At 51.2% G+C, this 275,896-nt stretch overlaps 15 protein-coding genes and 2 long non-coding RNA genes across 30 annotated transcripts; 9 read left to right on the top strand and 8 right to left on the bottom strand.

The window, feature by feature from the left end:
* Positions 1-6,867: 6,867 nt before the first annotated feature.
* Positions 6,868-9,482, bottom strand: LOC130263828 (potassium voltage-gated channel subfamily A member 3-like). Its single transcript, XM_056511657.1, has one exon. The coding sequence runs from the start codon at positions 9,308-9,310 to the stop codon at positions 7,556-7,558; it is 1,755 nt and encodes a 584-aa protein (XP_056367632.1). The 5' UTR covers positions 9,311-9,482; the 3' UTR covers positions 6,868-7,555.
* Positions 9,483-46,890: 37,408 nt separating this feature from the next.
* On the bottom strand, positions 46,891-59,883 carry PNPLA1 (patatin like phospholipase domain containing 1). Its single transcript, XM_056511688.1, has 9 exons — positions 59,516-59,883; positions 54,925-55,157; positions 53,831-53,896; positions 52,453-52,665; positions 51,973-52,033; positions 51,753-51,893; positions 51,417-51,510; positions 51,057-51,170; positions 46,891-50,568 (listed from the first exon to the last, which is right to left on the bottom strand). Exons 1-9 carry the CDS (start codon positions 59,715-59,717, stop codon positions 50,565-50,567), a joined length of 1,128 nt encoding a protein of 375 aa, XP_056367663.1. The 5' UTR covers positions 59,718-59,883; the 3' UTR covers positions 46,891-50,564.
* Positions 59,884-63,715: 3,832 nt separating this feature from the next.
* Positions 63,716-70,142, bottom strand: BCL2L14 (BCL2 like 14). Its single transcript, XM_056511687.1, has 6 exons — positions 69,983-70,142; positions 68,226-68,935; positions 66,396-66,515; positions 65,885-65,946; positions 64,439-64,696; positions 63,716-64,185 (listed from the first exon to the last, which is right to left on the bottom strand). Exons 1-6 carry the CDS (start codon positions 70,012-70,014, stop codon positions 64,141-64,143), a joined length of 1,227 nt encoding a protein of 408 aa, XP_056367662.1. The 5' UTR covers positions 70,015-70,142; the 3' UTR covers positions 63,716-64,140.
* A 3,662-nt stretch (positions 70,143-73,804) lies between these two features.
* ETV7 (ETS variant transcription factor 7) lies at positions 73,805-79,656 on the bottom strand. Its single transcript, XM_056511553.1, has 8 exons — positions 79,572-79,656; positions 77,760-77,877; positions 77,324-77,488; positions 76,979-77,086; positions 75,914-76,102; positions 75,499-75,641; positions 75,044-75,144; positions 73,805-74,613 (listed from the first exon to the last, which is right to left on the bottom strand). The coding sequence occupies exons 1-8, from the start codon at positions 79,575-79,577 to the stop codon at positions 74,499-74,501; spliced, it is 945 nt and encodes a 314-aa protein (XP_056367528.1). The 5' UTR covers positions 79,578-79,656; the 3' UTR covers positions 73,805-74,498.
* A 1,223-nt stretch (positions 79,657-80,879) lies between these two features.
* Positions 80,880-109,862, top strand: KCTD20 (potassium channel tetramerization domain containing 20). 2 transcript variants are annotated; one of them, XM_056511551.1, is made up of 9 exons: positions 80,880-80,989; positions 85,512-85,583; positions 99,746-99,942; positions 100,589-100,868; positions 101,897-101,999; positions 102,486-102,606; positions 103,539-103,736; positions 105,406-105,516; positions 106,709-109,862. In XM_056511551.1, the coding sequence occupies exons 3-9, from the start codon at positions 99,795-99,797 to the stop codon at positions 106,999-107,001; spliced, it is 1,254 nt and encodes a 417-aa protein (XP_056367526.1). In that variant the 5' UTR covers positions 80,880-80,989; positions 85,512-85,583; positions 99,746-99,794; the 3' UTR covers positions 107,002-109,862. The 2 variants fall into 2 exon arrangements, with proteins under 2 accessions (XP_056367526.1, XP_056367527.1); XM_056511552.1 differs by lacking the exon at positions 80,880-80,989 and adding an exon at positions 81,677-83,930.
* Positions 109,863-110,634: 772 nt separating this feature from the next.
* On the bottom strand, positions 110,635-125,491 carry STK38 (serine/threonine kinase 38). Its single transcript, XM_056511550.1, has 14 exons — positions 125,303-125,491; positions 123,103-123,235; positions 121,941-121,992; positions 121,674-121,796; positions 120,371-120,454; positions 119,577-119,700; positions 119,056-119,210; positions 117,379-117,481; positions 116,767-116,828; positions 116,108-116,225; positions 115,639-115,762; positions 114,843-114,938; positions 114,504-114,598; positions 110,635-113,728 (listed from the first exon to the last, which is right to left on the bottom strand). Exons 2-14 carry the CDS (start codon positions 123,231-123,233, stop codon positions 113,598-113,600), a joined length of 1,398 nt encoding a protein of 465 aa, XP_056367525.1. The 5' UTR covers positions 123,234-123,235; positions 125,303-125,491; the 3' UTR covers positions 110,635-113,597.
* Positions 125,492-126,456: 965 nt separating this feature from the next.
* On the bottom strand, positions 126,457-128,974 carry LOC130263780 (parathyroid hormone 4-like). Its single transcript, XM_056511558.1, has 2 exons — positions 128,611-128,974; positions 126,457-127,684 (listed from the first exon to the last, which is right to left on the bottom strand). The coding sequence occupies exons 1-2, from the start codon at positions 128,697-128,699 to the stop codon at positions 127,360-127,362; spliced, it is 414 nt and encodes a 137-aa protein (XP_056367533.1). The 5' UTR covers positions 128,700-128,974; the 3' UTR covers positions 126,457-127,359.
* Positions 128,975-136,453: 7,479 nt separating this feature from the next.
* Positions 136,454-142,578, top strand: SRSF3 (serine and arginine rich splicing factor 3). Its single transcript, XM_056511557.1, has 6 exons — positions 136,454-136,617; positions 137,369-137,576; positions 138,429-138,563; positions 140,784-140,822; positions 141,444-141,530; positions 141,774-142,578. The coding sequence occupies exons 2-6, from the start codon at positions 137,371-137,373 to the stop codon at positions 141,799-141,801; spliced, it is 495 nt and encodes a 164-aa protein (XP_056367532.1). The 5' UTR covers positions 136,454-136,617; positions 137,369-137,370; the 3' UTR covers positions 141,802-142,578.
* An 11,103-nt stretch (positions 142,579-153,681) lies between these two features.
* On the top strand, positions 153,682-158,122 carry CDKN1A (cyclin dependent kinase inhibitor 1A). Of its 2 annotated transcripts, XM_056511556.1 has the most exons (3): positions 153,682-153,714; positions 155,990-156,391; positions 157,019-158,122. In XM_056511556.1, exons 2-3 carry the CDS (start codon positions 155,998-156,000, stop codon positions 157,066-157,068), a joined length of 444 nt encoding a protein of 147 aa, XP_056367531.1. In that variant the 5' UTR covers positions 153,682-153,714; positions 155,990-155,997; the 3' UTR covers positions 157,069-158,122. The 2 variants fall into 2 exon arrangements, with proteins under 2 accessions (XP_056367531.1, XP_056367529.1); XM_056511554.1 differs by lacking the exon at positions 153,682-153,714 and having other exon boundaries at positions 154,066-156,391.
* Positions 158,123-161,999: 3,877 nt separating this feature from the next.
* On the top strand, positions 162,000-176,797 carry RAB44 (RAB44, member RAS oncogene family). The gene is made up of 16 exons (XM_056511549.1): positions 162,000-162,240; positions 162,335-162,449; positions 162,934-163,105; positions 163,345-163,488; positions 163,818-163,908; positions 163,998-164,093; positions 164,518-164,693; positions 165,071-165,119; positions 165,415-165,509; positions 165,991-166,373; positions 170,433-170,987; positions 171,870-171,951; positions 172,286-172,400; positions 173,732-173,833; positions 174,660-174,736; positions 175,175-176,797. The coding sequence occupies exons 1-16, from the start codon at positions 162,031-162,033 to the stop codon at positions 175,260-175,262; spliced, it is 2,550 nt and encodes an 849-aa protein (XP_056367524.1). The 5' UTR covers positions 162,000-162,030; the 3' UTR covers positions 175,263-176,797.
* Positions 176,798-179,310: 2,513 nt separating this feature from the next.
* C26H6orf89 (chromosome 26 C6orf89 homolog) lies at positions 179,311-203,213 on the top strand. Of its 4 annotated transcripts, none has more exons than XM_056511692.1 (8): positions 179,311-179,387; positions 182,667-182,874; positions 184,252-184,417; positions 195,978-196,132; positions 196,441-196,562; positions 197,630-197,726; positions 198,342-198,465; positions 198,834-203,213. In XM_056511692.1, the coding sequence occupies exons 2-8, from the start codon at positions 182,686-182,688 to the stop codon at positions 198,917-198,919; spliced, it is 939 nt and encodes a 312-aa protein (XP_056367667.1). In that variant the 5' UTR covers positions 179,311-179,387; positions 182,667-182,685; the 3' UTR covers positions 198,920-203,213. The 4 variants fall into 4 exon arrangements, with proteins under 4 accessions (XP_056367667.1, XP_056367665.1, XP_056367668.1 ...); XM_056511690.1 differs by lacking the exon at positions 179,311-179,387 and adding an exon at positions 179,518-182,557; XM_056511693.1 differs by lacking the exon at positions 179,311-179,387 and adding an exon at positions 179,522-181,695.
* On the top strand, positions 188,540-190,885 carry LOC130263845 (uncharacterized). The gene is made up of 2 exons (XR_008842401.1): positions 188,540-189,397; positions 189,436-190,885. It is a non-coding gene; the product is annotated as an uncharacterized LOC130263845 (long non-coding RNA).
* Positions 203,214-203,304: 91 nt separating the features above from the next.
* Positions 203,305-225,150, top strand: PI16 (peptidase inhibitor 16). 5 transcript variants are annotated; one of them, XR_008842398.1, is made up of 10 exons: positions 203,305-204,706; positions 205,932-206,138; positions 206,759-206,868; positions 207,141-207,229; positions 213,330-213,567; positions 216,043-216,261; positions 216,495-216,604; positions 217,349-217,437; positions 217,819-219,484; positions 219,829-221,184. XR_008842398.1 is itself a non-coding variant. In XM_056511701.1 (9 exons), exons 4-9 carry the CDS (start codon positions 207,192-207,194, stop codon positions 219,966-219,968), a joined length of 837 nt encoding a protein of 278 aa, XP_056367676.1. In that variant the 5' UTR covers positions 203,305-204,706; positions 205,932-206,138; positions 206,759-206,868; positions 207,141-207,191; the 3' UTR covers positions 219,969-225,150. The 5 variants fall into 5 exon arrangements, 3 of the variants coding, with proteins under 3 accessions (XP_056367676.1, XP_056367675.1, XP_056367674.1); XM_056511701.1 differs by lacking the exon at positions 217,819-219,484 and having other exon boundaries at positions 219,826-225,150; XR_008842399.1 differs by lacking the exons at positions 203,305-204,706; positions 205,932-206,138; positions 206,759-206,868 and adding an exon at positions 206,877-206,973.
* LOC130263840 (uncharacterized) lies at positions 223,793-244,270 on the bottom strand. Of its 4 annotated transcripts, none has more exons than XM_056511695.1 (3): positions 242,775-244,270; positions 230,346-230,594; positions 223,793-226,008 (listed from the first exon to the last, which is right to left on the bottom strand). In XM_056511695.1, the coding sequence occupies exon 1, from the start codon at positions 244,268-244,270 to the stop codon at positions 243,248-243,250; it is 1,023 nt and encodes a 340-aa protein (XP_056367670.1). In that variant the 3' UTR covers positions 223,793-226,008; positions 230,346-230,594; positions 242,775-243,247. The 4 variants fall into 4 exon arrangements, with proteins under 4 accessions (XP_056367670.1, XP_056367671.1, XP_056367672.1 ...); XM_056511696.1 differs by having other exon boundaries at positions 242,797-244,270; XM_056511697.1 differs by lacking the exon at positions 230,346-230,594.
* LOC130263844 (uncharacterized) lies at positions 240,407-246,173 on the top strand. Its single transcript, XR_008842400.1, has 2 exons — positions 240,407-244,394; positions 244,930-246,173. It is a non-coding gene; the product is annotated as an uncharacterized LOC130263844 (long non-coding RNA).
* A 2,179-nt stretch (positions 246,174-248,352) lies between these two features.
* Positions 248,353-258,343, bottom strand: MTCH1 (mitochondrial carrier 1). The gene is made up of 12 exons (XM_056511702.1): positions 258,157-258,343; positions 257,055-257,139; positions 255,782-255,888; positions 255,310-255,387; positions 254,977-255,034; positions 254,182-254,233; positions 253,350-253,409; positions 251,813-251,906; positions 251,416-251,463; positions 251,156-251,223; positions 250,391-250,466; positions 248,353-249,967 (listed from the first exon to the last, which is right to left on the bottom strand). The coding sequence occupies exons 1-12, from the start codon at positions 258,316-258,318 to the stop codon at positions 249,896-249,898; spliced, it is 960 nt and encodes a 319-aa protein (XP_056367677.1). The 5' UTR covers positions 258,319-258,343; the 3' UTR covers positions 248,353-249,895.
* An 853-nt stretch (positions 258,344-259,196) lies between these two features.
* Positions 259,197-268,059, top strand: FGD2 (FYVE, RhoGEF and PH domain containing 2). Of its 2 annotated transcripts, none has more exons than XM_056511546.1 (16): positions 259,197-259,419; positions 261,253-261,481; positions 261,565-261,645; positions 261,953-262,101; positions 262,480-262,636; positions 262,754-262,892; positions 263,410-263,468; positions 263,802-263,948; positions 264,307-264,399; positions 264,694-264,773; positions 264,850-264,880; positions 264,984-265,076; positions 265,245-265,370; positions 265,556-265,702; positions 266,077-266,220; positions 266,346-268,059. In XM_056511546.1, the coding sequence occupies exons 1-16, from the start codon at positions 259,355-259,357 to the stop codon at positions 266,571-266,573; spliced, it is 1,968 nt and encodes a 655-aa protein (XP_056367521.1). In that variant the 5' UTR covers positions 259,197-259,354; the 3' UTR covers positions 266,574-268,059. The 2 variants fall into 2 exon arrangements, with proteins under 2 accessions (XP_056367521.1, XP_056367523.1); XM_056511548.1 differs by having other exon boundaries at positions 259,198-259,419; positions 261,325-261,481.
* The last annotated feature ends 7,837 nt before the right edge of the window (positions 268,060-275,896 follow it).

Here is a 275,896-nt window from a genome sequence, read left to right as displayed (position 1 = left end):
TGCCAAGGAAGAAAGAAATGCCAAATCCTCAGCCTGGCAATGGTGTCATTTCTCTGGATCCAGTGGGAGTGAGAGTCAGCAGCATTCAGGATCTGTTGCTGCTCAGGCTCCTGAAGGGATCCAGATGTTTTTCCATTGTCCAGTGGTGAGGAAATCCTCTCCATCTCAAGAGAAATAGAGGATATTAAACAGCAGCCATAAAAATTAGATGTTTTTAAATTGGCTGAGCCAAATAACTTCTTTCTGAACACTCAGAGCTGGCAAAACAGCTCCTGGGAGTGCAAATACTGAGATTCTCCTGAGTCCTTCCAGAGGAATGGAAAACAGCTCCTGTTTGGGACAGTTTTTTAAGGGATAAACAAAGTGACCTGCAAAAATGATGGGTCTGACCATCCATCACTGATCCAAATTTGCTGGAATGGCTGAGTCTTAATACACAATAAAGAGGAAGATTTCACTGATGCCGATCAATACAGGTTTTCTGTTAAGAAAACAGATCTTATCAAATTAACTGATATGTCTGGCTGAGTCCCAGGCTTGGCTGATAAAGGTGCTTGTGTAAAGGGAATTGCATGGCTGTTTGGCCAAGAAAAAACAGCAATAGAGCCAAATTCCCAGGAGATGTCCCAAGTGAGAAACCCAGCTGGATCCAGACCATGTTCCCCACTCTCTCCTCCTCAGGCTTGCTGCATTTTCTCAGAGTATCTTGTAACCAGAATGGGAGAGACATCCCTGAAAATTTCCAGCCCTGGGAGAGAACAGCCCAGGCTTGTTTCTGATGCTGCAGGAAGATTTCCTGCCTTAATTCCAAAGGATTTAAATTGTGGGATATCATGCAGGCACCTGCACCCACTGAGCTGCAGGCAGAGCTAGAGAATCCCTCAAACCTTCAGTGCTAAATCCAGTTCACAGCAACTCCTTCCTCACCCCTCCCTCAAACTCAAATTCCCAGCAGCCAGGGCCATTTGAAAGCTGAGATTTCTTATGTCTGGTTCCTGACCTGCTGCAACAGTGTGAGGTTAAGTTGTCACAGAGACACAGTGGCAGCTCAGAGCAGAGACCAGCAAGGAAGGAGAAGAGGGGTCTCAGCTCTAAATTCACTGAGATTTGAGGGGTGAGAAAGGGAAGATGCAGAGTGAAGAAATCACAAAAGAGGAGGATGCTGATGGGGAGCTGGAGGCAGAGCAGGCAGTTTGGGAAGCTGTGAAAACCTCAGGCTTCCCTCCAGGGAAACAACTGAATTATTGGGGTAGCCAGGGCAGGGTTGCAGCTTTGCCAGCCTCAAGAAAGCTGAATCCCATAAAACCTTTGGAGGAGCCCTCACTTCTCTCTCTGTGTTTCAAAACTGCCTCTTCCTTCCCCAGGAGTTCCATTGCAAACATTCCCTGAAGCTGCTCAGTCCCATTTACAGCTGGGGAAACTGAGGCACGGGGGGGCAAAGCCAGGGAGCAAATCCCACAGTGCTGGCACCCCCAGGCCTGGGACAGGGACACATTTCCCTTGGGTACCAACCCAAATATCACCCCAAACCTGCAACAGGCTCATCTTCCCCACAAGCCACACATCCAACCCCAGCCAGGGCGTGCAGAGAACTAAAAATGAGGTGCAACCACTGGAGCAAAGTCCAACACACTCAGAAAAGCTTTGGAATCACAAGTGTCAAGGAAAGGAATCATTCCTAATGAGGGATTTGTTCTGCTGGTAGATAAAACCAGCACTGAGAGATAAAAGAAACAATGGGATGGATTCCACTGATTGATGAATGGAAAAGATATTTGCCTTTACAAACGAACTGCAGGTTTGCTGATAAATGAGATTGGATATTGGAAAATGAAAGAAGCAATGGGGAAAAACATGAATTCTGTAAGAATTAAAAATTAAAAGGGAGGGTTATAGATTAGAGGGGAATCTCAGGTGTCAGGTGTTTGGGAAGTCTGTGCCTCTCAAGGACTTCAGTCAATGGGAAAAGAGAGAGGGAAATGCAGCTGGGAAAATAAGATAAATATAAATATTATAAATATTATATAATAAATATAAATAATATTAATAATATATAATAATATATTATAATATATAATACATTATATAAAATATATAATTAATATATATTATATAATATATAAATAATATATATTATATCATATATAATGTAGAATGTAGAATAGAAAATATAGAATATAGAATATAGAATATAGAATATAGAATATAGAATATAGAATATAGAATATAGAATAGTGTAAGTATATATAATATATAATAATATAAGTATATATAATATATAGATTTATAGAAATATAAATAAGATAAAATGAGGCTTCATCCTCCAAAAATTCGAGAGACCCCAGGGGAATGCCCCATAGCCTCTCCCTTTACTCGAAAAAGGCAAAAAGAACCCCTCTGTTTTCTTTTTGGACACAAACCTCTGGTGTGTGCGGGTGAATTCTCTGACACCAAGGAGAGCCAGCAGCGCCTGCTGCTGTTGGTGTGGCCGAGCCGGTGTCTCCCCTGGGTGTGCAGACCATGGGGGCACAGCAGCGATCAGGGAGCACCGCGGCTCCTCCTGGCTCCAGTGAGCAGCTGAAGCCGATGGGAGACATGTTCTGATTTATCTGAGCGTGTCTCGGCTGATAAGGAGGAGGAAAGTGACGGAGCCCCGCGGGGAGGTTTCCCTGCCCGGCTGCCGAGCATCCTCAGCACGGAAAATCCGGGCTGTGAGCAGGGAGGAGGCACAGACAGACCCTGAGCCAGGGGAACAGGGAAAGGCAGCGACATCCCACCCCTAACACATCCTGCAGCTGCACAGCCCCCGAAACCGAGCCAAGGGCAGGACCCAGAGCAGGGTCCGTAGGAGTGAGGGCTCCAGGGTATGGCCCTGCCACAGCACCTGTGGAATGATCAAATGTTCGGGTCGGAAGGGACTATAAGGATAATCCGTACAAAGATCATGTAACATCCAGAAATCCCTTATTTCCCTCTCCCATACACGCCCTTGCACAAGGATGCCGTGGCACTGAGCTCTCCTTCCAGAACTGAGACTGAAGGGCAAAATAATTCACAGTTAAACCCAGTTTGCACTCCCAGGTTTGCAGCCCACCCAGAGACGGGTCCTGAAGCATTTAAAAACAGGGAAAACCAAGCTCTGCTTCCCTCCGGCGGCGGTGGAGCCGCCGTGCGCTCGCACCACGACATGCATATTTTAAAAGCTTGGCAGGAGAGGGCTCCAAACTACACAATTAAACAGATTTTACACACAACGCTCCCCGTACACACCAAGCACTGCCAAACACTCTCCTTGTGCTACATCCCTGCAGGAGAGACCCTGCGGGGCACCGACCCTGGCTCCCTCCGTTCTGCCGGGGAAAGCGCTTGTCCGCCCTTTGCCGCTGCTTAATTGCCCATAAACCGCGGGTTAAAAAACAAAAACGATTTCTTTTGTCAAGGGATGGAGCAGGAACAATTGCCTGGGAAGAAATTTAACCCTCCTGGAGGAAAGAGATATCTGCAGCCCTTGTCTGTGTCCACACGTGGGGTGGGATGGATCCTGCTCTGCTCCGGCCACCCCGAGCACCCCAAGGGCATCTATTGTGCTGGAGAACAACAGAACCTTTGGAAGGAGCTCAGGCCTGACAGCACACACAAAAAAAAGGGCAAAGAAGCAGGAGGAAAAGGTGACGGTGTCAAAATACCAAGTGGAGGAGCCAGGCTTGCAGCTGATGCACCCCCCAGCACCAGGGATGTGTTTCAAGGTGGCATCCAGGGCTGAAACAGGGGAACAGGTCCGAAAATACAGGCAGAGAGAAAGGGGAACTGGCAGGAGTCTGTGAGAAGAGATAACAGGAGGTACAAGCCCCAGTGCCCCTATGTGGGGGCTGGAACAAGATGTACTTTAAGGTTGTTTGCAAGCCAAACCTTTCTGTGACTCTGTGATAAAGTGAAGGCACCCACAGAGGGCTGCCCTGGGGTGGGAGCTGCCTCTTCCCTCACTGCCACCCTTCAGTGTCACTGAGGTGTCTCTCAGGTGACAGGGAGGACAGTGCAGACCACGCTGGGGTTACCCAGAGCTGCAGGGAGCCTGCTCCCTGCTCTTGGGGTGCTGGGAAGCATCAGGAGCCCGTGGCAATGCCCTTCCCTCCATTTAATGTCACAAGCTGAGTCTGGGTGGTCTCTGCTGATGCCAATCCCCTAAAGCTGCCCCTCCAAGCACTTAGGGACAGCCAGCCCTGCACAGCCAGGCTCCTCTGGAGCTCCCCAGTGGCTGCTGAAACTCTGCCTTGTCCTGATGGGGCACAGGGCAGGAGAGCAGAGCCCCTGACACAGCTGAGCCTGGACAGCCCCGTGTTTCAGGATCTCCCCAGTCCCCGGCACAACATGTGCAGCAGGCAGCTCCAGAGAAGCTGTCAGACCATGGAACAGAAGGTTTTTATCAGAGCCACTGAATGGTTTGGGTTGGAACAGATCCTAAAGATCATCCAGCTGCAGCTCCCTGCCGTGGGACACCTTCCACTAGAGCAGGTGCCTCAAGTTTCCCTCTCTGGATTGTTCCCATGAGACAGCAGAGGGGGAACATGCAGAGAGGGCAGAACACCCAAAGGATATCCCAGCTTTCCACTCTCACTCTCTGGGGTGTATCTAAAAGACAGAGCAGCAGTGAATTTTTGTCTCTCAGTGATACCACTCAGCACTGAAAAATATTTTTCTGAATGTGAAAATGGGGAAATTTATGTCACATATTGGGTGCCCAGAGCAGCTGTGGCTGCTCCATCCCTGGAAGTGTCCAAGGCCAGGATGGATGGGGCTTGGAGCAAGCTGGGGTGGTGGAAGGTGTCCCTGCCCATGGCAGGGGTGGGATCCTTAAAGTCTCCTTCCACCCAAACCATTCTGGAATTCTCCCAGAGCCAAACTGCCTTTTACCCCAGTGGGTAAAGTGGTTTCCTTGTCACCTCTTCCATAAAGCATCTTTTACTGTCAATAAAATCCCTTTGAAACTACTCTGCTCCTCCAAAATCAGGCAGGGAGGAATCAGGAAAACAAACCAACAACCTGCAAGGCCTCTCCTTATTTTAGACAACAGAGAAACTGAAAATTGTTCTGTGCCATTTCCAGGAGAGCATGTGATTTCCATACCCTGTGCAGCTGCCATGGGGAAAACCCAGAACTCATCTGCAAACTCTCCTGAGTGCAACGTTTCCACTGCTCTTAAACTCAAACCCTCCTTTTAGGAATAGGCATGTGGGAAAGCTTTAACAACAATAAAAAGGGAATAACAATGAAAAGTGAGAGCTCGTGGGCAGAAATGACATTTCAGCCCACTGCAGCCTGGGGAAAAGGCACACTGAGGTGTTCCCACTTATCCCAGACAAGGAATCCCAGGGATCTCAGGTTTGTAAATTCCCGTGATGTTCCAGAGCATCTCCCTAATAAAGATCACCTCTTGGACCCTCAGCTGATGGAAACTCAGGTAGTTAATAAATAATCACACCCCAGCCAGCCAAGGAGGGGCTCTGATGTTTTCCTTGGGTTTATTGACTGTGGCTAAGGGAGGGTGCTGCAAACCATCCAGATCCTTCTGACTCTGGGAAAAATCCCAGCTAAACTCCAATTTAGGCATGGCCAGCATCTCTCAGGACATGGCCCCCTCTCCACAGCCTCGGGAAAGGTGTGACTTGCACAGGTTGGGGCCAAATTTCTCTTTGCTGTATTTAACAGCATCCCATGTGCTACCTTGAAGGAATTTGGCTTTTTTTAACCCAAAAATCCAGCAAGACTGAGCAGAGCTGGAGCCAAAGCACTCGAGGCCAAGCTGCTTTTGGCCTGTGTCGATGGCAGGGGCTGGATGGGAGCACTAAACCACTGAAATCACCTTTTTTAGCACAGAAGTGAAGCAATCCAGCTGCAGAGAAGCAGCAGGGTTTTCCTCCTCTCACAGCACTAAAAAGCAAATACAATCAGAGGAGCTACAGGATGTGATCCCACTTTATCAAACATGTATAAAAATACCCGAGGGTGGCAGGATAAGCTGGAGAACAAAAGTGGAGAGCGTGGGGTTTGTCCAAAAAAGCCCAGCATTGTGACTCCATTGAACTCTCCCCGTGCAAAGCTCACCTGATCCCATCAGATGTCCCACGGGCCCTGGTGCACACGTGAAGATGAAGTGATTTTTTTCCCATGGTGGCGTTTTTGGTTATTTTTCAATCCTGTTTTTCACTTGTTCCACAGATCTGCCGAGGTTCCCCTGCCAAGCTCCCCAGTGCCAGCTCCCACTGGGTTTGGGGAGGTTGTGAGTGGAGCAGGATGAGCCTCACCCCCAGATTTCAGTGCCAAGGTGAGGGATGGTGGGTCTGGGGGTGTTATTGCCTGTGGATGATTTGTGGGGCACACAGGAACCAGGAAGGGGGTGCAGAGCCACGATGCCTGGTGGGATGGAGGAGCTGGAACCATCTGGAAAAGGCTTTTTGCGGGAAGAGCGAGGACCAGGGGGGATGGGAGAAGGGATGCCATGACAACCTTTGGGGGTTTCCCAGGAAACCATGGTCGCCATGGCAACTGCATCACTCCGGTCGGAATTAGTGACTTCCGCTGGAAGGCGTGTTCGCCACTTTAATCTTCGGGTGATAAGCGGCTGCAGCTCTTCCCCAGGCAGTGCAAAAGAGGAGGAAATGTCCCTTTGTCTCCGGCTGGGCGGGTTGGAGGCTCCAGTCGTGGATCCTGCTGCGTGCCGACATCGCTCCCCAAAACATCCCAGTCTGCCTCTCCTCTCCCTCCTCCCGCACACATCCCTGCTGCACCGCCACAAACTTGACATTGGAGGAAATAATTCCATCAGGTTACAGGGGAAGGGAATCCAGAATACAAAACAAAGGCTTAGAAAAATTATTTTTTTTTCTATTTAAATCAGCATTGATTGCACTCGGTCTCTGACCAGATTAGAATTTCATAAATGAGCTAATGGGGAGAAAAAGGGAATCTGGGATGTGCCCGTAATGGCACATCACATGTTTCAATATTAAGCATCATTTAACGATGTGGTAACAGAGACTCTCTGCAGAATTAAATGGTTATTTCCTCCCAGCCCCCTCCCGGTACGCTCTGCCTCATGTTTTTCCCGTTCCTCCACCCAGCCCGGGTTTGTTAATCCAACGAGTTATTTTATGTGATGGAAGGGAGATTGGCCACACACTGCCCTTAGGGAAAGAGGGGGAAATTCGGGAGCAAAGCAAGAGGTTCCCCAAAAGCCTGAAAAGCAAAGCAGCCCTGCAACACGTTGCAGAACAAACACCTGTTTTGACAGTGAGTGTGGTTTATCTTCATCTTCCTTCTCATTACCCTTTAGCCGTCCTCTTCTTCAGAGAATTTTAAATCCTTTTACTTTTGGATCTTTAGAAAGGAAGGATCTAAAAAAATAAAGGTATAAAAACGTAGCACACACAGACCGACGATGGTGCATGTTCCACACAACACCGACACACAGTCACTTTGCATTATAATTGGTATTGTTATTGGTATCGTTTTACCGCATCCTCAGGATTTGCTGCCGTTCGTTTGGTTTGGGTTTGGTTTAAACATCCGTAAAGATCTTTTTGATGTTCACACAGTTGGGATTGTTTGTGGTTGTGCAGTTGCCTGCTTTAAAGGCAGCCTGTTTGAATGCACTGTGATTGATCCCCCCTTCCTCGATCACCATGTACTCGGACTTGCTGAGGGTGGAATTGCTGCGAGCCTTCTTCATCTCCTCGCTGGACGAGAGGTGCTGGCAGCTCCCGACGTGCATGTACTGGGCTTGTTCCTCACCCTCCGTCTCGCGGTGGTAGAAATAGTTGAAGTTGGAGACGATGACGGGCACGGGCAGGGCGATGGTCAGCACGCCCGCGATGGCGCACAGAGACCCCACGATCTTGCCCCCAATGGTGATGGGGTGCATGTCCCCGTAGCCCACGGTGGTCATGGTGACCACGGCCCACCAGAAGGCATCGGGGATGCTGCTGAACCCCGAGCTGGGGTCGTCGGCTTCCGCGAAGTAGACGGCGCTGGAGAAGAGGATGACGCCGATGAAGAGGAAGAAGATGAGCAAGCCCAGCTCCCTCATGCTGGCCTTGAGGGTCTGGCCCAGGATCTGCAGCCCCTTGGAGTGCCGGGAGAGCTTGAAGATGCGGAAGACCCTGACGAGGCGGATGACTCTGAGGATGGCCAGGGACATGGCCTGCTGCCCGTTGCCCTGCCGCTCGGCCAGCTCCGTGCCCAGCGTGATGAAGTAGGGGATGATGGCCACAATGTCAATGATGTTCATGATGTTCTTGGAGAAGGTGGCCTTGCTGGGGCAGGCAAAGAAACGGACCAGCAGCTCAAAGGAGAACCAGATGATGCATAAAGTCTCCACCACAAAGAAAGGGTCGGTGAAGGATGACACCATGGAAGCGGCCGAGGATGAGGAGTTGGTGAAGGCATCAGGTGGGAGAGGGCCACCGCCTGTCGCGAAGGTCCCCCCAGTTCCCTCATAGTCATGGTCGTCCCTGAACTCAGGCAGGGTCTCCAGACAGAAGATGACGATAGAGATGAGGATGACCAGGACAGAGACGATGGCGATGCCTCGGGCCGGCCCGGAGCTCTCGGGGTACTCGAAGAGGAGCCACACCTGGCGCTGAAACTCCTTCTCGGGAAGCGGCCGCTGCTCCTCCCGAATGAAACCCTCGTCCTCCCGAAACTTCTCCATGGCCTCCTCGCCCAGCTGGTAGAAGCGGATCTCCTCGGAGAAGATGTCGATGGGGACATTGACGGGACGCCGGATGCGCCCGCCCGACTGGTAGTAGTAGAGGATGGCGTCGAAGCTGGGCCGGTTTCGGTCGAAGAAATACTCATTGCGGAGGGGGTCGAAGTAGCGCATCCTCTTGCGGGGGTCCCCCAGCAGCGTCTCGGGGAACTGCGCCAGGGTTTTGAGCTGTGTCTCGAAGCGCAGCCCCGAGATGTTGATGACCACGCGCTCGCAGCACTCGTGCTCCGCGGCGCCCGCGGGCTGCCCGGCGGGCACGGCCGGCGCCGGGGGCTGATCGTAGCGCTCCCCGCCCAGCAGCGCCGGGGGATGCTGCCCTTCCTCCGGGGAAGGGTCTCCGCCGCCGCCGCCGCCTCCCACCACGGTCATGCTGCCTTCCTCCCCTTCCTCGCCCTCTCCCTCGTGCTGCTCCTGCGGCCGGGGGGCGGCGGGGGGCAGCGGCTCGCTGTAGCCCAGGTTGTGGTGGCTGCTGCCCGAGCCGCCCCGCGGCTGCCGGCCGGCGGAGGAGGCGGCCGGAGAGTGGAGCAGGCTGCGGCGCTCGTCCATAAAGGTGTGGGGCGGAGGGGGAAGGGAGGGGAGGGGAGGGTGGGAGAGGCGGCAGCCGAAGCCTCTTCTTCCTCCTCTTCTTCCTCCTCCTCCTCCTCCTCCGGGCGGAGAGGGAGCAACAGCCGCCCAACTCCTCCAGCGGCTGCCGCTGCTCTGAAGAGCTGAGGCTCTTCTCAAAAAATCCGCCCCCAGCCCTGGCACCGCCTCGCTCAGTCACCGCTCCCGGAGACACCCACCGGCCCCCCGGCCCTGCCCCGCAGCCCCCCGGCCCTGCCCGGCTTGGGGGAGCCCCATCCCTCCCCCAGGCAGCGCCCGGGGGCTTCAGTCTCCTCCCCGGAGCATCCTCTGCTGCTCAGCCGGCTGCAAGCACGGACAGCGGTTTTTTCCTATCAGAACCGCTGCCTAGAAAGAGTTGTTCTGCCCTTCCCCAGGTGAAATGCAGTTTTGACTGTGAATTTCGGGGGTTGCCTGTTGGTTTTCAGCGCAGTTTCACACGGTGGGAGGCTGTGGGCAGTGGAAAGCCGACAGCGTGGCCAGAACCAACAGTTGTTTTGAATCAGGGTCTGGGCTGGGCTGGGGATTGTTTTGCTGTGTCTAGGAGAGCGTGTGCATGTCTGTGTCCATGAGTGTGTGTGCACATGTGTGTGCATGTGCTGCCCCCACCAAAATAAACCCAGAAGCAAAGCTGAGCCAGCCCTCTACCAAGGAGCTTCCAGGCTGAACCTAAACCTGCATTTCAGACTTTCCATCAAGAAAGCCAAAATCCTTATATTTTTTTTTTTTTTTCTTTCCCATCTCCCTTCAACTGGTCTTCTTAAGCAAATAGTTCAATTGTGAGCAAAAGGGACTTTTTCAGGCAAAACCTCTTCTGCAGGAGCCCAGAGCTGGAAAACAGCCCATCCTCAGGAGATGTGCCTCAGGGACAGCCTCTGATCTCTGCACTCCCAGCTCTGCCCTGCACCCCCATTTTTCCACCCCCCTGCAACAGCTGCAACGTTTTAACCCCAGCCACGTGCCAAGGGGGTTTAGGCAATTCAGGGAGCTCCCAGCTCGGGGAGAAGGAATGGAATGGTTTGGGATGAAAGGGACTTCAAAGCTCATCTCATCTCATTCCACCTCCCTGCCATGGGCAGGGACACCCTGCACTGGACCAAGAGCTCGACCATGAGGGCTGGGGAGGGGAGAGGAGCTGGAGGGGTGGTCCTGGCACCATGGAGGTTAAAACCCCTCCACCACCCCCACTTGAGCTCATCATCCCGGTTATTTTTAACCAGCACAGCCTCCAGAAGGTAGGGAGAACAACAGATGAAAAGATCAAACTTATTTATGCTTTAAATCAGAAACAAGCTGTCCAAAACACCCAGATCTGGAGAGGGAACAATAAATATTGGTGCAAGAGCTGACTCCAGACTCTGCAAGGCAGATGAAGAGAGAGGATGGAGCCTGGCTGAGCTGAGCCCACCCTCTGCCACCCGAGTCCAGGAGGATTCCTGAGGGAATGAGCAGCAAGGTGTGCATGGGGAATGGATGCTCCCCATGCCCCCAACAAGGAGAGCTGTCTCCACCCCAGATTTGGACACAAGTCCCTTGTTGCCACCCCCATCCTCGGCTTTAAGCCCCAATTTTGACACCAGTTTTTCTTGAGTGTGTGGATCTCCTGGGAGGAGGGAGTTGGGAAGTTGCTCCCCATTCCTGCACAGCAACATGCTCCCAGTGAGAGCACCCACTGCTCCCTTCCACCCCACAGCATCTCCCAGCCATTCCAAAACCCAGAGAAGGCAGGAGGCAAAGCCCTGGAGCACCATTAACCCTTGAGCTCCCTTTGTTGCTTGTAGGTTGGGAAAAATTCCTGTTAGCAACAGTTCACACCCAAGTCTGAGGCTTTATTTTCATGAAAAAGAAACAAACAACATCTCTTCACCACATAAATGTGTGTAGCAGCTAAAAAACTTGTCTGGCTCATCCCTTTTCCCTGCTAGGATTTCTGCCAATAAATCAGAGTCGTCTGGTCTCAAGCAAACAAACGAGGCTGCCTCAAACCATAAACATTTATTGAGGACACAAGGCTCGAGGCACAAGGTGTAACTTCCATAATTGCAATAATTTACTCTGCATCTGTGAGGGGCAAACCCATCAGGAATTACTGAGAGAGCTGCAGACCTTTGGGATGCTGCTTGGGAAAGCCTTTCCTTTAAGAGCAGCAGGATTAAGCCCTTACCCCATAGCTCCAGCACAGCAGCAGACATTAACCCTTGAGCTCCCGTGGCTTTGGCTGGGCATTGTGCTGGGATTTCTCCTCCTGGCCCTGTGTTAACTCCTCTGCTGCTTCCCTGTAATCCTATCAAGGCCAATTAGGCTGTGCCAGGCGAGCAGCTTCAAATCCTGTAGATCTGAGCACAGGGAAGGGGAAGAAAAGCCCAGGGGAGGGAAATCTCCAGGTGTCCAACCTGGCCAAAGCTTTCCCATAAGCTGGGTGCAGCACCAAACCATCTCCTCTAGGCTGAGCTTTGCTGTCTAAGATGTCCCAGTGCTCCCCCTGCAAATCTCCTTCTGCTTTTTCATCCATCTCTTCTCCTGCATCTGGTCTCGACAAATTTAATTTCGTTCCTAACGGCCATTTGAGAAATCCCCCTGTGCAATGATCCACAGGCTGCCCTGGAACAGCACATCCAGTTTCTATGAGGAAGCAGAGCAAGCATTGCTCTCTTCCTCCCTTAATGGCCTTCTCAGGGCACATTTCCAAGCAGAGGGGATGAACAACTTCCCTCTTTCCACAGCCAGACCCAGACCACGAGGGGAATCCCCCCAGAATCCCTCCCCTGGGGTGCATGAGCTGCACAAAACATGTGGCACCTTCACCCCAGCTCTCAGTTATTCCCAGCTATGGGGCTGCCTTAGCATCCTCCTTCCACCCTGAAATTTTCCTTCCTTCTTGATGGATCCCAGTGCCTCTCAAGCAGCATTTTGGGGTTGTCCTTCTCCCCACAAAGCTGCCCTTGGCAGAGTGTACAGAACCCAGCCTGGCTGTGAGCAGGATCTCACCCACTCTCCCCTCCCTCCTGTTTCAATGGGAATTCTGCTTCCATTGATAAATCTGGGACAAATCTGCTCGTCTTTATTTCGCAGGATCAGAAACCTCTCAGCACACAATAATACCTTAATGCACTGCAAATGCATTGTCTGTCCTCCCACAGCAGAGCCCCAACTGCTCCAGCCAGGCAGCACAGCCTTAACTCCCTGCAGGTTTCTCCTCTCAGGAACATGAGCCCTCCTGTGCTGCTCAGAATGGACAAACACGGAGAGAGGCTCCAGGTTGTCACTCAGGTCACCAGCCACAGGCAGGGCTGCAGGGGCTTGGCAGCAAACACAGCTCAGCACCAACCCAACCTTCTGAGATTAACTTGGAGCAACCACAGAATCACAGATCCATGGACTTGTTCAGCTTGGAAAAGCTCTCAAGGTTATGGAGTCCAACAGTCCACCCACCTGCCCAGGCAGCCACTAAACCCTGTCCCCAAGTGCCACATCCAGGTGACTTTTAAATGTCTCCAAGGATGGAGACTCCACCCCTGCCCTGCTGAGACTGTGATGGTGCCTTATCTTGGGAAGGAAATTTTCCCAACTTGAGGCCATTTCCCTTGTCCTGACTCTCAGCAATCAGGGGATAAGCTGGACAACACAACCTCTGGCTCCTGGCTGGCCAGGGCTGCCACCCTCCCTTCTCCCCTGTGGAGACAGGTGGGAGCATCCCACAGTCTGTGAGCTCACACCCTTCCAGAACTATTCCCAAGACTGAGTGCACTGAGAGATCTCACTCCCAGAAATCAGGAATCCTCTTTCACCTCCTCCCAGAGCCACAAAAACATCCAGTGAGGGTTCCCTCTCTGGGCTGAGACAATTCTCCACCAACGCCATGCAGGGAGACAGGGGGAAGGATGGGAGCTGAGTCTTGGTTTCCCAGGATGGATTTAGAGCTCTAACTCTGGAGCACACCATCCCTATTCCTGTCTCTGCCTTACTCAGACTCCAGGTATAGCTCAGCCCTGCAGAGAATCCTTCAGTCCCTCCGTGCCTCAGTTTCTCATCTGTGCATTGGGGGAGTATTTCTCGCCTCCCACCTGGACTCTATTTCAATCCTACACTGCACTCACAGTTGCAGAGTTGTTTCTCTTTCTCAGTTGAGAGAGATACTGAAATATGGAAGAGGGAGGAAAATCCAATGCTGAGTAAATCCTGCAGCTTGCTCAGCCCTCAGCACAGGTGGGAAGCGTCACTGGGAGCCCCCAGGGAGCACTGGAGATGCCTCTCCCACACAGGACAGGATCCCAAACCCAAACTGGGCTCCTCTCTGGCTGCTGGATGCCTTCAGAGAATGGGGAAGGGGGGGAGAGGGGGAAGTGAAAACTGAACTGATACCCCAAAGTAACCCAGCGTGGACAGCAGCTATTTTTCATGGGTTGTTTCCCACAAAGCTGAGGATTGAGCAAGAGCATTTCTTGGGAAGTGAAGAACAAGTTCCAGTGGCTAAAAAAGATCAGCCAAATTGCTCAGCATCACCGTCATCCCTCGGCTTTAATGGAGCTAAATCCCATCCAGCCTTTGAGGATCCAGGGGTTTCAGCTCAGGATGGAGTTAGACCTGTTTCAATATCCTAAAAATGTGATTAACTGGGTGGGATTATGATGGCCAAAGGATGTTAATGCAAATACCACAGGAATGGGGATCACATTCCAAGGCCTCCACAATGACAGCAAACGATACCAAGGACTCCTGTTGCAGGGCATTATTTGGTCATTAAGGTCTAAGATTACATTGACAAAGCAATTTAACCACAAATCCTGGGAGACAACAGTGTTTTCATTACCAGGGGGGAAGATGAGCTGCATTTCAGGGAGGGGAGCAGGAAAATCAGGGACACCTCAGCGACTCAAGGTGATACTGGAAGAGTACCAGACACAGACTCAGCATAAAGATGTGAAACCCCCAATTTCTGGGAGTGAAAACCATCCTGTGGGCCAGGGGGGATTGTTTGGCCCCTGAATAATTTATCCCACGGATGTCAGTGCTGGTTGTGATTGGTGGCAGTCACTCAGTGAGGTGACACAAGCCTTCACAGCCTCCCTGAGCAGGGCAGTGCCATCCCACAGCAGGGAAAGCTTTGCTGTCAGCCCCTAAAACCAAAACCAGCAACTGATCCCCCTCTAAATCAATGTGGCTGGAAAAATCTTCCCTAAAATATGGGCTCAGTCTCTTTCCAACAGTATTTTAAGCTGAATTTTCAGAGGATGTTGAAGACATTCTGGGTGATGTGGTGCCTAACTCCAGCTGCACAAACAACTCTGTTTTTAAGGAAAAAGGTTTTGCCTTCCATAGAAAACCCAGGGAATCTGTAAGTCACAAAGCATCCCTTGTGCAGGCTCAGAAGTTTATTTTTGAAACACACCCTCTCCACCTTTCCCTCACTCTTTAGGCAGCTTTATTCAGAAAAATAAATTGCATCAGAGAAATGGAGCATTTTTTCCTGTGTGGGGCAGCTGGGCTGGAGCCAGCCTGGGCCCTGCTGTGCCTGCAGAGGGTCTCAGCAGTGAGATCTGTGGGGGCTGGTGAGGGGGGGATGTTTGGAGGGCAGGGAGCTGCCTCAGCCCAGCTCAGACCCTGGTGACAGCCACAGGACTGCCTGGCAGCTGCCAAGGACCTTCAAACCCTGTTTTGTCTCTTGGATTTTCCTGCCTTTCTGCAATCCTCCCGATTTTCCTGTGACTTTTCACTTGCTCCTTCAGTGAACATCGTGTTAGGAAGGGGTGAGATGGAATCTGAGGCTGCAGCAGTTTGAGTGACACAACCCAGGAGCAAACAATGAGGGATGAGGCATTGCCAGCATGGTGTGCTCCAGTGGGACACAGTCCTGTGCTCCTGGAGAACCATTTACTGAATTAGAGAATCCCAGAGTGGTTTGGGTGGGAAGGGACCTTAAATCCCATCCCATCCCACCCCCTGCCATGGGCAGGGACACCTGCCACTATCCCAGGTTGCTCCAGGACTCATCCAACCTGGCCTGGGGCAGCCACAGCTCCTCTGGGCACCCTGTGCATCAACCTTGAGCCTGGGGACAAACCAGCCCTTGCAGAGCAAGGTTTGTTCTCCAGAGCATCCCAGATCTCGAGGGATGAACAGCCCAGCCCAGTTCTGGGTACCCCCAGTGCCTCTGAAACTATGAAACCCAAAAAAACCAAACTGAGGGACCTCTGCCTTTCACCAAAATCACACACCAGGTTTTGCACCATGTGAAACTGCTGGTGGTTAAAGCAGGAAACACAGAGGAAGGGAGAGCAAATCCTCTTTTGCAGTTCACATTTTCATGCCTTCTACCACACACAGGAGCAAAGTCACTGTGGTAGAATTACCCTGAAACCATCAGACTTCCATTAGAGTTTGATGAAATCATGGAAAGGAGCAGAGTGGCTCTGCCTGGCTGCAGTGAGAGCCACAGCAGAGCCCAGGATGCTCCTGAGGGCTGGATCCCCCAGCAGCTCTCCTTGGCTTTTTGGTCTCCAAGGAAGTGACTAAACAGAAAATGAAAACCTGCACAGGTCACACAGTGCAGCCTCAGATTCCTCTGTGCATTAGTTAATGTTTGGGCAGTGCTTTGAGAGAAAAAACCACACCCTGAGAACAGGTCTGATACTGTCAGCATTCCCTTCCCAGCTGGAAATCCAGAGGAAATTCTCTTCTGCCTCAGACCCTTCTGTCTGTCCTCCCCATCTTCACACCCAGTTTAACCCTCAATCAGTGCTGGGAACTGGTTTGTTACCAAACCCCTCCCTCAGCTGAAGGGGCATTTTGTGCAGGGGAGATGAATTTATTTGCAGACACAGTGGGGACTTTGGCTTTAGCTGGAACATCTGGATGCTGCTAGAGCTGCAGAGCCTGCAGGTAAAGCTGGAGCTCCCAAACACTCCCCAGCCACTGGCAGAGGTTCATTTCTAGCTGGAAAAACCAAACCAGCAGAAATTTGGAGCAGAGGAATTTCTCTGCAAAGGGCTCAGAGACCTGAGCTCTGCAGCTCAACCCTGTGATTTATTTTTAATCAGATTTCCTGCTTGTCAGCTGCAGCACTTCTGGGGAAAACCCCTGAAGCCCCGCTCAGAAATCTGTTTGCCAGGTTGAAAGTGGGGTGAGGGGGAGCAGATGAGTCATTTTTTGCCGTTTTAATCATCCTGCCAGGACTGGGGGTGTGATGGTGACAGTGCAGGCAGGAGGTGACCCATGGGTGCCACAGGTCAGGTTCTCTTTGCCGACCCACCTCCTCTCCAACAGCCAGCAACTACAAATTAATTCTGAAACAATTACAAGATTCTCTCAGATGACTTTTCTCACAAACCACCATGTTCCCTTTTTTTCCCTTCTCAATGCCCCGAATAACAATATAACCAATTTGAGGGTGGGGCTTTTGGGGCGGAATGGAGGATTTCTGCAGCCTGCCTTTGGGTTTGTGGTTTTTGCTTTGACACATTCGGAAAAAAACCATGTCCTGGCTGGGCTTGGGGACACTGGGAAGGCTGATCCGCTCTGTCACCTGTGACAGTCACCCCAGCAACAGCTCGGCTGCCAGCAGAGGCAGGAGAGGATGCTGACTCACTGCCTGCCTCGCTTGTGCAGCTCACCCTGCACAGAAAGAACTGCTCAAGCCTTGCTCTTCCTTTCCTTTCAGCCCTGCCCTTAAAAAAAAAATAAATAAATAAATTGAGAAATCTTAATTATAAATGGATGTAAGAGAAAGGAAAAGTAGCAGCCACTATCACAGAGTTTTATATCAGTTTGGGTTCCAAGGCGGTGCCCGCTGTTAATTCACCAGTCGTGGCACAGAAATTGCTCTGAGGTGGAAGAGTTTGCTGCAAATAGAAATCCCTGAATGATTAACGGCCTGGAGACAGCAAGGGAGGGGAGGAAACATGAGGGGCCTCCTGAAAACAGGAACTCTCCCCAAAACCACCAAGTCTCCTCCTCCTCTGCCCCCGTTTCTCTCTGCTGCTTGCTTTGCTTTGCAGGGGGAATCTGGGGATTTCTCTGCTGCTTTGTTCCCCTCCTTCTTCTGGGGAAGCACAAAATGAGATCCAGGACAGCCTAGAGAGAGGAAATTACTCGATTTCACCTTTTTCTCTGAACTTTTCCTTCTGGTAAAGTGATTTTGGGCAGTGAGTGGTGGGAGCAGAGCGGAGGCAGAGGATGGAGATGCAGGGGGGGCTGGGAGAGGGGATGTCAGGGATGTCCCCACCAGGACCTGCAGCTTCCCTCGGGCCAGCAAAGCTCTCCTGATAAATGGGAGACACTTTTTGAATTGCCAGGATTTATTTCTGTGTTTGATTCCTCCATTTGGCCCCTCCTGAGGAGCATCCAGGTACCCCAGACACACAGAAATCTGCTCTGAGATGTGGCCAAGTGTGGGCTGGGTTCCCTCTGAGCTAATAGAGAAATACTGGTTTTTTTAATATATATCTAAAGGAAATTTTGGCTCGAATTAAAATTTACGATTTAGATGATGGTTTTAGAAGTGCTCCTGATTTGTGTTCATGAAGCATTTTATTGATAATTTGAAAAATATAAACCAGAAATCTATTACAATTTGGTTTGAAGGGAAAGCCAAAATATTGGTAACGAATTTGCAAGGGATAAATTTGCAAATTTCTTCTTTATAGAAATTGAAAACTTATTAATTCATAATGAGGGTGTTACAAAGACTTAGAAGCTGGGGATTTTTTAATAATTATAGGAAATTTAAAGCTTAATATACTCGTATCTGAGCTATAATAAATTAGTAAATTTTGTACTTTTACTACTTTAAGAATTTCAGCATCTTTTTGACAGCAATGCAGAAAACAAATACCTGTCACCCAGCAGGGATGGAACACCTTCTCTTTCACTCAAAGGGTGAATTCCCAGCCCTCATGCAGCCAGAGAAAACCCTGCACAAGATATTATCGTTGTTATTATCTCCCAAAGCCTCGGGAGGTGCCTGAAGGTGCCAGGGAGGGGGAGAAGCAGAGGATGAGTTGTGACTCACTGGCAGAGCCTGGGAGAGAAAATGAACCCAAAAATCCCTCCTGGCTCAACAGTTGTCACAAGGCAGAATTCAACAGGGAAATCCTGCAACACACAGGAACAACTTCAGCACTGCAGGGATGGAACAGGGACAGGGCCCAGGGCACAGGGATGATGCAGGGCTGGGGATCTGTGGGGGAATCAGGAGGGGATGCTGTCACAGAGACCTTACACACAATTTACTCACACCCTACTCACACCTTACACACACTGTCCTGGTTTGCAGGACAGGTGTCTGCCAATAAAGGCAGGAGCTGCTCTTTGAAATGGAGAATGTAAACCCTCTCCTTCCAAATTTTTATAATTTTGAAATTAAGGGGCTCTCAGACAAAGATATGGGAATTAGCAATAACAGTTCTTCACCAGGAAAATTAAAATAGCAATGCAGTATTACACAGAACAATCCCAGCCCTGCCAGAGTCAGAATCCAAGCTGACACCCGTCAGTCAGTCAGGGTGTTGGCACAGTCCCATTCAATGGTGGCTGCATCCTCCTGCAGGGGCAGATGTGGTTCAGCTGGAGCAGTGCTCCTGGAGAAGGTGCAGTTTCCTCTGAAGCTCCAGGGATGATGTGGAAAGGTCTGGCTTTCCTCTGGGATCCAGTGGCAAAGGCTGCTCTGGTGTCCCAAATCTCAGTTTTTATCTGGGTAGGAAAGGCTTGGCTCCTCCCCTGGCTGGAGCATCTCCCAGTGGGATGATGGAATTTTATCAGTCATGCCCTGGGACTCAGTGGCCATGAACAGGAGATATCTCCTGGAGGGAGGATGGGCTGTGGGAAGATAAAGATGATTGCCCAGCTGGTTTAAAGATGGCCCATGAGCAGATAATGTGTGTCACAGAGATAAGGAATACACATTTCCAGCCACATCAACCCATCACATGGATCCAGAACAAAGAGGTAAAAGGATGGGCTGAGCCCCAAAGTTTGCAGGAATGGCCCAAAATTGATGTGAGCAATACTACAACCACCTCCTCCACTCACTCAACCCAAGGACGGGAATAAAGACTCAGAGCAGGGACAGGAGAAGTCCTGTCAGCATTTAAAGATACCTGAACTGCAACCAGGGTCAGGGAAAAGCCAGGAGGTTTGACCCAGGGTGCCCAGAGAAGCTGTGGCTGCCCCATCCCTGGGAGTGTCCCGGGCCAGGATGGACACAGGGGCTCAGAACCCCCTGGGACAGGGGGAGAACACCCTGGGACTTGGGAGAACATCCTGGGACAGTGGGAGAACACCCTAGGAGAGTGGGAGAACACCCTGGGACTTGGGAGAACATCCTGGGACAGTGGGAGAACACCCTGGGACAGGGACACGGGTCCTGCCCATGGAGTGAGATGGCTTTAAGGTCCCTTCCAGCCCAACCCATTCCACGATTCCATGAGTCAGTGCCCACTTCTGGTTCAGCCCAGGACACAGATTCATTGAACAGCCCATATAAAACCATTCCCGACTCCATGGAACAGAGAACTGGCACTATTTCCCAAGGTGATGCAGAAATTTTGGGGTGGAAAGGACCAAGGCACCACCCCTGTCACCAATGCCCTGGGGTGCCTCAGCCTCCCTACCCGTTAGAAGGGTTGCAGGTATGGACATTCCTCCCTGGAGTACCCTGAAATAGGAGAGACCTGATTAAGGGTGGCAATTATAATTATTCACACCCTCCCAATGGATCTTTAGAGACCATCAGGGCTGTGTTTGGATTCTCACACTTGTTAGAATTGATAAAAGCTTTCCTCGCTGATGGTATGAAGACTTTCGGGCTCTCTTTGATGTGCTGTCGCTTAATAGCCCCTTCTTTTGATTAATTCTCATTTCTGCCGTCGGTCTTTAAGAGCTGCCACACACACAGACTTTGTGAATGGATGGAGGAGAGGGAGCAGCGGTTCCCCCCGCCCGAGCTGCTCCCATTCTCATTAACACCAATCCCGGCAGGGCGAGCTCCCAGCTCTGTGTGTGTGAGCAGCCGAAAATAGCAGCGCTTATAACAACAATAAATAACGGGGGAGATGCTCGGAACCATGAAATGCCTCCGACGGATCTGGGGCGGGGGGTTTGGGGTGGGGATGTGTGCGGGAAGGTCCCAAAACGCCAGTGACAGCAATAATCCAGGTTTTTGTCGGAGTGTGAGCGCTGACGATAATTGAATCGCTGCCTTGGTACACACGGACCGATTTAGAGCCTCATTTTGTGTTTGGCATAAAGAATCAGTTTAAAACGGCACGTGAGACTCAAGTAATTCATGGTGAAACCCCAAACCGAGATTACAAGGCAGGACTAAAGCTCCTCAGCAGAAATTAACGGATGGAGAGGCAGCCCGTGCTGGAGATGGGCAGAGGGTGCCTCTCATGATGGAGATGATGGAGGATGGTGGAGATGATGAAGATGATGGAGGAATGATGATGATGATGATGGAAATTATGGAGATGATGGGGATGATGAAGATGATGGAGATGATGGAGGAAAGATGGAGGATGATGGGGATGATGGAGATGATGAGGATGAAAGAAGATGATGGAGGAATGATGATGATGGAAGTGATGGAGGATGATGGAGATGATGGGGATGATGAAGATGATGGAGGATGATGGATATGATGGAGGAATGATGGAGGATGATGGAGGATGATGGAGGATGATGGAGGAATGATGGAGATTATGGAGGATGATGGGGGATGTATTTTCTGTCAGGACTGAACTCAGTTTTGTGAATTTTGCTCATTAGCATTAAGACAAAAATATGAAAATAGATAAAAAATGAGAAAACATTTGCCATTTTCATAATATGTTCCTTAGAACCACAGAGACACAGAATTATTTAGGTTGGAAAAGACCTCTAAGATCATCAAGTCCAACCTTTGACTGATCATAACTAAACCACAGCCCTTGGGCACTCCAACCCAATGCTCAACCACCTCATTGACTCTTCTCCCATAAAAACCCCTGTTCCACAGGGATCCCTCTGTCATCCCCCTCTGCTGATCCCAAATGTTTACCTGCCCCTCAAAAATCAAAAATCACAATTTTGGGCTTCCAACAGTGAGAGAGGGGAAGAGGTTATTGAGAAGTTGTGTGAGGGATGAGGCACTCACAGCAGGATTGGGGTGTAAACAAAGCCCAGAAATGCTTCACAAACATCCCAAAATCATAAATCCATCATTAGGGACAGGGAGGCAGCCCAAGAGACCTGGAGCAGGGCAGAGCTGGCACAAGCTGTGCTCAAACCCCGAGGCAGGAATGGAGCAGCACATCCTCAGAGCAGGATTTACCTCTGTGCATTTTAGGAATGATCCAGCTGGGATTAAAAATACCTCCCACCCCTTAATATTTAAATATAGGTTTTCAGGCTAACAGGAAAAAAAATTAAAAAATGAAGGAAAGAAGGAAGGAAAGAAACAAAGAAGAAAGGGAAGGAAAGGGAAGAGGAGAGGAGAGGAGAGGAGAGGAGAGGAGAGGAGAGGAGAGGAGAGGAGAGGAGAGGAAAGGAAAGGAAAGGAAAGGAAAGGAAAGGAAAGGAAAGGAAAGGAAAGGAAAGGAAAGGAAAGGAAAGGAAAGGAAAGGAAAGGAAAGGAAAGGAAAGGAAAGGAAAGGAAAGGAAAGGAAAGGAAAGGAAAGGAAAGGAAAGGAAAGGAAAGGAAAGGAAAGGAAAGGAAAGGAAAGGAAAGGAAAGGAAAGGAAAGGAAAGGAAAGGAAAGGAAAGGAAAGGAAAGGAAAGGAAAGGAAAGGAAAGGAAAGGAAAGGAAAGGAAAGGAAAGGAAAGGAAAGGAAAGGAAAGGAAGGGAGGCTTTGCTCAAGCAGAGCTGAATAATTAGGGATGAGTAACACGATGTCCTGTGGGAAAGCACAGGGAGCCTTGGCCAGGATGCAGCCCTGGCTGATAAAACCTGCTGCTCCACAGGATGGGTCACCTGGGGTTTCTGGGGCACTGCTGGCTCCAGCTGCAGCTTCTGTCTGCTGAGCCCAGCCAGGCTCTGCTCCCAGCCCTGGGCTGGCACCTCCTGCTTGTCCTGAGCAGCTCCCAGCAAACACAGTCATGGAATCGAGAGGAATGGTGGAGTTGTGTTTATAACAAGCTGGAGATAAAACCAGCACTGAGAGATAAAAGGATTCCACTGATTGATGAATGGAAAAGATATTTGCCTTTACAAACAAACTGTAGGTTTGCTGATAAATGAAATTGGATATTGAAAGATGAAAGAAGCAATGAGGAAAAACTATGATTTATGTAAGAATTAAAAATTAAAAGGGAGGGTTGGACATTACAGGGGAATCTCAGGTGTCAGGTGTTTGGGAAGTCTGTGCCTCTCAAGTGCCTCAGCCAATGGGGAAAAAGAGAGGAAAATTAGGATAAAAAGGAGGCTGCATCCTCCAAAAATTGGAGAGATCCCAGGGAAATGCCCCATGGCCTCACCTTTTATTGGAATACAGTAATAGGATTCCTCTGTCTCCTTTTTGGATATAAACCTGGGGTATTTGTAAATTAATTATCCTGACAGAATCATCCCAGGATGGGTTGGAAGGAACCTTAAAGCTCATCCCACCCCACCCCTGCCACAGGGACATTTTCCACTATCCCAGCTTGTTCCAAGCCCCATCCAAACTGGAAATACACACCAGAGCCACGTGGTGCTGGGAGCACTGGGAGTTCCAGTTACTGGGGGAAAGGAAAAAACTCATCCCAGCAGATTTACACCCTGTGATGCTCCCTGCAGTAATTCCTGGTTAGAGGAATTAGAGCTGCTCTTAAAGGGTGACAAAAGGATGTTGCTAAGCTCTTGAAAGGCAAGTGCAATCCTTAATCTGTGTTATAAATCAGACTATGAAAAATATTTGGGATCCTCTGATCCATCCCACTGCTGCTGAAGCTACTACCCAAACAGCTTCCATCATTATTTTTTAAGATCTCAGAAAAAAAAAAAATAAAATAAAAAAAATAGAGCTTTGTGTGTCCAGAACATGCAGTGCAAAAGATTGAAAAGAACATATCACCTCCAGTGTCATTGTGGAGTAATTTTGGCTGAAAGGAATTTCTGGAGGGATGTTGTGCACAGGCAAGAATTGCACAGAAATATTCATGGAGACTTGCATGTTGTGATAAATCAACACTTCTTGCATTAAGTTTCATTAGACATAATTCTTTTTTAAATTAATGCTGAAGTTCTCAGAGGTTCAGGATTTATTCTGCAAAGGGCAGAGGCGAAGTTACAAGTTCCCTTACAAATTTTGCCTATTTTCCAACAAAAGCACCTAAATATTCCCTGCTCAGTGTTTTATTAACAGTGCCATGGCCTGTACAGGTCTTGTTTTGGAAAAGATAAAATTTTGGTGGGATGGGCTGTCCCTGAAGCAACCTCCCAAAATTTTGGCAGAATTCAGGTTTCTCCTGCCCAGGTCCTGCTTACACCTCCCAGCTGGATCCATCAGGTTCTATACACCAACTCTTTCCTGTCTTCACATTTCCCCCAAATGATTCTTTTTTTTTTTTCTTTTTTTTTTTTTCTGAAAACACTTTGCTACATTTCTGTGCTCAAGGCAGGCTTTTCCTGCTTCTTCTAAAATCTGCTACAACTCAACAGAAGATGAGAGAAATTCATTCCCCAAAATGTGTTCACAATTCTTCTACCCAAAACACTTCCTAGGACTCAAAACCAGAATGCAGAATTCTAATTTTATCCAAGTTTGCCAATTCTTATAGATTTATTTAGAAAGCTGCAATTTCCAGGAAACCACCAGAAAACTGGAGAAATAAAAAAAGGGGGAAATTACAAACTTGGGTCACATCCTGCTCTAGGGAACTACTTGCAAATATAGATTCTGTCTAAAAGCATCTCTGGTGGGACTGGGGAGCTGGGATAGAAAACAGGGAAAAAAAAATCTTTTTGCTCTGTAATTCCCACATCAAGCCTGGCTTGCAGCAGAGCTGGAGGAGCCCTTCAATGTTACACCTCATCTCAGTGCAAAATTTCCATTACTTTTTCCATTCTCTCTTTATTCCATGGCTGAGTTTATTTCACTACATCTTACAAATACTCCCATAGAGAGACAGTCTTTGAACTGCAAATTTTAGGGCCACAGCTCAAAACATTTTGGAAACAGAGCCACAATTCAAAGGAGAGAAGAGGAGGAGCACCTCCCTGCCAAGTATTTTAGCACTTGAGCCTCCAGGATACAGACACAGAGCTTAGCCCAGCTTTGTACTAATTCTTTTCCAGATGCAGAGTTTGACTGAAAAATGCAATTTTGCATAAGGAGAAAACTTTATCTCCATGAGGCAGCAAGGGGAGGCTGCAGCAGAGCCACTGGCACAGTGGAGCAGACACAGCCATTCATCTCAGCCACCTGAGGACAAGAGCTTGTCTCTTATCCTGTCTTAACACCAGCTGGGCCCAAGAGGCAGAAAGACAGAACAAAGCTGTTGATTTAATTTCTATTTGTCTCCTTCAGTTCTGCTGGATGCTGAGCCCATTATTTTGGATACATCCCATGAAGCTGCTGCTGCTCTTCTTGGGAAGAGCTTCTGTGCATTATCCAAGCAAAGCTCAGCAGTGACCAAATCCTTTCTGGTTCTTGCAGTAATCCCCCAACCTCTCAATTTTACCAATAATCTCTGTGTTTCCCTATTTATACTGCTCTGCTGATGTCCAGCTAGACAGAACCTCCTGCTCTCCCTGTCTAGGAAAGCAGGGATTAGACTTGTGAATTTTTCAGTTGTGCAAGTGAGGTGTTAAAACACAGTCTCATCTGTTCCCTTCTTTTATTGCTATTTTTGGAGACTGCCAGTTGTGTGAGATGTGAGGTGAGGGGGCAAACTGTCCCCTCCCAGGTCCCAGCCCCATGGGCAGATGTGGACACCCAGGGGTGAAGAGCTGAGGGTCCCCTGGGTGACCCTTTTGCTCCTCATCCTGACCCGATATAAACATATGAGGATTAAATAATAACAAGAAAAGCCTGGTTTTAGCCCTTGCTGGGGGTGGGAAGGCTGACATCTGAGGATGGAAGAGCAATCTTGGCAGGTCCCTGGAGCTCAGCCAGAAAACCTGCTGCCCTCTGCTCTAACACAGATGCTGCAGGATCCAGCTCTCTGCCTCACTGAAGGGGAATTCTGTCCCTGGGGAGGCTGGCAAGGCACAGAGCCACCCAACCTCCTCCCCTCACTGCCCTTCACCCTCCTCCTCCTCCTCTGCCCCAACCCAGCTCCTGCCCATGTGCTGGAAGGGGTCACACCATGGAGGTGTTTCCCAGAAAAGCTCCCAGGTTTCACCAAGTCTTCCCCCAGACACCTCCAGCTGCCAGCCAGCCCCTCCCAGAGCTGGGTGTATTAAAATCAGATGCAAATCTCTCTGCTGCAGAAACATCTGACAGACACAAGCCTTTGTTCTTTCCCAGGCATAATTGCAATTTGAGGAATGCTCTCATCCAAGAGAAATGTCTGTTTAACCTCTGTGCTATCTAGAGCTGGTCAAACTGCACGTGTCCATCTGCAGCAGCTGATAGGGAAACACTGAAGGAAGCTGATAGCATCTTTCATTTCTCCTCTAACCCCAGGGCCAGCCTGCTGCCAGCCTGCTCATTTGCCATTGTACAAGCACCAGCTGCATCCTTCCAAGCCCTAACAACCCACTTTTCTCTCTATTCAAAGCCTGTCATTTCCACCAACATCATTAACAACAAGATTTAGGACAAAATGTTTTGCACCTTGGTTTTTTTGTTCGTTTTATAGTCACAGCTGGGAGAAGGAGGTTTGTTTTTTGCTTGGCAAAGGAAGCTGCTAGGAGAATGACAAGCCTTTGTTCTTCCTAGGGTGCTTGGAGAATTGGCACTTCCAGAATTTAAGTCCTTAGGAGGCCATTCAGACTCGGGGCTGTTAAGAAAATTGATTAGAAATTCCATTAAGCAAGTTGAATGAACTGAATCTGGCACCTTTGATTACCAGCCCTGCTTGCCTCAAACTGACATTCCCAAAAGCCTGACAGATCCAGGCTCTTTTTTTTTTCTTTTTTTTTTTTTGAGAAAACCCCTTTCTGCTAAGTTCAGCGATGCAGCTGAAGAGCCCTGATACAGAAACCCAGGGTGAAGCCTCAGATCTGCTCCCCACAGCTGAGCCTGTGACACTCAGGCAGCATCCACCCAAACCCAGCCACCCCTTCCCAGGCTCTCAGAGCATCCTGCAAACTCTCCAGAAAGTGCTGGGAGCAGAGGGGCAGCAAACAAACAAACCCAACCCTCCCTGCAAGGCTCAGCACCGGGATGGGGACAGGCAGGAGGGCACAAACTGGCTCCAGGCTCCTGCCATGGGTCCTGCTGGGCACAGGAGCTGCCTGTGGCTGCTGGAGCTTTCCTGGGATGCTCTGCAGCAGCTCCAGCAGCCAGCACGTGTCCCTGAGGAGACACCCGTGGGCTTTTCACCAGTCTGTGCACAGTGGGACAGCTCTGTGGGGTGGTGCTGGTAACCCCCACCAGGAGAGTGTCTGCTACTCAACACCCAGCAGCTCCTCCAGGCTCTGCCACCTCCTGTCCCACGCATCTGAAAGGTGACTTTGTCCCAGGAAGCTCCAGCTGGAAGTGCCAGCCTTGCTGCAGCCGTGGGGAATGGAGGGTTCCTGCAGCTCAGGAGCCACAGCCAGATCTGACCTGACCTCAGTGTCCCTCAATGAGCACCAAAGCCCCTCCCAGCCCCAGGAGCACACACAGCTGCTGGGACCTGAGTGTGAGCACACACAGCTGACTCTGACTCTGCTGGGACCTCAGTGTGAGCACACACAGCTGCTGGGACCTGAGTGTGAGCACACACAGCTGACTCTGCCGGGACCTGAGTGTGAGCACACACAGCTGCCGGGACCTGAGTGTGAGCACACACAGCTGACTCTGCCGGGACCTGAGTGTGAGCACACACAGCTGCTGGGACCTGAGTGTGAGCACACACAGCTGACTCTGCTGGGACCTGAGTGTGAGCACACACAGCTGCTGGGACCTGAGTGTGAGCACACACAGCTGACTCTGCCGGGACCTGAGTGTGAGCACACACAGCTGCTGGGACCTGAGTGTGAGCACACACAGCTGCTGGGACCTGAGTGTGAGCACACACAGCTGACTCTGCTGGGACGTGAGTGTGAGCACACACAGCTGACTCTGCCGGGACCTGAGTGTGAGCACACACAGCTGACTCTGCTGGGACCTGAGTGTGAGCACACACAGCTGACTCTGCCGGGACCTGAGTGTGAGCACACACAGCTGACTCTGCTGGGACCTGAGTGTGAGCACACACAGCTGACTCTGCTCTCCTCAGCACTGGCATGGCAGAATTCTCCCCTTTCCATCGCCCATCCTGCAGCAGGATCAATTCCCAACTCAACACCCTCTCACCAGGTGAGAGGTGATGGGGGATGTGTGACCTCTATTTTAAGGCACTGCTGTCAGACTGCTGTTTCTCTGCTTCCCCAGCAGCTCAGTGGTGTGAACACAGTGTCAGGGACAAGGTGGGGGTGGCTCCTCCAGCCAGTAGGAGCAGTGCTCACATCTTCCAGCTGAGTCACCACCAACACGGGGAGAAAGCAGCCCAGCCTTCCCTTCCCTTCCCTGAAATTTCCCTGAAACTTCCCTGAAACTTCCCTTCCCATTATCCCATCCCACCCCACCCATGTTTTGGAGAGGTTGGGATGGGGGAGCTGATGTTGTCCCAGTGCAGAGCCAACCTCCATCCCCTCTCTCAGTGCCTGACCAGTGGCAGTGACCTCCATCCAGCACTGCCATGTGCCCAGCTGGGAGCAGATCCCAGTTCCCAGCTCCCTCCCCCATCCCAGTTTGCCTTCCTGCCCTCCCTTCCCAGTTCCACACCCAGAGGTGCAGCCAGATGTGTGGAGGGGAGCAACCTGCCCCTGCCAGCCTGCCATGGGCAGACTCACTGTGCCCAGCCCCTCCTGGCTGGCACATATTTGTCTCTGCTCTTTGGGAGGGTTGTTGGTACAGAGGCAAAGCTAAGCAGACAATAAACCTTCAGTGCTGCTGCAGGGAACTTCAAAATCCCGTCCACAGGGACTTGAGCCCAGCAGTGGCTGATGCCAGGCTGTTAAGCAGGCCTGCATTTATTTTTAATAATAATTCCTCCATTAAACCTGCAGTGATTTTTGAGATTCCAGAGACAGGAAAGTGAAAAAAGGGGATATTGAACCTGCAAGGCAGGCAGTCATCTCCACTGTTTTCCTAACCCTCATCAAAATAATCCTAAAAACAAGGGAAAGCTTGTCTTCCTGACAGGGAGGGATCTACAAATGCTTTAGCCCAGTACAGCAGAGGAGAAAGCCCTGCAGACTGACCTGCCCCTGATAGCCAGGTAAAAACCACATTTAAGGGATTAGATCAGCTAATCCCTGATAAATGCAGTTTTGTTGCACCATGTTTGGATTAAGAAAACAACCAAGCATAAAAGCCTGGACAAAAAGCAGAGTTGAGGATATTTGGATCCCAACAGGGAGGGTAGGAAATGGTAAACACTAAAATCCAGAAATTGGTGGGAACACAAAACTGAGCCCAGGGGAGAATTCATGGTAGATGGAGGCAGTTGAGGGAAGGTTTCCAGGGTTCCTGCTTTGACATTGGCTGTGGTTTAATGCTCAACTCTCTGAAAAGGGTCTGAGGGCTTTGTTTAAGCCTGGGCTGGCCCCAAATCCTACCAGAAACATGTTCAGATGGGGCTGTGGCATTTAGTGAGGGAAAATTTGGATAGGGGCAGCCAGCAGTGCTCAGTACCTGCTGCTGGTGAGAAGGAATTGAAGAACTTGTGTAATGGAGCAGACACCCAGGGATGTCTCCAGTCCTTCCAGTCCCTCCAGTCCCTCCAGTCCATCCCCTCCTGCTTTCTGCCATATCTCAACCTGTGCTTCCCCCACAGGGAAACCCACAGCCAGGGATGTTCCTTCCCATCAGAACACTGCATCTCTCAAACTAGAAACTGCCTGACAGCATCCAGCACAGCCACAGCCACATGGAGAGCACAGATCCCTCCTGCAGGCACGGCTGGACGTGTGTCAAACCCCACGAGACCTCACCAGACAGAGCTTTCCTCTCAGCCCTGCAGCAGCTGAGTCTCTTGCTTTAATGGGACTTGACAGGGTTATTTTTTTTTTCCCCAGGTACACTGCTGTGTCTTTTCTGCTCTCTTCCTGGTTTCTGATGGCTGTGATGCTGTCAGCCTCATCCCATTTCACAGCAGGGGCTGATGTTTGGAAGGGATGCCCTGCAATACCAGGAACTGGTGCTGGGCAGGGTTAGATATGAAATGCTGATTTATTTCTTTTAATTGCAAAAGGGGGATCAGGCCCTGGCTCCCATCTTTTCCATAGGGCCAGTTCTTCATGAGGACTATGTATTTCCACAGATCCTTGCATAAGGACACCACAAATCACAATTACATCTGCCAAAAAATCCAGGTTTTAATGCAAACCAGGGTGCTGGGTGGCTGCAGGGAGCCCTGTGACACTCTCTGCTGTCACTGCAGAGGTGCAGGGCTACACACAGCAACCCCAGACCTGCACAGCTTGAGATTTCCTTGAGCAGAATCACCTCTCCCAGCTCCCATCCCCTTCTCCAGGTCCCTTCTGAGCTGCTGCAGCCTGAGCTCGGGCTGGCTGTGCCAGATGGAAAACCTTCAGGCGAGCAAGCACGGCTGGATTCGATGTGCTGAACAACCCCCAGAAACCCCGGGCCCAGATCCCACATCTGCTCCCAGAGCCCAGCAGTGCCTGGGGCTCCCTGCGCTGGGGAATCCCAGCCTGACACCACCCCAGGCTGCAGAGAGAAAACAGCAAATCACACAGATCCTCTGAGAACACCTTGGGGATGCACTCTGGTGGCCTTGGAGGTGTCAGGAAAATTAATCCACAAACACCAGAGGCTTGTGTCCAAAAAGGAGACAGAGGAGTCTTTTTTGCTTTATTCAAATAAAGGGAGAGGCCATGGGGCATTCCCTGGGATATCTCCAATTTTTGGAGGACACAGCCTCCCTTTTTATCCTGATTTCCCACCTGCATTTCCCTCTCTCTTTCCCCATGGGCTGAGGTACTTGAGAGGCACAGACTGCCCAAACACCTGATACCTGAGATTCCCCTCTAATGTCCAACCCTCCCTTTTAATTTTTAATTCTTATACAATTCATAGTTTTCCCCTATTGCTTCTTTCATCTTCCAATATCCAATTTCATTTAGCAGCAAACCTACAGTTCGTTTGTAAAGCCAAACATCTTTCCCCATTCATCGATCAGTGGAATCCATCCCATTGTTTCTTTCCCATTCTATCTCTCAGTGCTACCCTTATTTAGCAGCAGATTAGAGCTCGTTTGCAAAGACAAATCCAACATTCCTCTCAGAGGTGATGGAAGTGACACGTGGAGCCACCAGCTCTGTCAATGCCATAAACAGGGCTGGGCTCTGTCACACGGGGACACAGCTGGGCTCAGGCACAGCTGGCAGCCCCACCGCCCCTCCCAGCAGCATCTGCCGGCCTCCGGAGCACACCTGCAGCCAGGTGCGCCCTCCTCATGCTCCGTGTGTGCTCCAGCCCCTGCTGGGGCAGGGAAGTCCCGGGAACTCCGGCTCTGGCGCCCGCCCAGCGCAGCAGGGACCCGGGAGCTGCCGATGCCGAGCTGGCACATCCTGGATGCACACCCAGCTCATGTGCTATCTTTAGAAGGAGCACATGCTCTGCTCAATTCCTTCTGCTCTATTTGCCCCGTGAAGCCCTTCCCGGTGCGCGCTCGCAGGGCGGAGGGAGGAGGGAGCTCCCCGTGTCCCACAGCTCGGGATGACGAGTCCGGGAGCACCAAGCAGGTTGGCATTTAAGCTTCGACTCCATAATGCATCTCTCCTGCTGGGGATGTCGTTGTCACACATCAAGAGGCACGGGAGAAGGTCAGTCTGGGTGTGGAATGGAGGCACGTCCTGCACAGCCACTCTCACCACTTATGGTCAGCTCCAGGAAAGGTGATGGAAGCCCTGGAGCAACAAATGTCATGGGATCCTGGAAAGGTTTGAGCTGGAAATGACTTAAAGATCATCCAGTCCCTGACATAAGCAGGAACACCTCCCACTATCCCAGGTGTCTCCAAGACCCATCCATCCTTCCTGGAGCTGACCATCAGTGGTGAGAGTGGCTCATTTCCAAGGACGGGGCAGCCACAGCTTCTCTGGGCAACCTGTGCCATGGCCTCAGCACTCTCACAGGGAAGAATTTTTTCCTAATATGCAATCTGGCCCTATTCACTGTCAGTTTGAAGCCATTCCCCCCTGTCCTGTGACTTCAGGCACCTGCAAATAGTCTCTGTCCATGTTTCCTGTAGGCTCCCTTCAGGTACTTTAGGTCACCCCAAAGCCTTCCTTTCTCTAGGATGAATTTATAGGATTTATCCTCAAATTCAAGGTTCATCCAGACCCATCCCAGCCTAGGAGCTGAGGGCTTCCATCCTGTTATATACTCACATTTGTCAGCTTTCAGTAACAGCTACACAAGTGTTCCCTATGGAAATCTAAAGAGTCTCTGCAGGTAAGAATTGCCTGGAAAAGCACCTCCTCTGCTTGGGGTGGGTGCTGTTATAAGGGAGGTTCTTCCAGCAAGTTTCTTCATCCTTAATATAGATTAATTTCAACATCCTTGGGCTGAGGTCCAACCTCCACTTCCTGGTAGGTGGTTTTCACTGTCAGACTTGTCTATAAATGGGTCAAAAAGGTATTGCCTGCCCAGAGTCTGCAGGAAAAGAGCTGATGGTTTCTGTGGGCTTTGGGTGTGATCTCAGCCTTCTACCTCACAGTCCTTCTGTGCTTCAGACAGTGCCTGGGTTTGCAAACCCAGAAGAAATCATTGCAACAGAGAAGCTCTGAAGGTCAGAGCAGCCAAAGGAGCAGCATCATTCCCCCTAGATTTCAGGAACTGCCACACTTTATGGGAATCTGATAAAACCCATGAAAGGAGTAAACAGCAATCATTTGCACAATTAGGGAAAGGGGACAGGGGAAGGAAATTCCTCTCTGGAGGGCCAAATTAAACCTTAGTGCAGCCACAAATGAGTGAAGGGACTCCCAGACTGTCCCCACACGCTCCCGTCTCTGAAAGCACTCTCAGTCTGCCCCCACCGCTGGGGTTGCAATCCAGCCAAGCCCCGTGAAGCAGAAAGAGAAATGCTTGGCAAGGAGTCGAGGCTGCTCTTCTGGGCTGCCAAACCTCATCAGAGCTGCCTGCGGGCAAAGCAGGGCTGTGCCACCTCCCCGCAGCCTGAGCACCGCCACCCGCCAGGGCAGCAGGGAAACAGGCAGCCAGGTGAGCAGAGACAGGGACACCGCTGGGGCCAGGGGGTTCCAACAGCAACACCATCCTCTGTATTCCAACACCCCACCCTAGACAGAGACGTAGGTCGTTCATTGTCTTCAGTGATTTAAGCGCAGCCCACACCGCGCTGCTGTGTGATTTCCCAGCGGGGTGACAAGGCTGTCACCCGTAATAACCCTGCCTGCTGTGTGTGACAGTCACCCAAGGCAGGAGCACAGGGCCGGCCCTGCTTGGTGGGGCTGGTGAGACAGCTCCAGCTCCAGCTCCAGCTCTGGGCCATTGCATCAGCACAGGGGATGTAATCACAGAGCTCAGTGCTGCACAGTGCTGCTCAGTGTTCCTCAGTGTTCCTCAGTGTTCCTCAGTGTTCCTCAGTGTTCCTCAGTGCTGCTCATTCCTGCTCAGCGTTCCTCATTGCTACTCATTGCTGCTCAGTGCTCATCAGTGTTTCTCAGTGCTGCTCAAAGTTCCTCAATGCTGCTTATTGCTGCTCATTGCTCCTCATTGCAGCTCATTGTTCTTCATTGCTCCTCATTGCTGCTCATTCCTGCTCAGGGCTCCTCATTGCAGCCCATTGCTCCTCAGTGCTCCTCGTTGCTGCTCAGTGCTACTCCATGTTCCTCATTGCTGCTCAGTGCTCCTCATTGCTCCTCATTGCAGCCCATTGCTCCTCAGTGCTCCTCGTTGCTGCTCAGTGCTACTCAATGTTCCTCAATGCTGCTCAGTGTTCCTCATTGCTCCTCATTGCAGCCCATTGCTCCTCAGTGCTCCTCGTTGCTGCTCAGTGCAGCAAGAGATGCCCAGCAGTGTCCAAATTCCTCTTCTGCAAGACTCTGCTCCCTGTGAGGCCCCAGCCCCTGTGTGTTCTGCAGGGTTAAGCAAGGGGAGATGGGGAGCTAGGGGAGGAAGCAGCATTCATCCTCAGTGGTGGCAAAAGGGAATTTGTGTCCTCTGCTCCCCCAAGTTGCACAGAGAAGGAGTGCAGGGGGCTGAGCTGCTCTCCTGGACTCTGGGCACAAATCTGACACACCACATTTCTCACTGGGAGGAACGGGGGAAAGCACAGGGCTCTTTGCAGATATTATTTTTTATTTCCAAGAGGAAGAAGAACAAAAGAGCCCCAGCAGGCCCCAGCAGCAGCCAGCCAGCAGAGCCACTGGCCAGGCAGGCAATTAACACATTGTCACTGGAGCAGCAGAGCAGCCCTGCTGGCTGGGGCTGCCAGCAGCCTCTGGCTGCTTCCCTTTTGTTTGGGAGCCAAAGGAAAGCAGAGGGAGGAGCCCCCATCCCGTCAGCCAAGGGTCTGATTCTGCTGGGACCAGCAGCCCCCAGCCCTGAGAGCCAGGCTGCCATGCATGGCAGGTGGCAGAGGCCAGGCTGCCAGGGCTGCAGGGAGGGCAGCAAGGAGCTCTCCTCTGCCTCTGCTTTGCCAGGGGATCTTAGGAAAGGCCACTGCCATCCCAAAATGTCCAGATGTGCCTCCAGCCAAGCGGGGCTGCCCTGACATTTCTGGCGGCTTCCTCCACCCACCACCAGAAATCCAAAGGGATAAAAATCAAAGTCTGGAGAAAGGAAGAGAAGAATCGTTTCTGGAGGCATTTCTACTAAAAATTATTTAGGCAGTGCTCATTTCCAATCTCTCCTGGCACTGAAGAGAGCAGCAGATCTGGGGTTCACCCAGTGCCAGCTGAACCTCTTCTTGTAGAAGGCATCTCGACCCACTTTTTTGTTGGCCTTAATGCCACAATCCTATTCCAACTGATACAGAAACTCAGGCTGGGAATGGGATTTCAAACTGTGATTTTTCAGTCTGTGCAGGAAAAAAGAGATTTGGGACAGTCTCACAGTGCCTGAGCACCATGTGGAGGCAGCATCAGGAGCAGGATGGAGGAATTCTCACACCAGACTGAGAGCTCTGACACTCTGCACAATGGCAGTAATAAAAATCAAAGAATTAAGAGCCACTGAGGGAAGTGTGAAGCCCCTGAGACAGGGGAGGTCACAAGCCAGGGCTGTTTATTCAGATGGCACAGCAGTGAGTTTGGCTCCTTCTGCCCAGAAGCTCATTTGAACTTGGCTGAAACAAGCAGGAAAAACTGAACAGGGGGAAGGGAATGCTTCATTAAATATTCATAGAAAAATGCATTTTTCTCCCTCATAAATAACAAAATGTGTTCCTCCTCAATTAATATGCATCACTACTAACTTGTCTAATGAAGCCAAGCTCTGTCTGAGGAACTCAGTGCTAATGCTTTCTGTCAGTTACATGCACCAGCACTCACAGATTATTTTTCAGTCATTTTTTTCCTGATTTTCCTCCCAAAGTGGGAGTTCCCAGCTTGTGTCTGCCCTGAAAAACGTGAGCCAAGGATCTAGAGACACAATAAGTAAGAAAGAGCATCACACTAGAGATACAATTGTGCTGTACCAGGCAACCCAGCCCTGGTGGGTTGGGGTTTTTCCTTAATTAGAAATATAAGCAGTCCCTTTTGCTGGCCTATATTTGGAATAGGATATTTAAAGAATTCCTCTTATAAAAAGAGGAAGACATAGAAATCCCCAGAAGCAGGAGGAGGCTGATGTCATAAAATACAAAGATGATGAGGGGTAACATGTACTTCCTATTTCCCATTTTGCCAGCTGTGGGGTGGATGATTAGAGGAGGATGCTGAAATCCAGGTGAAAATCTCCCCAAGGCAGAGCTAAGATCCACCTTGAGACCTTCCCAGAGAGGGACCCAGGGCACCTGAATGCAGGTGGATTATGTGGATTACAGGGCTGTTTTCTTGCAGGGAGCCTGCTAGAAAGATGGAGAAAAACATTTTACAAGGACATGTAATGACAGACCAAGAGGCAAAGGTCTCAAACTGGAAGAAAGTAGATCTAGATAAGATGTTAGAAAGAAATTCTTCCCTGTGAGGGTGGTAAGGCTGGCACAGATCTTCCAGAGAAGCTTGGCTGTCCCATCCCTGGAAGTGTCCCAGGCCAGGTTGGAGCAACCTGGGATAGTGGAAGTGCCCTGCCCAGTTAGGGGCTGGAATTGGATGATCTTCATGGCTCCTTCCAACCCAAACCATTCTGGGATTACAGGATTCCATGATCCTGTCTCTGATTCAGAATCTCACCACAGGTCTTTCAGAAAGGTCTCTGACCAGTTGTTTGCTTGAATCCTTGCTCTCATCTCCCACACGAGCCCCCCTGTCCCTCCCAGAGTCCTTTCTGACAGTCTGGACCTGTCTTGTCACCCAAGGCCACTGTCACTGCTGTCTCTCACCTCCTGGTGTCCCTGCCTGGCTCCAGCCACAGTCACTGAGCTGTCCCTGCTGGGACAGGCACCTCCTGCCAGAGCAGCTCCAGCCCAGCTGGGCTCAGTGTCAAACCCTGCAGATTCAGCTGCTCTACACAGAGCACTGATGTCTCCCCAAAACACCCCAAAACCTCCAGAGTCTGTCCTGTCCTGCTGTCCCAAATGTGGTAATTGATAAAGATTTGTGTTCATCACAGAAATGTTGGGGTTTGTATAAACCAGAACACTTAGGTCTGAAATGAAGCATGACACTAAAGAAAGGAAAATATAGGATTAAATCATTCTGTTTTAAATCCCCCTGTTATTAATATTATATTTTCTATGTATCTAATACCAGTTTGCAGAACAAGACTTTCCCAGAGCCTGAAAGATTTTGCAAAATCAGATTTCCTGCCTTTGTGTAATCAATTGCTGCCTATCTACCAAGACCAGACTTCCCAGCTTCTGCCATTCCTTATCTACCAAGATCAGATGGTTATCTGTGAGACTTCACATCACCCAGAGACCCCATGGATGTTTTTTTGACCACCACTGCTTACCTGGCAAAATTATGACAACAAAAAAAAATAACAATTATTGATTACTACAAGGAAAACCAGACTATAAAAAGGAGCTGCAAACCAAAGTTTGGTGGAGTGTGGAGTGGGTGGTGACTCCTCACATTCCCCAGAGCTGCTTTGCTCTGTCTATATAAAATAAAGCAATCTAAATTTTGCTGAATATCGAGATTTTTGTTTCTCATTTCTAACACAAACTCCCTCTGCTCTGAGGGAGTGGCTGAGATGGGATTTTAACAGCATCTTGCTGGCCCCTCTCTGTGCCCAGCTGCAGGCAAGAGGCAGAGAGCAAAATGCCAAAAGAGGAAGTCTGGGGTCTTTGTAGACAAAAAGAAGAAGATGGACCACACACAGCCTGAAGGCCACGAGCAGCTTCTGGAAATGCCATGCTGGTACCACCCTCTGCTGTCTCCACTCCAGCCCCAGGGAGAAGAGTCATAAAAGGGAGCAGAGAAATGCAGGAGCCAGCCCAGCACACAGCACCTCTGGAGATGAATATTCAAGTGGGTTTCCCTGGTTTTTGTTCAGGCTGGAGAAAATTGCAGCCTTCCAGAACCCTGAGGGGTTACAAAAAGGAGAGAGAGAGAATTTTTATATGGGCAGATAATGACAGGACAAGGGGCAATGGTTTTAAATTGAGAGGGCAGGGTTAGATATTAGGAAGAAATTCTTTATTCAGAGGATGGTGAGGCCCTGGCACAGGTGTCCAGAGCAGCTGTGGCTGCCCCTGGATCCCTGGAAAACAAAAGCAGGCTGGATGGGGCTGGGAGCAGCCTGGGATAGTGGAAGGTGTCCCTGCCATGGCAGGGGGAGGTGAAACTGGATGAGTCTTAAGGTCCTTTCCAACCCAAACCATCCTGGCATTTAACCCCTCAAAACCAGGCTTGCACAGCAGAAGAGTGAAGTATAAATCTAATTCCCACCATCAGTTCACAGCACACAATATTTATGACACAACAGTGCCAGAGATGGACAAATCAACAAAAAATAATCCCTGGTTCAAAACCACCTTACACAGGTCCCTCTCAGGATGACCTGGAGTTGATGGATCATTAATTTTCTTTCACCAGCCCAGCCAAAACCTTGTATCTGCTTGAGAGAGCAGGCAATGCTACACAGGAGGAGAGCCAAGAGCAATACTTCTAATCCCAAGTTAACAAACATGACTCACCCATTTATTTTCACTGGTATGTTCATGGTTATTTTAAGCTTTGTCTAAAGAATGCCAGCTACTGTATAATAACTGCAATGAGAGATGGCAGTGTTTTTATTTTGCTTTACAACTAAAGATTTATTTTTAGTTCCTCTTAAATAATGCAAAGTGAAACTGGTTTGTAAATTATTTTAAAGGCTTTGGCACTGATTTCCTAAAGCAGATCCACATGAGTAAGTCCCATCTCCAGGCCAGAGTCCCCATGAGTGGTGGCCCAAGTGCCACAGGCTCTGCCCTTCTCTGGGAGTCAGGGCATCCCAGGAGAATCCCACCTCACAGGTGAGGGCTTTTAAGAGGCAAAATCTGCTTTGCAGGGTGCTCACTTCAAGTCTGACTCTAAACAGCTGCTGTGTTTCCCCAGGCTCTTCCCAGCACTTAGGCACTATAAGATTAATTCTTGCTGTGTTGGATGCATCCTTGCCCTGCTCCCTGCTGTGCTGGTTTGCAGCCTGGAGCATTCTGGGGTGTCCTGGGGGTTACACCACGAGCTGCCATCAGGCATCCATCTGCTCTGTGGCTCTCCATCTGCTCCCACAGCGAGGGGCTGGGTGCTGTCTGGGGCTGCAGACAGGAGGGAAGATGAGAGTCAGGACTCCTGGGCTCTGCTCCTACAGACAAATCAATGGGGGAGAGAAAAAATATCCAGAGCCTGAGGCTCTCCTCCCTCTGTTACAGATGGGGGAAAAGGAAAACAGCATCCAACACCTATTCCAGCCCTGGAGAAAGTTGGTACTGAGTAGTCAGAGCCCAAGGATCAAAGAGCTTGTTAGGAAAAGGGAGAAATCTGCACTTCCAGCTTCCTTCTCTCTGTCAAGATACAAATACACTCACTTGACTCCAGGCTGGAGAAGGTGCCCAGGGCTCAGCTGTGCAAAAGGACAAGCTGGGCCTGCTGGCTGTGGTGCCAGACTCATGGCATGTGCACAGGAGCTGGAGAAGCAGGGGTTACGTGTCTGCTCACATGGGTGATGGCTTTAATTTCAAACACACAAATCCCTCTCACAGATTCCTCAGAGCTGGCACACTTGGAGCTCCCCAGGGCCATGGCTGGTTGCTTTGAGGTGGCCATGGCAGGGTTTTCCCCAGGCTGGGTCTCAGCAAGGCACACTCAGGCTGATGGATCTCCCTTCTCCCTCCAGCTCACCAATTTCCAGAGGTAAACCCCAATTCCTGTTTGGGAAACAGGAGGAGAAGCATCTTTGAGACAAGAGGGGCTGAACTTTAGCTGAGGAAGGGAATAACCACATCCAACCACCCCTTCTCCAACCTCCCACAAGCCTGAGTAAACACCATCCCATAGCTTCATTTCTCCTTCCTGCTCTCCCCACACTTGTATCTGGAATAAATCCCCTTTGCCATCCCCAGGAGACAGAGGGATGGGGAAGGCTGTGACTGCTCATACAAAATGCAGAGCTGCTCACACAGGGTGCTCTTGGCTTTGCTCTCTGCTCCATGTCTATGCCAGCTCTGCTGGCAAACCTGCATTTTGCTCCTGCCTCCAAGCAGACCTGAGTTTCCCTAAGAATTTTCCATCAGAAAGTCACTGTCAGGCTCCCAGAGCCACTCGCTCTTCTGCAGCTGTTTTCTGCCCTCTTGTGAAGCTCTGCAGAAATCCACAACTCTGCTGAGCCACATTCCCTCATTTCCCAGGCAGAGACTGAAGAGATGGTGACTGTCCCCAGCTCACACCACTAAGGATTTCCTGAGTGTGAACAAAGGCTTTAAGGACCATTAATGTCCCAAAGATGTGCATTGCTCCCACTTCTGCAACACCCCACTGCCTGGGCTGCAATCCCCACTTTGCAAAGCCCTGAGCAGATCCCCCCTTGCACTGCTGGCCTTGGCACAAACAAAGCTCTTGTTCTCTCCATCCAGCCCAGCACTTCCTCAAGATCCTGTGGGAATAAAGGCTCAGCAATATATGGATTTTAAAAGGGTGACTGACTCTACAGGCTTTTCCTACCAGCAGCTCCTCAGGTGCACAAGCCAGGCATTGCATTTTCCTGACCTTCTTTTAGGAATTACCTCCATGGGACACCAGGACTTGGTGGTTTGTCCCAGGGGACAAGGCTGGGAAAGGACAGGATGCTGTAAGCAGCCAGAGGCTCTGAGAATTCCTGCCCACCAAAGACAACAGTTATTTCTCCAGGAGGAGCAGGAATCTTTGTCTCTGATCCACATTTGGTGCCAGTGTGGGCTGTACCAGCACAAAATTTCTGTTTCAATCCCTATGTCCCCTCTTGGCTCCACAGAGGGACAGACGGGATGTGACTCATGCAGACACTGAGACAGAGCAGGGCCAGAAGGGAAGTGGTGCCCTGCTGTGCACGGTGCCCTCCAAGCACACCCCTCCACCTGAACCCTGCCATCTGATCAACAAGTCACCTCCTCGTCCAGGGAAAGCAGGACAGCTTGGACCAACACAGCCCAGCCAGCCAGGTCCCTCCATAAATCATTGCTGCAATTCCCTTTGCCTAAAACCTGCAGCACTGCCCCCCTAAAGCAGCAGAGCTGAGACAGTGGGGGCTGTGACACAAAAACCCTGTTAGGGACCAGCAGATTCACCCACACACTCTGGCTACAAAAGTCACACCCCACACAGCATTCTGTGCTCTCCTCCTTCTCCAAAGTGCCAGTGACAGATGCCAAGGGCTCCCTGGGGTCCCTCTCATCCTGCCCAGACATGTGATGCTCTCACACAGATCGTGATGCTCCCATCCATTACTGGCTGGGGCAGAATGACGTGGTACAAAGCACCTGCTGCTCAGCCCCCTGGCTCCTAAAGCAGCCACAGAAGGGAAACAAACTCCATTTGGCCTGCTCCAGTGCCTTGGCACAGCCATTGCAGGACTGCTCCTTCAACACAGCTTTTATTCTTGTGATTGCATCCAACAGCACAGCACCACCACACCGAGCTGTTTTCCTTCCAAGAGCTGCTTTTCAGGGCTCTGAACCCCACAGTGCTGCCAGGTATCTGCTGGTGTCCATGCTGGATCCATTCCCCAAGCTGCCAGTTGGATCCAGAGCCACTTGCCAGATGGCACAGCCACCCTGCTCTGCTCCAGACAAAGCCTCAGCCACACGCAGCCCAACCTACTCTGACAAGGGAGACAGCAGCAAAGTCCTGCCATCTGTCTGCCAAGGGCTCAGGGCAGGAAAAAGTGTTTAAAGCCTGGATATTGGATCTTAGATTTGCCCATTACACAAGTGATTTATTCTTGCTTCTGCCCAGTCTCAGTGAGGGAGGCCAGAGAGGGGCCACGGAACAGCTCCTGCATTTCCCAATCACTGCTTGTGCCACCTGCTCACTCCTACTCACATCACCTGCATTTCTTCTTTCCAAGCCTCACCTTTGTGGAGCCCTGGGTACCTCACTCTGACACAAGCTGCACCCAATTAAATTTTTTCTAACTCCTTTTGGAACACACCAGGGACAGTCCAAGGCTTTGAAAGCCAGAGATGTGGCACTACCTGCTAGGAAGGAATAAGCAGGGGCAGTTTGGGCTTCCCTCTGCTTTCCCACAATAAACACTGTTTACTTCTTGGTGCTGCAAGACTGGGTAAGAAGGTAAAACAAAGGGATTTACAAAGGGATTGACAAAGCTTTTCAATATTACAGAGCTGCAATTAAGAGTAAAACATGGCCTGTGTGGCGTGACCCGTGGGTTTGGTTTGGGGTTGGAGTGCCACAGTTCCCCAGCTGTATTTGGAAAGCAGTGCAATAATATGTCACATTACCAGATCCCTCTGTGCTGCTGACTGAGGGCAGAAGGGCTTGAAGCCAAGGCTTGGAGCACTGGGAATGCTGGTGCTTCTACAGGACTGGCTCTGGTATTTTCTCCAAGCCATGGAGTTGGGCATAAATGTTTTCCTGAAGCTCAAGAGCTTTGTGTGCCTCACCCATGGCTCCCAAATGCCACTTCCCTCCTCTTCCACTCTGCTGCTCCTGAAGTTGACTCTTCTCATTGCATTTAATTCTTTGGGGCTCCTTGCACTAAAGAATAGATGGAAAATTATTTCCAGTGCATTTGTCCTCTTGATTAGGCCTGTAATATATTTATTCCTCTTGTCTCAAGGTTTATTTTGCTGCTCAGCAGCAGGATCTGCAAGGTGTGTGCAAGGAGCTCAGTGCCTTGGCTCCTGGGTGGTGGCAGACACTGCTCCCCTGTGGAACTGGGGCTGGATTAACCCTGGGCTGATGCTTTGGGGTTAGTGGAGCCCTGGCAGCCCCAGCACATCCAGCACAGCTTCTCTCTCATCCTCAGTGCTGCTTTTCAGCCCCTCACAGAGACCAGGGCTGCATCCCAATCCCTCCAGCACTGCCCTGGAACACAGCAAGAGGGAGAGAAGCATCTCCTGGTGGCTTTGGAAGCATTTTGCCTGAAGATGTTGGCTCAATTTCCATGTATATAACAAGAGGGGTGTCCAAGTTGATGTTGTTTGTGCTGGTCACTGCCTCTGTCTTGCCCAGCTCTCAGTGCTGCTTTTCCCTCTAGCAGCTTCCCAATGTCCCACCCAGCTGCAAAGCTAAGAAGGATTTGCATTTCTACCTGGATAACCAAAAAATCCCTGTGTTTGTCAGTCTTTTTGCCCCCTTCTTTCCTTCTTATTGACCTGTTGCTCTACTGAAACCTCATGTAGGAGGCAGGTGAAACCACGAGTTGTTACCTGAACTCTGTATTTTCAGTCTTTTGCAAGCAAAGTCAGGCCCTGAAATTGTGAAACAAGTAAAACAACTTGGGCTGTGATTTCTTTAGTAACCCAATCCTCTTCTCCAAATTCTGTTGTGATTTCTTTACTAATCCAGCCACCTTCTCCACTCCCTGTGATGGGGTTTGGCAACCCATTGCAAATGGGGCAAGAGATGTTTGAGCAGCAGCTTGCAAGATTCCTTTTACCAGGGATTATTTGTGCATTCCTGCTGCCCAAGAGGCTGGAATTTTGTGCTGGAGCTCCAGGGTATCATTGAAGCAGTTCACCACTTTGGGAAGCAGCTTTTCCTTGATAAAGATTCAGTCCTGGGGCCTACAGGACTCACCACATCAGTGTGACATGTGGCTGTCCCCATTGCCTGGGGCTGCCAGTGCTCACCTCATACACCCTGCAATGCAGTAATCTTATTTTAATGAGCATTAGGACATCACATCATCCACTTCTGCCCACTGCTGCTGTTTCACTGGACATTTGGCTCAGAGATTTATGTTTAACAGAAGCATATAAGAGTGAGAGTGTGATTGGGAAGAGAACCACAGCTGAGGGTTGGCTGGCTCTGGAAAACCCATTGAAGCTGTTGGGCAGCTGTTTCCTTGTTGTCTGGAATTAGCAGAGATGCTGAAAATAAGTGGAAAAGAGGGAAGACCTTACTCTCTACTGTTTAGAGGTGTTAGTTTCTCCATTCCATACGAAGCTGGAGTGTTTACTGCTTTGCAGAATTTATCTCCTGACATATTGAAATCTGCATCCAGGATCTATGGATCATCTTCAGGATCAATTGTAGCTACAACTGGATTGTGTGGATGTGATGTGGGTAAGGGCTGCAGATTTCTGTTTATTTTGTGCCTAAAGAGATGGAATATCTGGGAATTTTGGAGTTGCAAAAGATTTTTTGTTTCATTATCAGTTAGGGTAATTCCTCAGATTTTTTTACTTTGTTGGCTTCTTGAAGAGGGAAAACATGGGTAAATTAAGCAGCACAGAGAAAACAGAGTAGATATAGTCATTGCATCTTATTAACTGGAATTCATAGTAGGCATATCTAATAAAAGAAAAATGTTCTCTTCCTGATAAGGCACTTGGGATTGTTGGTAGATTCCCAAAACAGTGAGGGGAAAGAAAACACATTAGCAGGGCATAGATGCAGAGCTAACAGGAGGAAATATTATAAAAAGGCCTCCTGTCAATTTTCTCCCATATGTCCAAAAACTTTTAAGATGCCTTGTGCAGAAAATGGGGACAAATGGGGAAAGAAAATAAAATACTTCAGCCTTCTGTAATATTGAAAGTCTTTGGAAAACATAGGTCCACACATTGGAGCTTCAGCCCTAATGAAAACAATGTCTCTAATGAGCATTTAGCAGCTGGATAAAACATCCCTGGAAGTGGGGAAGTGGTGGAAGTGCAGCTCAGAAAGTGCATAAATAACAATATAAGAGATGTAGAATGATTGCTTTGCTTTGCTTTGGCTCAGATGAAGTAATGGAGTATGGCCTTGCTCGTGTGAAAGCCTCTCTCCTGGGGCTGATCCCTGGAGGAGCGATACCCAGACTCTTAAGGCATGTCTTAAACAAGTTCCTGCCTCCAAATGCTCACGAGCTGGTGTCTGGGAAGCTGCACATCGTCCTCACCCGCCTGCACGACTGGAGAAGTGTGACAGTGTCCGAGTTTGCCTCCAGGGAGGAGCTGATTCAGGTGGGAGCAGCCACAGCTGCCCCAGGAGGCAGGAGCTGGGTGACATTTCCCACAGCACAAAATCCCAGAATGGTTTGGGTTGGATGGGACCTTAAAGCTCATCCAGTTCTGGCCTGTCATGGGCAGGGACACCTTCCACTGTCCCAGGTTGGTCCCAAACCCCATCCCATCCCAACCTGGCCTTGGACACTTCCAGGGATGGGATAGCCACAGCTGCTCTGGGCAACCTGAGCAGGGCCTCAACACCCTTGTGGTCAAAATTATCTTCCCAATATCTAAATCTCCCCCTTGTAGTTAGAAACCCTCACCCCTTGTCTTATCCAAACAGCCCCTGGTCCATTCTAGTCATGCCATGATTTCTGTCCTTGCTGCCCTCTGAATCCAGACAAGCTGAAATAACTTTTAAAAATCATCTCTTTTGGCTGCTGCATTATCCTGAACATGCAGAGAGCAAACTGAGGCATTTCATGGGCTCCCTTCCTCCTTCTGTGCCCTGGCTGTGGGTATCAGACATGGTCTGGTGCCCACTAGAGTGGTGCCCAGTAACCCAGCTGGGGGCCTGTGTTGGCATTCACAGACGAGCCACCTCTCCCACAGGCACAGTTTCTGTGGCTGTTTGCTCAGCCCTGTCCCTCTCACCTCGCCCACAGGCCGTGGTGTGCAGCTGCTTCATCCCGTTGTACTTTGGGCTGTCCCCTCCGACGTTCCGTGGGGTGGTGAGTAGTCTGTGCTCTGCAGACCTGTCCCAGCTCCGGCCCAGGGCCCTGCAGCCTCTGTCCTTTCTCCAGTGGTGGCACTAAGGATGTTTCTACCAGTGTTTAACTCAAAGCTGGGTTCTCCCAGCGTCTGCAGAGGGAAGAACAGGGCCCCAAAGTCTGACCTCACTGCAGACAGGACTGAGCTTCTCACAGAATTGTCCTTCTTCCCCTGTCCCTGGGGTGGCCTCAGCTCCCTTGTGCTGCCCTCGGCTCCCATTTCACTGCAGGAGTTTTTTGGCAGGGTGTGGAGCCGGGGAGCAGCGGGTGGGGCAGTTCCTGGAGGGGATCCCTGGAGCCCAGCCCTCACCCTGGCGTGTCCCATTCACCTGTGTGACAGTGCTGCTCCCTCTGAGGGGAGGCTCAGGGCTGCCTGTTTGTGTCCCAGCGCTACCTGGACGGGGAGCTGGCCATGTGGAGAGCTGACTTCGTGTCCCGCAGCACCATCACCGTGTCGGCCTTCGCCGGCGAGTACGACATCTGCCCCAAGGACGGCCCCGCCGCCTTCCTGGCCTTCCAGCTCTCTGATTCCATCTTACAGATCTCAAAAATGAACATGTGCCGCTTATTCTACATTTTTTATCCTCCCACACGGCAGGTGAGCTGCTCCTGCGGGCAGCCGGAGCCGTGAGCCCCCTGCAGCAGCCCAGCTGCCCTGACTGCCACCTCCCCCTGCAGGTCATGAACCACTTTTATATCCAGGGCTACCAGGACACGGTCTCCTTCCTAAAAAAACTGAGTAAGTGACTGGGAGTGAGGCCAGCTAGCTTGGGTGCTTCCCTTACATCCCTGGTTTGCTGGCACAAGGGATGGTGCCCCAGAGTGGCTGGGGCAGAGAAATTCCTGCATTCCTGGCACTGCCAGGATCACTGGAGCTCCCTCTGCAGCCACACTCCCCTTTTCTCTGCCACACTGGGCATGCCAGAGCTCTTTGCCAGGCAGCACAGGTCCCAGGGCCTCTAGACAGAAGTGCAGGTGCCCTGTGTGGAGTTTGCTAAGGCCCTGATGCACACAGCAGCAATGTTTGGGGATCCCTGTGCCCTGGGGACATCAGTGTCCCTGATTTCCACTCAGCCCAGGTCATGCCTCACCCTGCTGCAGACCTGGCAGCTGGACAACAAGCAGTGAGAGCTGCCATCTCTTCCCACCAGGTGATTTCCAGGTGAATTACTTCGAGGGCTTCACACTTTCCTTGGCCAATGAATTAAATCAGAAAGCTGAGGAGACCCTGCACCTGAAGCCACCACCCAGGGTTCTTCATTGCAGAGCCACAGATCATGAGGATGACCCCAAAGAGAATCCAGGGGTCAGCCAGGCAGCAGATGAAGAAGAATAGGAAGCCCCACATCACCTTGTCCACCCCAGGAAGGTAAAGAACCAGCACCTCCTTTACCCCATCACTTTTCAAGTGACACTTGCCCAGGGCTGTCAGTGCCCTCTGGGGCAGGTGAGAGCATCAGGGATGGGAGAAAGTTCCCTCTCAGGTCAGGGGTTACAAGTGAGGCCTCACACTGAGCCCTCACCCTGGATCTGGGTCAGCACTGAGGACTTCACTTGTGCCTGGCTCCAAAGGGCTCCTTGTATCCACTCCCCTTGTGAGGAAAGAACAGGTTCTGCCCACACATCCCTTCACTGAGGTGTCTCAAGGCTTCCAGCTGCCTTTGCTGTGCCAGCTAAATCCAAACTTCTCCTTAGGAGCTCTGGCTGCAGCCACAGAAACACTTAGTGCAGGAAAACATCTTAGAGCTGCAGGTAAATCTCTTGCTGTATCATTTTCAAGCAACACAAGGCAGGTTTAAATCCAAAACATTTCATTTTCTGCAATCCTACACAAAATAATGCTCACTCCCCCTTCAGTTTTGCATGGAAAGCAGCAAATCCTCAGCATTTCGGTTTGCAGGAAATACAAGGCATCATCTGATGAAATGCAATCTTGCTTTCAGTTTTACTCTTTATTTTCTCTTTCCTTCTGAGTCTTTCAATATTTCAGAATTTACCAGCTTAAGAAAAATTACACAGCTTTTTCAACATGATGATTATTTAAAATGTAGCCACATCAATTAAATGAAAAGTGACAAATTACACAATCAGCCCACAACAAATGAGGAATGTCAAGGGGAAAGAATAGAACCATTACCATTCCAGATCTCAAAAGTTTGGAAAACAAAAAATGGAATCAAGAAGGGTATTTCCTTTGACTCACTAAGAAATACAGGACACAGTGTTAGGCTGTAGAAGTTGATTCCCTGGTTGCTTTTCTAAAGGCTCCATCAGTCTGAGCTATGTGGAGCTTTTGGAAGCAGCAAGGTGGGAATGAGGTTTTTTGGATGTTGGGCAGCTCTGGGCTATCAGCAATCTCTGCCTCAGGTTTGCAGCTGGGCTGCAAAGGTTTTGACCAGCCTCAGGTGAAAAATTCCTCCTGTGGGAGGAATCCTGACTCATTTGTTAGGCCAGAGAGCAATGAAGGGCTGAGTCCAGGCTGCCCATCTCCAGAGCAGAAGCACATCACATTTTCCAGTTCTGGGAGGGAAGGGAAGACCAGGAAAAGGCTCTTTCAGTGTTTGTCTGTGCAATGCCAGAACAGCATTGCTGCTCCCAAGGCAGCAGGGGGATAAACTTTTGAACAGTTTGTACCTGATTCCTTGAACAAGTGACATTTCCAGAGGGTGAGTGCCTGCCCTGCAGTCCCACCAGGCTCAGGCTGCACTGGCAGGTGATCCACAAGCACTTGCCTCTTACCCAGCAGGACAATTGCACAAGGAATTGCCCCTCCTTAGTAGCCAGCCTGGACACAGAGGTGGCATAAAACACCTGAGCCAAGAGCCAGAGCCACAGGCAGGACTGGGCACGTGCTTGGCTTTGCTGGGCTCAGTTCATGGATCACAGCCCTGCAGTGGGATCAGCTCCAGAGGGAGCTCTGCTCTCTGGGGTTGTCTCCAGACTCTCATCCCATCCACCTCAGGCTTCACATTTCTGCTGAGTTCAAAGCAGAATGAGACAAGCAACAGGACAGGGGTACAAGGATAATATTTTGAGGACACCAAAACCTGCTGCCCCTCAGACATCAGGAGGAAGGCCAGCAGCTCTGACCGGGCACTTGAATCCAGTTTGTCCCACAGGAGCTGCCAGAGGTGTCTGCCAGACTGACCAACGTGGTTTTATTCCCCTTAGGACCAGCTCAGCCTCACAGGAACATTTCTCACCCTGCTGCTGCCTTTGGCCCCTGTTTGTGCTGTAAAGAAGCAATGAGCAACGTGGAACCCAGCCTGAAGCTGAGCCTGCCCTGCCCCAGGGAGCACACGGGCTGTGCCAGCAGTGTCCCAGCACAGCCCTGGGATGGTTGCCATGATCCAGCCCTAGAGGAGGCATTCCAGGCTGTCCTGTCCTGCCTGGCTGCAGCTGGGCTTCCCACTTGGCTTCCTTGGGGGGGAAACGAGCTCCTGCACGAGAAGATTCCAATCAATGCCAAATTTTGCCTCTATCCATTGCCTCTGGCAAAGCCTCTGTTGCCATTAGCTCCAAGCTCCTGTCTCCAAGAGGAGACAGCATCAGCTCTGCCTGCTTGAAAAGATGAGGGATTAATAAAGCAAAACCCAGCTGATTTGAATACTGAATTGTTAAATACTTATTTGTTGCTCATTCCTGCAGATTTAGAGCAGGATGGTTCTGCACTGAGACCATTTTAGTTTGGGGGTTCCTTGCAGATTGATTTTTGTTAAAGTTCTCAAAGTTTTACTAATTGCACATGATCAGGCACCAGTGGGATACACTGGGCAGTTCAAACTGTGCTCCTGTTTCTGGCAGAGGCATTTAGGGGATTTGGAAGTGCAGTTCCTAGCTGAGAATTTTCTGTGGGGGATTTTGATGCCCATTTCAATTGGGTAAGTGCCTCAGGCTGACTGAAATGGTAAAAGCCTGCCTGGAGGTGGGGATGGTGCTTGCTGCAGCCTGGAGAAGGAGCTGTTGGATAAGTGGGAGGGAGCAGAGGTGCAAAAGCAAATGCTTGTCCCTACCTGGGGAGGGCTGGGTGTCTCTGAGCCTTCCACATTGCCCTGTGGCAGGAACAGCTGGATTTGAGCAGCCTGGCTTTGGCTGGAGTGCTTGAGAGGTGGAAATCCATCCAGGATGGATGGATGGATGGAAGACAGGATCCAATGCAAACAGGATCCATCCAAAAGGGCCAGAAAGTTATCTGGGGGCTGAGAAAGCTGGGGCTGTTCAGCCAGGAGAAGAGAGGGTTGTGTGGAGACCTCAGAGCCCCTTCAAGGAGCTAAAGGGGCCTCAGGGGGCTGGAGAGGGACAGGACTAGGCTCAATGGATCCCACTGCCAGAGGGCAGGGCTGGATGGGATATTGGGAAGGAATTGTTCCTGTGAGGGTGCTGAGGCCCTGGCACAGGGTGCCCAGAGCAGCTGTGGCTGCCCCTGGATCCCTGGCAGTGCCCAAGGCCAGGCTGGATGGGCCCTGGAGCAGCTGGGACAGTGGAAGGTGTCCCTGCCCATGGTGGGGGGTGGAACAAGGTGATCTTTAAGGTGATCCCTTTTAACCCAAAGCATTACACAATTCCATGAAATAAGCATCCAGGTTTCTTTTAGAAAACTCATTTCAGAAAAAGTATCCCAGGTCACTGCTTTGAACAAAAGATGGCAGAACAGAGGATTTTGTTCTTTCACACAGCACTCCTAGGTAACTTTGAGTCTTGTTATAGCAAAGCTCCCTTCAGCTGCATCCCACATTCATCCCTGCAGTCTTCATGGCCCTTTGGATGAAACTTCCCTCTGCTCCATTTCCCTTTGTGCAATTAAACAGGCTGTTTACTCTAATTAACTGCTGCTGCTGTTGGGATCCATTTGTTGCCTGTTGGGAACCAACAAACAGGGGAGGCAAAGCCAATCCACAGGCTCTGATATGCAGCGTGGATTTGAGATAATTGAGAGCACTGCCAATTAATTCTGTGTGCAGATCAGTGGCACAGGGTGCCTTGCTCTGTCTGTGGCCATGAGTTACAGACAATTGCAGGAGGAGAACTCATGTATTTGTGACAGGTCAGGAGATGCTGCCTGCAGGACTTGGAAGTAGATCTTTAGGTTCCTCCATCCTTCTGCACAGCTGCAAGTTCCAGGGGGATCCAAATGCACTCCCACAGGCAGGAGAAGCAGGGCTATGGGCAGGTGTGAAGTAAAAAAACTTCAGGGAACTGGAGAAAAATTAGTTCCTGCCCAGTATGATGCTCCTTAAGGCTTCTCTCTCTCTCTCTGAGGAATCTCTCTGGAAGTTTTTGAGTTGGAGGAAAACACTTAAAACATGGCATTTCCTGGCAATTGTAATCTGCATTAAAGCAGGGAAGGGATGCTGCAGGTGGGAGGAGATGGAGTGGGAGGGAAAGGCTGGGCTGTGAGCTCTGCCCCTGGGCCCTGCAGCCTGGGGTGGGTCCAGGAGCAGCCCTGGAGCTTTGCCTTGGCCATCAGGTGAGGCCTGAGCAGGGCAGCACTGCAGACAGAACCAGACAGGTTCTGAAGAAAAAAATACAGAAGCAGCAGCTGTGCTGGTGTTGCCTCCACATTCCAAGGCTGTGCTGGAGATCCCAAGGTCCCACTGGGACAATCCTTGTTACCTGTGGGAACAAGGTGACAGCTGAGGCAGGGTTCAGGCACTGGCAGGGATGAGCAGCCCCAGCAATGTTGGACTCCAAAGGTTTTCTCACAGCTTGCAGCTGCCTCAGGGCAAAATAATTTCAAGTCTCTTGGGCTCAGGAGGGAACTCACAAGCAGATTTTGGGGGGACATGGCTTAAATCCCTGAGAGCTTAGTGCCAGAACATCTCTCAGGATCCTTGTGAATGTGCCTGGTGTCCTGCCAGCACAGAGCCCAGCAGATAAATATCTGGAACACAAATGTATTGCAGTAGGGAGGTGGCACTAAGCTGGTTTATAGCCCCTTTGAGATATCAAAATAATATCCCAGAGATAAAAAAAATACCTACTTTAGATGTGAGCTACTCCAGATTTGGAGATTTTAGCCACACTCAGCATCAGTGGGTGAGGTTCCCAAAGGTTTCCCTGCTCTGCTCTTTCTCTGGGGTCTGCAGCCCCCAGCCCCTCACCTCCTCCTGTCCACGGCTGTCTTGGGCAAACCAGGCACCAGGGCTTGGAGGAGCTCGTGGAGTCGCCGTGCCAGGGAGCTGAGACCTTCCAGCAGCCCCCACACCTTCCTCACCCTGCAGAACAAAGAGCCCAGCTGAGTTTACTGATGGCTAAGGGCAGCAGAAGGGGAGGCTGTCCATGGTAAATCCACACTGTAATCACCTTTTCCATAGCCAGGTGTGGCATTCCCACCAGCTGTACCTGCCTTGGATCTTCAGGGAGCACCAAACCCCTCCCTGTGTCCCTTCAGCTGCCCCACCACTGCTAAAGGCACAGCCCTGGTCTGGCATTCCCTAATGCCTCTGTTGGGATGTTCTTACCCCTTCCTGATCAAGGCTGGGAGCCTGTAGGGCTGCAGCAGGACCTTGGCCAGTGGGTCCTGCAGTCCATTCACCTGCTCCTTCTTCCACAAGCCTGCACCCAGGAAGGACAGCACAGAAAGAAATACAAACAATGAAATAAATGCAATAACTCCTCTTGTGCAGCTCAGGTAGGTACTGAAGCCCAGGTAAGAGTCCAGCTGGAGCCACTCTAACAAAGTCTCTTTGCAATTGAAATATTTACTCTAATAACTCAGTCACGTCTTAAATACAACACTGCTGCTCCTGAGGGCTGCAGCAGCCCTAAACCCAAGCTGAGCACCCCAAATCCTCTACCTGGCAGGAAGTAAGGGGTCAGGCACTGAGGGACCCTTTTGTACAGGCCAGGGTGTGTCCCATTGGATTTTCCAGAGTCATTCTTCCCACAGGTGCTGCCGAAGCGGAAATTGCCATCGAAGTAGTTAAAGCCAAAGGCATCTGGGAGGCACAGAGAGGAAGGGATGATGTTTGTCTGTGTCACAGCAAGGTGCCCCTCAGGTCCTGGGGTGCCACTTACTGTTCCTGTACAGGAAAAGGGCAGTGTCCTGGTACCCCTGGGAGAAAATGTCGTTCAAGACCTGCAAGGAGAAGCAATTGAGGTCACTAAAGAGCCCTGCCCCAAGTAATATCCAAAGTTAGATCCAGGATCTATCCAAAGCTGTTTGACTGTGGAGGGCTGGGATGGCCCATTTGGGAAGGCAGCAAGCACTGGTTGGTTTCCAACCACCACAGGAACACAGAATGGTTTGGGTTGGAAGGGACCTTAGAGATCACCTGGTTTTGTCTGGTCCTCTGCAGGTTTTGGACCCCATTCCAAGCTGGCCACCCATCAGCAGTGTCCCCTCCCCAAAATGTACTGAAAAAAACATTGGGTGCTGCCCCCTCCCTTTGAAATCCTATTAATTAATTAATCCCATTAACAGTGGAGATTGAGCAGGCAGGAGCAGCATTAATCTTTTCACCAAAACCAAGCTGGGGGAAGCCCTGGTGGGCTCACCATGGTGCTGGGTGGAAAGAGAGCGTAGCTGATCCTGCAGAGGTTCTCGATGGAGATCTGGATGCTGCCGTTGAAGATCTGGAAGCAGAAGAAGATGGCGGGGCAGTCGCGGGGGCAGATGTCCAGCTCGCCGGTGAACGGGGACACGGTGATCACGGGCTCCTCCAGGCTGGACACGGGCTGCAGGCCCGTGAAACCTCCGTCCACGTAGCGCTGGGGGAGCACAGGAGGGTTTGCCTGGGGACCTCTGTGGTTGTCCTGGGTTGCAATGCAGGATGTGGCCAGAAATGTGGATTCTGTTCCCGGGGCAGTGCTCCTGATCTCCTGGCACACATTATCTGCTCATGGGCCAGCTTTAAACCAGCTGGGCAATCATCTTTATCTTCCCACAGCCCCTCCTCCCTCCAGGAGATATCTCCTGTTAATGGTCCCAGTGCATGACTTTGTGTAATGGAGAAGCAAGAGAGAAGAGAGCTTTCTTCAAAGAAACACTACACATATATAAAGGGTCGTTCGTGCAGAACAGAAAAGAAAATACTCATTGGTCCAAGAAGGAAACACCTCTCTCAAAACATACTTTAAGCAAAACATCACGTCTCTCACACCCCCTGCAGGTGTTTAATCATTGTTATAATTTGCTGACCTTGTAAAGGCCTGAGAAAGGCCTCAAGGCTGCTTTTTCCCTGGTTCCCAGTAGTATACAACAACAACCTTCCACTATCCCAGGTTGCTCCAAGACACATCCAACCTGGCCTTGGGCACTCCCAGGAACATTAGAGACCCTTCTGGTGCTTGAAGGGGCTCCAGGAGGGTTGAAGAGGGACTTTGGATAAGAGATGGAGTGACAGGAAAAGGGACAGCAGCTTCCCACTGCCATTAGGGTTAGATGGGATACTGGGAAGAAATCCTTCCCTGTAAGGGCAGTGAGGCTCTGCACAGGTTGCCCAGAAAAGCTGTGGCTGCCCTAACCCTGGAAAACACTGCTGAGCTCCTCCTTCCCTTCCCTGAAACTTCCCTGAAACGTCCCTCAGACAAGCAGAGCATGGAAATTCTCAGGGCTGGGGGAGGATCCTCCGTGTGCAAGTCAGCAGCTGAGGCAGGGGATGAGCCTCACTGCAGACAGCCCTGCCCAAGTCCCCTCTGTGGGCGTCCTCTTATCTCACTCAGACTTCTGCAAGGTCATCCCCACCCTGTCCATGGGCAGAGCAGGAGAGGGCTCTCCAGGTGGCAGTTCCACCCAGCTGTCATCTTAGGATGCAGTGAAGGATGAGCTGAAGGGCTTTATCATCCTCCATCAGCCTATCCCTCCCTGGTCAGAGGAATGCAGAGCTCCAACCCAAGAACACCCTGCTGGTGTTTCAGTGGAAATATCACTCACCACTCCTCGGTAGGATGGAGGGATGAATCCACAGTAAATTGGAAGAAAGCAGCTGCAGAGGAGAGCCTGGGGAGGAGAAGGATTGCAGAAGTCAAAGTTCCTGTCAAAGTTCTTCTGGACAGGAGCTGTTGATTTGGTGCCTGAAATTTCAGCCTTGACAAAGTCTGGAACCAGGCTGTTGGTGCCACCTGGACTTTGCTGGGGACTGTGGCAAAAAAGGCTTCAAGAAAGGGAAAACATTTAATTTCATTGAAGTGCAAACACTTCTCTGGAGCTGGGCACAACACTGCATTTTTAAATTTTATAGCTGCCAGAATTAATAGTTGTAAATCTACATGTCCATGTCCCAACAGTGCCCTTTGGTGGTGGCAAGCTGAAGCTCTGAGGCCAATTTCCATCTTTGCAGGTTTTTGCACAAAACCAAGACACCCTCACCCTGCTGGGATTTGTCAGTGGTGAAGCACTGCTGGGACATTTGCAACCATTTCCCACCAATCTCATCAGCTGGGAATGAGCACCCTGGGCTCCTGGCCTGCCCAGAGGAGGCACCATGGGGTGAACTCAACATCTCATGGAGCTGCCATCCTTTACTGTCTCCCTGGGACAAGGGACCCAGGGCCTCACAGTCAGCTCAGTTAGGACTTTACCCTGGGATTCTCCCCCCTGCAGATAATTTACTGGTTAATGAGCTGCTTGCTGTTCAGCAGCAGCTTTGTCCAGCTCTTTCCTCCCAGGAAAGTGCTGAGGCAACAAGGAAAACCATTTCCAGCTGGCTGAGCAGAGACCTGTGGGGAGAGCTGAGAGGTCACATCAGCACTGGCAGGGCTCTGCACAGTCATTATCAGAGCCCAACATCAGCTGCGTGGGGCTGGAAACAAACCTGCTGCTTTTTTTAGCTTGATTTGTTCCATCTGATCCTGGAACTCAAACCCTCCTCCCTGCCCCAAGCTCATGGAACCCATTGTGGGACCACAGCTCTCCTGACTCTGCCCCATCTCGGGTAGAAAACAGAGCAGTTAAACCACCAGCACTCGGGGTGTGTCCATCCCAGGCAGTGGGAGCAGACCCGGGGCAGCAGAGGAAGGGGTCAGTACCTGGATGAGCTCCTCCTTGGAGCTGAACTCCGAGGCCATGACGTTCTGGCCGTCCACCACCCGTGTCAGTGAGATGTGCAGCCGCCCCGAGGCCAGCAGGTAGGAATCCTCGGGCAGCATCCTCTGCAGGACAGCCCTGAGATTGGCCAGCAGGCTGCACCTGGGAGACAGGGGGCCCAGGATGGTTTTCCTGACTTCTGTTGCCAAGGCAAAGAAAAACTCCTTCAGGTCATCTGAAACAGAGGCGAGGGGAAGATGGAGAACAAGTCAGTATAGCTGCACTAATAGTAATGTTTTAAATCCTATTTTTAACACTCTCACAAATAAAGTTTCTTGCAGCCCCTCTGTGTTAGCCCAGGATGATACTGCTGCTATGGGGCAGAAGGGGGACCATGACCCCCATAATGTCCTCAAAGGACATCATGTCTTTGTGTGACCCCACTGGAGAAATCCCCACTGCAGCAGAGATGGGGCCTCAAGATGTTCCTGTCAGGATTAGGGGAAGGCTCCAGAGACCCCCAGAAGGGGGACACTGAGTTATCCATGACAATGTGACTTGCACAACACATTGTTCTTCCACTCTGGTTTTCCATGTGGGCAGCCCCAGGTTTTGCAGGGAGCAGGGCTGTTCCCAAATGAGGATGAGGAGCACCTCTCCTTCTGCTCAGGGCTTCCCTGCAAGCTGGGTGTCCTGGCTCCACCTGGCTGGGATTCCTGGCTCAGGGGAGGTGTTTATGGCCATGACATGTCTGCACATCCCAGGAGCTGCACTAAAGGAGCAGAGCCCTGGATCCACGGCCAAGGGCTCAGGAGACTCCAGGTTTCAAAGGTTCCACAGTGATGGGGAGTGCAGCAGAGCTGCAGGCAGCCTTCCCATGGAGGGAATCTGGTGCCTTTGCTGGCATGGGGAGCTCACCTGGGGGAATATCCCACCTGGGGGTTAAATTCTTGCAGTGAAAGCTTCTCCAGCACCTGTTGGAGTCAGTGGGTCGGGGGTCTCTGAATTCTTCAGAGAGAAATCAGAGTGCAGGGATTGAATTAAATCCTTTTGATGGACTGAAGTATATTAAGCCACTCACACATAAAGTAAAAGTTTAAGTTTTAGTGTAAGTTTAAGTTTTAGAATAAGTGAGTCAGTAAGTTCTAGTATGAGCTCTAATTCTTTAGTAAGTGAAAGGTTTAGATCCCAGAGTAGCAGTGTGAGTTCTAGTGAAGGTTGCAGACATGCTGATGTTTTCAGTAGAGGCTCCAGGACTGTAGTTGTAGATGGTGCTTAGGCATAATAGAGCTCTAGTAAGAATATTGCTTACAGTTCTCAGATAGAACAGGATAGGTCATGTACATAGTCTATGTGTAACCTGGTGTTAAGAAACTGAAATTCTGATGGGTTAAGGAGTGGTGGTCTGAGTTTGTGTCAACTTGTTGGGAAGATTCTATATAAGAGTGTGCATTGGGAAGAGTTGGTGCTTTCTGCCATTGCTTTTCTGCTTTTCCTGCCATTACTTTTCACCAACTCTCCCCATACAAACTCTTTTATAGGATTTTCCAACAAGCTAAGATGCAAACTCAGACCACCACTCCCCAACCTATTAGAATCTTAATTTCTTAGCACTCTAAGTTACGTATAAGCTACACATACAATTTATCTTGTTCTATCTAAAAAATATAAGCAATATTCTTACCATAGCTCTATGATAGATAGATAGATAGATAGATAGATAGATAGATAGATAGATAGATAGATAGATATAGCACTGTCTACAACTGTGGGCCTGGAGCCTCTACTGAAAATATCAGTGTGTTTCAACCTTCACTAGAACTCCAGCTACTACTGTAGAACCCAGACCTTTTACTTACTAAAAGCTCTACAGCTCCTACTAAAACTCACTGACTTACTTCTACTTAAATGTTCACTTTATGTGTGAGTAGCTTAACATACTTCAATCCATCCAAGGGCTTTAATTCAATCCCTGCACTCTGATTTCTCCCTGCAGGGTTCAGAGGGACCCCTGACTGCAGCAGCTCTGCAGGGACAGAGGTTTCCGTGCGGTCTCACGGGATTGTGGGGATGGACAGACGGATTAGGTGGAGTGTCCCCAAGGCAACTGGAGCAGCATTAGGAGGGGCTGTGTGTGCCTGAGAGGAGGCTGGGCAGTGATAATGCTGGGCGGGCTCGCACGGAGGGGAGGCTGGAGGAGCCGGAGCTGCAGCAGGTGGGGCACGCCCAGGCACTGCCCTGTGTCCTGGGAGTGCGGGAAAAGCGGGGAAAACTGCCCGCAAGCTGCCGGGGAAGGGGCGAGAGCTGATCCCAGCTTTGCAGGCTTAGGCTCTGGACAGGGCTTTGCGTGCAGGATGAGCCTGGCTGCAATGTGACTGTCCCCGCCTGCACCAGCCTGGTGACAAGCGTGTCCCCACGAGGTGGCCGCTGGGGTGACGGCTCAGAGCTCCCCACCCGGCCCAGGACAGGGGATTGCAGCCACCCATGGGACACCAAACACACCTTTCATCTTCTTTCTGCCCCTGTTGTCCCCAGTATGAATGTGACAGAGCTTGTGCCACATCCAAAGTGTGTTTTCTTCCTCTGGGGAAGATATTTTGGGCACAAGATCATCTCAGCCCCTCTAAGTGGATGGTGCCTTCCCCCTCCAGGGAAGCAGATGCCCAGTTCAGGGCTGGTGCCCCCAGCAAGAGCAGTTCCCACATGTATTTTTACTGCTGGACAGCCCCAGGTCCATCCATTACATCAGCAGAAAGAATCAGGAATTTTGGGGCCCTTGCTTATTTGTGGAGGAGTTCATCCCCATGTGGGCAGAAATGTTCCTTTCTGCCTTGTCTAAACATATTTGCCAATGTTTTGAATTATTTTTAGCTGCAGAAGAACAGTTCCAGCATCCACCAGAGGTTTCAGGAACCGTTTGTTCCCTCCCAGCTTCCTCCATCATTATTTGATCCCTAAACCCTTCTGTTCCTCCTAAACATCCCCATTGCTTGAAGCTCAACTTGGATCAGGCTTTAGAGCCTTAAATCTTGTGTACACTTGTTTACACATGGGCACTAATTGGAAATATGGGAGGATGTGATTATTAAAAGTGGATTAACTACTCTGAATTAATTCTACACATGGAGGATCTTGTTGAAAGAGGAAAGCCCCTTTAGCAGCAATCCCAGCCCTGGGCTGGAGCAGACTGCTGCTCCTGCAGGAATATCCTGCTGACAGGCCCTTGAGCTTTAGCACAGGGAAAGGTGCACCTGGACTTGGGAATCACACATCTCCCCTCGTTCTGGGAGGTGGGATAAGTGACTGCAAACTAAGCTGTCAGCTCTATAGTGTGACAGTCACTGTGTGACTGTCCCTTCCTAGCCACACATCCCAGGAAACCTGATCCGTGGGGGAAAGAGGGCTTTACATGGGCAGATCCACCACAGCACCCCTCAGACCTCAGAGCAGAGGGCAGGAGCTCTGCTGCTCCAGCAGGAGCAGGAAAAGGAGCCAATGAATACAGGTCCATCCAGATTTGCCCCTGTAATTTCTGCCTGAGCTGAGCCAGGGAGTGCTCGGGCTGTAAGAACCGGCTTTTGCAGCTACACCTGCCAAAACTGCACCCGCTGGTGCCAGGCGTGCCAGCACCTGGGGTTTCTGTAATGCCTTGTGAGCGAGGAGAGTTCCACCAGCATCCAACCATCCCACCAGCTCCATCATCCCAGCATCCCAGCATCCAACCATCCCAGCATCCCACCAGCTCCACCAGCTCCACCATCCCAGCATCCCAGCCTCTCACCAGCTCCATCATCCCATCATCCCTGCATCCAACCATCCCAGCATCCCACCAGCTCCACCAGCTCCACCATCCCAGCATCCCAGCCTCTCACCAGCTCCATCATCCCATCATCCCTGCATCCAACCATCCCAGCATCCAACCATCCCACCAGCTCCATCATCCCAGCATCCCAGCATCCCACCATCCCAGCATCCAACCATTCCAGCATCCAACCATCCCACCAGCTCCATCATCCCAGCATCTCACCATCCAACCATCCCAGCATCCCACCAGCTCCACCAGCTCCACCATCCCAGCATCCAACTATTCCAGCATCCCAGCCTCTCACCAGCTCCATCATCCCAGCATTCCAGCATCCCACCATCCCAGCATCCCAGCATCCCAGCATCCCAGCATCCCACCAGCTTCATCATCCCAGCATCCCACCAGCTCCAGCATCCCACTATCCCACCATCCTAGCATCCCAGCAGCCCCACCATCCCCACCATCCCACCAGCATCCCTGCATCCAACCATCCCAGCATCCCACCAGCTCCACCATCCCACCAGCTCCATCATCCCAGCATCCAAGCATCCCACCATCCCCACCATCCCACCACCCCACCAGCTCCACTGTTCCACCATCCCACCACCATCCCATCATCCCCATCAGTCCCAGCACCCCACCATCTCCATCCCACCACCCCATATCCCACCATCCCACCATCCCCAAGGCATCCCCAGGGCTCCTGCACCCGAGGAGCTCCCAGGAGGACTCCAGGCTGTGCTTTCCATGCCCTGCTTTTCGTGCCATGGTTTTCTTTCCCTCCTTACCGAGGCCGACGCCGCAGACGACGGCGGCGGCGATCAGCGAGCCGGCCGAGGAGCCGTACACCTTGCAGGCAGACCTGAGGAGCTCGGGGGCCAGCTCCAGCAGGGACTGCACCACCCCAACCTGGTAGAGGGCCAGGAAGCCGCTGCCCGAGAAGGAGAGCGAGAAAGGGGTGCTGGAAGCCCGGAGATCCTCCACGGCCATCCCGGGATCAAAGCTGCAGCTCTGCCTCAGGGTCTCGCCTTGTCCTTTTTCACCAGGTGAACCTCAGCCTCTCTTCTCCTGTGCAGTCTCCAGGCTCATGTCTGGCTGCAGAGGAGTCCAGAAGACGGATTTTCTGCCTCCTTTTATGACAGCTCTCCGAGGCGTTGAGATTCGCGAGCTATTTTAATTACTGCCTGTGCTAAAAACAGAAATTTTCCCCTGATCAAAACAGCTCTTATAATCCTCAACCACAGGCAGCTCCAAAGGGCTGAATCAGGGCTCTCCTCTCATGGCAGCAGGTCTGCAGTGCCCCAGGAGCCCTCCCAGAGAGGATCCCAGTGAGATTGTGCCCGTCACACTTGGAAAAGTCCGTGCAAAAATTCCTCTTTGCTTCATGCTTTCTTCATCAAAGGGTGTTTTCCTAAATTGGATTGTCCATCAATCCCAGCTTAGGCACAACTCAGTACTGAGTGAGTAAAGTATAAGACACTTAAAGCCAGAGGGTGTTACACAAGGGGTGGATGCAGGGCGTTACATTGGGTTAGGTTTGGAAATATCCCTTGTATTTGCTCCCTGTTGAAGGGTTTTGCCCTTGCCTGACCCTTGTCTGCAGAAGGTAAAAACTAAACACTTGGATTTGTTTTTCTCTCCCCTCTCAGTAAGGACCTAAAGCAGCACCAGGTTGCCCAAACCTGTGATTATTGAACCAGAATCAATCTGCCTCTGAACTATCTGCATTGCCTGGGGAATAGCTATGTAACCAGGAGAAATGCCTTGTCTTGTCTTTTCATGATGATCCAATGCTGCTGCCAACATACAGAACAAAAATTGCCATTTTAACAGATGTATTTATTAAGTACTGATAAATATTGTGTCATTTCTGTTGTCCAAATCCATAGAGGAAATCCCTCCACTGAGAGGGAACATTCTGTGGGTTGCAACTAGGGCTGTGTGTCCAACACAACACGTGGGTAAGGAGCAAGGCTCCCCTTCCCTGTGTCTGTGCACCAGCCTGGCTGGGACAGTGCAGGGAGCCACAGCTGGGTCCCAGCACCCTGATATCACCTTTGCAGGGCTGCTTCACCCCAAATATTCACACATTTTTCCCTGCCTTCTCCAGCCATGATTGTGTCAAAACTGGAATTGGAGCAGAGTTCCCCACGTTGATGGGCAAAATGTCCCTGGGTTGTCACCATCAGCAGGTGGACATTGCCTGGAGCCCCCAGCATGGCCAGGGCTGGTCTCTGGTGCTCCCTCTATGTCAGGACATTGCCAGCTCCAAGATATATCTAATAATGAATGGATTATGCTGGAGGTGAACAACTGCCTGAATTAGGGCTTTGGGATCTACAGCCTTGCTGGAGCCTCTCATTTCTTGTCCTTCCAGTGCCTGATGTGTCTCATGATCCCCTTGCTGGGGGAGTCTCCCACAGCCTCTCCACCAGCCCCTCCTGGAGATATCAGAGCTCTGATCTGTGTGATTCATGCCAGTGGCTCCTCCAGCCCTTGGGAAAGCAAATCCCTTCATTTAAAGGATTTTCTTCCAGCACTGGCAAGTTCAGAAGGACAAAACTATCCCCTGTTACTGTGAGTGGTCCAGACCTGCCAGGGCACTGGAAGTGCAGAGGGTTTGTGTGCTGGAATGTTGTTCCCATGTCCCCTGTGCATTCACTGTTCCTGTTGCTTGCCTCAGGCCCCAGGGAGTCCAACAGGCTCTGCATGAAGAGGTGTAGGATGCTCCTGCTTCACTCAGCCTTGCACCTCCTCAGCCGTGCCCAGCCCTGCCTGCCAAGGTTTGGGGAAGGGATGAGGAGCCCATGGGAGCTGTGGGAACACACAGCTCTGTCCACACACAGCTCTGCCCTGCACTCAGCCACGGGGGCTCCTCCAGGAGGGCCAAGGTGCCAAATCCCCCCTGCACCCTCCCCAGCTGCCAACACCAGCACAGCATCCAGGAGGAATGATCCTGCCTGGCTCAGTTCCACCTCCCGTGAGATGAAACCTTGTCATCATCCTCTTAGTGACAGCAAGTTTTGCATTAATTGGCTCATTAAGTGCCAGGCTGATTTTCTCAGCTGCCCTCCCCCCACCCCCAGCACTCCAAAGCAGGATTAGAGGGCACTGCCAACTTTGGGGATGCAGGATCCCTGGGATGGTGTGGGGAGGAAGCCCTGGGCTCACACGAGCCCCGGGGGGCTGGGGGCTGTGCAGGGCTGTGCTGTGCCTGGGTGCTGGCAGGGTCAGAGCCCAGATGGCTGCTGTCCATGACCCAGGGATTGCCTTCTCTGTGGGAAGCCACAGCAGGGTGTTGAGGGCAGGATGAAGGTAATGCCGAGAGCTGGAAACAGCTCAAACCCCCAGGACTTACAACTTGCCCTTCTTTAAAACCTTATTAATGTCTTCAGTGGCCACAGGCAACCAGGTCCCAATTTTATAAGCAGGAGATTAATCCAAAGTGCTGGAATTGCTCATGGGAAGGGACCTGGGCTCCAAAGGCCACCAGCCCTGGGGTGCTGCACTAAGGCAGCTGGAGCAGCATCCCTGCACACTGGGTTGGGTTTTTTGGGAGCAGGAGCCCCTTGTGCAAGGGGCTGGGCAGGTTTGGCTCCTTGTTCCCCCAGCGTGGCTGCCCTGATGGGTGGGAGAAGCTCCGTGGGCAGAGGAGAGTGTTTGGTTCAGCTGTGGTACTGGAATAGCACAGGAGAAGGGAGTGGGAGTTTTCCTTTCTGATGTTTCAGCTGGCAGGTGCGTCCCACGTGCTGATGGAGGGTGATACCCTCTGGGACGGAGGATATTTGACTTCCCACTGGGAAGTCAGTGAGGAGACAGAGCCCCTTTCTGCTCCATGCAAATCCCAGCCCATCCCTGGCGCCGCACGAGCTCGGATGCAAAACAAAATTGGGGCATCCTGTGACCCTGTAACCCCATCCCAGCACATCCGCCCACCATCCCTGCTCCCAGCCCTGTCCCAGCCTGTCCCAGCCCGGCACAGCCCCAGGGGCTCCGGGCAGGAACGGGAATGTCGGGACTGTTGCAAACAGACGAGGGCGGTTTCAGTCTCTCCCACAGTAAAATCTCCTGGGTTGGTTCCCAGGCAGAAGGAATAGTGGTGCTGGTGCTGCACTGTTGTTAGCAGGACCCAGGAGTGGGATTTAATGTTTTCCACACTCTTAATTACCCCGGGCTTAATTGGATGGAGTCCTGCAAGTTGTCCCCGCTCCCCTGGCAGTGACTCAATCCTGTGTCTGTCAAACACAGCCCTGAAGTTTTGGGGACGTGGATCTGGGTGGGGAAGGGCTTCTTCTATCCCTCAAGGGCTCTGCTTCCCCATTTTCATTTCCTTTGGGTCTTACAAGGACCAGGAAGGTCAGATCCTCCAGGAGAGGAGGTGCTGGGCTGTCACCATGGGGGATTGTCACCCCAAAGGTGGCAGTGAGTCAGACCCACACGAAGGTTCAACCCACTAGCACATCCCTCCTGCACAATGCAAACCCCAAAACTTCATCTCCTTCACCCCAAGCCATGTCCAGAGTGCAGAGGAGATGCTCCTGCTGGTGCCACCACACTGAGCCCTGGACACCCCCTGCCCAGCCCAGCCCAAGCTGCCTTAATCCATGGCCCTGCTTAGGGTCTGGGCAAAGATTAGCTGGAAACATTCCCAGTGATTAGGGCTTAAATCACTTTGGCACTTCACATCTTCTCAGAGCTCAAAGGTGAGACCTGGCAGCTGTAAATCCTCGAGGGTGTTACAGCTGGTGCACGCTTGGGAATGAGCTTTACCCAGTTCTTGGTGTCACATCAAGCTGTTCTGGGTAGCAAATCTCCTTCTGTGCAAAGGGAAGGCTGTGAATTGTAAAGATGGCAGGACAACACTGTGGATCTGCTCTCAGAGTCCCTCATGCCAGCTGGGATTCGGCTGGAAAGGAGCAGCCCACAGCAGCTGGAGCAAAGCAAACATTACTCCATCTATAACACAACTCCCAGCAGACAAGCCTGGCTGGCATTTAGTCACCAATTTATTTGAGTTCTAGATTTTTTTCCCAGCCTGGATTCTTGGCTGGTAGCAGAAACTACAAAAATTATACTGTACATTCACAAATACATTTAGAAAAGCAGGTAAATAAATACATATGTACAAACAGCAACAACCCCTGAGGTTCAACACAAGCACTTGGCAGGAGCTAAAATACAAATACAGGGTGAAATTTGGGCTCAGTTTGATTTACTGACTCTTCATCCCCACCCAGGTGGGGTTCAAGCATTTCACACTGCTGGTGCTGTCCTGGGGGTTTTCCTTTAAAGGTTTTAAATCCACAGCTCAGAAGTTCACCCCACATCCAGGTCACCATCAGGGATTGTCCTCCCACCACTAAATGTTCATCCTTGGGTTCCCAGGGACCACAGCCCCTCGCAGCAGCTGCTGTCAGTCTGGGCTGTCACAGTGGTCTGTCCTCAGCTCTTCTCTCTTCTGCTGAGACAAAAGGAAACATTCTTAGAATCATGGAATATCTGGGTTGGAAATGGACCTTTCATCCATTTCCACCCCCTGCCATGGGCAGGGACACCTTCCACTAGCCCAGGCTGCTCCAAGCCCTGTCCTGGAACACAGATGGGCAGCCACAGCTTCCTGGGCCACGTGCCTGAATTGCTGCTGATGCTGGGAGCTCATCCCAGCCCATCCTCCTCCTCCTCCTCCTCCTCCTCCTCCTCCTCCTCCTCACCTGCAGGATTTTGCCGTAGGGTGCCAAGGAATCGTCCAGGTAGCGGGAGCCAAAGCCCATGATCCTGTTGACTGCCTGGCTGCAGATCCCTGCCACCGTGGCTGTCAGGTGCACTGTGTAGGCAAACTGGATCTCCTGGGGGCTGGCCTGGGCCCTGCTGGCCCTCAGCTCCCTCTGCACGTAGGCGTCAGCCAGGCTCTTGAAGGAGCTGTAGGACATGTCCCTGAAGAAGAGCTGCAGCCGGGCGTCCTCCCTCACCTGGGGGACACCAGTGGGTGAGTGCAGGGCTGAGGGATGCTCTGTGTGCCACCCTGCACCCCACTGCAGCTGGCATGATCACACCCAGCCTGCTGGAGCCAGTGAGTGAGGGGATTCTCTGAGCCCCTCAAGGAGGAATCAAGGTGCAGAGGTTGAATTGAAGCTTTTGGATCGACTGAAGTGTATTAAGCCACTTACACACAGAGTAGAAGTAAGTCAGTAAGTTTTAGTAGGAGTTGTAGTGTTTTTAGTAAGTGAAAGGTCTGAAATGCCACAGTAGCAGTGAGTGTTCTAGTGAAGGCTGAAACACACTGGTATCTCCAACAGAGGCTCCAGGCCCACAGTTGTAGACAGTACTTAGACATAATAGAGTTATAGTAAGAATATTGCTTACATTTCTTAGAACAAGATAGATTCTATGTGTAGTGTTATACACTGGTACCCTGGTGTGCTAAGAAACTAGAATTCTAATAGGTTAAGGGGTGGTGGTCTGAGTTTGCATCTTAGCTTGTTGGAAAAATCCTATATAACAGTATGCATTGGGAGAGTTGTTGCTTTTAGCCATTGTTGCTTTTAGCCATTCTGGCTTCTGGCCATTGCTTATTGCTGCTGCTTTGCCATTGCTTTTGCTATTGCCTTTTGAGACTGATGTGCTATGTAATAAATAACCTTTTTAACTATTAGCTGCTTTGCTTATTCAAGATTACCCGACAAGTAGGAGCCTAAGAGCTCAGAGTAGGAGCCCATAGAGCTCTTTGGTGCCTACAGAGCATCCAGAAGGCAAAAGAACCCCACACCAGGCAAGGAATTAAAAGCTGCCATTTCCTTGATTTTCCTTAGTGTTTCCTGCCCCAGGGAAGTCGATGGTGTTGCTGTATTTATTTTACAGCATTGCAGAGTTTAGCCCAGATTCCCCAGCCCCATCCTGCTGTCCCCAGCCCCATCCTGCTGTCCCCAGCCCCATCCTGCTGTCCCCAGCCCCATCCAGCTGTCCCCAGCCCCATCCAGTTTTCCCCAGACCCATCCAGCTGTTCCCAGCCCCATCCAGTTTTCCCCAGACCCATCCTGCTGTCCCACAGCCCCATCCAGCTGTCCCCAGCCCCATCCTGCTGTCCCCAGCCCCATCCTGCTGTCCCCAGCCCCACTCTGCTGTCCCCAGCCCCACCCTGCTGTCCCCAGCTCTCCCACCTGCCTGTCCAGCTCATCTCCTGCACTCCGGAGCAGGGCAACGATTCTCTTGATGGCTTCATCTGGAGAGAGAGACACCAGGTTATCTCCAGCCCTTTCTCCCAGATGCCTTGTTTAGTGCCCAGGAAAAATTCCTTCAGCAATGTTTATCCACCTCCATCCTTAAAACCAATTCCATCCTATTGCCAAGTGCCTTGTTACCCTTCCCACCCTCAGCCAGTAAAAATCCTCTCTCACCTCTGAATTTCTGTCTTTTGTGTGGTCTAGTGGAAGGTGTTTCTGCCCATGGCAGGGGGGCTGAAATGAGGTAATCTCTAAAGTCCTTCCCAACCCACAAACCTTTCTGGGATTCTGTGAATCTCCCAATCCCCCAGACAAACCCTGATGCTGAAAATCTCCCACAAAGTTTCCATCCAGCTCTGGGGGTAACAGAGCCCCGGGCTGAGGACTGGAGCAGGGTTGGATCCATGCAGGACCTGCAGTCCCGTTTGTTTCCAAGGCCAACACTCACCGACCCCGTCGGTGCCGGGGGGCTCGGGGGGCTCCCCGCGTCCTCCTGCTCGGCCCCCCCGGCTCTCGCTCTGCGGGATCTCCCCGGACACGGGCGTGTAGAACCCATCGGGCTCCGCCTCTGCCGGGCACAAACACAGAGCAGAGGTCAGGGTTGGTTAGGGCAGCAGTGACAGACGGGACAAAGCCACAGATCCAGAGGTGAGGGTCAAAGCCACAGATCCAGAGGTGAGGATTGATTTGGGCAATAATGATAGACGGGACAAAGCCACAGATCCAGATGTGAGGGTTGGTTTGGAAGCAGTGACAGACGGGACAAAGCCACAGATCCAGATGTGAGGGTTGGTTTGGGCAGCAGTGACAGACGGGACAAAGCCACAGATCCAGATGTGAGGATCAAAGCCACAGATCCAGATGTGAGGGTTGGTTTGGGACAGCAGTGACAGACGGGACAAAGCCACAGATCCAGAGGTGAGGATCAAAGCCACAGATCCAGATGTGAGGATTGATTTGGGCAATAATGATAGACGGGACAAAGCCACAGATCCAGATGTGAGGGTTGGTTTGGCAGCAGTGACAGACGGGACAAAGCCACAGATCCAGATGTGAGGGTTGGTTTGGAAGCAGTGACAGACGGGACAAAGCCTTGGGGCCGGTGCCCAGCCCGACCAGCGCATTCCGGAGGGGAAGGAGGAGCAGAGCCGCTCTGAGCTGCCCCGAGTGCCCCAAATCTGCTCAGAGCCCCCCGGGAAGGGCTGGGCTGGCTCCGAGCGCCCCGGGCTCTGCCGCGCCCCTGCCCGCACCCGCCCCCGAGGTGAGGCTCAATCAGCTTGGAATCAACCCTAGAATGGCTCAGGATCTAATCTCAGGTCTCAAATGCAGGTTTTAACCAAACCACCCTTGGTTGCCGCAGGGGGACAGCTCGTGTTTGGGTGATAACAGCCACAGCTGCCTTGGGGTGCAGGGGCACAACGACCCTTCCTGGGGCAGCAGGGTGGGGTTGGAGCCTCCAGAACCCATCCCAGCCCCACAAAACCCTGGGAGGGGTTAGAAACCAGCACTAAACAGGGTGGCTTCCCCCAGGGAAGCCCAGCAGGGCTGGGGCAGGGCTGGGGGTCCCACTTGGCTGGGCTGGGGCAGGATTAGGGGGTCCTGTTCTGGGTCAGGATTTGGGGCTCCCACGGTGCTGGGGCAGGATTTGGGGGTCCTGGGCTGGGTCAGGATTTGGGGGTCCTGCTCTGGGCAGGATTAGGGGGGTCCTGTTCTGGGCAGGATTTGGGGGTCCTGTTCTGGGCAGGATTTGGGGTCCCACCTGGCTGTTCTGGGTCAGGATTTGGGGGTCCTGCTCTGGGCAGGATTTGGGGTTCCTGTTCTGGGCAGGATTTGGGGGTCCTGGGCTGGGTCAGGATTTGGGGGTCCTGCTCTGGGCAGGATTTGGGGTCCCACCTGGCTGGGTCAGGATTTGGGGCTCCCACCGTGCTGGGCAGGATTTGGGGGTCCTGCTCTGGGCAGGATTTGGGGGTCCTGGGCTGGGTCAGGATTTGGGGTTCCTGTTCTGGGTCAGGATTTGGGGGTCCTGCTCTGGGCAGGATTTGGGGTCCCACCGTGCTGGGCAGGATTTGGGGTTCCTGTTCTGGGCAGGATTTGGGGGTCCTGGGCTGGGTCAGGATTTGGGGGTCCTGTTCTGGGCAGGATTAGGGGGTCCTGGGCTGGGTCAGGATTTGGGGTTCCTGTTCTGGGTCAGGATTTGGGGGTCCTGCTCTGGGCAGGATTAGGGGGTCCTGTTCTGGGCAGGATTTGGGGGTCCTGTTCTCAGGATTTGGGGTCCCACCTGGCTGTGCCGGGGCCAGGACGTGCCGCAGGGGAAGGCAGCTCGGGCGTTTGCTCCTGGCCGCGGCTCCCGGCTCGCCCCGCTCCTCCTCCCCGTGCTTCTTCAGCGAGAAAACCTTCTTGAGGCTCGGCTTCTTCTTCAGGGCTCTGCCCAGCGCTGGGGACGTGCCCGGGTCTCCTCTGTGTTTTTTGGTTCCTTCTGGTTTGGAGCCCTGAGCAGCTTTGGCATCTTTCTCCTTTGCTTTTTCACCTCTGTTTTCCTTCTGCTCCTCAGGGCTCTTCTTGAGGACGAGGTTTAAGAAACCTTTCAGCCAGGCTGGTTTGGAAGAGTTTTTTGTGCTTTTCCTCTTGGCCTTCAGCCCCTCTTTAGGCACTTCCTGGGGAGCTTTGCTGTCATCACCCAAAGCCTCCTCCAGGTCTGGTGCTCCGAGTCTCTCCTCCAGCTCCTTCCTGAGGCTGGGCTTGGCACGTGAGTACGTGAGGAAATCACTTTCTGACCGTGTTAGCCCATCCACTTTCCTCCCTCGCCCTCTGTCTTTCTCCAGAAGGGTTTTTCTGGCCATCAGTGAGTTTTCATGGCAGCTCAGTGAGCGCTTGACATAAATCTCCAGCACTTTCTTGGCCTCTCTCCTGTCCAGAGAGAGGATCTTGCCCAAGGGCTGTGCCTCCACATCCAACTCAGGCATCTCCTCAGCTGCAGCCCAGGTGTTGCTGTGGAGAAAAAACAACATTTTCAGTCTGGTTTTTGCCTTCCCAGGCAGCTGGGTTGGGTCAGATGGCACCCATCCTCCCTGCTGGCACCCAGGGGTGCTGTGGGTGTCTGGGGCTGTTTGTGCTCCTGGTTAATGATCAGTCAGTTTTTTATGGTCCTTATCTGAGTGCTGCTCATGCCCACGTGGGGTTTTACAACCACAGAGTCGTGATAAAGGAACTGAAACTGTGGAGAGGGGGGAGATGGGCTGGGCACATCCCAGAGGAGCCTGAGTGTCACCCAGGGGGTTTTATCCAGCAAGGACAACACCCAGACTCCATCCCATTATCCCATGGCAGTGTGTTCCCACACTGTGAGGAAAAACAACACCCCAGGAGCACCCAGTGAGCTACAGAACTGGGAATTTAGAGTTTTTCCCCTTAAAGTATTGGCTGCTAAAAATCATTGCAGCCCCTGGAGAGGCCAAGGCATGTGGGCTCTGGCAAATGGCCTTGGCCACCTTGTAGTGACACAGTTTTTGTGTGAGCTGCCACCAGCACAGGGCTGGGAATGCAGCTCAGAGCACCAATTTCCTTTCCCACCACCTTCTTCTCTACATTTGCAAGCAAAATTCATCCAAAGATGCTGCTATTGAAAAACCAGAGAGCCTTGATGGTGCCTCATGCTGGTTTTACCTCCAAAACCAATTTCACACTTCGAAGAACCAGACCCAAACCAGACTTCTCCACCCCTGAACAGCACACAGGGAACCAGCACTGAAATTTGGCACACTGGGCTGTACAAAGCACCCTGGAGCTGGGAATCAGCCTCTGCTCAGGCCCAAAGATCATCATCACAACACCAGCACACCCACCCACCCACCCCTCCCCAGCCTGCTTTTGGGATCAGAAAGTTCCCTTCATCCAAGCCAACACCAGAGTCCACCAAACACTCAATAAAAAAATCATTCCACTAAATTTAATCACTTAAGCCACAGCCCCCATCCTACTTTGGTTGATTGCAATGCATTGACCTCAACGTTGGTTATTTGCTGGTTTGGTTTTTACCTTTCCATGGGTATTTCTGCTCCTTTGGACATAGTTCAGGATGAACTCCTGGGCCACAGGTGCTGAGGGATCACAGGCTCTCCTGGGAGGTGCCTTTATATACCCAAGCTGGCTGAGTTAAGTCCTATTTTTAGCAGCCATTCAGGTAAGGGAGGAGCCAGGGTTCTGCCTGGGATCCCTGGAGATCAACAGGCGTGAGTTTCACTGGAGGAGAAAACAATTTCCTTATGGCAAGTAGCAGCAAAACAACATAAAATCACCTGTCAGCTGCTGTAAGCAGTGCCCTTTGAGACCTGCTATCTGAGGCAGCTGCTTGGCTTTGGGCTGGGTTTGTCACTTCTCACGGGGTGTGATGCCTGGAATGGCTCCTCCGGGTTGTTTCTGTCGGGGGAAGTCACAACTTTCGGGGTTTCAGTACAGGGAGCAGTGCCCTGCTGTCACCCCTGGGTTCTTGCACCACACTGGGCACAGCTGGGCTGAAACATCCCTGAAACCCACCCTGGGTCCTTCAGACAGCTGTGCTTCCACCCTAAAACACGAACCAGCTTGTAGCTGCTGGGCTGGGATGGTTCTAGCTTTGGGTTGCTATGAGGTTTGGATAGCTCTGCTCCCAAGGCAGAGGGTCAGCTACTCAGCTAGCCAGGAAAGACTTTGGGAAATGGCCATAGGGGTGCTGAAAGTAGCTTTATTTCTTCCAAGGGTTCTGCCAGCAAAATCTGTTACATAGCACAGCAAGGGGTTTTTATAGATCTCAGGGGGGTTTAATTTCTAACCAGTAAAGTTATAAGTTGATAAACTATCCAATTACTTTAAGATTCTAGGTGGAAAAAGGCCAATCATCTAGTAAAGTTAAAGACCAATAGAAATCCTAAATAATAACAGGGTTTTTGACAGGGAGGGGGGAGATATCTCATGAAAGGTTTCATTGTCTCAGGGCACAAAATCCCAAGGGCCTTTTTCAGGGAAAAGTGTATCATCCACACCAGCTCTTGCCCCAAATCCTTCCCACTCCCACTTTTCAGGGACGGAAAATCTCCCACCAGGCAGCTCTGCCCTACCCAGCACCTACAAACTGCAGATGTGACACAGATGTGACCCCAAAGCCGCATTTTGGCCCCGGGGCCCCTGCCGCGTTTGTGGCATCCTCCGGCAGCGCTCCCCGCTGTCCCCATCGCTGCTTTGCCATCTGATGGCAAAACCCCGCACTGCAGCTCGCAGGGCTGGAGCCGCCGGTGGAAAACCCCTCCCTGGAAAACCCCTCGGGAGGATTTCCCCCGGAGCAGCTGCTTTCAGCTGCAATGATGTTCAAGGATAAAAATCTCCTTTTCCTCATACAGAGTTCAGCTTGCAGTCAGAACACTTCAGGACTGTTTTATTTCTCTTTCTCTAAACTCTCCATGCCTTAATTTCCTGTGAGTGGGGGAGATCCAGACCACATCCCTCCATTTCTCCTGAGCCCATCAGAGTCTGGTATTGATTAGGAATTACCTGGCTCAGTTTTTCAGCATCCCCATCTACTGATAAATGTGTGAGGATCTTCCAGGCTGCTTCCCAGCTCTTGTCCACATCCTCCCACAAGCAAGTAGATCCCAGGGGGTGAGGAGGAGTGTCACAAACTATTCTGTTCCATAAAACAAAAAGCCACATCCACTCTGGCCATGGGGGTCAGTTTGGCCATCTCCAGTTTGGAGATCTTTCCACTGGGGGTTACCCAAGGCTGAGTCCAAGCACCATCCCTGCCCATGACTCAGCTGTGAGTCAGCATTGCTGCATGGCCTCTTCCAGGCACAGCTCTGTGAATCTCACAGTCTTTGGGAGGTTATTCCCTGTCAATAAACATAACAACTTTCTAACTTTCATAGCTGGGGAGTTCTGGAAGGACCAAACTCCAGGAAAAGTCTTCACCTGAAATGTGATTCAGGATCAGGATCTTTATCCAAGCTCAGATCCCTCCAGGGATTTGGGATATGTTCAAACCTAATAGGAGAGAGGCACGAGAAAAAGATGCAGGAGACTGAGATAAACCAAAATCCCATTACCAGAGAGTGGGGGCAAGAGATCTGGACCCAAATTTTTCATTCACTTTTGTTATCAGTGCTGGGAGAGAATGAGGGAGCTGGCAGGAAATGCAGTCGTGGAGGGGGGAGCACCCAGTTCTGCAGCTCCTCTGGTCCCAGAGGGTGGTGGGCAGCAGCCCCCAAAGCAAATCCTCCTTTCCCCCAGCCCTGGGTGTGGTTTTAGCTGCCTCCCCCAGCAGATGAGCCATGTGCAATGCCCTGCCCCAAACACCAGCAAATGTGGGGCTGCTGTTGTTCTCCAGGCAATGAAGCATCTGGAAACATCTGGGGAAGCCCACAGGGGGCACCTGGCTGTGTTCCACAGCCCCTCAGCCATGCCAAGGTCACCAGCAGCCGTGTGCTGTCCCTCCCCACACCCCCAGACCAAACTCCCTGGCACAAGCAGCAGTTATTATTGTTTGCTGACAGGGATGGGTTCCTGTTCCAGGAAAGCTGCAGCTTTACAGCCCTCCAGCCTCTGTTTGTCACAGGTGTTTCTCCAGAAATACAAAAACTTCCTAGGAGCTTGGACAAAGCTCATCATTCCAACCCATCCCTGCAAAACTTCCTTTGGATTGTCACACCCAAAGATCCCTCTGGAGCTGCTCAGGGAGGTATGAGGGGCTTGAGGGCTTTTGGCAGCTTCCCAGCCAGGAAAGGAAATCCCCAGCCAAGCCCAGAGTGATCTTTAGTCACGACAGGTGAAAGAGCTGAGGAGAGTCACTCCCTGCAAGCACAGCACAAGAGCAGGGCCACCAACTGTCACCTGCTCCAACAAAACAAACACTCAGGTGGGAGCAGCAGTGGGATCCTCAGGAGCCATCAGGGCTGGTGCTGTGGCAAGAAAGTGCAGTGGAAAGAGAAGATTGGGGAAAAATGCACCCATGGGTGAATATCCCAGGGCACAGGTGTTAGAGCTCCCAAGGACAAGATCTGCTGAAGGATTTCACCCTGAGAAAGATTTGGTTTGACAAAATATCCACTGTGGAGGCGAGGATGAGGTTTGGGTGCTTCAGTGCACCCTCCTGCTGGGGAGCATCCCAGGCTGCAGCTGGGTGGGTGTTGGGGAACCTTTAGCCCCCTCCCTTAGCTGGGATTGTGGCCTCCCTTCCCAGCCAGGAGCTGCCCCAGCCTGTGACCTCACACTCATTTTCCTTCTCCTCCACCACTGGAATTTTCAAGCACCTCTGTTCTGCCAGTGAGCTGGTGATTTTTTCTGGAAGTGAATCTCCTCAGCCAGTTTTCCAGAGATGTTTTCCTGCTGAAGCTTTGCCCCCCACCCCACCACTCCCTCCTACCTGCTACTGCCCACTGGCATCTCCAGGCTGCAGCTGTAGGGGAGTTTTGCAGGACCAAGAGCAGTTCCAGCCCAAGGGGCTGCAGTTTCAGGTTGGCAGTGAGCAGTTCTGGTGCAAACCTCATGGTGCACCCATGTCTTTGTGCTGTGCTCACCCAGCAGCTGCTGAGCAGCTCAGGCTGCTGACCTCTGGCTGAGGAGCTGCCAAAAGATGGGGATGAGATCTGGGTGCCCACAGGAGCTGGTTTTAAATGAGGAAAGTTTGGATTTCCCAATTTCAGATCTTCAAACAGCAAGAAGTGAGATTTTCAACCTTACAGTCACAGCATTTTATTTCCTCTGTGGAAAGCAAAGTGAAAATAGCAGTGGGTACTTTCTGTTTTCACTCACACACACTCACACAGACACTGTGTTCAATTCAGGCATTCCTGCTTCAAACTCAAAGCAAATAATCACATATCTGACCAGGGTTGGGGTCACATTTATTACTAGCTTTGTTTCTTTCACATTATTTAATCACAAAAGTAATTTAAAAGAAAAATTACCTGGAGGGAAAGGAGTTAAAGTGAATACCAGCTGTGGGCAACCATGGAGCTTGGAGCTTGTGCCAGGCCTAAACCAGGCAGGTATTTCAGCTCACTCCTAACCTTAATCCCAGGAACAAGCTCACAGGAAACTGGGAGTCCAGCATGCACCATATTTGCAATTCCAGTCCGTGTTGAAGCTGGGGACATGGCTCAGGTTCAGAGCAGGGCTCACAGCTGGGGACAGCCCTGGCTGCCAAAGCAGAGCAGCAGCTGCTCAGCTCAGCTCATCTTCTCTGCTCAGCTCACTGGAAGAATAGAGGGATCTTTTCCACAGGTTTAGACCTTAAAGACAAGCACCAAAATTTCAGAGCAAAAATGCCACATTCCCTCCCAAAGGGCAGGAGAGGAAGCAGCAGAAGAACAGCCCCCAGCTCCACCTGTGTTGTTGGGGCTGGGGACAGCTTCTGGGTGTGTTTTGTTAATGACACCCCAGAGATGCCCCAGCTTTGGCTCACAGCAGGTTTGGAATCCAGGCCAGCTCTGTGGCCTTGTGTCCAGGAGAGGCAAGAGCCACCAGCACTGCTCAGCAAAGCACAAGGCTCTCTGTCAGGCACTGAAGTGAAGCCTCCAAAGATTTACTGTGGTGAAACCTCCAGTGGGTCTTCCTTCAAACCCTCATGATCCTCGTCCTCCAGCTGCTCCAGTCTGCTGGGTTTCTCATGGACAGCCTCCCCAGGAGTCTTCAAAAACCTGAAATACGTTTCTGTGATGACTTTAGGGAAACATCCAAGCCCAGCCCCAACCCAGGCTGTAAATGCTGGAGCCTTTGCCCTCAACAAGGCCAAGTTGGACAGAGTTTGGAGCAACCTGGGATAGTGGAAATTGTCCCTGCCCATGGCAGGGGGTGGAATGGGATGAGCTTTTTCCCACTCAAACACTTCCCTGATTCTGTGATCAGCTGAGCTCTGGAGCTCAGAGGGGATTTGCCATCCTTGGCCTTTGCTGAGGATCCCAGGAAGTCCTGAGGTCCCAGCAGGCACAGGACAGAGCTGGACACAAACCCACTGGGCTATGAGCAGGGGAGGATGTTGCTGGATGCAGTAGCTGCCAACATCTGGAGCTCATCACCTTTCCATGCCCCATCCATGCATGCTCAATTCTCTGCTCTGCTTCATCTCACCTGAACAGCAGCTTCTGCCCTGGCTCCTTTTTGATGATGTTGAGTTTGTAGTAGTGTCTGAGTGCTCGGGACATCTTCTCATAGGTCATGTTCATCCGGTTCTGGAAGGAGAAAAGAATTGTGGGGTGCTGAGGAAAAGTGAGCAGCACCACTTGGTTTGGGTCTGTGTGCAGCAGGGCCACACATGGGACATTTGAGGTGGTTTGGGGTCCCTAACCCAGCCTGGCTGCATGGTCTGCTTTCCAAGGGATGAGAAAATCCCTCTTTAACCACCAGGCATTTCTCACTAACCCTGCACCCCCTGTGTCCCCCTCCCCAGCCCCTGGGGAACAGATCACGAAAGGGACATGCAGAAGCCCAGGGATGACAAATTCACTCTCAGGGATGGCAAATTCACTCTCAGGGATGGCAAATTCACTCTCAGGAATGACAAATTCACCCTCAATTGCCCTTACCTTGTGGTTGCCCCAGAGCTGGGCGAGCCCATTTGGGTTGACCACACGGAACACTTTGGCCTCCCTGTCCTCCCACCTGATGTAGGGCTCGTAGCGGCGGTCGGACAGGAGCTGGAACACGTATTCCCAGAGCAGCCTGCAGTCTGAGCAGGGAATTGGTGTCACAGAGCTCCCTCTGTGCTCCAGCCAGGCTGCCTCAGCAGCAGGGTTGCACGTTTAGCAAAGACAATAAATGTGAGAGGAGCCCAGAGCTCACGCACGGCGCTTCTACTGTGAGATCTCAGAGCAATTACAGTTTTTCAGGTGGGGAAATTGAGGTGGAAAAGCAGGGAATAGGGGAAGGGAGACAGATGGGCAGGCAGGACAAAGCACCATCTCATTTCCCCAAGGAACAAGGCTATAAATTCATAATTACCTGCAATTTTCCCATCCACTGGGGCCGACAGGGTAGCAGGAACAGAGCAGATGGCACCTGGCCTGCAGCTACTCTCTGAGCTGTGCTGGGAGAGGTTCAGTGGCTGTGTGTGCCCCTGGAACAGGGGCTGCTCTGCACAGCCCAGCCACGAGGAAACAACTGGGGCAGCCTCAGCACTGCATTCTGCACCTGCAAAAAACCCATAATAATCACCCTGTGGTTCACTAGGGCAGGTCCCAGACCTTGCAAAGCCCTGAAACAGGAGGGGAGGGACAGCCCACGGGGGTGACCAGCCTGGGACCAGCCCAGGTGGAGGAGGAAGGTGCTGAGGAAAGCCTGGGATTTTCCTAAGGCTGGAGCAGCAGAAAGTCCAGGGGGCTTAGAGGAGATGCCAAGTAGGGTAAGGGTCAGTTAGAGAGGAAAATGGAATAGGAAAATACCCCAGAGCACAGGCACTCCTGGTAAATTGTGGGGACTTAATATGTTAATTACCTTGCACATGAAGCAGCAGAAGAGCCCAGGAAAGTGCTCCCAGATCCACCTCCACACACATCCAGCCTCTGACACCAATCCAGCCCCACCCTAACTCCTACCTGGGCTCCCCAAGGGCACAAAGAAGCTTCACTGGCCCCCACCAGCCCCACCTGAGCCCTCTCCCCACCCCACCCACTGCCCCAGAAGCTCTGCATAAGCTCAGCCCTGGCTCCTGAGCCCTTTCCCAGCTATGTTGCAGGACTAGTCTCCAGCAGGGCTGTGCCTTTGCCTGGCTTTGACCCTCCCTGATCCAAATCTCAATCTGCAGGCAAACTTCTTAGGGAAGTCACAGCCTTGCCAGTTTGCCATGGACCCCCTGGTGCTGCCTAGCACTGGTTCTGACCTGCTGCATCACTACAAACTCCCAGATGACCTGGACTTTGCTGGGCCTGGTTGCCTGTCTCAGGTGGTGTGGGATGGTTTCAGCAGGCTGAGCTCCAAGCCCCAGGTGTGTGCAACCCACTGAGGCTGCAGGCAGGTTCTTCCTGCTGGACACTGCCATTCTCCCATGGTATTTTTGTCCCATCCTACCTTCCTCCATGCTCCTGGCTTTCCTGAAGGGTGAGTTCAGCAAGGGGCTGCACACTAGAGCTCTTCTCTGAGTCTTAATGAACTGGAATATTTCATAAAGCACATCCCCTGCAGGGAAGGAAACTCTGCTCAGAAGATTTTGCATAATGGTCCCTCTTAGGTAATGTTGAGATTCTGAACTGCACAGTGTGGGGTTATTCCCCATCCCAAAGGATTTGCAGTTCAGATGGACCAGAGAAAGGAGGAGTTGTCCCCATGTCCTGCACAAGGCCAGGTCTGCTGGAACCTCTCAGCAAGCACAGCTTGTGCTGGGATGATGCTCACAAACCCTTGCCCTGGTCTGACCTGAGCTGGGAGCTCGGTGTCTGAAGTCCTCCTTGGTGAGGATGCACAAGGCTTTGCCGTTCATCTCGAAGCTGCTCTGCTCAGCAGGCTGCAGGGAATATTCCTCCTCAGCCCAGCGCAGCCAGTGCATCACATCATCCCTGCTCCACAGCGAGGGCTGGATTCCTGAAACCAGGAGCAGCCTCTGAAACATCTGTCTCCATCGTAAAACTGCTGACTGGCAGGGTGGGGCTTCTTCTCCATCACCAAACTTCCCTTCTCCATTAAGTGCTCACGGGTCAAGAACACCACAAAGAGAGAAGATGAGCCCTGGAGAAGCCTTGTCCCCCTCACCAGCAGGGAACGGTCCCTGGGTGGGACACCATGGCTGTACCCCCCTGTCCCACCCCATGGGAATCCTTTTGGAGCAGCATTGATTTGCTTAACCTCTACTCACTCAGCCTCCCTGGAAGCCTGAAGATCTCCCCAGAGCTGATGGGTGAAGGTCTGGCCTGGGATGGGGGTGGTGATGGCACTGCCACCACAGGGCTGGAAGAGCTGATTGCCACTTTGCCCTGGGGAAGAGATCAGATCCATCAGTGGGGGGAAATTCCCAGCTCTGGTCCTGCTTTGCTTTGGAGATGCCTCCACCTGCTCCAGTATTTCCTAACTGGTTTCTCACAGCAGTGTGGTGTGGTGTGATGTCTGCAGCTCTTCCTCACACTTTTCCTCATCCCAGCCCCAGGATGAGTCCCTGGCTGCCCAGGTCAGCATTCTCCCCTCTCTTTCTCCAGGTCTTTAGCAGAGGAACCTGCCCTCATTCAGGCTCTGGGTGGGGATTATCCATCCCTACTCCCCATGGCTGCAGGGAAGGAGAAGATGGAGCTAAGACTGGCAGAGCCTGCAGTGCCTGTGCTGGCTCCCTGCTCCTGCAGGATCCTCTGGTGTTCAATGGATGCTCAAGATTTTAAGAGAGCACTTCAGTTCTTCAGAGCTGTGAAAATAAAGTTGGCAATAGTGCTTTGATTTTGTCTTGAAAACACCATATGGAGAGAAATCTCTCTATCCATTTGGGCATAAGTGGAATGGCCATCCCCTGGCTTAGGGAGATGCAAGCTCCTCTTGCTCACTGTCCACGGAGTTCTGGCCCCTCAAGAATTACTTTTTCCCCTCTGCCAGGGCATGTGAGCCAGAAGGGAGCTCAGATCCTGCTTCCAGCCACATCTAGATCTTGAAATATTACTGGCAGCCAAGCAGATAATGTTTCCCCTTAAAAACCTATTAATGTGAATCCCAGCCATTTCTCAGCTTCACTCACTGGAAAATTAACAATTTTGCTGTCAAATAGTATTTTCTGAAGCAGTTACCAACTCTGAGCACTTCAGGCTCAGGCAGGCTTTTACAGATGATTTAGAGCAGCCACCCCTTGGCTGTACGTGCCTCTGAAAATGAGGAGATGGGAGTTGGACACATCTTAAATTCAAAGCTGAAGCTCCCAAATCCAGGAGGAGACAGAAGCAGTACAATCCATCACTCCAGGGATAAATGCTTCCCTGGGAGTTACAGCAGGAGGAAGGCAGCAGGCTGGTGAGGGGTTTTTTTCAGCTGAAGGACAATTTGGTGGTCACTGGGCTGGATTTAGCAAAGCAGACAGCTACATGACACTGCATGAGGAGAACATGAAGCTCCTGAATAAACTCTGAGCAGACTTGGCAGCAATGCAAACTGGCTTTCAGATTCACTCTAAGCAATAAGCTATGGGGAAAATAAAAGTGAAAGAAATTAGCAGTGTATTTTGTCTAGAACTATCTAAAAGTTATTTTAATTTTCTCCCATCGATGTGACTCTCTTACAAATCAGAACAAGTCTGGGATTTTTTTTGCTCCTAAACATTTTTAGGCCTTGAGATACATCCTGAATTTATATTATGTTATGCTAATTTTATGTTCTTGCTTTTCTCCCTGCTTAGCTGCTTTCAGACTTTCCTGAGATGGCTTTTCTTTGCTTCAAAAGGAAATACCATCCTTGGTGGTGTTCGAGTGGGAACGTGAGAAAAAGGGAGGTGAGAAGGAAAAGGAACCCCCAGATGTGTGAGAGCAGCTTTTTGCTCAGAACCAAATGTGGGGAACAGAGGCTGCTCCGGGCTTTGTGAGGCCGTTCGGAGGTGGGGTGGGGGTCACCCCCCAGGACATGAACTTCCAGCCCTAAGAGAGGAGGAGAAATCCCGAGGGGCCCGGGGGAAGGGAGGACGAGGGCCGGGCGCTCCTACCTGCATGGAGCCGGAGCCCGGCGCTGCCGCCGTGTCCGCAGCGCTCCGCTCCCGTCCCCGATCCTCGCGAAAAGCGAAATCGAAACGAGCCGGAGCCCCGGAGAGAGCCGGGGGCAGCGCCGGGGGCAGCGCCGGGGGCAGCGCCGGGGGCAGCGCCGGGGGCAGCGCCGGGGCCGGACCGGGCTCCCCCCGCCCCTGCCGGACCGGGACAGCGCCGGGAATCCTCCCGGGAATCCTCCGGGGAAAGCTGTCCCGGGGCGGGCACGGGGCCGGAGCCACCCCGGGACACGGCGGGAGCGGCTCCGGTACCGGGGCTCGTCCTTTTCCTCCGCCGGGGCAGCGGGAGAGCCGGGAAAGGGGAGAAGCTGCGGTCCGGGAGCGACGGGAGGTGGGAGCGCAGCTGGAGGTGGGAGCGCAGCTGGAAGTGCCCACGATGGGAGGTAGGAGCACAGCTGGAAGTGCCCGCACGGGAGGTGAGAGCACAGCTGGAGGTGGGAGCGCAGCTGGAAGTGCCCACGATGGGAGGTAGGAGCACAGCTGGAGGTGCACAGACTGGAAGTGCCCGCACGGGAGGTGGGAGCACAGCTGGAGGCAGGAGCACAGCTGGAGGTGGGAGCACAGCTGGAGGTGGGAGCACAGCTGGAGGTGGGAGCGTAGCTGGAGATGCCCACCTGCCCCAATGGGATAGACTGGGATGAGCTGGGAGTGACTGGGATAGACTTGGAGGGATTTGAATGGGATATGGGAGGGATTGAACAGGACTGGAAGCACTGTGAGGCAATTTTAGGGACTAAAAGGGCACTAGGAATGAACTGTTAAGGCACTGGGATAGAATGGGAGGCGCTAGGACAGGGTTGGATGGGAGTGGGAAGGACAAGAAGAACACTTTCAGAAACAAAGAAACTAGAAGTGCTCTGGGAACCACTGACGGGAACTGCCATAGACTGGGTTATACGGGGATGCACTGGGAGGGGACTGGGATAGACTTGGAAGGGACTGGGCTGGACCGGAAAACACTTTTAGGGACGAAAAGGGGCTGCGGGAGGAGACTGGGAGGAGACTGGTCTGGACTGGGAGGAGACTGGGAGGAGCATGGTCTAGACTGGGCTGGGCTGAGGGGGACTGGGCGGGACTGGGCGGGACTGGGCGGGACTGGGCGGAGATTGGGTCGGACTGGGCGGGACTGGGCGGGACTGGGCGGAGATTGGGTCGGACTGGGCGGGACTGGGCGGGCTCCGCTCCCCCCGGGCACAAACTACTCATGCCCCGCCCCCTCACGCTCTCTCTATTTCCATTGGCCAATTGGAGATGCCAATCACAGATCTGAGCGAATCAGATGGCTGCGCGGGCGGTGGGCGGGGCTAAGGCGCGGGGCCCCGCCCAGCGCCGCCTGAGGGAGCGGCCGCGGCGGGGACGCGGTGAGTGCGGCCTCGGAGGGCGGGGGGGCCAACCCGGGGCTCTGCGGGGCTTTGGGGGCTCCTTCCCGCTCTCCTCGGAGTTCTGGGGTTCTTCTCCGTCCTCTCTATGCTTTGAGGGCTGCTACGGGCCTGGGGGCGCCCGCAGTGTCCGGAAAAGGGGGTTGGGGGGGCTTTCCTGGCCCAGCGGGCGTAGGGGAGGGTGAGGGGCCCAGAGGGGCCTGGGGGTCACAGGAAACGTGGGGGAGGGGGCGGGGGGTGCTCCTGGGGGTCACAGGGGGCTCCGTTGCTGTGAGTGGGCTTTGGAGGGGGCTCGGGGACTATCTGGGAGTCACAGATATGGATGAGGGGGCTGGGGGGTGTCTGGGGATCACAGATATGGATGAGGGGGCTGGGGGGTGTCTGGGGATCACAGATATGGATGAGGGGGCTGGGGGGTGTCTGGGGATCACAGATATGGATGAGGGGGCTGGGGGGTGTCTGGGGATCACAGATATGGGTGAGGGGGCTGGGGGGTGTGTGGGGATCACAGATATGGGTGAGGGGGCTGGGGGGTGTGTGGGGGTCACAGCGGGCTCTGTTGTTGTGAATGGGCTTTGGAGGGGCCTGGGGAGCTTTGGGGGCTCCTCTGAGGGTGTTTGGGAGCAGCAGCTTGTGTGCACTGACTTTGGGGGCATCTGTGGGGATGGGAGTGCTGCCACCTCTTTAGTGTTTATTTGTAAAGGGGGGTCTTTGGAGTGTCTCCTACACTGTTATCCCTAGGTTAGCACTGCATCCTTGTCCCTGACACGGTCACACTTTCCTGGGCTGTGCCCAGTGCCCTGTGGAGAGGCTGCAGCTGTGCCCACCACCCCCAGAATGGAAGCAGCCTCCCCTTGGGGTGCTGCTTGGTCACACACCACCCTCCTACGCCTGTTCTGGGGCTGTAGGCTGGTGCAGCATTATTCTTAAACGTGTTTTTAGGCTTGAGTTAACCTTTCTTTTCCTCCCTCCTTTCTGGCCCCACTGTGCTTTGAAAGGAGCAGGAGTTTCTAAGGGGCTTTCCCCTAAATGGGTGAGTGGGTGAGACCTCTGCTCATAGGCACATTTTTGTGTCACCTGTGATCCTGCCTATCTGTACTGCCATCTCAGTGACCTGAGGCCCTTCATGGAAGGGAGGATAATAACACAAACAGTCTTGGGTATGAGGTTTAATAAGGTCCAGGTGCTGCATCAGGGTCAGTCCAGGCTGGGAATGAAGAGCTGGAGAACAGCCCTGGGAGAAGGACTTGGCCATGAGTTGCTCTGGTCACTTGTGTTGGACTCAGAACCCCCAGAGCCCTGGGCTGAGCCCCCAGTGTGGGCAGCAGGGGAGGGAGGATTCTGCCCCTCTGCCCTGCACAGAGACCTCACCTGCAGAGCTGCCTCCAGCCCTGGGGTCCAGCACAGGAAGGACATGAAGTGTTGGAGGAGACCACAAAGATGATCAGAGGGATGGAGCAGCTCTGCTGTGAGGAAAGGCTGAGATTTGGGATTGTTCAGGCTGGAAAAGAGAAGGTTTGGTGTGACTTTAATGTGGCCTTCTGAAGGGAGCCTGCAGAAGGATGGAGGGAAACTGTTTTCAAGGGCCTGGCATGACAAGACAATACAAGGGGGAAGGACTTCACCCTGACAGTAGATTTGGATGGGATATTAGGAAGAAATTCTTCCCTGTGAGGGTGGGGAGGGCTGGCACAGGGTGCCCAGAGCAGCTGTGGCTGCCCCATCCCTGGAAGTGTCCCAGGCCAGGTTGGACAGGGCTTGGAGCAGCCTGGGACAGTGGAAAAGTGTCCCTGCCCATGCCAGGGAGTGGAACAGGATGAGCTTTAAGGCCTCTTCCTACCCAAACCATTCTGGGATTCTGTAAACCTGGAAGGTTGAGAACCTCTGTAAGGGAGAATATTTTGAATTGTTTTGCCAGGAGTGGTTCAACCCAAATCGTGTTGTAGCTGTAGATTATGGCTTTAAGGCAGAAAGTTCACCTGTGGTCCCTGTGAGAGCCCCATCCTCACCTCTGTCCCAGTCCTTGCTGCTGCAGTCACAAACAGCTCCTTGGAAGGAAGTTGTGTCTGGGAATCAAGGGGAAGGCTCAGCTTCCCCTGCTCATGTGTGTCCTTGTTTACCCTGAGCAGGGGCTGTGAGGCTGCACTGCTCACAGTCACCTGCCTTTGAGGGTTATAAAAACCTCCATGCTCACTTCTCAGAAGTGTTTTCAGTGATCTGAGCATCAAAACAGTGAATTATTGGGGTCAGGAACTGTGGGTTAATGTGTAGCCAAAGCTGCTTGTGAGAGTTATTATCCTCCAGACTGGATTTCCATGTGCCTTTATTATTATTCTCTTTAGGAAAGCAGTCACCTTTTGCTAAAATAAATACACTGTTTAGAGCATAACTCTGTATTTACATCACTAACAAATGCTCTTCTGCAAAGCAGCCTGTACAACAGCTGTCTTTATTTTCCATAATAACATCCGTGTTCTGATATTACAGCTGAAATATAACAGTTTATGTAAACCAAATGAAGTGTTCAGACAACTGTGTCTAGACTTATTTCAGCTTATCTTAAAGCAGTTAGGGACAGGTTAAAGTAAGTTCTGCTGTCATGGAAATAGGTGTGTGCTGATTTATTAGGGTTCATTTCAAGACAGACTAATTTGCAGCACATGAAATGCTTCTTAATATCTTTTGATGCTGTCTTCTGCTGCCAGAATTAAAGGGGATGAGTTTTGTGTTTGATTTGGGCTTGAAAGGAATGATCTTTCTGGTAGGAGTTCATTAAATCATTTTCTTTTGGGGGAGCTTTCTGTTTTGTAGTTTCTCTCTATAAATGAGTAGAGTTTAGTGAACTCAGTCAAGCTGCAGGGGCAGCTGGAAGAAGCTGTAGATGAAAGAACCAACCTGATTATTTCTGTCCTTCTTAACAATGGTGAGAACCAAGTAGCAAAATCATTTGAGCTGTTTGATGTAAAGTGCATGTACCTACAGGCAGAGAAAGTGAATATGGGGTTGTTTATTTTCTGGAAAGGTTTTGAGACAGTTCTTGGAGTGGCAGATAAGACAGTAATTCCAGAAGCCTCATCACTGGTTGTGCTAATATGGATCTAAGGTCCATGGAGGGCAGTTGGATGTGTTCAGTATAAAATCACTCAAAGTTACACTTTTGTTTTCCTGTGCTCCAGAGGTGGCCTTACCTGAGCTCTGCACAACAGTGATTGATATTTGCATCTCCAAAGTATTTTTAACCATCAGACTTGAGAAACTCTCTTCCTTCAACTGATTTGATCATAGATCTGATCTTACCTCAGTCTCTTTGAAGTCCCTTCATGTTCTGGCATGCTCAGTCCTGCCTTCTCAGAATCCAAGAGGTTTCATAACCACTTGCTTGGAGTTTTGTGTTCAGGACTTTGTAACATTTTATGTATGGTGACAGTCTGTCTTTACAGGTCATGAGAAGTAAGAATCATCATCTCATTTTATTAGCTGAAGCTTTCAGCCCCGAGTTTGGGCAATGCCAGGATGAGTTTGTCACTCAACCTCATCTTGAACTCATTCCATGTGCCCATGACAGGCAGCCAAGTGTTCAGTTCACAGTGTAGCAGTGCAGTCAGGAGAAGCAAAGTATAATTGTTTAAAGGTGTTACTATTAATTCTACTTAAACTCCTGAAAACCCATAAGCAGAAAACTTGGATGTAGAGAAAAGTAAATAACATTTCACCCTGTGTCATGAATTTGCTGTAAGGCTCCAGTGCTGTAGTTAACAACACCTTTGTCCCCCTTTGCCAAAAGCTGTGATCACCAAGGGACATTGGCCAGGCAGTGGGACTGGATTAATAATTGCATCACAGAGTTGCAGAGTTTGTTTGGAAAGTCAGTGCACGATGAGAGGCCAACTCATCCAAATAACTGGGGGAAGGAGCCTTGCAGCCCTCCTGGAACAGCACCTGTGTGCTCTCTCTTTGGTGCCTGTGCTTGCCAAAGCCACTGCTGGGAACTCTTCCTTCTTCTAGAAAGTCAAATCCTGCCTAATAAATACAAAGTGATTCTCCTGAAAGCTTCAGCTTGGGATGGACTCTGGAGCTGCTGTGTTCTGCTGGGAGATCCCAGAGGACTGTGTGGATAATGAGCTCTTTCTTGACAAGAAAAATGCTGAGTTGGTGCTTGCTGATAAAGGTCACTTGAGCTGTCTAAAGGATCTCCTGATTTTTAAATGAGTTTCTAATAAAAAGTGAATTTAGCCAGAGGATCAGTGCATTACTGGCTAATTTAACCCACATCCAGACAAGTAGCACAATAAACACCTTTTCTGTGAGGGAAGATATGAAAGGCTGGGGAGCCATCAGCATTTTTTTCTTCACTTTATTCATAAATAGCATAACCAGAGCTAAGGTAAAATTTAGAAATTACCAATCTGGTGTCATTAACATTTTTGTAGAAACAGTTTGATTGCAGTATCTGGTTTTTGGGGAGGCCTGGCCAGGCTGCTGATGAAAGCCACTCTGATTTCAGGTGTCTGGTCCCAGTGTCCCCTCCGGTTCCACCATGACAGTCGGGTAGAGCTGCTGCACCATCTTTGCCAAGGTTGGTACAATTTTGGGTCTCTGGCTTTTGGATGGCCTTGCCATGTGAATTGTTCACTGCACAGCTTCCCTGTTCTGAGCCATGACAGTGCAGAGCAGCTGGGCTGGTAATGCAGGATGTGGGGAGGGGATGTTTTTGGGAGTGTTACAGGACAATAATTACAGGTACTGAAGTACCTGAAATCCTGGGACCTGCCTTCCCTGTGTTATTCCATCCATTTTCACAACCATTTCTCCTCCTGTGTCTTGCTCCAGTTCTAATTTGCAGTCACAATGTGTCCTCCAGCCTCAGCAGAGACTTCAGACTGGCCCCTGTGGGCTTTGGATCCACTTTTTGGAGTACAAAAGAGGAGTAAAGACTTTTGAAGGGCAGCTGGTCCATAAGCACAGGCCTGAAATTGAGAGGGAAAATCAATGTCTGTTAATCTCAGAAGCAGCACTGAACATGGGCTATAGTGCTGAAGCTCAACATTGTCATTTCTTCTGCAACTTGTGATTTTTTTTATTTTTTTTTGTTGCCCTCAGAACAACCTCAGATGTGTTATGTGCAGCTATTAAAAACAGTGCTAATCCATGGTTTGCTCCTGGGAGCAGGAATGTTCAGCCATTGCTTTGGTTTGCTACTGAACACACAAAATATAGAAATACCCTTGTGAACTATAAAATGTAACAGTCATATGTATCCCATTGTCAGAGTGACTGAGAATTACTCAGCTTTTTACTGCCAGAATAAAAAGCTGCCTGAAATTCAATACAGAAATAGCCAAAAGAAGCAATAAAAAAGAGGTGATGGAAATGGATTAAAGAGAAAGAAATGAGAGTACAGCTCTGTGTCGGGTCTGCCTCTGCAGTTTGTGGACAAACAGTCTAGATTAGGATGTATTAGTCAGTCCTGCTTTCAGTGGCAGCAGCGTGTGTTCCAAGAACTGGGAAATGAATGCATTTCCCAACCAGCTCCCATAAAACTGTGCAACGTCCCTGACCTGTGTTGGGTGTCAGAGTTGAGTCCATCAGGAAGTTTTCAGAAGGAAGCAGAGCTTGGCAGCCATAAAAACAGGAGAAGTGACCCTTGTGACAGCAGTGAGAAGTGCTGTGTAACAGTTAATGATTGCTGCTGCCACGTGGTTGGTATGCAAAGTTTTGGCTACGTAGCTTTGCAAAACAGATGAGGAAGATGTAAATAACAAAGCCATGTTTAATAAAAGAGAGGTTTTCAATACATGTAATTCCTGGACTAGAAAGCATAGCTGAGTTCCTTGGAGCCCAGCCCTGGTGCTTGCTGTGCTGGGACAGCAGCTGGTCATGTTTCCTGTGGGCCCACATGATGCCACTGGATGTTCTGGAAACTGGCAGGATTAAGCATCTGCCCCAGTTTGAGTGATATGCTCAGTTTAATAACCATTCACATTATTGTTCTCCAAGTGGTGCCTGTTTTATAACTGAATGACTGCAGTGCTCAGGTTATTCTGGTAAACTTGGATAAATTGGAGTGAGAGGTCCACAGAAGATGTGAGTAGGGGAAAGGCAGGAGAGGAACTGATGGCAGCAGCAGCAGCAGAGTTTCTGGATGGGCTGAGATGAGCAGGGTGGATTTTCCAAGTCCCTCAGTTCATGTGCTCAGTATCAGCTGCTAGTTCAACATGACTGGATCAAACAACAGAGAAAAACAGAATAAGGAAGCTTTAACCTCCGTGAAAGTGAGCTCATTTCTTCTTCCTCTGGGCAAGTGGATTAAAAATCCAGTGGTGTTACATAATCTCTACCCACAGAAAAGCTTCCGTCTGTCTGGAATGTTATCTGCTGTGGCAGTTGGTGTTTGTGAATGAGTTCCCTAATCCATTGACAGAAATGTTCCAGCAGGCACTTGCAGACTTCCCTGTAGTCTAATGCTTGCTGAGAAGCTCTTGGTCAGATGTCAGGGGCTGATACAGCCTCAGGAGATGGACATGTACATAGCAAAGGCCTTTAAATTGGTAAGGGTTTTGGGAAAAAAAAAGACTTTACTGTGTTGGGAAAGGAATCCAACTAAGAACCAGAAAAGAAATAGAGACTATTAAAACTTCAGGTTTTTATTTGCTGTTGAAATTTGATTTCTTAAATCCTTGTAGTTTCTCTCATATATATATATCTGAGCACAACCTGACCTTTTTCTGTAGGATCTAATTTTTCTTTTTCCTTTCAGACTGACCAAGTTACAACTATGAAAAATCATAAGATTATTCAGTCATGTGCAAATCAGGTACATTTGAGAAGTGGTTCAGCTTTAATGTAAAACACATAAAGACCATAAGGTTTTGCCCATATGCAGGCTTTGCTGAGATCCATCTTAAGTGTGTGTAAATTAGCTAATGTTTGAGGCACTTGGGACAGGCAGGTTTTAGCTTTTACTCTAAATGCTGCTGCTCTGGGGCTCAGCTGTGCTGCCCAGTGATCTCAGAGCTCCCTTTGAGTGCAGTCAAAGGCATTGATTTGGATGCTGCACTAATGGAGGACAATATTGATCATGAGCATTTCTTGGGCACGTGGGAGTGGAGCTTGCTCATTGCCAGCACTCTCTCCTGTTTCACATCCAGCCGTGGGGGTGGAGGTCCCATCCCAGGGCTGAACAAGGTGGCTCTCAGGAAGAGCAGAGTGAGTGTGTTTGGTGCAAGGAGCTGGGTCCACGTGCAGCTTTGCTGTCAGGCCCTAGAGTGATAAACAGCTGGGTTAGAGGAGGTCAGCTGGGAATGCTCTGCACAAGATACTGAAGTGAAACCAGTCTAAAGATTTCTGTTACCTTGTGCTGGCCAAGCAAGGGGAAACGAGGTTTGTTTATTGATAATTATAAAGCTGTGGAGAGCTTTGTGCATTAGCACTGTGCTATATTTAAATGGTGTCCTGTCTGTCAAATGTCCCTATTACAAAATATTCCTTGCCAGGATCATGGGCCTCTCCTTTTTAAAGATGGTTTAAAAATCAGTTTTTTCAGAGAATTGGTTAATATGCCATAGCTGTGGTAGTTCTATGTGTCTTGACTTTGTGCTGTTAAGTCATTCCAAGAGTGTTTTAAAGGTGTTATGAGCAGCTATGGGAAATGCCACTTCACCACTTGGAGAGTGGAATGATTGCATTTCTGAGAGATGAAACAATTCTTAATGCAGAAAATAGAGTGTTCTCCAACCTCTCACCCTGTGTGCTGCAGACACTTAGTTCTATCTTTAATTAGAAGACTGTCACAGCTGAAGTAAAAATAACAACTCAAACCAAAACCTCCTGTGAACCAGACTGAGAGCCATGAGCCTTAAAGGCTTTACCTCTGGAGCAAGGAGCACTCCAGCCCCTCGTGGCACACAGGGCTGGAGGAAATGTTCCCTGCTGGGAGAGGTGCTCCAGGTTTAGCAGTAAGAGGTGATTGATGTCCTGTGCCCTCAGCCAGGCTGACAAAAGTCACCTCATTTCATGCAGGCCATGTTCTGAGCTCTAAAATGTCACAGGGTGGTCACCTCTGGTCAGGACTGAGTTGAAGTGCTCAGGTTACAGGGAGCTGCTTTTGGGACATTTATAGACCCTTTAATCAGCAGGCTCTGCAGGAAAACCTGTCTTCTTGTTAAGGATTTATTAAAATCACACATAAGCTCTGCTGCTGGAAGATGCTAATTAATTTGAGAATCTCTTGGATTATTCAGAAGAGTGAATATTCCTCACAAGGACAGGCTTTGAAGATCATTTCCTTGAAATAAGCAACTTTTAAAAAGCCCTGGCATTTCTTTTGCATGTTATCTTTGAGACAAACAGAAAACCAGCTACAGTTTTGGCTAGAATATTGCTGTGTTCTTGCTTGTCCGGGTAAAAACAAGCCAGAGAGGCCTGTTCTGGAGTACACTTCAATTTTAGAACTTTCCCCTTTCAAGAGTGACCTTATCCAGTGCCCAAATGGGGCAGCATGAACACCTCATTATGTGTGTTGAAATAGGCATTTTCTCTGCTTTTTCAATTTAGTTTTTTTTTTTGTGGTATTTTCCGTTTTTTTACTCCCTCAAAATACAGTTCCAGTTCCTGGCTAATTTTGCTGTAATGCAGCACTACCCAAATATTTTTGTGGAAGAATTATTAGTCATAGAAGAAAGAATGTAATGGAATATTCTTAGAAAGTGTTATAACTATGCTTGACATGTAAAATATTTACTCAGGCATGTAAACAAAGCAAGAGGTGTCTTGCCAATGTCCCCTTGTAGACCTTGGCTGGTTTAAAATCATGAACTGTTTTTCAGTTCTTGAAAATAAGGTATCAAGTTCTCTGCTGACATGAATTGCCAGGGTGCTAATGGTTGGCCTCACCTAGATGAAATTGTAGCCCCTGCTCTTGCCTTCCTCAAAATAAACCAGGAGGTGTTTTCCAAAGAGCTGTAATTGTGCTAAATAAAACTCCTGTGTTTATTTTGGTTTCAGATTACTCAGTACTACTTGCAGTTACTAATGCAGCTGCACCGTGGAAGGAGCCTTATGTTTGTTTTGCTTTTTGTTATTGTCTGTATCTTAATGAGCATTAAACCACGTGTCAGATTCTGAGAACTCTGGGACAACACTGTCAATGTTCCCTTTGTGCCCTTCCTTAGGAAAGTTCAGCTGTGGCTTTATCAGAACAGGCTCCCAGCAGGTGTTGTGGTGAGATAGGGCAGTGCCCCTGGGTTGGCAGATAGTGACCCCATGGCAGCCTGAACCATCCCAGACCTGGGGCAGGATCCCCAGTGCTGCCTGGGACACCTGGCTTTGCCTGGTTCTGCCATCCCACCATGAGGAAGAAGAAACCATGAAGAAGAAAGAAGATGAACACTGACAGAGACACCACCCATAATCCTCCATCTTGTCCCAAACCTGTTACTATACTATAAAAACCTCACATTTCAAACCCTTCACCTTGTGAAAGCACACACTTCTATTTAACTACCCACCCATGATTTTAACTTCATCACCCAAATTTGGAAGTCTTCTCCAAGGCCTCAGGTCAAAAGCAGTGTTCTACAGGGGGTCAGTGCCAGAAAGCACAGAAAGCTCAAAAACCCCAGGTTTGTGGGATCCACATAAACTGCTGCAGGACCTGGAGCCTCTAACCTCTTTCTCAACGTGGCAACAGTTCCTTGCAAGTTTAACTGCATGCCATTACAGCCTTCTTGGGTTTGCTTTGAGTTTTGTAATTGTTATTATTTTGAAACCTCCTGTAACTGCATCCAACTTTTAAAAATGTGCCACCTATTGTTAGTTTGCAGGGCTGCTGCCTGTAATTGGTTAGAAATGAATGGCAGTTGGGGTTGTGGCAGATGAGCTGGGAATGAGTGAGCACTTCCCTGTTGGGATCCCTTCCAGGGAGGGAAGGTGGAGTTTGGAGCTGCTCACAGCCTTTCTAAATAAGAGTCAGAACAAATAGGTGCTTTTTGTAGCAAACCAAAAGCTCTGTAAATGAGGAGAGGAATTTTGGTTTAGGATTTTTGTCTCTGCTGAATTTTTAATTTTTGCTTAAATTAATTGAAATTTATGTAGTTCAAAACACCCTGGTAAAACACCAGTGCCCATCTTGAGTGATCCACAATGGACAGGTGCTGTGCTAAAAACAAGGTAATGATAAAAGCTAATTTATAAATTATACAAATTATGTAAATTATGTATAAAAATATTTAAATCTATTTTTTCCCACTGGTGTGGGACAACATCTCTTGGTGATTAGAGGTTCTTGCTGTTTACATTCCTCCAGCCTCTTGACCAAGCCACAGGTGCTTTATTGCAGCTGTATCTGGACAGATGAGAGAATTGGACATTAAAGAAATAAAGTCTTGCCCCCAAACCAAAAGTAATAGCAAGCTTTTGCATATAAAAGTTAGCAAATTAGTGACTTGTTTTGGGGTTTTTTTTCTATGTTACATTGCTTGTTTTGTTTGTTATGAGGAGCTCTCTTGCATTCAGACTTGTCAGGACATGTGCTTTATCACTGGAAAATAGTTTCCTGCCTGTTTAGGTTCTCTTTGCATTAAAAATTATGTATTACTGATGATATGTGATATATTTAATTCTGTTGTTTTGTGAAATTGTGTTTGGAGCAGTCTCTGAGCAATCTAGCTGTATCTTAAAGGAAAGCAGTATGAAATAGAATTGATTGATTTAATATTTGAGCTGACAGAGGGTAACATTTCTAGGTGATATAAACATGTATGGCACCAGAGCACTTGAGGGAAAGTGGTGGTTCTTATTGAGGCTCTTCAGCAATGCACTGATAAAATAACTCATTTTATCCTCAGTTACTGTGAATTTGTTTGGGCCCAATTCCTGGGCTTGGGAATCCATGTGCACATACTTTGTACATAACTAAAAATTCTGGTGGCTTGTTCTTCTCTGCCTGTCTAACAGATATGTGGCAGGAGGGTGTTTTACCAAATGGCATCTAGGGTAGAATAGGATGGGAATAGAATAGGAATAGGAATAGGAATGGAATAGAATAGAATAGAATAGAATAGAATAGAATAGAATAGAATAGAATAGAATAGAATAGAATAGAATAGAATAGAATAGAATAGAATAGAATAGAATAGAATAGAATAGAATAGAATAGAAATAAGAATAAGAATAGAAATAAGAATAAGAATAGAAATAAGAATAAGAATAGAAATAAGAATAAGAATAGAAATAAGAATAAGAATAGAAATAAGAATAGAAATAGAGTAGAATAAAATATAAATAGAATAGAGTAGAATAGAATATTTACTAGAATATTTAATAGAATTTTCTACCACACAATTCCTCAAAAACTGAATGAGGAATCTGGAGAGAGAGAGATATTAGGGAGGCTTTTACTGAAAAGCTGTTACAGCACAGATAATATTCCAACTTTCCATGAATCAGCTGCAGGGACTTTTAAGCTGAAATATTTCCATGAATCAGCTGCCTGGGCTTTGGGGGAGTGACCAGAGCTGCTCCAAGGGTTTAAACTGCCGTGCTTGGCTGTGCCCTGGTGCTTCCCTGTTCTCCAGCAGGATTTGGGAATTTGGGATCGTGGTGCAGGGAGCACCAGCACGGATGAGCCGGCAGTAAGTGAGGGGTGCTTGGCAGAGGGTTCCACCAGAAATGTGGGTGAGCAGTTCTGCTCTGCACTTCTTGCAGGTGGATCAGATTCTCTGTTAGAACTCCCTCAGCAATACTCCTGCCTTGTGCTGTTTGCTGCATTGAAAAACTGGACTTCTTGTAATATAATTCAGGAATTGAAATCTGGGAATTTGGAGCCAAGGTTGATTTAACTGCCTAAGAACAAAAGTTGAGAAATAAAAGCATTTTTTTTTTTAAATCCAAAGGGATAAGGCAGCTCTTGCTTTTATGCTTTGCTGAAGTGTGTGGATTTTCTGAAAGCTTTATAAGTACTTTTGCAGCAAGTGGTTGAACAGAGAGTACAGCCAAACTGTTTTCTGCAGCACTTGCTCTTGTTACAGGCTTTCACCTGAGTATTTGTAGCTTAATTTAACACAGGTGAAGAGAGTGTAACTCACAGGTGTCACCTGCCTTAAAACTTAATTTAGCTCAGTGTTGTTTATTTTAGCAGGGAACATTTGTTTTTCCTGTCTCTAGACAAAAATATCCTCCTTATATTTACAACACCTCATCTTTTGCTGCAGTTTTTTCCCCTTATTCCTGATTAGATCTGCACACTCCAACCTTCTGCCAAGGAAGGGGGTGTGTGTTCTGTATGGGCATAGCCAACTTTATTAAAATGCTGAATTTAATCAGATAGCAGGGGCAAAGCTGCCATTGCCATAGTAGTAAGAAACTCTTTATGAGGATCAAATACAGTTTTTCAGATGACTGTCTTTATTCCAATATTGTGAGGAAATAACCTTTACAGTTTGTTTGGGTTTGCTCTCTAACATTAATGCCTGGGCCTCAGAGGGGGGAAATAAAAAGGCAGGAGTTGCTGTGCTGAGGAATTTTGCTCCTGTGGTGGAACATTGCTGGATGCATTTCATCTGTTCTGTTGATGAGGCTGCCACAGTGTGACCTTCCTATTTTGGGAAAGTCTGTGATAGGTTACATCCAGTTAATAAATCTCCATTATTTTTCTGCAGGTGTTAGTCTTGGTAACTGTAAGTTGGCAAAGGAAAAGCTGCTGTGAGTGTGGGGCACTGGTGAGGGGTCAGCTCAGAGCATAAACTGAGCACTGGTGGTGACAGAAGGACCTGGTGACCCCCAGGTCATAAATCAAGGAGTGCAAGTGCAGTGGTAAACCCTTCAACCCATATTGCCAACTGTAGTTTTGAATTGCATTTGTAGAAACAGTGGATTTTTGTTGAGCCTCAAGTAAATGAGTAAGTCAGTAAACTCTGCTAACAGTGCAGCACTATGCACAGAATGGGAGAAACAATCAAGCATTTCATCAGCCTCCTTGCTGTCTCTTGCCAGCATTTTCAGGCTGTCCTGCATTGCATCAGGCCTGCTGGACATGATTTTCCATCTATCATTTGAAGCCAGATGGAAAATGAATCCTCTGTATATTGATAGAGTTATTTCATAACAATGGGAAAGCTTTTTGTCATGTGCCTGTGCTGGTCCAACCTATAAATCAGCTTTTATTGTCTGCTTGTGTTTGTGTTGGGAAAATGAAATGGGGATCAGTAGGAGGTTTGTGAAGAGCATGTGAAGGCTGCAGTTAGATGTTTTCTCTCTGATGCAGCCCAGGTGAATGCAGTTCCATGTTGTTCTCTGTGCTCCAGGTTTATCTACAGGTGCCAGGGAGTGGCATCCCCACACCTGCCAAGTCTTACCTTGCCCTGAGCATCTCTGTTGGTTCAGGTGCACAGGGCAGTGCCTGGGGCTCAGCCTGGAAATGCTGATTTCCCTGCTTGGGAGAGACATCAGGAGCCAGACTGGGAGAGTTAGGGGTGTCCAGCCTGGACAGGAGAAAACTCCAGGGAGACCTTAGACCCCCTTCCAGTGCCTAAAGGGACCCTAGGAGAGCTGGAGAGGGGCTTGGGACAGGAGACTGAAGGGACAGGACCAGGAGAGTGACTTCCCACTGCTGGAGGGACAGATGGGATATTGGGGAGGAATTGTTCCCTGGGAGGGTGGGCAGGCCCTGGCACAGGTGGCTGCTCCATCCCTGGAAGTGTCCCAGGCCAGGCTGGACAGGGCCTGGAGCAGCCTGGGATGGTGGAAGATTCCTGCCCATGGCAGGAGGTGGCACTGGGGGGGCTTTCAGGTCCTTCCTAGTTACAGAATGAGCCATCAGATTTGGTCTAATTTTTTAATAGAGAACATTTCACTTTTTCCCTTTCTTTCTGCTGGATGAGTTCCTATCACTGCACAGCCCTCTGGAATGCCTCTCTGCAACTGGGACATTTTTATTGCAGGTGAACTGAGCTGACAGGCAGAATCCTTGGTTTTTTGTCTTTTTCTCTCTCTCTGTGAAAGTCTTCATCTGATGATCAGAAGCAAGGTTATTATGAAAATTAGAAGTTGGATTGCTACCTACTGGTCAATATAATTTTTCATATCAAGTTTGATGGCTAGAAGGATGAAGGAACCTTAAAATTCATCATATTCCACCCTCTGCCATGGGCAGGGATAATTTCAACTCTCCCAGGCTGCTCCAAGCCCCATCTAACCTGGCCTGGGACACTTGCAGGGATCCAGGGGCAGCCACAGCTGCTCTGGGCACCTGTGCCAGGGCCTGCCCACCTTCCCAGGGAACAATTCCTTCCCAATATCCCATCCATCCCTGCCTTCTGACAGTGGGAAGCCATTCCCTGTGTCCTGTCACTCAGTTCATTATGAGCAGTCCCTCTCTGGCTTCCTTGGAGCCCCTTTAGCTCCTGGAATGTGCTCTGAGGTCTCCACACAACCTTCTCTTTTCCTTTAGCTATTAAAATATCTGGATCTCAACCCACCAGTTACTCTCCCCATGCCACGGGGAGCAGTGAGCAGGTGGCTGTTTGGGGCTCAGTTGCCATCTGGGGTTAAAGCAGGACACAAATGAAAGGCAGGCTTTAGGCACTGTGGAGAGACGTGCAGCTCCATCAGAAATCCATCTTGTTCCCAGTGCAGGGCAGTGGAATTAGGTCAGGCACGCCCTGCGAGCGCGTGTTTCCTGCTTGCTCAGATTTCTGAGAATAATTGTACATGGCAATGTTTTTGGAGACTTAAAGGAGTGTTGTCACCTTAAAAATGACTTGTTTGGATTTTATTTCAGTCGTGATGGTTAGGCTGTGGTTTAGGAAGAGGGGAGGATTGTTCAACAGCTGATTCACTCACTGCTGCTCCTTCCTCACCAAGAGGTGCGCTAAAGCCACTCATCTCTACTATTTTTACTCTCTTACACCTCTCTTGCCATGCCTGATGGCAGTGAGACCCTGTATGAGCTGTCAGGGCTTACAGCAATCCTCAGTGGATTTTGGCAGCTAGGCTTTTCATGATTTTTCTTTGCAGTTCTTCATACCTAAAATTCTCTATAATGGCTCTTTTAAAAAATTCGAATGATAAGGAGTATATATTTATAAATATGATGAACTATTGTATTTATTTAATACTATAAATAAAAAGTAGAAACCAGCACGTTTGTATTGATGCTTTTGTTTTCTCTTGCTTAATAAATGTGCTGTATCTAAATGGGTTTTCTCTGCTGGCCACGTTGCAGTGTTTGAATTTCTTTTCATGGCAGTGAAGCCATTCAGCTCCTCCAGGAATTGGGTGAGAGCTGTGTGCCTTGGGAAGTGCTTTTGGATGTGTTTTTGACTCCTCAGGGTGGGGAAGGATAATGTGCTGAAGATGTGACAGCCTCTTTACATTCCAGAACACTTCCTTAAGGATTGCAAAGAACAGGGATCAGCCTCTTTATCTCTGCAAAGCATTTGCAGTATGAATTGTTTGTACCACTGGTGCATTGCAAAATTAAAGTGTTTCCACGTTGTGATTAAAAAAAAAATTTAAATTATGACTTCCATGGTTTTGCCTCAGCAAAAAATAAGGCTCTAGATGAGTTCAAATAGAGATGATTTCCATGGGGCCACCAGCACAGGGTCTGGAGAACAGAGATATTTGTGCAGTTCTTGACATTGTTGTGTTCCAGAGGAAGGAGAGGCCCTTGTGTTCCAAGTATGGCAAAACCAGCAGTCAGAGCCAGATGGGAATTTTCATTTTTGATTCTATACTGATTCCCTTTCTCTGGCTGGGGAAGCTCTTTCTCTGACCTCTAGTGCTGAATGTGACATGGGATTTTTGCTGCTCCTGAGTGCCCAGCTCCCACAGTTCAGCTATGAGGCTTCAGCTCCTCTGTGGACTGCTCCTTACCTGATCCTTCAGGATCTGAGCACACAAACAAGTCACAGAGAAGTGAGGAAAGACATCAGGGTGCCTGTTCACTGCTCCTCAGCCATTCTGTGCTACCAGACAATTTGCACTTCCCAGAGGGTGGAAGGAACCTCTTGCATGGAAGGAGCCTCTAAGGAGGGTGGAAAGCTGGGAGTGTTTGTCCTGCTAGCACAGGGGAAGTGCAGTGAGCAGGCACAGGGAGCTGAGCAGTGAACGTGCCCCAAGTCAGAGCAGCACCTGAGCAGGCACTGGGGCTGCTGCTCTGATCCTGAGGATTAGCTCTCTGCCTCTGTGGCCCTGTTTTCTCTCATAAAACACTTCCCTGCAGTGCTTCCCAGGGCTCTCAGGAGCAATGAGCAGTTAATATTTGTAAAAAGCTTTGAAGCTGAATGGTGCTAATTATTATTTATAAGCATTCATTCTCACCACGGGTAGTTCTCCTTGATCCTGGGCATGAAAGGAAACCAGGACATTTGTAAGCTGGTCAGGCAGGAGTTTGGCCTTGAAGTCTTTATGTTCCTGTTTCCCCACTGGGTTCTGGGTGTGTTTGCAATATATTTGTCACGTTAAATGACTCGTTTGGGGATTTATTGTACCAGCCAGATGTGCCAAAAGATCTTTTCTCATTTCCCTCAATTCTGCTGACACACAATCTGCAGGATTTGGGCATGCCAAGAGGAGGCAGGGAAATGCCATCAGCCTGAGCTGGGTCAGATGATCAGGACTGGATGTTCCACTTCCAGGAAAGAGGAAAGTCAGATCTTATGCTTGGGAGAGCCACCACCTTGCAAAGAGCAGCTGTTTTTAGCAGGTTTTGCTGGTGCTCAATTTCATGCAACTGAAAAGAAAGAGAAAGGTGTCAAACAGCTGGGGCATTTTCCCTGACAATCCTGCTTAGCAGATTAAGCAGCAGAAGGGGGGAATGACAAGGGAAATTGGTACATTTTAGTTCCTGCATAACTGGTGATAGTTCTGGAAATAATTTTTGAGCTGCTGTAAGGACTCTGCTGAGGGGTGTGCAGGGTCTCTGCGTTTAATTCAGAGCTTGAGGTGATGAACAAAGATTTCAACATTCACCCAATTGGTTATTGTGAAATTCAGTCTGTTGGTGTTTCGTGCCATTTGACATCACTTAAATGGGGCTTGTAAGGCAGAGCTCTGGGGAACTTATGGAGTCTAAGTGTCCCTGAATAAAGCTGCTCTTTGCCTTCATGTGCTCTGCTTATTGGTCTGATTTCCTGCCTAATTTCTCCTCTCTGCTGAGTAATGCATTAAATAATCAAGAGATTGTTCAGGCATTGCAAGGGGAGCTTGTTGGCAGAGCTGCAGCAATTGAGCACTCCTGGAAGAAAGGGGCCCAAGAAGTAAATTTTATGCTTATCTTGATTCCTTAATGGAGTTCTTGTCAGCTCACAGAGCAAATTCTGTTCTCTGATGGCATCAGCTTTCTCAGGGGTATTGTTTTAATATGGGAAAGTTAATGTGGAGGGAAAAGAGTGGGGTGTCTGCTCCTCTGAGCAAGCTGGGCTAGTGGGAGGTGTCCCTTGAGGTGCTGCAAGGTCCCTCCAACCAGAGCATTCAGGGGGTTCCTCCTGACAGCCAGCAAGTCTCAAGAATGATTCCCCTTAAGGGTTAGGGTTGTGATTATGTATCTGCTCAACCAAAGTGTTCTTTTCTCCATCTCAAAATACTTTTCCCTAAGTAAATCAATCTGCCTTTTAAAACACAGGTTTTGGCTTTCAGTGCAGCTACCAAATTTTAGAGCATTTTGATTCAGATTACAGATTGCAGAATGTTCTGAGTTGAAAGAGACCCACAAGGATCACTAAGTCCAACTGTGCAGTGAATGGCCCATGCAGGGATTGAATGTCCAACCTTGGTGTTATCAGCATCCTGCTCCAGCCAACTGAGCTAATCTCAGGGTCAAAACATACAATGTAATAATTCAGTGAATGTGTTTGAAATCACAGTATTAGTTGTATAATTACTTTAACATTTGCAGTCTTGAAAAACTCCATTTCCTCACAATAATTACAGTGCTGTGAGACAGGGGAATAGTTGACTTTTTGTTCCACTGGACATATTGACAATTCTGGAATTGATCTAAAGGCTTTGGGGTAGGTTGGGCTTTTTTTCCCTCCAGGGTGTTTTAGAGTATGTGGATTTAGATTTAGATTTAGATTTAGATTTAGATTTAGATTTAGATTTAGATTTAGATTTAGTGGCAGTGGTTAAAGCATCATGGAGCTGCTCCAGCCATGGCTGTACTGCACTGAACAAGGGTTTGTTGTGGGACTGCAGTGGGTTCAATACTGGGGGGAGCATAAATCAAGAAGAAAGAACCAAAACCAAGCAATGCCTAGAAGCAGGGAACCTCCTGGTCAAACCTCTGAGTGGTTAAGAGGGAATGCCTGGGCTGTTAACTGGGAAAATGTGATATTTCAGGCTGTAACCATGTTCCAGAGCTCATTTGGCCAGGACTGGGAGTCAAGAATATAAACATTTTTAAAGGGCTGTAGAGGTGTAGAGGAGTTGACAGGAAGGTATTTGCAGGAAGACACATCTGATCTAAAGACATTAGTGGCTTTAGACTTAGCTTTTAAAAAGTGAAGGTCTATAGATTAAATAGATTTAATAGACTCCTGATTACTTTAAAATCTTATTTTCCCCTCTTCCCAGGTGAGGGTAGGGGCATAACTAGCACCATAAGCCTCTGAAACAGTTAAATCCCTGAAGAATGCCTTTTGAGCCTGAGGGACCTTGTTTGTGGTAGCAGATGGAGGGATTTGAACTTCATTGCTTGGGAGTTTCCTCCAAAACTAACAACCTGGATTTTCTCTCCAGCTCTTCTCTTAGGAAACGCCACCAACTCCTCACAGCACGGAGGCCCAGCATGAATGGGAACTGTGCTGGGGGCACAGGCTGGGTGAGAAATCTGGAGTCCAGTTGTCCTGTGGAAAACAGAAGTGTAGCAGCCCATGAGGCAGAAGAAAGTTCTGTGGTGTTAGGAGGTCACAGCCCTGCAGTTCCCAGGACTGAGGGTAAGGATAATGCCCTCAAGCTTGTAATCTTTAAGGGAGATTATTTTTTGGGCTTTAAGGGGTGCTCTGTTTTGGAAAATAGTCCAGTATCACAGGGCAGTGTGCACTGGGGACTATGTGCCCTCTCTGTGCCAGGCTGCTGTAAAGGACAGAAGTTCACAGCAGAATTCAGCATCTTGGCAAGCCCACCCCTCAGCAATGCCCTGGCAGCCTGGAGCTGGCCCTGATCACATCCACTGCAGCCATCTGGACAGTCCTGTGTGCCCACCAGGCTGGCACTGGGCACTGCTGCCTTACACCACTCTGCTGAGGTGTGTGCTGCTGCTCAGCTTCCTGTGGGAGTCCTGCCAGCAGGCTGGCTCTGTATTTATGGCCTTGCTTAATTCCTGTGCTCCTGCTCTTCAGATAGATCTGAATCTATCTTGCTTTGACAGGGAACATTAATCCCCATGGCTCACCAAAACATCCAGCTGCTGGTTCAGTTCAATAACAGCTTAATTTTATGACATATAACATCACCCTGACAGTTATGGCATCCTTAATTATTGCATGACTCAGTTTTCTCATTTCAGTGGGAAGTGTTACTATGAAATGATGTTTTTCAGTTAATTCTCTCCTCCCCTTGCAATGTTTGTTTGTCCCTCAGGTTTGGATTCTGAATGCCGACACAGCACCTGCCCAGTAAGTCCCCAGATCAGTGGCATGCTGTCTGCACCTGAAGAGCCTCACAACTGCCATATCCCAGATGGGAATAAGAGACAGCTGGAATATTTCAGTAGCCAGGAACGCCATGGGTCATGTGCATTGTCTTCAAGCAGCAGTTCCCAGACAGTAGCTCCAGAGAAAGTGACCCTGGTGGTGGATGGCACCCGCTTTGCAGTGAACCCCCAGATCTTCACTGCTCACCCTGACACCATGCTGGGAAGGTGGGTCACTTCTGGTACCTTCAAGGCAGTCTAACTTTCTTTTTTTTAGTGGAATAAACATGTAATGTTTGTATTGTGATGTCATCTGTACACACAGTGACCTCAGAATTTGGCTGTGAGTGAGGCCCAGAAGACCTGACCAGATAGAGAGTTGGCAGTTTTCTAGATAAGTCTTCTTTTGGTCCATGTCCATCAAAAAATGCACAATTTTAGCCAGAGGTGGTCTCCTTTTGCTTTCTCCCCAAGTGTTTGCCTGGTCTGTCAGCTGAACATCTGTCCTCAGCTGATAACCTTACTCCTGAATGGGGAATATGATAATGCTCCATCCCCTCCTGCTGCCACCTCTCGACAGTCTCTCAAAAGAAAAGTTACTCAGCTCCTGCTGAGAGGTTGGAGCCTGTTGCTGCACCAAGAAATCCTCATATGCTGTATTGCCAGCACTTTCCCCCCTCTCTGACCAAAGGGCTCCATTGGGTCACGGACCCTTGCATGGGTTGTTGTGTAAAACAAAGCATGTAAAGCCATGTGGAGTTACCTGGTGTAGGTCAGTGCAAGGGCTTTATTGATGGGGGGTTTTCTGCCCCAGGACTGATCTGTTCCTTTGGCTTGTTCCTTAGGGTGTAGTAGCCATAGCAACAGAGGCCAGGCCTCCCTGAGCCAGCTCTTGTCCTTACCTACTAAGGAAGAGATTGGAGTGGATGTTTAAGTTATTGTATCTCTATGTCACTGCTGGGCTTCATCACAGAATTATAAAATGGCCTCAGATGCAAGGGACCTTAAAGCTCAAATCATTTCACCCCCCGGCACGAGCAGAGACACTTTCCACTATCCCAGGTTACTCCAAACCCTGTCCAGCCTGGCCCTGGGCACTGCCAGGACTGGGGCACCCACAGCCTCTCTGGGCAGCTCTGCCAGGGCCTCCTCACCCTCACAGGAAAGCATTTTTTTAACCCCAGTACACCAGATTGTCTCTGGAATAAATGCATTTTGATGTTCTTGTGCACTTACATGCTTCTTTACCTCTTCAGAATGTTTGGGCCAGGCAGAGAATACAATTTCACGCGGCCAAACGAGAAGGGCGAGTACGAGATCGCAGAAGGGATCAGCTCGGCCGTGTTCCGCACCGTGCTGGTAAGGGCAGCTCTGCACCTGGCAGGAAAGAGAGAAACTGTCACAGGTGCACAGCTGAGCCATCTCCAGGCAGCTGCACCCCCTGGGACACTCTGGATTTATGTTTTGCATTGTGATTTCTAAAGAAAAAATATAGCAGGTTTTGGTAGAAGTCCACATTTCAGATATTTGCTTGTGTCCTGCTGTTGTAATTCCTGAGCTGTATCCTGACCTTGTGGCTGCATATAAGTACATATTGCATAGGAGATGTTAAGAAAGCCTGTGCCATGGAAAAGTTTTAACTGGAGCTCATAATTTATCAGACCCTAGAGGATCTGCAAAAGATGTAGTTTCTTGGACAAGCAGGGCTCTTTTATTGTACACAGAGCTATAAATGGTTTCAGTATTTCTCCAGTATTAGTAAACAAAATAAAGAACTAATTAAGAATTGCCATAGTCGAAGATTTTCTTAATTTTTCTCTCCAAAAACTGTCCTTTTATTCACAGGATTATTACAAAACCGGAATCATTAACTGCCCTGATGGGATTTCCATCCCAGACCTTCGAGACACATGTGATTACCTCTGCATAAACTTTGATTTCAACACAATCAAATGTCAAGATTTAAGTAAGTATGGAGAGAAATCAACTCTTAGGAGATCATCTGCAGGGTGTTCGGCACTCTGATCCTGATTCAGTGCCGTTCTTAATCTTGTGCTTTAGTTTATGCATGAAGATGTGGATTTCACTGGGGCTCAAGTTGCATTTAAACAGCTTATTTTTGGCTGTTTCAGTCCAAAGTGAAGTGACTGAAACCTTCAGAACACTGGCACTTTGCTCCAAAAGCAAATTATAAACATTTTAGTCTCTTTTTCTAACAGAGGCTGAGCAGAGCTTGCTGTTACTGCAAATAAAAGGAAGGCTAAAAGCAGGATTAGACCCCCTATCCAAAATGTACCAGAGAATCATGAATAATTTAAGCTAAAGGCTGATGGGCAGAGCAGGAGCCAAGGATACCAAATCTGGAGAGTAGAATTCCTGGTCGTGAAGGGATTTGAGTTGGAGCAGCTTTTTGGTGGGCATGCTGGCAAAAAGAAATACTTTTAACACAGGCAGGTTTGTGAAAGGCACTCTACTGAAATGGGGTGTGTGGTATCATAACACAGGCTGTGGGTGGAATTTCCTGCCCTGTTCTCTGGTGAGTGATCATAGAGAAGGCAGCAAAATGCACTTTCAAGGGCAGAGGTTGTTGCTGGAAATTCAAGTTAAGTATCATAATGAATTAATTATTCAGTCTGTTACTGTTTCACTGTATTGATTGGAGCTTGGTGGGTTTTTAATGGGTATGGAATGGTTCTGCAGTGAAATTTGCATCCCATTTAAAATGCAGTCTGCACTTCTGACTTTGCCAGTTCTGGATCTGGAGGCTGTCAGTGTGTCTGAACATATGTTGAGCGTTTTGTCTGAAGAGGAATTCTGGCTGTGCTCTGGGATCTGGGAAGTGCAGAGCTGAGATGTTTTCATGCTGCAGCAAAGCTCCTGTGCTGTGTGTCCCCTCAGGTGCTCTGTTACACGAGCTCTCCAATGATGGGGCTCACAAGCAGTTTGACAGCTACCTGGAGGAGCTGATCCTGCCCATCATGGTGGACAGCGCCAGGAAGGGGGAGCGCGAGTGTCACATCGTGGTGCTGACCGACGAGGACACCGTGGATTGGGATGAGGATCACCCACCTCCCATGGGAGAGGAGTACTCACAAAGTAAGGGCTCTGCACCTGCTCCACACACAGCCAGCTACAGCAGTAATGTCCTGGTTTGGAGGACAAGTGTCTGCCAATAAAGGCAGAAGCTTCTCTTTGACTTGGAGAGTGTAAACCCCCTCCCTCCAAATTATTATTATCATTTTGAAATTAAGAGGCTCTCAGGCAAAGATATGGGAATTAGGAACAACAGTTCTTTACTAGGAAAATTAAAATAGAAATACAGCGTTACAAAGAACAATCCCAAAACACTGCCAGAGTCAGAATCCAAGCTGACACCCGTCAGTCAGTCAGGGTGTTGGCACAGTCCCATTCAATGGTGGCTGCATCCTCCTGCAGGGGCAGATGTGGTTCAGTTGGGGCAGTGCTCCTGGAGAAGGTGCAGTTTCCTCTGAAGGTTCAGGGATGATGTAGAAGGCTCCTGTTTTCCTCTGGAATCCAGTGGAAAGAAAGTAACTTGCTGTTCCAAATCTCAGTTTTTATCTGGGTAGGAAAGGCTTGGCTCCTCCCCTGGCTGGAGCATCTCCCAGTGGGATGATGGAATTTTATCAGTCATGCCCTGGGACTCAGTGGCCATGAACAGGAGATATCTCCTGGAGGGAGGATGGGCTGTGGGAAGATCAAGATGATTGCCCAGCTGGTTTAAAGATGGCCCATGAGCAGATAATGTGTGCCAGGAGATCAGGGGCACTGCCCCACCCGGCTGCAGCAGATGGGGACAGAATCCACATTTCTGGTCACATCAACCCAACACAAGTAACTGTGTCCAGACCAACACAACTGGCATCACCACCAGTGCTTTATTAGAAAACTTTTCATGCCTTCTTTCTATGGACTCCATTCAGGCAGCTCTGACTCCTTCCCTCATAGGTAGCTTCACACAGCACTGACTCCTTTTCTTACGGCAGCTCTGCACAGCTCTGCCTTTTTCTCTCCTCTCTGCAAGTTTCCTTCTTCCTTCTGCATGACTGGCTAACCCCAAGCTGTCCCTTACCTTACCTAACCCTGTCTGTCTCTCACACAACATCCCCTTACCTTATCTGTTGCTTGCACAACCACATGTCCCTTCCTCCTCACAACCAGCAGACTCCACCTCAAACAGCAGCAGACTCTCAGTCTTAAGCTCTAACTTGTAGCCAGCTGACCACTCTTTTATAATGTCCAAACTCATTGGACAGGAGATGTTTCCACTCTTCAGTAATCAGAACAGCTATAATTCATCAGGAGAGATTGCCTTCTGTACTGTCCTTTCAGCCTATCTTCCCACACCTAGCCATAAGGAAAGGACACATTCCCAAACTGGTTTCCTCCCAGAGGAGATGCTGGCATGTGGAACCCTGATTTGTGTGCTCTGGAGACAGAATGCCTGGCTAGTTAGAATCCCAGCACTCACTGCACTTGTCCTTCTGTTTCTGCCTCCCCCTCAGCCTTTTCCAGGCTCCTTAGTGAGGGAATATTCTTTGCTTTACACTCCCATCACCACCCAGTCTTCAAGACTGTGATGTGCATCTCTGCCCTCCCACAAGGAAGTACAATTAATACCAGTGAGGAAAACAGACACCTGAAGTAATTCTTGGAATCCACACCTGGCTTTTGGCACCAGCAGGGCATGTCAGAAGCAGGGAGAAGATTCCCCTTGGTAGATGCTAATCAGCTCTTATTTCTCAAGTCCTTTACAGTTCCAAGCTGTACAGATTCTTCAAGTACATCGAGAACCGGGACGTGGCCAAGGCCGTGCTGAAGGAGCGGGGCCTGAAGAACATTCGCATTGGCATCGAAGGTAAAGTGCTGCCTAGCAAGGGAAATGCACAGCCAGGTGACTGCACAGTCAGCACAGCCTGATTTCTTCTGGACTCCAGGCATTTCCTTGTTTTCTCTGTGTTTTACATTTACCTTTGTGAAACCAGTTAAAACTCAGCGTGTTTTTCCTTTACCTCTACCGTGTTCCACTGAAATTGGCCAGGGGGGTTAAAAGTTGAAGGAAAGTAGAAGGTACATGGCATGTACAAGAAAGACTTGTCTCCTGAGGAATGAGTAAACAGGAAACAGGAGTCAGATGCTTCCACCTGCTGATCCAAGCATTCCCTTAGGGAGCTTGGAGAATGCTGGGCTCTGTCTTGTGAGAATTATTTTGCAGGTGAAAAAGAGAACAGTCTTTTGCAAGCCAATAATGCTAAATGTGAAATCTGAGCATTTGTCTGGGATCTGAGCATTTGTCTACTGAGCTATGTGTGTGTCCCACCCTGACTCCACAGTCACTCCTATCTGGATGTTCTGGAGTCCTGTTGTCCCTTTGAGAGGTGCAGTGAAAGTGAGTGGCTGTCTGTGAGGTTCTTTGACCTCCAGAGCTCTTAGGCTTCTACTTTGAGCTCTTACCTCCTACTTTGTCAGGTAATCTTCTAAATAAGCAAAGCAGCTAATAGTTAAAAAGGTTATTTATTAAGCACATCTTATTACAAAGCACATCAGTCTCAACAGGCAAGCAGACAAGCAATGGCAAATGCAGTGGCAGTAGCAAAGCAAAAGCCTGGCTAAAAGCCACAATGGCTAAAAGCAAGAACTCTCTCCAATACAAACTGTTATATAGGATTTTTCCAACAAGCTGAGATGCAAACTCAGACCACCACCCCTTAACTTATTAGAATTCTAGTTTCTTAGCACACCAGGTTACGTATAGAACTACACATACAATTTATCTTGTTCTATCTAAGAAATGTAAGCAATATTCTTACTATAACTCTGTTATGTCTAAGTCCTGCCTACAACTGTGGGCCTGGAGCCTCTATTGGAGATATCAGTATGTTTCAACCTTCAGTGGAACTCTCTCTGCTACTGTGGCATTTGAGACCTTTCACTTACTGAAAGCATTAGAACTCACCCTAAAACTTACTCAATCCCTGCACTCTGATTTCTCTCTGAAGAATCCAGAGAGACCCCTAACTCAGTGATCCAACAGCTGTCTGTGTTTGCAGGGTATCCCACCTGCAAGGAGAAGGTGAAGAGGAGGCCTGGTGGCCGCTCTGAGGTGATCTACAACTACGTGCAGCGGCCGTTCATCCAGATGTCCTGGGAGAAGGAGGAGGGCAAGAGCCGCCACGTGGATTTCCAGTGCGTCCGCAGCAAGTCCCTGACAAACCTGGTCACGGTGGGGGACGATGTTTCAGAGGACCACGAGGTGATAATGCATCACCCCCCACAAGTGGATGAGCTGGACAGGCTGAACGCCCCCTTCTCCCAGATGGTTGTGAACGATCTGCCGGATTAGTGTGGCTGGGGTGGAGAGTCCTGCTGGGTTTGGTTTCATCCCAGCTGATGGCACACAGACTCCTGCAAGGTGCTTTATCCTCCTTCGTGCTCTTACTACCTTGTCATATTTCAAGCATGTTAATAAAGAGCCACACTCCATAGTCTTAATTGTGCAATCAAAAGCAACATCTCCTCAGACAAAAAGAAATGACCTGTTGTTCTACTACAAAGGCTTCTGGATTGTGGGTGCTGAATATTTTATCCAAACTTCTGAAAGAAGAGCACAAGTGTGTTGGAACGTCTTGTTTGACATGAGAGAGGAAATTCTGAGCCTGTCAAGACAAAGCTTTCCTTTACAATTTTAGGCACAGCTTTGTTTTTGTGAGTTACAGAGGAGTGAACATCAAAGCAGGACAGATGATATTCTCCATCAACCAGCAGAAATGTAGCACAGTGTGACAGCAGAACCCTGAGCGTGGAGGAATCTGCACTGCCACCTGGCTTTGGATGCAGCCTGGTGTACTGCTGCCCTGGGGAAGGAGGAAGCAGCTCCATAGGAAGCACATGCCTGTTCACAGGAATTCCCCATCTGTACTTCTCCATGAGATGGAGTCATTGTTTGTAAGGATGTTTTCTGTTAAATTCAGTAAAATTAGTTGATCGTGCTGAAGGAAAACCCAAAAGAGACTGCAGCTGATATTTTACCAATTAAATAAATCTGTTAATAGCCAGATAGATTTAAGAAGCTTTCTAGAGGTGACTGTGCATGCTGAAGACTTTGACCTGTCTTCTCCATCCTCCTGATAAGACAATAAAGCCAGTGGAGGAGCTCCCAGTTTACCACCTGAGTAAAATCCTTAGTCTCATCAACCTTAGTCAGAATTGCTGTAGACTCTCCAAGGAGCTGCTGCTGCAGCTTTAAAAAGCCAGCTACATCCTTCCCAATTTGGAACTGACTGGGCCATTTTGCTATCAGGCAGGTAAGAAATACCAATAGTAAACCAGCCCTCAGTAGAGAAAAAATGCATCTGGGAACAACTCTCCTTTACTTCTCTGAGTGTATTGTCCTGATTTGGAAATTTGGGTTCAGGGCCAACAGAGTTGTGACTGTAAGAACAGGCACACTCCAGGCTGGTTTAGCTCAGGTGGATTGGAGTAAAAAAATTTACTGGTCCTGTTCCTGCAGCACTGAGTTCCCTGTGGGAATTCCCTGTAGGAACTGGCTTAACCCCTGATGAGCACACAGTGAGTTCTGCACTGTCCCAGCTGAGCTGAGGGCACCAGAACAGGGCTGCCTCACAAAGCCATCCCTTCTGATGGCTCTGTAAAGTCTCTGTGTTCCCAAACCAGAGTTTTTAAACATGGTGCTGGTGCAAAGAAAGGCTGAAACCTTTCAAGAAGAAGGAGAAGGACAGAGCTCCTCACAAAGCTGGACAGGTCAGTGTTGCTCTGGCAAAGGTGTTGAAACCTGGGTTGTGTGGGTGTTGAGTTACCTGGTCAGACTTGGCAAAACTGAGGTGTGGGTATTGTCTGGCCCTAGAAAGTTTAATCCTTTTTTTGCAACATCAAGCAAATTTGTATTTTTCCCCTCCTGACCACCAAGAGCACGATGGATTGAGCAGTGAAGTTTGCTGCTGGTTGCTGCTGAGGTGTTTGTGGTTTTCAGTGCAAGTAACATTAACAAAATCAAGCAGAAATTTTTAGTTGTAACAAATCTCTGCCAAGGATCGTTTTAGTTTCCATTAGTACGGATACAAGTTACATTCTTTCAGTTTTTCTGTTCTTTGCTTCTTTCCCGAGTGCAGCAAATAGATTCTTCTAAAAAGAAGTGCCTATGGGAAGATTTCAGGACCTCCTAAGAGTCCCAGGTGTTCAGATGCCCGAATTCCACTTGACTACTTTTGCAAACTCTTCCCTGTGTGTCCCTGGGTCAGTAGAGAGAAGTGTCCTTTGGTGCCTGCACAGAGCTGGGGTGATGTGCAGACACTCCATTTCTGCTCCAGATGAATTTATGTGGTAGAGAGAGGAAGACACATGGACCATGAACCTCCAGCAGGGGCCAGACCAGCCCCACTCTTGCCGTGGTGCTGAGCTGTTCCTCAGCACAAACAGGGGCACTGTGAGCCCAGCAGTGGAGGGGCTTCTCCCTAGGAACCTGTCCACTGCCTAGGGGCACTGGTGGCCCCCAGGCTCTGTGATTATGTTTGCCAGGGTGTGTTTATTTCCCCAGCAGTGTCAGGTTTAAGTAAAGGAGTGTTGGCATTGCCCAGCTGAGCTGGAATTGGAGGTTCCACACGTTCTGCTCTAAGGACTGAAGTGTGTGTGGGTGTTGTTCAGAGCTCCTCCTCAGGACTGTGTCAGGGCATCAGGTGCTGAGATTTGCACCTCAACAGCATCTTTTGGGATCTGACAGCTGAAGTACCATGTCCAGCCAAACCAAACCCCACCCAGTGTGTCCCTGAGCCCAGGGTCAGCTCAGCCTCTGGAAGGATGCAGGAAGTTTATTAAACAGCACCAGGCCCTTTTGGGAGTTACAGACTGTCAGTTCTCTAGGAGCTTGTGGTTCCCTGTGAGATCAACTGCAGCTTCAGCATGGGATGGACATTACCCAGCTCCCATGATTTCCACTTACCTACTGTAGTTTATTGGCTTTCCCAAGTAATTATTAATTTTGGATTTTAATTTTTGTTAGTAGAGTGAGTTCCATTGGAACACTAAATCAGATTTTAAAAGTGTTTGCTTTTCCTCCTCTCACAGTCACCTACTTCAAGTACAAGGTCAACTTTTGTCTTACTCTAGATGTACTGAAGTGCTCCTGTGCTGTGTATGAACCCCAGATGTATGGTTTCTTTTCTGTATTAAAGTATAAATTATATGTGACTTGTTTGGCTCCTTTAGAAATTGTTTTAAATGTGGAGTAAAGAACAGGCAGGACATAGAGAGCTACAAGGTTTTGTTTCCTTGCTTCATTAAGTAAGTGTGGATTGAGATTCCAGAGTCTTAGGAGCAGTTTGGCATCAGAGCCTGGTTTGGCAGGGAATTGTTCCCACCATTTGTGCTGAGAGGACCTCAAAGTTCACTTCATCCCTACATCTCCTTGCAGTGATGTTCTAAAGGCAGCACAGACAGCACTCCTTGACCACGACCTGCAGCATCTCCAACCAGCCCCAGTATTTTTGGTCAGTGCTGTGAAAAGTGCTCTCCACTTCTACCCACTTGTCTTCAGAAGAAAACAGCTTTGGAGCAGGTCTGGCTTTGATTTCCCTCCTCAGCCTTGGATGTACTTCCAGGTTTCTCCTGATGAAGTGGGATTTGTGTGAAGACCTTACAGCACCACCCACTATCTGGAGGGGCTACAAGAAAAGTGAAGGACTCTTCATCAGGACATGGACAGGGGGAATGGCTGCCACTGCCAGAGGGCAGGGCTGGATGGGATACTGGGGAGGAATTGTTCCTGTGAGGGTGGGCAGGCCCTGGCACCCCTGGATCCCAGAATGTCCCAGAACAGGTTGGACATTGGGGCTTGGAGCAATCTGGGATGGTGGAAGGTGTCCCTGCCATGGCAGGGGTGGAATGAGATGAGCTTTAAAGTCCCTTCCAACCCCAACCATTCCCTGATTCCTGTTTGTAAAACACAACATACCAACAGGAGTGTGTTTACTAAGAGGATTTTATTTACACATCACAATGAGATTGCTCCATAAAAAGTTGACTACACCTGCCAAATTGTACAGTGCAATTTTGTAACAGCTTTTAAATATTTACAGAACACTTTTTCAACTTAGAGGTTAAGGCAGAGTCAGGGCACAGTGATAAGAAACACTTAGTGCAGCTTTTTGCTAGGCATGATAGAGATGAACTGGCAGCATAAGGTGTTCAGATCCATTGGAAATTCAGATTGGAATTACTTCTACAAATCCAGCAACTACAGCTTTAAAAAAAAAAAAAGGTAAAAGATACTAACAACCTCAAAACACAAAAAATGTACAAATGTGTGGCTACTGTGGGAAATGTAACAGGCATACAAAATCCTTACTGTTAGCAGTGCAGTGTGGATCCTGGGAAGGAGACACTGTAGGAGACACTTTTTTCCCTACTGTTGGTAAAAATCTGGAACAGGATGCAGGCTTTCAATGCACCTGGGATACAGAACCTCCCACTGCAAAGGTGTGTCCAACAGGACTGGGTTCAAAGACATCCAACTTTTGCTGGAAGACAACAGGAATGAGGTACCCAACTTTGTGCCTTTGAAATCTTCACCTTGGACTCCAGGACCCACCTGAGGGGTCCCACTTCAAACACAGCACTAAAAATGCACAATACACAGTACTAGAGAGTTGGTTTTTCACAGCAACTTACAACTTAAAATTGTTTAGCTTCATCTTTGGTATTTACAAATAAAAATGCTGGTCCCTTTCAGTAAAGGGCTAAGAATGCAGCTATTACCTCAAAATCATTTGTTCCTAATCCACAGCAGCTTCAAAGGATTTTGATTTTTATTTTAAGGCAGCAACTAAGCTGTTAGGAATTGAAAGAAAAATGGTCTTACATAAACTCCAATGGTTTATAAGGCAACATTGTCAAATGGCTGGAAGAAACTGCAGGATAAGGATGGAACAGTTTGAGAAGCTGGTATCAGTCCTTCATGTGAAGTCACAAAAAGGGAGCAGAATGTGATCTAGGGACGAGTTGATGAAAGCCTGATCCTACAAATCATTCCTTCCCTTAGCCCTTATTCATCCAAGTGAGCCCTTCTGACCACAGAGATCCTGGGACTTCTCATTAAGGCTGGTTTTGCATTTCAGCTCAGAAGGATCCAACTGCTTATGGCAAGTCAGAAGCTCACGGGACATGTACAAAAACCCAGGGGTAGTGAGGGAGGACCCTGATGAGTTTGTACAGTTCTGGCAGTCCCCCACCAGTCCTTCAGGATGGCACTCGAGTCAAGAGACATCTAGGTAAACATTCCCTAAAAGCACCTATATAAAAAAAAAGTTCCACTACAAATCCATTTTGTTTCATTTTCTAATCAAGCAAGTCAGGACTAAACAGACCTGGAAGCCTTTTTTTTTTTTTTTTTTTCCTGTGAGACATCACTGGAGCTTTGTCCTGTCTGTACTCCAGAGTTAGTGTTCAGCACCAAGAGAAATTTGCAGGAATCCAAGACAATTTGTATTGAGACACACTTTTAAAAACCTCATTGAATTGTATTTTTAATATCTGATTGTAAATTCCAGACTGGAACCATGCAGGCCCAAGGGTTAATGAGTTAACTACAAATGGGCACAAAGTGGAGCTCGTGGTTAGAAAAAGGAATTAGGAAAAGCTCAGCTGAGGCAGAATCCTCCCTCCCAAAATGCTGTCATGTTCTGAGAGAGGCTTCAGCAAGGAAAGGCACTTTGGGGCTCTCCTGGAGAGACCCTGATCAGAACTGAATGTACTTTTATAAATTAGAGTAGGCAACAATGAATGAGGGGACAGGGTGGGTTCCAGTGCCCCAGCAGTGACCCCATGAGGCACCATCCATGGAACACTGGGTACAGATGGAACAGCCAGGACAGCAAGAGCAGCTCTGTGAGAGAACACCAGGCAGGCTTCCATCAGCAATTCTGATCCTGTTCTGCTGCAAACCAACAGCAGAAAGGCCACAGCAGGTGAGGTTTGGCCTTTAAACCACTGAAGATGCAGCAGAGCTCAGAGGAGGCTCAGAAACAGCAGCAGCTGGCCTGGGGAGCCTCAGGGCTGGCCCAGCTGTGCACAATTTGCCCACCAAGGAGCAGGTTCCTGGAATTTCCCTCCCTCTGCTCTAATTCCAGACCCACTTATGTGACCAGCTGTAGTTTATCTGCACTATTTATGGATCCATCCTGACATGCAGCAACCAAAAACTCAGCCCTCCATGGAGGCAATGGCCCATTTCTCCTCTATTTAGCAAAGAAAAAGGTGTTGCAAAATCTTTTAATTTAGAAAAAATATTAAATGGCTTGAGGGTCACTGAGTACCAAAAGTAAAGTGCACCAGAACTGGGGGCCACAGCGACAGAGCTGAGAAATGCTATTGAAGAGGCTCCCATGGAACATTATAAAAACAGCACTACAAAGTAAGGTTAAGGCAATCCAAGTTGTGTCCTTCTGCTAGACAGTTTCCTGGAGAGTTGTCTGTCTCAAGCTTCAATTATTGCTTTGTTTCCTCTGTCCTGGAGTCCTCAGCTACTGGGCAAACAGTGCTGGCAGAATTGGCAGAGTGAGTTTGTCACTTAATGCAGGACTGGACACAGTCCTATAGAATCCCATGCTTTTCAATGCCAAAATTGCTCTCATGTCCCAATGGACTGGACAGTCTGGCAGACAATATAAAATAAACTCTTGCTCCTGAAGCAGCAAAAGGTGCTGGCAGCAGAGATGATGCAAACATGGAATTTTTCAATGGTGCAGGTGAAAAAAAAAATCCTTAATAACAACCAGGTGTGTAACAAAACAGAGTCCTGAAGTCTTCTCCAAGAGCTGATAGCCCTCAAGTTTTCTTTAAAAAAAAAAAGAACAAGTTCTTTTATGGGTATAAACCCAAAGTACAGCAACAGAATTCCATGGCTCAGAAGTCCCAGGTAAAGCTGTGTCACTTCCCTCCCTTCATGTAGGAGGGAATTGCTCCTCGGGCTGTCAGGCCCTCAAAACGCTTGTAGGTGTAGTTGATAAAAACCCAGTCTTTGTTCTTGTAGTCAGTCTCTGGGTGGTTGCTTGTTGCCACTGGGAAGACATAGAAGAATTAGAATTATCCTTTGGAACTGCAGTTTATTTTCATATAAAACACTGGATGAAAAAAATACCCTAAATGCATGGTGCAGCTTTGTGCTTCAAGCACAGGAAAGAACTGCTGGGACACAGCATGGCACAAGCATTTTAAGCTAAAAGAGGATAAATCCAGACCACATAGAAGAAATTTTTTACAATATGAGCTGTGAAACACTGGTACAGGTTGCCAGGAGAGGTAGTGGATGCCCCAATCCCTGGAAGTGTTCCAGGCCAGGTTGGACAGGCTTGGAGCAGCCTGGGATAGTGGAAGGTGTCCCTGGAATGGGAGGAGCTTTAAGGTCCCTTCCAACCCAAACCAGTCTGGGATTCTGTTTTTAAACTCATGGAGCAAATGTGTGACTATGCTGTGATCCATCAGAGATTCACACCAAAACATCCCCTTCAGTTCCACCCTTCCCTACCCCTGCTCCAGCAGGAATCAGCAACCAGAGGAACTTGCAGCATCGGGCTCTTAGGCCCTGATGAGATTTGAACTTTCTGGAAGCTCTACTGCCTCTGAGAGCTGCCCTTTCTCAGGCAACTCCCACATCATTTACAAGCCTGCATCTCCTGGAACCCAAATTCCAGCTTGCACCCCCTGCACCACAAGACTTCTGAGCCATTTGGTCATGAGAAAAAAAAATTAGCATCTAGTAAGATCTGACTAACAGGAAAGATTATTCTACAGGAGAAGAGGAAGGTTGACACAGAAAATCAAACAATCACTTACCTGTTGGTTTAAGGATATCAGATTCTGGAAATTCATCAAAGTTTGAGGTATCATCAATGCTTTTAATTTCTATTGAAATTGCAGCAGGTCTCTCTCTGCCAAGAAGAGCAGATGGAGCATTGAGATTTCAAAGGCAGAAAAAGCAGGATTCAGCCACCTCCTGTTTCTTAACACAACCAAGACTGAAGGTACCTAAACCTCAGCAAGCCTCAGGCAGAGAACAAAATGCTCTCCCCCATATGGATGTGATAAATGCCAGTCAGCTGCTCCCTGCTGCAGACCAGGCTGGCCTGAGCAGTCCCTAGAGAAGAGCAGTTGCTTTTACTGCAAACATCTTACCTGATGTGCTCCCAATCAACCCCTTCAAAGAATGGGTTACTCTTTATTTCCTCCACACCAGATGCACCAATTCTGTGCTCCCATTCACAGCAAAATCTGGGATGGAAGGAAGAATGAAAATGAAGGGAGAATGAAAATGAAAGCATTCCATCCAGAGATGGAACAGCTTTCTGAACTGATACTGCTGCAGTTTCTTAACATTTAAATGGAGCAGACTAAGAACTTCCACAGCAAAACCAGCACACACAGTTATGTACAGGAATGTCATGTCCAATGCCACAGTTAAGATGTGCTGTTCCTTCACAACAGGATAACGTGACCTTTCTATTTCAGGACCAGAGTAGAGCAGGAGAACATATAAAGCTTAAAAAGCCAGACATTTATATTTCTGTCCTGAGAATAGATACTGAAGTACAAATGAGTCAGCAAGCACTGAGATAACATTTGTATGCTCCAGTGCTTACAAAGGCAAAATCACTGCTGGTGCAAGAAGTCAGCTCTGTCAAAAGGATTGAACTTGTGTCCTTGCATGAGAAGCTCACAGGCAAAATAAGGAACAGAACCATTTTCCCAGAGCAGCACTTCCATGGGATCTCCTTTTTAGCACAGTTTAGTCAGGGAACCACTAAATGGCCTGAGAGACAAAAGTATTTGACAAGGGAGATCAGCATTTGATGCATGTGTGTAACAGCTGGTAGCATCAGGGTTTTTCCATGTGAAACAAGCCATGACAGGCACAGAATACAGAGACAAGAAAATCAGGGCTGTATTAACTGGCAAACCATGGGGCTGGCACCTTAAAATAAGATCCTTTGCTTTGTCTGAGATTGGAACCTCTGGAGGAAATGTCAGGGTCTCCTTCCAGTTCATCACTTTCTTATATGTCTCTTGAGGAGTCTCGGAACAGAATGGTGGATAACCTGAAAAAAAAAAAAAATCAAAACAAAAATACAATATTGGATCAAGCAAAATGAATTCCTAAAGTCAGAACACACCTCAGAGACCATGCAAGGAGTGGATGCTCTGAGAATTTGACCCCAAGCAGAGAATTGGGCTGCCCAGAGAAGCTGTGGCTGCCCCAGCCCCTAGGAGTGCCCAAGGCCAGGTTGGACAGGGCTTGGAGCAGCCTGGGACAGTGGAAAGTGTCCCTGCCCATGGCAGGGGTGGCACTGGATGGGCTTTAAGATCCCTTCTAACCCAAACCATTCCAGGATTCTGGGATTCCATGAATACAGCTCCACCATTCCTCCCTGCCTGTTCCTTACCAATCAACATCTCGTACATGATGACCCCCAGGGACCACCAGTCACACAGCTTGTTGTATCCAGTCTGCATGAAAACCTCAGGTGCAATGTAATCTGGAGTTCCCACTGTAGAAAAAGCCTGGAACAAACACCATCAGTTAGGCATCTGTAGGGAAACCTGTCTGACAGGGAGATGGGAACTTCCACAACAGTGGTTATTTAGAGGAAGACACCAGATTGTCTCTGAGATCCTTTAGCAAAGGTGTTTAAAGCCTTTCTTCCAAGATATGTACAGACAAAATCAACATCTTCATGTGAAAGTGTCTTAAAATCAGGGAAACAGGGAAGGATATCACTGTCCTGGAATGGGTCACCTTGGAAAGGGTCAGCAGCCCTTTGTGAGATTGAAGTGGCAAGAACTGATAGTTTTGGCTGGGAGACTTCAGATGTTCATGTAAATAATTATGGCAGTGCTACTCTAGCACATATGTCACCAGTTGTTCAGCAGATGGATGAAGGACAAACTAGAGTCATTCCTCTTCTTTCTAAAAAATGCCTGAATCTTTTCCTTTCAGGATTGTCCAGGACTCAGATGCATGAAAAGCTTCCCTGTAAATCCATGTTCCATGTGGGTGCAACACCTCAGCAGGAACATCTCCAAGCAGGGGGAACCAACTCACCAGCTGCCGGCGATTCCTCTTCCAAGTCTCTGCTTTCCTCTTGGAATTCATGTTCTGGAAAGCTGAAGGAGATTCACTAGCTGTGACTGAATCCAATATATTTTTACCCCCAAACCATTACACATTTAAGATGTGTGTCAACAACCCAAACTTAAACCTCTCAGCAACTTCCAAACCTATGAAATATGGGCAAGATCTACTCAAGCCTTTCATTAGCAAACCACACTTTCAGGGTTGATGTAACTCCCTGATCCAAGTTGTGCCCCTTGAGAATAATCCTGGATACTCAGAGACTGTGCTGGTTTATTAATTTCAGTAACACTTGAGATCCAGCCAGCAGCTACCAACTCACTCATTCTAATAAAATGAGTTCTCATTTTATTACACATGCAAAGGCCTACAGCAGAGTCTTGTTTCAGAGACAAATTTCTGGAAATGAAAATGTGTTTAAAGTAACTGAAATTATTTTCATTTCACAGAAAATGAAAACCCACCTCGAGATGTAAAGTTGATTATTAGAGTCCCCACTGCAGCTACACCCTCACTCTGAATTGAGTTGTGTCAGGACCCAAGAGCAACCAATCAGTCACCCTGTGGAGCCAAAGAACTTACTGAAGTCACTTGGAAGACTGTGATTCAAGTTCCTGTAAAATTCAGTCCTGTGGGCTTTCTTCAGTCCAGTACACAGACCAAAATCTGAGAGCTTCACATGGCCCTAGAAAGAAACAAAAAAATCCAAAACCAGAATAAGACATTATCATAGTAAATCACAGCATCAGCAAGGTTGGAAGAGAACCCAAGTGCCCCATCCAGATGCCTCCTGAACACTTCCACAGACACTGATTCCACCTCCCTAGGCAACTTACTCCAATGCCTGACCACTCCTGCAGTGAAAAAAAAAATCTAATATCTAATCTGAACCTCCCCAGCACAAGTCAAAGCCAGTTCCTCTCGTTCTTTCACCTGAGACATGGCAGAGGAGCCTGACCCCCACCTGGCTGCACCTTCCTGTCTGGGAGAGCAAGAGGGTCCCCCCTGAGCCTCCTTTTCTCCAGGCTGAGCCCCCCCAGGTCTCTCAGCTGCTCCTGATGCTCCAGACCCTTCCCCAGCTCCATTCCCTTCTCTGGACACACTCCAGCCCCTCAGTGTTCTTTGCCTTCTTTGTTTAAACCCAGGGACAGGGTATGAAGCCATCAATATTTCCATTGCTATTCCACAACAAAAGCCCAGTGACACTTTACTTCAGGAAACCTCTGCTGTGCAAGTCCCCAACTACTTCAGGGTGAAAGGAAACCTCTCCAGAGACAGCTGCAGTCCCTGGGTTGTGTATTGGCCCCAAGAGATAAAAAGCACCCTCAATTCAGTGATTGAATCTGTGCATAATGTGACCACACTGACTATGTGCAATTTTTAGAAGTTTGTATCTATATCTATATCTATATCTATATCTATATCTATATCTATATCTATATCTATATACCTCCTTTTCAAAATCCTAAATGTATTCATGTCTAGATGTAAACATTCTGAATTGGACACACTGCTTGGAGAAGCCGTGGCTGCCCCTGGATCCCTGAAGTGTTCAAGGCCAGGCTGGACAGGGCATGGAGCAACCTGGGATAGCAGAAAGTGTCCCTGTCCATGGCAGGGGATGGAACAGGGTGAATTTCAAGGTCCCTTCCAACCCAGACCGTTCTGGGATTCTGCAGTAATTCCAACAGTGCATTACACAGTAGTGGGAAAGTCATTATTTACTGCTGGCAAACTCCTTCCAAGGAATCTTGATTTTAGGCAAACTTGGAGTGAGCAATAGGAGGGCACTGAAACAATTGGGCTTTGTGCAAAGTGCAATAACAGGTAGCCTGGCCAGCCCTAAGGATCACCCTGATCCTCAGGGAGATTCTCCATCCCAGCCTGGCTACTGCAGCAGCCACGTCCTTCACGTTTGGGATGGCCAGAGCTGCCAAGAGAGAGTGTAACAGATGGGAGAGGAGAGGGAAACAGCTTTGCCTAAGAGGGAACTGAAACCACGTGCCTTAAACTGCATCTGAAATAGCCAAAAATAGTTTCAACAGCTGTCAGAAGAGCTCAAGGTCTGAGTGGAGCTGGGCTCTTTCCTGGCTTTTGGGGATTCTCCCCAGCAATCTGGCAGATACGCCCTGAAAAGCTGGAAGGAACAGAGCTAAATAAAGAAGCACCATCTCCTTCCACAACTGTCAACAGCCCTTCAGGTCAGTATGAACAATCACAAGGTCTCTCTGCTCCTCCCCAGGCAGAGCCAGCCCATACCTTGCTGTCCAGGAGGAGGTTGTCTGGTTTTATGTCCCGATGGATGAATCCCAGCTGGTGGATGGAGTCAATGGCCAGCACGGTCTCAGCAATGTAGAACTGTGTCTCCTCTTCTGTCAGAGTGTCCTTCTTCATCAACAGTGTCATCATGTCACCTGCAAACCCCCAGAGGTGAACACACAGCCTCCACTCTCACCAAGTTTGAAGACATTTAAAGAAAAAAGCTATTTCTGCTGCATTCAGGTTAGAGGTTGCCAAACCTGGATATGCTCTATAGACAGCCAGGCATAGCAAGGGTAGGAACTAGAACTAGAAGAATATTAAAGCTAAGTTTAAATACCTGCAGCTCAAAGTCCCAAACAGGAAACCTCAAGCCTGCCCAAGCACCTCAGTACCCTAAAAAGCAGAAAACTGTTCCCTCCCAGATGTACAGTACAAACACCACTCCCAGACTGCACTTGTAATGAAGAAATTACCAATCCCCAAACAAAAGGAGAGCAGCCCTTGCATTCCAGAGTTACCTCCAGGCAGGAACTCCATGATCAGGTAGAGGTTTAGTTTGTCCTGGAAACTATAAAACATCTTCACAACCCACAGACTGTCTGCCTCCACCAGGATGTCCCGCTCTGCACGGATGTGGCCAACCTGGACACACACAGTGCACTGGATCAGTTTGATTACAGGCATTTATTTCACAGACAATTCAAGAATTATTCTGAACAGCATCAAATATTGAGAAGACAAAAGTCAAACTTCTCACAAAGGCAGAAATACTATCAACATGTGGTTGATTATATACATGTATTTTATACCTATTATATAGTAACCTATACATTATATAAACCCTACATAGAAAAAAAAAATTACAATTTTTGGTGTATTTTTTACAAATATACCAAATAATTACATCTCTTTTTGAAAACATAAGAGCTTCATCCCAGTGCTGAACATGTGACTGTCCCAGTTCATTATCCATCCAGAAGTACTAGCAAAGGAAAGCCTTAAAAATGTTAAATGCTGCTGCTTTATATCTCTGAGTCTGAATTCCAGCAGTTGTAGCTCTGATATTTATATCTGATCCTGTAAGTCAGAAATGCAGTAAAACACTGGCCTTGAAGTCTGCACTGAATGATTTGCACAGGACTTTGTGTTGAAAGAGCCCACTAGAAAACAAGTCCTTGTGAATTCAGAGATTTTTCTGACTTAATTCCTGGTAAAAACCCCAGAATTTTTAGCTACTAAAGCACAGATGCCTGTTCCTTCTCTGCTCACAGCACAGTGAGCACCCAGTGACCCTGCTCAGGGTGCTCCTCACCTGCTCCTTCTCCAGCATATCAGCTTTGCGTAGGATTTTCATGGCGTAAACGTGTCCCGTGTCCTTCTTCTGCACCAGGCGCACCTGGGGGCACAGACACTGCATCAAACCCAGCACAGCTCCTGGCTAAGGTGGGGATCACACCCTTGGCTCCCATTTCATGAAATCCTCTCAGATTATAAAACACAAGAAGCATTACTGTCTTGGGCTGCAATACAGGATGTGTCCAGAAATGTGAATTCTGTCCCCATCTGCTGCAGCCGGGTGGGGCAGTGCCCCTGATCTCCTGGCACACATTATCTGCTCATGGGCCATCTTTAAACCAGCTGGGCAATCATCTTTATCTTCCCACAGCCCATCCTCCCTCCAGGAGATATCTCCTGTTCATGGCCACTGAGTCCCAGGGCATGACTGATAAAATTCCATCATCCCACTGGGAGATGCTCCAGCCAGGGGAGGAGCCAAGCCTTTCCTACCCAGAGAAAAACTGAGATTTGGAACAGCAAGTTACTTTCTTTCCACTGGATTCCAGAGGAAAACAGGAGCCTTCTACATCATCCTTGAACCTTCAGAGGAAACTGCACCTTCTCCAGGAGCACTGCTCCAGCTGAACCACATCTGCCACTGCAGGAGGATGCAGCCAGCATTGAATGGGACTGTGCCAACACCCTGACTGACTGACGGGTGTCAGCTTGGATTCTGACTCTGGCAGGGTTTGTAATACTGCATTTCTATTTTAATTTTCCTAGCGAAGAACTGTTATTCCTAATTCTCATATCATTGCCTGAGAGCCCCTTAATTTCAAAATTATAAAAATTTGGAAGGAGGGGGTTTACATTCTCCATTTCAAAGACAAGCTTCTGCCTTTATTGGCAGACACCTGTCCTTCACACCAGGACAACTACACAGTAATGACAGAAAGTCCTGTCAGTGCTAAGAGCTGCAGTTATTTTAACAGAGAGGATTCAGAGTGATTCCCACCTAAAGCAGGTGGTCCAAAGCCCTTTCTCTGAAGGGCACCAGAAGAGCCTTTGCAAGGACCCTCCATCTCTCCCTTAGTCCAGGCTCAGAAGTTCACCTTTAAAACCCAGTGCAAATCTGCTTTTAGTGTCCATCAGGTCCTTTTCAACATCACTCATTTCCTTTAAAGCACAGGGTGTCTTGAACCAGCATTTATTAGATAAAACACCAGCTGCACCTGACCAGCTAAAGTCAGTCTGTGGTGTTACACTGACCTTTTGCTTGTATAAACAAACACCAGAGCCAGTTCAAAACACATGTAGTCATTTTGTTCTGGACTCACCTCTCCAAATGCTCCTCTGCCTATTACTTTTAGAGACTCAAAGTCCTCCAGTCCAAGCCTGGTTCTCTTCAGGCGAAGGAACTCCGTCTCCTTTTGTGCATGTGCCGACCTCCTGATTCTTTTCTAGAGTTTAAGAGACCCCAGTGAGAGTTCTGCAGGTGGGTTCCACAGGGACCACAGCAATTACAAGGAAAAATCCCAGATCTCCATTTAGAAAAGAAAATTTCTCATATTTAACCATTAAGATAGTTTTTCCATATTCATTACCTCTTCATCTTTAAGGCCTTCTTCTTCCATCATTTGTTCTAGTTTCTTTTGTCTAGAGCAGAGAGAAATTAGAAAAATAAAAGTTGAATCATTAACCTTGCTTTTTAAATCAAATTAGAAAAAAAAAGCCCAGGTTGAATTATTAACTTGTTCCTTAACAAGGTGCACATATCCACCACCTCTGGTCTGTGCCAGCAAGTCACGAGTGTAAAGATGTACAGGGGAGACTCAGACAGGAAATTAGTTCTGAAGAATCTACAATCCAGTTTTATAATTCCAACCTTGTCCTCTCTGGTTTTAATAAACTAAACCTGCCTTGAGTTTCACAAGTTATTCAAGTGTACATTTTTGTTGTACACAAATACAGATGGAGAGATCTGGGTTCTGTTCTTGTCTCTCTCTGACAGCTGGGCAAGTCACTTCAGGCCAGAGCCATAAGAAGCATTTAAACACCAAAATTTCACTTATTCCAGAGAGAATTGGTATTCAAACATATTTACAATTTCTCTGCATCACAAACTATTCACATGCAAGATGAGAAAAGTTATTTTAGATTTCCTAATTCCTGACATACTCAAAATATTTGGGAAGAGAAAACTTGTCTGTACATGTTCCCCACCTTAAAGAACCAGAAATATTTGCAGCCTAAGTACAAAAGGATTATTTGGGAGAAAACAAATGAGGAAGCAAGATTTTAGAAGGGGAGTGACTTCAGGGGACACCTGTAATGATTATCCTCTGGAAACTTTTTCCCAGTGCCAGTTGTATTAACAGCTGGCTGAACTGGGACTGGTGGTTTGGGACATTACAAATGTACTAAAAAATTCCTTCTCTATCTGCAAGTCATTCTATGCAAGATCCTCTTCCTGTCTCCTGGGGCTCTGCAGCTGCTGTGACATGATAATATTTGGGGTTATCACTTCAGAATCAGGCACAGTGAAAATGCCCAGTGAGCCCTGCCCAGTCATCCCAACCCACACTCAAACCAGCAACTCCAGTAGCAAAGTCTGTGCAATACACAGAATTAAATGGCTCAGGTCCTTTCCAACACAAAGCAATCTGTGATTTTATTATCTTTTGCTTTGGCTCAAGAAAACAAAATTAATTCACTATAAATGTTGGCTCTTATCCAGTATGGAAGGAAAAGAAGAAGGATTTTTACCTCATCTCTCGCTCCTCGTGCTGGGCAATGAGGTTGCTGTAGAAGTTTTCCAGTGTCACCTTTGTCATGGTGACTCTCTCTTTGGTGTGGTTACTCATGGAGGAGCACGGCGTGGGGCCTGTCATGGCCATGGCTGCAGGAAAGGAGAAGGGAGGAACATCAAACATTCTAAAAGACAAATAAATTTCAAACAAGAGCCCAAACCATTCAGTGATGCTTAATCAGAGTTCAGATTTTAACAGCAAATATCAGCAGTCTAAGCTAAGCAGGGAGAAGTCTTACAAAATAAAAGGTACAAGTCAAACTTCCTGTTTTGAACATTTTTGATCTGAAATTAGAGGGAAGGAAACTTAAGAAACTTTGTGCCTCAAAAACCACAATTTCAGCCAGTGCTGCAAATGTTTATTGCTCCCTCCACATTCTATCTTTAATGAAGGTTCAAAATTCAGGAATATCACACTGAAACACCTAATCCAGAAGTTATTCTTCCCTTAACCCCTGCAGAAATAATTCCACCAGTTGCCTACTACTGACTCTTCTGCTGTGAAATTTATCTAAATCCCAAAAGTCATCCCAATAAGAGGGCAACTGAACAATAAGCAAAAGGGGCATTTAGTTGCCCTTAAGCACTTTTACTAGATGTTTTCTCAAAGAAATTTGGCCAAATCCTGAGGATCACTGTCTTTGAGAAAGCTGTAGTTTAAAAAATAGCCAAAAACCCAAACCCTAATGCAAGTATCTGACATATTTATTTCTAAGAAAGATATATGTATTTTTATACCTTTCTGAGAATACAGTATAAATATTAGAGTGTGGCACCCCCAACCAGTAGCAGTTTCAGTATATTTGACACCCCAGCTCTATTTCCTGATATGCATAAAAAAACCCCAAAGATTTTGAATGTACAACTTACCCTGCTTCTCCTGGGCACCACCTAACTCACAGTAAGGTAACTGAGTTTTGCAACTATTACTAGAAACTGCAGACAAAACAGGTGAGACACTTCCCATTTTTATAACCCTGAGTGCTGCCAACACACTTGAATGACTCTTTCTGTTCATTTTTTGCAGATCTTTGTGAGGCATCACCACGGGGCCCTGCAAACCACCCATTTCCCAGACAGCAGCTACGTGTGTGCTGCTTTACAGGCTCCTGGGACAGGAGCTGGTCAGGATCTCCAGCTGGGTGACTCCTGAGATGGAATTATGGCTTTATGAAAGGTGGGATCACGGCTTTATGGAAGAGCAGCTCAGAGTGGGGGGTCACACTCTGAAAGTACCACTGGGTTCGGGGTTACAGTCCCAGAAATGGGGGATTGCACACCTGGAGATGTGGGGGCGGCACACCCGGAGATGTGGGGATTGCACACCCGGAGATGTGGGGGTGGCACACCCGGAGATGTGGGGGTGGCACACCCGGAGATTGGGGGCTGCACACCCGGAGATGTGGGGATCGCACACCCGGAGATGTGGGGGTGGCACACCCGGAGATGTGGGGGTACAGCCCTGGAGATTGGGGGTTATACACTTTGTGGTTGTGAGCACGAAGTGTAAAAGCCATGGGTGGTTTTCACTTCCTAGAGATCAAACCAGGAAAATTATGTGACACAAAGGGGTGCAGGAGAAAAAAAAAAAAATAGGAAGGGGAAGAAAAGATAAAGTATCGGTGGCAAAGCACCTGTTGGTGCTGGGGGCCCCTTCAACGGGGATGGGCGTTCAGAGCCCGCTGACCACCCCGGGGCTGATCCGGGAGGTGCCACCGGCGTGGCACTGGGCACCGGGCACCGGCATCGGGCATCGAACACTGGGCACCGAGCACCGGGCACTGGGCATCGGGCACAGGGCACCGAGCACCGCCACCGGGCACCGGCACCGGACACTGGGCACCGGCTCCGGGCACCAGGCACCGGGCATCAGCACCGGGCACCGGGCACTGGGCACTGAGCACGGGGCACCGGCACCGGGCACCGGGGTGCGGCCCCGCAGCATCCCCGGCAGCGGACAAAGGGGGCCCGAGCCTCCAACAGAGGAGGAGCAGAGACCCCCCGCCCTCCCCGGGCCGCACCGGGAGCGCACCCGCGGCCGGACAGACCCCGGCCCGCAGCACGGCCGCCCCGGGGCCCGCAGCGGCACAGGGCCCGCGGGGCGGAGGGGAAGGGGAGGCGGGGAGGGGATGCGAGCGCCGGGCGGGAGCGGCTTACCCGGAGCCCCGGAGGGGCGGCAGGAGCTGCAGGCGAGGCGGGTCCCGGCCAGGCGGCTGCGGACGGGCGGGTGGGGGCTCGGGACCGGGGCCAGCGGAGCCCCCGCGCCGCTACCGCCGCCCCCCGCACACACAGCGAGCCGCGACGGGCGGCCCAGGCACCGCTAGGGCAGCGCAGGCGCCCCGAGCCCGGCCCGCCCCAGCGGGCGGAGAAACGAGACTGGCCGGCCGGCAGCGCCTGCGCCGGGACCGAGCGGCGGCGGAGTGCGGGGTACGGGATGCGGGGTGCGGGGTACGGGGTACGGAGTACGGGATAGGGACAGGGGTAGGGACAGGGACAGAACAGTGACAGGACAGGGGTGTCAGTGCGCACCCGGGTTATGGTGGGCTCAGCTCAGGGGCTGGTGCGGACCCAGCCGTGCGGGCAGTGGGTGCAGATCAGCCCTTGCTCTCTCCCTGTCCGGGCACAGGCACCGGCCCAGTGCCTGCAGTGCTCCTGGGGTAACTTCTCGTGCTCCTGGGGTAACTCCTCCCAGCCTTGGAAGCCCTGTCCAAGGGCTGGCTTCCCAACTTCTCTCACCATCGAAGGCAGGCTGGTTTTTCCCATCCCCACAGAGGTGATACCCATCACCCAGTGCCCACAGGAGCAAGGTGTATCCAGGGACAGAGGCCACCGAGCCACCAGCAGTCACCTCTGCCTCCCAGGGATCAGAGATCCCTCAGTCCCAGAGGAAACTGCATCTACAAGGACAGAGAAGCTGATCCACAGTGTGCTGGACCATTTCCCAGAGGTTTGAGCTGTCCCACTCAGGTCCCTGGGGCTCCATCCTCTGATGAGGAAGAGCTCCCACATCCCAGCTCAGCAAACTCATTGGACTGCTGGGGCTGTACAACCCATTTTCATCTCGCTCCTCCCAGCTCATCTGAAACTATCAGCTTCAATAATGGTTTGGCTGACCATGAGAACCTAATAGGGAGCTGTGAGGAATGCCATAACAAAAGAAATGTGATCCCATACTCATCCCAGATGTGTGGAGACACTGGGAAAATGTTGTTTTGCTTCATTTTATTTACATTTCTAAAAATAAAAAAAAAAAATTGAAAAAATAAAAAGCAAAAGCAAGTGCAATTAAGAGGGTGAAAAGGGTTTTTATTATTGATAACATTTTAATCACTGAGAACTGTGTTCAGCACTGTTGAAGTCTATCAGCAACAGGAATTTCAAGATTTTAAATAGTGTATAGAGTCCCTACACAATGGAAACACTGATATATTTGTAAAACACATGACAGGTTTAATTTCTGAAAGACTGACTTTACAGTTAAACTGGACATTGCTTTGCTTAGACAAAGATGGTCGGTTTGTTATCAAAGATGAACAGCAAAATCCAGTGGTACCTCTCAGGAAACACAGGTGGCCTCATGAATCTCTTCTCCTGCTGCTGTGGGAGCTCTTGGAGAAGATTTCTCTTGAGGAAAGAAAAGGAAGTGTGGAACAAAAGGCTCAGAGAGGGACCCTGAAAGCTCATTCTCATCTCTTTCACAGCAGAACAAGGTGGGTGTCTGGGGCTTTGGCTGAATGGGGATCACTGCTAACTTCTACCTGGCAAAACCTGGAAAACCTAAGGGTCCAAGATGCTCAGAACGGCCTGCATGCTGAAGGAGCAGGAAAAACCCTTTGTAACTACAGTATAAGAAAAGTGGTTCCTAGAGCAGAGTGTGAAATTACTGCAGGCAGGTGTGAATGGAAGAGAACCTCAGAGGGAGAGTTCTTGGAGAGTCAAAACATCAGGCTGTGAATGAGCCTGTGAATGGACAGATTAATGACCCAAACTCCCTCCAGGAGCTCCAGCTGCAGCATCCCTGAGACACACAGGGAGGAGAGGGGACCCATCTCCCATCAGAGCTCCCAGGTGGCAGAGGAGCTGCTGTGGGTGAGGGGCTGTGAGCACTGTGAGGACTGAATGCAGGAAAGGGGTTTCATTTTGCTGTTCACCTTCGTGCTGGAGCTGCTCCCTCCAGCAGTGCCCGTGTAAAGCAAGGGACAGGCACTGAATAGTCAAAGGGGGTTGAAAAGGTGCTGGGGGTTCCAGTTACCCTTTGGGATCTTCCCATCCAGCTGCTTTAGCAGGAGGAAGCCCTGAGCTTCCATTGGTTCCAGCAGCTGCTTCAGCAGGTTTGAAGCCTCATCTCCGTCGCTGCTGTTGGAATCTGAGGGATCTTGGCTCTCCTGCACATCCCAGCTGGCGCTGGGGAGTGGCACCTCCCTGCTGCTGGCCGTGTGCACGGCCCCCAGGGCCTGCTGCAGCCACAGCAGCCGCTTCAGCCCCTGCACCGCCCTCCCCTTGTCGTGCAGGAGCTGGTGCTCAGTCACTGCCCTCCTGCTGCAGGGGAACCAACACAGAGTCAGCGTGGGAGGTGCTGATTGGCATCTATCTATCCATCCATCCATCATCCATCCATCATCCATCCATCATCCATCCATCATCCATCCATCATCCATCCATCCATCATCCATCCATCCATCATCCATCCATCATCCATCCATCCATCCATCATCCATCCATCATCCATCCATCATCCATCCATCCATCCATCATCCATCCATCCATCATCCATCTATCCATCCATCCATCATCCATCCATCATCCATCCATCCATCCATCCATCCATCATCCATCCATCCATCATCCATCCATCTGTCATCCATCCATCCATCCATCCATCCATCCATCCATCCATCCATCCATCCATCATCCATCCATCTGTCCATCCATCCATCCATCCATCATCCATCCATCCATCATCCATCCATCATCCATCATCCATCCATCCATCCATCAACCATCATCCATCCATCCATCCATCCATCCATCCATCCATCCATCCATCCATCCATCATCCATCCAAATGGCCAAATCTCAGATGCAGATGTTTCAGGATTGCAGGTAAGGTAAGCTCTAACTGCAGCTGTAGGTTCCTACTGCAGATTTGGCTCTGAATGGGAACCTAAATCTGGAATTTCAGCATATGCCATCTCCATGGCTTCTGTTGAACATCCTTATGTGATTTGCTAGGCTGTGTTGAAAAGTGACAACTGAAATGTGGTCCATGTTACACATCTAAAAATGCAATGGGTCTAATTTTATACTGCAGAGGGGGTGAGGTAAAATGGTACTTTATCAAATACATGGAATTTTTCTTCTGCCATGCCTGGAGTAACCAAGAGCAGTGCAGAACACAGCCCATGAAATCAATAGTGAGCAGTTTTATGATGATTTTAATGAAGTAAAAAGGTAATGTTCCTTACTTTTCAAGGTCTTGGCGCATTGCAAAACAGGCAAAAAAAAGAATTGCCAAAAATGTAACTGTCTGCTGAGATCTCTGGAGCAGGAGCATTTTCTCTTCTTTAAATCAGCTCCACAGGACCAGAAGCTGACGGTGTGATCAGAAATCTTTTCCTCTGTTCTTGCTTTCACCTGACAAAATGAATTTCAGCCTTTAAGCAGGGGTAGAGTGGAGCACTGTGCTGTGGTAAAACATCCCAGGACCTCCCACATCATCCCAGATCTGTGGATTTGTGATACACACCAAGAAAAGATGGATAGGATTCACAGAATATTTCTACATTTCCCTGCTTAGACTCCTAAATCTCCTTTCCCACTGTTGCCTGTTGATATAACATTTTGAACTCTTGTGCATTTGCAAGCACAGAAAATTATGTCAGGATTAGGATTCCTGAAAATCATGAAACCTGAAAGTTATTTAAAGCTGGAGCAGGAATATCAACCTTTTCCATGAGCAAGACAAATGCTGATACCCAAATATCCAGGATTATATTAGACTGATGCTGGATTTCTTTTCTGGGAAGAAGTGAATTTCTGGTTTTGGGAAGGGACAATTATAAAATGTAATTGTGCAATGATTATTTTAATCTACATTATAATTTCACCCAGTTCAATATCTGCTCATGGCCTTGGTACACCTTCAACCCACCACACCTTTATTGCCAGGTCTAGTCCTAAAATTTCTGCATTTTTGGTACTAATGACTGTACCCTGTTTTAGGATTGGCTCCAGACTAGCCCTTTATTCATTTACCAGCAAATCCTGTATTAATTGTTACATCAAAACCTGAAATGGCAACAAAACAAAAGTTGCAGCATTTAAGTTGTTATTTAAGAGTAGTAAAGACCTAAAAGTTCCTGCAATTTTTTAAAGGAATAATTATTTCTGTGGAGAAGAAATTTGGGATAATAAAAAACTCAGCATCTCCTCAAATGACTTGTCTTTATACTAAATCAAATATTGTCAGTGGCTGGATAAAAAACCAAATTATACATTAATAGAACATAAATACACATCATTCTGTATTTGCTTGTAACAAGCTTGTTCTTAATAAGCCTGCCCCAGTAATTGGTGAGTAATTTTCTTGGGCAATATGTTGAAATCAAACTAGATGTGGAATAACAAGTGGGTATTAGCTCTGATGAAAAACGTGTATTAAATGCAGATACATGCACATAAATATCCATAGAGATGTGTGTATTAAATGCTGAGGGACATTCTCAGTTCTGCTAATGCAGAACTGCTCAGACACAATAGAGCAATGCCACTTTGCTACTCTGCTCAACAGTAAACTCTACATTAATTAAAAGCATCTCCCAGTTACAAAAGGGACATTATCCACTTACTGATGGTGGTGTTGGATCCCAGGGAAGTGCTGAGCTGCAGCCTCCTGCCAGCCCCGTGCTGATGTTCCAGTGCAGTGACACCAAGTGCCCTTGACTGCCTTTTATAGCAGCCCAGGGAGCTCAGAACAATGGGAATAGGCTCCACAGCCCTCTGTGACTGAGACATTGTGCCAGGGAAACGAGACAGTTCAATAATAAATCTCTGATTTTGAAATATTCAGCTCTGACTAAGGAAAAGATCACAGCCTTGCAGACAGTTTCTTCTTCTTTTGCAGTCCCTCCTGTTTTGTGAAAACTTTCAATTCTAACACAGCTTTTCTGTGCCCCAAGGTGATGGACAGGGGATATCCAACTGTTCCAGGCTTGATCAGGAAAGTGTCTCTGGTGTGGCAGTTGATTTTCTAACTTTCCTGTCCTTATGGCTCAGGTGTGAGACCCTGAGTTGGGTAAGAGCAATCTAAATTAACAGTACTGGTGACCCCTGCCATGTACAGTCAGCAAAACCCAGCTATTCACAGAAAATCTCAGGAGCTGGTAAAGATTAGAATCCCAAAATGGTTAGACTGGAAGGGCCTTAAAGCCCACCATCCCATGGCAGGGACACCTTCCACCACCCCAGGTTGCTCCAAGCTCTGTCCAACCTGGCCTTGGACACTTCCAGGGATCCAGCCACAGCTGCTCTGAGCCACCTAAATAAGATCTCATTGGATTTTAATGTTCAACACAAATTTAATTTAAATCTGTTGATTGTACAGTAAAGAAATTTGTTTGAAATCTTTGAAAATGGGAGAAACTCACTAATCAATAAAAGTGCAAGTGGTAGTACAGGCAAAAAGCCAAATTCAGATGTTTTGAAACTCTGCAAGCTGACGCCACACAGGGTTTGATATTCACTGTATGATCCCTAAGTAGGTAATTTCAGTAGAATTTGGATACTAAGGATGTGGCTGGATCATTAGGCTGAAACTACTTAAGAGGACCAGTTCCTGTTTCTCAAAGTGAAAGACAAAGTGAATGTTTTTGTCACCTCCTGAGGAGCAATTCCCTGCGAAGATTGGAAAGATCATTTGCTCAGTGTTTTCTGAAGTGACAGATTCCTTTCACATAGGGACAGGGCTGTGCTCCTGATAAAACCAGGTGGATGCAGGCACATTGTCCTGCACAGACAGGTCCTTGCAGGGCTTCACAGCAGCTTCCATGGACACCAAATTGCTTTTCATTATGTTCAAGGCAGCCTGTCTGAGCCTACATCTGAGACACCCAATAAACATTCCTGATTCCATTACCTGAGTCCTGATCGATCGTTAAGGAGAGTGTCACCCATTAGAGTGTCACCAATTAAAGCTGACATTTGTTAAATATTGGTAGGTCAGGGCCCAGCTCCACGTCTGAGTCTCCAGGGCAGCACTTACACTGTGGTTACACCAAATTATCCTCCGTGGATCCCTTGGTTACCTCTTCAAGGATTAATAAGTGTTGGCCAAAGTCCTGTGTAAAACATCTGGGACAATTCATCCATGAACTTTTCAAGTCTCCAGTGTACAATGGGTTTTTATTGGATGCAGTTATCAGTATCTCCACTGAAAAACATCAGCTGAGTGACCACGGGCAGAGATGGCAATGTGGGGTAGGGACAGGGGCACTTGGAGAGGTTCTGGTGGTCACACCACGCTGCCATGGCTACCTCCTTCCACTGGCCATTTCCACCCAAGGACTTGGGAAAAGTCAAAATAACCACGGTAGTCACTTTGTGACATCTCCCTGAGGTCAGACTGCCAGGGTTACCCTATATACATGGGAGATACAATATTTCTAAAGAAAACATGAAATGTGTCCATTTCACACCATACACCCAGGAGGGAATGGGGACAGCGCTAAAGTCACGGGGGAAAATTGCACCAGCAGCACTCCCGGGTGGGATTTTCAGCTGGGATAAATTAAACTCTGTGCAGAATGGAGCAGGAGCCTGTTCTGCCGGGAGGCAATGGGGAATTCGGGATTCGGGCTGGGCAGAGCTTGGTCCCCTCGGGGCCTCCCTCGCGGCGTTCCTGGAGCCATCAAAGGTTTTATTTTGCCTTGGCTTCAAAGCTTCGCTCCCTCCCTCCGGCTTTTCCTGCCCCTTGCACGGGAGGGGCTTTCGCTGTCCCTCACCTTCAGCAGGAGTTTTGGAGCAGGAGGGTTGTGCCAATTACAGCTTCCCAGGGAGTGATTCTTGTGATTCTTTTGTTTTGCTTTCCAGTCCTTCCCCCGGGGAGCCAGGTGGGGGAGGAAGGGAATATGGCCTGTGCAGAGCATGAAAGAAAAAGGGAAGAGAAAGCCTGGAGGCCCAGCTGAGGGGGAACAAGGAACTGGGGGAGGGAACAGAAGGCAAAGCAAATGTGCAAATAGCCTCGTTAGGGTAAGGGGGATCCTCTGGCCTGGGATTTGAAAACTTAATTAAACAAAGACTGTGCTGCATCAAAAGGATCCTCTATCTGTAGGGAGATGGGCTGAGAGATATGAGGAATTTTTTCCGTGTGCTGTTCTCTGTTACTCACCAGTAACAGGAGTGTGGGCTCCACAGGGCTTCCTGCTTCCCTGACGAAAACATCAACTCTTTTTTTTTATAATTATTTTTGGGTTGTGTGTTTTTTTCCCCTTACTGCTCTTAGCCCAAGAGACCCGAAAGCTGCTGTGCCGTGTGTGCCGAGCCAGCACCGCCCTGCCCGGAGGAAACGCTGCCCACACTCACGGTAAATGGAGCTGCCCTGGGAAGCAGCAGTGCCCAAGGGCTGTCTGCCCTCCCCGGCCTCCCTCACTCCGAGATGGGAGCAAATGTCATCTCACAGCAAGCCACCAAGGTTTTGGCACTGTCACACCGGTGCCAGAGGAGCATCAGCAGCTCTGTGTCCCCGGGGAAGGAGCCAGAGCACCCATGGCTGCCATAACCCCTTCCAGAGGTGAAGTTCAGCTCCCAGACCTCCCCTCCCTCTGGGTGCTTTTAGCCCTTCTGTGTCACCCCCTTATTGCTGGGGACAGCCCTGTGCCATCTGGAGAGGTGCCAGGAATCACATTTGGGAGGGGGGCAAACTGTTCCAGGAGCACTTTGAAATCCTGGCTCCTATGCAGTATGTACTGCGTCATTCCAGAGAAAACTCCCATCTTCCAGGGAATTAAAATTAGAGTTGAACAGCAGTGACTCAGGCTCACTGTTTTCATTTTCCACTTTCTGATTTCAAGCCAGATCTACAGAAGCTCCTGGGACTCACAGCTCTGTCTGAACATGGTAGCAAGGGTGAGTGGTTTGAGTGTTTTATCCTCCAAAACCTATCCTGAAGCCAAGCCTGGGGCTGATTCTCTTTTCTGCCTAAAATAGTCTCCAGATGGAATATTTTATATGTACAAAACAAATTCAGGTGAAGCTGAGACAAAGCCTTGAGTCCCTTTTGTGCTTCTGTAACACCCACTGGGCTCTCTGAGCTTATCCCAGGTTCCACAGAGTTGCAGAAGCCTCCCGAGGACCTCAGCTGAGTAAAAAACAATAAAAAATAAAGGATGTCTCCCAGTGCCATGGGCCCTGTCTGCATGAAAAACAACTCTCTGGGATGTGCCCCTGCAAGAGAATGTCACTGTGGTGACATTAGCTTAGACATGAGACCCCAACAGTGGCAGCAGCCTCACACATGGAAAGCTGAGGATGAAGGATGAGCAATTAAATGTCATCCAAGTTAAGAAACATCACACTAATTAATCCCCAAGTGCTGAGTCCTGGGGACATGCTGTGCTCTTGTGCATAGGTCTATGATATATAAATTAAAGCCTGTTGTTTCATTCTCTCTTTACATGAAGTCTGAGGTAGAGAGAAAAGCTTTCACAGTGTAAAAATATATATTTTTAAAATGAGGAAATAAGGGACTTGTACCCTGTAAAGAGAAGAGCTGTGTGGGAATAAGCTCACACACTGAAATATATCTGAAGATCAGGATTGTGTAAGTCTGTTTCTTCAGAAAACTGCCTTCCCAGGTTGGTCATTGGGCAGGATGTGAAAATGGGCGAATCCACAGGAGCCTCATGGCAGCAGGCTCAGATGTGCCTGTGTGCAGTCGGTTTCTGACTGAAGATGCATCCCCTCCACCAGTTCCTGTTGGTTTCCAGCAGTGACATTTCCCAGTAAAAGGCCTTTCTGTGGGCAGAACCCTGCCAGTAAATAACTGGTTTTGCTGGTGGCTGGTGTTGCTTGAGGAGCAGCTCTGAGAGATCCTGTTGCAGATAGAAGTATTCTCCAGTAAATGTTATCTGTCTCCTGAGGTGTCCAGAGCTCCAGGAGTGTTTGGACAATGCTCTCAGTCACATGGTGGGATTTTGGGGTGTCCTGTGAAGGACCAGGAGTAGATTTTTGATGGTTCTTTTGGGTCCCTTCCTGCTCAGGATATTCTGTGGTTCGTTGATCCCTTAAATTTGTCTGACACAGCTGAGGTTTCTTTGAAATCATAACATCTAGAATGTTCAGGAGTTCATTTTCTTCTGAGACTGAAATCTCAGAAACCACGTTAACAGCTAGAACACCTTACTCCAGACCAGTGTGGTGTTATAAAATATTTAACCAGTTCTATTGCACACAAGAGGTAAAAGCCAGCAAGTGCAATGCAGCAGGATTTCCCAAACACTCACTAACCTGGAAGAAGGGGGGAGGTGATGTAGCTCAAAGCTTCCACGTGTGTGTGACATGCACAGGGCTGGTTTGGGGACCAGCTTTGGGAGGATTTTGGGATGACACCAGAGCTGTGTGGCTGTGCTGGCACATCCCAGCCCAGCTCTGGGCATTTGGCTGAGCACTCTGACCTCTGCCTTGTGTCCCACTGCTGGGCCATGTTTAGTTTCTGAACAATGCCAAAAGCAAACTGAAAATGGATTGTGTTTGCATGACATGATTTTTGTGGACTGTGGTTTATAAAATGTGGCGACAGGCTTAACCCCAGGGAAGAACAGAGCAGGTAACATGTCCTAGGTGAGTGCTGACTGCTCTGTTTGCTTTGCAGCAGGTGAACTGACTTCTGAATAAATCCTTTGTTCCCAAGTCTGTCACCTGGAATTATCTTTATACATCATGTGTAACTTTGGTATGAAATTATAAGTTCTGTTAGGATACAAGGTTGTCCAAGTCGGTCTCTAATATTTGTTCTGTTATTTTTTTTTTTTAAATACCTATTATTGCAAATCTTAAATCATGTTTGAAATGTACATTATGTGATGAGAGGAGGGTCTAGGAATGCTGCAAACCCCCTTGCAGAAGGGAGGTGAGTGCTGGAAATCACCAAAGAAATCAAGAAATCACAAAGTGAAATGGCTGAACAGCTCCAACCTTCAAATTATTTCCTTTGTTTGTGTTGCCTCAGGAAATTAGCCATCAGCTAATTTAGATTACAATGGATTAGATTTCCTTAATTAATGGCAGGTAACTCTCAGATAATTGTACACACGATAAAGATACTCTGGAGCATTCATTACCTCAAAATCATTGTTGTGTTTCTGTCCCTCGTCCAGTTTTGATCCTTGGAGGGTTTTACTGAGAAAAAACTCTTAAAAATAATGGGGGATGCTGCAAAAGGTTTTTGAAAATTCCAGTTTATTATATCAGCTGGTTGTTTTTAATTCCAGTTGGGTTTCTGGAATTCTGGTAGACAAGGACACCCCATCCTCTGCACAGTTCCTGCTTGGAAAGCGTGGTCAACAAGAACAAATTTGTACTCAAAATGCCTTTTTTATATGATTTAAAGTATTATTAACTATACCTATACCTTTTAAATTTCTTCTCTGGCCTATGGCAAAGAGTTGAAGTCTGGATTAAACCCAGCCTAGCTGCAAAGGGAGGTTTTTGGGGTTATTGCAGCAACAGCCCTGGGTGGGTTTTTTATATTACCTGATAATCAAAACCAGGAGCTGTGTTATCTAAGGGACCCCTTGGGAGCAAGTAAATTGTTTAATTAGAGGTTAAAACCCATGTTGTATGTACAAATGTTATGTATGAATGAGAGTGGTAAAGCACACAACAGCACTGTGTATCTATAGCTAAATTTCCTCCCTTCAAATCCTCTCGAGAGCTTAAAAAAAAAATAATTCAATTCCGTCCTTTGTGCCTCAGTAAGCAAAGTCTGGACCTAAAATTTACCACCAACTCTGGCTTACAGCAGCTTGCTCAATACACTTATTTAAAGCTCACGGGGAGAAACGGCTCTGAGAGAATTAAAGCGTTGATAGGTGTGTACCCTATCTGGACGGACCTCATCGGGCCAGAAACAGAAGGAAATAAAACTTTATTTTTCACGTTGGCCAGAAAAACAACACTCCTGGGGGAGTTACCGCTCCCTGATTGCGGGGCCCCCTCAGCGCTCCCGCCATTACCGCCAGCACCCCACCCGCGCGCGCGCGCGCCGTGACGTCACCTGTCAATCAGCGCAACAGCGCCCGCTGATTCGCTGTCGCCCGGAGTCACGTGGAAGAGGGCTGGCCCTATATAAAGCCGGGCGTGGTGGTTGCTGGCCGCCATTTTGTCCAGTGAGGAAAAGCGGAGCTGGGGTCTCGCTGAGGGTCGAGTCGGCTGAGTTTAGCGCGAACTCGCTTCGCGCGCCCTCCCTCTGAGCACCGGTGAGGATCTTCACCCCGGAGGGGGCGGGGGGGAGGCGGCAGCCGCGGTCTTGGCGCCTGGCAGGGCGGCTGGAAGCGGCGGCGGCGGCAGACAAAGAGCAGCCGCCATTTTGTAACGCCGGGCCTGGGCGGCGGCTGCCGCGGCGCTGAGCGGAACCGGGCGGGGAGGCCGCGGGGTACCGGGAGGAGCCGCTTCTCGGCCCGCTCCTCGAGGCGAGGCGGGAGGTGCCGTGGGATCGGTGTGGCGGCGATTGGCCCGGCGGTGGCAGCGCTGCTCCCTCAGGGCGCGCTGAGGAGCAGCTCCGGAGCGAATCCCCGGGCATTGCCCGCGGGGCTCGGCGGGAGAAGGCGCTGCCCCCTCACCCCCTCCCCGCTCGTGCGCGGATCGCCCTGAGCCTAATCCCGATCCGGGAACAATGGAGCCTCCCCCGCACAGCGCCCTCTGCAGAGCCCCCCGCGCTGAGCGGGAAGGGGGGCGCAGGGAGCTTCCTCTTCAAATCTAAACCGTAAAAGTAAACGAAATTCCCCGAAGTAGTGCATTTTAGTCACAATGCATTATAGCAGCTCTCTTTTTTTGTTGGATATTGACATTCTTCTCCCACCCCGCCCGCCCATTCCAAACAATGTCTCCATTAGATTGTATCACTGTTGAAGTTTCAGGGGGAAGCAGCCAATAAAGTGACTTCCCTTGGGAGTGAAGGAGCACGTGCGCTGTGGTCAGTGTATGTGAACTTCTTTTTTCTTGTCCTAGCAATGCATCGTGACTCTTGTCCTCTGGACTGCAAGGTCTATGTGGGTAACCTTGGAAACAATGGCAACAAAACTGAATTAGAGCGAGCTTTTGGCTACTATGGACCACTGCGCAGTGTATGGGTGGCGAGAAATCCTCCTGGTTTTGCCTTTGTGGAATTTGAAGATCCCCGAGATGCAGCTGATGCAGTTAGAGAACTAGATGGAAGGTAAAATGTGCTTGTGTGCTTGGCTTGGCTGATTGTAGGAATGATACAGTTTTAAATTGTGAAGCTTAAACTGCAGGGCTAAGGTCTTGACACATTGCTTATGCACTGTTTATTTATGTGGTACTGTAAGGGTGTTCTTACAGTGCAGCAGTAGAATCCTGGAAGGGATGTTAAAGCCTCCGAATGTCACTCTCCCCATGGGCAGGGACACCTTCCACCATCTCAGGTTGCACCAAACTCCATCCACCCTGTCTTTGGACACTTTCAGGGATCCAGGAGCAGCCATAGCTTTTCTGGGCACCCTGTGCCAGGGCCTCCCCACCCTCCCAGGGAAGAATTCCTTCCCAATATCCCATCTAACCCCCCCTCCTTCACGAATAGCATTGTATTAGTTCAGTTTGCACTTCACAGTTGAGCTCCCAAGTTAGAAATTACTTGCATCTCTTTGTGTGTGTTAATCAAATTGCAGATTGTGTTGCTATAAAGAGGTGAAACTGATCACGGAGACCCTCCTTCACTCCCTGCCTGCTTTACTGGCAGAGCATTTCTGAGAAGCAGCCAAACCTTTTATCTGCCAAAGAATCTCAGAATGGTTTGGGCTCTAAGCCGGTCCAGTTCCACTCTGCCATGGGCAGGGACACCTTCCACTGGATAGATTGTTCCAAGTTGTTCCAAGCTCTGTCTAACCTGGCCTTGGACGCTTCCAAGGAAGGGTCCCCCACAGCCGTGCTGGAGCTAACTCTGGTCACTGTGCTCTGATGACAGAACATTTCTCCCTTCTCTGGGTGCTGTGTGCTTTATTCCATGCTGCATTCTCCGTGGGAGTGCTAACCAGCTCACCTCTCTGTGCAGAACCCTGTGTGGCTGTCGAGTCCGAGTGGAGCTCTCCAACGGGGAGAAGCGCAGTCGGAACCGCGGCCCCCCTCCGTCGTGGGGCCGGCGCCCTCGGGATGACTATCGCAGGAGGAGTCCCCCTCCTCGCCGCAGGTACCTGGGCACAGCACATTCCTAGAGCTCTTGGCACAGTTACCACCTAGCATCCTAGGAGCAGGCTTGTTAAAGGCATGTTGATGGATGGCATTCATCTATCTGATCATGATTCGGAAGTGACAAATGTAAAAAAAAAAAAAAACAACCAAAAATACCCAAAATACCCAAAATCAACTCCCCACAAAATCGAGGTGAACTTGAGTTGTGTTGAATGTTGTTGGCTTTTGTCCTTAGGTGACTGTGCAGTTGGTAGTCAGTGCCCTCTGTCCTGGGCTTATCCTCCTTCCTCTTAAAACCTGCTCATCTTCTAGTCACACTTTTCCCTTTCTTCCCCATACTTCAACTTAGGCTATTCCTTTCCTTTACTCCATAATGGCAGAACATGACATACAGCAGTTTAGCATTTCCATACCAATGGGTTTTTCCACTTTGTTTGCAGAACTTAAATACTTTCCAAGCAGGCAGCTGTGTAATAATAGATTGAGTAACAGTTGCTCTAAACATCTGGAATCTTGACACTTTAGTGTTAGTGTGGAAAAAAGCATCGTGTGACAATCCTGTCACTTGAGGTTTGCAAACCCAGCTCTAGCATATAGCAGGATTTTTGGGAACTGGCACGTTCTTGGACCCAGACTAGTTTGTCTGGCAGTTTAAGTGTGCACCGTGGTTTTTACAGGACTGAATTTACCTGTGGCAGGTGAGTGAAGTCCTCCCAAGCCAGGGTTTCAAACTTACCCTTTTGCTGTTGAAAAAAAAAAAATAACACATTAGGAGTATTTGTTAGCTAATAGATGGTTGTACTGATGGCTTGTTTTTCATTTTTTTTATGCTTTTTGGTCCATCTATTAATAAAAATGAACCCGTTACAGAGTCACCATCATGTCTCTTCTCACCACCCTCTGAGTCTGCATTAGCCAGCCAACTAGCCCTTTCAGCGTCATGTGACCAGCGCGCCCCATGCAGCTTGGCTGGTGTCGTTTCACATGACCCAGGCATGGCCAGTCGTCAGGTTGCACCGCCCTTTGGTTCCCGAGCATGCTGTTTTCTCTCAGCCTTCTCTCCAACCTTAACCAAATCGGCAGCAGCCACCTCGACCGCCCACACATTCCCGGCCAATCAGCTCAGCTGTTTATTTACCAAATGTCTTCACAACAACTACAGCAGCAGCCTTCGGCTAACAAAAAAGCAGGAAAAATCCACAACACCCCCTTCGCCAACCAACTAAATACAACGCAACATCTGGCAAAACCTTTTCAGCAAATTCTTCTTGGCAGTCAGTCCGGCAGCCTCACCTCACCATTTCTAGCTTGTTGAAACCAAAGACTTGTAAGTTTTTCCTGCTTATACAGTTTACTGCTGGTTAAAATAAGGAGTAAGCGGCTTATAAGTAATTACTTTTCTCAATCAAAGGCTGGCTGTGCATAATTAAGTGGTAACGTACATATGTTGCTTGAGAAAAACTTTTAAGGGTGATATGGAAGCTCTTACACTGTGAATAATGTAAAAAAACAGGATATTTGCATGTGAGATGCCAAACTAAATTTTTAATGAAGCTCTAACAAATGTAGCTTTTCCTTGCCAGAAAAATCCTATCACCTTTAAATGGTTTTACTAACAGTTTTCAAAACTTAAAACAATTACTTTTTGGGATGAACTGGGCCGAGCTAAGGTTATATTTTTAATTTTTTATTTTTTATAAGAAAATAGCCTAAACACACTCTATGGCATTAAAAATGACAATCACAAATATGCAGTTCTAATGTAGCACTTAATGGCATTATCAATATTGACACTGAGCGCATTTTCACTTTTTTTTTTCCACTTGATATCTCTTATGTCTTGTTATGGACCTTTTTGGCTTGCATGGGTTCCAAAACATTTGCTCTGTGCTATTTTTTTTTTTTTTTTTTGAACCACCTGTGGGACTTTGGTGTGGTGTTCTGGGCAGTGTATTTAGTTGAAATGGAAAGTGTTGCATTGGACAACTCTGCTCTGACGCATTCTTAGTTAAGTGAATTCGTGGTTGGAAACGTGCTGTTCACACTGAGCTTGGTTTTACTGCCTAATCTTTCCATGCCTTTTACTGGATGATGGATGCCAGTTATTCTTGGCACGTTCCCTGGGCCCAACAGTGAGTTTGACAAGTTGGGAAATGCCTCACCCCATTAAAGCTCAAAGAGTGGATCAAGTGCCTCACATTCGGTTTTCTGGTTCTAGATCACCACGAAGGAGAAGCTTTTCCCGGAGCCGCAGCAGGTACGAATCCCTTCCCTGCCCCATGGCCCCTCCAGCCTGGAGGGTTGGAAAGGACAGCCCAAAACAGCTCCACATGTGGGCTGTGCACAATCAGTAGCTTGGTACAAGGGAAGCAGATTTGCTTCTGTTATATTTGCTTGCCTGGAATTACTGAGCTGTTTGAGATTCCTGGGATAGCAGTGGAAGGATACTGAGGATGGAAGTAATTTCCTTTCTGCAGCTGCCTCGGGTCTTTGTCTGTTTTCCCCAAAGTTCAGGCATTAATGAGCTGCTCCCTCACAGATAGTGTGAGCATAGGATCATTGAGCCCTGAGGTGGGAAAAGACCTTTAAGACTGAGTCCAGCTGTAAATCAGAATGTGATTAGGTGGGATTCTGCAAAAAAGAAACCCAAAAAACTTATGCAAAGCACTGCATACTGCATGCCTGTTTACTGCACACTATAAGCTGTTGGCTCAGTCTGATTATTCTTCCCCCAAGAAAGGGTTAATAGCAGCATCAATAACAGGTTTTCCCTGGTTGAATAGTTAGAAACTTTCACTCCTAAAGGGAAGCTCCTCAGGGAGCCTCCTTGGCCTGATTAAGGCTTGCTCTGATGGTGTGGTGGTGTGATCTGTACCAGGTCCCTCTCCAGAGACAGAAGAAGAGAGAGATCACTGTCACGGGAAAGGAACCACAAGCCTTCTCGCTCCTTTTCCAGGTCTCGCAGGTAAGAGGGGTCTGCACTGTTTGTGTGTTCTGGGTAACTGTAACAATGACTCTGTGCCTTGCTGGAGAATCACCTCTAGTGTCATAGGAGATTCTTCACCCTAAACAATAAAATACTCCGTTTTATTAAATGAAACAGTATTTCTAAAATGCTTAAATATCACCTGCTGATTGGCTGGGGGGGTTTAAAGGAGAATCTGCTCCTGACACTTGATCCTGACCTTACCTGTGTGTTGTTCTTCAGTCGCTCCAGGTCAAATGAGAGGAAATAGGACTGTGGGAAGGAGCTGTGTACAGGAAGTCATGAGATCCGAAGCCAGGAGTATGTACAGAACATTGTTTTGTTTTGAAACTTCATAAAGCTTGGTGCATTTTTAAAATGTTTTAGCTGTTGAACTTGCTTTGTTCCTTGTATCTTGTAACAGGTGGCAAATGTAAAGATGTGAATCTGTATATGGTTCTGAGCAGATCCTATGATTTGTAATATTAATGGTTTTCCAATGTACCATTAGACACGGGGTGTGTGTGTGGAATGGCAAATGGTCTGTGTGATGTGGCTGGGAGAGCATGGCTGGGGTGGGGGTTGCTGGGGCTCAGCTGGAGGAATGGTGCAGGGATGGTGTGTTCCTTGTGGAATCAGGCCAGGAGCAGAGCAGGACATGGGTGCTCCACAGCCCATCTGGGAAAGAGTCATGAGCCAGTGGCACAGGGGAAGGGGAGGGAAAGGGTTGGGGGCTGCAGCTTCATCCAGGTCCAGTTGACTGAGCTGCTTTATATTCCATGAAATAAAACTTTTAGCTATTAGGGTCAGTTAATTTTGTACTTGATGTAAGTAGAGTCCTGAATTAGATAACTGTTGGTTGACCATGTGTTCCAGAAGCTCTGAAAAGACCAAATCCACAGCAGAACTGACACCTGGAGTGGATGTGTTGTGTCTAATGGTACATTGTAAACATTAGTTATTAAACATTTCTTTACTGTACAAGAATTTTCATGTCACTTGTAAAATGTCTTTTGTGAGATCCTTGGGATTAAAGTTTTGGTTACAACTCGTTGTTCAGTATTTAACTCATCCCTGACTGTGACAGTTGCCCCAGCTGGCTGTAACACACCTGTGAAGTGCCCAGCACAGCTGTGCCTGCTCACCTGTCCCTGCTGAGGGTGTCACTCCCCCATGGAGTGACCCTAATCCCTGTTCTGCAGGTTCAGCTGGGGTGGGCAGTAGCTGATGCCACCTGACTTCTTGCCTAGCAGTGAGCCCTGTTCTTGGAAAACCAGCTGAAGGTGCTAAGGTTTGCCATGGGCTTTGCATGCCAGCTGTGGGTTGGGAACAGCATTTCAGGTATTCATCCTGTCTCAGTTTAGAAATTGCTGGTCTGTAAACTAAAACTTACCCTGAAGTTTCATTTCCTGTAGAAATGCAGCATGGCTGCAGAGCAGGTGGAGCTGCCACACTGCCCAAGGGCTGCCTTGGATCTGAATCCCAGAGAAGATGTGCTCCATTGGTTCAGTTGTGTGGTTTAGATTAAATCCCTCATGACCACTGGTGGTGGAGTTTCCTTTGCTTGGTGGTTTCCAGGCCGTGACAAGGAGATGGTGAAGCTGTAAGGATGTGCAGTGCTGCACCCTTGGCTTGCTGAGCTCAGTGTCTGGATTGATTTATTTTTTTAATGACTTAGTGTTTATGGTTGGACTGAGTCTTGAAGGTCCCTTCAGCCTCAGTGACTCTGAGGTTCTGTTGATGGGTTGAAGACTGTGCGACACAGCAACTTCCAAACGCAGGGTGGCCGCAGGAGCTGCAGGAGGCACTCCCAGCGCCGCTGTCCCTGAGCGGGATTCAGGGCGAGCAGGGAAGGGCCGGGCCCGTGTGCCCCGCGGGGAGCGGGTGGAGCCGCTCGGGCCGTGCGGTGCCGCCGGTGCCCGGCAGGGGTCAGCGCGGGGCCGGGACCGGGACCGGGGCCTGTCCCTGTGCGGGCGTGCCGGGCCCCGCCCGCTTCTGTTCGCGTTCCGTGCTCGCGTCTGCCGGCACAGACCTTCCTCCTGTGGTTACCTGGGGGAACAAGGAGCCTTCAGTAGTTCAGCTACTGCAGGGAGAGAAATCTGAAGTGCCAGAGACAGTGGGAAGCAGGTTGTGGTTTTCATACACAACAGAGTCTTGCAGAACTGGAAGCATTTCAGTTTCAGGTTTCTGACTTTTACTCCTCAGCTGAATGAAGAAGTTGCCCCTTAGATCAAAAGTGTGCTGGTTCTATATAATCAGGTGGAGATTTGAAGGGGAACACTTCAAACAGCTTCTAGAGAAAGATGGGAAATACATGGATATGTATAAACACAGATTGGATAGCCCTTCTCACAGGGTATAAGTAACAAGAGCTATTTTTGATGTACCAGCACATTCATGGAGTTCAGGCATCCCCTTCCTTTCTGAGGGAGTGACCAGCTTGGGAGTGTTGTGTTTAAAAAGTTTGCTCTCAAGTTAAATGCTTCCAACAAGGAAGTGTTGGTGTTCTGAGGCCAGGGACATCCCTTGTCTCTCCCCAAAGATTCTGACACCAGGAAGTGTCACCGAGCAGTTTGTCCCTGCCAGGGCAGGACAGAGGGACATTAGCCAAGGCTGCTTGGCAGAACCTCAGCCTGCTCTGGAGACCCCTGGGGTGATGGAGCAATTGCTGCTGCCTGACACCTTCCAAATTGTTTCAGGGCCTGCTTTCATGGTGCTGACAGTAATGACTTATGCTGTTTCTAATTTGGGGAGAGGTTTAACTGCCCCTGCTGCAGGCAGGAGCATCCTGGGGTTAATGCTCAGAGATCCTCAACAGTGCCTGAGCACATCCCAGTTATTTTATACACCCTCCCTGGGGAGGGCATTGTGTGCAAATGGGTTTCCAAAGAGAAGGATCTTTTTTTTTTCTTTTTATGTACATGCTGCTCCTTGTTTATGACCAAAGATCATGTTAAGGATGTGCCTTGCACTTGGAAAATGGAGAGGTTAAGGATGTCCTTGCTTTTGTTGGGATTTGTTCCACTGGCCTTCCAACAGTGTTGTGCTTGGGTGAGGAGTCTATCTTTGGTGGGGGTCTATCAGCAGAATCCAGTGCTGGAAGGATTTTTTGACCTGTAGATGTTTTCAGGGTTTTGTGTTTATTAATGCAATCGTGGAATCACTAACTAGCATTGAGTCCAGCTGTTCCCCCAGCAGTGCCTGAGCACTTCTGCAGCTTTTTACTGCTATCACTTCTTTTCAGTTTCCAGTTTTACTTTCATTTGCCATAATCTCATCACCATGAGCTGTCTCAATATCTCCTGATATACAGATCCTCAAAGTGGCTGAATGTTGGACAAACTTATTTCTGCTGGATTTAATCCCTGTACCTATGTTGAAATACTGTCCCAAAACCTGAGCTGCAGTCCCCACCACAGATCCACCTGCTCTGGTGCTGTTGTAATGCAAAGTCTCTTGGCTGGAAAAGGAAAAAAAAAAAAAAAAGTGAAGAAACTGGAGCATCAACCCCTTTTACAAACAAAAGGCTGAAGGGCAGGAGTGCAATTCCAGTCGCTCCGGTTGGACCTTAGCTCGGCTGGGAGCTGCTGTAAAGGGGCGGCTCCCAGTGCCCTGTGCTGGAATGCAGCTGCCTCCAGCCTCACACCTCAGCTGCCTCCAGCAGGCACAATAAAGCAAATAATTTGTGCTTTGCACTTGGTCAGACAGGGGCTTGCTGGAGCTGGAGCCTTGTCCCAGGCTCTCCCATGAGAAGCATTCTGGCTTCCTCGAAACACCAGCGCTGGCTGGGGTTGCTCTTTCATTTCTGCAGTTTCACTGGGGCATGGCTGTGAGTTCCTCTGTTAATGCCTTTCAAACAAACACGGCTGGGGACTAAAATAAACAGGGATCCAGACAAATATAAAATAGACATGCAAGAGGAACACTATGTTCGTTCCCAAGTGATTCATTTGGCTATTATTTAATAATTTAGTGGCTGACATAACTCAGAGTTGAACAAATCTTCACATTGATTCGGGTGGTGTTTCTGCTCGCTCCTCTAAGTCATTTTAGTTGTCAGATTTTCTGTGGGAGTGAGCCCAGTCAGAAAGGGGAGTGTTTGTCCTTCCATCTGGATCCTGTCACTGCCCAGTGGTGTCACCCCACACCTCCCTGACTGTGAGGAGGTTCCTCCTGCTGCAGTCACACTGTTGTTTGTGGGCATTTTGCTGGGTAACACAGGGGTTGTGATGTTCCACTGCCTGATGTCACCCCCAGAACACCCTGAGGTGTGTGACGGGCCCTGGGCAGCCCCAGAGCTCTGTCTGGACACTGCTATCGGGGTGCAGCAGTGGTGTCAGGGTGGGGCACTGTGTCACCCAGGCTGTCACTTGGGAAGATCACCCCTGCCAGCTGTGAGAGAGGCATTATCTCCTCACTGGCAGAGACTGTTTAGAACATGCATATTAGAACATGAATATTCAAAAATATGCAGCAGGAAGCCCCGGCGCTGTCCCAGCCCTTCCTGCTGGTGGAGGGTTTGCTGTCAGTGTTTGATACAAAGTGTTTGCAGTCAGTGCTTCAGGGAATCCCAGGATGGTTTGGGTTGGGAGGGACCTTCAAACTCATTTTGTTCCACCCTTTGCCATGAGCAGGGACACCTTCCACTATCCCAGTTTGCTCCAAGCCCTGTCCAACCTGGCCTGGGACACTTCCAGGCTGGGGCAGCCACATCTGCTCTGAGGGCCTCAGCCTCATTGCAGGGAAGGATTTCTGCCCAGCACCAGTGCTATTACACCTGCACTGGGTGCTGCTCTTCCTGCTGCTGGATTGATCAGCTTTTCATGCACTTGTACTATAAACTTTGTGGGAGGAGGTTGCCCCAGCTGGGGAGATAAGCTCCAGGTGTGGTTTGCTGCCACTCCTGCCAAGTTGTCCTTGCAGCTGCCTGGCTGACACGTGCCGCTCAGAAACTCGTGGATGAAACTCTGCCAGATTTGGAGTCAGGAGTTCCCCTGTGCAGGGAATGTTTGTGGGGTATTTTTTGGTCTATAGGTATTTCCAGGGTTTCATGTTTCATAGAATCATGAAATCACTTAGGTTGGAAAAGCCCTCGAAGATCATAAAGGCCAATTGTTCCCCCAAGCTCTGCCAGGTCCAGCACTAACCCATGTCCCTACGTGCCACATCCACACATTTTTATAAATACTTCCAGGGATGGTTAGACTGCCTCTGCCCTGGACAGCCTTTGCATGTGCTTGACAACCCTTCTGGTGAGGAATTTTTGCTAATATCCAACCTAAACTTCTGGTGCAGCTTGAGGCTGTTTGATCCTGTCCCTGTTCCCTGGCAGCAGAGCCCGACCCCCACCTGGCTTCCCCCATTTGTGCAGAGCCAGAAGGTCCCCCCTGAGCCTCCTTTTCTCCAAGCTGAGCCCCCCCAGATCTCTCAGCTGCTCCTGCTGCTCCAGACCCTTCCCCAGCTCTGGTCCATTCTCTGGACACACTCCAGCCCCTCAATGTCCTTCTTGCCATGAGGGGCCCAAAACTGAACACAGTACTCGAGGTGTGGCCTTAGCAGTGCCCAGCACAGGGGCAGGGACACTTCCCAGCTTTACAACATCCCTCTCCCTTTGTGGATTTACAGTTGATAATCTATAAATCCCTGAGTGTTCTGCAAAGCTGAGGTTTGTGCAGAGGTGGGAAGGGCTCTGGTGCAGCGTTGCTGCTGGTGGGTGAAGCACAGAACATAAAACCTTGTTTCCAGCCTCTGTGGCACTGCTGACCACAGCAAATTTTCTTCTTTCTCTGAAACTGAAAGAGAAAGGTTTTATTTTTGGCACCTGGAACTCCCCAACTTTAATCTCTTTGGAGCTGGTGGAGTGTGTGGAGTGTGTCCACCCCATGGCCCAGCTCAGGGTCAGAGCCAGTGGGGTGAAAGCTGCTCCTCCATCCCCATTCCAGGAAATCCTGCTCTGCCTGACAGACATGCAGGAGGGAAAGTGCAATCGACCCTTACCCCGGTGTCAAGGTGGTGGCTGTCATATCATCAGCCCTGCCTTTATTGCCGTCTCAGCTGTCCCCTCCCATTACCTCTGCTCTGCCCCGGGCTGGGCACGAGGCGCCGTGCAGGCGGGGCTCTGTCTGTCGGTCTGTCCGTGGTCTGGGTCCTGCTCCTGCCCTCCTACAGATCCCGTTTCATGTATGTTCAGGGTCTGCCTGCCCCTGGCTCTGCCCCTTCCCTCCTCTGCCCACGCCCACCCCGTCCTGGCCCCCAGCACAAGAGCCAGGTGAATCAGGATGCTGTGCTCAGCCGGGCATTCCCGAAAGGTGTGACTGGAGATCCCAGCAGGTGGTGACACACGCTGAGCCAGCGGGTGTTGGGATGGGCAGCGGGCTCCCTCCTTTGCTTATCCTGCTGGGTAAGGTCCTGCTGCTCCTCCCCCTGCCCTGACTGAGGTGATGGGGGACTAATAACAACCCCCAGTGGGCATTTTGGACGGACCTTAGTGCCTGCAGGAAGCTCTGCAAGAGGCTGGAGCCGCTGGCCCCGGTTCCCAGCGGGGTGTCTGGGTCCCCTCCGGGCATCTGCCCCTCCTGCCGCGCCGGGGCCGCGGGCAATGAGGTGGAGCAGCCGGGAATAAAGGGACAGCCGGGTTTGGAGCCAGGTACCCCGAACAATGAGGCCTTTGCTGCCAGCAAAAAAAACCCCACAAAGCTTCCAAGCTGCTCATGGAAAGTCAGTGAAGCAATTACGTTAATGACTATGAATGGGGCTAAAAACAATCTTGGATGAAAATGAGTGAGGGGCCGAATGAAGCGACCAATTCATAGCCCGGCTCCCGCATCCAGGAATATTTCCTGTAAGCAAAGGCCTCGTTTTGGGACTGTCTCATCCCCCATTTGTGCTTGGTGGGACTCTATTTCCACTCTGCTGGGTCTGGTGTCTCATCAAAATGCCTTCATAAATGGGGCAAACAAGGGCTGGATATGGCAGGGGAACAGTCAATTAACACGATCCGAGTTCTTTTAGGGGCAGAGTTAATCAAGCATTCAGCGTTTTGTCATTCTTGTCTTTCTTTCCTGGGAAAATCCTATTAGTATAAAATCACTTAATTGGGCACTTCAAAGAGCTGATGGGAAAACAGGCTTCACTGGGATATAAACGCCCTCCAGCCGAACACTGGGTTCATTTAGGCTTCTGCTGGAGCGTGAGGGTTTCATTAAGAGCCTTCACGTTTCCCACTTAAAAGAAAAAAGCTTGTTAGCAGAGATAATAAAAAAAACACATAGAAAAAACTCTTGGTGATTTGAATCTTGCTGAAGAGGGTTTTTAGTGCTGGAATATTCAGGACTTTGTCACTGGCAATCTGCTGTCCTGAGTTGAGCAATTTCCACCTGCTTGGGATATTCTGGCAAATAAAAGCTGTTTGAGGAGGGGAAAAAATCAGCCCTGTGCCCCATGGAGTGGGACACAGGCCTGGCTGGACATTTGGGGTGTGTTCTGCAGGACTGAACCCCAACCCCATGTGCTCATCCCCACTCTCCGTGCTGAGGCAGAGGTCCTGTGTTAGCTCCCCCCATTTTCAGGGTGTTTCCCTTGGTAGAAATTCACCTTTTTGCAGAGTTTATGTTTACTTCACCTTGAAAAATATGTGTGCCCTGATGTCTGCCATCTTCATTCCAAAACACCTGAGAGATGCTCATCTGCCCAAATCTTTGCTGTTTTTCCCTCTGTGCTGGTTGATCTAACAGGAATATTAGTTAGATATTACTGCCCAAAAAACCCTGATGATTCCTGCAAACACAGCTCCACGAAGCCACATTTCCCCATTCTCCCTCCTATCCAAGGCTGGAGTCCTGCATCTGACCCAAGCCGTTCCCTGCTCTGCTGTGTGGGAATAAATTTCCCAACACAACTTTTTCTGTACAAGGTGTCCACCCAGACGACCACAGCTGTTGTTGATGTTTATGGTGATGTGTGTCCACCCAGTCGACCATAATTGTTGATGTTTGTGTTGATTATTTGTTAATGTTTTATGTCTGTAAATTGTTAATGCTCTGGCTGTTTGTCCCTTACCCCATCCCAGTACCCAGTATCCACACACCCCTCCACTGCCCCCTTCAAAATGGAGCACATGCTCATGGGATATCACTCAGTGATAAAAACCCCTAAAAACAAGGAGCCAGTATAACATCTAGGACTAAAAAATGGCACTCCCAAGTGAAGAAAACAGTGGAGAAGATGGAATCACCAACCAGAGCCTTTTCACCTTGTCACCATGACTTCAACTGCACTGGGTCAGCATGACACCCCTAGACCAAGAGCCTGTGAGTATTTTCTTAGGGATTCTGGCAAGGGGGGGAGTCCCAGCTCTGTCGTTTGGCAATGCTGAATTCCTCCTCCTTTGTGTTGTCCAGTAGGAGCAGTGGTGGTGTGTGTGACCCCTCAGGTTCCCCACCCGAAGCTGGTATTAAAAAAGGAGCTGATGTGCTGGCCCATCCATTCCACGCTGGAACTCCCACCCACGTCCCCGTGGCTTTTTGGGGCGCTGCTCCCCGAGTCAGGGGAGGACACGGGACAGGGACGAGGCTGGAGTCAGAAGCGATGTGTCCGGGCACGTTCCCTGGCGGATCCTGGCTGTGCGAGGATGGGCTGAGTCACACCGGGCTCTGCCTGCCGTGAGTAATGTGTTTGCTTCCGTGTCTGCAGAGCCTTCCCCTCCCTTCGGCTCCTGCGGGACCCACCTGGGGAGATCCCCTGGGAATCCGAGCTCCCGAGGGCCGAGGCAGCGGCTGCTCTCAGTGTTTGGGTGCCCCCGGTGCTGGGAAGGAGGTTCCTTTGAAGGCTGTGAAATGTTGCACTCGTTTAATACATTCCTTTTGCTTCCAGGCATTGGGATGGGTTACTCAAGGAAATCATAAACATGGATTCTCCCACGACCACACCCCTCCCGGGTGGGGGTTTGGGAGCTCTGGGAGGGCGAGCCGGGGGCAGGGGAGGTGACAGATCCCACACTGTGGCTATAAATGGTGAGAAGGAAATAGCCCATCAGCCCTCGGCGCTGACCCTGCTCCCAGTGCTGTGCCTGCCCTTCTCCTCCTCCTCCGTGCTGTGGGATCAAACCATGAATCACCTTTGGGATTTTCTCATTTTTTTGAAGTTCCTCTATCGCCTTCTTAATCACTCTTTCGCCCCCCACCCCCTCCATTCTTTTCTCTGGTAATGCCACTGCAGACGAGCCCATGGACTTCCTGACCCAGACCCTGACGCCATCCCTCTCCCCACTTCCCATTTCCAAAAACCCGCTTGGCTGAGCTCTCCCCCGATGCCTGCGGGAAGGGAAGCGAGAGTGGAGTTTGAAAGAGGCAGAAACCTGCCCATACCCCCCATCCCAGAGTGGGGAGCGACCCCTCACCCCACCAAAAAATCACTGAGAGAATTACAAAGGGAAAATCTACGTCTGATTTTCTCGCAGAGTTAGTTCTGGGATGAATCCCTGGTGTAACTGGGATGTTCCCAGCAGCCAGGCTGGTTGGTTATCTCACTTTTTGAATCCCTCACTCTTGCCTCAGTGGCTGTGGGGCTGCCCTGGGTTGCACAAACTCCTTCCTCTGCCACTTCAAAAAGCTGCCGGTTTGATGTTCCCATTTCCTTCTATGCACTGTGGGGGGCAGAAGGGACGGGGCTTTTTCATGGAAAGAAAGGGATGTGTTTTAAGCATTTCCTTTTTTATGGAAAGAAAGGGATGTGTTTTAAGCAGGGAGCATCCTCTGGTAACTGCTGCTCTATCCCCGAGTCCCAGCTGGCACTGGAGCTGCACCGACCCGAGGGATGCTCACGGTGCTGGGGCGGTGCCGACTGCATCCCTCACATCCAGAGGGAGCAAACCCACACCTGCAGCTGGGGCAGAGCTGGAGCTTGGCAAGGAAATGATCCACAACCACCCAGCACCGCAGCTACCTCTGCAGTGAGGCTGTGGGGGCTGCTCCTTGCACCCAGAAGCAAAAACCATTCCCAGGTGGAAAAACCAGTGACAGCTTCCCTGTCCCAACTTGCCCCCTCCTCTCCCTGCCTATTACAAATGGAAAGACAGGATGAATTTTAGAGCCTTTAAGTCCGTGCTGAAGCTTTCCAGGATGGATTTTCGTGGTGTGTAACATGAATTTAAGATGATTTTCTGTTCCCCATCTTCCTTTCACCTTCCCTGTCCATCCCACTGTGCCTGTCTGGAGGCAGCCACGGGGCTGAGCAGCCACTACTGATCCAAATCCCAGCACCCTGGCACAGCCCAGCTCCACACAGTGGGGATGAGTGATTGCAAAATCCTCCTTCAGCATGTGACAGCCTCCACTCAAACATGCCCAAACATATTTCCCAGCTGCTCCAGCCAGTGGGAAGCTGCTGGTCCAGCTGGAAAAAGCAGGAGTGGTCTGCACACCAAGGGTTCTCCTCAGCACCCCAGCACCTGCTGCCTCCAGGGGCTTTTGAGGAGACCTGGAATTCCCAAGGGATCATTTTAACATGGCCTTTGTCACTTGGAATTGTGTTGTCACCTCCTTGTGCCCACAGGAGCAGGTTGTGTTTGTCTCCATGTGCCGAGTCTGGGCTGGGATGGGCTGCAGGACACGGCCCCTGTGCCCTGCTGGGCAGGGATGGACAGGGATGGACAGGGATCAACAGGGATGGGCAGGGATTAACAGGGATGGGCAGGGATGGACAGGGATGGACAGGGATGAGCAGGGATGGGCAGGGATGGACGGGGATGAGCAGGGATGGGCAGGGATGGACAGGGATGGGCAGGGATGGACAGGGATGGACAGGGATGGACAGGGATGAGCAGGGATGAGCAGGGATGGACAGGGATGGGCAGGGATGGACAGGGATGGGCAGGGATGAGCAGGGATGAGCAGGGATGGGCAGGGATGGGGCAGGGATGGACAGGGATGAGCAGGGATGAGCAGGGATGGGGCAGGGATGAGCAGGGATGAGCAGGGATGGACAGGGATGGACAGGGATGAGCAGGGATGGACAGGGATGAGCAGGGATGGGCAGGGATGAGCAGGGATGGAGCAGGGATGAGCAGGGATGGACAGGGATGAGCAGGGATGGACAGGGATGGGCAGGGATGAGCAGGGATGAGCAGGGATGGGCAGGGATGGGCAGGGATGGACCCACAGACCAGGCTCAGGGCAGGTATCCTCCAGACCCGCAGAGTAACCCCGGCTGAAGCTGCCCTGGCTTCACACCTTTCTTGCCTGTGGACTTGGATGTATTTTCCAGCTAAGCCACAGATCCCCTCAAATCCTTACAATAGGTTCCTGCAGGACATGCACAGACTTGTTCCTCCTCCTCATCCCTGCCTGGACATCTGCAGGACTCAGAGCAGCAGATCCTACTCCAAACACTTTTTTTCCACCCACAGCAGGTGCTAGGGTTCAGCTGGTGGAGCAGAGCCAGGCCTGGGGGAGACAATCCAGCTGGAGAGGCCTGGGGTGGCCCGGGATGGGTTGGGCAGTGCCTGGGGAGAATCATCACCGTGTTGGCACCCCGAGGGGCTGAGCCACCCCTTCCTTAATCCACGAATCTCCTTCCTACAGCGGCCCTGTGGGTGGGACAGCCCAGCCAGGACTGGACCCCTTCGAGCCGGCTGAACTCCTGCATCTCCCGGCTGGAATGTGGCACCTCTGTATCCATGGCCGGGGGCTCCTTTATCCTCTGACTCCTGCATCCATCAGGGGGTATCTCCCTGTCCCCTGAGCCCTCTAGGAAGGGGGTCCCTGTGTTCCCTGATGGGGGAGATCCTGCACCTCCCAGGAAGGAGGGCTCTTTATCTCCTGCCTGAGGTTTCCCTCTGTCCCTCATGCCGGGTCTCTGCACCCACCTAGCAAGGGGTTCCCGTATCCCCTGATGGGGTCTCTCCACCTCCTGCACTCCCCAAGGAGGGGGGTCCCTGTATCCCCTGACACAGGAAGGGGGTCCCGGTGCCCCTGCCATGCTGGCACCGCGCACATTCCCGGGACCGGGATGGGAGAGGAAACGCGTGAGGTGGGTGAATGACGGACGCAGGAGCGGCGGGGCCGCTCCGGGGCGGGGCGGGAGGGAAATCCCGAGCGACGCCGGCACCGGCGCCCGGCCCTGCCCCGCCCTCCGGTATAAAGGCGGGGGAGAGGCGGCGAGCACCGACAGACGCGGGGAGACGGCGGTGAGTGCGGGCGGGGCCCGAGCCGAGCCGGGCGGGGACCGAGCCGAGCCGGGCGGGGACCGAGCCGAGCCGGGCGGGGACCGAGCCGGGCGGCTCCGCTCCTTCCCTGGCCGGGTGGGGAGGGAGGGCGAGCGCCGGTAGCTCTGGCGAGCGCCGGACCGGGAGCGGCTCCGCCTGGGGCCTCATCCCCAGCGCTGGGAGAGAGCGGGGCTGCGCTCGGTGCCGGGGGATGCGGAACCCCAGGGGGATGCGGAGCCCCCGGGCTGGGTCGCGCTCGTCCCCCGGTGGCGGGGCTGGCGGTGCGGGGGTTCGAGGATGGGATTCGGGGCTGTCGGTGCTCGGTTCGAGGATGGGGTGCGCGGTTCGGGGCGCGGTCCCGGTCCCCCCGCCGAGCATCCTGCGGTCCGGGCAGGGAGCGCCCCCCCGGGCCCATCGGTGTCGTGAGCCGCGCGTTCCCTGTGCGGGACCAGCGGCTTCAGCCACTCCCGCTTGCGGGTGCCCCCCGCCCCTCCTGCTCGCCCAGCCTTCCCCAAACTGGTGTCACTGCTCCGGGGTGTCGCAGGTGCCTGTGGAGCTCCGCTGGGTGTCCCCCGGGGGTGCTGTCATCACCCAGCTCGGCTGGATGAGGTTTTCAAGCAGCCGTGCACCTGCCACTTCCTCGCCCAAATCTTGGGGTTCCTGCCGGGAGCCTGGAAGCTGCTGCGGGCAGAGGTCGCTGGAAGCAGCACCAGCCCCATGGGAGGGGACGATGACCCGGCCCCGGTCCCTCCCTCCTGGGTGGCTTTGGCAATTGCAGCCGTGAGTCAGGGCGAGGGTGTTATCTTGAGGCTCCAGGGTGGCACCTGAGTGGCGTCGGTGACCTGAGCACGGGGACATCGTGACGCCGGCGGGAGGGCTGGGGGTGTCTGCTCAGGGTGACTGAACGTGTCCCCGTCCCGCCACCTGCCCGGGCTTGCCTGGACATGCTGGGACTTGCCTGGCAGTGAGGTCACGCCGGTCTGTGCGCTCGCACTGCCCGGAGATAGGAAGTTGGGTTTCTATTTTTACTCGGGGATGCTGAGTCTGAGCACAGGGTGCCCCCAGGGACTGAGTGTGGCCCCCAGCCCCCCGGGCACTGCCCGGCTGCCCACTGGCACACCGTGCTGGTGCCATGCCTGCTGATCGGATCATCGAGTCTTTAGGGCTGGAAAAGACCTCCAAGACCCTCGAGTCCAACCACTGACCAGTCCTCACCTTGTCGGCTGCACCCGAGCTCTGAGTGAAACACCCAGTCATTTATTGCACGCGTCAAGGGCTGGAATGGGGGGAAGACAATGTGGCACAGGCAATCCAGAGGGGCTGCAGGTGCTGAATTTGGGGAGAAATCTTCCCTGCAGGAGGCTGAGAACTCACTTTTTGGGGGAAGTTTGGGGATGGGGAGGATCGTTTGTTGCCTGGCTTTGAGAATCTCAGGTTAGGTGGGAAATGGGACCTATGAATCTTCATTTTTAAAGCTGATTTAATGAGTGTGGCTGTCCCTTAGCTCTGAAAACTCAAATCCCAGGGCAGTGCTGACTCTTATCAGCTGGACTCGATGATCCTGGAGATGTTTTCCAACCTTAACAATTCTGATTCTATGTTGAGGTTCCTCATAAGTGTGGGTGTAGTGGGGGGTCCATTAACCTCACAAGTGGATAAGGACTGCTGGGATGGAAAGGCTTTGTCACTTACTGGGAAGGTCAAGGCTTTTGGCACCGATTTGAAAAAAAACAAACAAGGTCTTGTTTCTGATTACCCAAGAGCTCCTTCCAGATAAGGAGGGTGGTTTGCCAAGTGGTCAAGCTTGTGGCATGTTCCTGCAGTTGCTTGAAGGTTTCCTTACCACTGGGTCTGGGTTCTTGAGATGAAGAAACTGGCCAGAAAAACATCTTGTTGCTTCACTTGCCCGTGTGCCAACTTGCCCTTGCCTGCGTGGAAGTGGGAGTGAGCAGGTTGGGCAGTGTCTGGGGACCAGGGGAGCATCATCCTGGTGTGGCACCCGAGGGGTGTTGTGGGTGCTGGATGCTCTGACCTGGCAGGGCTCTGCCTGCAGGAGGATTAGGGAGTGTTGACATCTGCACCTTCCCCACCCTGCTGTGTTACACTGGGCTGGCTCTGACCTCAGCCATGCTGAAACCTCCAGAGTCAGAGTCCAGATGTGTGAGTCCCCTCTGGCCAGCCCAGCTCGTCCCACCTTGGCTTTGCTGTGTGTGCTGCTGTCACCTGTGCCCCTGTAACTCGCTCTGCTCTCCCCCAGCCACCGCGATGCCGCTGTCCCAGAGCAGGGCTGGCCAGACCCCCTGCAGCAGCAAGGTGTGCAGGAACCTCTTTGGCCCCGTGGACCACGAGCAGCTCCAGCATGACTTTGAGGACAAGATAAGGCAACAGCTGGAAGAAGCTCAGCAGCGCTGGAACTTCAACTTTGAGACAGAGACTCCCTTGGAAGGGCCGTTCAAGTGGGAGAGGATCCTGGAGGCTGAGCAGCCCCCCCAGGAGGTTCACAGCCTGGTCAGGGCTGTCATCAGCAGTGACAGCAGGAGCTCCTTGGCCCACAGGGTCCCCCCTGGCAGGGTTTGCCTTGAGGGGTCTGAGCAGAGCTCCAAGGTGTACAAGGCTGGCTCCCTGCAGAGCTTGAAACGTGGGCAGACCACGATCAAAGGTGGGTGCTGGGGGCTGGTGTCACTGCCTGGGGGTTTGGTGGCATTGATGGCATGGCAGGGACAGCAGGGGACTTGGGTGCCAGAGCCCTGCCTGGCTCTTGGGCATGGGGAGGGGTCTCACTCTCTGGATCTCTCCTAGGGAAGCAGAGCCCATCTTCCAAAGGGAAGAAGGCAGCTGGGGTTCATGCATTGGGCTTGTGGCTTCTGTAGTTGAAGGTGCCCCCAAATTCATCATCTTCAGTTCCAATGGCCTGACTCAGTAATAGAATCACAGAACATTAAGGGGTTGGAATAGATCTTAAAGATCACCTCCCACTAGACCAGGTTGCTCTGTTTTATCCAACCTGGCTTTGAGCACATCCAGGGTTGGGGCATCCAGAACCTCCCTGGGCAACCTGTGCCAGTGTCTCACTCACAGAAAATTTCTTCCTATCCTCCATGGTCAGGGCCTGGAGTAGAACTGCAGATGAGACAAACAGAAGAGATGATGCAGACTCACAGCTCTGGGTGGGGGCTTTAGGGTGAAACCCACCTGGGCTGATTTTGGGGTACCTCCCTCTTCCTGCCCTGCTGCTCCCAGCAGGCTGGAGACACTTTCCAACCCTTTCTTTCCTTCTTCCTTTCAGATTTCTACAGTGCCAAGAGGAGGATCATCCCTGCCCGGCCCCGGCCGTGACTCGCTGGGCAGCGAGTGTGGCTGCCCCGGGCTCTGCCCCTGTACAAAGCAATGTAGAGTCTCTAGTTCCCTATTTATGGTAGCTCTGGGGTCCTGAGGGACCTTCACTGTGTGCAATGTAGAGGAGGAGCCCCACGGTGGGGCTGGAGGAGAACTGAGATGGGCCTGGTGGGATTTAGGCACTGCCCTGCCTGAGAGAAGTGTCCTCTGCCCTGCTCGTGGCTCCATCACCGTCCTTGTGCCATCCTGCTGTCCAGCCACGGTCTGTCCCCTGCCCAGGGGCTGGCCCTGGGGGAAATTTGTGTCCCAACCACCTGGTGGCACCAGATACCTTGAAGGAAAGTCACTGGTGTGGATTGCAGAGCCCTGGGGCGCCCCAGCTGCTGGCACATGGTCCCTGTCCCAGCAGGATGGACCCAGCACTTGTCTGTGTGTGGAGCAGAGTGATGGGGAGGCTGCTCCTTCCCTGGCAGCCTTTGGGGCCCCCTGCACTCTGCTGGCCCCAAATCCCACCTTCTTCCCTTGTTGTTGGCTTGTTCAGTGGTGCTGCCTGTGCCCATGTCCCTGCCTCCCTCAACACTGACACCAGGCTGGGGAGCCCCTGCTCTGCCTCTGCTGGGCTCCTCTAGAAGAAGTCCTGCTCATCAGCAGGGGTGATGCTAAAATAAGGAATTGTAGCTTATTTTCCTGGACTTTTTCTCCTTTGGGGCTGTCAGGGAGAGGACCTGGCTCTGCTCTGGGAACAAGGGATGGCCTGGAGCAGAGGCTGCTCAGTTCCAGCACTGAAGGATGAGTCCTGGGGGACTCAACACTGTCAGGTGTCAGCACTTTCGTGGGGTTCATCTCCTGCTCTGCTGGATTTGGACTTGGGAAACTGGTGCAAGATGGTCCCAAGAAGAAAAGGGTTGATCTCCCACTTTGCACCACAATGCACTTTGCTGTCAAGTTCCCAGCACTAAATGTTTATTTATATTTAAAATAATGCTATTAAGTGTATGTGGGGAAAGGGAAGATACCTGTTTGTCTGTAAGTGAATAAACACTTGTACAAAGGAGTTCTGGGTTAATGTGGGTGGCTGGGAGCAGGTCTGGCTGGGGGAGGAGGGTTTTCCAGGGGCTGGGGATCCCTCTGGGGGTGCAGCCCTGAGCTGGGATCTGCCTTTGTGAGGGCTGAGAGGGATAAATCCTTGCCACAACCTCTGTGCTTGACCCCATTCCCTGGGGACAATGGTCTGGTGCTGCCACCATGTCCCCAGCAGAAGCCAGTGGCAGCTGTGTGGGATGTCCCTGCAGCACCCCTGGGTGCTGGGGCTCCTCTGTGGCCCCCATCATTCCTCCTTCCCCACTGTGACCCTGTCTCATGGTGTGAGTGGCCATTAGCCATGGGCAAGCTGACATGGGCACGGGGTGGCACTGCAGGGGAAATGTGCAGTGGCATTTCCTGGGTGGGACTGGGATCCCCTGGGAGTCAGGGATGTCTCTGCCACTGGCTGCTCCTTTGGAGGGCTGAGCAAGGCTTGGACTCGGGTTCTGGTTAATGTGAGACATGCCCTGATCTGTGGAGGATGCAGAGGGCAGTGAACAACCCCATGTCCCTGTTCAGCTGAGGATCCCTAGAGTATCTGCCTGTCCCTGGAGTGTGGGTGACATCTGAGCAGGCCTGTGGCTCTTGACACACACTCAGCCTTGGAGCTGCTGCTGAGTCAAACCCTACAGATTTAGCCCCTGTAATCTTTCCCCTTACGTCAGCCCTTCCAAACCCCCCTGGCTGCTGCCAGGAGCTCCCCTCTGCTCTCACCTCCCATTTGCCAGGAGCAGCAGCAATGAAGGAAATGAGAACTAGAAGTGAGAAATGAAAGCCCCTTGTCCATGTTTGTGGCTTGAGCTGAGTCCCTGGGACACTCCAGGACTGTGTCCCCCCAGCCTTGGGGCACAAACCAGTGCTGGGCTCCCAGCAGCTGGGGAAGGATGGAAATTTCCCCCTTTCAGCCCAGGCTGTGTTTGCTGCTCCCTCCCCAGCCTGGCCTCAGCATCCCTGCTCTGTGCTGAGGGTCAAACCCCCATGGGGGGAGGCTCAGGTGTTTCCATTCCCTTGTCCACACTCAAGGCCCTTTAAATGACACCTTCCAGCATCTCATTGGGGTTGGATCATGCTCTCCCTCCTGGATCAAATCCCTCCTGCTGGATCACACCCTCCCTCCTGGACCATGCCCTCCCTGCTGGGCTGTGTCCTCCTGTGACCACTGCTGGTCCCTGCCTTGCTGGGCACAGAGCACAAATCAAGCTCTCACAGGGATATTTAGGGTTTTCCCTTCAAAAGGGAAAATTTTCTCCTCAAATCCTTGGGGAAAGCAAAGCCAAAATCCAACCCTCTCTGTGCAGGTTGCAGGGTGAGGGGAGAGCCCCCAGCCTGACTGAGGGGATGCTGCAGTTTGGGGTAGCAGCACCAGCTTTGCCCAGAGTGTGGAGAAGAACCAGCTGAGCTTTCAGGTGGCCCAGAAATGCCCTGAAGGAGCAGATGGACCTGAGCTGGCTGCTGCTTTGTGAGGTTAAACAGCAAATGAGCAGAGTGAGGCTGGTTCACAGTGAGGGACTGCACCAGTTTAGATGGGCAGAGAGATTTGGGGCATCAGCTGCCACCCCACAGCTCCTGCTGGGAGCCTGGGCTCAGATCTGCAGTGAGCCAGGGGATGTTGGCTGAGTTATGCCCTGGAGATAACAGTGCTTCCTCCTGCCTGAGCTCTCTTCATGTTTTTCAGTTAAAGAGCAGGAAAAATGCCTGTGGTCCATCTGATCCCCCTGCAGCCCATGGGTGCAGTGGTTTGGTGCTGGGTTTAAAGCCAAGTTTATAATTCAGGTAACAGCCTTAAAAATACATCAGAGAACAGCACAGGGGGAGCATCTTCAAATTCTGGTGCCAAAGAGCATCCACAGGAGGAATTGTCAGGTTGCTCTGTCTTTCAGGATGTTATAATCCAGGGGTTGTAGATAATCCTGTATTTGGGGTTATTTAAAGTCCTAAAATCACATTTGCTGTTTGTCTGCTGCTCTTCCCCCCACTCCCAACACCCCCAGCCCGTTGCAAACCAGGAGAGGACGGGGCTGTGCTGCACTTCCCATGGATCCAGCAGAGCCTTTGCAGAGCAGCCCGTGGATCTGGGCATTGTGGGGGCACCGTGACCCCAAACTCTGGATGGGTCCTTCCCACACCCCACTCGCAGCACAGCAAACAGGAAACGTGCGAGCAGTGGTTGTGTCACCCAGAGCGGAAAGAGCCTTGGGTAAGAGCCGGGGCCGCGGGAGGGCTGGGAGCAGCTCCCTGCTGAGCTGGCAGCCCCTCGTGTGCCCAGCGCTGAGCATCCCTCCTGGCACCTGGGGGGTAAGTGCTGCTGCTCTGGGATGGCTCAGGCATCACCTGGGGAAAGAGAAAAGTGAGGGAGATAAGGGGTTTTTGCTGTTGGGGATCCAAGGGGGTTTTTCTTGCTGCCTGTGAGGGATTGTGGCTGGGGGTCCCTTTCTGAGGGCTGGGAGCAGTGCAGGGTGCTGTGGGGGGAGGCAGGACACTGGGAGCTGGTGATGCCATGGGGGGCTCTGCTTGGCTGGGGGGAGCACAATTCCCATCCCATCCCATCCCATCCCATCCCATCCCATCCCATCCCATCCCATCCCATCCCATCCCATCCCATCCCATCCCATCCCATCCCATCCCATCCCATCCCATCCCATCCCCCTGCTTGTTCAGTGCCTCCATCATGCTGTGGGCTCATCTGACCTGCCCTGGGGCTGGGACAGGTAACCAGGAGTTTCTCCATGCCTTAAACTACCTCCCTGCCCCCCAGAGCTCTCACTTCTGCTCTCTTAGAGGCTGGGACCACCACAAAGGTGTTTCCTGTGGGACTCCAGCAACTCCACAAGACCCTCTTGCTTTAAGGGATTGGGGCTGGTTTTGAGCCCTGCTCCCATTTCTGACGTACACTGGGATTCAGCAGGATCTGTTTGTCATGGCAGAAGGGAGGGGGCAGAGGGCTGGAGGAGCTGGCATGTCCCCAGGCTGGGAGGGGAGAGCTGGGCCCAGGCAGATCCAGCACAGCCCCGGGTCTGCGTCACCGCTCCCCACGCTGTGGTTTCCTTCCCCCGGAGCTTCAGCTTTGCCACACAGAGCACAGCCCCTCTTGGGGATGGCATGGTGGCTGTTGGTGACACAGCCACCCCCCCAGGCTGGGGACAGGGCCCTGGGGGTGCCCAGCTCAGCCCCACCAGCCCGGCTGAGCAGCAGCATGATGGAAACCTCCCGAGGGCTGGTGGCCCCTGCCCGGAGGTGACTCACAGCTGAGAAAACTGGGGGAGGAATTGTAAAAGGTGCTGCTGAGCTCTGAGAAGGCAGGTGGAAGCAGCACATCTTGCTCATCCCTCCTGCATCACCCTGGCTGGTGCTTTGCTGGTGTCACCTCCTGGCTGTGGCACCTCCTGGGTGGCCCTTGCTGGTGCCCTGTGCATCCTCCAGAGCTGGGGAAGGTTTGGGATGGCTGGAGGCAGGAGGAGCTGTTCAGTGGCTGGGAGCTGGGCTGGGAGCCTCAGGGGTGGCCAGCAGGAGCCTGTGGGTGATCAGCAGAAACCCCTGGGATGGCCAGCAGGAGCCCCTGGGATGGCTGGGCTGGGAGGCTCAGGGATGGCCAGCAGGAGCCCAAGGGTGGCCAGCAGAAGCCCAAGGGTGGCCAGCAGGAGCAGCCGCTGCCCCTGCAGATCCAGGCTCCATTTTTGCGGCGCAATCACAGATAAGGGCTTTCCCTTCCTGTTGCCAAACCCTCCTCAGCAGCTGCTGTTTGGGCCCTTGACAGCAGCCAGATGAGTTTCCAGCTCGGTCCCTCTGTGCTGTGTCCCCCCAGGCTGGACTGAAGGTGCCCAGCGAGGCTGAGCCCGCAGTGTCCCCCGAGTGTCCCCCGAGTGTCCCCCGGCCAGCGCCATGTCCGAGCACCGTGCGGCCACCAAGGGCCGGCGCCTGGGCTCCAGCCGGCGCAAGCAGCTGCAGCAGGGCTCCAGGGAGGCCCCAGGGCCAGAGCCCAGCCCTGCTGAGGAGCCACCCTGGGCATCTGAAGCAGTGCAGAGGGTGCAGCAGCTCCTCAGCAACAGGGGCACGGAGCAGGCGGGCGCTGTCACCCGCTCGGACCTGCAGGTGAGGATGGGGGTGTCTGCTGGGCTCCAGCACTGCCGGGGTGACTGCAGATGGTGAGGAGGGGGGGTTCTGCCCTGATTCCCTTCGGTTTTAGAAATTGCAGGAGGAAGGTTTGCCGTGCAGCAGGGAGGAGCTGGAGCTGGTGTTCGATGGGCTGGATGCTGCTGGCAGCGGGAGCTTGGGCACAGAGGAGTTCACTGCCGGGCTCCGTAAGTGCAGCCGGGCTGATCCTGAGCACGGCCCCGGGGCTCTCCTGGGCACTGGGGAGTGAATGAACCATCCCCATGACCAGCTCTCAGCCCACCTGGTGCGGGGTCCTGTTGTGCTGGACCACTTTGCTGAAGTGTTTGGGTTTGGGCTTTGCTGTTGGCCTGCCTGGGCACTGAGGATTTGGGATATCTGCCAGCAGGGCAGTTCCTGGGCTCCCAAAAAGCTGCCAGGGAGCACCAGCAGCAGAAGATGGCATCATGGAGGGTCCAGCTGCAGTTTGGGGATGTTGCAGTTTGGGGTTGTTGCAGTTCTGGGATGCAGCAGTTTGGGGATGCAGCAGTTTGGGGATGCAGCAGTTTGGGGATGCAGCAGTTTGGGGTAGCAGCAGTTTGGGGTTGTTGCAGTTTGGAGTGGCACAGTTTGGGGATGCAGCAGTTTGGGGGTGCTGCCTGGGCACTGAGGATTTGGGATATCTGCCAGCAGGGCAGTTCCTGAACTCCCAAAAAGCTGCCAGGGAGCACCGGCGGCGGAAGACGGCGTCACGGAGGGTCCGGCTGCTCCTCCCTGCCCCGGCCCTGGAGGGAGGGGACAGCGAGGAGCGCAGACGCTTCGCTGCCTTTATGGAGCAGCTGGGCACAGAAAACCTCCTGGAAGAGTAAGTGCCCTGCTGGGCACCCATGGGTGTCTGCAGGATGGATAGAGGGGGAAAGGCTTGGGGCAGGAGGGCAGCACAGGGGCAGAAATGTCTTTGGCCTGAGCATAGGAGCAGGGTCACAGTGACCCCAGTGCTCACCTGTCCTCACACACATCAAACAGTGAGGGAAATGGCTCAGCTGGCCTGGCTTTGGGGGTTCTTGGGGGGATGCTCATCCCAAAACACCGCTCTCCCTGCAGGCAGGAGATCTGGCAGCTCTGGGTGAAGCTCCGGCAGGACGAGCCCCAGCTGCTGGACAACCTGGAGGAATTCCTGGCCAAGATGAGGCACCGCATCCAAGAAGCCAGGAGCGAGAAGGAGGCTTTGGAGCTGGCTCTGAACAGGTGAGTGACCCCAGGACAGTGCACAGGGATGGGGACAGGGATGGGGCCCTGGAGGGCCACCCCAGCCCTGCAGAGAAACCTGGGGGCTTTCAGCACATCCACCAGTGGCCGGAGCAGAGGATTTGCCAATGTTTGGGGTCGGGCTCCCTCTACAGTCACGGATGGGATGGCAAAAGGGCCGAGCTCGGACTGCGGGACACATCCCTGCTGGGTGTGCGGGCAAAGCCAGCCACAGCCCGAGGGGTCCCGGGTCCTGCACCCACTGAAGAGGGGGTCTTACACCCCCTGTATCGGGTCTCACACCCCTCCCGGCCCCGCTGTCACCACAGGCGTGTGGCCGAGCACGACAAGGACGTGCAGCAGCTCTGCGAGGTGCTGGAGCAGCAGATCCAGCAGGAGCAGCTGCGGCTGCAGCACCAGGTGGGTCCTGTCCCCTTGCTGGCCGTGCCGGGGGTCCCAGCACCCCAAAGCCCATGGATGAGTGGGTGCCAGTGTCCCTGTGCCCCCAGAGCACGGCCAGGAGCCAGCAGCACGGCCAGGAGCTGCAGCGAGTGCTGGATGCCAGCGAGAGGGAGGTGCAGCGCTTGGTCACTGCTCAGAGGGAGGTGAGCTGGACCCAAACCCCATTAGTGTGCCGGGGGTCTCTGGGCTGTGCTGTAACAACCCCACAGCTGATCCAGGGTGTCCCCACAAGCTCTTGCTGCAGGTTCTGTCACACAGGACCCTCTACACCACATTTGTCCCCCCCATCCCTGCACTCTCCATCCCCAGAGGACACAGGCTGAGTTTCCCACCCACCATCCTCACGGGGAGAGGGTGTAATTCAGCCCTGGGTCTAAAGGAGGTGGTTGTGAATTATTATGATGGGGATTTTGGAGGGCTGTGAGTGTTCTGGTTGTGCTGTGAGTGCCCAGGTTGGGCTGTGAGTGTCCTGATTGGGCTATGAATGTCCTGCTTGGGCTGTGAGTGTCCTGGTTGTGCTGTGAGTGCCCAGGTTGGGCTGTGAGTGTCCTGGTTGCCATCCCACAGCTGGAGCGGCGCTGCCACAGCCTCCACAGCTCCCAGCAAGTGACCAGCAGGGAAAACCAGCAGCTGGAGGAGAGCAACCGGGCCCTGGAGCAGCACCTGCAGCACCTGCACCAGCAGCTGCAGCACACCCAGGGCCACCTGAGGACCATGAGGGCTACGGTGGTTTGGGAGCCCGGGTGAGTGGCTGAGTGTCCGTGTGTCACTCGTGTCCCCACACACATCATTTCCTCCTGGATGGGCAATGAGCTGCCTGGGCCTCAGCCCATCACGGTGCTCCAGTGCTACCCATGGTGCAGGTTAGTCATGGTTTGGTGCAAAGCATCAGAGGAACAAGCAGGACAATCAGCACCAGGCGCTGAATGTGTCCCTGGAGGGCAGTGCCAGGGAAATGGGGGTGCCCTTCACCCAGGTGGGCTCAACAGGACTGATCCAAGGATTGTGGGTTTTGCTGACCTGCTCTATCACTGACACTATCACTTTATCCCTGGTGCAGGGGTGGATGTGGTGAGGAAAATGGAGCTCCCAGTTTGACCCTTGTGCTCTGTGTTTGCAGGGACAGAGTGGTGGCAGAGTTACCCATCGAGGTGCCATTGTCCCCACAGGTACTTCAGCTGGGTGGGGACAGGACAGGGGACCTTGTGCTGTTCTGTTTGGGACTGCTGAGGAGCTCAAGAGCACAGGGTGCTCCTGCAGCTCTGCCTCCCCTAAAGGCTGCCTCAAACGGGGCTGGTGTGGGTGTTTGGGAAGGGAGGGGCTGGCAGCACCTTACTCCTGGTACCCTCAAGATTTTGGGTGGGCACAGCTGGATACCTGCCAGAGAACCCCACATCATTTCAGGTGGATATTCTCCCTCACCAAGTGTTTTTCTCTCTCCTTTTCCCACCCTGTTTCCTGCAGCTGAGTCCTGGGAAGAGCGAGAAGTTCCGCTCCGAGATGCGGATCAGGCTGGGGTCGCAGGGCAGCCAGAGCCAAGCCAGGAGCCCCCACCAAGTGTAAGGGGTGCTGCTGACCCGTGGGTGCCCCTGGGTCTGCGAGCTGGGGCTGAGCCCCAGGCCCTCCCTCCACCCTCCCCAGGCAAACAGTGATTGTCCTTTCAGCACTCCTCTCCCACCCACTCATCTCTCACCCTGGAGCTCACATCTCTAACCCCAGCTCATCACCACCTTGGCTCAGGAACTTGCTGTACCTGGTTGAGAGTTGTCTTTCCCTGTCTGATAATGTCAATATGGGTGCTGGGAAGAGGCCAGGATGCAGCCCCTGCTCTGGCTGCCTGTGTGTGCATCCCCCTTTCCCCTGCCCCCACTGCTGCCTGTGTGAGCTCCAAGTGGAGTTCAGAGGGGAAACAAAACCAGGTTTGGAGAGGGATGGGGTGAGGGTGTAGATCAGAGACCCTCTGGGACTGACTGAGGATGGGAGGGAGCTGGAGCCTGACCCAGGAGCTGGTTCATTGCCTCCATTTTCTGCCCTTTCCAGGGTTTGGGAAATGCCAACAGAAATAAACCTTTCAGGAGCCCCACGGAAAGCAAGCTCTGCAGAAGAAGACCCCTTCCCAGAACCTCTGAAAGAGGAAGGTGTCTCTGAGCAAAGCTCCTTGCTAAGAGAGATGAATGATGCAATAGCAGCTCTGAGCAAACATCTGAAGGCAGAGGCACTGGGTGCACCCCCTGCCCTGGCAGACACTCCCTGGGACAATGCTGAGCCCCAAACCGGGCCAGAGGCAGCCACAGCTCATGAAACAACCCCTGGGATCCTGCAGGAGACCCTCCCTGGCCAAGCCCATCATGAGCTGCTGGAAGGAGCCCTGCAGGAGGGAGCAGCCGCAGCTGAGCTTCGTGCTCTGGATGTGACACAGGCTGGTGCGTCCACAGGAGCCGGGCACTGCTCGCCTCAGGAGCCAGGGCCAGAGCAGGGACAGAGCCCAGAGGGGGCACACAGGATGATATTCCTGCAAGGAAAGGGTGCTGCTGTGGAGGAGATGGTGCTAAATGTGGCTGAGCATCTGGGAGAGAGCACGGAGACAGGAGAGCAGGTGCTGATGGAGGTGGAGGGAGCAGGGGGGCTGCAGGAAAGAACAGCTCAGGCAAAACCACAGCTCCTGGGAGAAGCTGAGGAAGTGGAGATAAGCCAGAGAGAAAATTTGGGGCCACCTGAGGCTGGGCAGGAAGGTGTGGCAGTGGAGCAGTGCCTTGCCATGGATGAGCAGCGGGCAGGCAGGACACCAGGTGAGAGTGTGCAGGAACGGGCTGAGCCAGCCCCGGGGCTCCCTGGGGAACTGCAAACCCAGCGGGGACAGCACCTGGGGCCAGAGCCACCACCCTGGGCCCAGGCAGGGGGTGGTGTCCCTGAGGTGACAGTGGCTCCAGGAGTGCTGGATGAAGAGTGTGCCAGGAGGGAGGTGCAGCCCCGGGGAGAGACCACGGACTGCAAAGTGCTGGAGGTGCTGCCGAGCAGCAGAGCCGGGGGTGAGGAAGAGGAGGTGGAGGCAGCAGAGCCCGGGGAGGCAGAGCAGCAGCTGCAGGGTGAGTGTGCCGGGGGAGATGCAGAGTGGAGAGGGAGTGAGGGCACTCTGGAGCCACTGGCAGCGGCTGTGCCACCCACCCACGGCCAGGGAGGGGTGGGAACAGATGTGGAGCTGATGGAGGCGCAGAGCAGCACCAACGTGGAGCTGCTGGCAGAGGTGGAGGCAGATCTGCAGGTCTGGAATGAGGCTGGATCCCCAGGGACACAGCAGGGAGGGGGGGTGGATCCAGGTGTGCAGCTGGAGAAGGATAAACCAGAGGCAGGGCTGGGAGGAGAAATGGGGGCAGCTGCAGTGCACAGTGAGGGTCCTGCCCCAGCAGAAACACCTGAGGGCAGCCCAGGCTTGTGTGGGCTGCTCCCAGTTAAGTCTCAGGCACTGGAACTGGTGGAGGCAGATCTGCAGGTCAGTGGGGGTCTCAGCCCAGAAACACCCGAGGGAGGGGAGGGGGCAAGAGCTGTTCAGAATGAGGGGGATGAGGAAGAGGATGGGGCACAAGGACAGGGTGAGCACGGGCTGCCACACGAGCCAGTGCCTCATCCCAGTGAAGTGACTCTGGATCAGGGAGAGGGGGCTGGTGAAGACATGCAAGCACAGGAGGAGGCTCCAAGTCTGGGCACAATGGAAGATCAGAGCAGTGGTGCCAATGTGCAGCTGATTGCAGAGGGGAATGAGCTCAGCCTGACCCCGGGAGGGAGCACAGAGGCAGATCTGCAGCCCTTGGGTGAGGCTGGATCCTCAGGGACAGAGCAGGGAGGGAGATTGGATTCAGATGTGCAGCTCCTAGATGAGGTTGTTAAAGCAGAGTTAGTGGAAAGGGAGGCAGAGGATGCCCAGGCAGATCTGCAGCTGTCAGAGGGTCTCAGCTCAGGAGTTCCACAGGGAGGAGAAACTGGAACAAATGTTGAGATTGAGGAGGAGGAGAATGGGGCACAAGAACAGGGTGAGCATGGGCTGCCACACGAGCCTGTGCTTGATCTGCAGGGATCAGGAACTGGGCAGGGAGAGGGGGCTGGTGAAGACATGCAAGCACAGGAGGAGGCTCAAAGTCTGGGCACAATGGAAGATCAGAGCAGTGGTGCCAATGTGCAGCTGATTGCAGAGGGAGATGAGCTCAGCCTGACCCCGGGAGGGAGAACAGAGGCAGATCTGCAGCACGTGGGTGAGGCTGGATCCTCAGGCACAGAGCAGGGAGGGAGATTGGATTCAGATGTGCAGCCCCTGGATGAGGAGGATAAAGCAGAATTAGTGGAAATGGAGGCAGAGGATTCCTGGACAGACACTCAGCTGTGTGTGACTGCCAGCCCAGAAACACACCAGGGAGGAGAGCACTGTGCAGCTGTGCAGACCAGGGAAGGGGCTGGAGATTGGGGACAGGGACAGGGACAGGGACAGGATGGGTGTGGGCTGATGCAGGAGCTGGTGCCTCACCTGTCTGGAGTGACCATCAGACAGAGAAGGGGGACAGATGCAGATGTGCAGCCAGTGGAGGAGGTTGTAATCCTGGACACAATGGAAGATCAGAGCAGTGGTGCCAATGTGCAGCTGATTGCAGAGGGGAATGAACTCAGCCTGACCCCAGGAGGGAGCACAGAGGCAGATCTGCAGCCCTTGGGTGAGGCTGGATCCTCAGGGACAGAGCAGGGAGGGAGATTGGACTCAGATGTGCAGCACCTGGATCAGGTTGTTAAAGCAGAGTTAGTGGAAAGGGAGGCAGAGGATGCCCAGGCAGATCTGCAGCTGTCAGAGGGTCTCAGCTCAGGAGTTCCACAGGGAGGAGAAACTGGAACAAATGTTGAGATTGAGGAGGAGGAGAATGGGGCACAAGAACAGGGTGAGCATGGGCTGCCACACGAGCCTGTGCTTGATCTGCAGGGATCAGGAGCTGGGCAGGGAGAGGGGGCTGGTGAAGACATGCAAGCACAGGAGGAGGCTCAAAGTCTGGGCACAATGGAAGATCAGAGCTGTGGTGCCAACGTGCAGCTGATTGCAGAGGGAGATGAGCTCAAATCAGCCTCAGGAGAAAGCACAGAGGCAGATCTGCAGCACATGGGTGAGGCTGGACCCTCAGGGACAGAGCAGGGAGGGAGATTGGATTCAGATGTGCAGCCCCTGGATGAGGAGGATAAAGCAGAGTTAGTGGAAGGGGAGGCAGAGGATGCCCAGGCAGATCTGCAGCTGAGTGGGGGCTTCAGCCAAGAAAACCCTTGGGGAGGGGAGAGTGGAAGGGCTGTTCAGATTGAGGGGGATGAGGAAGAGGATGGGGCACAAGGACAGGGTGAGCATGGGCTGCTACATGTGCCAGTGCCTCAGCCTGGTGGAGTGACCCTGGATCAGGGAGAGGGGGCTGGTGCAGGACTACGACCAGGGGAAGAGGCTGAAAATCTGGACACAATGGAAGATCAGAGCAGTGGTGCCAATGTGCAGCTGATTGCAGAGGGGAATGAGCTCAGCCTGACCCCGGGTGGGAGCACAGAGGCAGATCTGCAGCCCTTGGGTGAGGCTGGATCCTCAGGGACAGAGCAGGGAGGGAGATTGGACTCAGATGTGCAGCCCCTGGATCAGGTTGTTGAAGCAGAGTTAGTGGAAAGGGAGGCAGAGGATGCCCAGGCAGATCTGCAGCTGTCAGAGGGTCTCAGCCCAGAGGCTCCATGGGGAGGGGACGGAGGAAGAGCTGTTCAGGATGAGGAGGATGGGGCACAAGGACAGGGTGAGAACAGGCTGCCACAGGAGTCTGTGCTTGGTCCAGAAGGAGCACGAGGCCAACAGGGAGAGGGGGCTGGTGCAGGAGTGCAGCCACAGGAGGAGGCTGAAAGCCTGGACACACTGGAGGCCCAGAGCACCAATGCTGATGTGCAGCTGTTCACTGATCAGCAGGAGCCCAAATCAGGCTCAGGAGGGAGCACAGAGGCAGATCTCACACCTCTGGATGCAGCTGGGATGTGGGAAGGGGAGCAGAGTCTGAGTCTAGGCTTGGAGGCAGTTCTGGGTCCATCTCCCACTGCAAACCCATGGGAAGGAGCTGCTGCTGCAGATGTGCCCCCTCCAACTGAGGCTGCTTTATGTCCTGAGCCTGTCACTGCTGCAGAGGGCTCTGGTCTGGAAGCAAAACTGGGAGCATGCATTGGTCCTGAGGGGCAGATTCTGGAGGCACAGGAATTACTGCAGGGAAAGAGGGCTCCTGCAGAGGGGAAGTCTCTGGGTGGAGCTCAAGGGCTGGAGGTGGCACAGGGGGAGAGGCTGGAGGCAGGGGTGAGGGATGGAGTGAAAACTCAGGGTCTAGGACTAAACCAGGGCCATGATGATGCTGAATTGGCCTCCCTGGTCTCAGAGGTGCCATTACAAACCAGCCCCCAAAAGCTGGAAACGATGATGCAGGAGGATGTTCTCATTCCAGATGTGTGGCGGCTTTGTGCTCCAGGACAGGCAGCCCAAGGGGAGCTGCAGGAGCAGGTTTCAGCACAGGGACATGAGGGGAGGCTTCACACCATGGCCCAACAGCCAGAGGGGGAGACAGCAGCCACGATGGAACCACAGCACACGGCTGCTGCACCTGCTGAGCGCCCAGAGCAAGAGGTGCCAGCATCAACACTGCCCACAGTGCAGCCAGAAGGTGCTGGGAGTGATCAGCTGGGGATTGTCACCAGAGACAACTCACTGGGGCACAGGCAGCTCTTGGGAGAACAGAGCAAAGACCCCAGTGCTGGTCAGCGAGAGAAGATGCAAGAGTTTGGTCAGAAAACGAGCCAGGAAGGCGAGCCCAGCCCAGGAGAGCCAGGGGCTGTGACTGCAGGCGGGGCAGGAGCTGCCACAAGGGGTTGTCCTAAAGCTCCCCTGGACCCAGAGCACCTCTACAATGTGCTGTTCGTTGGGGACTCCCACGTGGGGAAGACATCATTCCTGTACAGACTGCACACCGACGCCTTCAACCCCCACCTCGCTGCCACTGTGGGTACGTCTGCTCCAGCCCCTCTGCAAGCACTCACTGGGATCACAGCTGCAATTCCCTTTCCTGCTCCCCACAAGCTGCTGGAGCTCACCATGTGCTTGTTACAGCTCATGCCAAGCGTGTTGAACTGCCAGTCCCCAGGGGCCAAGCAGAACCCAAGTCCCCACGCCTGGATGCTCATGGGTGGGAAATGCTGCTCCTCCCTGTCCTCCCCAGGGCACCAGTGCTTTCCTCTCTGCTCTGCCTTTCAGCTCCAGTCTCCTCTCTTCACCAACCTGGTGTTATTCATCACAAGATGAGCGACCTTCCCCAAATCCAGTGATTAAACATCTAAAAGCCAGAGGTTCACTTGGGACCAGCCTCTGTGGTGCCCTGGGTTTTAGTTTTTATGTTTTCTAGAATCTCTGTTGCTTAGTGTGTAACTCTGAAACTTCATTTTAGGTGTTAGTAAGTTCTCTTCACAGGGTAGTTGGACAAAACAATCCCTTGCTAGCTAGAGAATCAAGGACAACTGGTACCCAAAAAGCAGAAACAACAGCCAGGGGGCCGAGACTTCATAGCCTGGGGCTGTGGTTGGATAATTGACCCCAATGTGTAGATGAACCAGAACTTATAAAAGTGTAAAGACTTGTGATTCTGTGACCAGGATCCATCTTAGATTTGATTTGGGTGTAGCCCCAGCCAGGCTCTTGCACTGCCCAAGGTGGATCCTTTCAACAAACACCTATTTTATTCCTTTTGCTCTGTCTGGTCTCTGTTCCAGATCAGCCTTTCCAGCCCCTGGAGCTGCAGCCTCAGACCACCCTGCACCATGTTGCTTCTCCACCGACCTCCTGTCACAGGGAAGAACACAGGTATCAAAACATCCTCTTTTGTGTCTTCCAGGACTGGATTATCAGATCAAAACCCTCGTTGTGGATAACAAGCGCTTTGCTCTCCGCCTGTGGGACTCAGCTGGTCAGGAAAGGTGAGCTGCTCTGCCCCCTAAGGACACAGCCTGGGGTGGTTTTCTTCCCTGTAGTTTAGGGGCAATGAGTATTCTTGGTTTTGCTAAGCAAAGGTGAGGTTGCTCAAGGAGGGACTCTGTACAGTGTGTGATCTGATAAAAGCATAATAAAGGAAGTAATTAAGATAAAACTGGCATTAAGGCTGTTCCCGTGGCCCCTGCCATTAGGACAAGAGCCAAATCTGGGGGCTGCCTGCTTTGTAGACCTGCACTCCCACCTTTTCCAGCAGGATTTCAGATCACTCCTAGGCAGAATTGCTCAGAGCGTGCTGGTGACCATCCCAAATGCCCGCAGGTACCGCAGCATGACCAAGCAGTTCTTCCGGAAGGCGGACGGGGTGGTGCTGATGTACGACATCACCTCCGGATACTCCTTCTGCGACGTGCGCTACTGGCTCGGCTGCATCCAGGTGGGGCAGGTCCTCAGCTCCTGGGGCTCACAGCAGTGGCCGAGTGTGGATCAGATCTGAGGGTTCTTTCTGACCCCCAGGTGCTCTAAGGCACCAAACTCCAGAGCTCTGTAGGCTCCTGCTCTGAGCTCTTAGGCTCTTACTTGGTTGGGTAATTCTCTAAATAAGCAAAGCAGCTGATAGTTAAAAAGGTTATTTATTACAAAGCACATCAGTCTCAACAGTACTCAGACAAGCAATGGTAAATGCAGCAGCAATAAGCAATAAGTGAATGGCTGCAAGCCCTGGCAAAAGCCAATAGCTAAAACAACTCTCCCAATACAAACTCTTATATATCATTTTCCCAACAAGCTGAGGTGCAAACTCAGACCACCACCCCTTAACCTATTAGAATTCTCATTTCTTAGCACGCCAGGTTAAGTATAACACTACACATAGAATCTACCTTGTTAATCTACCTTGTTCCATCTAAGAAATATAAGCAATATTCTTACTATAACTCTATTATGTCTAAGTCCTGTCTACAACTGTGGGCTTGGAGCCTCTGCTGAAGATATCAGTGTGTTTGCAACCTTCACTAGAACACACTGCTAGTGTGGAATTCTACTACTGTGTACTTACTAAAAGCATCAGAACTCACTCTAAAACTTATTCAATCCCTGCACTCTGATTTCTCTCTGAAGAATTCAGAGAGACCCCTGACTCACTGACTCCAACAGCAAAGCCCTTTGGAAAAGGTATTTTGCACTGCTTCCATTATAAAATATTTTTTTTTTTAGAGGATTTAAGTTAGATACAGATTTTCACACGTTGGCAGTGTTTCCCAGAGTAATTTGTTGATAGCACCAGCAGGGTGATGATCAACTCTTAAACAATTAATAACTAGTGCAAAGGAATGGAAAATGCTGCTTTTACATCAAGAATAGTCTACTTTGAGTCTTAGGGAATGGGAGGTTAGTCAAGGCTTATAGAAAACTTATTTTCAGAGATTTCCAGTTGACACAAAGCCAGTGTTTAAAAATGCTGAAACAAAACAGGATATTGCCTGTAAATCCCAGCCAGAGCACCTCCAGAGCACTGCTGCAGTTGAGCACAAAGTGAATTCATTACAAGTGTAACTCCCAGCCAGTGCTCTGTCCTGTTAATAGACATGGGCAGATGATCAAGGGGAAAAAAATATTAAATGCTGTTGAACTTATATAAGAATTTAAAGTTTTGTTATTAGCCCAAATCCATGGGTGTGAGTCATGGTGTTCCAGGATATGTGTAGGCCAGCTGGGATTCAAGGAAGATTTTGAAGCTGTCCTGATCTTCCCTTCTTCCTCACTCAGGAAGCAGCAGAGGATGGAGTTGCTGTTCTGCTCCTTGGGAACAAAACTGACTGTGCTGCCCAGAGACAGGTCCCTACAGAGGAGGGAGAATGCCTGGCCAGGGTAGGTGGTGAAGCACAGAGATCCAAGCGAGGCAGGGACAGCTAAGGATGGACACCACCAACCTGAAAAGCTGGAGAAAAGGGAAAGCCCTTAATTTACCCCTCATGCATCACTGTGGTTGACAAAATGTTGTCTGAACCCACCTCTCACCATTCCCTTCCTTGCTTTCCCTTTACCACTTTGATTTTGCCTCAGCACCATCCCAATCAATTGGTTTATGGAACTGGATTTGTAAATTAAAACACTTTCAGCTCTGCTTATCCTTCCTGTAAAGTGTTGAGTATCTTCCCAGCATCATAAAAAAAATAAACCCATTGAGCACTATCCTGGTTTAAAGATACTGAAATGATCAAAGTTTGATTAGTCTCTTCAAACATAGATGGCTAATAAGAATTAGGTGATGAGAATAAGAAGAATTTCATCTTTACTGACTAAATTTTAAAGCTTATGGGACTTGGGTCAGAATCCATAGACCAGTTTTACAAATGGAGATGAGGGATAGATGCTGATTTTCCCAATCTGGTAGGGAACCAAAGAGTTGGGAACATCTAGTTATGCCTCTCTCTGTGTTCACTCCCATAACCAGAAGGCATCACAAATTCTTCTGCACAGTCAGCCTTTTCCTTGGTATTAAAAGCTGGTGTCATAGCAACCAGAAAATCTGGATTTCACCCTCATGTTCCAGTAAATAAGTTACTGAGTTATTTGTTTCCTCGATTCCCTCCTGTTTCCCCTTGACTGGGACTGTCCCATGGCTATTTATTCCCACATGAAGCTATTCCAGTGCAAGAACATGACATTTCTGTTTGGGGTCTGTGTTTTCCAGGAGCATCAGCTCATGTTTTACGAGTGCAGTGCTGCCTCAGGTCACAACGTCTTGGAGTCCATGGCCAGCTTCATCAGGTGAGCCATGAGCCTGAATTTTTCCAGCTGTCCTCAATTTAATGGGCTCCTTCTCTGCTTTTTCATCTCCAAATACTGGGATGCCACTGTCACCAGAGACTGCATGCCCAAATGTCAGGGAAAACTCAGGGCAGCACATGAGCACTTAGCACTGCCCTAACTTGTCTCCTGAAGAACCAGCATTGCAAGGAGGTGAATAAAACCCTCTTGGGGATGCTGCTGATTTCTCCCTGGCTTGGCTGAAACAAGTTCTGTCTGTGATTTGATTTAGGCTGGCATTTTTAGCAGCACCCACAGCTCTCAGATCACACAGAGCTGGAAGGATCCTGACTCCTTTCAGCTGTGCTGAGCCTCTTGTACCAAGACTTGTCAAGACAAACAGCACAGCAATACAAAATATGGGGAAACACCCAGCTAATGTGCTTCCTTTTGTCCCAGGCTGCTCAAAAGTCGTGAAGATGAATTGAAAAATAAGACAGAAGAGGTACCAAAGGCACCCCAGAAGAAAAAGGGCTGCTGCTGGTGATGGACAGACACCCCACACACTGATCAGAAACTGCACCAACAGCCAGAAAAGCATAAAAATGGTCCTTGGACACCTTCTGTTTTCCTGTGTGTCTTCCTTGCCTGATCTCCTTTGGATGCTGAGAACAAAAGCTGCTGTGGGGGACCCCCTGCCATTCCCCCAGCCCTCCAAAATACTTCTCAGGGAACTTCACCACTTTCTTTTGAAGACTTAAAAACAGGCCAAGAAAAGAGGCAGAAAAGGAACCCAGCTGAGTCTGAGGTACTGCAAAAGTACTGGAAGCAGCAGGGAGTAAATTCAAGCCTTGGGATAGATGAAATGAAAACCTGAAGCCATCCAAATGTATAAAATAAGGGAGTTTGATGCTGTCGGTGCTCTGGGCTGTGGGGACTTCTGCTCTGGCTTTGCAATCAGGTTGGATTTGATCAGGAACAATTTGATATTCAATATATTCTAAATGCACTTAAATCTCTCTAATGAAACAAGGTAAAGCTAATTTTTCCCTTCCCTGGCTTATCTTGCCAGACAGCAGTGATGGGGCTTGACAAAAACTACTGAGTATTTTGCTCAAAATAAATTCTAAAGCTCTAAGAGCATGTCCAGGATAAGAAGATAAATGCTTGCAAGAGGTTTTTTTTCATTGCAGCAGATCTCAGGCTGGGCAGAGAAGAACAAGCTGCTGCATCCTGCCCTTCTGTTCTTTGTGAAGTATTGAATTGGCTTTAAATTCAGCTTGAAAAATCTAAATAGACAAATGTCACAATTTCAAGGGTGTTTTTGTTATCTTTTCATAGCTCGATTTTTTGCAGAAAAAGAGACATACAGACTAAATGAATAAGAATACAAGAGCTATATTTCAGTATTTTACATGCTCCATGTAAATCCCAGCAGTTCAACATATACATTTAAAGACTGAGTTTAGGGAAATAATTCTGCCTAGTTGGGTTTGCTTTTTGTTGCTATTATTGTTAATATGTACATAATGCCAAAGCATAATAGCAGCCAGTTTGTGCTTTAGAAAAATACAATGACAACAGGAGTTGGGCTTCTAGCAACACCATATATTTTCATTTATAATTATATATCTTTTTAATATATCAGTTTCCCCAGCCAGGGTCCAACTTTGCAGTGACTCTGGAATTTCTGAGTCTTTTAAGGATGATTTATTTCTCCTTCACACTCCAATTTATCACTCCAATGCCTCTGTACCCCAATTCTCCATCCTCTGTGTCTCCCTCCAGCCCATCTCAAGTAATTTTCCTTTTGCCCCATCATTAAAACACTTCCTTTTCTTAATGCAATATATTTAATTCTCCCATTCCCTGTCTATCCCTTTTTCTGTATTTCTTTATACAATATTTTTAGTGATGGAGCAGCTCCTCAGGAAGGATTTATGTGGCTCAGCTCAGAACTGTTCCTGGGTTTGATACTTGGGATATCTGGCATGGCTTTTTCTTATTGTTTGGGACCCTCTTCACTGTTTCTTCATTTATTTACAAATAATATAAATCCAAATTTGATCCATAATAAGAGAAGCACCATTTCAGCCTCATCAACCCAAAAACTTCTTTCTACTGGGTCTGTAACTCTTCCCCATGTAAAGCCACCCATCACATCAGCTTTTCCTTTTGCCTAAATATGCTGGGATTGCATGTGGAAGACACTGCTTGGCCGAGTGGCAGCAGGATTGTGCAAGAAATGGTTTTATTTGATTCCAGAATGAAGAGTTGAGGCCGTGGAGGCTGAATTTTCCCATTAGAGGGCAGCAAATGCAGCAATTCCTCCCCACTGCAATATTGCTGCTGCAGGGAAGGACCAGGGAGCTCGAACAGGGCCCAAAGTGGGAGCTGAAAAACAAAAGGCTTCCTAGAACAGGCAGAAAGAAATGTCTATCTGATTCCCCTGGAAATCACCTCTAGAAAAAAGGAAGGAGTTTGTGCCCAGAGCATGAGTTACTCCACTCCAAACCTCCCCAACAAACTTGGAAATGAATTTTTCATTGCCAGGCTGGGAGAAAGAAATAGTAGGCGGGCAATAAATCATATTGGAAAACATGTTGCACTTGAAAGCATCTTCCACGTTTAATAATTCACATCCCAGCAAACATTCCCACTGTGGGATCAAAGGCACCGCTCCTTTGCAAGCCATTAAACGCCTGCACCAGTATTTGGAGGAGGATCAAGGCCTGGGATATTAATAGCAAGAGGGAAATGCATACTTGTTTGGACCACAGGATGCTTTGTTGTTGTTTTTTTGGTTTTTTTGTTTTTTTTTTATCAGGTGGTTTCCTTTTAAGCTGTTTGAAATTCCTCAAGGTGCTCCACAAGAATTAGAAGAGTTGCCTCAGCCAAGCCAAGATTGGGAAGATCTCGGCTACCAGCCCAAAGTCAGCAGGCATTTACCACGTCCTGCTGGGAGGAATCCACCTTGAAAGCTGAGAACCCACACGAGTTTCTGACAAGCTGGAACAAATCTTCAACCACAGCTTTCAGTGCCCCAGCCATGGGATTTGGGTTTTGCCCAGGAGTGTCTCCCAAAATTTCACCCCGTTCTCCTGGAACGGCAATAAAATCGAGATGAGGAGATAATCCCACTCCCTGGGCTGGGATTGACAGGGCAGGAAATCCAAACCTGGGTAGAGGAAGTCCTTTTTCTTGCAATGTTTAATTCATCTGCAGAACTCAGATCTGCAGGAAGTTGTTGAGGCTGAGAACTTAAACAAGGCTGAAATTTAAACAAGGTTGCTCTCAAGGGACCTGGTCTTGTGGAACAGGGGCAGCAGAATGAGATGATCCTTAAGGTTCTTCCAACCCAAACCATTCCAGGATTCTATGAAAATGCATCAGAGATGTACCAAAAACACTCATCACACCCACAATCAAGAGCTGACTGAAAATATGTTTAATTGCAGTTAAGGACTGAAGATCATGTCTGAGAGTAGGGTGAGGCTGAGACCCCTACTCCTGCATTGGCCCAAGCTTTTCATGCCAGGGGTGCCTCCAGGGACCTCCTCTTGCCTCATCTCCAGCCCTTTACCCCTCAAAGCCTTTCCCACAGTTTTTAGGATTTGCCCACATTTTTTAGGGGGTGTTAATAGTGTGCTCAGTGCTTGTCACTTGGCCTGTGGGAATGGGCACCTGTGTCCCCCATGGGGCTGGGGAAAAGTGGGGTTCAAGGGGGCACTGTGTGGGTGTCCCAGCGGGTGCTGGAGGGTCTGGGGAGGGCTGTGGGGTGATACTGGTGACTAATGGGGTGCTGCGGGTGGAGGGCGGTATTAGGGATGCTGTGGGATGTGGCTGTGAAAGATTTCGGGTGTTCTGTGGGCTCAGGAAGATGCTGAGGGTTCATGGGCTGGGCCGGGCCAGGCATTGAGGGCTCCGGGTGCTGTGAGGGGGTCCCGGGCAGTGCTGGGTTCCCCGGGTGCTGTGAGGGGGTCCCGGGCAGTGCTGGGTTCCCTGGATGGTGTGAAGGGGGGTCCCGGGCAGTGCTGGGTTCCCTGGATGGTGTGAGGGGGTCCCGGGCAGTGCTGGGCTCCCCGGGTGCTGTGAGGGGGTCCCGGGCAGTGCTGGGTTCCCCGGGTGCTGTGAGGGGGTCCCGGGCAGTGCTGGGTTCCCTGGATGGTGTGAGGGGGGTCCCGGGCAGTGCTGGGTTCCCTGGATGGTGTGAGGGGGTCCCGGGCAGTGCTGGGTTCCCCGGGTGCTGTGAGGGGATCCCGGGCAGTGCTGGGCTCCCTGGATGGTGTGAGGGGGTCCCGGGCAGTGCTGGGCTCCCCGGGTGCTGTGAGGGTGTCCTGGGCAGTGCTGGGTTCCCTGGATGGTGTGAGGGGGTCCCGGGCAGTGCTGGGCTCCCCGGGTGCTGTGAGGGGGTCCCGGGCAGTGCTGGGCTCCCCGGGTGCTGTGAGGGGGTCCCGGGCAGTGCTGGGTTCCCGTACAGTGCCGGTTCCCCGGGCGCTGTGCGGGCCCTGCCCGGCCCGTGCCGGAAGCCGGAAGCGGCTCCGCGCCCGCCCCGCCGCGGGAGGAGCCGCAGCCTCAGCCGGGGCCGGGGCCGGAGCTGCAGCCGGAGCCGGAGCGAGGCGGGCGGGGCTCAGCCGGAGCGGGAGGAGCCGCCGGGCGGGACACGAGCGGGGTGAGGCCGCGGCTGCGGGCGGGGGTCGCGGGGGCCCGGGGCTCGGCCGGGGGGTGTCCCCTGCTTGTGGAGGCCGGAGCCGTGCGGGGGGGCTGGGGGTGTCCTGCTGCAGTTTATTGATTTATTTTTAAGAATGACCCCGTGGCTGGGGCTTCTGTGGCTGGGTGAGGGTCCCTCCGGAGGGGTTTCAGCGCCGGGATGGGACCTGATCTTCGGGCAGGGCGAGGGAGGCGGCATCAGGAGTGTTAAAGCAGATGGGAGTGTATTTTTATGTCTGTATTTATATATATGTACATCACTGTAGGTTCTGCCAGCAAGGCGAGCAAGCTTTCCCTTTTAAAGGCTCCTCCAGCACCGTTTCTGTCTAAATATTTACCTTCTAAAACCTTGGACTAACCACGCTGGGGTCTGTGGGCAGAGCCGGGCACTGGCGTGCAAACCCTGCGAGCCAAGTGCCATCACAGTTTCTGTCTGTGGAGAGAGCTGCTGATAACTGCCAGGGTGGTGGAGTTCATAAAAAACCAGAATAACACATGGGTTCCTCGTTCAAAGGCCTCTCTCTAGAGGCTTTGCAAAGGATGAGCTCTGCTCAGTGTCTGTGGTGGCAAAGAGGGTACAGTAGCCTGTTGTTACTGCTTTATTGATTGTATCGGAGGGATAGGAAGGGAAATAATGGGTTGTTATTTGTTTTTAAGGCCTCATCTGTTCTCCCAACAATGTGGGAGCATAATGCCTTATTTCCTAGCTGGAGGATTGAGTTACTCTTGTATTTGTCAAGGAGCTGGATTGGGTTTTCAGTGTCTGTGATTTACAGGGGTTGTCTACAAAGGTGTTTGCTCAGAGTGGAATGTAAATGGAGAGGGATGGGAACTGGGATATATAGTAATGTTGTATTTTAGCAGGATTTTTCTGTTGTTTGGAAAAGGGGAAACCACAGTGTTTGACAGCATTTCTGTGAGGATGTTTGTTATAAGTGGTTCCAGGCAGATCGTGCAAGCAGAAGCTTGTTGAATCTGCTGGAATTCTGCACGGGACAGCTTCATGGAGGAAAGCTTTGGCACTTGGGAGCCAGAGGACACTAGATAATCTTTCAGACCACTTAGCACACCACTTACAGTGGCCAGGCAACTAGAATAACCAGAAAAGCTGGAGGGGAAAAAAAAAAGGCCTTTAATATCCTGCAGATGTGCTGGCTCTTGCTTGTTCCATGAATCAGGGTATTGCATGAATGAAGGAGCTAGGAAAGCAATGCCTTGTTTTTATTATCACGTGCATGGCAGGTTCTTTACAGATGAGAAGAAAAAGTCCTTGTATTGGAGAGGTTAATATGAGATATTATTGACCAACCTGCTTTGCTTGCCCATGGGGCTGCTCAGGTGGCAAGATCTGGGACAAATATTTGCATGGAACACAAGCAATGTCGATAGAAGAGGGCCAGGAACTAATTAACCTAGCAATGCAGTGCAGTGTGTTCTCAGGGCTGGGTTTTGATTTGGCGTTTTTACCTTTTTGGTGTTTCTGTGGCTGTGGCTAGAAATTTGACCCTGATGTTAATATAACATCTGACATTAACTGCTGGAGTTGAATGCTTAGGCAGCTGCTGACCAAACAAATTGGGGTTATTTTTCAGCCAGATAATTTCCCTGAACTGATGCTCCATGTGACCACATAAACAAGTGTGCAAGGGCAGAACAGGGGGGATCTTGTGGGGAGAGAAGCAATTGCTGAAGCTGGTACTCCTGTGAAACCTGGGGTTTTTGAAAATACACCCCAGTGTTGCATTAAAAAGAAGATATTCAGATTGCCCTTGCTTGAGTTGTGACTCGTGATCCCCGTGATTTGGGGGGAGACATGTCGGCCAGTTCTTTAAAAGCAAATCAGAGCTCAGATCTGAACTTTATAATGTCTCTGGTTCTATCCATACATAGAGTTATGACTGATTTGTGCTGTGGGAGCAGCCAGAGCAAATTACAGCTGAGCAAATCTCAGTTTAGGTTGCTCAGGGCTGGTCAGTGTGTGCTCAGATGGGCAGAGCAACTCAGCTTTCCCAGGCAGGCTGTGCTGGAAGGTGTGTGCAGAGCCCTGTGAATAGTTACAGTTCTCACAGTGCAGGGACAGAATTTGGGGTGAAAAGTGGTGAATTGGGTGGAGCGGATTCATGAGGCAGGAAACTGTAGAGCAAAATGGGGACAAGGGCGTGATTTCAATTTTCAGCAGTGATTATCCATCATGCTTCTAGTGGTTTTATGTGATGATTCTCAGGGCAGAGCAGTGCTGAACTCTCTCCCAGCTGGCCCAGTTTGATCAGGTTAGTGTTACCCAGCTCAGAAACAAGAGGCAAAGCAAAACTCTACAGATTCTGCCTTTCCCCCAGGCACTGCCAGTGTTTCTCCCAGGCATAGGGAAAAATTTTTACAATACGATTCTCACATTGGCAGCTTGTAGCTAGTCCAGCAATTTCTTTGCATCTTTTCTTGAGCCCATCAGCTGCTCTCAAAAAGGCCTTTGTGGCAGAGGGAAAGTGGTAGAGGAATATACTTTTTTTTTATTCCAACTTTATGTTGATCTCTCATGGGTGTGTTCTTATAAGTGAGAAATAATTTACTGTCAGATGCCATTTTGTCACCCAGCACAATGCAGTTCTTGCTGGGATATTTATTTCTGTGGCATCTCTGACCTGCAGGCAGGCTTGGAGAAGGAGCTGGGGGCTTTGTTGCCTGCAGAGCTGCTATTACTCAATAATCACTTGGCCTGGACACGAGCTTGCGAAAATTTAAACAAATTGTAAACTGCCAAACTTTGCCCCACACATTCTGCTTGTTTCTCTGTCCTGTCCCTATTGCTGACGGGGGATTTGATGAAAACAAATCTGGGTTAAAATGATAGCGCGGGAGGGCTTAGCGGGGCTGCTGCGTGTGATGATCAGCTTTGTATTGTTGGCTTTTGTACTTGGTGAGCAATTGCTTTACAGGATGGATTCATTTGGAAGAGATGAATAAATGGAGTTCCATTGATTTCTGGGAAGCTTTGTTCATTTCCATAAGCTGCGAATCTCAGCCGGTTCTGCTCTTGTCAGGAAATTTCACGGCTTCTTTGAGTCAGCGGGAGATCCTGAGCCAGCAGAGACTGTTAGGAGTGCAGCTCAGTGTTGTGCTGTTGGCTGGGAGCAGGTTTGCTCCAGAGGAACCTTCCTTCTCTCCTGGGCACTGCCACATTCCTGGGATGGCTTTGGGTTGTGTGGCTGCAGTTGATTGCTGTTAACACCCCATCTCCCCTCAGGGATTTCTCCTCTGAGGCCATGGAGCTTTCTGCCAACGAGCTCAGCATCTATGACAAGCTCTCAGAGACCATTGATCTGGTGAGGCAGACTGGCCACCAGTGTGGCATGTCAGAAAAAGCCATTGAGAAGTTCATCAAGCAACTCTTAGAAAGAAATGAGCCTCAGAGGGGCCCTCCACGGTACCCTGTCTTAGTGGCTCTGTACAAGGTAAGATGATTTTTGTCATGAACACAGCCTTTGAGGGTCAGGGTTCTCCTTTGCACCTAACTTTTAATTTCCCATTGTATTTTCTTGATGAATTTTCCAATATCTTTATTTAAAAAGCTGTTAAGTGTAGAAAAAAAGTGTTAAAAGCTGTTCCTTCCCTCATGTCTTGAGCTGCTTTAAGAACAGGAGACAGCTGCCCAATATTTGGAATTGTTCATGTGTGCTTAAAAATAAATTTATGTTGTCAACATCTTCCTCTCCCATAAATTATTAAATAATGAGATTTGGATTGATTTTTCAGACTAAGATTCCTAGTGTTGGCATCCTGAGTGGAAATATGAGGAAGGAAAGAGACTCTTCAAGTTCAGGGTTGAGTAGTGAAGTGAACATGGCTCTGTTTGTGTCCCTGCCACAAACTTCTACAGGTCTTTATTCTCCTTTTGGTCTGTGAAATAAACCTATTATCATCATGCTTGATGATAAAAAAAAGTGTTTTAAAAGCCTTAACTAAAAGATTATGTAAAAACTTTTGCAAAGTGTGTGAAAGGATGCTATTGTTAGGTAGGTTTGAGATCATTCAATCCCAGACTGGTTTGGGTTGGAAGAGATCTTAAAGATCATCTAGTTCAAATTCACCTTCCACAAGACCAGATATTTGCTTCAAGTCTGAAAAGCTTCCCACTGACATAATATTCAGTAATACTTTAGTGTCATCCTACAAATCCATTGCAATGGGTTTTATTTGGAAAAAAATTCAAGCTCTCTTCCTCGTGTCCTATAAGAAGCTGTAAAATGAGGCAGGAGAACAGGAAACTGCAAATTTGGACTTTCAGCTTCTGTGCTTGTTTTTACTTTTGATTCAGTTTGACTTTGGCCAGGGGGAGAAATGCGTCATGTCATCTCTTTTGGGCTTACTTGGGATTCTGGTATGGAGGAGGGAGCTGGTGCCAACTCTGCCAAAGTGTTTCGAGGCTTGACGGATGTTTGCAAAAGCCACAGGGTTTTCCTTGTGCAAGAGGCATGGCAGGAGTGCAAATGTTATTTGATTAGGTAGGGAAAGGAACTGTCTGTAGATAATCCTGATTGATCTCCTGCTGGATTATTTGCAGTGCTAAAATACAGGAACAGAGTTGTTTGTGTAGCTTGGGTTTGAAGGCTGCTTAATTTCATCCTTGGACAGCCCTAATAATAAAACTGAGTGACAACTCTGTTTACATAAATAGCATTGCAGATGAAGGAGGAGACACAGCAAAAATAACAGTGTTCATGTTGTGGTGCACAGCCACAGCCCTGTGACACCAGCAGAAGGCATGTCTGGTGTGAGGATCCCTCAGCTGCCTGCAGTGTGGTTAATTCTGTGCCTGTTTTCCCTCACAGGGTCTGCTCACTCTGGGCTTGGTGTTGCTGACTGTGTACTTGGTGATCCAGCCCTACAACCCACTGCCTCCCGAGGCGCCGCTCTCCAGAGCCCAGGCCTGGGGCTCCCTCGTCGGCCACATCCGCCTGCTGTCCCTGCCCATTGCCAAGAAGTACAAGCTGGAGAGTAAGGAAATGTTTTCCCTGCTGGAACATAAGCCTAGCAAGAAATACCAACTTAAATACCAGCCCCACGAGTCACTCGAGCGTCTCCAGGGCACCACAAATGTGTTGCTGGCTTTGCATCATGGTTTTCTCTTTTCCTACCACTATACTTAAAAATAGCATCCTTGAGTTCTAGCTTCACTGGGTCTGCAGCATGTTTTATCTTTAACTTGATAATTTTGTTCTTGCACATTCTCTTTTCCTTGCTTTTAACACCTTGGGTGTTTCTTCCACAAGAGTTCCCTTTCCTCTAGAGGAATCTTTGCACTTCTGAGAACCAGAACTGAAATAACTCTGCTGGGGAAATGTCACCTTTTTTTTTTTGTTTTTTCTGAGTAAGGCAAAACCAGATTCTCAACCAAATCTTGATATTTGTGAGCAAGTGTTAAAGCCTCAACTTGAGGCCTGGTTTAAGAAAAATGAGTTTTTCCAAGTGACATTTGGGAAGGCCTGGGGGATTGAGTTCTGTCATGTTTATGTGACATTGAGGGCAGTGTGTGTGTGTGTGTGTGTGTGAGAGAGGAAGTCAGATAAGGGTTCCCTATGAGGTGATCCCATCACAGGAGAGCAACATCATAGATTTTCCTAGAATGGCATAATAGAAATGGAAAAGTTTAGCTATTTCTCATTCTTGGTTAATCATTTCACTGACTTAGACTGGCAGGTGGGTGCAGGCCTGGGCTCTGCCTCTGCTGGAGCACAAAGACTGTCAGTGATGATAAAGCTGTGAATTATTTTGAGCAGGGATGTGGCACAATGTTCTTGGTCTGGTTGCTCACTGTAAAAACAAACTCCTGTAGCTGTGCCCATGTCAGGTTTATATTTAGCTTGGGCACCTCATTGTGTTGGAGTTGTCTGTGTTGGCTCTGACCTTCCTGCCAGAGCCCAAAAGGGCTCCCTGAAATGCCAGCACCATTCTGCATTCTCTCCCTCCCTCTTTTCCTATGACGTGACATGGGATTTCTGTTGATTCCAATTTGTATGGGTGGGACAGGGTATCCCCCATTGTTCCTCTTCTTCCTTATACATTGGGATATCTCTGGGAGTGAAGAACAAAGGTGGGGATATGGCTCTGATAAGCACTTGGCATTAGGTGCCTGCTTATCTGCTGCATTCCAGCTTTTCCATGGGTGAACACCCCCCTGCCCTACTGGAATCCAATGGGAATTTAATGCTCATTTCACTTTTCACAAGGGCCAGGAATGACAGGACAGGGGGGAATGGCCTAAATTTGAAGGAGGGCATGTTGGATGTTAGGAAGAAATTGTTCCCTATGAGACTGGGGAGGCCCTGGCACAGGTTGCCCAGAGAAGCTGTGGCTGCCCCATCTCTGGAAGCTTTCAAGGCCAGGTTGAACAGGGCTTGGAACAGCCTGGGATAGTGGGAAGTGTCCCTGCCCATGGCAGGGGGTGAAGCAAGATGGATTTTAAGGTCCCTTCCAACCCAAGCCATTCTGTGGTTCTACTCTATTTGTTCAGTCAGTTTTTGTCCAGAAAGTTGACAGATTCTTCCTTCAGATACCACAGGGTCCCTTTGAATGAGAAGAGCCCAGGGAGGTTCCTTTGCACAGCTAAAGGTTTGTAGGACAAGGGTGCCTGAACCCATGAGCATCTCCTTGTAAAGGTAAATAAAAGCAGGAACAGTTCTGGCCTTCCTTTGGAAAAACCAGCTGAATGATGAGAACATGGGGAAACATGCAGAGGAACAGGGGAAAAGGGAAGGATGGATGGAGAGGAAAGATGTAGTGTTGTTATTTAAATGCACATAAAATCCCTCTTGCCTCTGTGAGTCCTATTAGTCTCCAGAAGCGATGAGCAATAGGGTGGGCAGCCATCCAGTTCTGGGGAAAAGAGGAGAGGGGGGAGGCAGTTCCTGCTCTCTTTCCACAGAATTAGGTTGTGGTGGAAGCCACAGCATGCCCCAATTAACAGATTGACTGGGGTTGGCTGGAGTGACTTTGATCCTGCCTCAGCAAAAGGAACTGGCCAGGACCCTGGCTATTTGAATGGGAGAGTGCAGCACCCAGCCTGAACCTTGGCTGGGTTCCTGTGGGAATCCCTCATGTCCTGGCTTCCCAGCAGGCAGCTGCAGCCACCAGCACTGTCCCAGTGACACTGGTGTCACTGTCACAGCTTGCTGCTGAGAGGACATGGTGAAGCCATCCAGCAGGGATCTGGAAGAGGGAGTTCCATGGCTTGGGGCTGAGTGCTCTTCCAAGCCCTTTCAGCCCTGCTTTGTGTGTGTTGTATTATTTTTGCCCCTAACTTTGGCCTTGTGGTCTGCTGTAGGGAAGGGGTAAAACTGCCTTTGTGTCCTGTTTGTTGATGAGAGTGTAAGTCCAGGAGGTCTTGCAAGCAGGTCTGGTGTTCTCTGATCACAGGATCCCTGAATAATTTGGGTTGAAAGGGACCTCTGCAGGTCACCTAGTCCAGCCCAGCTGCCAAGGCAGGGTCACCTGGAACAGGTGGGTTTGGAATGTGTGCAGGGGTGAGACATGACCTCCCTGGCAGCTGTTCCAGTGCTCTGCCACCCTCCATGGAAAGAAGTTCTTCCTCATGTTGAGGTGGAGCTTTTTGTGTTTTAGTTTGTGGCCATTGCTGCTTGTCCTCTTGCTGGGCACCATGGAAGAGTCTGGCACATCCTCCTGGCATCCCTCAGAGATATTTATATGCATTAATGAGATAGAAAGGATGTTTGCACTGTGCCTGAGCAGCAGAGAAAACCACTAAGGAAGAGACTTGACGTACAAACTCCTCTTCCTTTCCCTACACAGATCCTGGGAAGAAAATGTTGAGGGGGCTGAGGCTGGAGCTTGGAGCTTCTGTGCTTGGGCACCAGTTCAAAGGCAGCTGGGGCTGTTCCTGTTGGAAGCCACCTGTTGTCAGCTGCAGGCTGTGGCCACACTGGCACACGTTGCTGTGGTGTGGACACAGTCCAGAGTGGGTGCAGGAGTGCTCTGCTCCTTCCTCTGTGCCTGGGCAGGCAGGGGCAGCCTGGGCCTGCTGTCCCTCCTCAGCTTTCCTGTGTCCGGGGTTGAGGTTGGAGCTCTGCTGGGAGGTGTGGGCTGAGCAGCCAGGTTTGTGTTGCAGAACAAAGGCAGCTCAGTTGCTGGGTTTCCCCTGAGAGCCAAGAGCTCCAGTCAGAGTGGTGGTGAGGTGTTGGGAGGTGCAGGATGTGCTCCCCACTCCCTCCTGCTGATGGTGACCTGCCCTCCATCCTTGTCCCTTCCACCCCAGAGCTCTGCTGTGGGTGACAAGGGCTGCCTGTCTGTCAGTGGCTGTGGGTGGACCTTTGAGCAGCCGAGGTGAGGAGCAGCATCCACACAAATATCTTGCATTGTTTATAAGATTGAGTCCAAAGTAAATTTCCTTCTTGCCTGTCTCTGTACTCTCTTTCTTGCTGACTTTTCCCCCCGGATCAATTCCCATATTAAACCTTGTGTTCCCACCCTTTGTTCCTTGATAGCTGACTCTCAGACCCTTGGGTCTGTGCCTCTCTTCCAGCTGTTTTCCCAGGGCAAGATCTCTGTGGTTGGGGAAAAGGTCTGTGGAAATGTGGTTTGCATTTGCTCTTCCTGAGCTGGTGTTTATGCAGAGCTTGTGAAAGCCCCGGTCACGTTGGCTGCTCTTGGCACATCAGAACTTCATTTACAACCCCAGAGAGGCTGTCAGAGCTCTGGGTCTACCTGCTGTAAGGAACACAGTGTATTTTGATGGGTTAACTCATGGCTATCTAATACTAGGGAAAAAGTAGGATCTGTGCATTCTGAATTAATTTCTCACATAGGCTGGGATGGACAATTCCCTCAGTGTTTCAGTTTTCTGGTGCAAAATAGGGGTAGGAGTGCTCCTCTCTCCCCTGCAAGCATTAGGAAGTATTATAGGAGCTCTCAAAGTCTGCAGTAAAGCCAAATGAAAAGGGGTTTTCTATTCTTTTAGCAGAAATTTTAAAACCACACTGGCTTTAAACTGGTGGTCACTCTACCTGGTTTTTCCTCCCTTCACAACTGTGTCATCCCTATAGCTTTGTTAATGTCTAAATACAATTTTTGATGTCAGCTGGTTGGTAACTATTCCCTGCCATGATGTGATGAATAGAGCATTAAGCTGCTCTCACATTAACTCGTGTCTGCCCATGGTAAGTTGTCCTTGCAGCTCAAAAACCTCAGCAGAGCAGGTTTGTCAGTGGGGAACAGGCTGTGGCCTGACGTGACAATTTGCACATTGCACTGGTAGCAGGGGTTGACCTCGAGGAGAATCCAGCTTTGCTTTTAATGATGACACTTGGTCTTGGGCACACTCATCCTTCACAGCCCAGAATCAGCTGGGTCAGTAACTGCTCAGCACACCTGAAATCAGACAAAAGCACACATGGATCTCAGTGCTGGAAAAAAGATCTTGTGCAAGTTATCCCCAGCTTGGAGAAGAAGTGTTAATACCCCTTTTTGCCTAGACCAGTAGGGCTAAAATCATGTTTACAGGTTTATATGTAATTATTGTAGAGAAAGGAGCCCAGCTGGAGGAGCAGTGTTTAGCAACACCTTGTAAATGGCCTGTCACTGTGTTACTAAAGCCTGCTGGGTGCCAGAGCTATTTGTGGGGACGGGTCACAGCAGGCTGGGTCACTGGGGGAGGACAGCAGCTGGTTACTGGGAGAGGGCAGCAGCCTCTGCCTCTTGGCTGGCCCACCTTGGGTTTAGCTGGAAGCTTGCCTTGGCACTTGGCCAGCTCCTGTCTCTTCTCTGATCTTAACCCTTTGCAGGCAAAACACTTCTCCCTATGTTTCTCTCACTCCAGCCTTGGAGTGTTTCAATGCTTGGCACAGCTTTGTGGAGAAGGGGAGCATCCAGCATGCCTGCCCTGCATGGAGACTTGCTGCTTCTTGAGAGCAGTGTGGGCACCCAGGTGTTCATCCAGCCTTTCCCTGTGAGCTGAGCACCCAGGTGTTCATCCAGCCTTTCCCCATGGGCTGAGCACCCAGAGTGTTCATCCAGCCTTTCCCTGGGAGCTGAGCACCCAGGTGTTCATCCAGCCTTTCCCTGTGAGCTGAGCACCCAGAGTGTTCATCCAGCCTTTCCCCATGGGCTGAGCACCCAGAGTGTTCATCCAGCCTTTCCCTGGGAGCTGAGCACCCAGGTGTTCACCCAGCCTTTCCCTATGGGCTGAGCACCCAGAGTGTTCATCCAGCCTTTCCCCATGGGCTGAGCACCCAGGTGTTCATCCAGCCTTTCCCCATGGGCTGAGCACCCAGGCACCAAAGCATCCAGCAAAGACTTTGCAGCCCCTGCTCTGTCTGACCCATGGGGCTCAGGGATTCCTGAGCCCAAGGAACATGGGCCTGCTCTGAATGGAGGGTTGCACAATAAGGCTGCTTGGGAGGTAAGGCAGGATCTGATTTCTAAACTGCTGCCTCTCTTGCTCTCAAAGGATGTTACTTTTTTTTTCCCTAAGCAAAGTTGAGCTGGTTTTTGCTCTTGTTTTCATGTGTGTTCTTGTGCACCCGCTTTGGGGCTGCAGCATTTGGAGGTGGTTGTGGGTCACAGCATGTGCAGGGCTCCCTCCCATCACTGCACAGCTGCCAGTTTATCTGATCTTTTGTGTGTGTAAACAACCCTTTTATGATATAACCTGAGAGCAGCCAGCAGACATGTGTTGGCTCGTTCAAAGGGGAAAAAAACGGCTGACTTTGCAGGGCAGGGTGGTGCCAAGCTGTTCATACTCTCTGTTACTTTGGCCTTGGTTCAGCCAGTGGGCTGTTTATTTGAGTTTGCTGGCAGTAGACTAACCCCAAACCATTCTGCTGCTGTGGAACATGAAATACTCTTCCTTTTACTTCTATATTGTGAAGCCTCCAGAATTTCTTGTTTCCTCATTTGCAGAGTGAATCCTTGCTTTGGATTCCCTTCCCTGGGAAGAGCGTTTGCCATAGGTGGCCTCTTGCAGAGGCATTTAGCAGCCTGGCAGAGCCCTCTTGTGACACAGGCATGTCAAACCTTTTACAGGCTGAGACCACCATCAGGCAGGTGACAGCAGCTGGGAGGGGCTTGTTTCCAAAGCTGTTCCTCTGAGGCACATTGCTCATGCAGCACAAGCTGTCACTGGGGCAGGTAACCAGAGGTGCAGCTGGAGTGGACTTTGGATGCTTTCCTGGCAGCTTGGTCCCTATCTTCCATTTTTCAGACTGGTAGGTGCAGATTTCTCCTGGAAATAATGCTCTTTTGCCCCAGTGGACTGTGAATTCCTCTTGGGCTCGGCTCAGCAGACTTGATTTCACAATGTCTGGTTGGATCAAAATCATTTTCGTGCTTTGCCCGAGGTTGACTAATGATCCCTGGGCTGGTGGAGCAGCCGTTACCCATTAGTGAGATGAACGAGTAGTTCTTCAAGCTGTTGACTTCTCCCCAGAACAACAATAAAGGGGTTCTTGATGAGGCTTTTTGTAGCTGTTATTTTGTTCCTAGCTGTTCCTAAAAATGCTGTGAACCAAACTGGGAGGTACTTTCTTCTTGTGGCATAAATATATTCAGTATACCCAGAGCTACAATAAAAGTTCAGCATGAGGGAGGGGTGAGGTTCTTGTGCTGAACAGGGACAGTCTTTGTAGTATATATTTAAAACCCCACTGTGATGCAGTTCTTAATCAGAACTTGCAGGCTGTAATTAATAATCCTTATGTTTCCTGCCTGACTTACTTAAGAACCCATCAGTTTAGCCTGACTTTGACATTTCATTATAAATGATCAAATTAATTTTTAGCCTAGTAAAGAATTTCAGCAGGATGGAGTTTGGGAAACATTGCTTGTGCAGCAAAGTGCTCCAAATGCCTATTCCAAACTGTGCCACCTGGAAACTACAGAGCTTGGAATTCTACATCTGTAAAGTTAGAATGATTTACCTGTGTCATAGATTGTGATCATGAATTGATGCCTAAATTGTTTCACTATCCAAGGTTGCTCCAAGCCCTGTCAGTCCTGGCCTTGAATGCTTCCAGAGATGGAACAGCCACAGCTTCTCTGGGCACCCTGTGCCAGGGCCTCCCCACCCTCACTGGGAAGAATTTCTTTCCAAAATTCCATCTATCCCTGCCCTCTGGCAGTGGGAGCCATTCCCCCTCATCCTTACACTCCAGACCTTGTCCCAAATCCCTCTCCAGCTCTCTGGGATCTTTAGGCACTGCAAGGGGCTCTAAGGTCTCCCCAGAGCCTTTTCCTCTGCAGATGAACACCCCCAGCTCTCCCAACTTGGTTCCAGCAGAGGGGTTCCAGCCTTTGGAGCATTTCTGTGGCTTCCTTGGGACTCACTCCAGCAACTCCACGTCCTTTTTGTGTTGGGGTCCCTGAGTGGAAGCAGCTCTGCAGGTGGGGTCTCACCTGAGTGGGGCAGAGGGGCAGAATCCCCTTTTAATGAAACACCCAGGTTTGTACAATGGGTCAACAGGAAAGGACAGAGAAATGTTGGGGGAATATTCAGTGCACAGCCTTTCTTGGGAGCCCTGAGTTCATCCAATGCTTGCTGAAGTTGCTTGAATATTTCTAGGATTGGCTCCAGTGAAGCATTTGGTGGGTCTGGGGAATATTTTCATCCTCAGAGAAGTCTGGGATTTGGAGCCAGCCTTTGCAGGTTGTGGAGCTGCTCAGTACATGAGCCAGTCCTTTGGGGAGTTTCTTTTCAGTTTCTGTGGGTGATGGCAGCAACAGCCCCTATGGACACAACACCTGGGGGGCTGTGAAGTCCTGGGGGTCTTCCCTGGGACCAGACTTGTCTGTGCAGACCTGGTGGCACTTGCCTGGTGGAGATTGCTTCAGCCTTGCAGACCTGAGTGCTAGGGAGCAAACCAGCTTGGTGGGGAGCCAGCAAACTGCCTCAGCACCTGCAGTGCTACAAACAGGGGGTTTGTGTTTTGAACACGTTTTTAGGGTCAGGAGCAGCCCTTGGCTCTGTATCCTTCAGGAACAAAAGTTCCTCCTGCTAGAGGCTTTTTTTTTGAACCTGCTGCACTGGCAGATTGATCCTGTGCCCTCCATATGGTCCCTGAAGAAAACAGGGCTTGCTGAGATCCTGCTCTCAGATCCATGTGGGCAAGTTTCCATAAGTTAATTTGCTTTGCTGCAATGGGCAGAAGCAAGGCCAGCTCTTCTGAGGAACCTTGAGCTTACAGTCTGATCATCCACACCCAGCATCTCTGGGGCTGTGCACACACACCCCTCTCTAGTGCTGGGGGCAGCCAAAAATTTGGGAGATCCTCTGTGAAAACAGCCAAGAAGGGCGAGGTACTCATTTTAAATTGATGGTGACTTGAAAATTATTTTTCTGCATAGTGGAAAGTAGAGTCATAAACTCCTTGTAGCATTAATCATAGATGTGTTTTAGGGAAGATTGTTATCTCAGTCTGTGCTGTGTTAGCAGCTGAAAGTTCCAGCCCTGGCTCTGCTAGGAGCTCTCCTGACATGGGGGAGAAGGCAGCTCTTGTTTTGAAGAAATAATAACACATGAAAGGAAATATTAGGAGGTTATGGCCAATGGGGAACTGAAGTTCTGTTGGGCAAACTGAAGGCTGCCCCTCAAAAAGGGGTGAGAAAGCAGAGAGAAGTTGGCCACACTTGTGTGGTGTAATAGATAGCTGGATGTGTCACTGCTACAGCTGCTCTCCTGCACTCCAGCTCCACAGGGATAATTGCCCACACCCAGCACCAGCGAGTGGGTGGGAGTGGATGGGACCCTGGTGTGAGGGTTGTGCTGGGATGAAAAGAGCATCTTCCATTTGCATCCCTGAGCAGCCATGTGTGCACAGACAGCGTGTGTGCACAGACAGCACTTGGCTTCCACTGGAACAATCCCCAGGGTGTCTGGGCAGGCTGGGTGATAATGTAAAAGGAATGCAGGGAGGGTAAGGAGACAAAATCAGCATCCTGGGGAAAATCCTGCCCTGGTCCCCAGTGGCAGCTGACTCCTGTGTGCACCGTCTCTCCTCCCGCCCTCCCTGGGAAGGGCAGGCGCTGCCCGTACTTGTCATGCCAGTCACACACATGCTGGTGCACAGACTAACACCCTCCACAATAAATCTAAAAGATTAATTACTAGGGGGAAAAAAAAAAATCCCACAACCCCACTTGCAGCATTTGAAATGCATCTCAACCAGTGCTCTGCTCTGGTTATTCATGGGGAAAAGAAATCACCTCCTGAATTGAGCAATTGAGAATGCAAATATCCCAGCCTGGCTCAAAAGAGGAATCAAGCTCTGTACTGTCAAGCTGATTAGCATCCTGTTCCGTGGGGTACTGCCCTGAGCCCAGAGGGAAAATTTGGGGACAACTGTGCTTAATGCTTAGGGATGAGGTTTCTGAGTTTTGCCCAGAGAGAAATTACAGTCTTGCTACGCCCCGTCTGATGACAAACCGTAGAGATGTTTTCTTGTTCTCTTCACAGCGACTGCCCTTTCTCTGGTGAGATCTTTCAGCCTTTTGTTTCCTGTCACTGACCAGCTGTTTTTTGTGAGTTGAGTTTTTTTGTTGTTATAAAACTGAAGCTTTCTACAGGCAGTGGAACAAAGATTTTCTTTTTTCTCTTGTGAGCAGGGAGGGAAAGTACATCGGAGCAGTTTCTCATGGGAGTAGGACTTCTGCTTGCAAGAAGGATTTTACACTTTGTTTTCCCTTTTTTCCCCTTTCCCTGAAAGCAGTGTGGATGTGTCTTCCAGAAAGACTAGGAATTATATCCTGATCCCTTTCAATCCATATCCCAGCAGTAGGGTGGGAAATGCAGAATTTGGGAGTTGGAAATACCCAGCAAGAAAGAAGTGAAATGAATCCCAGTCTCCTCCTTGTTGTTGTGTCCCAATGAACATAAATCCTCTGTAACATTCCTCGTGGCCTGCTGCAGATGTCAGAGGGGAAAATAAAACAAGACTCTCCTGTGAAGTGCTGTTCATCCCTTCTTAGCCCTGTGCAGGAGTGTGAGTGTGGCTGGAAATTGCAGTGGCAGTGACAGGCAGGTTGTGTGTGCTTTTTTCCCCAAAAAAGTTGCTGTGCATCCTTGATTTTTCAGTCAGACTTCACTCTCCTTTCTCCCTTTGCCATCCCTTCTGTTTCCTGAGTTTGCCTGCAGCAGTGTCCAGGAGGCTTTGGAGCAGTTTTGACATGTGTTGGCAGGGTGAGCCCGTTGGTGAGGGACAGATCCCTGAATATTTCATGTGAGATGTGTCCCAGGCCTTGGGTTTTTCCTGACCCACCCTGACAGATCAGGATGGGATAGTCCTGTTGGATTAAGGCTGCAGAACCAGAGCTGTCACTGCCATAAAATCTGTGTTTGAAGTGGAATTTCCATTAAGCACTCCCATTTCTCACACCCTGCTGCTGTATCTCCCAATATAAAATTTATGTTGGGGGCTTTTAGGTTGGATATCAGGAAAGGTTCTTCCCCAGGGAATGGGCACAACCCCAAGGCTACCAGAGCTCCAGGAACATTTGGACACCTCTCTCAGGCACAGGGTGGGAGTTTGGGATGTCTCTGTGCAGGGCCAGGAGTTGGAATTTGATCTTTGTGTGGTTCTGTGATTCTGTAAATTAGAGCCAGACCCTTTCAGTGTGGTGGCTGCTCTGCACATCCTTGAGCATAGAAATGCATGGGGTGTTCAGCATTGTCCTGATCATACCCTGCTGCCACAAGTCCCTTCTCTTAATGTTTCTTTGTTCTTTTGGGAGAGCTGTTAAATTGGAGGAGGGAGGCCAGATACAGGCATCAAGTTGTGTTTTCATGTGAAAATTGAATTTTTGAAGATGTAAACATACACAGTGTTCATTGTAGGCCAGTTCAGCTGATTGTGGTGTAACAACAATTTTTGGAATTTAAAATGAGTGTGGCTGTGGTCCAGGGGTTGCTCATGCTGGGACTTTTCTCCCTATTTCATCTTCAAGTCAATGCATGGGATAAATGAAAACAGCAGCAGCATGTCTTGGTGAAATCTGACATTTCCCCAGCATCTTCTGCACATCAGAGACTGGGCAATCATTGCCTGGGACAAAGTATTTCTAAATTAGCACAGTGGTAAAGGGGTGGGTGATGACTTCAGGTATGTCCTAGCAGGGTTCATGACACCAGTGCTAACCATGTGGGAGTTACTTTTTCCAACCTGGATCTTTTTTTGTTTACTGAGTGTTATCTCCTTGATAACACTTTTGGGTTGCTCTTTTGCTTATGGACTTGTTTCAGTTTAATTACACCACATATGATGGTTGCCATCCTTCTGTTGCTCATGGAAGGTTCTGTGTGCCTCATGTACAGAGAAGTGGAATTTCCATAAGCTCTCCCATTGCTCACAACCTTTAGCTGTATCTCCAAAATGTGCTGGAAACATTCCCTCCACTTCCCTGCCTGGTGAAGCTTCTTCTTTTTGAGTTACAGCTACCAGAAACTATAAGAAATCTCAGTGTTTCATGTTAAGGATAATGAGTTTATAATTGAATTTTTCTTCTTTCCATTCCATTTTTGGTCTTACTAAACAGGTTTCCCTTGTTTCTTCCCCAGAATGCCAGGACTGGTGGGCAGCAGGTTGCAGACAGAACACTTCTGCACTTCCTGCAAACTGCACAGTCTGTTCTGCTGTGAAAAGCCTTCAGATAGTGACAGACTTGACAGAGCTATCAGAAAAGCTCCAGAGGCATCAGCCTTTTCTAATCAAGGTAATGCAGGGATTTGTGAGGCTGGGTGATGAGTCCAGACTCCTGAACAGCATGAGCCCAAAGCCCCTGCCTGGTATTTTCATGCATGAACATCATTCAGAACATGTGTCCAAAAAGACATTTCACCTCAGTGTAAAAATATGGGAGGAGAGAGCTCCCTGCCTTGCTCCTCTGACTAATGATCATTGTGTTTGGGCACTTAGCAATCCATGTGCCTGTTGCTCTTGGATGTTTTTTAGTGGGAGGGAAATGGGAGCAGGGAGCAACTCTGGGGGCACAGCTTTTACCTTTGCTTCTTGTTCTTTAAGACAGGGCAGCATCTCTCCTATGAAGAGCTGAAGCATTTTCAGTCCCAGGATCCAGAACTGGCAGAGGTTATAATAGAAGAAAATTCAGCTGAATTATGGAGCTGCCCATTTTTCTTTCCCTGGTGAGTCAGACAAAAGATGTGATAGATGGACACATCCTTTCTGCAGGGTACTCAGGCTCTGCCTGTGTGAGCCACCAGTGCCTGCAAGTTGCAGTTTAACTGGAGGGAAGGTGTGCAGGAGTGGGTTACATGCTGCTTCTGCTTGCTGGCACTGATTTGTTCTGAGGACAAGACTTCAGCACTAAAAATGGAGAGCTGTGGCTTGGTCTCCAGGTATTGGTCCCATTATAAGATAAATTTGTCCCAGGAACTGCCTGGTCCTGTTCTTCAGGCTGTAAATCATCTGGGCTGTGCCCTGATCACCTGAGGCACCTGGTTCATATTTCTGTCACCTCTGTCTTCTCTCTGGTGCTAACTAACACTGAGCAGTGACACTGAGACAAGATGCCATGACTTCTCCAAATACTGAAAAGTAATGGAAAATCAAAGAATCCTACAATTTGTGTTTGGTCTTGTGCAGACTTGTGCCAACTCTAATCCTGCCCCTGTTAACCAAAAGCTCTTTACCAAAGTGAACAACTCAGAGTTCTCTGAGGTCTCAGAGGTAGAGACCTCTAAGGTCCCACTGGTAGAAGGATGGTCATGATACAGAAGAATTAACCATGTCAGCACCCTAGACAGGGATGTAAAAATAACAAGCCCCACCTGGCCTTTTCCAGTTACATTTCCTGGTCTAGAGAATAGCTTTGGATCCCCCCTGCCTTGCCATGTGGGTTCAGTTATGGTTGTGTATGGTGCTACCTCTCTGCATCTTTTGTAATTAATGGATCTGGTCAATGACTTGGATCATTTTAAGGGAAAAGGAGAGGGAAATGAAGTTCAGGTATCCATCAGGATGTGTTTGTTTCCTTTTTACATGGTCCTGGTGCAGGAGCTCAGAGGAAAGTGGGAAGGTTAAAGCACAGGTTTAAAGACTGAGGCTGAATTTTGCTCCTGGCTCCCAGGGCTAGTCTGTCATGCTGTTTATCAGGCATGAATGTTTGGCAAGAATTTTATCTGGAAAGTAGCTTTTAAATGCAAACATTATCATTGTATGATGATTCTTAAATATGGGCTGGTTTGTTTAGGAGCAAGTCTGTGAATAAATCTCGGATTCTGCAGGAATTTCTCCACGCTTCCTCTTTGCAGTCCTTCCTCATCCGCCATCCAGACTTGGGGAATAAGGTGAGAAATTCACACCAGAGACATTCTTTTCCTGTCTGTGAGTTGTCTCCCAGCACCTCTGAGCTTTTGTGGGATTTGCAGGGTATTTGTAGCCGATACAGTCCTGAAAAGGAGCATTTGGAGTTGTATCAGCTCTGTCCATCTGTGTAAAGTGGCATCTCAAGGTGGCTGTGCCTCCCAGCAGTTGTGTCTAGTTTGGGGCATCTCCCATCTCCCCTGGCAGCTGGAGATGTCACAGAAACAGAGAGACTTTAAAGATCATCTTGTTCCAATGCCCCTTGCCTGCTCCATTGACATGTCTGGCCTTGCACCATAGCTGGGTGAGGTCTTTTTGTGCACACCTGGGCAGAATTGTTCTTAGGAGCTGTTCCTAGCAGTGAGTCTCACTCATTCTGAGACACTTCAGGCTGATCTTGCCCTGCCTTGAAGGAGAGGAGAGCCCTTGTATGCAGCTCACCTCAGCTAAGATTCTGTGATCTGCTGGTCACTGGGGGAGCAGCAAACGTGTTGTTTGCTCTGTCTCACCTGCTGCAGGGCAGTGACTTGTCCCTGCTTTGGGCAGACAGAGCCAAGGAAAGCTGGCCAGGCTTTTGAAATCCTCTCCTCCTGTCTTAGAGCTACAGCCTGCACAGCCTGTTTGCTGTTGGGAGTGGGCAACTCACCCTGACTGTTGCACCTCTGGACACGTGCAGAGGACACTGTGAGGTGTTCAAGGTGGAGCTGGAAGCTGGAGATTTGGGTAAGTACCAGAGCTGTGGTGTGCAGGGACTGGGAGAGCCCTTGGAATCAGGAGACTGCTTCCAGCTGGGTCTTACCTGTCTGACACCTGGGATGGTGGTTTGTGCCATTGTCACCTCCAGACTGGTGTGTGCCTGCTTGTCACAGCACAGGGAGTGATCCTGTGGCCTGGAACACCCAACACTGGGGTAGCAGGGGATGCTCAAAGCTGAGCAGCGTGGGTACACAATGGGTTTTACAAACTCAGTGCCCACTGAGGGAAGTGTTTTTCCAAAGAGCTCCAGCATGGCCACATCCCTCTGTGGGAAATGGGAGCACTCATTAAGGATGGGCTCATCTAACAGAGCCTCTCCATTGCCTCTTCCCAAGGTTATGCCAGCACAGATCACTGGACAACGAGCTTCATGGCCAGAGGGACAGAGCCAGCAGTGATTTGTGATGGAGCTGCCAGCTAAGGATGGTGGGGTGTGAAAACAGAGCTGTTCCCAGGACAAGAAGACTTTCATCTTTGAAGCCAAGGCAACGTCTTGAGAGGAGCGAGCCGGGGCAACTGGGGCAGGCAGCTTTGCCACCCTGCATGTTTACAGTGTTTAAAAATGACTATTTTCCTGACCCTTGAGGTAATCCTTTGCCTTTCCTCAAATGTATTTTGGGAGAAGCTCAAGCTATTTATGACCCTCCCTGTCCCCTCAGGTAAGCCCTGGGTTTTCAGCAAAGGGTTTTTTCTCCAGGAGCAGCAGATGGATTTCTCAGGATGAGATTCACCTTGTGTTCTTTGTGGATTATGGCACTTCTGAAACTTCCTGGGGGGTTTGGGAGTGGATGGGGTGTGTGACATTTCTGTGTACATTCCTCCTGAGGAGGAAGCTTTGAGCCTGTGTAGTCAGGCCAGTTCTATAAAGGGAATGAATTGGTGATGTGTCCCAGCTCTCCCTCACGTCCGCAGTGTGTGAGTCCTGCAGAGCTGATCTTGGCTCCTGCTCCTGGGCTGGGGAGAGCCTTGAGCCTGAGGGCAGAAGCTCTCACCCACTTTATCCTTTTTGTACCAAAAGAATCCCTTCAGGCCTCTCTGTGTTGTGATCACCCTTCTGCAGCTCTGTCAGCAGGTTGTGAGTGAGTCAAATGGTAATTGTGCTTTTCTTCACCTCCACTTCCTTTCCTGCAAAAAGACCAACATGTGTTAGTGTGGTGCTGGCAGTGCAGGAGTTCTGGATGGAGCTGGGGCTGGGAGAGAGCAGCTCTGTCCAACTTTCACCTCACACACGAAGGGCTGCACAGCCATTCTCAGCTGCTCCTTGTTTTGGAGGCACTGCCTGCGTTCCCAGCCCACTGTACCTCTGGGAGCACCTGAAACCTCCCTCTTCCCTGGCATATTTTTGCATTGACTCGTTCCAGATCTGGAACTCTGTCTTCAGAATGAACATTGGTTTTTCCTGGGTCCTTTCCAAGCTGCCTTTGTGTGTTTCCTGCTGCTGGAGCAGTGCTGTCTGCAGTGCCCTGAGCGGGGCTCGGGTTCGGTGCTCGCAGGCTCCGGTCCCTTCCAAGTCTGATCCCACTGCTGAAGATCATTCACAGATGTGTCAGGCTGAACTCATAGGCCAGGGCTGGAGTTCAGGACATACTCTCACACTTGTTAATATGGAGTTGGGAGGGGTTTTGGTTGACAGTGAGTTAACTCTGTTCTCAGGAGCAGGAGCCTTTTTCTCTGTAAATATTTTAGGTACGTGTAAAATGACAGACTGGGAAAATGTCTGTCCAGCCTTTGTTTTTGAGGAGAGTGGGAGCAAACATTGTGCTAATCTGATTAGGAGCTGACAAAAGCTGCCAAGTTGGGATGACCACGTCTGGCTCCTGTACAAGAATAAGGCAGAGGACACTTCCTGCTCCAAAGAATTAAGTCTGAGGCCTTGACACTACAAACATTTCTATGCATAACCCTTGTTTTTCTCCTGTCAAAACAATAAGAACAAGCCCAGCACCTGTGTCAGTCTGTGCATGGCCCTTGGAGCTGGACACACACCAGATCTAGTCGAACCAAAGGGGGAGAGTCTGACTCTCTCAGGATAGGAAAGGACTAATATAATTTGTTTCAAAGTATTAAAGGGAATTGGACTAATAAAACTTCCATTAGTATTCTCACTGCTTGGAGTGTATTTCACACTCATGACACTACATTCAATCTTGTATATGCCAAGACACACATACACACACAGCACTCTCTTCCCTCCTCTTAAAGCCTGGGTCTTAGTTAATGGAAATTTGGGATTTCAGTGATGGCAGAATTAGGGCCTCATTAGTGACTGTTGCTATTTACACTTTGGCAGCTTCTCAAATCAAATTCAAAGGCTGACAAGGTTCCTTCACCTCTTACTGGTTTTGTATGTGACCCGTTTTTGTAAAGCATTTGCTCAAAGATGCTGCTGGAGCCATTCTTGCTGAGATTGTGGTTGGTGACACTGTCACTGCTAAGTGTCCTTGACTGTAACTTGTAAAAGAGCTGCGGAGACAATTCCCAAGTGTCTATGAAATGCCTGGATTTGGAGAGTCACACTTAAGCCATTGTGGCTGTCTGGCTCTTTGGGGAAGAAGCAGAGAAAATGGATCTATTTACAGTTGCTGTTTGGGCTGGGAGGAGGAGGGGGAGGAAGGGGCAGGTTTGTGCCTGTTTAGCAGAAGTGTTCTCACGTAGTGCTTCTCCCTTCCTCGAAGAGTTGCAGCTGGTTGGACAGGAGCTGCTGAGTCTGGCCTGTTTGCAGAGCAGCTTTCCAAGTGCACTTTATGGGCTCTGCACAAGTTTCCAGCTCTGTCTCAGCAATACATTGCATATGTCCCAACCTCGCTCCCTTCGGAGTTTACATCATTTGTTTTCAAGCTCTCTGGTATATTTTCTCTTCCTCTTCCAAAAGCTGTAAGGAATTAGCTGCTAAACTAAAACAGGAGGGCAGTTCTCCTGCTGATAGAGGGCTGATTTTGGCTGAAGTGCAGAGCCCCAGTCTGCAGCACAGCTTCCAGAGCAGCTCCTGTCTCCAGCTGCCAGAGGAGTGGTGCTCACACCTTCCACATCCCAGGGTGGGAAACCTGGAGGTGAGGCCACAATGGCAAAACTGGGATGGCCAAAGAGAGGTTTTGATACCTTTACTGGAATTAAGCCCTGGTCATCTTCCACATCCAGAGCTCCAGCTTCAGAGTCCCTGGAAAGGCTGCAGGACTTCCCTAGAGAACCTGGTGAGGTGGAACTGGGGGGAACAGGGCTGTTCCTGCAGCTATTGAGGTTTCACAGCCATGATCAGATGAGTCACAGAGGGGGTGTCCCACCGTGGTCCCTCTCACCTCAGCTTCTCTTTTGCACTCTCTGTGCTGGTTTGGACAATCTCCCACTCCCACTCTGCCCAGCTCATATGGGTTCCCAGTCAACACATTTCAAGTCCCTTTGTGTGCTTCAGAGCTCATTGCCTGTGAGCTGGGAGATGGATTCCTCCTCACCCCACATCCCAAAGGCTGCAGAGCTGCTCTGAAATCACACCAGAAATCGGTACTACCCAGAGCCCAGTGGGCAGAGGTGAGGAGGGGTCACCTCTGCACTTGCCAGGCAGGAAGGACAGGGTGTCCCTGTCAGCTGGGCAGGAGGATCGTGGTTTAAAGCTGCTCCCCAAAGCAGGGGTCACTGACCAGTGCTGTCAGTCAGTCCTGAACTCAGGGTAACTGAAAGGAGGAGAAAGGATTATTATGATTTACTGCAGTACCAGGAAATCAGCGGCCCCCAAGGGAGCCAAGCTGGCAGTTTCTATTGATTCTTTTTTTTGCTTTCTTTGTTCCTTTTCATTTTTCCCCTGCCCACTGTTATTGCACACATTGATTCCCCTGAGGGGTCCCTTTGCAAGGCCCTGGAGAGCTTTGAGTCAGATTTCCCGTGAGCCTCCAGACTTCAGCTTCTCCCACCAAGAGCCTGTTTTTGCAGTGTTCTGGAGGAGAAGCTGGTTTGTCTGGGCTGGATCAAAGCCCCTCTCTTCCCTCATGGCCTCCTGTGCTCCAGCAGCAGCAGGAGAGGGTGGGGAGCAGGAGAGCATCTCATGGTAGAGATGTGAGCTTTGTAAACACCAGTGTCTCAGAAAAGAGGATCCTTCTCCCTCAAAACCTTCTTGTTCCCTCCCTCCAGGAGGGAAGTTTCCCTTCCACACACCCCAGTCCCAGGTCCATGTTCAGCCCTGTGGCCCCCAGGAGAACTGAATATTTCCTATGGTGAGGCCATTTCAGTGGGTGCACAAAGAGCTTTTGCTTCCTGCAAACCAAACTTTCTCCTCTTGGTAAATTTTATAGGTATCCTCCTCTTCAGAAACCTCCACCCTGTAAAGGGCAGATTTAGTGTCCTGCTGAGTTAGACAAGGGAGATGCTGGACTTCCCTTTGCTTTGGAGATTCACACAAATGGCAGGTGATGTATTTTTAGCATTATCTCCTTGTCTTGGGGAGGGGAGCCACATTCTAAAGGCTCAGAGGTGCTGGGAAGTAAAGCTATATATGCATAAAGACTGTTTCAATGCTGAACACTAAATTCAGTGATGGATTAAAAGAAAAGAATGTGAATATGCACTTAATGCAGAATTTTATGGATGGTCCTAATTTAATATATTGCAAACTTTGTAAATACTTGGGAAAAGCCTGTAAAGTATGTAAATAAATGAGATTTGTATGTAAGAAGAATAAAAAAGTTTTTAATTTTTGCAATTAAATTCAAGTGTTAATGACCCTTTTCCCTTTTCCTGATTTTTATTTTCATGTTGCATGTCAGCTAGTGAGGGGTTATTTAACCTTTTTTAGGTCACTTTTTCTAAGGGAAGTGTAATTTTAAATAGAAAGTCAGTGATCACTACTGGGTCCAGTCTTATCCAGCTTGTTTATCAACAGCCTGGATGGAGGGATAGAATGGACTCTGAGCAGGTTTGGTGATGATACAGAACTGGGGGAGTGGCTGATCCCCCTGAGGGCTGGGTTGCATTCAGAGGGACCTGGACAGGCTGCAGGGCTGGATGGAGAGAAACCTGATGAGGTTCAGCAGGGCAAGTGCAGGTCCTGCACCTGGGGAGGGATGGCCCCAGGTACCAGCACAGCCTGGGGGTGACCTACAGGAGAGCAGCTCTGCAGAGAGGGAGCAGGGGGTCCATGAGTTGCACATGGAGCCAGCAGTGTGCCCTAGGGACAGCAGGATCCTGGGGGCATTGGGAAAAGTGTGGTCAGCAGGTCAGGGAGGTGATCCTTGCCCTCTGCTCTGCCCTGGGAGCCATATCTGTGTTCAGTTCTGGTCTCCAAGTTCAAGAAAGACAGGAGTTACTGAAGAGAGTCCAGTAGAGCCATAAAGATGATTACAGGTCTGGAGCATCCCTCTGATGAGGAGAGACTGCTGGAGCTGGGCTGGTTAGTCTGGAGAAGACAAGACTGAGAGGGGATCCCATCCATCTATTTAAATATATCCAGGAGATGTCAGAGGATGGTGTCAGACTCTTTTTAGTGGTGGCCAGCAACCAGACAAGGAGGAATGGCCCTAAACTGAAAACACAAGAAGTTCCAACTCAAGACAGGAAAAAACTTCATTCCATGGAGGGTGGCAGAGCACTGGAGCAGGTGCCCAGGGATTTATGGAGTCCCTCACTCTGGAGACATCCCAAACCCAGCAGGATGTGTTCTGTGTCACCTGTTCCAGGTGATCTTGCAGAGGGGTTGGACTGGGTGATTTCCAAAGGGCCCTTCCAAGCTATTCTGGGATTCTGTGATTTTGAGAAAAGGGACAGGAAGTAGAAGAGGGGACCCATAACTGAATCCTCAGGGGATGGCTGGGGTTTGGATGAAGAATGCCAGTCCAGGGATTAGGATCCAGGCATGGGGAGTGACCATGCATGTTTGTTGGCACCAGCCCCGTGCAGCCTCTCCATCAAGGCTGATATGTGACACGGGTGGGTCCCATGTGGCTCCAAAACTCTAATAAATACATTTCCTCCCCAATCTTCAAGCCGTTGGGTGTTCCTGGCTTTTGGGAGGTGCTTTAAATCTGACTGCCAGAGCCGTGGGCTGCTGAGAGCAGAAGCTGCCTGCACGATGCTGAGCTCAGGTCTTCCTCCCGTTCTCCTGGTGCTCTCAGTGCTGGAGCTGAGCTGGTCCCTGAGTGATGAGGAAAAGAAGATCATCGTGGATGAGCATAATAAATATCGCTCCCAGGTCTCTCCTCCTGCCATGGCTATGATGAAGATGGTAAGTGGCTTTTGTTACAGAGGAAAATTGGGGTGTTTGTGTGGTCCAAGGCTGGATCTTAATGCAAGGAGGGATCAGGGTGTTCCTTAGGGGAGGCAGAGCAGCTCTCATGTAGGGTTACAAGTAGGTGTCAATGGAGAGGTTCCCTAAACTGCCTGTAGAGAGAAGAGTTCCCTTTACTTTTGGAGTTGTCTTTGATAATTTCTGGAAGCTGCTAAGTGTGATGTGAGTCCCCAGATGCTCTTGATGAGAGTGCTGCAGCTCTCAGTCACACAGTGCCTGCTGGAGCCCCCTGTGCTGGCAGGAAGGGCAGGTGAGGCCCTGCCATGAGCAGGTGCCACAACCTGGAGACTTTGCCCTGGCTGTTGGCAAGAGCTGGTGGGGGAATCCTGCTGTGTGGGACATCACACAGTGCTCTGTGTTTGCATCAACTTCAAACATGTCAGTCAAGTTCTTTCAGCTATCTGGGCCCATCAAGCTCTTACTCCTCCCTGTGCCTTGTGCTGCCTTGGATGTGAGGGATTTCTTGTTTTGCTTGAGGAAATTGAGTCAGGTCAAACATCACATGGGCTGCAGTGGGAGCAAAACTAAGCTGTAGAGCTGGTGCTGCTTTTTGTCTTGTTCAGACTCTTGATTTGATTAAAAGTTGGCTATCAAGTTTTATCTTGCACCACATGTGATTTTTCCTCACTGTTTACAACCCATAGGGAGGAGAAGGACAGCTGTTTATCCTGGAAAGTTGGAGCCCTTTCCTCCTTGGGTCACAGTGTTCTTGGAGGTCACCTCACCAAAGTTGCCCAGGCTGAGTAAAGCCTTTGTGAGCTGGTAAATGGGAGCTTAACGACCCAACAAAGCCAAAAGTTAAATTCAGGGAGAGGAGGCCTGACCAGTGAGACTCAAAGGGGACAGAGCCAGAACCCTCAGCACTGTGGTGGTTTCTCCACACTGAGTTGAGGATGCTCCATGATGGTGTTAGGTGAGCTCCAGGAGAGGTTGTGACAGTGGTGCTGGTGCCCTGACCTTCTGTCTGACCCATAAACCAGGGTTTAGTTTGTGCTGGGACTGACCACAGAGCTCCCCTCTCCTGAGGACCGTGTTGGGTGGGGGTTTGAATTTTCCTCATGAATGGGAAACTGCGGCCAGAGAGCGCAGGGCCCTTGGTAAGTGCCTTGCTCCTGCTGGAGAGCCCAGTGTCCTGTCTGTGCTGACACCGAGCTCCTTTCAGACCTGGGACACAGACCTGGAGGTTACTGCTCAAAACCAGGCAAGGGACTGCAGCTGGAACCGGAATGGGGGTGGGAAGAACCTCTTTGCTGCCACTTCAACCCTGGATGTAAAATTGGCCATTGAAGAATGGAACAGGGAGAGGGAATTCTACAACTTTTCAACATCTGAGTGTGACCCTGGGAAGACATGTGATGACTACACCCAGGTACCAGCTGCTGGGGTGGAGGGGCTGTTGGGACAGGAGCTGTACCAGTGCCCCAGCTCCTCCCAAAATCTTTGCAAAACACCAGGGAAGTAGGTGGGATTCACAGGGACAGAGGTGGGACCTGGGTGTGGTGTCAGCCATGAGCAGTGTTTTGGAGAAGACATTTTTTGAGACAAACTTTACAGCCCTTTTATTTGGCTGCTGGGCAGAGCTCAGTGCCAGCTTGTCTTGGGTAGAAGGATAAGATCTGAGTGTTCCTTCACAGCTTGGGTGGAGCAAGGAGGAGGAGAGATGGTGGTAGTAAGTATGTGGATGGATGGATGGATGGATGGATGGATGGATGGATGGATGGATGGATGGTTCCAAGACCAAAGCAGAGGTGGTGATGCTCTGCCTGGGTAGACTATATGGTAGGAAAGCTGTGGCACTGTAATATATGACCTTGGGAAGGTGGTTCAGGCAGGGGAAAGAGAGGAGATCCTGAATGCCAGAGCAACATGGGGATGTGGGGTCTGGGGCACGTGCTGGGAGATAAGAAAGATATTGGAGCAGCCTTTAAGGCCAGGGGAGAGACTGCCTTCCCCCAATCCCCTCACCTTCAACCCTGGTCTTTGCCTTAGTTGGTCTGGGCAGGAACAAACCACGTTGGCTGTGGGAGCACTTACTGTGAGAAGGTGGATGGAATCGAAGCAGAGAATGTACAGCTGCTTGTTTGCATCTATTTTCCCAGGTAAGTTCCAGACCCCAATGCCCAGGCCCTGCTCTGTTCTGAGGGGGGAGGGATGTGCTCCATGGAGTTCTCTGCCCTGCCTTTGGCTGCCTTGGGGTCAGGCTGGTGAGTGAATGGCCCTGACAGGCTGTGGCAGGAGACCAAGAGCTGTTTTCTACATTAATTCCAAGTTTTGCCTTGGCTGGGATATCCCAGCTGAATCAGCCCCCTCTCTGGGATGGGTGTTTCCCCTTTCCTCACATCTTCTTTATCTTGCCATTTTCTGCTTCCAGGAGTAATATAAAGGACAATATGCCCTACTGGGCAGGACCCTCGTGTACAACATGTCCCAAGGACACAGTCTGTGTGAACAACCTGTGTGGTGAGTGAGCAGAGCCCTGGAGGGGACTGAGCCTGGGCTGGGTCTGAGCTCTGAACCCTCCTGGAGCTGCCAGGAGCCCTTGAGCTGCAGTTCCAGGGCTGGACCATGAGACAGGACAACTGCCTTAAGACAAGGAGGGCCTTGTACCCCATTAGGCAGAGTTTTTTGTCCCTTGCATGGCAGGAGGTTGTGAGGGACATGAGATGTGTCCAGGCTGGGAATCCAGAGTTCTTTCATCCACCCCAACAGCACTGCCAGAATTCCCAGCCACAGCCAACCAGAACCTACAGTACCAATACACACCAATGTCAAATCAGAACCCACAGCATCAGAGGCCACCATAACCACAGCCAAGCCACCATCCAAAAACTGACTTCCAGCCACAACCAAGTCAAGCCAGCACCCACAGCCACACTATCAAACACAGCCAAGCCCAAAGCCCCAGCACTCTCACCCATCACAAGAACCAAACCACAACCTGCCATAACACTCCCAATGACAACCCCAGCTAAGCCAAAACCCACAAAAGCTCTGGCTAAGCCAGTATCTGCTTCTACAACATCACATGTGCCACAATGGCAAAGACACAACCAAAAACTGCAACACCCACACAGCCAGAGCAAAGGACGAGATCCTGCTGAGGCAACCAGGATCCCTCTTTCCTTTGAGCCCATGTTAGACCCATCTCCAGCGGTAGAGGCATGCACTGGAGAGTCTTTTAGCTCCTTCCCTAAAGAGGATCTTCTCTAACTTCATATTCTCTTCTCCCCTGGACACAGAAAAACTGAAGAAAAGCGCCAAAGGTGGAGCCCCCAGTGCCTGCCTGGGGCTTTCGCTCTTCCTCCTCCCCTGTGCCATCCTGCTGGGCCTTCTGCTCTGAAGAGTCTTCCTCAGCTGTCCCTGCACCCTCAGCAAGGCTTTTGTCAGTGCTGGCTGTTCACAGCCCTGGCAGGCTCAGGAGACTCTTGGGCAGTTCCCAGGCTCCCTCCCCACGCTGCCTTCCCTGCTGCAGCCCCGGAGAGCCCAGGGCAGTGCTGGGGGAGCTCTGTGCCCTTCCTGAGGAGACCTGAGGGCAGCAGCAGGCTCTTTGCCATCGTGCTGGTGACCTTGGATGCTTCTCCTTTCCCCTGGCTTCTGTTCCATTCCCAGGCTGGAAGTGCTGAGCTCCCCCCACCCACAATCCCATATGGCCCCAGGCCCTGGGACAGCAGGGTGACCTGGGGACAGCAGGGTGACCTGGGGACAGTCAGACATGGTGGCTTTGGTGTTTGTATATGAGGCATGGTGGCTGGCTCAGGTGTTTGTCAGGATGAATTTCCAGCAGAAATGGTTTTTTCCTTCCCAGTGTGTTTCTTTCAGTTCTGGGCAAGTTTTACCTCTTTCCCTTCTTGTCCAAACAGAGTGGCTGTTCTGAGGATTTCTGTTTCCTCCTGGTTCTGGTGTAGCTCTGGCCAGTAGTACCCAGCTGTTCCCCCCTCTCCTCCTCACACTCTGCAGTGTTTGCCTCCTCCCTTTCTCCTCCTCCCTCTCTCTTGCTCCCTGCACATGTCCCATTCCTCAGTTACTCCAATGCCACAGATTTATTTTACGCCTGTGCCTGCACCTGTGTGCACACACAGAAGAGAAACCTTCAGAGCTGAGAGAGGCCATCAGCTCCTTCATGTAGCTTTTCCCTGCATGGCTTCATCCATTGCATAATTTCATTGTATTTTAATTTAAATACAGATCCTGCTTTATGTGTAACCTGTGTGTGTGTGGTGCAGGAGAACAAGTCCCCAGGTGTGTTGGTACAATCTGAGCTCCAGAGATTCAAGGGATGCTGTTACAGGTCACTGGTGGCTCTGCTGCCCTGCAGGAGCTCAGCTGTCCTCGGGGTGCTCTGAGGTCACTGCCCAGCCCAGCCCAGCCAGGCAGTGACCAGCAGATGGCACTGGGAGAGGCACTGCTGAGAACTGGGCAGCTCAGCTCGCCCTGCACACCCTGCCCACAGCTCTGAGCTTTATTTAATCACCAGCCTCAGGTGTAATTAAGAAGGAGAGGAAAAAGAGCCTCGTTCTTTTTAAAGCTGCTGCACACTCTGGGAGCAGGCTGAGCTCCTGCTGCTGGGCTGCCTTTGGGGGAGAAATCCATCCCTGCCTTATGGACAGATGATAAAAATGCTGCCCCAGGGCTGTTCCTCACCCGTGTGAGGGCAGAGGGCTCAGAGCTGCAGGAGCATCTCAGGACCTCGTCTGGTTTTGCATCTGCATGAAGGACAGTGTAGCATTCCCTAAAAGCTCCCTGGAAACACCACAAGGAGCAGAAAAGCATTTCTCCTCCCAGCAAGATCAGGACACTCATCAGGGCAAACCCTGATGTTGTGCAGTGCTGGATCCCCCACCCTGCAGAGAGCCAGGGAGGCACAAGGGTGCTGCTGCTGAACAGCCAGCAGGATTCCAGGATTGGGGTGTTTCATTGCTGGTCTGGGGCTATGAACCTTGTGAAAACCCTTGGGTTTTGTTTTGCTGAAGGTTGGGAGTTGTGCAGACAGGCTGTTGTACAAGGACTATTTATAGAGTTCCTTGCAGCAGAAAAGTCCAGCCCAGAAGGAAATCCGCTTTCCTCTTGCCCTGCTCCCGGGACAGCGGGGCTGAGCCTGCCCACAGCCATCTGGGGCTTTGGTTCCATCCTGAATTTGGGCCTTTTGGCAAGGGCAGGGTTTGGTATGGCACACAGAGGAGGACATAAAACATTCAAGGGAGACTTTTGCAGCATTCCCTCTCCATTTCTGGGCTTGGCATAAAGGGGACTCTGGCACTGGGGTGACCCTGGCAAAGTTTGTGCCAGGTTCTTACAGGCCCCTAGCCCTGTGTGGTGGGAGGAGGAGAAGGCATTAACCTTCAGCTGGGCTGCCTTGGGTTAAATTCTGGCATTTGTGGTGTTTATGAGGCCTGGCTCCCTCATGAACTCACCTGCTTGCTTCCCTCCATCCCTGGGCTGTTTGCAGCAGGGACAGGGAGGTGTTTGCTGCTGGTGCAGAGAGAGGAGCTTCCTTTGCTTCAGTCCTGAATGTGCCATGAATGCAATGGGTCAGAGAGGTTGGGGTGAGCACACATACCCTGCTGGGTATTTGCCTTTGGGGTCCATCCAGCTGCCAAGTATTCCTTCAGTGTTTGGGCTGGAAGTGCTCTCATTCCACAATGCCCTGTGAGGGTCTAGGTCTACTCACCTTTCCTGATCTTGCATTCTTGGCTGGTTTTTTTAAAAGGTGTTGCCTATTCCATGCCATTGCAACCATCTGCATAACTAAAACAGGAGGGCAATTCTCCTGGTGGTAAGGAACAGATTTTGGTCAAATCTGCCAAGCCCCAGTCTGCAGCACAGCTTCCAGAATAGCTTTTGTCTTCAGCTGCCAGAAGGGAGTGGTGCTCACACCTTCTGCATCGTCAGGGTGGGATACCCAGAGATGAGGCCACAGTGGCAGGGAGGGGAGGCTTTGATACCTTGGCCAAAGAGCTGCAAGTGAGCCCTGGTGGTTTTCCTCATCTACAGCTCCAGTTTCACCGATCCTTGGAAAGGCTGCAGTAGGCTGGGGCTTCCCTAGAGGGCCTGGTGACCTGCTGAGGTGAAACTGGGAGGAACGTGGCTGTTCCTGCAGCCCTTGAGGCATTGTGGTGACAGACACAATTGGATGAGTCACAGATGGGGTGTCTCACTGTAGCCTCCCTCATCTCAGCTCTCCTTGGCACTCACTGTACTGGTTTGGACACTACCCCACTCTCACCCTGCCCAGCTCAGAGGGATTCTCAGTCAACACTTGTGTCCCAGCATTTTTAAATAATAGAATGGATAAATGAATAGTGTGGAGGATGATAAACTCCTCCAGTGCTCATAAATCTGGGTGAGTAGGGAGAATAGAGAGCTGCTGTTCCTGCCCCAGCAGTGCAGAGCCTGGTCAGACACCGGCCAGCCCCGCCTGAGCCCCAAGCCCGAGTCACCAGCAGCCCAGGCTTGGTCACCTGTGTGCTGCACTTGGGCTCTCTGGAGCCAGCAGGCTGCAGCAGAGCCTGTCAGGTGTTGGTGTGTGGCTCCTGTCCCCGGGCAGAGCTGCTGCTCCCCGGGCTGTGGGGTCGGGCTGCTCCTTGAGCAGAAGGAAAGCTGCATTCCACACACGCTTACCTAATGCGGCTGGACACCAGTGTCTCAGCCCCAGGGTGGGGCTTGGACCTCACACTGCTGATCTTGATGCTTCAGACATTGGCTCCAGGAGTCATCTGAGCAGGTTGGGAGTTGGGAAATGGCCCTGCACCTCTTTGGCAGCCGCCCTGCGCTTGCCAAAGGCATCAGCTCTTACTCACATTTCCCCATGAGCCACATGCCCTGGTGATGACTCCTCCAGGGCTGTTTGCACTTCCCCACAAGGTCTGTGAATCCCATTTTCCTCCATCCTTGCTGCCATGCTATCTCCTGCAGGGCTCAGCCAGGGTGCTGCAGTGCCAGGGGCTGTGGGGAGCTTGGCCCTGCAGCTCCACTTCACGTTTGGAGAGACCAGCACCTGCACTGCTCTAGGGGAAGTGTCCCTGCTCATGGCAGGGGGTTGGAACGATATGAGCTCTCAGGTTCTTCCCAACCCAAACCATTCCATGGCTCTATGATTCTCAGCACTGCCTTGTTCCTTGCAAGCCAGGCCACAGAGAGCTGGCCAGCAGAAGTTTTCTGGATGTTTCTCCAGGTCTCCAGAGATACAACAGCAAAGGTGTTGAGGTGTCTCCATCCAGAGTCAGATTTGCCTTAGCAATACATGGGAATCTCTGGTTGATAATTGTTTATCATGGAGAGTTGGAGTCCTTTCCTCTTTGGGTCCCAGCGTGCTTGGAGGACACCTCCCTGCCTGCTCCAGAAGTTGCCCAGAATGAGTAAAGCCTTTATGGGCTGGTAAATGGGTGCTTAACAATTAGAAGAAGCCAGAAGTTAAATTCAGGGAGAAAAGGCCTGACAGGGACTGCAGACTCAAAGGGGACAGTCCCACTGTGTGGGACATCACACAGTGCTCTGGTTTGACCATCTGAGTTGAGGCCCCGGTGAGATGTTGGCCTCAGACCCCACTTGCAGGAATTGTTGGACACTTGAGGAATGGCTGACCCCAGAGCTAGTGAAGGACAGTGTAATACACAGAGCTAAGAGATCTGGGGGGCAGCAGGAGAGCTGCTGTGGTGACAGAGTGATCCGTGTGGTCCAAACCAGAGCAAAACCGACAAAGCATCGCCTGGAGAGGGGAGGGGGAGGCAGCGTGTGATGGAGTTGGCCGGGCTGTGCCGAGCTGCCCACCCGCTGATCCCCGAGCAGACCGGGCTGTGTGCGATCCCAGGCGGCTCCTGGAGCCGGGCCGGCCGCTTGCACAATCGCAGCTGGGGAAGGGAAGGGAAGGGAAGGAGGCTGGAGCAGCCCCGGGGCTGCGGGTGCTGAACCCCGCAGGTGTGTGCGGGCAGCGAGCACAGCCTGTCCCGCACAGCCCCTGCTCTGCACATCCCAGCCCTGGGGCAGCCACACACTCCCAACTCCCCTGTTTGGGGCAATTTCAGCTCTGCACGCCGTTCTTCCTCTCCTGCTCCCCCCTTTCCTGATGGTTCAGGGAAGAGGCACCCACCCTGTGCTTGTCCCCGGGAATCCCTCAGGCTGTCCCCAGCACAGACACGGGGCTGGCTGAGGTGGCTCTGACTGACTCTGGCTGGGGAGCTGCTGTGCTGCAAACTGCAAACAGCAATCGCATCTGCTGCCTTTGTTTCGAGCGCAGCTGCATTCCAGGGACGGGGGAATACCCGTGTGAAAACAGGGCTTTGTCCATTGCTGTGGGATTATTGCTAATTGGGAGAAATGGAACAGGAGGTAGAGGAGAGGACCCGTAACTGAGGGCTCAGGGGATGGCTGAGGTTTGGAGCAGCGGAGTTTGGATGAAGAATGCCAATCCAGGGATTAGGATCCAGGCACGGGGTCTGTCCGGGGAGGGGACCCTGCGTGTTCGTTGGCACTGCTGCCTCTCCATCAAGGCTGATATGTGAGATGGGTGTGTTCTTCATGGCTCCAAAACTCTAATAAATACATTTCCTCCCCAATCTTCAAGCCGTTGGGTGTTCCTGGCTTTTGGGAGGTGCTTTAAATCTGACTGCCAGAGCCGTGGGCTGCTGAGAGCAGAAGCTGCCTGCACGATGCTGAGCTCAGGTCTTCCTCCCGTTCTCCTGGTGCTCTCAGTGCTGGAGCTGAGCTGGTCCCTGAGTGATGAGGAAAAGAAGATCATCGTGGATGAGCATAATAAATATCGCTCCCAGGTCTCTCCTCCTGCCATGGCTATGATGAAGATGGTAAGTGGCTTTTGTTACAGAGGAAAATTGGGGTGTTTGTGTGGTCCAAGGCTGGATCTCAATGCAAGGAGGGATCAGGGTGTTCCTTAGGGGAGGCAGAGCAGCTCTCATGTAGGGTTACAAGTAGGTGTCAATGGAGAGGTTCCCTAAACTGCCTGTAGAGAGAAGAGTTCCCTTTACTTTTGGAGCTGTCTTTGATAATTTTCTGGAAGCTGCTAAGTGTGATGTGAGTCCCCAGATGCTCTTGATGAGAGTGCTGCAGCTCTCAGTCACACAGTGCCTGCTGGAGCCCCCTGTGCTGGCAGGAAGGGCAGGTGAGGCCCTGCCATGAGCAGGAGCCACGACCTGGAGACTTTGCCCTGGCTGTTGGCAAGAGCTGGTGGGGGAATCCTGCTGTGTGGGACATCACACAGTGCTCTGTGTTTGTCTTTGCAGGCAAAGGTACTTTTGTTTATTGGAGGGAATGTCAGCTTGTAAGTCAAGTTCTTTCAGTTATTTGGGCTCATCACACTCCTAATCCTCTCCATGACTTGGCATCTTGGAGATGCAGGATCCCCTGTTTTGCTTGGGGAAATCAAGTCCGGACCCACATCAGTAGGACCGAAAAACAAGCTTGGTGCTGGTGCTGCTTTTTGTCCTGTTCAGACTCTTGATTTGATTAAAAGTTGGCTATCAAGTTTTATCTTGCATCACACGTGATTTTTCCTCCCTGTTTGCAAATCAGACAGAGAAGGATAATTGTTTATCATGGAGAGTTGGAGTCCTTTCCTCCTTGGGTCCCAGTGTGCTTGGAGGACACTTTCCTGCCTGGTCCAGAAGCTGCCCAGAATGAGTAAAGCCTTTATGGGCTGGTAAATGGGTGCTTAACAATTAGACGAAGCCAAAAGTTAAATTCAGGGAGAAAAGGCCTGACAGGGACTGCAGACTCAAAGGGGACACAGCCAGAACTCTCAGCACCATGACCCATCGACCCCACCAGGCACAGCAAACTCAGAGTATCAGGGCTTTGGAGCCAAAGTCTTAGAGAAAGCCTGAGGGAAATGATTTCTCATTAAGAGAGTTCCTTAAGGCAGTGCAGTTCCAAACCTGTGGGGGCTGCTCCTGGCTGAATCTTTGCTTGCAGCCCCTGTGCTCTGAGATGCTCCCTCTGCAGCTTCTGCTCCTGCTTAAACACACAGGACCTGCTCACGGTCTGGAGCCAAAAGCTTTTTGGTTTTGAAGCCCAGCAAATGTTTAGCTCACAGCAGCCCTGATGACTCCTCAGTAGAGGTTTTCCATGAGAACACCGTCCTCACCTCCCTCCTGGGACCTTTGCTTGAGCTGTCTTTGCCTCTGGGCTCACCTGCAGCCGTGGCACTGTGCCTGGCTGAGGTCACTCTGAGCTTCCTTTTGGGATATGGGGCTAGTTGCTTTGGAAATTTTTAGTTGGGGGGGGGAATCTGTAGCCTAAAGCCACTTTACTAATGAGGCAAATCTGCAGCTGTGAGTCCCTGTTTATGGAACCCAGCTCCTGCCAGAGGGAGAGGGGTGTGTGCTCCCCAAACTGGGTCTCCAGCCATCTCAGTCAGCGTGGCATGGGGCCATGGGGGGAGGTGAACCAGCACTCTGTGTCCCATCCAGGTGTTTCCTCCCCCAGTGTCTTCAGGCTTCCTCATCCCCTCAGCACCCCAGAGGTGCCATGCCCTTCTGTCTGGCACCTTTTGGATCCAGCCCTGGCTCTGCCCAGGAAGGTCCCCCCTCACAATCCCCAGTTTGCAGGGCTGCCTTCCAGCAGCCAAGCTGTTCTCTCCATCAAGGATGGTCCAAACAGCTGCAGTGTAGGATTCCCCATATGCATGCCTGTGAGAAAAGCTCTCCACCTTCTCCTTCTCCTCCTTGTTCTCCTCCTGCACATCCCTGTGGCCAGGGGCTTGGCTGGTGCTGCTCCAGAGGGGGCTCCTGAGATGTTTCCCAGGAGTGTGTGCTCCAGGCTTTGTACAGCTGCCAGGAGAGATGTGTCCCATTCGCCTCCTATCCCCACACTGGGTGAGGAGGGATGGCCCCAGGCCCCTCTGGAGTGACCCACAGTGGGTTTCCTTCCTTCCTTCCTTCCTGGAATCCTTCCTTCATTCCTGGAATCCTTCCTGGAACCATTCCTTCTTTCCTGGAATCCTTCCTTCCTGGAATCCTTCCTTCCTTCCGCCCGGTTTCTCCACACTGAGTTGAGGATGCTCCATGATGGTGTTAGGTGAGCTCCAGGAGAGGTTGTGACAGTGGTGCTGGTGCCCTGACCTTCTGTCTGACCCATAAACCAGGGTTTAGTTTGTGCTGGGACTGACCACAGAGCTCCCCTCTCCTGGGACTGTGTTGGGTGGGGGTTTGAATTTTCCTCATGAATGGGAAACTGCGGCCAGAGAGCGCAGGGCCCTTGGTAAGTGCCTTGCTCCTGCTGGAGAGCCCAGTGTCCTGTCTGTGCTGACACCGAGCTCCTTTCAGACCTGGGACAAGGAGCTGGAGGCCCTTGCTCAATCCTATGCAGAGAAATGCATCTGGGACCACAACAAGGAGAGGGGCCGGCGGGGAGAAAACCTCTTTGCTATGGCTCCAACCCTGGAGCTGGAATTCGCCGTGGAAGACTGGAACGGGGAGGAGAAATTCTACAACTTGACAACATCCACGTGTGTCCCCGGGCAGATGTGTGGCCACTATACCCAGGTACCAGCTGCTGGGGTGGAGGGGAGGCTGCTCAGCAGACCTGGGTGCCAGATTTTCTCAGATAGACAAAGCGTGAATGTTTCTTCACAGCTTAGGAGCAGAGGTGGTGGTGGATCCTGAATGCTGAAGCACCACAGGGATGTGGGATTTGGGGCACATTCTGTGGGATGAGGAGGTTTTGGAGCAAGTTGCCTTCACCCAAGCCCTCACCTCCTCCCTGGTCTTTGCCTTAGGTGGTCTGGTCCAACACACATCAGGTCGGCTGTGGGGCACATTTCTGTGAGAAGATCGATGGAATCGAAACAGAGAACATGCACCTGCTTGTTTGCAACTATTATCCCCCGTGAGTCCCAGGCCCTGCATGGGTTGGTGCATCTCAGTGGGGCTCTGTGGGGAAATGCTCTGGCTTCAGTCCTTGTGTCACAGCAGGGTTTGTCCTGGGTCAGAAATAGAAGCTCCAAATAATGCTTCTGTTATCTTGGGTTGGTCCCAGGGTAAGGAAGGGCTGGCCCATGATTGTGACTGCTGAGGGCTGGTTCAGCTCCTGGCAGACTCCCAGGGAGGGACCTTCTTCCCCAAGAGCTGCTCAAGGCTGAAGGAGCTGAGGGCACAAAGAGCTCCCAGCACCCTGCCAGCAGCAGCAGTGGGGTGGAGAAGCCCTTTTACAGCAGCAGGAAGGGTTGGATGTGGGAGGAGAGCTGGTACCCCTTCCCAGCCCTGGCACCAGCCTTGGCACCAATTGCTTGGAGCTGCTGAGAGCACCAAGAGTGGACAGTGGCTGCAGACCTCCCTGGGGGTGTGGAGCAGAAGTGAGACAGAATTCCCTGTCCCAATGCCCAGGCCCTGCTCTGTTCTGAGGGGGGAGGGATGTGCTCCATGGAGTTCTCTGCCCTGCCTTTGGCTGCCTTGGGGTCAGGCTGGTGAGTGAATGGCCCTGACAGGCTGTGGCAGGAGACCAAGAGCTGTTTTCTACATTAATTCCAAGTTTTGCTTCGGCTGGGATATCCCAGCTGAATCAGCCCCCTCTCTGGGATGGGTGTTTCCCCTTTCCTCACATCTTCTTTATCTTGGCATTTTCTGCTTCCAGGGGTAACATGAAAGGCAAAAAGCCCTATGTGGAAGGACCCTCGTGTACAACATGTCCCAAGGACACAGTCTGTGTGAACAACCTGTGTGGTGAGTGAGCAGAGCCTGCATGGCCCTGGAGGGGACTGAGAGCCTGGGCTGGGTCTGAGCTCTGAACCCTCCTGGAGCTGCCAGGAGCCCTTGAGCTGCAGTTCCAGGGCTGGACCACGAGACAGGACAACTGCCTTAAGACAAGGAGGGCCTTGTACCCCATTAGGCAGAGTTTTTTGTCCCTTGCATGGCAGGAGGTTGTGAGGGACATGAGATGTGTCCAGGCTGGGAGCCTCAGAGTGGGCGATGGCCCAGAGTGACCTGAGAGGGGTTGGCTGCTTTCCAGCCCCTCACTGGTTTCTGCTGCTCCTGCTGAGTGCAGGGATCCAGTGAGGTCAGCTGAGCCAGCCCTAACCCACAGCACTTTTCATCTCTCACCAGAACTCGTTGTAGAAGAGACCACTCCGGCCTCTGTGACAACAAAGGCAAGGCCATCCACCCCAGGCACAGCTAAACCAGAGTCCACAGCTAAACCAGAGCCCACAGCCAAACCAGAAGCCACAGCCAAACCAGAGCCCACAGCCAAACCAGAGCCCACAGCCCAACCAGGGCCCAGAACCAGAGCCCACAGCCAAACCAGGGCCCACAGCCCAACCAGGGCCCACAGCCACAGCCAAACCAGAGCCCACAGCCAAACCAGGGCCCACAGCTAAACCAGAGCCCACAGCCAAACCAGGGCCCACAGCCACAGCCAAACCAGAGCCCACAACCAAACCAGGGCCCACAGCTAAACCAGGGCCCACAGCCAAACCAGAGCCCACAACCAAACCAGAGCCCACAACCAAACCAGGGCCCACAGCCAAACCAGGGCCCACAGTTAAACCAGAGCCCACAACCAAACCAGGGCCCACAGTTAAACCAGAGCCCACAGCTACAGCCAAACCAGGGCCCACAGCCAAACCAGAGCCCACAACCAAACCAAAACCCACAGCTACAGCTAAACCAGAACCCACAGCCAAAGCAGAACCCACAGCACCAGTCCACGCCACAGCCAAATCAGAACCTACAACCAACCATCCAACCACAACCACAGCCAAGCCCAAACCCCCAGCACAGGCATCCTTCAGCACAGCCAAGCCAAAACCTGCCAGCACACTCCCAACAACAACCCCAGCCAGCCCAAAACCCACAACACCAGCAGCCACCACAGCCACAGCTAAGACAAAACCCACCACAGCTATGGCCAAACCAACACCCACCACACCAAAACCTGCTCTAACCACCACTGCTACTAAGCCAACAACCACCACTGCCACCAAGATGACACCCACCCCCCTGAAACCCACCACAACCACCAGTACCACCAAACCAACACCCACCACAACCACCAAACCAACACCCACCACACCAAACCCCACCACAACCACCAAACCAACAGCCACCACACCAAACCCCACCACAACCACCACTACAGCCAAGCCAAAACCAACCACAACTACGGCCAAGCCAACACCCACCACAGCAAAACCCACCCCAACTGTAGCTCAGCCAAAACTTGCTACAGCCACAGCCAAACCAACACCCACCACACCATCTCCCACCACTACAGCCAAGCCAAGACCTGCTGCTACAACACTAGCACCTGCCACAACAGCAAAGACACAGCTGAAAACTGCCACAACCACAAAGCCAGAACCAGAAAGACCTGATCCTACTGAGGCACCTGGGATCACTCTTTCCTTTGAGCCCACCTTAGACCCAGATGATAAAGTATCTCCAGAGGCAGATACTGGAGAGCCTCTTGGCTCCTTCACTACTGAGGATCCAGCCTTACTAGAAAGCATGGGCACAGCCTTCAGCCCCAGATCAGTCCCAGAAACAAAGAAAGGTGTCAAAGAGGATGGGAAAGAGAAATCAGCCTTTTCCAGTCCATCTCCATCCCCCAGCCAAGCTGTTCCAGAGATGAAGTTAGGTTCCAATAGAGCTGAGCTGATAACCCCCTCCAAGTCAGTGCTCCTCAGCCCTGAAGAACCCACGTTCTTGCGCTTAACATCATCCTCCAAAGACAAAACAGGGCCAAGCCCCCATTTCCAGAGCTCCCTCTCAGGTAAGGAAAGCGTGGAGTTTGTCCTGGCATGGACACTCAGGGATCCCCAAGCAGCATGGACAGGGCTTGGGAGGAGCAGTGTCAGACTGGTCCTTTGGATCCTCCTCTTGTCTGTGGCACCAAGCCTTCCCTCACTCTTTGCTCTAACCCTGAGGGGCTGGTGGGATGCCCCTGCAGCATGGTCCCGTTCACAGCCTGCTCCCACTAACGCACAGCTTCCCTGGAGCAGAGCTCTGCTGCCTCGCGGTGCCTCGGGGCACCTCATGCCACACCTGCATGAGTGGGAGTTTCCCTTCTTCCACATCTTCCCTCTAATTCCACATTTTCCTCTCTTCTTCCAGCAGGTGCCTTGGACACAGAAGAACTGGAGACAAACTCGGACCAGACAAGTGTGGATCCACCCAAAGGTGGAGCCCCCAGCGCCTGCCTGGGGCTTTCGCTCTTCCTCCTCCCCTGTGCCATCCTGCTGGGCCTTCTGCTCTGAAGAGTCTTCCTCAGCTGTCCCTGCACCCTCAGCAAGGCTTTTGTCAGTGCTGGCTGTTCACAGCCCTGGCAGGCTCAGGAGACTCTTGGCCAGTTCCCAGGCTCCCTCCCCACGCTGCCTTCCCTGCTGCAGCCCCGGAGAGCCCAGGGCAGTGCTGGGGGAGCTCTGTGCCCTTCCTGAGGAGACCTGAGGGCAGCAGCAGGCTCTTTGCCATCGTGCTGGTGACCTTGGATGCTTCTCCTTTCCCCTGGCTTCTGTTCCATTCCCAGGCTGGAAGTGCTGAGCTCCCCCCACCCACAATCCCATATGGCCCCAGGCCCTGGCACAGCGTGACCTGGGGACAGCAGGGTGACCTGGGGACAGTCAGACATGGTGGCTTTGGTGTTTGTATATGAGGCATGGTGGTTGGCTCAGGTGTTTGTCAGGATGAATTTCCAGCAGAAATGGTTTTTTTCCTTCCCAGTGTGTTTCTTTCAGTTCTGGGCAAGTTTTACCTCTTTCCCTTCTTGTCCAAACAGAGTGGCTGTTCTGAGGATTTCTGTTTCCTCCTGGTTCTGGTGTAGCTCTGGCCAGTAGTACCCAGCAGTTCCCCCCTCTCCTCCTCACACTCTGCAGTGTTTGCCTCCTCCCTTTCTCCTCCTCCCTCTCTCTTGCTCCCTGCCCATGTCCCATTCCTCAGTTACTCCAATGCCACAGATTTATTTTACGCCTGTGCCTGCACCTGTGTGCACACACAGAAGAGAAACCTTCAGAGCTGAGAGAGGCCATCAGCTCCTTCATGTAGCTTTTCCCTGCATGGCTTCATTCTTTGCACCATTTCTGTGTATTTTAATTTAGATACAGTTCCTCTTGATGTCCAGGTGTGTTGGTACAATCTGAGCTCCAGAGGTACAAGGGACATTGTTAGAGGTTATTGTGGCTCCTGGGCCTGTTGCAGGACCTCTGTCATTGTCTGGGCCACTGTGTTTTGTTACCCCACGTCTCTGCTCCCTTCACCTGAGGATTCCCAGTCAGGTGTGTTAAATATGTGACAAGATTTGCAAAGAAGTGGAAAGAAGATAATGGGGAGATACAGCCCCTTCTCTGGCCACTGCAACCTTTCATTTCTTACAGATGAGGTGGAGGATGACCTGAAGGTCATTATTCAGATCCTCCACTGCTGCTCTGTCCTGTGCATCCCCAGAGCATGCACTGAATAAATCCTTTTGTCAAAGTCTGTTCACTCTCTCTCCGGGAGATCTGGACACCTGGGAGCCACTTATACTATCTGTAAAATGCTCTTAATTATGTGCTTACATAGAATTGCTAAAAGACAACATGACTTCTGTGGGTCCTGAAGGGGTTTTTTGGCTTTCCAAAAGGCATCCACATGCTGCTTTTCGTAAGGGTGTGACTTAATGTTTTAAAACCTGTGTAAAAGCAGCAGGAGGCCATGGGGATCGAGGATGACATAAGGAATTTTTCTTGAGCATCCAGCTGAGTGTAAAGTAAAAATGTGTCCCCACCAGGAATTCTTGGGAAAGGGAATCAAGAGAAAAAAAGCACAGAGCAAAAAAAGAAATAAAAACTATGGCTGGAGCACTTCTGGTGCCCTGTTTTCAGAAGCTCAGCACAAGCCTCTCTCACACAGTAAACACACACAGTTTCATCTTTGTGGCACAGAAAAGAAGTTAAACAAAAGTCTACATCCCCAGATTCAGTGTTTAGCACAGAATCAGCACTGGAGTGATGCTGGCATCTGACTTTGCCTTTTGCTATTCCCCATCCTCCTGCCTCTGCTCTTCCCAGCAGAGCTGCCCAGCAGCTCCACCTTTCCCTTCTCCCAAAGCTCTGCTGCAGGAGCCCAGCAGCACCAGCTGCCCTGCAGGAGCTCAGCTGTCCTCGGGGTGCTCTGAGGTCACTGGCCAGCCCAGCCCAGCCAGGCAGTGACCAGCAGATGGCACTGGGAGAGGCACTGCTGAGAACTGGGCAGCTCAGCTCGCCCTGCACACCCTGCCCACAGCTCTGAGCTTTATTTAATCACCAGCCTCAGGTGTAATTAAGAAGGAGAGGAAAAAGAGCCTCGTTCTTTTTAAAGCTGCTGCACACTCTGGGAGCAGGCTGAGCTCCTGCTGCTGGGCTGCCTTTGGGGGAGAAATCCATCCCTGCCTTATGGACAGATGATAAAAATGCTGCCCCAGGGCTGTTCCTCACCCGTGTGAGGGCAGAGGGCTCAGAGCTGCAGGAGCATCTCAGGACCTCGTCTGGTTTTGCATCTTCATGAAGGACAGTGTAGCATTCCCTAAAAGCTCCCTGGAAACACCACAAGGAGCAGAAAAGCATTTCTCCTCCCAGCAAGATCAGGACACTCATCAGGGCAAACCCTGATGTTGTGCAGTGCTGGATCCCCCACCCTGCAGAGAGCCAGGGAGGCACAAGGGTGCTGCTGCTGAACAGCCAGCAGGATTCCAGGATTGGGCTGTTTCATTGCTGGTCTGGGGCTATGAACCTTGTGAAAACTCTTGGGTTTTGTTTTGCTGAAGGTTGGGAGTTGTGCAGACAGGCTGTTGTACAAGGACTATTTATAGAGTTCCTTGCAGCAGAAAAGTCCAGCCCAGAAGGAAATCCGCTTTCCTCTTGCCCTGCTCCCGGGACAGCGGGGCTGAGCCTGCCCACAGCCATCTGGGGCTTTGGTTCCATCCTGAATTTGGGCCTTTTGGCAAGGGCAGGGTTTGGTATGGCACACAGAGGAGGACATAAAATATTCAAGGGAGACTTTTGCAGCATTCCCTCTCCATTTCTGGGCTTGGCATAAAGGGGACTCTGGCACTGGGGTGACCCTGGCAAAGATTGTGCCAGGCTCTTACAGGCCCTGGCCCTGTGTGGTGGGAGGAGAAGGCATTAACCTTCAGCTGGGCTGCCTTGGGTTAAATTCTGGCATTTGTGGTGTTTATGAGGCCTGGCTCCCTCATGAACTCACCTGCTTGCTTCCCTCCATCCCTGGGCTGTTTGCAGCAGGGACAGGGAGGTGTTTGCTGCTGGTGCAGAGAGAGGAGCTTCCTTTGCTTCAGTCCTGAATGTGCCATGAATGCAGTGGGTCAGAGAGGTTGGGGTGAGCACACAGACCCTGCTGGGTATTTGCCTTTGGGGTCCATCCAGCTGCCAAGTATTCCTTCAGTGTTTGGGCTGGAAGTGCTCTCATTCCACAATGCCCTGTGAGGGTCTAGGTCTACTCACCTTTCCTGATCTTGCATCCTGGCTGCTCTTTGCTGAAAGAAGGTGCCTATTCCTCTGTGCCATTGTGGCCAGGGATGATGTGGCTGTCCCAGTGCCTTGTGCCAGTGAGTCAGCTGGGTGTCCCACACAGCCACGGGTGTAAGCTCAGCCAGGCTGTCATCTCCTCCTGGGCACAGCTGCCCTTTCCTTTGTGCCAGGACACACTGGAGCAATTAAACATTACCTGGGCTGCTTCCTTAGCCCTTGATGGGATTTTTTTGGCTTAGTGGACCCTGGAATCTCTGTGTTCTCCTCTTGCTGGTATAAACATGTTTATACCAAAGACTATCCAGGGCAGAGGGAAGCCCAACCTGCAGCCCTTGAGCTGAGGGTGAGGAAGCAGCTTGGGCTATGTGTAGAAGTTGTGCTGAAAATTTTTTGTCAGGAAAGCACCTGCTGACGGCCAAGACAGATGGTCTCAGCTGCTTGGACAACTCAGTCTGCCCCACATCCTCATCCTGTGGCTTCCCTTTCACACCCAGGATTTTGGTCAGTCAGGAACCGTGACCACCCCTCCAGAGGTCCCAGTTTACCAGCCAAACTCACTTCAGGGCAATAAAAAGACTCTGTTTTAAAAAAGTCAAACCAAGTTTATTTTCACAAGAGAATATCTCCAGTAATATTTTATTCATGGCTTCCAGCTCACACAGCTCCACTGTTTGAAATTCTCTGCATTAGTATCAATGCTATGGAGGGGGACTGAACAGATTCCATCTGGGACATGTGGGATCAGCTCTTTTCCAGGGGACACCTCTCCAGATGAAGTGGATATGCTGCTGTTCCCATGCTTGTGGTGCTATTTTGGTACCTTCCAAGCAATCTGTGGGCAGGAGCCCTGCCCCTGAGCAAGCAGCTGGAGGATAATAATGCAGCTCAGAGGACCAAGCTGAGCTTTGCACAGCAAGTCGCCAGGACTGCTGAAAATCCAGATTTATGGAGAGAGGGCTGCATTCCTTCGCTGCTTGGAACTGCAGCATCCCCACCCAGCAGCTGCGTCCCAGCCCCGCTGCAGCTACGCCCTGTCCCAGCAGAGGGGCTGAAACGAGCTGTTCATTCTGGGGACTCCCACGGCCCCGGCAGCCAGAGCTGGCTCTCCCTGTGCTTTTGCTCAGGGTGAAATTTGAGGGCTCCAATTTCTCTCTGCTCTCTCCCTCCCACTTCATCTGAGAAGGTGTCCTCTGCTTGCCCTCGCTCCCCGGTGTCTCGGATCTCGCGTCTCCCTGGCAGTAAGATGTTGTGATAATGGCCTGAAATGTCCTTCCCGACGCAGCCCTGATCGTGTTACAGCTCCACTCCTGGTCTTGATCCTACTTACTCTGGAAAACGGCAGAGGGATAGTCCCATCTGCTCCTAAGAAAGAGAAGAATTAACAATTCCCTGTCCCTTGCCAAGGGCCAGAGCTCTGAAGCATGACGACTTCTCACATGTCTGCTGTCAGGTGACAGAGCTGGGAGAACCCACAAGGATTAGAATCTGCTCCCTTTGGCTCATGTCTCTTCTCTACCTGTCTCCACTTCAGGACAAGATTTTAGTCTGAATCATTGGCTCATCTTATGTAAATACCCACGAGCCCTAAACTTCCCTCACAGGGTTTGCATGTGAGTGAGTTCAGTTGATAAACAATTATCAGATCAGAAAGAACCACCCTCTAACTCTGTTCCATGGGACAGGCTGGGAACTTGTCCAAAACAAAATGCACCTCCTGAGCACGGGCCAACCAGCCAAATCTGACCAGCTCCCAGGGCTCTCAGTCCACAGGCTAAGCTTGCCCTTGGGTCTGGTTCTGAACCCAAACTTCAGAAATGGGCACAACAAAATTAAATCATGAGGTCAGATCTGTCCCATTTGTACCAAAGAATCTGCTCCCCTCCAGACCGGAGGACAGACCAGAAAAGATCAATATACTTGAGCACTTTGCAACTTGAGCCCACCTCCTGCAAAAAGGAATAGAATTGAACACTAGGAGCTGCTGTGCAAACTCATTTCCTTGGTTCTCTCACACCTCAAAGAGAATTGAGCTCCCTGGAAGCAGGTGGCTCCATGCTCCAGTGCCTGAGGCATGAAGCAATTCCTGGAAGAATGCAGGTCTGGATGCTGTAAGAGAAACACCCACTGAGCTGTTTAACAATGCCACGCTGCGTTTTTGGATCCTCAACAAAAGAAGCCGTGCCTCAGGAGCTCCTCCGGTGGTTTTGCTGCTCTTTAAGGAAGGCAATAGACTGTATAGTTATCACCTGAAATGGGATCAAATCCCTCCCACCAAACTATACAACCTACTACCTCACCTCCACAGAGCAGAACAGACGCATCACGGGCAGGGATTTGCTTTGCTTTGCTTGCACCACCTGCCCCCAGGCTGGTGTAGAAGTGGATGAGCAGACCTGAAGATCTGACTGTCTCCTTAGGAAAGACAGTAGATTGTATAGTTAGCTCAGAGGGAGGACCAGACTCCACAACTATTCAATCTACTACCTCAGCCTCAAGGACAGCTTGGGTCCGTGGCAGCCTAAGGCACTGGGATGATCCTTATCCAGAACTGGGATGAGCCTTATCCAGAACTGGGATGAGCCTTATCCAGAAACTGGGATGATCCTTATCCAGAACTGGGATGAGCCTTATCCAGGAACTGGGATGATTCCTTATCCAGGAACTGGGATGATCTTTATCCAGGAACTGGGATGAGCCTTATCCAGGCACTGGGATGATCCTTATCAAGGCACTGGGATGATTCCTTATCCAGGCACTGGGATGATTCCTTATCCAGGCACTGGCTGCTCCAAAGGTCCTGCAAAGAGGAATGCATGAAAAATCAGAATTCTTGATGGCAGAGAAGTCATATCCAACCTTGTTCTGGAGCTCTTTCTCCTTCTTCAAACCTTGTGCTTAGCAATCCCACTGGCTGCAGTCTTCATGCACCCAAGGGTGCACAAAAGCAGCAGCCCTGCCCTGGGAACCCGAGGCTACACATGGAGATAGCAGAGCTCTCAGGAAGCTGCAGCAGCGCCAAGCACACCCAGCCAGGCTGACCTCACCTCCTGAACACACAGGGTATCTAGAACAAACCTGCCAGACCAGATAAGAGAATCCATCAATTTAGCTGCTGTGCACTCCAGGGAATTGAGCAGATTAGAAATAACTAAGTACAAGGAAGCTTTTAGGCTGCAAATGTAATGGTATCGAGTACATCAAGGCAGATCTTATTTCCTAAACAAATGAGTGCAACATGCAGCCGTGCTGTCCCTCTAATGCTCCAGCCCAGCCAAGCAGTATTAGCATGGATCTGAGACAGACTGGCTTCCCCCCAAGCCCTTGGCTCACCTTCTGAGGCTTCTTCACTCTCTGTACACCCAAATACAGAGGCGAGGTATTAATCTGGCAAAGAAATGTGTGAGGCTCTTTTGCAAGGAGAAAGAATTCCCCTTGGAGATTAAAGCAGCCCTAACGACGAGGGAGCCACGCCAAGCAGGCTGCATGTGCAGCCCAGCACAGACCCAAAGGATAACTTCCCATGGGAGCTCAGCAGGAGATGTCCCCAACCTCCACAAGCATCTGCTGAGTGCTGTGCTGGGAGAGGAGGGGGCCCAGGCAGAAGTCTCCAAAGGGATAAAAGCTGCCTTTAATAATGCTTTGTGCTTCCACAGCTACCAGGCAACAGCCTAAATATTCCCAAAGCTTTGGTGAGCTACTGTAGCTGGAATCCTTGTGAGAGTTTAGGGTAGCCTCAGGTACAAGGGTATCTCTGCAGCAAGGTTTGGGAACCTTGCCCTCTTCCAGAGCTCTCCACAGGCTCTCCTCACTGGCATTTCACACAGTTCAGGTAATTCTCTTAATTTCCTTTGACAAACTGGTCCTTCACAGGGAATGACCCACTGTGCTGGACCATCTGGCCAGGCCTCTCCTGGTGTAACAGGGTATGAACAATGTCAAAACCCCAATGTGGTGGAGCTGACTCCTACAGCACTGAAGTGCCTGGCCCATCCCTGTGCCAAGCGCATCCCAAACAGCCTCCTGATGGGAAATGCTATTTCTCCTGTTTTTATCAGCACAGAAAGTGATGCACAGGGGGTGCACATCCCTCCTCAGCACATGCAACACCAGCCAGAGCTTGGGTGAGGTGACAGCCAGGCTTAAGGGTCTATCAGGTCTGTCACTGCTCAACTCCTTGGGGAAAGAAGGGTTAATTTAAACTAAAATGTTTCAGCTTCCCCAAAATTTAGCTGCTGCCACAAGCATCAAGCAGAAGGGTGGAAAGCCAACAGATGCTGCACTGGTCAGGGCCTGGGGGTGTTCCAGATGACTCCTGGGTGATGCATGGAGGAAGAGGATGCCCTTCTTCTCCAAAGAGACTTTTAGCAACTGACCTGGAGGAACAATTTTTCCTGGCTCCCAATCTGCTGGTTTATATTACTTTAAGCACATAAGCCAGATGTATCAGGCAGGCATTTCAAAGGTCACTCTTGGCACCATTGCAGACAACAGGCAATTGGGCCAATCTCAAACTGTTGGTGGGAAATTAAATTAAATAAGTCTGAGTTCACATAGATGTAATTATACATGCAGAGAGGAAAAAAAATCCCTTCTGACTTCTATAAGTAAACCTGAAAACAGAAGACTTAATTATAATAATTGTCTTAATGAGTATAGGTTTTGGGAATACCCAGCTGCTGACTCTGGAATCCTGATTTTAGCAGGATCTGTGAAAAAAGGAGTCAAACAGGAGGATTTATAGATCAAACAGGGGAATTTCTTATGCCCAGCAAGGATGACTAAGAGCATCCTACCCTTAGTATTGCTGTCACACTTGTTTGTCCTACACAAATTGCAATGACAGGAATTCCCTCACTGCAAGGCCTGAGGTCTGAACCATCAAGACAAAAGACAGGGAAGAAGGAGATGTGCCCAAATTTGCCTGGATGTGATGCAGCTATGCAAAATTCTGGATAAAAACATCCAGCAGGGTCTGTAGGAGTCAGAGACCCACACCCAAAGCCTCTCACTGCCTTCTGAGATTAAATCCAGTTTTGAAAGATTTTTAGATACTTGATTGCCAAGAACCTCTTCAAAAAACACCACTTACTGTGGAGGCCTTAAGGCAGTGGCACTGTAATTTTCACTTTCCAGATTCATATGGATCCCTCAAAATTGATCACACCTGATTTCTGTGAAAACACTTCATTGGTCTCTGCAAAGCACTGCACGAAGGTTCCTGTGCACAGTGTGTCACTGTTTACAGGTGCTTGGACGGGGGAGGAAAATTAGCAGCTAAAGGGTATGGTCTTTTCACAGCAAAATCCTCCAGGCTGGAAGAAAAATAGCTTTTCCAGTCCAGCTTTCAGACTTGTTTTTGGGATCAAGAAGTGACCTAAACTGCTCCTCATTTATCAGGGCTCAGGGTGGCTTGTGATAACCCCGGCAAGATGATGCCCCCAAATTCTGAAACATCTTTGCACCAGAGACTCCTGAGCACGGCCAAGTTTCTGTGTTTAAAAGGAGCCCACCTAGGAGAGGAGCTGGGAAGGCTCCTAAGCCTTGAGGAGCTGATTTGGTTTATTAAAGAGCACTGAATGAAATGGAGGAGGGGGGAGGAGGAAACCATAAAACAACAAAGTCTCTGCTTTAAAAGCTGACACCACTTTCAGCCTTTGTGAAGCCGCAGTGCCGCGTCGGTGCCGAAACGTGCCAGGGACAGGGAGGGCTTCTCAGTGGGAATCAGGACCCTGAGTCTCCAAGGGGATTTTCAACCCCTGAGTCTCCAAGGGGATTTTCAGCCTCCTGGAGCTGGGGCAGAACCGGCCCTGGCTCCCGAATGGCGGCGTTGGCACAAAATGGCCGAGTGTGGCCATTTTGTTCCCTTGGCTTCGTGTACTCTCAACCTGGCTGGGATGGAAAAATAAAAACTGAACAGACCAAAGAAAGATTTAAAAATCAAACCCAAAATTAGCCAAAAGAAGCGTGGAGGGTTTTCAATAACTCCCCAATGTTGTGGGGACCCACAACGCCGATTTGAGCTGCTGATCCGGCCGCCAGCGAGGAACCCGCTGACACGAAAAGCAGAAAACAGACCAAAAACCCATCCTGGACACACCCTGTGCCACGGGAAAGCAACAAAAAATGACATTTGCCAAACTAGCCATGAAGACAAGTTGTTTATAACTTCTCCCAGGTCAGGCAAACCTCTCAGCAAAGCAAGGCCAACCATCTTCGCAAACACCCCGTCCTAAAGTCAATATTAAATATCCCACTTTGAAACAGTCAACCAAAGGCACTGTGAATAGGGAAAGAGAAAAGGAAGCAAAAATATTTACAGTCCAATCCTGCAACAGCCCCTGTCTCTCAGCAATGCTTTTACCCCACACACTTTTAATGACATAGGGAATATTTCGCAACGACTTCGTCATCGCATTTATTATTAAATAATTAGCAGTATCTTTACAAACAGCTGCTCATCACTTAGTGCTTGTCTTGAGTTCTATCAGATGTCTCTAAACATCTGGATTATTATTAATGAATCTGATATTGTTATCTATAATGCAGGAATCTGTAACCTGCTTGTTACATGACTTATCTTTTATTCACCCTTCCTAAACGCATTATTAAAGGTGGCCATAAAGGTAATGGATTTTCTAAACATTTTTATATTTTCCTTGTAAATTTGTATATACCTCACCCATTCCTAAAAAAACCCAAAAAAACAAAAAAACAAAAAAAAAACAGAAAAAAACCAAAAAATCCCGGAATTTTTGTCATAAAAGACAGGCGCTACTAGTATTTCAGAGCAATTTCACTAAATAATAAAAATAAGAGGAAAAAAATATCTTTCAGGTTTATTTTTACCTGTTCTGCACTCAATTCTACAGGTCAGCTCAAAAATACAAAGGAAGAGTATTTTTCTTTCTGTAATACTCTATAAAACTGTTCTATTAATACTGTTAACCTTCTCAATGTTCAGATCCCAAGATGCTGATGAAAGGTGTGCAGGTAATGCCCACCTCTAACGTAGATTTGGACCAAAACATTAAATTTGCACCATGAAGCACCCGCCCAGCTCCGGGACCACCGTGGCCATTCTCTCCATTGTCTGCTTGCAAACAAGCCAAGGGGATATGGAGGCAAATCAAATACCTTTCTGTGCAAGGAAAGCCATTTCACCTCTTCCTGCTCTCCTTCCCAGCTCCGCTCTGAAGTGCCTGCTTCTCTCCACGTGTCTGGAAAGCCACTCAAGGAAGGGCAGGACGATCATTCCAACACCTTATCAGAGCCTGATCCCCGCCCTGCCACAGGGCAGGGACCTGCTCCTCGGAGTGTCCACAAACAAAGCAACGTGGCTACTAACGCCAAGACATCCAGGCTACTGAAGGAAATGCAGAATCACTTAAAAAAAAAAAAAAAAAAAAAAAAAAAGCACTTTTATTTGGCGCACATTCTGGTGTTTTTGCCCTGCTTCTGCGCAAAATTTTACAGTAACGCCACCAAGTTGCTTTAAACTTTCAAGGCGTGTTCCTGTTGATGGTGTTTCTGTTGAGTATCACACCTTAAGGTGTGCAGGATACACACAGAGTGCAGTAAACAGCTTGTAAGCACAGTATAGCTCCAGCCTTGCATGAAAACCAAGGGCTTAAAAAGCCAAGAACAGCTATTGCTTTAAATATTTAAATTAAGATGTTTTTATTCCTGAGATGAAAACTTTCAAGGGAAGAAGGCAATAAACAAAAAAATCCCTAAAAAAATATCCTCCAGATTACATCAGCTAAATCCAGGCAGTGCCAGCTCGGTGGAAAGGTCAGATCCCGTACGCACCAAAAACAAGAGGACACACAACAGGTTAAAACGCTGCCGTCCGGCAATGACCGGCTCTGGTCATACCAAGCCGATGTGTAAAATCATCCGCCCGTCCAAAAAACAAATTAAGACAACAGTGCTCTCTGGTACTTTATAAATCCAGAAGAAAGGAGGGCTGTTTTATTGAATATAGCGAACAAACCTTTCCGTCCGGCTATTCCGTGCAGCCCCGCGGCTCTGCGTGCACCGAGTAGCCCTTATGCTGCTCATACAAAAGCTCACTTTGGCAATTCCAGGCATTTTCAGTGCTCAACATACGCCAAAACTACCCACTCTCTGCCTCTGCCTTTGGTCTCGTTCCAAAATGTCCTTTTTTTTTTTTTTTTTTCCTCTTTTTTTTCCCCTTTCTCTCTTGCTACAGCCGGTGCCACGTAGAGACGGGAGAGTTGGGCTCGGACATGGCCGCAGCCTCCAAAAAGGAGCCAAGTCCCGGCGTCCCGGCTTCCCCCTTCCAGACGGGAAACAAAATGGCCATGGAGCAGCCATTTTGTTTGCTGCGGGATGGGAGGAGAAGGGAAGGGAGGGGAGACGCAGGCCAGGCGGGAAGGATGAGGGGGGAGAGGGGAGGGCGTCGATTCGGCAGGAACCCAAAAGCTCTGCAGCCATGCCCGGGCGCGTCCTCCTTCCTCCTGCCAGCCCCGGCCAGGCCCACAGCGGGACCGAGCCCGAGGGATGGACACAGGTTTGGTTTTCCAGCCCTCCCAAGCTGGTTGAGCCTGAGTTATCCGGCCTGACATGGGTGACACGGGTGGCATTCCCTGCCTGGGCCTGGCTGGCACCTCCGTCCTGCCCACAGGGCCCGGCCCGGCCGCTGCCGGGCTCTGAGAGCTCCCGAAGGGAGCCGGGCAGGAGGGCGGAAACCAACCCAGCAACATCAAACTCCTGAACTTCCCCGGGCAGGAAACGGAGAAAAAAACAGCCACAGAGAGAGGGACAGGAACCCAGCCTTGGGGACAGGAACCCAGCCTTGGGGACAGGAACCCGGCCTTGGGGACAGCCAGGCCTCTGCAGCCCGGATCCCAACGGCACTGAGGGAACAGCAGAGCCGGCCTCGCTCACTGCCCCAGAAACAGAGGCTCTCCCCAGCAGGACCTTGTGCCCACAAAAGGTCTCGAGAGCTCCATGACTTTTCCCTTCCTGCCTCTCCACCAGAGCTGCCCATCCAGGCAATGCACCTGTGGCTTGAGGAACAAGGACGCCTCTCACCGGACCCTCTTCTCCCAAAGCTCAGGGCCAAAGTCCCAGTGAGCATCCAACAAGACACACACATGAACCCCAGCCTCTACCACAGGTGTTAATTCCTCCAAGTCCTGACCAAAACCAGTTTTTTAGAGCAAGGCAAACACATCACAAACCTGTCTGGGAGTACCTGATGGAGGAAGACCTCTAGGAGGACATAAATCAAACACCCCCTGAGCTTTCTGCTTCTGTAGATGGGACAAGCTGTGAAAATCAGGAGTATTCCCAGGATTTAGGACTGGTAAGATCTCCTCATTGGAAGTCCTATCCCTTAAGGATGCAGGGAACTAGAAATGCCAAAACCAGCTTTGGAGCTGTTATAGGACCTGTAGGAAAATTCTGTAAGGAAGGCTGGCAATAGGATGAGGCACTTTGTGCCATATTCACAGGGGATAAATTTAAGCACAGGAGACTGGACCTGCTCAGCATTCTGGAGTCAGTGGGGAGGGTAATTCCTCTGCAAGTAATTCAGAGCAGAAGCATAATGGCAACATCTTGAATTATCCAGTGAAAAAAGTTACATCTTCAGATTTTTTAGTAACCACTATTCGTCTCTGCAATTTCTAGCAAAGTAACCTAAGATCTCCAGGTGAAAATTGTTATGAATTTATTAGTAATTTGTTGTGATTGATTAGGCTTATTAAAATGTCCCTAAAAATAAGCATCACCTCTAACAAACTCCACTGAGAGCCTGCTCAGGATATCCTGATTTCTGGTATGGGTTTGATGTGGAGCCATGTGACCCCACAGGTAGGTTTGTGCACTTTGCATTAACCTCAAAGTCTGGGAATTTTGAAGGTATTTGAGAGATCCAAGTCTGGTTTATTTTATTACGCTTTGAGAAGACAAGGCTTGCTTGAAAATTCCTTTGCATGGAGAGAATAGTGCATTTCTTGTGTGACACTCTTCAGGAAAACCAGCAATACAGTTGGAAAATGACGACCAAAGGGCTCTAGATGTGTACAGGAACACATCAAGAACAGTCACATGCAGCATGTCAGGCTGAAGCTAAGAATGAAAACCAAGTTCAGCTGCTCTGGCAGCAATACTCTCTTCTAGAAACCCCTGAGAACCTGAGGAACTCTGTTTTACTCTTATTCTGAGTGAAAATGAACAGAGCAGGATGAGACACGTTTACAAGACACATTTACAAGATGGGATTTTTTGCCTTTCCCAGTAACAGGGCCCCTACCCCAGCAGCACCTTCCTGGTGGTCCTGAGATGGAGAAATATAGAACTGCATGAAGCTGGGATTGCTCAATCTATCAACAGCACACCCAAAACTGCATGTAGTTGATTATTCAACAAATAACTCAGCATTAGCTCATTATCCAACAAATCTCAGTCAAATGATGGGAATACAGAGAATAAGCAAACAGGGATGTTTGGGAAGCTTATGGAGGGGAGAGTGTCTGACACGTCAGCAAGGGAATGAGACCAGGAATGCACAGGTTCTGTGGACCTGGGAGGGAGCTGAGATGGTTTGTGTCAGGAGAGGGAGGTGTGAACATGATTAAAATGCTGGAGCTGCACAAAGGACAAGGGAGGAGTTGCAGAACAGGGCTATTTTTGTAGCCTCCAATCTGGGCTGCTGTGGGCTCAGCAAACCGGTGATGGATTAAGCTGTGGTCACAAAAGGAGTCCCTTCTGCCCAACAGGCCACTTGCTTTGGTGCCTTCTGTGACCTCAGCAGGTCCCTCATTCCAGGCACTCCCTGGACATTCCAGGCTGAGCAGGGCTGTGGCTGCCTGGGCTGGTTGGAGGCCAGCACACTGGCAAGGCACGTGGCCCCAGAATTAAACCCATGAGATTCTCCTCCCCAGGGATGGATCCCTGCATGCAGGAGTTGGTTCTCATTCCTCTGCACACTCATCCTTGCTGCTGAGAATTGTCATCTGAGAGTAGGTAAAGCACAAAGCTTCAGGTCAGAGCTGGGTGGAGAGAACAAGCCCTCCCTTTCTGTTTGGGATCAGGGCTCGTGAGAAAGGGTCTGTGGTGCTGTCATGGGTCCTGCAAGCCAAAGAACTTTATCCTTGTGCTTCAGATCAGGGCTTTTTCCAACCACACTGCAAAGCTGTGGAAATCAGCTGCTTATCATCATGTGCTGGAGTCAAAGGGCTTCCTCAGCATCAAAGTTCCCCCTCTGGCTGTTTGTTTGAACCTCTTCAGGTCTGATCCCATCCCATTCCTGCCATTCCTCGTGTGCTCTCTCCTCTCCACACTGGTCATTTGCTCATGAAATTTAGAGTAGATGAAGATGTGAGTGAAAAGCCAAGCTGGTGAGAAAAACTTTCCTTGAAAATAAGAAGTGTTTTGGTTTCATTCCTTAGTTGGTGCATGTGGGTGAAGCAAATTGCCTCCTCTGAGTATCTGGATGGATTCAGTTCTTCTCAGCTTTGTCCAGTGGTACCTTTCCTCACTGGGCCTGAGCACTCTCTCAGGAGTTTTTAGGATTCCTCCATTTCTGTCTTGGGGAAATAATGTGCATAAGGCAGCAGCAGCCACACAAAATCATTTAGAATGGAAAAAAACAGACATCACAGCTGCATTGCTAAGACTGCATCCAGTCTTAGTGAGTCACTTTGCCTCTGCTTCCTCCGTTGGGAGACAGATATTCCCTACCTGGGATGCTGAGCAGGTTATTAGTTAATGTACTAATTAACTGAACGTGCTTTGAACAATGGAATTGCTTGAGGCAGTGGATCTCATGAAGGTCTGAGTTTAACACTGGTTTTAACAAGACTGGGCTCCCAGTTCTTACCAGCTGGGACACCATGCCCTGGGCCAGGGAGAGAAGAATTGAACTCCTATACATTATTCATAAAGGCCAGAGTCCATCCAAGCTCCTTCCTGCTCCCACCACGGATGAAGACGGAGCTGCCCCAGACACAGCTCTGGGGCTCCAGAGCCACAAAACACAGAAAAATCCCAAGCCAGGGATTTTGACAACATTGCTGACTTTTTTACATGCCCAGCAGTCTGTCTGTGACCCACATCCCACCTCTGGAGCTCTGCTCACACTCAGGGCAGCTTCTCCTCTCTCTTCCAGAAGCTGGGTGGTGGCAGAGAGCTCTGAAGTGAGAGATGGTTTCTCTGTGCCACTGGGACCATCCCAGGCTGCACTTGGAGCTGCAGCTGCCACAAATCCTGCAATCCAAACCAGTTGAGACTTTGGCCAGACCTGAGCTCATCCAAAACCCATTTTGTGCAGCTTCAGACACCTTATGTGTCTACTGAGGCAACTGAACAGAGAAGTCAAAACCCATAGTGGAGATTTTAACCTATTGAAATGTTCCAATAGAGATGTAACCACTGGAGCTGATGAAGGCTGTTTGCCTTGAATTCATGTTTGATATGAATACAACAATCCTGCACAACCCTGTACTGCCTCAGGATGCCAAAGTTACACCTGAAAAGTGACACTGTCCCCAGGCCTGGGGGTGCTGGACGAAGAGAAATTGTGACAGTTTCGATTACTCAGGGAACTGAGTTTGATTCCCAAACATGAAATTAAATTCTCCTTCCACGCCAGCTCTGCCAGCTCTGAAACCCTGCAGGTTTAGCTGGTTCCTCCCCAGCTGGAACAGAGAACACCAGGCAATGTCACAGCTATTTCTTCTGTGTCACATTTATACAATGCAAAGACCGAATTGTAAGAAGCTGAAAATCATAATTAGGCAGGCAAGAACCTACAGTCTGAAAAATTCTTCCCTCTTTAGTCTAGTCTGAGGTGTGTATTGTATGAGACTCTTAAGAGCTGAGTTTTCAGAGCTGCATTTTCAGAACTGAACTGCTTCTGAAAGCAGGGCCCCTAAAATAAGCAAGATTAGCAAATGTTCCCACCTCCAGCAGTTCTGACGATGACACCAACAGACAGATTTTCATCACCCTTTTGGCTGAGCCCTTCTGGAAATGTGGACATATTTTCTACAGGCAGAATTCTTTCTCAAACTCCTCCTTTGCAACATAGAAACTGTACAGGTTCCTAACTGCAGCCAAGTTTGACCACAGATCCAGCTCTCAGCCCTCTTTGTGGACACAAAAATGCTTTGGAGAAACAAAATCAATATGGCTTTGCTAATTGATGGTCTTGTGCTGGCTTTGACCCATCAGTTGATTGACCATCCTCAACTGTCATTTCCTAAACCCTATTTTTTTTTTTCTGCTTGTTTATCTTCCCTGGCCTTGTCTGCACACAGCCACCACCCAAAAAACCTCTGTCCAGGGAGTGGGATTTATCACTCCTATTTCAGTAGCAGCACAGCACAGAACAATGTAGAGCCTATGCAAACAAGTACTGCTGTTTTCTTTTGCTTTTCATTTATTCCTTATGGTAAATCAGTGCATTCCAAACTAAACAAAAATCAGAAGATTTAAGACCCAAAGAGCAGCCCAGAGCAATATAACAGGGGCTGAGGACAGGTTGCATTTAGAAATGAAGCAACAAGTAGCCCTTGAAAGCAAATGAAATGTTTAACCTGTGCTGCATTCCTGAGATTGTTGCTGGCTCTAATGACATTTTGGCAGGAGCTCAGGTGCCTGGATCCCTGAACACCACACATGGGGGAGGACTGGGCTGTGCATTAAACTCCCCCAGGTAGGGACCATCTTTACAAGGCCAGCACTTGTGACAGATCCCCCAGGACACTCCAGTGACACCAGTAAGAGGCATTTCACTGGAGGTAGACACTGTTTGGGCATACAGGACACCAGGACTGGGAACTGTAACCTGTAGTTTTGCCCCAGCTCTGTCACCAAGCTGGACCTTTCAAAAGACCCTAAAGGACCATGCAAGCTTGAACCACTGCACTACAAAAAATACATTGATCCACACACCAAGTCTTCTTTAGATTTCATCTCAGCCCAGGCCAGTGCATTACCTGACATCTGTAACCACTGCAGGGCTGTTGTGTTTTTTGCATAGTTGGACAAAACTGCCAAGGAAAAGGAGCTGAAACAAACCCTGAGTATCCTGCAGCAGCACCTATTACATTACCAGTGTTCTTAGAGCAGGACTGAGAGCCAGTCCCTCCCTGCCAGGGGCCTGTGTGTCCTATCCTCAGCATCCCATGGGATGAATGAGGCTCTGAAGCCAGGCAGCCAAACATAATCCACCTTTACCTGCTTGTGCTAAAGCTGAGCTGGGATGAGCAGGCAGAGCCTGGAAAGCTGAGCTTATCTGTGTGTCACAGCAATCCCTTTGAACCGCTCCAAGCCCTCCCCCAGAGCAGCAGCTTTTCCTGGGCTGGGTCCTGCTGCTCGCTGGGATCGTGGCTGTGCTGGCTGCAGCTGCCCCAGGCTGTGAGGGATGGAAACAGAGCCCAAGAGGCTCCCCCAGGATCACCCCAGCCCATCCAGGCTGTGAGCCTGGCAGAGAGCAGGGCAGACAGGGATGGAAACAGAGCCTGAGATGCTGCAGCTCCCCCAGGACTGGCCCAGCCCATCCAGGCTCTGAGCCCAGCAGGGAGCGGGGCAGACAGGGATGGAAACAGAGCCCGAGAGGCATCTGCCTGCAGTGGGGTGTGTGGCTGATGCACAGGGATGAACAGATGGGTTGATTACACAGGGAGAAATGGACACTAATCGTATCCAGATTCACCAGCTGCAGGATTTCCTCCTGAGCCCTAAAGTACAGGAAGGCTGTACCTGCTTGGTTATCCTGTCTCTGCTCATTACCCCTTCCCCCGCCCTGGGAACCACATCTCTGCTAATCCCCTGGGCAGGGGAGGGCTGGGCTGCAAAGCTGAGATCCAGATGGGAACTCCTACGGTGCTCAGGCACGGCTGGGTCCAGCCCCAGGTCAGGGCACATCCTGGCTGCCAGCCCCAGCTCCAGCTCAGCCAGGCTCCACCAGCTCAACTCTCCCTACTCTGTGAGTTTGTTGCCAGGCTCTTCTTTTGCTGCTGCCTCTCTGAAGAGCCAGGAAGGTTTCAGGGCTAGCAAGGTGAACAACAAAGACTGTTGGGGTTTGACACATCATTCACTGTGTGTCTCCTCATCTCTGCTGAGATGCAGCCGCTCCTAGGGCGGAGTCTGGTGTCTGTTCACAGCACGTGGCTGTTGGGGACACAGAGAGGAGGTTTTGTGGATTGAGAACAGCAGAAACAATTCCCCATCAGGCTGTAGGATGACTGGCCAGACTGAACTGGGAGGTGATGTTGGAAACCTCATCTGTATTCATATATCTGGAAAACTGAAATATGCCAAGTGGTTGGGTTTCATCACCTGCTTGGATTTCATGCAGTGCCACCTTGGAGGAAGGAGCAAAGCCCTCCCAGACACTTTGTTCCATGTCCCTCTGCATTCATCCCAGCTCTCTTCAGAGGCAGTGATGTGCTCCCAAGGCACAGCAGCTGGAGGGACGATCCCAGGCATCCTCCCTGTGGGGCTGCTCAGCTCCAAGGGTCTTAGCCCAACCCTCCTCCCACAAACAGGAGCTCTGGGAGCAGATGTGCAGACACTGAAGCTGTCGATCACATCGGCATCAGCAGCTCCCTGACTTTTGGTGGAGCCTCTGTGAGGAGCTTCCTGCTCAGAAAACTTTGTAACCCAAGCTGATGCTCCAGTTGGGCTTTTGGGACCTTCTCTTCTTGCATGCCCAGGGTGCCTCCACTGCCAGCCTGAGCTTACCTTTCTGTTGTCAAAACTGATGCAAGCAAATGAAGCTGTTCCCATGCTTGTGCCTGCTCCCATCCAGACTCACTCTGGCTCCACATGCTGCCCCACAACCTCTGCTCCTCTCATCAGGGCCAATGCCCAGCACAACCAAACCAAGAATGAAGGATGGGAGAACCTCACCTCTTGGTGTTACTCCCAGAAGCTCCCAGACTTTGCAAATCAGCTTCAGGTGTTCACACCTGGCAATAAAACATCAGCATGGACCATCCTGTTGAGTCCAAACTGGACCTGAAGATTGAGATAAAGGTGGCTGTGTCTGCCCTGCAGAGCCCTCAAACTGGGGGGAATTGGAAGAGGAGAAAGGAGAAAGGAGGAGGAGGAAGAAGCACAATGTTTGTTGTGGTCTTGCAGATGAAGAGAAAAATCCTGCCCAGGGATGCAGGATTCAGGGATGCAGGATTCAGGGATGCAGGAGCCAGGGATGCATGGCCACCTCCCTTGGGCTGGGCCTCCCAAGCCCAGCAGGATGGTGATGTGCTGGCAGGGACCACACAAAAGAAAATAAAAGAAAAGCCCTGGGGTGGGAATGAGCAGGAAAAGTTCATGTGAAGCCACCCCTCACAGACCCCCCCCAGAACAGGGAGATGTTCGGTTGCCACCACAACACAACCCCCACCCCTCTGACTCCACACCTGGCCTCCTGCAGCCTGTTGGTTGTGTCCTTTGCTGGGTTACTTCTCCTGTGGCCAGGACTATCTGGAGAGCAACCTCAGCATGCCAAACCCTGTGTGTCTCGTGGGCTTTGCAGCTCCAGAGCCAGACAGCACAGCTCAGTGCCCATGAGCAACCCTACAAAAACAAACTGGTCACCTCCTAGCTGTGTCCTCCCAGACCTCACCTTTCACAGCAATTATCACCAAAGTTAAACAGTAGCTATGAGCAACTCCAACATAAAAAACCAGTACCACAGAAAAAATGTGAGAGAGAGAGAGAGGTGGCAGAGAGAGAAAAACATTGCAGGAAGAAAAAAAATTGTATTGATTCTTCTGAGGCCCAGCTGTGGGGTGGTACAGAGGGTGAATCAGATCTGGCTGTTTGGACACCACATTCCCCATGGTGCACGAGCCTGCCAGCATCAGCTCTCCCTTGGATGGGCTTCTACAAGGATCTCATGAAACTTGTACCCCCAAATCCCTTGGTACAATTAGTGGAAAAGCTGAGGGTGGAGCTCACAGAGATCAAATTAGTCTCATTGCTTTTCAGCCCTCCTTTCCCCACTAAAGGTGGTTCATGGAGTGGTGAAGCTGCTTACATGGATGGTCCAGCATGGGGGAAGCTTTGCCCCTTGGGTCTGGCCTGTGGAGACACAGAGCTCAGCATTTCTGCAGCTGTAAATCAGGCAGTTCTCACCAATATAAATTTGGCTCTGAGTTGTAGGGGACTTAAAAAAAAAAAAAAAAAAAAAAAAAAAAAAAGGAGAGGAAAAAGAAAAAAGGAAATCACAATTCAAAGTCTGCCTTGGCCAAACTTGGTCCTTTTAAGGAAAGGAAATTTCCCAGAGCCACCCTCGACAAACCTGGGGGCCTGATCCTGCTGTGAGGAATGTCTGTGCAAATCCAGAGTGGCTCTGCTGCCTGCTGGGGGTTACAGCAGCTGAACAAGGCTCCAGCCTCAGAGCAAAGCTCCTGGTCTCCTGCCAGGAGATGGAGCAGAGCTCACACCAGAGCAGCCTGAGAGCAAACTGGGGATTCAGAGGCAATAAACAGCAGAAAGATCTGACTCCCCCTTTCAAGAATTCACCCTTTCTGCTGAGCCATGTTCTGGAGCACAAGCCCTGTTTTGCTGTGAGCTGCATGGAATAAAACAGCTGTGTCCCTTGGCTGGATGGCTCTTCCAGGGGTGCCAGATGTTTTGCTTAGGACACGTCAGAAGAGACTTGCTTGAGTTCAGACTTTTTTTCCTCTCAGGCTGTTTGCAGGATCTTCACTGGGGTTTTAGGTTTTTTTTTTTAATATTTGCTCTCCATCAGATTTTCACAGGAAAGCAACAAGGATTGGGAGCAAATTGGGAAAGGTCTGGTTTCACCCCAGCCCCTCTTTGTATAAATAATCCACAAGGGAAAAGCTGGAATGATGAGTAAAACACTTGTGCTGCCTTTTCACTGAATTAAGGGTCTGGATGTAACCCACTGTGTCCATGTGCTTTGCTGAAGAGACCACCCTGGCACATTTTAGGGGTCAGACCCCACAAATGCCTGGCTGCCCCCAGCTCCCACAAGATGGGAATTTCAGCTGCCAAACCAGCCGTGGGGTGTTGTGGAAACAGCACAAGAAAAAAAGTCCAGGACTGGACCCCAGCCACCAAACCAGGCTGCACGAGGCCACACGGCTCCCTGCAGGGTCAGGAAGATGCGAGGTGCCCAGGACAACATCTCTGTCACCATCCTGGTGGGTAAGGGAGATTTGGGAATGTCCCCAGGGCAGGGCTGGTACAGCCAGTGCAGGCTGGGGGGTCACAGAGGCAACACAAGGGCCGGGGCATTCGGGTGCTTTGTGGCCAGTTCCAAGGTTTTTACTGTAGGGCCATGCGTTGCTCACTGAAAAAGGGGTTTTTTCAGAGAAAGGAGGAGGAGCAGGGAGGCTGGGCAGCGGGGAAGAGGAGGAAAAATTTGGTGAAGGAGGAGGGGTGGCTTTCATGGCTCCGAGCGCCTGCGGAGTGCGCGGCAGCCGGGAAGGAGAACCCTGCCCTGCAAACAAGCTGCTTTTGTTGTGTCCCAACCAGGCCTAAATTAAGTTTGACAGAAAGAGGGCAAGATTCCCCGGCGCTGGGGCAAGCCCTGGGCTCGGGTAAGGCCGTGCCAAACCTCGGTGCGAGGCGTGAACCTGCACGAGGCTGGAGGGACGAACCATCCCGAGCCTTCCCAAAGCTTCCTCCAGCAGCGGCCGGGAACATCCCGAGCTTTTCCAGGGCTTTCTCCAGCAGCAGCCGGGAACATCCCGAGCTTTTCCAGGGCTTTCTCCAGCGGCAGCCGGCCCGGCCCCGAGGAGCTGTGGCTCCAGGAAAAGCCTCCGTTGTGCCCCGTCCCGTCCCGCCCTGCTGCGGGCATCGCCCAGCCCCGCGCCCGCCCGGGCACGCCGTGCCAGCCCGGGGAACCAGCCAGCTTCTAAACAGTTAATGCCGACAAAAACCATGCGGCTTCAGTTCCCTCCTTCCCGGACCGCTCCTGGTGGAACTCACCCCCTTTTCAAATGGAATGAAATTAAATGATCTTCCTGCTCTGACCTCGCCCCGCTGTCCTCTCGTCCTCCCTGTCCGTACATCAGCTCCTGCCGTGCCCCCACCCTGCGCTGGCAGCAGCGCCCGTGCCCAGCGTCTCCCACCACGTTTCTCCGGCTGCCATGTTGAATTGCAAATCCGACATGATTCCACACATTCTCCCCGGTCGGTGCTGCCCGCTGGGCAACTTAAAGAGGCACCCGGGCGACAACGCCCAGCCCCGGGTGGCTCCTGGGGACGTCCCGGGTGGTGGGGCGAGGGCACGGAGAGAAATCGCCCTCCAGTTCTGCTCCAAATGCTGCACGTAGGGACCTGCCTATCTGCTATCTGCTATACATCCCTCTCTAAGAGACTGATTAAAGTCGGGTGTTTTAGCACCAAGGGCCGGAGGACTCGGCGAGAAGGGATTTCGGGGAGAAGGCAGGTTACAGCAACAATAAAGCGACGGAGCAACTGGAGGAACAAAACGTTATTTCAAATCAAAGGCAAAAAAACCCCAACCGCACGGACCAAAAAAAAAAAAAAAAAAAAAACCAAAAAAAAAACAACCAAAATTAAGAGTGAGGTTCGATTTCGTACCAAGGCAGCAAGAGAGACGCACCGTGGAAGAGAGTGGTTTTGTTGTTGAGTAGTGGCTGGATTTAGCTCCGCTTATCCGGACAATCATCGGGGAAGGATCCTTTTCCGAGAAAGGCCAGTTTGAGTGAGACAGCTTTTTTTTTTCCCTTCTCTCGCTCGCTCTCTCCCCTTTCCTTCTCCTCGCAGCTCAATGCCAAGAAATGGGCGGTGCCTGGATGCCAGGCTCCATCCGAACGAGACACCCAAGGCCAAGGGAGGCTGGCACAAAGGCGAGCTGGCAGGAATTCCTGCACTCGGAGCCGCGCGCCCGCGGGACGAGCCCGCCGCCTCCCAAAAACCAACCTCCGACACCGCCCGCTCCGGAAAGTTGCCCCGTCAGGCTCGAAAACGCCCCATGAGGCTCAAGCACAGGGCGAAAAAAAAGGACTAGGGGAGGAAAAAAACCCCAAGACCCCTCTTTGCATCGACGCAGGTTAAACAAAAGGCCTGGGGAGGTGGATTGGGTTTTTTCCGCCCTCCCCATGCTCCTTTTCCCGCCTTCCCATCCCTCTCCTCCCTCCTCTTGTCCTCCATCGTTGTCTCCCTCGCTCGCCGCCCGGGCGTCCAGGCACAAATGAGCCCTTGGCTCCCTCCTTCCTGGTTTTCGCACGACAGGAGGTGGCGGGCGCTTGAATAGGAACACACACACCCAACGCGAGAGGGACCCGATGGGGGCAGAAAAAAAAGGGGACAAAATATATATATACACATACAAACAACAACCCACCCGCCATGGAGGCCGGATGGGAGCAGTTGCTGCCGAGGGTGGCAGATTGGGGGCGGTTTGGGTGCCAAGGGGTATTTTTGGCCTTATTCTGTTGCTGCCCGAGCACCTGGGTCGTGCCGATTGTAAAAGGGAGTCGCGGCGGGTTGGGGAAGGGAGCGGAGGGGGGGCAGCTGGGGTTGGTAGCGCTGCTGGGGAGATGCCAAAAAACCAAAACAAAACACGTTTTCATTTTGTCTGCACCAGCCTGGGCGCAGGCGAGCGCGGGAGAGAGGGAGGGAGAGGGAGGCGCACGCCAACAGAAAGCCGCCGTGCTCAGAAGCGGGCCTGCGGCCACGTCCCTCCGCAGCCGCCCCAGCAGCCGTTCCCGCTCCTCGTCCCCCTCTCCCTGCCCACCCGGCTTCGCCTGCCAAGTCCGAGTTGGCACGGCTCCCCCGGCTGCGCCGAACAAAGCCGTCACCCATCCCCGAGCCGGAGCTGACAGTAAGCAAAGTGACAGGCGCATCTTCCGCATGTTAATCCAAACGGCGAGAAGGCGAGCGAGCGGCGGAGCCCCCCCGTGCCATGCACACACAGCCCCCCGGCACCGAGCCGCCCACCCCACCCTTGGCACCCGCTGGCCTCGTGCGGGGATGGCCAGGCCCCCGCCGGCGGGAGCACCGAAGGCTCCTCGTCGGCGAGGCTTAAATCGAGCCGAAGCCCCGCTCGGCGGGCAAACGAGGCCACTCGGCATCTGCTGTACCTGTTCCCGCTGCCTTCATCTCGCCTTGGAACCGTGACAAGAGCGCACTCGCCTCTGGTGGGCTCTCAAAGCCGCGGGTCTGTAACCCTTTGCAGGAAGTTGGCACCGATCCCAGGTAGGACTTTACTCCCCGGCTCTCGCTCTCTCCCCCCACCTCCGCCTCCCGCTCCCTCCCCTCCGCTCCCCCACCCATTCTGTCCCTTGGGCCCCTCTTGCGTCCCCCAAAACCCCACCCGGCCCCCGCTGCCCTGCGCTGCTCGCCCGCCTCGTTGGCCGGGGCTAGCGGGGGGCGGCCGAGGCTGCTGGGCGCCCACCGAGCCCTCGTGCCCACCGCCCTTGCACACATACCCTGGAAGATGACCTGGGCAAGACAGAGAACAACAACTTCCTGCTCCGGCTCCCTAAAACGCCTGTTTCCACGCAGGGGTTAGGCAGCGCGGCGAGACGGGGGGAGCTGGGAGGAGGTTTGGGGGTTTGTCGTCATTGAACCAGGCTTTTTTTCTTTTCCTCTTTTTTTTTTTTTTTTTTTTTTTTTTTTGGCTTTTTTCTTCTTCCCCCCCCCCCCCCCTCTTTTTTTAAGCCTTTTTTCTATTTTTTCCTGCCTTTTTTCTTTTTTTTTTTTTTTCTAATAACATATTTTTGCCCTGCAGTCCAAACCCAACGCGAAGGGAAAGGAGGGGAAGAGAAATGGGAAGAGAATAGCTCCAAGTCGGCAGGACAATGCACGGGAAACGGGGAGATTAGCGTAGCTCTCGAAATCCATCACGCCCGCCCCGTTTCTGAACCGTTCGCCCCCGCGCCTCGTCTTTTTTAATTCTCCCAGCTCCTGAATTATTCCAGTCCACGAGCGGGAGGGGAGCGCACAGTCCGGAGTCCCTCGGAGCTGCCAAGAGCATTGCAACAGGAAAGAAAGGAAGCGGGAGAGGGAGAGCCAGGCACAGCCCTCACAATCGAGCAGCGAGAAGAGCAAGGAAAAATTAACATCCAATTAGTGCCGTGTTTAACGAGGGAGACAGAGGCGGCTGTTGTTTTATTGCCCTGTTCTTTTCAGGCGCATCTGACAGGCAGCAGGGAAGGCACCCCTGCTCCGAGTGACGTCATCATATTTTATTTTTTAATTATTTCCCCCCTCCTCCCCCCCCCGTCTTTCCTTCTCTAAGTTTCGCACAGACAATCTCAGCAACTCGGCCAGGGAAATTCGGGACTTTCTCGCATTCAATCCACCGGCTCCCCCCTCCACCTCCAGCCTCCCCCCATCCACCGACAGCAACCCCGGAAAAACAACAGCGCCAACCCACCCCAAAGTCTTTGTTCTTCCAAAAAGAAAAGAAAAAAAAAAAAAAAAAAAGAAAAGCAGCGTTGGGATGCGAGCTGGAGGTTTCTCCGCGTGTGCGTCCGAGTGTGTGCGTGCGGCGCTCGGTCCCTCTCCCGTCCCTCTCTCCCCAGACGCTCGCTCGCCTTGTAAAACTTTGCTGCCTGTGACGCTGCTCCGGCCTCCTCTGGCAGCCTGACAGGAGCCGCAGAGCGCAGGCGGCTGTGCAGGAGCAGCTCCATTCCGAGGGATGGGCGCGCTCACGGGTTTGCAGCCAGGGCCAGCCCTGGAGCCAGGCCGCGGCCACGCCGGCCCAGCCTGGCCTGGGCCACAGCGGGCAGGGGCCGAGTTTAAAGCTGGAGAGACTCTGCCCCTCGTGTTCCTGCCCTGGGATGGGGGCCCAGCCTGGTGGAAGTGCCCAGGGAGGAGTGCAGGAGGGCTCGGCTGACCTTGTGCTGCCACCTCTTCCCGAAAGGCCTGGATGGCCTCAGGGTGGGATGAAGCAGCACCGGCTCCCCCTGAGAGCACTGCCCAGGAGGGAACAGGGCTGCTCCGTTTAGGGGCATTTAGGGGAATTTTCCCCTAATTTAGGGGAATTTTGCCCACAGCAGGCAAGCAGGAGCATGGAAAGCAGCTTTCCCACACCCTTCCCATCCTCTTACCAGCTGTGAGTGATGGACGGAGCTGTCACTGTCGGTGTGGCAGGTCAGGCCAGTGCGCCGAGCTTTACCACCGTGCTCTTTGTGGCCTCTCCTTGTTCCCTTATCCGGGGGGAATCCATGAAAACCCAGCTCCTCTGTAATCCCCCATTTCAGGTGAAGGCCATCCCAGGGGATGGGGCTGTGTGAAGACAGGGACAGGTCCAGGGCCACGGTGCTGCTGGTGCCTGGGCCCAGTCCAAGTCCCCACCCTGAGCATTTCCTGGCACCAGCCAGCCCCACCACCCTGGCAGCAGGATCTCCTCTGTGAGGGTTATTATTTTTTACATATCTTTTTTTTTTTTTTTTTTTAAGGAATTATTTGCCTACGTGGAGCTCGGCGCTGCGGGAGAACAGAGCAAACAGCCTTATCGAGGGCAGCTGTGCCACAGGGCACTTCCTCATGCGTGGCTGCAAGATGGGGCCCTGCATGGCTGCAGGGGAGGGCTGGCAGCCCTGGCCTTGCACTGACCACACACCAGGGAGGCACCAGGCACCATCCAGGCAGAACTCTCTGGGATGCTTCCTCATGGCTCCACGGTGGGAAAGCAGCACCAGGAGGGAGTTTGGACTGAACTGCAGGGTGTTCAGCAGGATGGCTCTGCAGGGGAAAGGGGAGGATGGAACAGTGGCTCTGAGCTCAGCTGCACTTCCCTGGGCACAAAGGCTCATCTTGCTGCTTCCCAGATCCTGCAGGCACGAGCATCTAAGCCCAGCAGAGAGACAGACCAGCCTTGACCTGAGATTCCCTCTCCTGGCTGCTGTGGCTGCCTCCCTTCTCCCCCAGGCAGCTGGGAGCAGATGAGGCCAAAGTCTCGGCAATCTCAGTTTTCCACTGGAGGCTGATAAACAGCGCGGGCACGGAACAGCAGCACTCCCCACCCAGGCTGGCTTTGTGCAGCAGAGTCAATATTTAAACCAGGGTTTGTTTCCTGGGCAGACAGGGGAGCGCCAGTGGGAGAAACCCCCGGCTCCATCCTGGGCGCCAGAGCCAAACCTCCTCCTCCACCCCTGCATTTGTTCTCCCGACCACATGTTCCAGCCTGGATCCCCTCTGCTGTGGGAATGGGACCCCATCCCCTTCAGCTGGGACACCTGAGCACCAGCTGCAGGGCCAGGCACTGACTAATGGGTAGCAATTGAAGGGAGAGGGATGCCCAGCCAGCTTTGGGTTGTCTCCTTGCCTGCTCTTCATGCAGTGGTGGTGCCCCTCAAATGAAGCATAGGACAACAAGAATCAGGGACAGGAACGGGGAGGTGAGGAAATATTCAATCATCCTAAGAATGGCAGCCCCTTGCTTCAAAGTAAGGCAGTGCACTGAAAGCTTTGAAACCTGGTTTTCATTTAAATTGAGCAAAAACTACAGTCAACTGCTGGGTTTTCAGCCAAGTTTGTGAGCTCTGATGAACTGGGCAGAAATTACTAGCAGGATGCATGCACTTGTGCAGCTTAAGGTAAATCCCTTAGGTAAATTCCTTAGGTAAATTCCTCAAAGGACAGGAAATAGCACTTTCCCTGCAGTGGCTGCAGGAGGTTTGACAGGCATGGGAGCAGCAGAAGGTGGCTTTAATTTGGAGGGTAAAGGTTCCTGAGCAGGTGCTGTGTGACCTGGCAGATACAATGCCCTGTGTTGGAGCAGGCCATAAAACAAGGTGATAAAAGGCCGGTGGGGAAGGATGGAGCTGTGAGGGAGAAGATGGAATATCTGAGGCCACCTGACTGGTCTGACAGCAGCAAAGAATCTCCATCACCCCTTCCAGAAGACCTCAGGGTCAATTTTAACTCCAAAAAACCTAGTTCCACATATATTGTTTCAAGCACCCAAGCCCTCTGCTGCCTCCACCCTCGCTCCAGGTGCACACACTGCAGTTTGCTCAGCCTTTTATGGAGGTGAGGAAAATCAGGGGAAATCTGCGTTTTAAACAGCTGTTTTAGGCCCTGATTTGGAGAAGAGACCAAAGGAAGTGCCTGTCTTAAACTGAAACTTTCCCTGAGGGAGCATGTTATACAGGGGGAAAAAAACAAAAAAAAACAAACCAACCAACCAAAAAAACACCCAATAGTTGTTTTATAACTGTATTTTGGAGCATAATTAAATCCCTTTGAAATCATCTCTAGTGTTAGGGAACAGGTCCATGCATTATTTAACTGTAACACAAACTGGGAGCGAGAGAGGACAGACAGGACCGACGTCACGACACCGAAGGGAGCTGGGTGGGGGCTGCCAGTCCCAGCACGTACCACCACTGTCCTGGGCTGTGCATTGACCCTGCCTGCTGGAGAACAAACCCTGTGTGGTGGCAGGTCCCCTGAAGGCCAGGATGAGATGTGACCTCAGCTGCTGCTGCTGCAGCACACGGGAACCTGCTCAAGGAATGCTAAACCTCTTCCCAGAGAGTGCAGCATCACCTCTGTGCAAAAGACTGCTTCGTGGGGAACTGAAATGGGGGGGAAATGCCTGGCTGCCATCACAGCACAGACTGGTGCAAAGAAACTCCTGTCTGGGGAACTGAGCATCAATCCTGCCCTGGTGCCACTGCTGAGCTGTGCTCCACTGAGCACCAAGAGCCTTTGACCCTGATGTCTCGCCAGCCTTTAGCCAGCTCCAGGTGTATCCCTTTATTGCAGACAGCCCTGGATGCTGCCCCTGCTGAAGGAGAGCCCTTTGTCTGCAGCTCCAGACCCCAGCAGCTGTTTCCATCAGCCATGGGAGCAGGAGCCCAGCAGGGCTCGTGGTGCTGCTGCCTGGGAGATGCCCCTCGGTGCAGCCAGGTCAATCCAACCCAGCACCCGGCTGCCCCAAGAGGGTGTGCAGGCTGCCTGCCCAGCCCTCAGCTCTGCTGGGTCCATCCCAAACACAGCCCATTCCAGGACTGAAATGCTGCCCAAAGCAGCACCACTGGCAGTGTGTGTCCCTTCCCAAGGGCTCTCTCCGTGTCCACATCCCACTGCTGCCCTGAGCTGGGCTGGACGCGTCTCTTTAGGACTCTGCTGTTCTTGGCAGTGGGATTATTGTTTCCCTTCCCTGTTTTGAGCCTATAATTTCCTTTTCCTGCCCATGGAAGGTGGGATGCTCCTGGGTGTTCAGGTACCCTCAAACCTTAAATATGGATGCCAGGTTGATCTTGCCAAGGATGAACTACCTGCCAGGCAAAGGTGCTCTCTCCAGAAAGGATGAGGCAGGAGGCTGTCACCTGGCATAACCTTCCCAAGGAGGTGACCTTAAATCTCCTGCTGCTTCCCAGCTCAGGCAGAACAAAGCAGTCTTTTGTCCCTGCAGCTCATGGCTGGCTCCTTTAGTACCTGGGCACTTTCTGGATTCCTGGACTTCCCCAGCAACTCCAGAGCTACAGCCTGGAGCAAAGAGACAATGGCATTCTGCTCTCTCTGCTACACATCCCAGTCGAGACAGCCATGAGGAGGAAGCTTTGGTCCAGCTGGAGCCTGAACCCACATGTCCAGAAGTCTGTTGCTGGCCTTGCTGGAGAGGAGGTGTCAGTTCTGGCACCATGGACTTTGGATCAGAAAATAGAAATATACAGATATCGAAACAAGCTTGGGTTTTCTTGAGGAGTCCCAGTTGCTGAGCTGTCCCTGCCGAGGTGTCAGTCGATGGGGAAGGCGGCAGGGACGGGCGCCCTGCGGAACAGCAGGCTGGAGCCACGGAACAGCTGCCCCTGGGGAGGAGAGCCCGGGGTCAGGGCAGCCTGAGCCTGGCCAGGGAACTGCAGCTGCTTTAGCAGGGCTGACTCCATGCCCGAGGCAGGGCTGCAAGGCCTGGCAGCCTGGGCTGCTGTGCAGGACAAAGTGAGGTCCCAGCCCTGTGGGAGTTGGAGTTGGGTGTTTCTCCCAGGGGAGAGCTGCAGAGGGGCATAGACTGTGCTGTGTGCAGTGCAGGGGCTAAAAGCTCACAGGCTGCAAGCTTGGGGTGTGCAGTGGGCAGAGCAGCACTAACATGCTGGTACCAGTGCCAGAACTGGAGGGATAGAAGCAGGCTGCAGCAGGCAGCAGGATGCAGCACAGTCACTTCTGGGGAATGCTGGAGACTTGGGGAAGGAGCAGAGGTAGCCCAAATCCCAGCATGTGCCCTGCTGCCTCACCTGAGCACTGAGGTACCTCCAGCAGTGGATCCAGGATGCAAAGGCAGGAGCGTAGGGAGGGAGGCCCGCACGCAACCTGCACGGCAACAGGGAACAGCTGAGGTGAAGTGTCACCTTACCCACACAGGTAACAGAAGAGCAGCAGGAAGTGTGAGTGAGGAGTGAGGACACGGGACAGTGTCCACACTGGGCTGGCAGCCAAGTGACAGCTCGTTATTTACAAAGCAGCAGATCTGTAATTTAATTACCCTGGGGTGCACAAACACGGAGTTACCTGGAGATGTCGAGAGTCCAGGACTGTATCTACACCTTCAAAAGCAGATACTGAGAAAACTCTACACCAGACTTGGATCCCATCCTGTTCCCATGAGCACATATGCAGAAGACCTGCAGCAGTGCAGTTGGGAAGGCAAGCTTGGTCCTGCTCCTGTCTGCTCCCACCGCTGCAGTAAGAGCTCTGCTTCCCTCGTGCTGCTCCCTGGAGCCAGCACGGTCCCTTTGATCCCTGTGCCTCCAGCTTAGCTCACATCGGACCACACCATCACAACTTTGATTTCTCACCACCTGAGCTTTTCTGCTGCTGGAGTCTGTGCCCTCTGATCTAAAATTATAAGCAACCAGGGACAGGAAACGAGCCAGCTCTTCGAGGTGCCACAGAGTTTACGGGGCTGTAGGAAAGCTTTATGGTCGTTAGCAGCCCATTCAGACAACAAGGGGCTGCAAGAAAGGAAGGGAAAGCTTTAGATCTCAGTGTGAAGGACATACCCACAGTTGTTCACTGCCATGAGATCTCCCACGAGGAGGAACGGGTAGGTCAGCATGCTCACAGCGATCTGAAAGCACAGAAAACCAGCAGCCTCTCTAATGCTCCCTGTGTCAAAAACGCTATTTCCAGCTTTTGCATGTTAGCAGAGGATCCTTGGATAAGGGATGTCAAGTACAGAGCAGCCTGTGCCCCCAGAGCAGGAGCTCTGAGCCCAGAGGTGGCAGGAGGAGGGGAAAGGACACGGCAGCTGCCTACGTACCCCCATCACAAACTTGGTGTAGCTCCGGATCACCGACGCCTGGCTGAACTGCAGAGAGAAAGCAAAGGCGTTGTGGAGCAGGGGGATGACACCAGGCTGGCACTGTCATTATGTGACACTCCCCGAGCCTGAGGCGAGGGGCAAGGGGGAGGGGACAAGGCAGAAAGCAAGGAGAGCAGCTGCACTCCAGCTGAGAGTCTGGAGGGCATTTGCTGTCAACTGTGATCCCCCAAAGTGCAGGTGAAGCAGAGCCTGAGCAGACACAGCGCCTCCAGCACTTCACAGGGATGTTCCCAAAGCCTGGGGTCTGTATAAAGCAGCCCCTGCCCCCAGTAGCTCCTTCCCACTGCAGGTGCTTGGTCCAGACCCCAGGCCCCCCTCAGGCACTCCCACTCACGTTGTCGTCCACCGCGTAGGTGTTGATGAAGTGAGCCAGGAGATTGCAGCACCAGAGGAAGATGACATCCCCCAGGATGTGAGGGACTAACCCACTGCAAGGGCAAGAGGAGGGGGTGAGGTGCAGGAGGGTCCCAGTGCCACCTCCCGAGGTGCCCAGCCCTCCTTCCCTCCACCAGCTCACAGGAACTCCACTCCTCCAAAATGAAATTTTTACTTTGGGAGGAGATGAAAAGGGAGATTTCAGGGAAGAGCTCTCTCAGCCTTCAAACTTGGTACTACATGTGCTGCTCTGGCTGGAAAGTTTTTGGGATCTGCTTTTTGGGCATGACTCAAATCCTCTTGTTCTATCCCAAATCCCTTCCTGGCCCAACTCCTGCTGAGAAACCCAAGCCAGACACAGATGAAGTGGTTTCCATTTCTGAAGATACTCTTCTGGATGCAGAATGAAAAGTTCATCTCTTTGTGGAATCTCCCTTCTTTTAGAAATCAAAATGAGGGGGGTTGTTCCTGCACGACCTACTCCACTGAGAAGTGGGAGTAACTGGGGGAATGCTCAGGTCCCTCTGATTTTTCCCCAGTCCAGCCATGCCCCACTCACAGGGACCATCCCAGAGGATCCTGTATTGATGGAGCAGATTTGGAGCTGCACACTCAGCTGAGAAGCTGTGGGCTGCCAAAGGAAGAAGCAGTGACTCTCAGTGGGGTCTCTGCAGACCCCTGGCCATTCCCCTTGGAAGCCCAGGGTGAGACCCCCTGTGATTGCTTCCCCCCTTCTGATGCACTCAGGTTTCATCTGGAGGCCCATATTTTGTGACTGCAGAGCCAAAGGCATCCTGAAAATCCCTACTGAAATTCCAGAGCTGCCTTTACTATTATTGACATAATAAAGTGAGTTATCTCCCCACTACAAGCAGAGACAGCAGGTGGTTCTGCTTTTATGTAGATGTAAAAAAGAAAGGCAGGAAGCATTAATTAGGGGTTCAAGCAAAACAGTGTCCACTGAACTTCCATTTCAGTGATGCACCAATTTGCCACACTCTGTAAGCAGCTGGAAACACCTTTCAGCTCCTCCTGGTCCAGGCATCACCACACTCCAAGCACACAGGAAAACCTGCTCATTACAAGCACCCACAGTGCTCTGCAGAGGAATATGCTGCTTATCCAGGCCCTGGCTTTCATTTCAACAAGGGATCTTATTGTTGCACTTGATCTTGGTGCCTGTTGCACCAACAAATGCTTTAAATGGCCCTTCACTGAAACACAAAGAAGCACCAAGGGAAAAAAAAAGATAAGAAAAAAATACAGCTTCCTCTGGGCTCTGAAGGTTTGATTGAAGATAAGATCTGGGGCAAACTTAATGGTCAAACTGAAGTGCTGTCAAAGGCAGAGCTTTATTTGTGGCAGTGATGTGGGAGTCCCTTGGTCAGAAAAGGTTTCAGCTCAGTGTGACTCCAGCTGGGGTTGGCAGAGCTGCTGGGAGAGCCATCAGTGCCTTCAGGCTACAGGAGAAAGTATTTAAACAACAACTCACGTACACAAAGAATCCCAGGATCCCTTCTTCCTTAAATATCCTGCCAATGGCACTGAACACACCACTGCCAAGAAAGGAAAAGAGCTGTGAGTGTGCAGAGCTCTTCCACATCTGCCCTGTGCAATTTCACACACATCCTGCAGCCCCCAGCCATGGCAGTGCCTCCCCAGCCACCATTCCAGCAGAAGGCAGCTTGCCCTGCTTACTCTCCTCAGACCATGCAGGGTTTGAGGGAAGGAAGGTCGTGTGTGTTCTCTGTCAGTCTGCAGTGACACCAAGGAGAACACCCAACCTGCTCACAACTGCTCAATGCTGAAGGTACAAGAGCTCTGTGAGTGGGTACAGATGTTGTGTGATCTGGTTTGATTTAGCTGATTCTGAGGCCAAGAACCCTGTCCTGCCTTTGGGACCTCGAGCTGGCTGTTGTGGGCTGGCTGCAATCCTGTCTAGTGTGTCTCCACATTGCTCCACAGGCAGTTCTGCCCTGCAGAGAGGCAGCTGGCACTGTGAAAGGCTTGGAAAAATTTTACAGATGAAGCAAGGCTGCAGCAAAGCTTTGTGTTATCCTCCCTGCCTCCCTGCTGCCTTCCCTTTCCATTAATAGCCAAAGGAAAAAGGCAGAGACTCGCTGTGTGATCAGCAAGGGGTGAAACAGCCCCAAACCCCCACAGGCACAAGGTGACACGGCAGGGACAGAGCCCAGCCTTCCCACATCCCTCCGAGCCCCAGTCACCCAGCTCAGAGTCACTTTTCAGTCTCTCAAGCCTCCTGGATAAGCCTATTCCCCAGCACCTGGCACCTCTGAGCCCAGCCCCTCCTAAGGTGCAGCCACTCACCTGTACTTGACTTCCCGGCCTACGAACTGGACCATGCAGCGCATGGAGATCACTGAGAGGAAAGAAACACAGGGCTGATAGGGAAACAAATCCACTCTGGGTTGTAATGGATGTGAAATAAAATGAAACATGACCCTTCTGCTCTCCCTCAACTCACAGCATCTCCAGCTCCTCTCAGTGGTCATCAGCACTGCAAGACTCATTAGAAACTGGGGCCTTTCCTGAGCCTGTAAGTGGTGGGAAGGATTTCAGAGGATCACAGAGAGGTTTGGGTTGGAAGGGACCTGATAGATCACCTTTTTCCAAACCCCATGGCATGGGCAGGGACACCTGCCACTATCCCAGGCTGTTCCAAGCCCTGTCCAACCTGGTCTTGGACACTTCCAGGGATGGAGCAGCCACAGCTGCTCTGGGCATCTGTGCCAGGGCCTCGCCACCCTCACAAGGGAGGATTTCTTCCCAATATCCCATCTAACCCTGCTCTCTGGGAGTGGGAAGCCATTCCCTGTGTCCTGTCTCTCCATATCCTTGTCCAAGTCCCTCTCCAGCTCTCTTGGAGTCCCTTTAGGCACTGGAAAGCTGCTACTGGCCCTAGCCCCAATAAGATCTCTAGGACAAGGTCCTGGATGAGTGGGAAGAGAGAAACTTGTTGCTGAGCTGTGTTAATGCCTGAAGGCAAACCCCAGCATCAGCCTCATATGATAGAGAAGTATCATAAATATCATCCCCCTGAGTAAGCAGGGTTTGGGGTGATGCCCAGTCTGGAGGGGGCTGCCAGCAGGGGACAGGACTCACCGTGCAGGGGGTGTGAGACCAGCCGGGACACACACTGCATCATCATCTCGTGGGATGTCTGGGAAGGAGGAGAAAACACCTCTGAGAAAAGCTGTGCTGCTCCTCCTGCCTGGCCCAGGCCCTTTCCCTCAGGGTAGGGAAACCCATTTTGGGTCCCTCTTTTGAGATCTGTTCTTGTGGTAAACCTCTATTCCTGTGAGTTATTTCATGGAGGGACACAGAATGGCCACTAAACACCACAAACTTCTCACTCCAGTTTCTTTCCAAGTAATCTCATCCACATCCCCAGGGACCTCCCCAGCCACTCATTAACGGACAATATCCACTTCTCACCTCTCTCACCACTTTCCTAAGCGAAGTTTTCACATCATCCTTGTTAGACACATGCTCCATGTCTTCCAGTGGAAAGGCCTGAGTGGAGAGGGAAGAAAAATGGTCAGAACTGATGGAGATGCTGACCCACAATGTCTGAGGGAACCCATGAAAAGCCATGCTTTAGATGCAAGGACAAGACAAACAGGCAAGAAGGAACACAGGAGAAGAAAGGATGTAAAGTAAAAAAGAGGAATAGAGGAGTCACAAAACTGCTGACAGAGGATACAAGGCAAGGGGATGCCAAATCAAATTAAAATGGTTTATAAATTAAAAAATGCTTTGGGGATAAGGGCACTGGAAGACTATTCCCTTAAGAAATGGGGAGGGATGTGTGCATCAATCCTCCTGTGCAGCCCTGGCTGGCTGCAGGCACTTGCTGCAGTAGCACTGACCCTACAGGTGATTAATGGAGAGAGAAGCTGACCTTTACCTTCTTCACACTCCCCCTGGTGATGGTTGATAAAGTGCTTGAGATGAGGCGAGGAGTCAGGCCACGGAACAGGCCTCTCTTCCCATCCACTTCCACGATGTGTCTGGCTGGGTGGGACAACACCAGGCTGCTGTCAGTCAGGAAGGGGACTGGAGAGCACCCCAAAGTGCATGGAGAACACCCCAAAGTGCAGGGAGAGCACCCCAAAGTGCAGGGAGAGCACCCCAAAGAGCCCCAGGGTTCAGCTGAAACCATGCCAGGCTCAGCTTGGCACAGCAGCCACTCCACAGCCCCACAGGAAGTGATTTATTGTACCAGTCCTAAATAAACTTCATACTGGAAGACAATAATTCTTACTCTTTCTCATCTGCCTAACCTGGAAGGACAGCTCCAATATTTTGGGGTACTTTTTGTCTGTCCATGGTTTTGCTCACCTGAAAAGGCTCTGAGGCAGTTTGGATGAACCAGGCAGGGGGGATCCTCCCATGTGCTCTGTGCTGTCACCTCCTCCCCCCACCCCAGGAAGGTCTGACTCAGGGTTCCTATGGATCTCACAAACCCATGTTCAGTTCCTGTTTGGACATTGCATCTTCCAAAGGGCAGCACTGGAGCATTTCCAGCCCTGGATGTCCCAGGATGAGCTTCCAGTGCTCTCATCCTGCTCCTGTGCTGGTTCCACCCCATGGATACCACTGGCTGATTTTGGGATTGGCCCAGCTTGGCTATCAGGCAGTGCATTCCCCTTCCCCACAGCAAACCTGCTGTGGCAGCAGGTCACAGAGTATTCACCCACCTCTGCCATGCTGCTCACCCACAAAAAGAGGAAAATACTACTTTTTTTCCTTCTAAACGTATTACCTGCCCTTTTCTTGGTATTTCTGTCCCTTTAGAGTTCCATCTACAATACAAATGAGCAGGGCAGCAGGCAGGTTATTCCAGGGCTGGTTTAGAGCAGAAGGAAAGTATTTTGCAATCTCCAAAACACAAAAACCCCTCTGCAGCAAGCCCACATCCCCTAAAACCCCCCAACTCCTCCACCACGGTTCAAATCCAGAGCAATGTGCAGCACCAACACTGTGACCACCACCACTCTGTCCCCAGCAACAGGTACAAAAATCTGACAGCCTTGCAAGGAGTTGTGGTGGTTTGTACCTCACTGCAGCCTTGGGATGATCCCAGGGGGATGTGGGAGTGCTGCTGGGGCTCAGCTCAGTCTGCCTGGCAGCTCCCAGCCCCGAGTCCCCGAGGGAGGGAGGGAGGGACAGTCACTCACCGTAGGTGAAGAAGCCAGGCAGGTACAGGACCTTCCTCCCCAGCACATTTCTTCCAATGGTTGGAGGTAGTGGCTCATGTCCAACCTGAGAGAGAAACCTTGTGAGCAGGTCTCTGTTCTGGTGATCCCAAAGTCCCTGGGATGAACAGGATTGATCCCAGCATCCCCCATCACTCTCAAGCACTCCTTTCCCCATTTTATGGGGTCCCTAGGTTACAGGGGGTCCTCCACCCACCCATTTTAGGGGGTCCCTGTTACTGAGAGGGTCTTGGGGTTTCCTATCTCTCCTTAATGGAAGGCCTCATGGCAGAGGGGTAATTTTATAGAGATTCCCTGATTACTGGGTGTCCCCATTCCCCATTATGGGAGGGGTCCCAATGCCCCACTACAAAGGAGCCCTCACTGTATAGGGGTCCTCATCCCCCCATTCTATGGTGTCTCCTATTCCCTATATTGGGTGCCCCTATTGTAGAAGGCATCCTCATCCTCCTGTTATATAGGATACCATTTTTATATAGGACCTGCCAGCATATAGGGGACTCCATCTTCTTGCATATGGGGGACTCCATTACCCAGCTGTCCCTCATTCTACAAATGCTCAGGGGGTCCTGTTATAATGGGGGGCTGTATAGAGTGACCCCCAGTGTATGGAGGCCTCCATAGGGGCACGAAACAGGAATCCACTGCCACCCATTACACCGGGGTCCCAATCCCCCCTCATACACAGGGGGGATCCTTACATATAGATCCTTACATCCCCTTACGTAGGGGGTCCCCCATCCTATAGGTGCTCCCACACAGTGGGAGGGGCACAGGGGGTCCCATTGTAACGGGGACATTGTACATACTGTATATACAGCCCTTGCACACGGAGATTTCCATAGGGACACTCTGCAGGAATCCACCTCCCCCGCTGTCCTGGGGACCCCATCCCGTTATATACACTGAGCCCCCCCCCCACCGCCCAGGGACCCCGTTATACACTGTATATACATACAGTGACCCCCAGCGCATCACCCAGAATGATCCTCCCGTTATCCCGGAGTTACACACGGGATTCCCACCCCGCTGCACCCACCCCCCCGCTCCCCCCCGAGCGGACCTGCACCAGCAGCTTGACGTAGAGCAGGGGGTGGCTGGCGGCGGCGAGCCCCGCGCCCAGCAGCACGAACAGCCCCTCGGCGCCCTCAGGCGCCGCCGCCTCCGCCGCGCCCCCGCCAGGCGGCGACAGCGGCCCCGGGGGCAGCGCCGCCATGGCCGCCATGGCTCGCGCGTCACCGCGCCGCGCGCCGGCCGCCACCACCCGCACCGGGACGGGGGGGAAAGGGAGGAACCGCGGCGGGAGGAACCATTGTGGGGTGAGGGGGGGGCCGGCGTGAGGGGCGGCAATGGCGGCGGGCAGAGGTTTTTATGGAACTGGCTGTCAATGCCTGACGGGGTTTGAGAGCACATGGCAGAGGGGTTTGGGGAAAGGGAGAGAGAAAAGACGAGTTAAAGAAGGAGAGAGAAGGAAAGGAAGGAAAGGAGAAAAAAAACCCCCAAAATTCAAGGAAAATAAAAAAGGAAAAGGGGAAGAAGATCTCCAGTCCTGGTTCCAGCATTGGTCTGCCTGAGGGGATGTGCAGGATCCTGGGACACAAACTCTGGGATGGGTTTCTCACTTTCCATGCAAAGTGGTTCTCATGCACAGTGCAGTCATTCAGACCTGTCTGGAAAAGTGTTGTCCTACCTCCACATGGCCCCTTCTCCAGCCACATCTTGTTCATTCTCATGGTTATTGCCAGCAATCCTTGGCTGTTGTTACAGCAGTCCTTGGCTGGCCCCACAGTCAAGCAGCTGTTGGTGTTTGGGACACACATCAGCCCTGCCTGGGCACCAGGTCCTGGTGCCATTCCTGGCCCCTGGAGCCACCCAGATCCCCGTGTCCTGGTGGGACACAGCCCACCCCACCTGGGCTGCACAGCCAGGACGTGTCCCAGGTCACACCGTCCCTGCCTCTGCCCTGGCCTTGGCTGTGCCACCACTTCAATCCCCCCCGAACTGAAGCAATTCCCAGCGTTTTCTCAGTGTTTCTCCTACCCACAAACTGCTGTGCTTCCTCTTTCCCTTCCCTTTTGAGGCCAGCCCTGAGACAAGCTCTGCTACCGCAGAGAGGGCGGCGGGTGGGCTTTGCCTCGTGCAAATCCTCGTTCCCAAACTGCAGCCAGAAACACTTCAGAGCAGAGAGGGGGTCAGAGGAAGGAGCCCCCAGCACTGCCCCTGCAGCTCCTGGACACTCAGGACTGCTCCCAGCCCATGCCATGGAGGGAAGGGCAGATACTCAGCAGAGTGTGGTGAAGCTGGTGGCTGCATTTGAAGAGCACTGGTAAGGCAGGAGGGCTCTGGGTGCTGAGGGTGTGTTAGGGCTCCACGTGGAGTGGGTTTGGGAAGGAAGAAACCCACTGTGGAGGTGGTTTGGAGCCTGTGGAGAACCTGACAAGGTGAATTGAAATTCTTCACCACTCAGGTCTGTCTCAGTGTTTTCCTCCCGCTATGGGTCATGAGCAGAAATCTGAAAACCTCAGTGGGGTGTGAGTGGTTCTGGCTGGCTCAGGGTTAGGCTGTGGCAGCCCATTCCCCCACACTCAGCATCTTCACACTCAGACTGGCTGGTGCATCCTGCTGCTGCTGCTGGGGAAAGGAATCCTGGTTTGCAAATATGTAGGCTGGGATTTTCCCTGAGAATTAACTGCCTGGGTGTCTGGGAGGGTCCCAGCCTCAGACTGTCCTGTTGTTTGCAGAGATGTGGCTCCTAGGAAAGGAAACATAAAGCAATATGTTAGGGGAGAGAGAGAATTCCTTTCTTAAAACAGCTCCTTCCCTTGGAGTGTGAGCTGGGACCCTCAGACAATGTGTGCTGGGGTCTGAGCGAGGGGATCTGCCCTGGCTCTGGTGTAAAAGTAATTCTGAGGCTTCAGGTGAGTTACTGACAGGGCTGTGCCTCAGTGTCTCCATCTGTTGGATCAAGATATGGAATCCTGCCATTCCTTGTACCCATGAGATGCTCTCAGTGAGTCTTGGAGAGGCTGGGTGGTTGGGCAGGTGAGTTTTGCAGCAATTCCTGAAGATGCTCAGGCACGAGATTTCCTTTCATTCCAGGAACTCCTGCATCTCTGCTGTGTGCTTTTCCCCAGGCATTGTGGTTGTCCCCACCATCCCACAGTGATGCTGTGTTGGAGGCACTGCAGTGTTTGATCTGCCCCCATGTCACTGCTGCAGTGTGTTTCTTGTTTGTCTTCGAGTGTGAGTTTGATTTAGAGGAAACAAAAGTAACTTGGGACTTTCAGAGGAAGCTGGGGAACCTGGGAATAAGCAAAACATTTTGGAACAGCCAAGGGTTTGGCCTAAGTCAGCGTAAACAGAAAGAGAGAAGTTCTCTGTTGGGACTCAGCTGTGGTTTTAGGCTGACACAGGTTTGGGAGGCACTGGGAGAGATGGACAAAGTCTCTTTGTCTCTGAAGGGTTCTGCCAGCCCCCCAGACAGGAGGGGACTTGTGCATGGCTGTGGATGCTCACAGCCATCCTGAGCATGGGATGCAGCTGACATCTTCTTCAGTTGAGTCTCTGCCTCTCAGTCACCTCCTATCCTCAACTTTGCAGTTTGATGTCCAATTTCTTCATGTCTTTCCCACCCTATCCATCCCACTCCTCTCTGCAGGCCAGTTTCTGCCCAGAGCAGTTTCCTGCAGGGACCAGCTCTTGGATGACAGACAGGTCACTTGCTGTCACCTTCATGGCCTGGCTTCTCCCTCATGCCTGCTCTGGACCTGATTTCTTTGTCTTTGCCAGAAAAGGGAAGAGAGAACACCACCAAAAAACAACCTGTGCAAAACCACCCACACGTGGCCTGCTCTTGGCTCAAAACTCTTGGCTGTTGGGCTTCTCCCTGCTTTTCTCCATGGTGGCAGCAGGCAGAAAGCCAGAGCTGTGGGTGGGATAAATGGCAGGATCCTGCTTTTCTAGAGCAGGAGAGGGACTGGGCACAGCAGCAGGGGCTCTGGGAGAAGAGAGGCTGGATCCTGGCCCTGTGGAGGATGCTGTGGATGTTTGCACTGCAGGGCTGTGGTGGAGCAGAGCAGTGTCAGTGCTGGGCAGCTGCTGCTCTTGTCCCTTTTGGTGGCTTTAAGCAGGGGGCTGTGCTGGGCACATTCCTTTGTAGCAGGGACAGCACATCTGCCCGGAGGGATAAGCAGGCAGGCAGGCAGCCCCAGCTTCCAACATTCCCTGCCAGCCAGAGCCACTCCCTGGCCAGAGAAGAGAACAAGGAGGAGAGGAATCAGCAAGGTCAGCGTGGGCTCAGCTTCAAATGCCTCCGCTCACTGCGATCCAAAATCCGTGAGGACGACTGGAGGAGGCCACAGGGCCCAGGCCTGGAGCCTGGCAGCCAGGTGAGCTCCTGGTGGTGCCCACACTCAGGCAGGGCTCAGAGTCTCATCTCTGCCCATGAGACTGAGCCCTGCTCCCCATGCAGGAACCAGAGGAAAAGAAAATTGCACTTGAGCTGCTGGAGACAGAGCAGGCGTATGTCAACCGCCTCCACCTCCTTGATCAGGTGAACTGGGGAGTGAAGGGACCAGTGCAAGGGGATTTTGGAGAGATTGAAGCTGTAAAAATGATAAACACGTGGGCTGCTGGTCTTTACAGACAGAGATTGAGTCTGGCCTTTGTCTTTTCTACGCCCCACACCTCTGGGAAGCACCCTTGTCCTAGCAAAGCCTTCCATCCCACTCTCCTCTTGGAGACTGGGATTTCCCTCCTGCACAGTCAGGCCTTTCACTGGGTGATGTGCCAGTCTCAGAGAGGGAATGGGATTCTCAAACATTTCCTTGGCCCTTTTTGTTCACCCTTCTTTCTTCCAGGTATTCTATACAGAGCTGATGAAAGAAGCCAAAACTGGGAAGACAGTCCCAGAGGAAGTGGTAAAGATGATCTTTTCCAACATCTCCTCCATCTACCAGTTCCACGCTGAGTTCTTCCTGCCAGAGCTGCAGAAGCGCATGGAGGATTGGTGAGCTGCAGGACACCTGGGTGGCTTGGCCAGGCTGGGGGAGCAGCAGCACTGAGTGTGGGCTGCCACCAGGACCAGAGCTCAGCCTGTTTTGCTCCAAATGTGTTGTGCTGGAAAACACTTCCTTAAAATGCTCAGATCAGAGTATGGAAAGTTGGGTGACATCTCAGGTGGTTTGAGGGTGTGCCTGGCTATGTACAGCCCAGGCTGGCTGCAAGGTGGGGACATTCCTGTTCTGGAGAGCAGGAAATGGTGTGGGGATGTAGCAGGTTGCAGCAGGGAAAACCTCAGTCCTCCACTGTGGTCCTTCAGTCCATCCCTCTGTCTGTCCACCCTGACAGACTGAGGGAACTGCTGCTCTGTGGTTCCCTCCTGCAGGAACCGCAACCCCCGCATTGGGGATGTGATCCAGAAGCTTGCACCCTTCCTCAAGATGTATGGGGAATATGTGAAGAACTTCGACAAGGCTGTGGAGCTCATCACTGCCTGGTCAGAGAAATCACCCCCCTTCCAGGAGCTCATTGCTGACATCCAGGTAAGGGCAGGGCAGGGGAATCAGAGCTCCCAAAATCTCCTGGGAACAGGGAAACAGCAGAGGGTGGGAGCTGCCTTGGTCACAGTTCCTCTCTCTGTGCCTGCTGTCCCTGCCCAGAAGAGGAAGGTCTGTGCTAACCTGACGCTGCAGCACCACATGCTGGAACCCGTGCAGAGGATCCCGCGCTACGAGCTCCTCCTGAAGGATTATGTGCGGAAACTGCCACCCCAGTCCCCCGACAGGGGTGATGCTGAGAGTGAGGGCTCTGGGTCTCCATGCTGGGGAGGGCACGGTGGGTTTGTGGGAAATAACAACCCCCAGTGTTGTACATGGGCACCAGAGTACCTGGATTCACTCACCAGCTGCCCTGTGCCCTTGGATAAACCTCTCAGTCTGATCCTTCTCTAGCAGGGAGAGGAATTAATCTGCCTTTTCAGGGGCTGAGGAGGGGAAGGATGGTGTGTCAGGTGTCCACAGTATCCTCTAAAGAGACCTGTAGCAGCTGGGGGAGCTTTCAGACCCCTGTGGATAACAGTTCCCAGTCCTGCTGGGCTGGAGGGACACAGGAGTGGGATATCTGTCCCTCCAAGACCTGTCCATGTGCAGTCCAGCTGTACCCAGATTCCTGCACAGCATTTCAGGGCCACTTGGACTGTGTTCACAGAAGGGTATTAGCTGCTACTCATGTGCATCCATGAGGGACAAAGCCAGAAGCTTCCTCCCACAGGTCCAGAGCAGGTGCTTCACCTCCAGCCTGTCTGTTCTCATTGCAGAGGCCCTGGAGATGATTTTTATGGTGGCCAAGCACTCAAATGCAGCTATTGCAGAGATGGTGAGACCCTGTCCCAGCTGGAAATGCTTTGCAGCTCATGGCACAGTCCCTCTGAAGGGGACAAGAGCCCTATGGGTTCAGCTGTGGAGCTTAGACCCTGCTTTTAATGCCCAACCTCAGCACCCCAAGCCCGGGGAAGTCACATCTGTAGCATCAGCTGGGATGTGACCAGCTGGTCAAGCAGATCCCAAAGATGAGTTTCAGCTGAGAGAGCTGTGCCACCTCTCCCAGTACTCAGCAACTGGCTGGGAGGTGGGCATGCAGGGGACCCAGCGGTGACAAGGTTGTGGCTGCTCAGCACCCCACAAAAACAGGTCCCTCTGCCTCCCCCAGGAACGGCTGCAGAACCTCTGGGTGGTCTATCAGAGACTGGGCCTCGAGGATGACATCGTGGATCCCTCCAATGAGCTGATCAAGGAGGGACCAATCCAAAAAATCTCCACCCGCAACAACAGCACATCGGAGAAGTACCTGTTCCTGGTGGGAGTGGGTGCTGGGACAGGGGGAGGGAGCAGATGGGAGTGGGGAGAGGGGCAGCACAGCCTGGCCAGGGTGTTGCTGGGTCACCTCGACACGGAGGGGATGAATTCAGAGCTTGGTGGGGGTTTGACCCTGCTCAGTGCAGAGCACTCTGTGCAGGACGTCGTTGGGAATGTGTCATCAGCCCTGGGAGATGCTTCACCCCTGCAGGGTGGGAGAGGGCTGAGGCACAAACAGTCGAGTTTTAGGTGGGATTCTTCCCAAGGACCAGCTCAGCCCTGGGGAGTGGAGGACCCCAGACCCCAGGGAAGCCCACAGCTCGGAGCAGGCTCCAACCCACCCTGTTCTCCCCTCCCAGTTCAACAACATGCTGCTGTACTGCGTGCCCAAGGTCATCCAGGTGGGCGCCGAGTTCCAGGTCCACCTGCGCATGGATGTGGAGGGCATGAAGGTCAGACAAACACCTTGTCTTTGTGCTTCCCCCAGCTCCTGACTCCTCCAAAAAGCCTCTGCTTTGGGGTGTGGCTGCTGCCCGAACTTCCTCAGGGAGAGGGAGGGAGGAGCTGAAGCCAGAGGTGGCTTGGTGAGTGGGGTTGATACTCTGATCCTGGGAATTGGCAGTGGAACCTTGTGCACGTTGGATCTGAGGGGCTAAAGGGACATGCCTGTGCCCCATGCCGTGGAGAAAGGTCCAGGTGTGCTGCAAGTGGGTTCAGCTCCACATCCTTTCTCTGGTCTCCCACAGGTGCGGGAGCTGAAGGACACTGAGTTCCCTCACACCTTCCTGGTTTCAGGAAAGCAGCGGACGCTGGAGCTCCAAGCCAGGTAAGGGGAAGGGTGACACCGTGCAGACCCTCAGGAAGGAGGGACAACAGCTCATCCACCTCCTTTCTGTACCCAGGTCTGCAGAGGAGATGAATAACTGGATCAAGGTACCAATGACTGCTGGGAGAGAGGGCACAGCCCCCCCATCCCAGCTGGATGCCCTGGATCAGGGCACCCCCAGTGCCCCTCCAGCCCTGCCTTCCCCTCTAGGCCTTCCAGGATGCCATTGACAGGAAGGAGAAGAGGAGTGAGACCTTTAAGGCAGCAGTGCATGGACTGGAGACTGACACCCCTGCACTGAAGGTAACCCTCCTGCTGTCCCTGTGCCCCACCTGCCTCCAGCTGCTCGGGAGAACAAACACACCTTGCTGTGCTTCAGTGTCCCCAGCTAAATCGACCTGGGGGAGGCAGGGGAGGGGAAGGGTGAGGACAGAGGGCTGGGAGCACCCACACTGTGATTTCCCCCCCCAGACAGAGGAGCTGGGCCGCCGGGCCCCGCAGTGGGTGCGGGACAATCTGGTGACCATGTGCATGCGCTGCAAGGAGCCCTTCAACGCCATCACCCGCCGCAGGCACCACTGCCGGGCCTGTGGATACGTGAGCGCCCCTCCCTCCCTCCTGGCCTGCTTGGGTGGCCACTGGGCCAGGAGTGCACCTCTCCTACACCTTGTACCCCTTTCCTAGGCTTAGGGCTGCTCCTGCCCCTCAGCTCCTCGTGGAGCTGTCCCTGGGTCCCCTGGCCCTGCCCCGGTGTCACCAGTGTCCCTGTCTGGTGGCTGCAGGTGGTGTGTGCTCGCTGCTCCGACTACAGGGCCGAGCTGCAGTACGATGGGAACCGCCCCAACCGCGTCTGCCAGGAGTGTTTCATCTTCCTGACCGGCCACACTGTGCTGGAGGACCGCGAGGGGAAGAACAAAGGCATCCTGGAGGTGAGCTCTGCCCTTCCCTGCCCGGCCTCCAGCCTCCCCGTGCCCTCTGAGCATTGTCACACACCCCGGTCTCCAGCCTCGCTGTCCCAGCCTGGCCCTGCACCCGCAGCAGGAGGGGAAGGTCACTCCCACAGCAGTCAGGGGGTGCATGTGTTGATCTCACTCTCTCGTGCTCCAAGCCTTGGGACCAAGCAGCCGGGGCTCCCTTCACCACAGGATGTCACAGCACCATCATAGCCAGGGCAGCCCCCACCTGCCCCTGCTTTGGGGCGTTTTCTGGACTGGGCAGGGAATTCCCCAGGAAATTATGTCAGCTCAGTGCCCTTTCTACCATCTGCACTGGGTACTGAGGGATTTGTTGGTTATTTTGGCAGAAAGGAGCTGCAGAGGTATCGAGCAGGAGTTTGCTCTGCAGTTCCCTGCAGCTGCTGGACAAGAACGGCAAGTGGGGCACACGGGGCTGGTTCGTGATCCCAGAGGATGATCCCCTTGTGCTCTACATCTATGCAGCCCCCCAGGTGAGGTCTGGTCGGAGCCACCCCCAGGGGGCATCCCGCTGTGCCCAAGGGACATCCCCGTGTGCCCAAGGGACATCCCGCTGTGCCCATGCCCTGCTTGCCACCGCTGTCTCTCTCCTTGGCAGGATGTCCGAGCCCACACCTCCATCCCCCTGCTGGGCTACCAGGTGCGGGACGTGCCGCAGAGCGAGTCCCGGCACCTCTTCCAGCTGGCGCAGTCCCGGCAGGTGTTCACCTTCATGGCCGACACGGAGGAGCTGAAGCGGCGCTGGATGAAGGCCATGGCTCGCTCTGCCGCGGGGATCACTCACCCAGAGGAGGAGGATGCAGACCCCTGTGATGAAGCAGAATGAGGCCATTCCCACCCCTGCGCTGCCCGGGTGGGTCACACCTCCCCTGCCTGCTCTCACTGCTGGCTTTGGGCAGACCCCCGACATCTCGGCAGTCTGGTTTAACACCGCGATAGGGGCAAGATGGGGACACGTTTGCCACCACACGGACAAGCTGGATGCCTTTTCCCTCCCTCCTGGCTCTCCGCGCTGGACAGAGGCGCTGGGAGTGGAGGAGGGGGTGGATTTTGGGGGATTTGGGGGTTTTGGGGAGCCCGGCCCCGGTGTGTGCGGTGCCGCCGGCGGCCACGCGAGGGCAGCACGGGCCCGTCCTTCCTTAGGGCGCCCCGAGCCCGCAGCGTCTGTGGGACGGGATGCTGAGATAAACCCCACCCGCGACCCCTCTCTGCGCTCCCTGCAGCCTTTCTTGGGCCTGTGTTTTCAAGAGAGCCCCCTGGGATTGTCCCCGTGGCTCCACATTGCCGGATATGTCACAAATATGTCAGGCACCCAGCCTCGCAGCCCAGGGAGCCCAGTGCTGGATTCAGGGTGTCCCTTGTCCAGCTTGTCACCACTCGTGGCCTCACACTGCAGTCCATGGTGTGGGGGTGCCCCTTAACCACAGACACTCCTCACCTGCCTCACTGAGCCAGCCCACACCTGCCTATCCCAGGCTTTCCCTGCACTCTCCTGCCCACAAGCACCTTCCACCCTCTGTTTCATGTTTCCTGGAGGAAAACACTCTGGGACAAGGTCGTGTCCACACAGGTGCAGCTGTGATGCTGGGGAGACACAGGGAATCTCCCTCTCCATCATCAGCATAAGGAGCACCCCTGTTCATTTCAGTCAGTGCTTTAGGCTGCAGCCCCACATTTTTCTCTCTGCATTTTCTTTAGCTCCCCAAAAATGTTGCCCAGGCTGAAGCTGCCATTTCTGAGCCTGCCAGGGGCCTCATGCACAGAACTGGAGGAGCCCATGATCCCTGGCAGCTCCAGCACAGCTCCAGCCTTGGGCAGGGCCCAGGGGTGTCACAGGCTGAACAGATCCCTGCAGACTGGGAAGGGAGGTGGAGCAGGATACTGCAAATGGGGAAAGGACGGGGGGTAAAGAAGAACCAGAGCTGTCACCACTCTGGGGGACTTTGGGGACACATGAAAAAGCTGTGAGCAATGTCCTTCCTCAGTCTGCTTTACTCAGCTCTTGCTGGGAAAGGGCAAACTGTGGTGGCTTTATCTCCAACTTAGGAGATCCCATCAAGGAAGGGGGAGAGGAGCTGGATGCCAAAGCAGCTGCCCCTCAGAGTGCCACTGAGTCCAGATACAAACAGCACAAACAGGGCTTTCCAGAGACACCCCAAAACAGGCATCACCCCGTGGGAAGGGGAAACCCCAGCAGCCCTGGAAAAGCTGGGGAGCTCAGGGTGCTGCTGGGAGGAAAGAGTGAGCAAGGGGAAGCCCGGGGGCTGGAAGGCTCTGCGTGGTGGCCCTTCCACCTCGGCGTCACCTCTGTGTCAGCGCAAGCCCCGAGCAGGGAGCTGCCATCAGCCCTCGGCTCGTGAATGGCCTAAGAATAAATTTCCTGTTTACCCAGTGAGGAATTGCTCCTGGGGCAGAGGGCACCTGGGGCTATTTTTACCAGCTCCTGCTCTCCTCCCTCCTGACCCCCCAGCACCCTCGGGATCTCTGCCCCACTGCAGCACCCAGGGGTGCCTTGGGAAGGGGCTGCCACGGAGGAGAGATGGCCCGGGGATGGAGGGGGTGGCAGGGCACCAGGGCACGTCACTGCCGTGGCTTTGGCATCGTGCCACCCTCCAAGACAGGGAGACACCATCACTGCTCTGAGCATCATAAAACAGGAGGGTGAGAGACTGGACTTTAAGGGGTTTGCATGATTCCTCAACTCTGCTTTCCTAGAAAAAAAATTATATATATATATATATATATATACACATAAATTTTTAAATGTGCAGAGAATACACTGCTGAATTTTCTCTGCCCATCTTGTCTCAATCCCTGGGCAGTGCCACAGCAGCGGTGGTCAAGCAGAGCCGTTTGGCCTCTTGCCTCCAGAGCAGAAAGTGAAACCCCCGTGCAGAAGCCACAGTTTCCTATTCTCGAGAATGGGGAAGGCTCGCAGGCCATTTACCAGCATCCCCCCCGCTGGCCCCCCCACGCCTCTTCTCGTAAGCACTGACCAAAATACGCTGTGAAACCCGCAGTGCCTGAGCTGGGGCCGGGACACCCAGCACGGAGAGCGCCCAGCCGGGGCCAGGGGAGCGTGTGTGTCCTGCAGCCGGGCTCAGGGCAGTGTGTGTGTCCTGCAGCCGGGCTCAGGGCAGTGTGTGTCCTGCAATCGGGCTCAGGGCAGTGTGTGTGTCCTGCAGCCGGGCTCAGGACAGTGTGTGTCCTGCAGCCGGGCTCAGGGCAGTGTGTGTGTCCTGCAGCCGGGCTCAGGGCAGTGTGTGTGACCTGCAATCGGGCTCAGGGCAGTGTGTGCCCTGCAGCCGGGCTCAGGGCAGTGTGTGTGTCCTGCAGTCGGGCTCAGGGCAGTGTGTGTCCTGCATCTTCTGCCCTGCAGAGGCTGCACCGCCCTGTGCTCATCCCAAACCCCCGCTGGCTACCACACCTCCATCCACACTGCGGGAGGGGATGTGGAGAGCTTCAAGGCAGGAGCGAGCACAGGGGGCTGGCAGGGGCACAGTTGTGGTCCCCCCTTGCAGGGCTCTGTGCGGTGCAACCTCCCCCTGATCCCCAGGAATGAGCTCAGCAGGGCCTGGGCTGTGCCCCTCCAGGTGTGGGGTGGGATGGGAACCATCTGGGCCTAGAGAACCCCCCAGCCCCAGCCTGCAGGGCTGCCCTGGGAGCTGCTCTGTGGGGTCTGGGCTCTTGGTCCATAGGGACAGGCTGTAGGGGGATTCCCTACATGTTCCACTGGGCATGTTCTCTTGCTCTGCACTACATAGGATGGGGTTTTGTGTGCTCTACGGATTGCTCTTTGGGGGTCTGCTCTGCTGGGGCAGCAGTTTTTGCTCAATAACCCCTGAGCTTTGGTTTTATATGTGTTGGGCTCCATAGGGGCCAGCCCCACTCAGAGGAGGTGTTGAGTTCCGTGGGGGTATTCCCTGGAGGGGCTGTGACCCACAGAGTCCCTGCTCGGGGACAGCACATCCCTCACAGTGAGATTTTGGGTAGCACACCCTCGCTGTGGGGCAGTGGGGCAGCTCTCCCTTACCTGAGGGACTTTGGGCAGCTCTCGCCGCAGCGCCGCGGTGCCGGAGCTGCAGCAGCTCAGCCTCTCCCAGCACGCAGCCTCTGCAGCCCACCGGGGCTTCACCGCTCCCGCCAAGCGCTTTAAATAGGAAATAAATGGAGCTGGGAGGCAGCCGCAGCAGAGCCCTGCCCCGGGGCACCGTGCCCGCCGTGCCAGGGCTGCGGGGACACGTGGAACCCTGTGTCCCCCGAGTCTGGGGACACCCCTGCATGCAGGACTCAGTGATGTGAGATGATGCTAAATGATGTAAAATATTTGTGATATATCCCCTCCCTAAAAAAAAAACCCAACAAAACCGCACAGCCAGGATTGTGTAACCTTACAACTGGGGTACCCCACCCTGCTATCAGCCCCCCGCCCCTCAGGAGCAGCTCCGATCAGGAGGGGATCCCAGCTGCGCCCCATGTTTGCAGTGCACGGACCTCGCTGTGGGGGTGTCTCCGTGCTTTGGGGAGCGTTTGGGGGGGGAGAAGCTTCCACCTGCTTCTCGGTGGCCCCCGCAGGTGCCGGCAAAGGGCATTTCGTGCACTGGGGGAGCAGGTCGTGCATCCCGGCGTCTGGCGAGGCGGGAGGTGTTTCCCGGTGCCGCAGGAATTCGCTGTTTGCGCCTGTGTTGCAGGAGGTTGGGGGAAGGAAGAAGGGGCGGAGGTGGTGGAGGGGGGAAGCTGGCAGTTGTTATTATTTAATTTTATTTTCCTTCCTCCATCCAGGAATCTCTGCAATGTGCCGGCTGTTCCCCGGGAGGCTGGGGTGGCCGTGAGTCACTGCTGCCGCTGGAACGTGACTCAGTCCTGCTGCTCTGCCGGCAGGACATGACCAGACTGCCAAAATCCGGGAGAAGCCCCAGCTCCGACTCCTGCCCGCGCCAGCGGGCGAGGATACGCGAAATCTCCTCGAGGAGCTCAACCCCCACTTCCCAGCCCCTTGCCGTGGGGCAGAGCTCAGCATGGGGAGCACAGTGTTTGTTTATTTATTTATTCTCCTTTTTTTTTTTTTTTTTCCTTTTTTTTTTCTTTCTTTTTTTTTTTTTTTTTTTTCCAGCTAGGAAAACCCTCTCCACCCACTCTGGCCACCCATCCATGCATCACCGTGGGGCTGGAGGGAGTCCCTGGGGTGTTGCTTCCCCATCTTTCCAGGCTCTATGCGTGAGCAGGGAAAGCTTCTGGCACGGTTCCTGCCCCAGTTCCCGTGCCTCAGTTTCCCCATCCGGTGGAGAGTGGAGATTTCCCCATCGGGGAGCAGGACTGGGGTTACTTCAGGTTGTGCTTTGAGGTCAGCGAATAGCAGCTGCAGGGGGTTATTATTAATATTAATTAATAGCCAGGCTCGATCGGGGCTCAGGTGGCAGGGAGGGATGAAGCAGCCCTGAGTCACAGGGCAGGAGCAGGGGTGGCCCAGCCCTGACACACTCACTGCAGCCCGGAGAGGGACAGCCAGGGGCTGGGTGATGCCAGGCATGAGCCCTCCTCATCCTCACAGCCCTGCTCCTGTGGGAATGGCTTCTGCAGCAGGAGGGCACGCAGTGGCCACGGGGCAGCGCTGAGCACTGGGGTGCTCGCCACTCCTCGGGCCTGCCGTGGCCACAGCTGCCTCTGACAGCCGTGATTGAAAGCCAAGCCGGGCTGGAAGACCTTCTCTGTGATCTTGTTAATTAAGAAATACATTTAATTAGCAGCACCCCAGCTGTGACTCAGCTAATCATCATGATCGAAACAAGAGCTGGACTCCAGCTCTGGAACACGGAGCCACCAAACCCCCTCACCTGATGTGGGACCCCATCACCCCCCAGGCACATCCCAGTGCCCTCCTGGGGTTTTGGGGTGAGTTTTCACCTCAGGTGGAGGCAGGTTGGGTCTGAGACTGTCCCCATGCAGCACCTCACACACGCTGATGTCGTCCCCACCCAGGGCAATTACCGATTGCCACACTGCAAATAATCATATTAATAACACATTTAGCAGGCTATAAATAGCCTTGATAATAACACCCTGGGTTTTCCAGGAACGGATTGTCAAAAATGTGGGGAAAGCCATTCCCTGTCGCCTGGGTTGCAGATGGGGAAACTGAGGCAGGGTTGGTTTCGGGCATGACTCTCACCCACTGCAGAGAGCGTCTGCCAGGCAGCTGTGGAATTTGCTCCCGAATAAACCGTCATGTAAATGAGCCCTTATGTATATTTATAGGAACCATCCTGCCAGCTGGAATCTAATAGGGGAGAAAATAAACTGGGAAACTGCCTGGAACAGGAGGGCGGTGCCTCACACATCAGCCCCATGCCCTGCTGGCGCTGCCAGGGGGGAGTGTCTGTCTGTCCCTGTCCCCAGGGTGTCTGTCCCTGGTCCTGGGAATCCTACCCTGCATCCTGGGGTGCCCAGCTTTGATCCTGGATGCTGATACCTGCACCCTGGGGTGCCCAGCCCTGGTCCTGTGTGCCCAGATCCTCACGTGCCCAGATCCTGGGGTGTCTGGGAAGCAGCCACTGAGTGCTCTGCAGCTGCTGTAGGGTGTAGGAAATGGGGAGTGTTGTTGGCACTGGGGGTAAGAGGGTCACAGAAAAATAAAACCACAGAACGTTTGGAGGGGCTGGCACAAGGGGTGCCTCCTGCTCAGCCAGGCCTGGATGGGTGAGCCCAGAGTCAGGGTGGGTGCCCTTTCCCTGCCACGTGTGTGTGTGTACGTGTGTGTACACGTGTCCACGGGTGTGTGTGTGGCACTGCAGAGCACCCACCCACGGGGAAAGGGGGGACAGCAGCACCCACTGCAGGGACAGGTCCCCGGCCCGGCTTTCCCGGTTTTCCCGGCCCGGTTTTCCCGGGATCCCCGGCCCGGCTTTCCCGGTTTTCCCGGCCCGGCTTTCCCGCAGCCCCCGGCGCGGCGCTGGGAGGGGGAGCGGGCGGCAGCGGCCGATTAGGGATGCAGACAGTGCTGCTCTCTAATGTCTTCCTGTCTCGAGCAGACAGCAGCAGCCTGCGCAGCCCCTGCGCTGCAGCCGTGCCCCAGCCCAGCCCGCAGCCCCCGCCTTTCGGGGCTGTCACAGGGACCTGTCCCTCGGGTCCCAGCGGGCCACGAAGGGATGCGACAGCGCCAAGCCCAGGCGTGACCCCGCGGCCGCTCTGGAGCGAGGTTCCTCCCTGGAAAGGGTTTTTGGAGCAGGAATGCTGGCAGGGCTTCCTGCTGCGGCACCTCTCCCTCTCTGCCTCCCTCCTGCTGCTCCCGAGCCCTCGCCGCCGTGATTCCCTGCAGCGGGCTAAAAATATCCCCGGGAGCTGCAGCCGCACACCGGCACCCGGAGCTGGTGATAAATAACCCGGGGCAGCTCGCACCGGCCCTTCCCGTGCTGCGGGAGCAGGTCGGAGCCCCGTCCCCGCCGGAGGGGTGGATGCGCACAGGGAACGGGCACGGAGCAGCCTCGGCCCCTTGGCTGCGCAGGGAAACTGAGGCACAGGTGGGGCTCTGCTGGGGGCGGGGGGAGGTGATGGACCCGTTCGCCTGCGATGCCGGGGCGGGAGAGGGGATCAGCCCCGGGCTGTGGTAGGGCCGGGGGGGGACACACAAAGCCCTGAACTCGTGTCACTCTGAGTCACATCCCTCTGCATCAGGCTCGTCCCTTTGCAGCAGCTCCATCCCCTGCAGCAGAACCAGCCGCCCGCATCCGATCCATCCCTCTGTGCTGGATCTGTCCCCTCGCAGCAGCTGCATCGCTCTGCTTTGGCTCCTTCGCTTTGCACCAGATCCACTCTGCGGCCATGGATCCATCTCCCTCCATCAGACCCAGACCCAAATTGCCTCATTCTCCCCAGTCCACCCTCCTCAGGGTGCGGGATGAGCTCTGCAGACCAGCTCGGGGATCTGCCCCCTTCTCTCCCACCTCTCCATCCCATGGGCCGACCTGGGCAGTTCCACATCATGGCTGGCTTTCTCCAAAGCCACGGAGAACAGGCTGCAGGAGGGGGTCCCGTGCCGGAGAAGTGTCCCAGTTCAATCCCATCACCCTGCTGGTCCCAGGGGAGCCCCTTCCTGCCGTCCCTCCCTCCTCGCTCCCATTCCCGCAGCGTCCCAGCCCACCCCGGCGGAGCTGCCAAAGCACAGGGCAAACGGGGACAAGCCGCGAGAGAGAGAGAGAGAGAGAGTGGTTTTTGTGAGCGTTTATTTTCCTCCATCAAAATCCACCAGCCGGAGAGAGCAGCGGGAGGGGGAGGATGGGGAAGCCCATCAGGTTTCACGGGCGGCGCTGCCGCCCCCTGCTCGGTGTTTGCTCCCCCTCCCTGTAGCACATTTCATGTCGGCCCCGTGGCGAGGCTGAGTAATAAATATCAGCTGCTGGGAAGCGGTGAATCACCGCCCGCTGCCGCTCTGCTGCTGACACACCGCGGCACTCGGCGCTTCTGTCCCCAGCGCTGCCCCCGCCAGCCCCCGCTGTCCCAGCCCCGGCACGAGCACGTCTGCTCACATTCTCCAGGCTCCTGTCTCGACCAGTGCCAGGAATCAGCTCCAAAACCAGGAATTTTGGGAAGGCCCCCGCTAGGTGGGGGAGGTCTGGGGATGCTCCTACGCCCCTGGATGCTGGGGCTGATCCTGTGCCAGACCCCATCCCCAGTGTGTCTAACTGGTTCCAGTGGGTTCATCCAAGCCTGGAGCAGAAGTCTCATTTTCCAGCACCCCACCCAAACACCCCTGACACCCACCAGCTCCAGGTCCTGCCACCTCCCTGCTGCCTGCACCCACCCTGCAGCCTTTGGCCCAGCCAGGCAGTCCCCATGGGATGGAGGGGGACCCCAAGCCAACTCTAGTTTCCCTCTCTGCCAGGGCAGCATGTCCCAGCTGAAGAGCCAAGGTGTCACATCTGTAAAGCACAACCCCTAGCAGGATGCCCTGGGCTCACAGAGCACCTCCCCAGCACTGACCCCCCTCCAAAGCAGCTCCCAGGGACCCCAAACACACCCCAGGCCCCAATCACAGCCTGAAACCCACTGCTGCAATGGGGCCAGCACATCTGGGAGCACATCTGGCGCCGTGCATCCCCCCCAGCTCAATGTCACACTGGCGAGCGACACAAGTGCCACCACGGAAGCCGCGTGGTCCCGGGGAATTGGAATTCAACGTCCCCCGGAGCGCCTGATCCCCTCCACAAGTTACAGAAGGTCCTTGGACCTCGTGAGCAGCTGGTGTGAAGCTGTAATTACCTTAATTAGCTCTGGGATTGCATTCCCTCCCCGTGCTAATTTCGTTTCTACAGTAACCAGCCCAAGAGGTGTGCGTGCGCTCGGAGCGAGACGGAGACAGGAGCCTGAGCAGCCACACCAGGCACCCCGAAACCAGCCCGAAACCGGGGGCCACCCCCAAATCCCCACCCCCCAGGGGCTCAGCCAGCCCTGTGCTCCTTGTGCAGAGGTTCACAAGAGTCCTCGTTGTTTCCCAACATCTCAAGGGAGTCATTTGTTGCTGGGAGCATCCACCCGGCTCTGGGGGAAGGGAGTGGCCGGGGGAGAGGGACCGGAGGCTGGTGGTCCCCAAATGCACCGGCGGGTTTAGGAACAGCAAAGCCTGGGCTCGTTCCTTGCTGCTGGTATTTGCTGTAACCCAATATGCCCCTGATGTAAGAGCCATTTGGGAGGAAACCATAAAAGCTGCAGGAAATGGGTATTAATTCACCTCGTGGCAATAAAAGGGAAGGAGGGCTCCCGGGCAGAGCGGCCACCTCGGGGGAGTGAAGGCGAGTGGGGCTGGATCACAGCCCTGGACAACAGCCAGGCAATCTTGGAGCCATCCCCCCCTTAATTGGGAATTAACCCTCCCTGAGCGTTCTCAGATGGAAAGGGGGCGGCTGCAAGGTGGGAGCAGCGAGGTCTCACCCGGGTGAATCATCGCCTGCCCCTGGAGCAGAGCATTTGTTTGGAGCTGGAGCGTGACTTGGGGCGATTTTCTCACCCTGGAAATTTGGAGCAGGTCCAGTTCTTCCTTTGCAAACACCGAGCCTTCCTCTGGCTGCATCCCTCCTCGATGCCAACCAGCCTTGGCATGGGGAGAGCACCCCCGGGGCTGCTGCTGGCCCAGAATGAGCAGGGGCAGTGAGGATG

The sequence above is a fragment of the Oenanthe melanoleuca genome, chromosome 26 (assembly GCF_029582105.1).
Source record: "Oenanthe melanoleuca isolate GR-GAL-2019-014 chromosome 26, OMel1.0, whole genome shotgun sequence".
Taxonomy (NCBI): Eukaryota; Metazoa; Chordata; class Aves; order Passeriformes; family Muscicapidae; genus Oenanthe; species Oenanthe melanoleuca.
Note: the sequence above shows the minus strand (reverse complement) of the source record. Positions and strands in the feature narration are given on the sequence as shown.

Bases quoted from the DNA above. Each gene is read 5' to 3' on its own strand.
- CDKN1A (XM_056511554.1), top strand. From the start codon at position 155,860: ATGCTGAAACCTCCAGAGTCAGAGTCCAGATGTGTGAGTCCCCTCTGG. The intron at 156,392-157,018 runs GTGGGTGCTGGG...TCTTCCTTTCAG, and splicing joins TGGGCAGACCACGATCAAAG to ATTTCTACAGTGCCAAGAGG.
- PNPLA1 (XM_056511688.1), bottom strand. From the start codon at position 59,717: ATGGCCGTGGAGGATCTCCGGGCTTCCAGCACCCCTTTCTCGCTCTCC. The intron at 53,897-54,924 runs GTACTGACCCCT...TCTCCTCCCCAG, and splicing joins CCAAGGAGGAGCTCATCCAG to GCTCTCCTCTGCAGCTGCTT. The intron at 51,171-51,416 runs GTAAGAACATCC...TTTGTTCTGCAG, and splicing joins CCAGCCTTGATCAGGAAGGG to GGTGAGGAAGGTGTGGGGGC.
- MTCH1 (XM_056511702.1), bottom strand. From the start codon at position 258,318: ATGGCGGCCATGGCGGCGCTGCCCCCGGGGCCGCTGTCGCCGCCTGGC. The intron at 255,889-257,054 runs GTGAGTGACTGT...TGTCCCACCCAG, and splicing joins GCCTGGCTTCTTCACCTACG to CCAGACACATCGTGGAAGTG. The intron at 254,234-254,976 runs GTGAGTCCTGTC...CTTTCCTCTCAG, and splicing joins GGTCTCACACCCCCTGCACG to TGATCTCCATGCGCTGCATG.
- FGD2 (XM_056511546.1), top strand. From the start codon at position 259,355: ATGGAGGGAAGGGCAGATACTCAGCAGAGTGTGGTGAAGCTGGTGGCT. The intron at 261,646-261,952 runs GTGAACTGGGGA...TCTTTCTTCCAG, and splicing joins GCCTCCACCTCCTTGATCAG to GTATTCTATACAGAGCTGAT. The intron at 265,371-265,555 runs GTGAGCGCCCCT...TGGTGGCTGCAG, and splicing joins ACTGCCGGGCCTGTGGATAC to GTGGTGTGTGCTCGCTGCTC.
- ETV7 (XM_056511553.1), bottom strand. The intron at 76,103-76,978 runs GTAGGATGGGAC...GGTTTTTTGCAG, and splicing joins AGCCAGGAGCATGGAGGAAG to GTGCAGAATGCAGTGCTGAG. The intron at 75,642-75,913 runs GTAATTATGAAT...TTCCCTGCTCAG, and splicing joins AGTGGATGGGAAAATTGCAG to ACTGCAGGCTGCTCTGGGAA.
- BCL2L14 (XM_056511687.1), bottom strand. From the start codon at position 70,014: ATGTCCAAAGGAGCAGAAATACCCATGGAAAG. The intron at 64,697-65,884 runs GTGGGAGAGCTG...GGTGTCCCCCAG, and splicing joins GAGATGAGCTGGACAGGCAG to GTGAGGGAGGACGCCCGGCT. The intron at 64,186-64,438 runs GTGAGGAGGAGG...TTGTCTCAGCAG, and splicing joins CCTACGGCAAAATCCTGCAG to AAGAGAGAAGAGCTGAGGAC.
- C26H6orf89 (XM_056511690.1), top strand. From the start codon at position 182,379: ATGAATAAATGGAGTTCCATTGATTTCTGGGAAGCTTTGTTCATTTCC. The intron at 182,558-182,666 runs GTTTGCTCCAGA...ATCTCCCCTCAG, and splicing joins GTGCTGTTGGCTGGGAGCAG to GGATTTCTCCTCTGAGGCCA. The intron at 198,466-198,833 runs GTAAGTACCAGA...CCTCTTCCCAAG, and splicing joins GCTGGAAGCTGGAGATTTGG to GTTATGCCAGCACAGATCAC.
- KCTD20 (XM_056511551.1), top strand. From the start codon at position 99,795: ATGAATGGGAACTGTGCTGGGGGCACAGGCTGGGTGAGAAATCTGGAG. The intron at 103,737-105,405 runs GTAAGGGCTCTG...TTATTTCTCAAG, and splicing joins GGGAGAGGAGTACTCACAAA to TCCTTTACAGTTCCAAGCTG. The intron at 105,517-106,708 runs GTAAAGTGCTGC...CTGTGTTTGCAG, and splicing joins CATTCGCATTGGCATCGAAG to GGTATCCCACCTGCAAGGAG.
- SRSF3 (XM_056511557.1), top strand. From the start codon at position 137,371: ATGCATCGTGACTCTTGTCCTCTGGACTGCAAGGTCTATGTGGGTAAC. The intron at 137,577-138,428 runs GTAAAATGTGCT...CTCTCTGTGCAG, and splicing joins GTTAGAGAACTAGATGGAAG to AACCCTGTGTGGCTGTCGAG. The intron at 140,823-141,443 runs GTACGAATCCCT...GATCTGTACCAG, and splicing joins TTTTCCCGGAGCCGCAGCAG to GTCCCTCTCCAGAGACAGAA.
- PI16 (XM_056511699.1), top strand. From the start codon at position 218,617: ATGGCCAAACCAACACCCACCACACCAAAACCTGCTCTAACCACCACT. The intron at 219,485-219,825 runs GTAAGGAAAGCG...CTCTTCTTCCAG, and splicing joins TTTCCAGAGCTCCCTCTCAG to CAGGTGCCTTGGACACAGAA.
- STK38 (XM_056511550.1), bottom strand. From the start codon at position 123,233: ATGGCCATGACAGGCCCCACGCCGTGCTCCTCCATGAGTAACCACACC. The intron at 117,482-119,055 runs GTATGGGCTGGC...GTTTCTTTCTAG, and splicing joins ACCTCCTCCTGGACAGCAAG to GGCCATGTGAAGCTCTCAGA. The intron at 116,829-117,378 runs GTAAGTTCTTTG...AATCTCCTTCAG, and splicing joins CAGTCTTCCAAGTGACTTCA to CTTTCCAGAACATGAATTCC.
- RAB44 (XM_056511549.1), top strand. From the start codon at position 162,031: ATGTCCGAGCACCGTGCGGCCACCAAGGGCCGGCGCCTGGGCTCCAGC. The intron at 172,401-173,731 runs GTGGGGCAGGTC...TTCCTCACTCAG, and splicing joins ACTGGCTCGGCTGCATCCAG to GAAGCAGCAGAGGATGGAGT. The intron at 174,737-175,174 runs GTGAGCCATGAG...CTTTTGTCCCAG, and splicing joins TCCATGGCCAGCTTCATCAG to GCTGCTCAAAAGTCGTGAAG.
- LOC130263780 (XM_056511558.1), bottom strand. From the start codon at position 128,699: ATGCTCCTGCTCCAGAGATCTCAGCAGACAGTTACATTTTTGGCAATT. The intron at 127,685-128,610 runs GTAAGGAACATT...GTTCCCCTGCAG, and splicing joins ATGCGCCAAGACCTTGAAAA to CAGGAGGGCAGTGACTGAGC.
- LOC130263828 (XM_056511657.1), bottom strand. From the start codon at position 9,310: ATGGACGAGCGCCGCAGCCTGCTCCACTCTCCGGCCGCCTCCTCCGCC.
- LOC130263840 (XM_056511695.1), bottom strand. From the start codon at position 244,270: ATGCCGAGTGGCCTCGTTTGCCCGCCGAGCGGGGCTTCGGCTCGATTT.